The 208373-nt window shown below is 40.4% G+C and overlaps 8 protein-coding genes and 2 non-coding genes across 33 annotated transcripts; 5 read left to right on the top strand and 5 right to left on the bottom strand.

Annotated features, from left to right (window-relative positions):
- Positions 1-283: 283 nt before the first annotated feature.
- On the bottom strand, positions 284-365 carry trnas-aga. Its single transcript has one exon. It is a non-coding gene; the product is annotated as a tRNA-Ser (tRNA).
- Positions 366-1528: 1163 nt separating this feature from the next.
- On the top strand, positions 1529-46144 carry LOC122873922 (nucleosome-remodeling factor subunit BPTF-like). 7 transcript variants are annotated; one of them, XM_044191285.1, is made up of 36 exons: positions 1529-2332; positions 4787-5609; positions 8340-8391; positions 8963-9131; positions 10824-11075; positions 11790-11999; positions 13020-13208; positions 13654-13829; positions 14239-14415; positions 14818-14999; positions 15282-15413; positions 15994-16123; positions 16835-16970; positions 17383-17685; positions 17895-19989; positions 22178-22302; positions 22863-22991; positions 23313-23463; positions 23606-23645; positions 23763-23988; positions 24451-24600; positions 27978-28108; positions 28309-28423; positions 28690-28907; positions 29613-29850; positions 30190-30467; positions 30791-30904; positions 31387-31548; positions 32089-32171; positions 34857-35082; positions 35365-35696; positions 36783-36956; positions 37895-38087; positions 38854-38938; positions 41245-41431; positions 42518-46144. In XM_044191285.1, the coding sequence occupies exons 1-36, from the start codon at positions 1759-1761 to the stop codon at positions 42522-42524; spliced, it is 8964 nt and encodes a 2987-aa protein (XP_044047220.1). In that variant the 5' UTR covers positions 1529-1758; the 3' UTR covers positions 42525-46144. The 7 variants fall into 7 exon arrangements, with proteins under 7 accessions (XP_044047220.1, XP_044047217.1, XP_044047216.1 ...); XM_044191282.1 differs by having other exon boundaries at positions 30190-30473; positions 43540-46144; XM_044191281.1 differs by having other exon boundaries at positions 22839-22991; positions 43540-46144.
- Positions 46145-48814: 2670 nt separating this feature from the next.
- Positions 48815-54690, bottom strand: LOC122873733. Its single transcript, XM_044190847.1, has 5 exons — positions 54536-54690; positions 53120-53782; positions 52190-52276; positions 51019-51210; positions 48815-50669 (listed from the first exon to the last, which is right to left on the bottom strand). Exons 1-5 carry the CDS (start codon positions 54606-54608, stop codon positions 50482-50484), a joined length of 1203 nt encoding a protein of 400 aa, XP_044046782.1. The 5' UTR covers positions 54609-54690; the 3' UTR covers positions 48815-50481.
- Positions 54691-57336: 2646 nt separating this feature from the next.
- trnar-ccg lies at positions 57337-57409 on the bottom strand. The gene has a single exon. It is a non-coding gene; the product is annotated as a tRNA-Arg (tRNA).
- Positions 57410-57702: 293 nt separating this feature from the next.
- Positions 57703-65437, top strand: LOC122873897 (importin subunit alpha-1-like). The gene is made up of 11 exons (XM_044191210.1): positions 57703-57789; positions 58133-58248; positions 58358-58498; positions 59068-59156; positions 59777-60045; positions 60558-60652; positions 61228-61491; positions 62104-62337; positions 63072-63254; positions 63947-64096; positions 65189-65437. Exons 2-11 carry the CDS (start codon positions 58183-58185, stop codon positions 65276-65278), a joined length of 1581 nt encoding a protein of 526 aa, XP_044047145.1. The 5' UTR covers positions 57703-57789; positions 58133-58182; the 3' UTR covers positions 65279-65437.
- A 1019-nt stretch (positions 65438-66456) lies between these two features.
- On the top strand, positions 66457-133714 carry LOC122873896 (E3 ubiquitin-protein ligase SMURF2-like). 3 transcript variants are annotated; one of them, XM_044191207.1, is made up of 20 exons: positions 66457-66902; positions 95046-95084; positions 99108-99216; positions 104986-105119; positions 108313-108378; positions 108905-108989; positions 109457-109540; positions 111153-111364; positions 113849-113933; positions 115444-115602; positions 116801-116857; positions 123824-124037; positions 126949-127052; positions 127189-127303; positions 127901-128079; positions 128625-128762; positions 128956-129076; positions 129304-129505; positions 130178-130253; positions 130393-133714. In XM_044191207.1, exons 1-20 carry the CDS (start codon positions 66851-66853, stop codon positions 130490-130492), a joined length of 2331 nt encoding a protein of 776 aa, XP_044047142.1. In that variant the 5' UTR covers positions 66457-66850; the 3' UTR covers positions 130493-133714. The 3 variants fall into 3 exon arrangements, with proteins under 3 accessions (XP_044047142.1, XP_044047144.1, XP_044047143.1); XM_044191208.1 differs by having other exon boundaries at positions 66458-66902; positions 116804-116857; XM_044191209.1 differs by lacking the exon at positions 116801-116857.
- Positions 133715-133979: 265 nt separating this feature from the next.
- Positions 133980-142974, top strand: LOC122873898. Of its 8 annotated transcripts, none has more exons than XM_044191218.1 (7): positions 133980-135585; positions 137323-137512; positions 138843-138914; positions 139139-139241; positions 142025-142115; positions 142241-142319; positions 142514-142974. In XM_044191218.1, exons 1-7 carry the CDS (start codon positions 135582-135584, stop codon positions 142782-142784), a joined length of 810 nt encoding a protein of 269 aa, XP_044047153.1. In that variant the 5' UTR covers positions 133980-135581; the 3' UTR covers positions 142785-142974. The 8 variants fall into 8 exon arrangements, with proteins under 8 accessions (XP_044047153.1, XP_044047151.1, XP_044047146.1 ...); XM_044191219.1 differs by lacking the exon at positions 133980-135585 and adding an exon at positions 135594-136744; XM_044191214.1 differs by lacking the exon at positions 133980-135585 and adding an exon at positions 135594-136744 and having other exon boundaries at positions 137160-137512.
- Positions 142975-145231: 2257 nt separating this feature from the next.
- LOC122873895 (centrosomal protein of 95 kDa-like) lies at positions 145232-166279 on the bottom strand. 2 transcript variants are annotated; one of them, XM_044191205.1, is made up of 21 exons: positions 166043-166277; positions 165084-165212; positions 164352-164459; positions 163971-164081; positions 162868-162988; positions 161269-161387; positions 160592-160785; positions 159003-159066; positions 158707-158774; positions 158139-158329; positions 157871-157997; positions 157368-157485; positions 157077-157282; positions 156626-156721; positions 155497-155647; positions 148552-148727; positions 148331-148405; positions 147935-148087; positions 147298-147444; positions 147088-147159; positions 145232-146070 (listed from the first exon to the last, which is right to left on the bottom strand). In XM_044191205.1, the coding sequence occupies exons 1-21, from the start codon at positions 166065-166067 to the stop codon at positions 145894-145896; spliced, it is 2628 nt and encodes an 875-aa protein (XP_044047140.1). In that variant the 5' UTR covers positions 166068-166277; the 3' UTR covers positions 145232-145893. The 2 variants fall into 2 exon arrangements, with proteins under 2 accessions (XP_044047140.1, XP_044047141.1); XM_044191206.1 differs by lacking the exon at positions 156626-156721 and having other exon boundaries at positions 166043-166279.
- On the top strand, positions 149397-156194 carry LOC122873900. Of its 5 annotated transcripts, none has more exons than XM_044191220.1 (4): positions 149397-149790; positions 151843-151897; positions 152837-152882; positions 153121-156194. In XM_044191220.1, exons 1-4 carry the CDS (start codon positions 149497-149499, stop codon positions 153449-153451), a joined length of 726 nt encoding a protein of 241 aa, XP_044047155.1. In that variant the 5' UTR covers positions 149397-149496; the 3' UTR covers positions 153452-156194. The 5 variants fall into 5 exon arrangements, 4 of the variants coding, with proteins under 4 accessions (XP_044047155.1, XP_044047156.1, XP_044047157.1 ...); XR_006377533.1 differs by lacking the exon at positions 149397-149790 and adding an exon at positions 150224-150880 and having other exon boundaries at positions 153098-156194; XM_044191221.1 differs by lacking the exon at positions 149397-149790 and adding an exon at positions 150230-150880 and having other exon boundaries at positions 151824-151897.
- A 13946-nt stretch (positions 166280-180225) lies between the features above and the next one.
- Positions 180226-186981, bottom strand: LOC122873353 (CD209 antigen-like protein E). 4 transcript variants are annotated; one of them, XM_044189985.1, is made up of 7 exons: positions 185394-185934; positions 184267-184356; positions 183898-183969; positions 183639-183659; positions 182441-182583; positions 182186-182286; positions 180226-181207 (listed from the first exon to the last, which is right to left on the bottom strand). In XM_044189985.1, the coding sequence occupies exons 1-7, from the start codon at positions 185518-185520 to the stop codon at positions 181129-181131; spliced, it is 633 nt and encodes a 210-aa protein (XP_044045920.1). In that variant the 5' UTR covers positions 185521-185934; the 3' UTR covers positions 180226-181128. The 4 variants fall into 4 exon arrangements, with proteins under 4 accessions (XP_044045920.1, XP_044045921.1, XP_044045919.1 ...); XM_044189983.1 differs by having other exon boundaries at positions 180233-181958; positions 185394-185928; XM_044189986.1 differs by lacking the exon at positions 184267-184356 and having other exon boundaries at positions 180230-181958; positions 185394-186981.
- Between the last annotated feature and the right edge of the window lie 21392 nt (positions 186982-208373).

Below are 208373 nucleotides of genomic sequence, written 5' to 3'. Positions count from 1 at the left end.
CAGTGATTCAGTTAAATTGTTACAGCAATTATTTAGCGTAGCAAGAACATTTAGCAAGTTATTATGAAAAAAGACGTGCTTTTTTACATTGCTATGAGCATTTAGCTAATAGAGCGGTGAGCCACAAGATACGGTGGCGAACTTGCTCGTTAGCTAAAGCACTGAAGTGATTTTACCACGCTAACTATGACATTAACTGCTAATTGGTGTGTGTTTAGATTACGGTTGTTTCCCTCCATAATGCAAGTGAATAGTCGTGATACCAACACAACAAAAGATATTACGTTGTCGGCAGGATTCGAACCTGCGCGGGGAGACCCCAATGGATTTCTAGTCCATCGCCTTAACCACTCGGCCACGACAACAATTTACCAGAGAAGAATGGTAACACCATTATGATCCCGTACCAGGTAGGAAATGACTTCGTCACAGATCCATGTTATCACTCTGCAATAATGTCAGTAAGAAAGAGAGTTTCCCATGTGTTTAGGCTGGCTACCTATGCCGGCTAAACAGAGGCTTGGGCTGTGTTTTGTCTGTTGTTGAAGTAGCTAGAAAAATGAACGACTTAAATAAAGGCAAAACTTAACAGCTAACTTATCTAAGTCATCAAGTCAAACCCAGAGTGTGACACATGTTAAAGGCTGTAGTGGAGCGTGTCGCGGACCACCAAATCACGATTGCACCTCTATTGGTACTCTTTGGTTGAATGTTATTACGGGCTAAATTGTTACAATAGATTAGAGCGCATGTTTGTTCAGCAGGAGATCAGCATCGCATCGTTAACTTCAGTTAACTGAACTGACTGTAAATGGAGCCAGGTTCCTTGGTAATATATAAAAAACAATTCTAGTTATATAAAATGCATTTGCGTAATAAACCATAATAAGCTGTTTCCACATTCATGGCATTTTAAACATGGAAATATGTGAGCAGTTAACTTTTATGACGACTTATTTGGGTTCATGTAATAGAGCTCTGTACGGGACGTACGCTTATCTTCTCGCCTCGCTTTGCTGTGACGACGATGGCGACAGGGCCGAACACGAACGATGGTGTTTCACTGAATACACTCAACCCACCTGTGATTAAAACCATCCACCAGAACCAGCTAGCGCTAATAAAGTACTATTGACGGAAAGCGTTTGCACGGATAACTAATTTTATGAAGTAGCACGGCAATTGCGTCTATTGTACAATAGTGAGTCACGTGACCTCGCATCCACTCAGGCTTGTTAGTGTCAAGTTAGACGATAAAACCTGCACTTCCTGTTACAGTTACAGTGAACTCGCTAAACGGGAAACGTTTTAAATTCATTTTTTGGATTATATAAACGGTCACAGTCAAAACAAATAATTAATGTAATCGGGTTTGGTACTTGTGTTATGTTCTGTACACCAGGATATTTAATAATTCTTTTTAGTTAATTTTCATTTTGCTTTTACTTTGAAGGAAAATACGCTTTACTTCCGGTACAACCCCTGGTATCCGCGGTTAGCTTAACGCAGTTCTGGGGCCTGCTGTGTTTTCAACGGAGGGAGAGCTGAGAAGAAAAATGGCGTCTATAGGCGACCCAGAGCGGGACACCGGCCATTCAGTTTGAGCTTTCCGCCCTGAAATTGAGACCGGGGCTTGGTGGGGACATATCGGGAACCGTCACCAGATCTGTTGGTTTTGTTCTCCCCCGCTTTTCTCCGGTGTGCACGGTTTATTCCAGCACCGAGATTGAAGCGGAACAGAAGAGACTCTCTCCTACAATGAGGGGGAGAAGAGGAAGGCCGCCCAAACAAGCAGCCGTGATGCGGGAAGGTTCGCCCGTGCCAGTCCGCGGCTCTCGGGGCGGCAGGAGTAGAGGGATGCGTGGACGGGGAAGAGGCAGAGGACGGGGTCGGGGTCGGGGGGAAAGTGGCGGCGTTTGCGGCACTGGCTCTGCGGAGGTGGATACAGAAATCTCCGGCCGAGAGAACTTTCATTCGTCCCGGGGCCGCAGGAAAGTTGGAGCCTCCACCACGGTGGCGGCCGCGGCATCGCGGGGCAGAGGAGGCAGAGGGAGAGGCAGGGGGTCGAGAGGCAGCCGCGGCAGTAGAGGCGGAGTGAGGCGGCCTCAAACCAAGGTGGTGTACGACGACAACAGCGACGAGGAGGATGATAATTTAAGCTACAGGTCAGACGAAGATGAACTCCTGAACGACAACCCTTCGTCGGATCTTGAAGAAGAGGAGGCCTTGGGTAACGACTCTGACTATCTGGAGGAACTACCAGATGATGATGATGCCAGCTACTGTACCGAGAGTAGTTTAAGGAGCCACAGCACGCTCGGTAGCACCCCAGGTACGTTCGTTTGCAAGTGCACGCACTTTAGCAAAGCAGGTTTGCATTACTTAAAGTGTGCATTTTATTTTTAGCTCAGTACAGAAACCAAGCCGCATTGTTCAAAATGGAGCTTGCACTCAGAAACAGGCCTTTGTTTACCGTGTGCTCTGCTTGCAACTGGCTCGCAGGTCTGCTCCACGCTTCATCCGGCTCTCGTGTTTTTGACTTTTGTCGGATCAGCACATTTTTTTCTGTTAATTTATAATGAAGAATGTATTTGTGCTTTTCTTGCCAGACTCTTTCATGCGCGCTGTGTTTAACGCGTTTTCATACTCATGGAGAAACATGATGTATGGACTGTGTTTGCCACTTTCCATTCATTTCATTCATTCATTCAGCATTTCTACGTATGTAAAAGCACGGTAAGTGTAGTTTCTACTATGTAAACTACGCTCCACAAAACACGTAGTTTGTAAACATTGTCTCCCATTGGCCTCGGATTAACGGTTCTACTTTTTCTAAAGCTGTAGTACTTTACATGAAAGTGTTACCTGTCAAATAAAAAATTGCAAAAAAAATTTAAGCACAATCATGAGACCTGCATGCCTTGTCCAGCTCGATGTCAGAAGACGTATTTTAGTTGCGTAGTGCTGTCAAATGAGTTTGACAGGCCTTTGTTTTGAAGAGAGGCGCTCTTTTTTCACTTGTTGCAAACACCCACTCATTTCAATATTACGTTGTGCACCGTTACCATAGTAACCACTCTTGTTTATCAGGTGAGCAAATTAAATCCACCACGCTCCCACTTGTAGACAGTCATGGTAATGAAGTTGTGTCTGCAAAATCAATTGTCACATCTGTTATGTAAAGTAATGCCCTCGAAGCAGTGTACCAGCCTCTGGAAGTAATTCTAGATATGATTAGACAAATAATTGTATGGGTGATCCAGACTTGGGTGTTTTGTGCATTTCCATATCTCTCAAACAGAAAAGCTCACTCTTTTGCTATCTCAGTGACATCAGACCTTTGTCTTTTCTTGTTGGGATACATTTTTCTTTGAAACAAAAAAAAAATGTTAAAAATGAATGCAGACTGTATGTCTTGATTTGTTTTCCCTATAACACTTCACTACACTCTGGTCAGGCTTAGATGCAATTTCTGTGGTTGAGGGACTACTCGCATACCTCAACTTCCAATAGCCAGGCTGCCTGATTTTTCTAAAGACATGTGAACATGGCAGCATTGTCGAGCGTGAGCGGTCTGCCATAAGACCAGTGACAGACAGACATGACAGCGCTTTCACCGTACACATACCACTTTTACACACAACCCCTGTGTTTGATACAGAATAATGAACCTGCGGCGGTCAACCCCTGTTTGACCCATTCATACCAGACTGCTGTCACAGGTTAATCCCTGGCTGTCACCATTTGTGAAGCAGCCAGTTCTGCTGCTGTAGTCCCGTCCCTGTTTCTCAGAATTATACCTGACCTAATACAAATATATTTTCTAAACAGTTATCGGCTTTCAGTTTATCAGTGGTTACTGCAGTGTTTACACTGAAAATTCAACATGGCAGACAGTGTGGATGAAGTTGTGTAATTTTATAGGATTGTTACAGTATCTTTGAGATTGAGAAGAGCACATGAGAAGGTTAGAAGTGCACCCCAATCTACTATAAGGGTATAGTGATTTTATAATTAGTGAATAGTAACATTATACTAATCCTACAGTGATTTATAGAAACAAGCAGTATCAGACAAGCATTTAACCCTGATCAGTAGCAGGGTCATGAGGCCTGGTTGAATGACCTCCACTGACCCGTTGAGATTAACCAGGCGTATTCCTGTGTTCAGAAATAAATAATAAAAGGATAATGTACACAGACACACACAACCCAGACAGAATATGCAGGAACAGTACATATGCTGCACCGTCTGCATGTATTACACAGTGGAAAAAAGACAGTCTTATAAATCAAGTGGGAGCATTTATCTTATTGTCTTGGGACAAGGGCGTAGTTGTCTACCTTTTTATTATTTGACTTCTCCAATGTCACACTGTAGTAATAACCCCATTCACATTAGCACTAGCTTGTGATTCCCCAAAATTAGACGGTCCACTAGTAGTATGTAAGAAAGTCCTATGTAGGATTTAGAATTAAAAGGGTGTCGGGTCATCTAAATTCCATTGGTATATTGTTATTGTACCCTTTTTTTTAGAACAGAATTTAGAGCTTGGCGCTCCCCAAGTGCCACCAGGCAAGCTGGAAGAGGGAATCTATCTGAGTCTGCCCAGGGGTATCCCCTTAGTGCCTGCAGGCACAGTACTAGTGCAAAATCAGAGAGTACAGTCCAATGAGGCATCAAGGATGCTAATAAGTTCAGACATGAGGTTGCATTGACTAATGGTAAACATAAGGTATGCCACCCTTCTTCTCACTCCTGGCTCTTTTCCTTTGACTTCTCACAGGCCGGAAAAGGAGTCGGGCAATGCGACCGCGGTCTCCCATCCTTGAGGCAAAGGACATTCCTCCCCTGGAGCTTCCCAAGTCCTCTGAGGACCTCCTGGTTCCTACCTCACAGCTCCTCAATGTGTCTGCTGTCTATGAAGTCCTCCGCAACTTTGGCTCGGTGCTGCGGCTCTCCCCATTCCGCTTTGAGGATTTCTGCGCAGCAGTTGCCAGCCAGGAGCAGTGCACACTGCTGGCAGAAACCCACATCTCCCTCCTCAAAGCTATTCTCAGAGAGGAGGACACTTCCAACACCACGTTTGGTCCCACTGACGTGAAGGACTCTGTTAACTCCACCCTGTATTTTGTGGATGGTATGACCTGGCCAGAGGTGGTGCGGGCATACTGTGAGAGTGACCCGGAGTACCGGCACATTCTACCTTTCCAGGAGAGTGAGGATTACCCATATGAACCGTTGGAGAGCAAAATCAAAGTTCTCCAGTTTTTGGTGGACCAGTTCCTGGCGACCAACATTGCCCGGGAGGAGCTAATGTCGGAAGGGGTGGTTGCATATGACGACCACTGCAGGGTATGCCATCGCCTTGGTGACCTGCTGTGCTGTGAGACATGTTCAGCCGTTTACCATCTTGAGTGTGTGAAGCCACCATTGCAGGAAGTACCGGAGGACGAGTGGCAGTGTGAGGTGTGTGTGGCACACAAGGTACCCGGTGTGGCGGACTGCATCCCAGAAGTGCAGAGAAGCAGACCATTTATTCGACAACTGCCAGTTGGCTATGACCGACACCACCGCAAATACTGGTTCCTTGACCGCCGCATTGTCGTGTAAGTTCACAATGTTTAATTTATGTGCCAAATTTAATGCAACTGGAGTCAACAGTAGAGGTGTCAGTGTGAGTGATTACATCTTGTTACCGTCTTGCACATTGATAACATGACTTTTTTTCCTCTTTTTTTTTTCTTTAGACAAAGTTATTATTAAAAATTAATAATATGCAAATATTAGTGAAACACTAGGTTTGTATTGACTGTGTGAAGCATGTTTATTTGGTCTTTATTCAACCATTATGGTCTCTCAGATTGATTTTTTTTTTTTTCCTAGGATCCTTGCCAAATAGTAGCAAGTTATAGTACACCAACTCGCACAGTTGCCCAAATTTCCTCGATTTTATGTTGCCAAAGATTAGAGGGAGTATTTGGCTGTGACAGTAATTAGTAGATAAGCAGTGTGCTTTAAGGCAGTTTAATCAGCTCTAAAGCAGAGTCTCCAAAGTTGTCACATAAGTTGGTGTCAAAGAAAACTTGTAAGTGTTCATGAATGTCACAAACCATCTGCATGTACAATTATAAACAACACCATAAGGAAGAGAGATATGGCCAGTAATCCTGTAATTTCCTTTCTGCGCATTCCTCAAATGTCATTTTGTACTATACAATGTAATAATACATCAGCTGTTGTCTACCATAGTATTTGTGGATCAGTTTACTTCTTCCCCCCACTTATCAAAAGATTGGCAATTGTGAGATTTGTGAGCTTCTTCAGATACACCATACACTGTTACAGTGCCTGTGAAGCACTTTGTGTGGTTGGCTTTATACTTGCTCCAACCTCCTTGCCAATCCAAGGCATTAATAATACCCCTTTTAATATAGGAGACCCACGCTTTACTGAGCACATGTTCAACCTGTATTTGACCCCCCTCCATTCATGAGAGAATGTAGTCACAGGTTAATCCCTGAGCATCACATACACTCATGTTTACACCTATAGTTCATACACATAATTGCTTAAGCACAGAATTGTTCCAATGACCTGCATGCAACATTAAAATTGACTGTCAGTTTTAAAAGCTTAAGCTAGTACTTAGAAAGTCAAACATACATACCACAAATTTGTTGAATGAGAATAGAGATACAGAACACGTTATACACTGTTATAGGACTTATGTCTGAGTTACAATAGACAACTTCAATATGTCTTGTATCAAACCATGATGTAGCTGCAGGAATGTGTAAAGAATGGTACATTTTCGGCATTACTGTACCATTTAATTCCCAGTGACCAAAAATAATTAGCACTTAGGTGCAAAGTTAAGCATACCACAAGTGTAGGCTCTTGCATATGGGTACAGGTCTGCATGGTGGTTGGACCTGCTGTTTAATAAACCAAAAAATAACTGCATCTGTCCATAGGATTTAACATAACCTGACCATCAGCAGTATTGGTCCCATACGTTAGCAAATTATCTTGGTATTGAGCAGTCACAGATGGTGTGTGTGTGTGTGTGCTGGGTCAGCAGCAGCAGAAGGCCTGCTACATAAACCATAAATTTCACCTGAACAATGCAAGATTTAAGAGGGTAGGTGGCCCGAGGTTTGTCATCGCTGCATTTAAACTCCCTTCTTTTGCTGCTTCTCCTGCTCTCTAAATTGGCCCCCAGCAGGTGCTGCATTACTGATCTTAAGAGGCGGTGTGTGTTTGTGCATACAAGTAGTGTGCACAGAGAAAAGTTTGTGTAACTGGATGTACGTGCTATGAATGATGTGCACAGAAGTAAGGTGTGTGTGTGTGCGCACACACATGTTGCCTCAAGTTAAGGATGCTGAATAGACACTACTGTTACACGGTCTCAGGCTTCACAGTCCCTCGGCATGGACCATGCTGAGCAAAAAGCTGTCAAATATTCCATTCTGTAGATGCTACATAAACTCAAGTGTCCTAGTCAGTATTTTTTACTGTGCTAGGCCTTGCAGGCTTCCTACTAATCAGTACAGTTCATCCTCTGTACCCTACTGGTACACACATTGTCATGGAAAACTTTTTTATTCTTACTATTTTTAATGATTAATTATTTCATGCAAATTGTAATTAAAACAAAGAGTTAAAGTTATAGTTAAGATCCATTTTTCATTTTTTTATTGTTTCATTTACGTTTTCTATGTAGCCTTTTCAATTCTTACAGTTAAATACAACAAGCAACTTTAAAATCAGTTAATAATTTACTTGCATCATGGACAGCCAACATTTCCAAAATGCTCGTAACAGCCAAGCACGTGCACTGGCTCTGAAGTGCTGTTTTGGCAAACACATTTACAATTTTAAGTAGAAAAGCTCTTAGAAAGCACTCTTAACCTCTAAGATCAATTGTTATTGGGAAATAGTTGCCAAGAGACCTGTGAGACTCAAGCTGGCCCTGTGACTATTATACTTGTACACGTATAATGGATGGATCTGCCAGGCAAATGATCTAGATGATGAGTCTAGTACTTGGAACGCTTGGTAGCATGACAAATGCACTGTTGCCTCTGATTAATGTATAGCTTATTCATATTCATATGTTTGTGTGTCAGGGACAATACATATAAGTTGTCATCAATGTGATGGCAACGTTTAGATTTTTGACTAATGTCTACTCTGCAGTCCCTGCTAAATTCAATGTGAAAAGTAAAAACACATTTTTTCTACTTACAAGCTTATCATCTTTTTCCTGTTTGTCCTACCCCTCTCTGTCTCCTAATTTTCCTCCGGTCTCCTCTCTCATGTCTCCCCTACAGTGAGGAAGATGGTGAGCATGAGGACAAAGCCATCTGGTACTACAGCACCAAGGTAAACGCGACTCATCACTTTCTCTTACTGGGGTTGTATTTTGTTTTTAAAGACTGGATGAGACCTGCACAATTAATCGAAATATTATCAAAATCGCAATATGGCCAAGTGCAATATCCAAATCGCAGAAGCTGCAATTTTTTGATAAAGGTAAAATGTGTGACAGAACAGCATTATAATGAAGTACTGTAGTGCTGCAGAGATGCCCTGGCCTACAAATCTTGTTCTCCAGATGTAAGAAAACATGTTTGGTAACAAATGTCACATCATCATGATTTTAAGTGCTTTTCAGTGAAAATGAAAATTGTGAAAATTGTGAAAATGATCATTCCCACTAATTATGAATCATATTGCATTCGTAATATGTCAAAATAATCGCAATATTTTTTTTTTACCATATCGTGCAGCCCTACCTTCTATAGTTATGTGTCACAATCCTGCTCTTTCTTTTTATTAAGGAAATACATCCAAACATTACCCTGTTTTTTTTTTTTGGCAGTGCGGCTGTCATAGCATTGAGCTAATCTTGTATTGCACTCGTTGAACTCCCCCTTAACACTGTTTTTCCCAGGTCCAGGTAGCTGAGCTCATAGATTGTTTGGATAAGGAGTACTGGGAGTCCGACCTGTATGCAGCGCTTGAGGAGATAAGGGATGAGGTGCACGCACATATGGACATCACCGAGGACCTAACCAACAAGGCCCGTGGCAGCAACAAGTGTTTCCTCACTGCAGCCAATGGTAAAGAGCTCTTCATTCATTCTCCATTTCACCAAATAATACCAATAATTTTTCAGAGAATCTGAGATGCTTTCTGTCACCAAGTTTAATCATGGCTCACAGTGGAAGAATGATCTCTTTAAGCCCAAAGTGATATTTTTCTTTCTGTCTCTCTCTTCCCACTCCTTTCTGCCTGCTTTCTCCCCAATATTCATGAATGCCACCCAGTCATAGATGGCTCTGCCATAGGAATCAACCCAGCTATTATGTAACCTTACTCTGGTCACAGTTTGGCCTGTATCCAGCGCTTGAGCTTCCCTTCAGTCCCTCATCTCTGTCTGTAGGGTGTCCACCCAATCCATATATGTTTTTTGCAATGGAAGTTCATAACAATTTAAGCTTTGGAAAACAGCACAACAGTTTAGATCGTGCTGCTGTATAAGGTGTTAACTTTTGATGCAACAGCTTGAGTGGAAACTAGCACTTCTAACAAGCATCTACTGTGCACATATATGTAATATCAAAAGTGCCATCAAGATAATGGTGTTGTAGTTCAGTTTCTGTCATGTTTAAGCTCAGTTTTAATGCAAAGTCTCTTTATGACTATTATTTTGTCTAACTTGGTGACAAGTATGAAACAGAAGATATATTCTTTCATCCACTGTTATTCTTCTTCTCTCTGCAAGTGTCATACCTGGTTAGGAGATAGTGAATGGGGATGTGTCAGCCCGGCCTCTGCATTTGTAAATCAGTGTTGATAAAACAACGGGGGACATTAAAACAATTTTAAAAATCCCAGATAATTTAACGAAACAAGCTGTTGTTTCCTGTTTTGTGTGTCAATAATAGAAAAGCCTCAACATTTGCATACTGTACTGTTGGTTCTGCTTGATGCGAGATTTCCTTTTTGGGTGAGACACCAGAATCTTCCATCAAAGCTGTACCACACACACACACACACACACACACACACACATTAATGATGAGTCATAATCTCGCAAAGGACTTTACAGTCTTCCACTGTGTATTGACTACACTGCTGCTACACATATTAACACTGGAGTGATCAATCTAAAACACAGCATGGATGGCACTGATGGTGCCATTGTGGTCCCTGACTACACACTAGAATCTGACTTAGTTGGAGTGTTTTACAGCAGGTTAGGATTCGAATTGTTCCCAGTCAGCATCAACGAACATGTATATATTTTTTAAACATTTTACATGCAAATTGTGTAACGTAAATCCTTTCAACAGTCTGTGTAATTCTGTGTCATCTCCTAGTTTTGGGGTTTAAATAAGTTCAAGCATGTTGTAATGGGGCCTCCAAAAACACACCCTTTTTGTCTTGTCTATTAGTATTCATTTAGGTTCAGTTCCCAAGTCATCTTTGTTATCTGATGCTGTTGTTCTAGTTTCCCTCCACACCTCAAAAGTGCCCATCAAAATGTGTATTTTGTGATGTATTCATCACTGAGTTTTTTTCCTTTTAGGTTTTTTATAAAGGGTGTTCTCAGCATCTTTTTAGACACACAGTACAACTCAGACTTTTCAATAGACCACTTTGTCTGCTTTTCCCTGTGTTGTGTTGTTGATGACATCCTTGAGTGTGATTATCATGAAATCACACTCAGGGCTATTTATTGGCTCAGCCCTTCATTTCTTTTGTCTTATGACTATCGTCCTTTGTTTATGTCTTCCTCTTTCATCCAGAGGAGATCCTGGAGCGGTTGCGGGCTAAAAAGGAGGAGGAGCTGGAGGAGGTGAAGAAACGGGCTGCTGAGGAGGCCCAGAAAGCGCGGCTGGAGAAGGAGAAGAAGGAGGTGGATGTGGAGAAGGAAGATGAAGAAGCCAAGTTGAAGGATGAGGGGCAGCAGGAGGGCAAGGTCAAAGCTCTGACAAAGGAGGAGGAGGAGACAAAAGAAGAGGCCACGGAAGAGAAAAGGGATGGCATCAAAACTGGAGGTAATTATGATGTTTATATTTCACAAAGTAATCTGAAAAATGCAACCAAATATGTAGCTCAAAGTAATGATAATAGTAGCATAAAAACGCTGTAACATCTGACCTGAAAAGCTGTTTCTCTGGGTCTCGGCACCTCCACTCTATTCTGTTTTTGATCTTTGGAGAAAAGGACATTATCACAAGTGTAATTAGTTATTGATTTAAGAATCAATTACGTTATTTGCCTCTTAGACCAATTAGAAATACTGTGCTCTTTTTCAAGACTCAAGCGACAAGTTTGGCACCAACAAAGCACATATATATTAATTTGTATAGGTGTCTTGCTGGATATGTATTATCCAGTGCAATAAAGAGGCCCACATACAGAATAAGACATTTATTGCATGGGCAGGAGAACAAAACCCTAACGTCTTTGGTAAGCTTTGAGAGCATAGTGAATATAAATGCCTACATGTATTCCTATAAATGCATTATTGCATTCATCTTAAAAAAGCAGATTTAAATAACCCCAGAATTTGAGATACAGGTAAAGGTGATATACTGTAGCTTTGCCAACAATGTCCAAATTTAGATCTTTTTTATTTGTTTTCCAATTGATGATGGATGATTTTATGTTTTGACCATATTTGTCAACCCCAACAATCACTGTTTCTGTCCACTGTCTCCAACTTATGTATGCATTATAAACTGAACATTGCTGCTGTTCATCTGTAGTTGTTGAAGCTCCACCCACTGGCCAAGAAGGCAGTAGTGCCAGTAGCATCTCAGATGGACCTATACTTCCAGCAACCTCTGCTTCAACACAAACCATCCCCACTGCCGCGAGCTCTAGCCTGGCCACCGAGGCTCCAAAGACCACAGCCTCCACCGTAGAGGCTCTGATAGAGGGATGTTCCCATATGGAGGTCTCTAACAACACCAAAGGTACACAAGGACATTTGAGGGTGAAGTTGACCTCATTCAGCTCTTTCTGGGGATCTGCTTTACTGCCACAGTCGGCAACTTGACAGGATTGTGTGATGAATCTCATACTCCTAACATCACCAGCGACTTGCTTGTTCTGCCATAATACCTGCAGTACTTTGGTGTTCCTCCTGACCATTTCCCAGCCTGCCTCTTTGCATGTGGCTATCATTCCATCTGCTGGCTTTTGTGTTCAATAGTCCAATTTTATTTCTTGAAACCTGGCTTCAGCCTAGGAACACTTTCAGCCATTGTGCACCTGAGCTCTTAATTCCTCATGCTCTCTTTTTCTCTAAAGAGCTGAGAAGTTGATTGCATCAATTGATTTGCAATCAGATGGCATTGTCATTGCAATCAGCATGACTAGAACAGAGCCTCAGTCAACTGGGGACAGCATTCACATTGCCCGGTGCATTAATTCTTATAAAAAGCTTTTCTTCTGCTGCTTGCTTGTAATCGGAACCTCTGATTAGATAGCTTTCTGTCTGGGTAGTCCCTTTGTTGAAAAATTGTTCAGTGATGATCTGCACATATTCATCCTTAACAATTACAGAGCTTCACCATTCTTTGTTGTGGTCTGTGTGGTCATGTGTGCTCTAGCCTTGTTGGAGCCTTGCCTTGCCTGAACTGGTTGCCCAGTGCTTTCAAGTGACCCATCCCTCCATTTGAAGTGGTTATTTGATGCATGCATTACACATGACTTATCAGTAGAGGGAGCCACTGCCTTAACTATTTCAGAACTGTCATAAGCTTTCTGTCTTCATCAAGACTCAGCCTCTACTTGTGCAGATATTTTTTGGTAATTGTTGACATCTTTGATGCTACAGTTTGTCTTTTTTTTTGTAGTTCAGTAATTTCAGTCCAGTACCTTGCTGGAACACTGAAATGAACCATGAAAGATGTCTCAACAACACAATCTAGACAAGCTAGCCTTGTTTATGTAACGGTCAATATACTCTTTGTGATTTTCTGTCTGTATAGCGGAAAACACATCATCAGATTCTGTCCCTGTCAGTGGAGATGGCATCCTCAGCCTGAGCCAGCCTTCCCAGATCAGCGAGGAGAACAGTAACAGCAGCATGGGAGCTGTGGTCCCTCCCAGAGGACCTGAACCTCCAGACCTGGCTGACAAGTCCTCCCAGTCATCCCTGGCCAGCTTTGATGACACAGGTCTGACAAAACAATACCTTATAATTACATCTGGATTTGTTGTAATATCATCATATTCTGCAGCAATTTATATTATTCTTTATACTGTTGAAAGCGCCACTCAGCTGTACTCAGGTCTCTCTTGCAAAAGAGATCTTGATCACAATGAGATTGCAAGCCTGAAATGATGCCAGAAAAATCTTAAATAAAATACTAGTCATCTGCAGATTGTACATCCCAGTTAGTAGTTCTTAAAGGACTAGCAGCGAATTTTACATGGTACTATGTATGAGAAAAGCAGTACAAGCATATAATGTGTGTATATATATATTTATGTAGATACTGTCAAGAGAGCATAGCTCTCAATGATCATTGCACATCATATAGCTTTAGTTCAAATAGAGTTTACAACTGCATGTGACTTGGCTTCTTCTGTCTTTGACTGAACCTGGCATTGGGTTTCCAGGGGACAGTAAAGACTTGGCCAACGGTGAGGCGACAGGTCTCAGTGGTAAGAAGTCTTCAGCGACTCGCATGGTGACCCGGCTGAGGAACCCAGAGAGCAAACTTAGCCAGCTGAAGAACCAACAGGTGGCTGCTGCTGTTCACGAAGCCAACAAGGTCTTCAAAGAGGGCAAAGAGGTGAGAAGAACCATGGAAGATAATGATTTTTAGACAATAAAGGAAAAATGCCTGCGCAGTGTCTAACAGGTGTACAGAGCTGGCCAATATATTTATGAAGATGAGGATAAGGCCCTTAGGGAAGAACTGGAGATTTACATGACAATCTTCAGACTATTCAACACTGTCCCCAAATAACTTCACCTAGTAAAATATCATTTAGTATCAGGACTCTGAGGCCGATGAGCAAGAACAAGATAACTATAGCTAGATTGCAGTGTCAGTGGCTACAATGAGGATGCTTGTTTTATTCAGAGCAACTGGTTGCAACAAGTTGTTCAGTGTATTATAGATCGGATTATGAACTTTGTTGCCATAAGACAGTCTTTAATAAATCTACATGACTCGTTTTTTTTGTCTACCTCTACAGGTACTAGTTGTAAATGCACAAGGTGACATCACCCGTGTCAGCACACGCAGCAGCAAGGACGTGGTGATGAAGGGGACACTCCAATACTTCAAGCTTGGCCAGGAGGGGAAATACCGCGTCTATCATAACCAGTACAGCTCCAATGCCGTGGCCCTCAACAAGCACCAGCACAGAGAGGCAAGTAGCACGATGACTTGTTGTTTTGGCCATTTGAATGTTCATAAATACTCGATCATTAAATAAGGGCTGCGGGGTGGCTCAGTGGATTGTAGCCCCTTCTGGGTTTTCATTTTTCATGTTTGCAAAGGTTTTGCCCATTGTTGTAAAGACATCCAAGTCAGATGGATTGGCGATTATAAATTGTCCCCAGGTATGAATGTCTGTATGTGATGGGGTAGTGACCCAGGATAGGCTCCACTTCCCATGCTTAGAAGTTTTCAAACTGGACCAGAGACAAGACATATATTAAATGGGGTACTAACTAAAGATGATGTGAAGCTCACTGTGAAATGTCCCCGGTCTTTCAGATGCTTAAGCCTAACCCCAGACTAAAACCTACTTAATTTGTCTTTTCATCAGGACCATGACAAGAGGCGGCATCTCTCCCACAAGTTCTGCATGACACCAGCAGGAGAATTCAAGTGGAATGGGTCTATTTATGGCTCTAAGGTTCTAACCATCTCCACACTGAGACTCACCATCATCCAGTTGGAGAACAATGTTCCAGCACCGTTCATGCACCCTAACTGGGCCTCACACAGGTACAGATCAGAGTCACTGTGATATGAAAATTATGTATTACAATTCTGATACTTGTGTAGCTTGCTATGTGTTTTATAACCATAAAAAATGTTCGGTGGGTATTGGTTTTAGTGCTTAAGGTTGTCAGTCATGAGAGGTCAGAATTGTGACATTTTAACCGAAAGTAAAAGCACACCATGACCAGACAGAAAACTTAAAACTAAATGTAGCCTAAAAGCAAAAGCACCCAAAGTAAAAAGAGAAGTTTAAAAATGTTTAATGTTTCTTTGCTTGTTTTCTAGGACTAATTGGATCAAAGCAGTTCAGATGTGCAGTAAGGCCAGAGAGTTTGCGCTGGCTCTGGCCATCTTGGAGTGTGCCATCAAACCTGTGGCTATGCTGCCTGTCTGGAAGGACTCACTGGGCCATACAAGGTACACACATAGTGTATATATACAGTATGTGTGTGTGTGTACTGTACATATTATATACATATTACATATATTCATAAATCTGTGCTTTTACACACTGATATAATTTCAGAAAACACAAAGAAAATAATAGTTATAGGATCCCTCCAAACATTCTGTTTAAATGCAAGACATTTAAATACTTCAAAAAAGTTAAAAACTTAAACAAGCATTCAGTACATGTACACAGTGCATATATACACAGGGCATGTGTGGTCAGTTTAGCAGGCAGAGGCGATCATAACCAGATCAGATCAAAAGGCCCACCCTAGCTGTGAGGCATAATATTTAGACTGCAAGTCCACTACCAGTACCACCCACCTCTGCCTCTACTACTGCTTCAACACCACAATGCCCCTTTTAAAGAAGCGATTGTCCAAGATTTCACATGGTTAGGACCGGAATCTGTATGTGTGTGACTAACTATCATCTTCTCATCTTTAATCAGTGCTTTAATCATACACTTAATAATAAGAAAAATAAGTATTCATATGAGATGTACAAGATGTATTTCCTGTATGACAATTTAAAAAAATGTTTTCAGGTTAAACCGCATGACATCCATGGAGCGTGAGGAGAAAGAGAAAGTGAAGAAGAGAGAGAAGAAGCTGGAGGATGAGGAGACAATGCAACAGGCCACCTGGGTCAAGTACACCTTTCCAATTAAACACCAGGTAAGTCACATACTGTACGTGCTCACAAATATGAGTTTAATAATTTGACTACTGAGTGTATGCCCAACATCTTTTCTCGTCAACATCACAACCTTGGTTTATGCACTACACAAGATAATCCATTCCTCTGTAAATGAGCATTGTACAGCACATGAACTGGGATGTCCAGGATGGCTGCCATCACAGTGTTAAGCTAAATGTTAACCTGGGCATTATAAACATTGTGTGGTAGCCACCTTTTAGATGCACCAGTGAAATTATTGCAAGAGTGTAGATTTGATAAAATACCGCCATCTTGACTGTTCTATTTCTGTTGTCTGTGCCCACACAACATGAAACATATACAGTGAGATGACGGTAATAATATTTCAGTCTAGTCTACTTCTAGAATAGAGACTTTAATCCCTGGAAAACTGATTCACTGCTGTGGGAAACACTGGTGTGAATGTTTTACGTAAGTGCGTGAGTGACCATCAAGGGCTCTCTGGCGCAGCATGTTGAGCTCTGCTGTGAGTCATTTCCCTCAGCAATTAGTGATCAGAGTGTGAATAACCTCTAACCTTTTAATCTCTCTTTATACCTTCGCTCTCTCTTTTCCCACCCCTTTATTCGATCTCTTCCAATTCACTTTTCTCCATTTGATCCTTTCACCTCTTCTTTCTTTATCCCTGTTTTCTTCATTCCTCGTCTACTTTCTTGTCTTATGTGAAGGTGTGGAAGCAGAAAGGAGAAGAGTATCGCGTTACGGGCTATGGGGGCTGGAGTTGGATCAGTAAGACTTATGTACAGCGGTTTGTCCCCAGGCTTCCCGGCAACACCAACGCCAACTACCGCAAAGAACTGGAAGGTCTGTAATGGGAGACTTTGGGGCCTAAAATGTGGTTTTTAGCTATTTGGAATTTGGTTTTCTCTAATTTAAAGTCTCTTTGACTGAGTGAATTAGTCTCTCGTTCAGTAATCTCAACGATGTCAATGTGTGTGTTGGTTGGCATGTCTGTGGATGTCATTGAATACTAGAAACTCTAAAGAGCTTTCAAAATTGTACTGATATTTGCCCAAACTTTGAAAAGATTTCAGTTTTCATGAGTTGACTTGATCAAAGAGCTAATCAAAGAACTCACAAATAGTTTGGAGTCTTGTTTATTTTACTGATAGTTTATGTTCTTGTTTATCATTTACCCTTAACTGCTACTAATTAATTCAAATGTTCAGTAACTAACTTGAAAAATGAACTGTCTCTGTCATTGTGTTTTCCAAAGATGCTAAACTTGGCAAGAAATGTACCCTGCTGGACTTGAGTCGACGGCCCAGTGCAGCTGAACCAGAAGCTCAAGGAACTGCTGTCTTAAGCAGTGAGGCAAAAGATCAAGACTCCTCTAGCCTCTCCAAGCCTGCAACAGATCATGTGATGTCTGTTGAAGATTTGGAGTCTAATGAGAGGATGGAAGAGGAAAAGAAAGAAGGGGTGCATGAAAAAGAAAAGTCTGATGAATTGTCAGCAGATGAATCACCTGCAAAGATGGAGGTGGACCCCACAGACTCAAGATCAGATGAAGAGCAAAGTATGACAGAGTGCGGCTTAGTGTCTAATAGCATTGTATTCAATTGCATGTGGAGTATGAGTTGTTCTTCATTTTAAACTTGTTATAAAACATTTTTATTTTAATGTTATATATCCTCCCCAAGCTTTTTCAACTTGATTGACAGAAATTGTAAAGTATCTCATTTTTATATCAATGCAGATTAAAGTCTAATTTAATTTTCTCTCCAGGGTCCAGTATTCAGGAGGAAAAGGCTTCCATGAAAGAGGAGCCTACAGAGGGCCTTACACGACCCTTTAACTACGATGTAGTGGATGTCAGCAAGGGCTTCCTCACCCGCATTGCCTACAAGAAGAAGGTCAGGTCCTCCAAGCTGGACAGCCTGCTGGAGCGACGAGTGAAGCAGCACATCATTGAAGAGAGGCAGAGGCAGCAGGTGTCTGCCTCCAAACCTCAGACTCCTACACCAGTTTCACCCCGCGCTCTGAACACTCCAGTCCGGCCAAGGTCACCACTGAAGCCCCATACTCTCGCTCAGACACAGCTCGCACTGGGTGAAGCTGTGACAGTGGAGGAGAAATCTTCCACAACACAAACTCCAGGGCCAGAAGAAGTTGGAGGACAAGAAGTTGAACGGGAGAGTCAGGTTGAACTCTCTAAGACTATAAATGTCACTCCTCCTTCTCCTGCTCCAGACTCTACACCCAAAGACAGTTGCAGTACAGGTAAAGGTGAAGATTCAGCATCACCACAAAACCAAATCACCTCCATGCCTGAGGAATTGGAGGCAGACTTGGTGGAAAGGACTACTGGGTCAAAAGAAACTAAGTCAGACAGTTCAGGGCAAGAGGGTGTCAAACTGCCTAATGTAGAAGAAACAGCAGGGGGAATTCATAGCTCTTTAGAGCAACAAACAGCCAGTGTACCATCAGATGTTACCAAGGCTTTACGTATTGAAAATACAGGGTCTGAGGTACTCGACTTGAACTTGGACTCTGTAAGGACATCTACAAGTGTTCTTGACCAAAAAAGCAGTCAAAACACATCTCCTTCTAAACTTATTCAGCAAAACCCAGAAACTTTAAGCTCAGTGCATTCAGGTACAGAGGAAAATGGCATGGGGCCAGAGGAGAACCAAGAAAATATGCAAGGCATTGGACAAGGTAGAACCGAAGGCGATAGCACTCCTGAGCCTGTTTGTCATCTCCCTCAGGTAAATGGTAATGATGGCTTGGGGAGTGAAAGCATGTCGACTAACTCTATTGTGAGCTCAGATAATGGCATGCTTACCAACAGTCCGCAGCCCAAGGTGAACAGTGTTGGTAAAATTGAAGAACAAGGGCTGGCTAGCTTGTTGAAGGGCAGCACACAGCAAAAGCCTTTAGTGAATGGAGATTTGGCCCCTGTAAATGATAGTACAGAGGTTGGGGGCAAGCAACCAAGCCTAGCTTCTAAGGTAGAGGTAGAGAGCAAGACAACGATTTTGGACCAGGACTACAAACCTCCACTGAAGATGATGAGGCTGGAGAACAACATAAATGCACTTGGAGCTAATACTCAGAGCACTCTACAGTATAACAGCACATCACCATTTCAGTCTGCAGAGACCAAACCCAGTCCTGTGGTCAAGATCATCAGGATGGCACCGTCTCCTATACCTTCAGCTGAGGAGTCCAGTCTGAGCGACGACTTTGCAGAGGAGAATAGTAACAGCGTGACGACAGACCCACTCAAGACCATCATCACCCAGGTAACCACAACCACCACCACAGTAGTTTCCACAGAGATGAGGATGGCCAAATTGCTGTCGAATACATCTAGAGAGATGACAACGCCTGTGGTGTCGACAACAGAAAGCAGTGCAGTGTCCACCCTTACTACCATGACCAAAACAACTGTGACCAAAATCTGTTCCTCCGGGCTTGATGGTCAGTCAGAGGACAGCCAGAGTGAAATAGTGACACAAGAACAGAAGACGGCGCTCTCAGCCTCCATCAGTAAGTCCACAACTGACACAAGTGGTGAAACCTCAGTGTCATCTGTTACTGTGAGCCAAGAGGACTATTCTTCAACAAAGGGTCGCGTCCGCCTCCTCAAGTTCTCCCGCACCAAGAAGACACGCTCAGACACCGCCCTTCCTTCTTACCGCAAGTTTGTCACCAAGAGCAACCGCAAGAGTATTTTTGTACTGCCACATGATGACATTAAGGTGCTGGGGAGGCGAGGTGGATTCCGTGAGGTGCCCATATTTAGCTACAATGCCAAGCCAGCATCGGATATCTGGCCATATCCCTCACCAAGGCCCACGTTTGGCATCACCTGGAGGTAAGCGTGCTCTCTGTTTATTTTTCTTACACACAGTTTCTCAAACTTCTCACCCTAACAAGTGTCCCCCTCGTGCTCACTTAACACAGAATTATGCACCATATTGATGACAAAGTCGCTGGTTAAGTAGCACTCAATTGATCTCCATGGTGAAATTCACCTTTGCATTTGACCCATCTTAGCTGTTTCAGTGATCATTGTGAAACAATGTTGCTGTGGATCTTGTACACTTAGAGACAAAACTTAATTCCAAATGAAGAAGCAAAGTCCAATACAGAAAGCTCAAATCCAACTTTGTATGTACTTTTAAACAAAATATATAATTTTTAGTTTTTGACAGTCAGACATGATTTGGGTTAAAAATTAAGGCTAGACTAGAATTCACTTATACCCTTTTTTATAAATGGCCACTTCAGAGTAAAAAGTTTTAAAATATACCTTAATCAGAGGACACCCCTGTGCTTTTCTTTGATTTAAAAAAAAAATAAGTTGAATTATATTTTGTAGCAGAGCACCCAGCCAGAAAAAGTGTATCCAGTCTTGAAGAGGTTTGTCTGCCACATATTCGTCAAGGATTTGTGTGTATTCAGTGTCACAGTACAGTGTATGTTAAGTCTGGATCCCAAAAAATGGAAATAAAAACAAATGGCTGTGGTACGTGGCCTATGAGCAGGAGTCCATCCACATTTACTGTATATTTTCAATTTCAGTTCTGGCCAACTGCTTATTGACACAATGCTGTCTAGTGATGTGACCATTTTTACTGCACTTTCAGTCTCTCTTGAACAGAAAGATTCAGTTTGACAAAATATTTTCTACACACACAAGTGAAACCAGTTAATTACTCAAAAAATTTCAATGTTAAGCCACACTTCATGTTTGTAAGAACAACATTTCTGTGTCAGCTGATTGAATGAAGGCTCAGCTAGATTCATAGTTCTAAATTATCCTTCACTCTGACGAGGATATTGGGTGACATAATGAGGCCTGTGTATCTTTGTGCTCTTATAGAATTGTTGTTTAATTTGAAATGTTTTTATAACCACACGTTCCTTTAACAGCTATTGTTTAAAATGTAATTTGTGATGTTTACAAAAGACAACAGTAGGCAAAAGGCCAATACTATTTCCCTTCAGCATCCACCTTTAAATCCTCTCCTGGTTTTGTCTGAGTGCCATGTCCTGTTGATTTGTTGTTTATTATTTTGTCTCCCTCCCTGTCTGCTGTTCGGCCTTGAGCGATGTTGTGGCTCTGAGCCTGGTGTCACACAGGGACCTCTGGTTATTTTGACCAGACCTCAGAGTTCCGAAGCAGTCATGAATCATCCAGTGGTCGGAGAAGTGTCATGATGTTCACTTTGTGCAGTGACCCAGCCCTGCAACCCAGGGATATTTTCCTGCCTGTGGTTACACATGGGAAAGGGAATATCTACCAAGCCCCATACACATACAGCCTTGTGATGATCATGTCCTAAGTGCCAAGTTCATTGTCTGAACAGCTGTTCTGGCCATAATGATGCACGGAAGGAATATTTCTTCTAAGAGAAAACTTTAGGAAATTATTCATTGATGGATGACATCCTGTCATCTAATTCTACACTCAGAAGAGTCTGTTACACCCAAAATTGTTTATTAAATTAAAAAGGACCAAATGAAATATACACAAGCTTCCACTTTGAACTTTGAGAGTTAAAACTGTTGTTTTATGTGCTTTTGTAGTCAGAGATAATATCTGTTCCTCAACCAAATTAGCGTATAAAATTATTGATTAAAGATGGCAGCCAGTCCATCTGTTTCTTTCATGGAATTGGTCATGAGGGGACAGCAACATCACTAAAAAACTCAGTCTGTTTTTACTCTGCCTCTTCCTGTTCCATGATTGCGCTGCGATGTGTTTTCTGAAATGCAGAGCGAGTCAGTTGCCCTCTACTAACGAACTGCATGACACTGGGCCAGTGGGGAATGCCAAAAACCATTCCTTCAGCTCATAGCTGTAGAACAACTATTCTTTTTATCAGTAGTGTTTACATTCCAGTTTAAATTTTTCATTACATTTTCAGCAAAATGTACACAACAGACATTTACATTTTCCTTGAGTTTCTTTGACTATCGCAGTATTTTTCTTATCTATAGGTGTGAAGTTGTAAACTATATATGACTAATACTTGAACCTCTGGGTTGTGTTAAAGGTATCGCCTGCAGACGGTGAAGTCTCTGGCTGGTGTGAGCCTGATGCTGAGACTCCTGTGGGCCTGTCTGAGATGGGACGACATGGCCGTCAAACCATCCGCTGCTGTCGGCACCACACGTACAGGTAGAACAACCCCCCACCCTCCCAAAGCATCCAACCTCCCCCAATAAAGATGTCCTTCACCCTGGTAGGATGGGGAATAACTACTCAGGTTTAGGTTTGGAATTAATTCTGTTTGATACAGAAGATATACAGTTTGTATGTGTGTGTGTGTGTGTGATCATTTTTGGATGTTTATGTACCATTGTCTAATTTCTAATATGATTCTTATATGAATCTTCTGCATTATTTCTATTCATATTCCAACCTATATTGTGGATCATAGATGCAGTTGGGGTTTCCTCAAGAATCTATCAACTCCAACCTGGTGTTCAAAAAACTTTTGAAACTAGCATTTCTGCAGTTAAATAACTCAATAGTATCTTCCTGTATTTACTTGGGCTATCCTTGTTATCCTTATGTTGGCCCAGAGGAACATACAAAAATGGATGTCTGAAAAAGACACAGCCTTCAGTCTCCTTTGGGTGTCACTGTTTTTATGTTGGAGTGCTTTTCCTCCATCTTCTCGGGCTCTCCTCCTCATCACCATACCAATCCAGCCCTATCCCCACTCATTGCTACAGAAACATCAGATACTGAAATCACCACCACTGAGATCATCAAGCGCCGTGACGTGGGACCCTATGGCATTCGCTCAGAGTACTGCATCCGCAAAATCATCTGCCCCCTTGGAGTGCCTGAGACTCCGAAAGGTTAGATGCACTTTTTATTCCTGACGCTGAAGAAAGAGTTGAAGTGCCCGGGACCAAAAAATATGGAAGCTTTGGACTACCTAGACAAAACCAACTTTTTTTCTCAACTTCATGATCGAAGTTGAGAAAAAAAAGATGAACTCAGTTTATTTGTAATGCAATGTTAAGAAATAATACACGATAACACTGATGTGTTGTTGATAACAGAATACATACATACATACAGTCTTTTATGATGTCTTTGTCCCCCAGCAAAACACAAAATGCAAACATTCAAACAGCCCTTTAGTCTTTAATTTGTTCATCTGTCCACCATCCCAGAAACCCACACCCCTCAGAGGAAGGGGCTGCGCTCCAGCGCCTTGCGCCCCAAGAAGCCTGAGCCCGCCAAACAGACGGGCCCAGTGGTGATCGAGACCTGGGTGGCTGAGGAGGAGCTGGACCTCTGGGAGATCAGAGCCTTCTCAGAAAGGTCAGAGGGTGTAGGGTATTTTAAATTACTAGACTATAAACTTTAATTTTTTTCCTAACTGTTCTACTTTTTAAATTGTTCTCCTTTTTCACAAATGTTTGCTGTGTGTTGTAATCTTGATAGGTTCTTTTTTCTTTCACAGGGTGGAGAAAGAGAAAGCCCAGGCAGCAGAGCAGGCCAAGGTGAGTGTTGTTTAGTCTTTCCACCCAATTTTCAATTTCTTCAAAGACACATTATTTTTTAAAGAAATGATGTAAGTAAGCCTTTTTTTAAAGTAACTAACTTACATACCATCGCAGAAACGCCTGGAGCAGAAGCCAGGATCGGTCACAGCTACCCCAACGGGGACTCCCACAACACCTGCCGCCACGCCCAAAGTTATTGTCGGTTCACTGTCAGGCCAGGGCACCCCCAGCACCAAGGTGGTACTGTCCACCAAGATGGGCACCCCCGTCACATTCCAGCAGAACAAGAACTTCCAGCAGTCGTTCGCCACCTGGGTCAAACAGGGTCAAAGCACACAAGGTACTTTTCAGAGGATTGTAACTAATAGCCATGTTGTTGTACTTTAGTCTGGGGGCGCAGCAGGGAAGTACAGTGTACTCTTTGTTCTTACCTAATTTAAGGGGCAGAGCATGTCAGAACAAATCATAATACATGTGTTCATAAGAGGGACACCTTTAAATTTAGCATCAAGGTATAATCCATAATTGCTTTACCAAACATTGTTCTCTAATGTGCTCATACTATGTATTTGTAACTGTGTCTTGTGACTGTGACTCACTGCAGCAATTGTCTAATGAACTAGACAATATTGACATGTTTCCCCAACAAAGTATAAAGCTTTCTGAAAATGTGAACATGGTTGTGTTTTAAGACTGTTGATCTCCAGCATCGCCGTGGTGGTTATCAAAGTTTATTAGAAGTAATGATATTATTGGATTCACAGTAGTTACAGTATTTATTGTAATTTGTTTGCTTTATTAGGAGCGGGCACAGAGACCACCGTGGCCACGTCTGGTGGGCACACCTTCCAGATTACGGGAACCTCAGTGGGTGGAAAGGTAGTGACCACCAAGCTGCCGCTGCCCGCCAACAGCAAGATCGTCACAGTCAACGTGCCAACTTCACAAGGAGGTACCTCAGGTTTTAAGAAGTCACACCTTGGAGGCAGACGGAGGGCACAAGTTACATTTATTCAGTGTAGACATTTCTTCTTTTCACCCACCACCATTTCGGGATGCATGCATGTTTGTGTTTTCGTTGCTTCACCTCAGACCCACAGCGGAGACATTTCAATGTGCCAAAGGAGCCAAATTAGATCTGGCTCGTTAATTGGATGCCATTGTAAGCAAGTTAGCGTGCCAACCACGCGCACGGCGCTCTAGAAGGACTGAGTCTGTTTTCACTCATTTTAAATGTTGCTGTTGCCAGCTACCGCAGGCCCAAATATTAAGTCTACAAATTAGACACAAATTAGACATTCCCCTGTTCTTGATTGCCACGGTCAGTAAGCCAAGTACACAAGTAGATGGCCATATTTAAAAGCCCACAACTTAGAAGAACTATAGGGCTCAAGGGTTCAGATGCTGCTATTAAACACACTGGCCACTTGCCTCTCTGAATCAGTCACACAGCTGTCATAATTAGTTTTACCATGGTCCTAATGCAACCATGTTTTCCTTGACATGCTTGAAATCATCGCCCACATCCCTGATTTGTTCAGTGATTCACTGTTAGCTCTATTTTGCTATTTTGGTTTGTCCTTAAGTGATGTTATAGGTTTATTCTGAAACACTGTGTATTATTAATTAAAGTGTAATTATCTACATTAAAGAATAGGATAAACGAATATTTTTATAATAACAATGGATCAAATGACTGTCTAGTATGAAATGGATTGATTGTAGTGATGAACCCACAGAGAATCATCACCAGCTCTGCAGTTCCCCTCAGCTCTACAGAGCTTTATAGCGTCTTTCAGCTCGTTGTTTTGTGGCCTGCAACTTTACTGTTTTGGTTCACTCTCACAGCTCTCATAATAGTGGTTTGAGACCACTGTACACTGCTTACTCAGCATCAAACGTCAGACAGACAATATTAGCCGTTAGGTGGTGACCATAGTTGGAGCATTTAGCAGCTAAAGAGACAGAGTTGGTGGAGACCAAAAACAGAGCTAAAAGGAGAATGAATATGGGCTCACATCCGCCAGGTGGATAAATGGACTCCTAATATGAATGCAAAGATGCTTGCCACTGCATGAGCAAGAGAGGAAGAGGGAGGAGATAGTTACATAAATTAATGCATACTGCAAATGTTAAGCTGAGCTTAGTTAAGTCCAGCTATGGTAGTGTGCTTGTGCTTTAAGTAAGCTTTTTGTTCCATCTGGTCCCAGCTGAAGAAATGTAAAAGGTGCGACTATTTCAGAAGCAGCCAGTCGCTCACTGTGTTTTGTGCTACTGTGGCAGCCTGGTCTGCACCAACCCCATTGTGGTGCCCACTGTGTGCCAACTTCATGAGTCAGCAGCTTAGTTTGGTGTGGCACATCATGTCTGGTTGTGTCCTGTCGGCATGGTAATCTAATAGAAAGCTGTTATTTTGGTTGGATGGTTTTTGGGATGGTAGACTTGTGTAGTCTGACGTTCTAAATCCAGACTGCGGATTCAGGATTGTACTATCTTAAGTTAGGTGCTTTTCAACTTTTTGAAATATCAATATTGACACCGCGAATGAGACGGTGGTTTGTACCGAGCACCACCTGGCCTGTCTGTGGTCCTGTCAAATTATTGGATGATGGATATTGCTCAACACTCAGTAGAGGTGGTCTGTCATGTTGACATACGTCAATAAAGCTGTTGACAGCTCTCGTGTGGGTTATATAGGTCAGATTCAGCATTCACAAAATCAGTTACTTGACTGCATGCTGTATACACTAGATGTATTTTAAGTTGAAAATATGCTTCAGTGAAAAACGCAAAAACAGGATAGGAAAGCTTCATCTGTGAATTAAAGAAGTCTCTAAGCTTTATCCACATTTCTCCCAGCTGATAGAGATTCAGTTTTTACAGTTTTAAACCCTTTTAACAGCCTTTACAATAACTCCCAGTTTTCCTATTTTATCTTTTCGGTCAAGCTAACTAACAGGGAAATGCAGAAAAGAAACAACTGAAGAGTTCTTAATTTTCCAACATGATGCACTGATGATGCCATTAAGAACAGCATCTCAGTATACAGTAAATGTACCGTTTAATACAGACCTGCTTAAATAAAACATTGCAATTACCAGATAAAGAGATTGATATTCACCAAGAATACAAAGAAAGTGATTTTTCTTACCTTTTGAAGTTACCATGGAGAAGCTAAGTTCAGGTGGAGTGTAACCATTTAATGGACATGTGTATTTATCCAGCATGACTGTTGGGCGCCCTGTTTGTTTTGGAAGGGCTTAAGGAAGTTAGGCAGGAAAACAAGTTTACCCTGAGGTCTGCTTCCCAGACAGGTAGCCCTCTATAGCGGGATTCCATTTTTCTTTTTTTCCCTCCGTCTTTTTGAATAAAAGTGTACCTCTCCACTCACCGGAGTCCCAACTCCCCGACCTCTCCAAACAGCCAGTCCATAGAAAAGTGTGTTTGATGTGTGTGACCAGAGCAGCTACTCCCCTGGTCTTACGACCAGGTTTAATGTCCGTGTTTGAAGAGGGAAACCCTTGATGTATAGGTTTACCTGCTCGGTTGTGGTTGAAAAACCGCAGCAAGAAGGCGGCGGCGGTGGCAGCAGCAGAGGAAAATGAACGACACTCTCATGGTTTCCATTTCTGCCACCGGCTTCACGTGAGCTCATTAAGGCACAGAGCCTGGTGAGCAAATATGAAACGCTCCCTTTGTCAGATTAAAGTTAAAAAGTAGGATCTGAATTCATGCATAATTTATGAGGGGGTTCAGGTATGTTGGGGGAAACCCAACTAAGCTTTCAGTGAGCCTTTGAAGATTTTGTTTACCTGCTCAACTAATATTTACCATTGCTGTGATCAAAAGCTGGCCATCTAGCAAGGAGAGAAGCCCAAAAATAATGTATTGAGTTGTTTCAATGCAGGACTTCTGTACAACTGCTCACTTGTAATCACTGCTTCACATCAGTAATTGTATTAGGGATGTTTGAGCATTTTAAGATTTTTGTTGGTGGATGTGTTTGGTGTAGTAAAAGGCAGGTATTTGACAAATAAATATAGTTGGTCTCTGAAAATATAAGTGTACAGTTTAAATTTTGTCTTTAAATCATACATCTTTACCCTGTTAATTTCTTTAAACTTAAGACCTACATAAACTGTCCCTTCCTTGCAGCATTTTTCTCTTTCACTTGTTCCTCCTATGATTCTGTCTTGACAGATTATTAGAATTGACAAACTGCTTCCCGGGAAACATCATCTTCACCCCACCCCTCTCCTCATGCCTCTTTCTTCTCATTTCCTCTCATTTGTTCACTCTGTTATCTTTCTGTTACTCTTTTCTCTGCAGGTGTGGTTCAGCAGAAGGTGTTGGGTATCATCCCATCCAACACAGCAGGCGGTGCTCAGACCTACACCACATTCCAGCCCCGCACTACCACGCTCAACATCAGGTCCAATACCCCAGGCTCCCAGCAACAGGTACATCTGTCTTCTTCATGCTCTATAGTATCCATTTTTATCTTTGTTTGTTGTTCTCATTGTATTTTTTACTATGTTTGCAAAAAGCTGGCATTACTGATTCTGTTGCCATTGCTGTTGGCACTTTTTGACAGTTTAGGAAGAAGATGCTGGCTTTGAAACAATTAATTAGTAATGTCTTCATGAAAATGTCCTTCTAGGTGCTGGCAGCTGGTGGTCAGATCCGTCCAGGGATGACAGTGATCCGAACACCCATCCAGCAGACAGGACCAATGGGAAAGACGATACTCCGAACACCCCTCGTGGTCCAGCAAGGTAATATACTCTTCATGAGAGTTTGAATACTTTTCAGTTGGACAAATGGCAACTCACCCTCTGTACACTGGCAGCAAGTTTTGCAACAAGCTAACTGTTTCATCTCCTTTCTGTAAGTCAGTGTGTGGATGGGTGTGCTGGTGGATGTTTGTGTGTTTTTTCCAGCCTCTTGCTATAATTCTGAAATTACAACTGACTGACCCTTAATGTCTGCATGTGTGGAAGTCTTGTTAAATTTGCCATCTTTATACACCTTTCACTTCCAGGTCAGGGTGGACAACAAGTAGTGACGCAGTTCATTCGTGGCCAGGCAGTTTCCACAGCAATATCTGGTGCCAGCCCTGTTGCCACGGTCACTGGCCAGGGGGCGGCCAGCCCCACCACAGCAGGACAGGCAGCAGGCCAAACACCACCCGGCACCCCACGGGCGCACGGGCAAGGCCAGGTTAAACTCACCCTGGCACAGCTCACCCAGCTCACACAGGTTAGTGAGAAAGACACCAAATACTCCAGGATGTCCTGTGTCACCTTGTGTGCAGGGTTTGATATTAACACTTCTTAGACAAATTTGAGTTTGTCACTTATATACACTCCTTAGGACAGTCTTGGTATTGATAGATAAATCTATTACATTGGTCCATAAACATAATTTCTTGTCTCCACAGAAATGTAAAATGTATTATCTTAATTTTAAAGGTTTAAAACTACTTAGTTTCACAAGTGTTCAGTACAAAAGTTGACCTGGGGGGGTTGCAATGAGGGCCAACAACTACAAAAATAAAGTTGTTACTATCAATGCATGTACAAATCCCATCAATAGGATTGTTGTAAATCCATGAAAATAAATCTAATATCAGTTTGGCACACTGTTTCCAAACCAGTCCTAGTCCAAGACATTCCAGGTGGGATTCTGGCAGGTTGAAATAGGTATACAATGTGCTAAACGCTACTTGTTTTATTAACACAGGAGATGAGTAAAGTTGGTTCGACAGCTAGAAAATTTTCACCAATTTGGTAACGAAGTTTGAGATTTTGTGGGAAATGGGATTACTAAAATGAATGAATGCTTTTGGATAATGGGATGCAATCACAATCTCTCACCACAGACAATTCATTTTGGATTAGACTGGACTGTACAGTGGGATTCACCTACTAACAAGCCTTCCCCTCTCTTCTTTGCCTCCCGTAGAAGCAGCAGGCTTCAGGTGTGGATCGGCAGGCTGGTGTCAGTGGTACCCAACAGGCTCTGACGGTGATGGTTCAGGGCCAGGGCCAGACCACCGGTCAGCTGCAGGTCATACCTCAAGGGGTCACCGTCATCCCAGGACCTGGTCAGCAGCTCATGCAGGCAGCACTGCCCAATGGCCAGGTGCAGCGCTTTCTCTTCACCCCCTTGGCCTCAGCTGCCACACCCACATCAAACACAGGTATGATAAAAAACAAGCATGGACCAATCAATTTGTATTTTAGGACAGATTAGTTTTTATCTAGCTGTCCACTAACTTTTAGGCAAACGCTCACAAATAATTGTGAAAATTAAATGTGAATTTGATCTGTTTCTACTGGGTGATTTGCAGTGACTAGACAGGCCTCTTGAACATAGAACTACATTAGAAAAGTAACTCAATGCCTTGTCTTTGGGGGGGGGAGTTGCAATATGCATTCACTGTAAAAATAAATCTCTCATATCACTTGTGTTTTAAGGGTGACATATTTATGATATTTTCCTGCTCATCTCTGACTCTTCCACCCCACTCGCTCTCCAGCCACCACAGTTCCCGGCCAGCCCAACTCCACCTCCACCAAAACCCCAGCTCAGCCCGCCCAGCAGGCTGCCGCCCCCATCCAGGCAGGGGCAACCCCCTTGGCCACCACCAGCACGCCTTCGTCAGCCACCCCACAGGGCCAGTTGCCCCCTCAGACGCAGGCTCACATGCCCATCCAGTCTCCCACCTCGCTGCAGGTGAAAACACAGGGAGGAACTGCCCAGCTGCAGCTGCAGCAGACACCTCAACTCATCAGCATGTCTGGATTGCAGCAACAGGTACAGGTATAACATTAGCCATTACCCCACTCCACTTCCCAAAACCGCTGTAGTTCAGATTGGTCCAACAGTAGGAGACTTTACTGTATTGGGCAAAACAAGTCTTGAATGTGCATGCTCAAACTGTTAAACCCAGGTCATTCTGTGAACTGCACATTTAATCTATCCAGCCATTCTTAAGGGATGGATTAAATAAATAAATATTTAATTAAGGGTGACTGTAATGTAGCTGACAGTGAAGAGAAGTTTGAAATGTGTAAACAAAGCCCTGGTTATCATTTCAGCTTTGTTAAATTTGTATATCTTCTTTGTTGTGACTGAAGGTGTTGGCCCAGCTGCAGGCCCAGCAGGGTGGAGGCTCTCTGCCACAGCACATCAAACTGCAGCTTCCTATCCAGATCCAACAGACCGGGGCCACTTCAGCTCAGGGAGGACAGGTAGTGCAGCAAGCCTATTAAACCAGACCCTAACTTATATTACCTTCATAGGACCTCGCTAAGGGGTTATGATACTAGTAAAATTATAGGAAAATAAATCAGAAAATTAGACATTTTCTGTGGCTTATACTTTGGCTGCCTGCCCAACTCATACCATGATTGAAGACTAAAATATTAAATCATTTTAGCTTATTCTTCTTTTCTTATTTCCTCAGTTTCCTATTGGCAGCTTTCTTGTTAACTGTTTGGCAAACGCCACTTTTGACAAAGCTGTATACTCCCCCCTATAAACTGCTTAAACTGCTTCTCTATATCAGTAATGGTATAGCTGTGATATTTACCAAAACCAGAATTTATCATTTGAAATTACACACAATTACACAAAGCATCATTCAGTGCAATTGATTGATCACCACAACTTCACACATTTAGACTAGAGTATTCGAAACTGTATACCTCATCACACTATGCCGTCTGCACAGATTGGGAACGTAGTGACCATCCAGGCAGCTTCTGTCCAGGAGCAGCTGCAGAGGATCCAGCAGCTAAGAGAACAGCAACAGCAGAAGAAGAGACAAGCCGCAGAGGCCAAGAGAGAACAAGCCCTCAACGCAGCCAGCCAGAGCGACATCATTCAGAAACAGGTGTATATGTGAGCGTGCTCAGGCACCCATCGTAGCCAGGTCATCCATCTCAGTCCAAGGCTCGCTCTCTCCCTGCCATCACTACATAAACTGTCTCCATCTTCCAACCCTCCACTAAGACTGTGTTTATTTTTACAGCTCAGGCCCTGTCTGTTTGTTGGGCTTAATACTGCCACTACTACTGTGTTGTTCTACTGTGTGTGTGTGTGTGTGTGTGTGCACCTGTCTCTAATTCTATCTATCTGTCCATCCATCCATCCATCCATCCTGCCTGGTCACATTTAATAATTATACATTTCCATAGATATTTGTAGGACACATCAAACACCACTAAAGTCATAAAGGGAACTTTTGTTGAATTAAGTCCAGATGATTTTATTTTTTAATTCTTTTGCAACTCTTTGATTGAAATGTGTTCATCAAATATAGTCGCTTTTTTGTTTTTGCTTTTGTGTAGCCATTTCCTCTCAAACTGTAAATATCTTTTCTGTTGTTGAACATGTGGTTTGTTCTGACATCTTCCTGCGTTGTGTGTTTCAGGTGGTGATGAAACAAAACGCTGTAATCGAGCACCTGAAGCAGAAGAAGACCATGACGCCTGCAGAGAGAGAAGAGAATCAGAGGTTTGTGTCCAGAATTTGTCGCTGTGTGTGTGTGTGTGTGTGTGTGTGTGTGTGTGTGTGTGTGTGTGTGAATGTAGGAATGATATTTGGAGGGCAAAAGGTTTATATTGACTTTTCTCACCTATCAGACTGAACACACTGTGGGAACATGTTTTTGGAACAACATATACACCATAGAAATGGAAACAATAACATCGCAGAAATTAAGTTTAGGGTCATTATCTGTGGGACATATAATGTGTCCATGTTCTCATCATATGGAACTGTAACATCGTCTGTACACTATCCTCACCTCTCTCCATTTTACTTTTGTCCAACACCACGTTGGGAGGTACTACACAGCATGGGAACTTTTGGGTGTGTAACCACCAACAGCTGCATGTACTCACTGTGACCCTACAAGCAAGAACCCATTTATAAATGAGAGAAGTTGTACAATATAATCACACAATGCTCTTCCAACCCTACACTGATTTTGTAGGGATGTAGCAAGTTTAAACTTCTATATAAAAACTCTATTAGCTTGGCATCATTTGACAAAATAATTGAGATTAAATAATCATATTTTCACTTTGTAGCTTCCCTCTGAGTACATACTGTCTGCCAAAAATTCATTAGCCTCACTTTCATTACTAATATCACATGCATTGCTCTTTATGTTGGATGCTGGGGCAATTCTCAGATACCGATGGTTTGCTTTAACCCTAGTGACAAATACTACTGTTGGTGTACTGGCACTGTTTTATCAAGAGCCAAACCATTTTCAGTAGTTATTTCCTGAGGGCCAGGTACTCTAGCTCCCAAGAGACTTTCTGAAGAGTGTCAAGATGTGTGTTACCTTGAAATAGGTGCAGTTTTATTCTGTAAGCACAGTTAAAACTACCACGGCTATAAAATCTGTAAATAAAAGTGAAAGTAGTGGAATGTTTAGAAAGGTTTTCCTCTTCTGTCCTGTCTTATGTGCTGTAGATTATACTCTGACCTGCAGTTGACCTTGACAACCATGTGTTTATGTCCACAGACGGTGTGTCAACACTGTGCCCATTCACACAAACCTGAAATACCAAAGCCAGACTACCGTGACATCACTACAGCAGCTCTGTCTGTTGTCTGTCTCTCTGCTTATTTTTCATCGTTTTTCCATTTCTTCATGTCATCCTTTTCTCTTGCTTTTCCTTCAAAACATGACTGTGTTGGTAATAACCTTGAACTCTGACATCAGCTTGCGTGTGTTTGTGTGTGTCCTATTTCATTAGTCTCCTCCACTTTCACGCTGCATTTGCAGTGTGTACACGCTGCAGGAACCCTGGCCCATCTTTGACCTCGGCAGTCATGGATGTGTTTGTGTGTTATTCTGTTGCTGAACGTGAACCAACAGTTTTCGAACTTAGTTGTGAATGTTAGCGAACACAAGTGAACATACTGGGGACACAGAGCCATAAATTATCTTGATTTATTGTAATATACTGACATTCAATTTTGACAATGTTCCTGAAGATAGTTTTTACTGTATCTCCCAGATTTGTTTTTCTTCTTCATTGCGTAATATTTCTTGCACTTCCTTTTGATTTGCAGGAACTTATATCATCACACAGTACAGGACCCTACACGTGACCCTGAATCCCCATGTGCATTTTAATTTGCTTGAATTTGCGTATATGACCTCTCTTCCTCCCTTTCCCATGTTTATAAGAGCGGTGTGTCTTCCCAGTCGTCATCTATCTGTCCATCTCTCACCATACCTCTCTTCAACCCTCAACTCCACTCCACTGCTACTGAAGCACAGAGTCTCATACAAATAAACACTGGACAACCAAATACCCCTCCAACATCTGTAAGACACGTGGCCCAGTTAACACGACTACTCTGAGGGCTTGGTTCTCACAGGGATGATGACACAACTGTGTCGCTTTTGGGAAGTAGCCATGTTAGGTTCAGGATTTTAAAAGGCTATGTTGTCAGATGTTGTTTTTGCATTTTAGCCCTTATTTGATAGTTCACAGCAGAGAAAGGAAGGACTTGGGGATGGGATACCAAAAAAGTTCAGAACCTTAGTCAAACCCAGTGCTTTGTAGTTACTTAGCTTACACAACTGAGCCACCAGAATGCCTCAAGGACTTGTGTTGAGAGAAATGCTTTCATTGTTCATTGACACGCACTGCCATTTCTTACATGTGGAAAGTTAGATGTTCACATTTTTGAAGTAGCCAATAGCCGTGCAGGTTGTTCTTTCTGAAACATTGAAGCATTGTTTGGATTAATACTCCACTCCTGCTCAGTGGTGTGTCAGAGGGATAACTTTTTTCCGCTGTGACTTTGACTGTACTGACTTTCTGAATTCAAGATTCAGATATGTGATAATCCTTTCCCTCCACGCTCTTTTATCCTTCTCTCTCAGCAGGAGTTTTATATGTATTTTATGCCTTTTAAAAAACACCCATAATGGGCCACAGCACTATTTCACATGGGTCCTCATTAGATTCAGTAGGGCTGTTTCTTGAACTGTGTTTTAGGCGAGACTATAATGTTTCAACTGTGTTTAGGGGCTGTTCATCCTCAATATACAGTACTTTACTATTCTATACAATATGCATTTATGATTCTTTGTAACTTTTTAAAGGTCAGCATATATGTCTGTAATTAATTCCTTCTCCGTGTTCCCTTCTCCTGTTTTTATCTGTCCAGGATGATTGTATGCAACCAGGTTATGAAGTACATCTTGGACCGAATAGACAAGGATGAGAGGCAGGCAGCCAAGAGGAGGAAGAAGGAGGAGGTGGTGGAGGCAAAGAGGAGGTTGGCCAACGCCAGCAAGCTCTCCTCGCTCCTTTACCGGCACAAAGAGAGCCTCAAGATGGAGATCCTGAAAAAGCGGACACTTCTCGACAAGGAGCTGCAGCTAGAGGCCCAGGTATGAAGGGAGGTCGAGACAAAACAGCAGAAAAATGAGGAAGAAATTGGTGTTCAGTCAAACATTATCCAACTTACAAATTTTAGAAAACAAGGAGGTACTATAAAAAAGAAAATGGCCTCAAGAATGCATAAAGCTTTACACACTCAGCATGATGTTTAAAAGATACACTTTTATCCCTTTTTAAAACATCATTAAACAGAAATGATGAAATCTGAATTCACCTTATAAAGGTGCTCTCTACCCATTTTAACCTATCTCTCCTGACATTACACTCCTCAGGAGGAGCTAAAAAGGGATCTGCTGCGGATGCGGAGGGAGAAGGAGAGGGCTCAGGCTGCAGCCCACCAGGCTGCCCAGGCCGCTGCTGCCGCCGCCGCTGCCGCCCACAACAAGCAACAACATACTCTAGCACACACGCATGGCATCACCTCTCAACACCACCTCACCACAACCGTCACCTCCACACACAAGAGGAAACGGGAGGAAGAGAGGGAGACTGTGACGTCAGCCAAGTCCAAGAAGAAGAAGATGATCTCGACAACGAGCACCAAGGAGAGCAAGAAAGACACTAAGCTCTACTGCATCTGCAAGACGCCCTACGACGAGACCAAGTATGATGATGCTCTCTCAATTACTCCCAAATACTATTATCCAGGAGCAAGGCACGGTAATAGTAGGCACAGTAAAACACAGTTTTAAATAAAGAATTCCCAAAGAAGGGGAAAAAACAACAATCTCATCTAATTTGACCAGTGGACTCAGAAACCTAACCTGCATTTCAACTACAGAAATGTAGTTCCAGTTTTGGTTCCTGCCTCCCAAAAAGTACCAGCTCCTGAGGTTTTACTTTCCAATGGTCCAGAAAGTATAAGGATTGAGTTTACGGTACTGAACCTGGCTGACTAGTCAAACACAAGCCACCAGACTGCAGCAACAAGTGTAGAGCATTCATTCAGCCTGTAAGCAAGCACTGGTTGTAAAATCAATATTAGGACAAGGGATGGAATTTCCTCACTAGTAAAAAAAATAAAAAATGTATCCCAAAAGTTTACCTTATTTGCTAATTGAATCAATACGGTCATGTACTAAAGCGGAAAAACACCCCCCCCCAGCAAAGCAATCCCTGCATCTTGCCTTTCTGCCATATTCACTCTCCTTTTTCACTGTGTTCATTTTACTAAGATCAGTTCGCACATCACACAAACTCAACTCATCTCAAACAAAGGCATAATTTTTTAATGTATTGTCCAATTTGTCTAATCCACACAGTTCTTCATGTGTGGTGGAAACATAAACAGAAAAAGACTAAAAGTGTAATCTATTGCATGTCACATTTTATTCTTACACAATAAATACCTCACTGTATTTATTCCACATCAAAACATACAATAACGCTGAAACATTGCTGCTCTGATATCAGAAGTCAGAGTACTTGATGTCACTCTCATAGGCCGGTTGTAGTTCCTAATCTTTAAAACGTGAGATGATATGCAGAGTTTTACCCAGTACCACTCACTACTAAACAAATCAATAAATTAAACCCCATCTTCCAGTACAGATCAAACCTTTCCTTTCCAACCTCACAACAACTTAATTTTAGAAATCATTACACAGTTTGATATGTTTTTAAAAAACCATGATAGTGTCTACTGCAAGACATGAGTAACAACACCTTTGTATCCTTTTTCTCTGTAAAGGTTTTACATTGGCTGCGACCTGTGTACCAACTGGTATCACGGAGACTGTGTGGGCATCACAGAGAAGGAGGCCAAAAAGATGGACGACTACATCTGTATGGAGTGTAAACGGGGCCAGGAAAGCAGCACAGAGGAGCTGTACTGCATCTGTCAGACACCATACGACGAGTCCCAGTAAGGAGCTGCAGGAGTGTGTGTGTGTGTGTGTGTGTGTGTGTGTGTGTGTGTGTGTGTGTGTGTGTGTGTGTGTGTGTGTGTGTGTGTGTGTGTGTGTGTGTGCGTGTGCGTGTGCGTGCGTGCGTGTGTGTGTGTGTCTGTGTGTGTCACTCTGCTTAGAATGTTTGGCAAACCGGGCAATACTGTAAACAAATCATCAGTGTTGTTGTTTTAAATACAAAACTGGGTTGAGGCATAATAGAATATAATTTTAAAAAGGACAAGTATAACAAATGGGATAGTCAATTCTGACATCCAGAATGTGAATATATTATCAAAAAAATCATATACAATACATACAAAACCACCATACTTACAACTTTAACTTTCCTGTACATTATCTCACTTGTGATAATGCTTGCTCACCCAAGATATTTGACATAAAATGATGTAGTATGTCGTAATGTGAATTGAATAATAGGTAATAAGTGTTTTACAAAAAGTGAGGCCAGAGAGCAACCATCTAAAACTAGCATTAATGGGCTACATCCCAGTAGCAGAAATGTAACCTGAACAAATTTTGTATCATTAGCATTTCAGAAAACACGTTTGGTAAAACGTCAATAAAGAAGCAATATTGGGAAAATGTTAGTCTCTAACCTCTCCAAGATCTTGCCAGCAGTAACCAAGCACTTAAATTGTGTCACAAGTTAATCTGAAAATAAATCAACAGAAAGAACTGATTAAATGTGAAAAGCAGTAATGTGAGAAAGTAATGTTATGTGTTTTTGCTTTCCAATGTTCTTGCTTAGAGAAAATTGCATTTTAGGTCTCTGTTTTGCTGTGCTAACCTAACTACATCTTACCATCTCTACTCTCTTGATTAGTAATAATTCCTTTATTTATAAAGCATATTGAAATACAATGCAAAAAGCAAGTACTTCCTGCCTTCCCAGGTTCTACATCGGCTGTGACCGGTGCCAGAACTGGTACCACGGTCGCTGCGTGGGCATCCTGCAGAGCGAGGCCAACCACATCGACGAATATGTGTGCCCACAATGTCAGTCGACAGAGGACGCCATGACGGTCTTCACGCCGCTCACTGACAAGGACTACGAGGGCCTGCGGAGAACTCTGCGTTCCTTACAGGTAAACCAATTTATTGTAGCTGCACAAACACAAGCTTACAGTGTACTGTATAGAGTGATGAGGCAGTGAGTTAAATGTTGGTACTACAGTCAAGCTACATAATTGCCTTTACCTGGCATCCAGGGTCGACAGGAAGAAAGAAACAAACAATGAGGGCTGTGGTACTTATTTTATTATAAAAGGGTAAAAGTTAATCCTATAAATACAGTAAAACTCTATTCTACAAACCAAAATGGTGGGTAAACTGAATTTTTGGGATGTTTACTCTCTACTATATCACTGCACATTTACTGCACAGGTACAAGAACACTCCCAGCAGTAGCTGAAGCAACAGCTGCGCTGTAGTAGCAGTTTTATTACAAGTGATAGACCGAACACTAATACAGCTCCTCATCGCCCCACTACAGTGTAAGAGCAGCAAACAAAAGTCCCTCTGTGTCCATCTTATCTTATGGCTCCAGCTCCACAGAGCGCTAATTGGACAGCTGCCTGGCCTCAGCATTTTTTCTAGCTTCCCTCTCTTTTCTCTTCCTCCTCCTGCCTCTTCTCGTCTCATTTTCTCCTCCTCTCCCCAGTGGTCTGTGTATGTGTGAGGGAGGGTAAGAGATTGAAGTGGGGAAGAAAGCAAGAGAGAACATCTGTGTTGACCCACCTGCTTCCAGTGTCATTTTCATGGTGCTGTTTGTTTTTCTTCATTGGTTTCAGCTTTCTCAACTGTCTTGTCTTTCTCTTTATCTCTCCCTTTCGGTCCCTCCCTCTGCTGCAGGCACATAAAATGGCATGGCCGTTCCTGGAGCCAGTGGACACAAATGACGCCCCGGACTACTACAGGGTTATCAAGGAACCAATGGGTGAGTGGAGGAAATATGTAAAGGCTTTGTCCGCATAACACACACAAACACAATAGTGAATACTGACAACAGGGTTTGTAATTAAATGTTTCCCAGCTGCTGTATCTCCTACAATACTCAGAAATTAGCCTCCAGTCCCATTTGTGCCTGCAGCTACTCTGGACCTAAGCCTTTTCTGTGTTCTTTATGCCATCGAGTGCCTGTATTTGTGCACACATTGAGCATATTAAATGTTTTCACTTTTCTGCAGTATTATCATTGACCTGCTCAGGAAGCCTTTTTTTCCCACTGTTTCTCGTTGATTGCCTTTTTGAAATAAAATGAACATCAATGAGGAAAATCTCTAAATTAACAAATCTTACAAATCTAAAGTACTATGCAAATTTTGCATGTTTTAGCTAATTTACTGCATGTGCTTAGGTGGTGGCCATTTTCCACAGCATACCATCAGTTTTTGAGGCTGATCAATGTGCTTTTCCTACCTTGGTTTTCAGTCATGTTCACCTTTATTTTTTGTCTGTGCCGTTGTTGCAGGTAAATTTTGTTGGAAGTACAGATTTTTTAAACTGCAAAGAGGCACAATAAATCATAAAAATCATTCTCCCAAGCAGAGCTGCTTTGGCCCTTGGAATCTATTTATTTTGCAGGTGTGAAAAATGTTTTGATAATCGAGTAATCATTTAAGCCATTTATTAAGATAAAATATCACATTTGCTGGTTCAATCTTCTCAAATGTAAGAATGTGTTGCTCTTCTCTCTTTTGTATCATTTTCAATTGAATAATTGCCTCCGTCACCTTGAGCTTTTGGAAATTGTTTGACCTTTTTCACAATTTTCTGACATTTTACAGACATGATAAATGATTATTGGATTAATTTTTTTAAAAAAAAGGTCACATAAATTGATAATGAAAATAATAAATAAAGTTGCAGCCCTAGATTATCTCATACAAAATAACTAAAGGACATAATACAAAATATTATAGTAAACTATTAAAGCAAAGCAGTGGTCCAGGCTATATATTCTGTATACAGAGCTCTTCAAACTTTAAACATCATATCTTTTGTGGATTGGTATACTCTTAGTGTTGCACTTGGCTCTGTTATGTAGGAAAATATAAAGATTGTGACTCGTGAATCAGCAGATACCCAGTACGGAATTACCAAGACTGGGATTTGGAGCAATCCCTATTCGGAAGATAAAATTGCCTCTGTAATGTTGTTTTAATTTCTTAATTGCTTTAGGCAATATGAAGCTGCAGCTCCTTACTGGCAGTAACACCCAGTCTCTATATCTTAAACATTAAAACACAGCCACCAGCAGGAAGGAAGCCCTCCAACTCAGATCAAACCGGCCATGTAAATGGGGACTTACGTCAACAGGGCCTTTTTGAACTTCCACACAAACAAACCGTTAATGAGCTGGTCCGGGTCTGCCCGGGCTCCCTGTGGAAAGGGACCAGCCCCACACTTAGCTCCCGTTGGCCCGGTCCTGGAAACTCTAGTCCTCCCCTCTCCCTTCCACTGCAAGAAAAAGCCCTTGTTGGTTTTTAAAAAATAAAAAGGAGCATTTGGCTGCTGTAGCTGCAGCCGTTGGTAGTTTTGAGATGAGATCTGATGACAGAGAAGAAGGAGGTCTTTGATATTGACCATGAGGTTTGTAAGCCCCTGGCCAGCTGGGTGGGGGTTAAGGAGGTTAAGAGTCGGATATGTTTGTTTAAAACGCAGCCCCGGGGACGCCGTGCAGAGCAAACCACCAGCAAAAGCAGATTATATGCAGCCTCGGCCGTTGCCAGTTAGCTTCCTCGCTAACTCCGTCTGTAACTCTCAACTTATTTTTTCATTTAAGTTTCTAACTTGATTTTACCAGGTTAGTGACACGTAAAGTCCCTTTTTATGGGACACCCAGGCTTGGAAGCACTGATTTGACACTCGGATAATGACGCTCTCCTCAGGAATGACAAATCGGTCAGATCTCAGTAACTGATCTGGAAGGCTGAGTAGGCCGAGGTTAAAGCTGGCAGAGGTTTTGGATTTTTGCTGTCACATATAAAGTGATGAACTGTGCTCCCAGGAAATACATTTGAATGCCTGTCAAATACATGCCACATAAGCTGCAATTACTTTGAAGCAGACATGCTGATTTGTGGAACAAATCCAATTACAAAAGCCAGATATTTATCTGCTGCTTCCGCATATGTGATGTTTGTCTCTGGCAAAGAGTACGGGTTTTTTTTATTAATTTCTATTACATACTGTATATACAATCGTAATACCAAATATATTTTTCAAATCCCCTTTTCTTAGACCTTTCCACCATGGAGGAGAGGTTACAGAAGCGCGAATACGTCAAGCTGACGGAGTTTGTAGCGGACATGACCAAAATCTTCGACAACTGCCGCTACTACAACCCCAGTGACTCGCCCTTCTACCAGTGTGCCGAGGTTCTGGAGAACTTCTTTGTCCAGAAACTCAAAGGCTTCAAAGCCAGCAGGTAAGATGGGGATAATGATGATGATCAGCATTGATGAGGAAAAGAAACACAAAACAGCAGCAGGTGACTTTAAGAAAAGGGAGGCAGTTTTAAGGCCTTGAGTCAGAGTGCATTCAACCTTGTAGAATGAAGTGTCCTTAAGAAAGAGAGTAAGTCATTAGCAGTTCCAGCTGTGCTGCTGACTCCGACCTCTGACCTCCTTGGAGATTGAGGGACACAGACTTTCTCCAATGAGAGCAATAAAATTTTACTTCTCATGGAAAAATCCATGTCAGACACTAGTGGAGTTTATTGACTCCTTCGTCACTTTGATTTCCTGGGTCACCATCTTGTGTTTCCTCTAAACATTTAAATCATGATTTTTTTGTGTTTTGGACCATGTATGAGCATTCATACAGCCAGCAGGCTTCTTCTGTCTCCGGAACAAGTCAGCATAAAACACTGACACGGATAAATCTTCACAAATACAGTGTAACATTTTAAAAATGATACATAATGTTTGTGTTATTTTATAAGCCTGAATTGTTCAGGGTGCTGCAAGGTGGGATGCATGGCTTTACTTTAGCTTTTTTTTTTGTGTGCACACTGAATGAGCTTTCAGTCACACCCTTGATCCTCTACAGTTTCATGTTGGTGGTGTCTTCATTCAGCCTCCAGTAAGCTGATGTTTCACCCATAACATATCTGCTTCAGCTTTCACCATGTAATAAAGGTGCATTTTCTGCTTTGTTGTTTTTAGTGGAGTTATGGAATGTTCAGACTTGAGCTTTTACCACCTTTTAAAAGGAATACCAAGATTAAAACCAAAAAACCCAAACTGGAAGGTTTTACTCTTTCACTATACAATTTGTACCCCATAGGCTGGGAAGCTTTTGAGGTTCAGGCTGAGAACCAAAGCTCTGTTTCATCTAAGCCATTTTACAAACCATTTCAAGCAGTGTTTTTCCCTGTTCTTTATGGCCTTAATGCTGTTGCCGCATCCAACTTTATGTGCTTAAAACAGTGATGTGCTCCACCCGCGTGTATTTACACCATCCATTCTCTCTCTCTCTCTCTCTCTCTCTCTCTCTCTCTCTCTCTTTGCAGATTGTGATGTCAAACTCCTGGGTGCCGGGGTCACTCTTAAAACAAAAAAATAATAATTTGTTATCCCAGATGTTGCTGTTTTTACTTGTTTAAAACAGCATTAAAAACTTTGTAAGAAAGTGCATATATTAAGCCACACTGTAGGTGTGATCCTTTTTTTATTTTAGAAACAGTTTCTACTGTCTAATAATGGCAGCCATGTTGGTAACACAAAGCATTCAAGGGAAAATGTATTTTCTTACACTTCTTGCAACAAATGACTGATATTTTGTTTATGTTTGAGTTGGACATAAGACAAAATATGAAGTTTTGCTTAGTTTGTTATTCTCTTTCTTGAGATTCAGTTTTGGGGAAAAAACAAAAAGCTATTGATTGTGAAATCTGACTTAAGTTCCACACACACACACACACTCACACACGCAGATAACTTATCTTTTATTTTGACAGAACTGTTGTTTATCATCTTGGTCATAACATGCTGCAGTGGAACATTTTTACCTCATTTCTTAGCCGAGATTTTTTTTTTTTTTTTTTAAAAAGCATGCAACATTTATTAGTTTCTTTTTATTGGCTGTACCCATGTATAATGTTATTTCATGTGCATATTATATCTTTTTGTGAAGGACTATTTTTATGTTCTAAAGGAAATAATGGTAGGATCTGTAAAGATAGATTGGAGAAAAATTTGGTTTAGCTTTCCTGTTCTAAATATGGCAAGCTCGACAGTCTCCAATTTAAAAATAAATAAAGTCCTTGTATATACACTGTTGGGCCGACATCACATCATACACTTCAATAACATTTCACCAACATGGCTGCTCGGTCTCTTTCAAAGTGTCTGACCCACTGGCATCCAATAAATGTTTTTGTTTTGTTTGTTTGTTGTTGTTTTTGTTTTGTTTTGTTTTTTTGTATTTCCCCTAGTGCATATTTTTGTCATATTGTAAAGCTTTTAATAAAAAAGGAAACGATAAGAAGTTTTCCAACTGTTTTCTTCCTCCTCTCTTTGCCCGTCTCTGTAGGTCTCATAACAACAAACTACAATCAGCAGCCTCTTAGCTCCCTCCTAAAATCCAGGTGTCAAAAAGACAAGCCTTGTGGTTTCCTCTGAATGATTAAGCCCCATGGTCCAAGTCAGGCTCAGCTCACACTGGTGTGAAAGCACCCAACCTCCAACAGCTCCATTGCAGTGCTATCCAAAGTGTCATTGGGGACATAATGGCAGACAAGTCCCACCTTCAGACCAGTGGCAGGGCGGCCCTGGACTCTGCTTGGGAGCCTGTTTTATTCCCACCAGTGCATCCCATCCATGAGAAGAAAGATCCAGATGGGAAAACGCAGATGAAGTTGATAAAGTTGGCTTGTTGGATGTTCAGTGGCAGTCTGATCTCACAGCAAAAGCAGACTCTGAGCTGTGTTCATCCTGTAGCTGATCACTATTTTTGTGTATCCTATATAGCAAAGTGTCAGCTTTGATCTTCCCACCCAGAGGTGCAACTTTCATTTCATCCTGTCACATTTTTATGACACAAACATCCCATTGAAGCCAAATGAAAACTGAAATGCCCGGTTTCTGCTTCACATGTGGCTAAATGCTGAAGCTACAGGCATCACATCCATGTACAGTACCTTGCAGTTAATTCTTGTCATATTTAACGGCTATAAGCCTAAAAGCAGCCTTTTATTGGTGCTGTAGGAACCAGCGTTGCTTTTTGTCCCTCACCAGAAAAAATAACCCCATTGAAACCAATTAGTTTTCAGATCCGCTTTGTTCAGCCAATGTCAGGCACAGTGTCACCTTCCATGTTTCACACCTAACTCCACTGCACCCAGTTATTTTGACTATACCCTCAGGTGTGTAGCCCTGCACGAAGCATGAACCATCCTCATAAAATCCACTTGGTGGCACATCAATTCCGAATGTGTCTGACGTGATACATTTCCCTGTACGTTCCCTATCACCTGATGCTGAGATTCTCCATTTGTAATAGAAGCTAGATTTCTGAAATATAGTCAAGAGATGAATTTGTCTGTCAGAATAACATCACCACATATGGCGTTGTAGTCCCTCATTCGTCCAGGAGTGTTCTATCGTAGAAAAGGTTTCAGTCGTAGTCATCTGGACACTGTTTTCAGAATCAAGACATTTCGGCTCTCATCCGGAAGTCATTCTCAATTGAGAAGTCATTCTCGAACGCCTTGATTCTGAAAACAGTGTCCAGATGACTACGACTGAAACCCTTTCTACGATCACCACATATCGGCGTAGACAGCCGTCACTCAAGTAATTCAAGGGGTCTTCATTTTGTCTGAGGGCTGTGTTACTTTCAAGTTCATTTCCAGAGGGGAAACACCCAGGACAGGCCATCCCTCCCACCACATCCTGCCCCTCCTCTGACCTTTTTTCCATTTTGTGTTCTTCTAAAATGCAAGTGAAGAATGTTAACCAGCTCTGTGATCCTTTAAACTTGACCTTTCTGAAGGAGGTCGAGGACAAGAAGCGAGGAAATGAGACTGTTAGGCCGTCAGGGAAGGTGAAACTTGTACAAGGCTTAACTAACCCACATGTACTGTACCTCCCTCCATACATGCACTGTCTCGTCAAAGCTCTGTTTCTGTCAATGGCTGAGTCTGTAAGTCTCTCTCCCCTTATCTTCTTCCAGCATACTTTATTGAAGTTGACAGGTTGGCTCACATATGTCTCTCAACTCACCCTCAAAGCATGGTTAAGTAATTAGATAATGGACTTTTCCACTCAGCATCAACTCAGTTATGTTGCGGTCTGCGGCAGCATGTCTGGGAGTAAACTTTGAGTAGGGACTGGGGAGTCTTTGTACCGTGGGGTTTGTATGAAAATTTTATAGCTGCATTTTTAGCATATTTGGGAACATTTTTGTAATCTGTTATTGTCAGTCTTTGTAGGATGGGAGTAGTCATAAGACCAATACAGTTGTCTTTAAGTTGTCAAAAACAGTAAAAATTAAGCAAATGTTTCAATCATAAAATTTTTGTGTATAAGCAGAGTTGAGAGATAATGTAGCTTCTGTCCTCTTTTCTGTTTGTGTCTTTCACACAAATGTCTATCACTTTGTAAAATGATGATGATGTGTTTCATCCACTGTTTGTAATCTTTATTGTATATTATGGCTGTCCAAATATGTAGAGATAAAAGATTTTTAGAGCAGTAGAAACTTTTATTTTTCACTCTTTGAACCAGCAACTAAGCCCGCCTGTATATTTTAACTGTCTATTTTTTTTCTCTTTAATTGAAGTGAACTCTGCTTTTAGGTGAAATTGACCTTTATATTAAAAGTGCTGCATATTGTGAGCATAAAGGTGTTGAATGGGGTAGAGGGACACCGTATACTCTTGTAAAGAGTTTTTCTTTTTTTTGTAAGAAACCAACCAGTTCAACATAACTTCTATATTGACATTGCATTTCTTGTATTATTTATTCATATCGATGAAAAGTTCTCAGTTTTTTTTTAGTAATGTTGAAGAAACGTTAACTGCAGATAAAAAAAAGTACTCTATGTTTTTAACAGATTGTGGCAACTCCGAAGAGATTCTCTTTTGTACTTGATAGGACATTTCATCCTAGGTAATAAAGTAATCTTTTTGACACCAGTTTTAAAAAGAGTTGTGGTTTCTTTGATTGCATCATAAATAAGTTTATTTATAAAGCACCTTTCAAGAGCAGAAGTGCTTCACAATAAAACATATGCATAGGTATGAATAATCTCCATCTCCATCCATGGGCCTGAGTCTCGCAATGTTCCTCAGCTGGAAGAAAACAGGAGCGAATCAAACACCTGACATTGGTCAAGTGGCAGTGCCCGGTCCATAGTGATACCTAGATTTCATACAGAAGATTTAACAGCAGAGGAAAAAGAAACAAAACCTTCCATTAGCTTAGGGACAAGGCTGGGTGTGGCAGAAATAACATCTGTTTTGTCAGTGTTGAAAAAATTATCTGCCATCCATTTTTTATAGTGTTTAAGTAGTTACAGGATTTTGCTTTTATGAGGCTTAAATGAGATGTATGATTGAACATCGTCTGCATAGCGTGATAAGAGATACCTTTAAAATGACCTATTATGGGGGAACCTCATGGTTTAGAGGTTAAGACCACCTACCATGAACTGCAACATGCCCAATCCAAGTCCTGCCAGACACTTTTGTTGCATCTCTGTCTCTTATTTCCTGTCAACCCTACTACTGTCTTTAATTTTTTTTAAAAAGGAGACCCAAAAATACTTAATAAAATGACTTGTCATCTGGCCAATGGGAAGCATATACAAGGCAAACCACAATACAGTCTAAATGACTCCCTGCTAACTTCTCCTTTTGACATTGCTACTTCATATCACGTTTTAGTTCTTTAAGTGAATGTGTTGAAAACACATTTTTTCATTTTTATTCTTAATTTTTAGACATGCTTTGCACAGACGTTCTTAGTCAATGAATCCTAATGACTTTGGTGATCCTCTGACTTTTCTTCAAGCTCAAGCAGGTTCAAATTTGGTTTTGAGTGAAATGTCTCAGCAACTGGAGTGCAATGAAATGTGCTACACACATTCAAGCCCCCCTCAGGATGAACTGTAAGCACTCTGGTAATCCTCTGACTTTTGGCATCCTCATCACTTCAGATTTGTCCAATACGTTGGTTTATCGTCAAACTAATGAAAGATTTCCGTCCGCCTCAGCTGTTCTTGTGTTTAGTGCTAATCAGCAAATGATAGCATGCTAACCAGCTAATATAAGATGGTGAACATGGTATAAACACTATACCTGCTTAACATCAGCATGTTAGCATTGTCATTATGCGAATGTTAGCATGCTGGCATTAGCATTAAGCTCAAAGCACGGCCTCACAGCATAGCTGTAGATTCTTAGTCTTGTTGAGAGATCATTTGTCTCAAATCCCAGGAAAAGAACTGCTCGGCAACAAGGCACGATCACCAACAGGGCAAAGTGGGGACTTGCCCAAGGCCCCAGACCTTCACGGGGGCAAAAGCCTTCAGGTTCACTGTGTGGCATATATATATATATATATATATATATATATATATACATATATATATATATATATATATATATATATATATATATATATACATATATATATATATATATATATATATATATATATATATATATATATATATATATATACATACATATATATACATATATATATATATATTCACATACATGTACATATAAATGTATGTATATATTAAACAATGTAAGCACATTATATATTAGTAGGCTATATAATGTGCTTACATGATGTATTTTATTAAATACATTTGCGCATTTGCGCTTAATCAAGTAACAACAAACCAATTACTAACTAATACAGACACAATGCACAGAGACTGGAGGAAACAGGGGTGTCAGTTGGGGCCCACAGCTCATTTTCGCCCCAGGGCCCGAGTTAATCCGGCCCTACATGGCAAGTTCAACCCTCAACTAACTCTTGTCAATTATCTGGACCTTTAGAGGAAATGTGTGCATACTTGTGAGTGCTGAATGACAAGGTCATGACCCCATACGCACCCAAACAAACTCTTCCTGTGATCACATTTTCAACATGACACATAAAAGCCACCTCCAAGGTTGACCTTTCACTCTCCTCTCACACCCTTTTCCCCCACCTCCCTCTCTTAACTCCCCACACAAACCGCTAAATGAATCCAGAGGCTTGCACGGATGCTGCAAGCACTGCAGATGACCACAAGCCCCGCGTGGTTTCAGTCCACCACCCTTGCCTCTTTCTCTCACTCCCCCCTTGTGGCTTGGGGGCTATCACACAGGAAGCAACTTAGGGAGATATTCCCACCTCCCTCTCTCTTCTCTCCCCTCTTTCTCTCCCTCCTCCTCCTTTACATCCTCTGCGATGAGGAATGTCCTCCCGCTGCGATAGTAGCCAAGATGTGGAGCAGGCTCCTGTTTCCTGCCCGCCTGCATCTGTTCCCTCCAGCGCTGATCCCAGATAGAGGCTTCCTCGAGCCTGGGAACTGACCGGCCCAGCTGACAGACGGACAGAGGGGGAGAAAAGAGGCTTAGCTCTGCCTGCCTCAATGTACAAGTTCCCAAGTCAGTCTCTCTTCCCGCAGGCCAGAGAGAGACCATGGTTCTTAAACTCTAATTAGAGTGTCTTACTTTGGGGGTTCCTTCTCATGCAATCACTGGGAACAATAATGAGGATCAATGTTTCAGTCAGTAGGCAGATGTATGTGATAGCGTGAGGGTTGGTTTAAAGACAAATAAATTCCTCACCGGGTCGTTGAGTACAAAACAAATACACATTTTTATTGGGTTCATGTATAGTAAAGCAATGTAAGCGTTCAGTGCAAATCTTTTCCCTTTCATAAGAAGCATGAGCTCAGGATCGTGCTACAATCAGGCCAGGGATTTCTGATTAAATAAGAAGCTATCCCTTTAGAAAGGTAGACCCAACACCCCCTCTTCTGCTTCAATCCGTTCCCTGTGTCATTTTACATAACCTTTATTTCTCCTCCACCTTGCCCCCCGCCTCCCTATTTCTCTGATCCTGCCTAAATACTTTAAATATCCTTTTTTGAGCTTTGCCCTTCCCGGAGGAGTATGTGTTTGTGTGTAAGCAAGAAAACAAGAGCCATCTCAAAGAGGAGCTGTGACGGAGGCACTTTTCCGAGTCATGTGTCCAGGTGCGAAGAGGATCAGATTACTGCGATTAGACTTATGGCTTAGTACCTACAACAACGCACCCCCTCCTTATTCAGCAAGGCCCTTTTTGATGTCCCCGTCTACTATGGCAGATATTTCACCATAGACACATAATTAAAGTTAGAAAAATAAGCCGCTCTCATGACAAGCAAAGGTCCTGTCCTCTCCCACCTCCTCCTCCTCCACTGGGGGTTTGCTGCTGCTTTTTCAGGCCCTTCATTCCCTCCCTTTGATCCTTGTAACAATAATAGTGCATTTCCTGCTTACCAATGACAACCACAGTGACAGCATGCATGGGATTGGGTGTTACAAAACAATACTATTCAGTGCAATACAACATTTTGCATTCATATCAATTTAGAAGCATCATCGATTAATCAGAGGAATCAACATGGTTAAAATGTTGGATTTGTACAATGAGATCCAAGGTTCCTACATTTCCAAAAATGTGCTAAGCAACTGGCATTATTTTGAAAAGTCAAAATGTTTGTATGGAAAATACGTTTCTCTTCGATATATCGTGTAAAAGTGTTGTTTTGGATCTGGTATTGTTAAATATGGGAGCATGCTTTGGAAATTTACTCAGAGGAGCTACTGCGCCAGCTAGAAAAACAACTTTGAACCATTGATCTTATCTGTATGTGTCTTTATATGTGTGCTTGGATTATAGTGAGAATAAAGGATCTGACAATGTTTCTTTCTCAGCACAAATATAGGCTTATTAAATGCACATGAATAAAACAGAAAAATGCCCATGTGAATGCTGATCCAAGATGATAAAATACACCCATTCTATAAACTAATTTCGTGCTAAATGGAAAGATGTGTGCTTCAGATAAGCCAGATTTACCTTTAAAAGTTTTTACACCTTTTCGATTTAGGGACTTCATGTACCAGCCATGAATGAATGAGTAGTTCGGGTGGAGTTGCTATTTTGATAAAATAACAGTGGGCTGAGGGGACAGCCTTGTTTGATACATTACAAAAACATCATGGAAAATCCATTTAATTGAAGTTTCTTGCGTTTTCTATTAAAGAGACCCACGAGTCAGTACTTCAGGAACTTTACAGATGAGTAAAAAAGATGAACCAGGATTATGATACATCATAGCAGTCCATAAGAAAGTAAATCCATGCCTTCTGCAAAATGTCTTTTGTTTTGCACAATACTGAGGGGTTAGTTATGATCAGTTCAGGTAAGCTGCAGTGTCTCTTCCCCTGCAGCAGGGGGCGATAGTCTTATCTTTGCTTCACCTACACCTGGAGCGGGTGGCCTCCAGGGCTTTCTGGTGCCTCCGTTTGTTGAACCTCTTGACGTAGTTGTTGCTTCGCAGGAGGCCGTCTCCAGGCTTCAGTTTACCCCCCAGGAGGTTCAGGAGGTCATTGGGAAGATGCCGCCTCCGGTGGTAGATCTGGCCCATTATAATGTATCTGGTCCCTTGGGAACACACAGGGGGAATGTTGAAGTGACGGGGAGAAGGTGCACTGTCGAGCAATTTTCATGTTTGCACTAAACAGAGTAGCTGTTACAGCTTTTTGTTGATCTCAGGAAAACAGAATTCCCTCAAAAGAAGACTTTAGACTTCTTAATCTATGGGTCTTGACACTTCAAATCAAAGGACATTTTTTATTCTTTAATAAACCACTCAATAACTAACAACAAAGTGAAATAGTTAATAGGTATAATTACACTTTCACAGTCACTTTAGTCTTTCACTGCACTAAACAGATTTTCTCATCCAGATCTTTTGTTTTAGGGGGCTTTCGAGCGACCCTGCTACACTCACCGAGCTTGATGTCAGGGCAGGGCTTGCTGCACTTGTAGGTGTCCAGGACCAGAAGCCGAACCTTGAAGAAAAAGCTGTCTGGTGTCACATAGAGACGACTCATCTTGTAGAAGCCATCACTGCTCACCATCAGTGTAATGAGGCGTATTCCTTTACGCAACACATCGATGTCGTGAACTATCCCGTTGACAGCTGTTTAAGGGGCATGAAAAACATCATATGTCAAAATGATGGAAAGTCATACCACTCTGACTCTGGGTTTAAAGGTACAATGTAAATTTTAGATGTATGTATGGGATAGTTCGACATTTTGGAAATATGCTTATTTGCTTTCTTGACCAGAGTGAGACGAGAAGATTGATACTCTATCTTCAAAATGGTATCAAGTTAAAATTAAGCTACAGCCAGCAGCCGGTTAGCTTAGCTTAGCACAAAGACCGGAAACAGGGAGAAACAGCTAGCCTGGCTCTGTCCAACAGTAACAAACTCCACCTACCAGCACTTCTAAAGCTCACTAATTACACATTACATCTTGTTTGTTTAATCTGTACAAAAACCAAAGTGTGAAAAATGACATATTGAAGTTTTATGGGGTTTATGTGACTAAAGTCACTGTGAGGTTGCCAGGCAACAAGCAGAGACTCTGAGAAATGGCATATAATATCTGTATTTATACTTTTGTTTCTGTACTGTTTCAACAAACGGGATGTAAAGTGTTAAGTAGTGCGCTTCCAACATGCTGATAGGCGGATTTTCTTTACCTTTGGACAGAGCCAGGCTAGCTGCTTACCCCTGTTTGCTGTCTTTATGCTAAGCTATGCTAACCGGCTGCTGGCGGGAGCTTCATATTTATTGTACATACATGAGAGTGGTATCAGTCTTCTTAACATATTTCACAAAATGTCGAACTATTCTTTTAAACTGTTACTTAGTCTCCGAATGCATGTTAAGACACCACAGCTTTACATTATTATCAAAACTCACATTTTAAGCAGTAGATAGCTAATTTATTAGTTAATAACTCTCTACACACAGACACGGATGTGTTCAGCAATGTTACTTATTTGACAAAATCGACCTATTATGGACCAATCAGTACCCTAAAAGTTGGTTTTACTTTTGTCCGTCTAGCTCTGACGAGCTCTATCTTTGTCCCTCACCGGGTACATACCAAACTCACTGTAGCAGTAATACTCTCTCTCCTCCTTCTCCTTCCTGCACTCGCTCATGCAGAAGGCATCGTGTGTGAAGTCGGACTCTGCGGAGAAGAAGACAAGCGGAGGACAGAACGGAGGGATGAGAAGAAGAGAGGGACTGTCTGCCGTGGGCCCGTACAGGGACAGACTCTCATTGCAGCGTCATGAGAAAAGGACACGGTTGTCATTACAAAACCTCCGCACCGGAGCTTCTCGCTCGCTCTGCCTCCCAAACAGCCAGATCAGAGGGAAGTTTGGTAGTTTGTGGCAGGGGGTGTTCACTAACCATCACTGTCATTATCACTTCCTGTGTGTTACTGTATATGGTGTGACTTGTTTCCACAAAAGTGAAAACGAATGTATTTTTTAGGGTATTTTATGGGGTATTTTTAAGCCTTTATTAGACAGGGGACAGTGAAGAGGGAGGGGTGACATGCAACAAAGGTCCCCTGCCGGACTCAAACACTGCAATGACATGGACAGCATGTTCAACCCACAGGCCACCCGGATGCATCAACAATTGTTTTTCCGTTTGGCTCGAAGGCATTTTTAACTTTGCAGGAAACACGTTTTACATGAGAAAAAAGTGAAATCCAAATGCAGCTTTTTCCCCCTTCTGTGACTGATACAAAACTGCTGTACTTGGTTTGAGTCATTTGTCATTGTGATTGTGTAATATATTTCCAAGTGTCCGAATGCACAGATTATTACTGGTAATAAATACTTTCCCCCAGATGGCTAAACTCTTACATCGTTTCAATCTTTTGAAATATGTAATCCCAAAGGGGAGTTTAAGAAATGATAGCGCTCAAGATCGAGCTCGATAAAGTTACATTCAAAGATCCTGAATATGTGGACGACTCCGTGGTGATACACAGGTCAGGATACAACAAATCCTCCCATACCTCGCCTCAGGATGTCGAACTGGTAAAGCAGGCTGGAGGAGCGCCGGTTGAAGACGACGGGCGGGCGGCTGTTGTTCCGGGTCGCTGCACCGATACCTGGCTGATAGAGACTGGCCTTCCCCGGCCGGTTCTCCTCTGGGTCCAGCCGTCGGTTGGGGGGCTCTCTGCGGGCTGAGGGGGCCGGTTGGTGCGGCTGAGCCTGAGGCTGTGTGTGTGGTGGACCCCTGGGTCTGGAGTTGGGGTGTCCGTCTGGTTCACTCTGCTGAGGAGGGCTGATGTTGGACTGGGTGTCCTGGTTGGTTTTCTGCAGGGTGCGGTTGGAGGCAGCAGCTGTAGCTCCCGTCAGAGGGGTTTTGGGAAGCAGACCGGCGACTTCTCCTCTGGTTTTCTCGCTGTTGTGCTCCACCAGACGGTCGCTCTTGGGGCCCTTTTTGCTCTTGTTGTGGGGACTGTGGTCGCGGGGGATGGGGGCCAGGTCACTGTGCTTTGGCCAGACAGCAGAGGGTAGAGGATGGAGGGTGAATTTGGACTCGCCGGTCTTGCTGCTCTTCTCTAGCAGTTCGTTGATGGGCAGGGAGGGCTCTTTAACCAGCAGCCGGCTTTGGTTGCTCGGAGCCGGATCCACAAAGCTGGCCTGCCCCTTTTCTATCAGGGTGTACAGCTCTGTGTTGACACAGACAAAAGGTTGTACTTAGACATTTCCTCCAATTGTTAATGTAATATCAAAGCCCCTCTGCTCCTACAGTCAGCTCCAACAATGGATTCATTTAATTTACCTAATAACTGTGGATGTTCCTTGAAACTTAAACTATTTCATGGTTCAGGATCTTTCTTTATTAATAAAGTTTGACACGTGTTTGTGTTAGTAATTCAGTATCAGACACTTTTTTCTACAGTGTGACACTCACTGACCTTAGCATGTGTGGGTTGGAAATGTCTAACTTGATAAGAATCTACAGCTAAGATATTCATCTTTAAAATGAAACAAAGTCATAAAAGTCCCCAATCCATCAAAGTTATAGAATGATGTCAAATGTTACTCACTAAGCGTTTTATCTAAATCAAATTATATAATTTTTTTGGGGATGTAATACTGCCCCATGGGAATTATGCAGACAAAATTGCCTCAGATTATTGTACATTTTGTAGTTTTTTTTCCTAAGAAATATTTTTGACAAATTACAGAATAACAATGATGTAATGTTTATTCTACTGGTGAGATCCAAAACTACAGATCCCCCAGTGTTAAACAGCGAATCACAAACCACAACTGTTGTGATATTAGACTTGTACAATTAATAGACCTCATCACAAAGAAAGGCAACATGTAAAGCAAGTGAGCATGTAGATATAAGAAAAACGTACAAAGCTACAAATCCTTACCATTCTGAGTAGTAAAAAAATGTTTACACTCACCATTGACAACATGCTCCTCTGTCTTGTAAAGAGGAAACCCCAGAAACAAGAGAAAGAGAATAATCCCTGTCATCCTGGATGTTCACTGTGGACACACGTTAAGGTCTGCTACGGAGCTGGGATTTTTATACAGGCCGCTCAGGAATGAGATGGGATGGGGTGGAAAAGGAGATGGTGGGACGTCCCTAACACAGAAATAAACACTTTGACACGACACTCCTTTCATTCATAAATGGATTCTAAAAAGGCTGCCATTGTTGTTTACAATATAAAGGGGGAAATGTGGCTCTGTGTTGATATTATCTGTTGTTTACCAGAAGAATTTTATTTAAAAGGGAATTAGTTTTACCCTTTTGTATCTGGTGTCCAACAGAATGTTAAAAATCTTCTGCATTGATGATTGTTTTTTTGAGTTTGTCATTTTGGTGAACAATATAAATACACTACTTCAGAGCATCAGAAATTATATATATATATATATATATATATTTTTTTACAATCAACACTTGAAATGGTGAAGGCACTTGCAAAATGTAAACCATACTTTGGTGTTTCACTTTTACCTCTTTACTTGAGATTTCATTAAACTCTTTTTTTCTTTTTTACAAAACAAACCAAAACACAGACTAAGAGGAAAATCTTGGGTTAATAATAATGAAAATAAATATGAAACAAAATTTAACTCGTACTCCAAACCTCTCTAAACTAAAAAGAAATCAGGTTTGAATTCAAACACTATTTCTAAGATTGTTTGCTAGATATTTAGTCAATGCTGATCCACAGAAGAAACCTTAAGTGCATCTTTGGATGGATGGGAAAGCAACACTGAATGTAAATGCTCTTGACTCTTCCAGCTCATGAAGACTGAATGAATGAACAGTTACTAAATGGTTTGTGTTACACTCAAACAAATTGCTGCACAATTTAAACCATCGACTGGACTGAAAACAAATAAAACATAAAGCAAAATAGCAACTTGTCCACCAACATGAGCCTGACGAGCTGCTAGGTGGAGGCTGGTGGTTGATCTGAGTGTATTTAGAGTCATGAATCGTTGCTGCCCTCTGGTGGTCACGGTGAGGAACTGCAGCACGATATTTGTCAAGCCAGCGTCGATGCAGCTACTAAGACTTCCGGTGTATACTTTCACAATATAGTCACCAAACTGAAGCAACCTGATAAGAACACAAATGAACATTTATAATCGTCTAATTGTTCTCTAGTGGTCACGGTCAGCTGCGTTATTGCAGATATTCTAACACGATAAAGCATCCGGCAAATACTTTCAAAATAAGTGACCAAACTGAAGAAGTCAGAAACAAGCAGAAATGATCATGAACTGACTGTTGTTCTTTAGTGGTCACAGTTAGAAACAAGTAGGATGTGGTGATGGTACACGCATTTTTAATTTTTTATAAAGGATTTAAATGTTACAGTAATATTTCATGTAAAAAAAATTAATTGCAAATTCATGTAAAATTAATTGAAAATTTAATTAAAAATTTGTAAAAAAAATTGTAACATTTTAGTTGATCCACGCAAGGTAGTTAACTTTGTCATGTCTCCAATTTTTACTTCTTTTTACAATTTTTACTCTGTATGTTCTTTTGACTGATGAATAATTCAGATTCCCATTTGTCTGTAAATTAATTGCATAAGGTACATTTCTGTAATAAAAAAAGTTTAATTCTACTAGCGCCAAGGCAGACACAGTAGCATAGCACCGGAAGTGTTTCTATATTATACTTTCTGCTTTGACACTTGCTTGATGAATTTGTGGTTTGCTGCAGTTTCTCATTGTGACCACTGGAGGGCAGGCAAAACTCATGATTTTAAATAAACTCAGGTCAACCGTTTTGCATTGCATAGAAACAGTATTTAACAGTGTGATATTGTGAAGATATGTAGATAAAGAACATGAAAAAATAGATAAGTAAATGCACATGCAAAAGCCCGCAATCACAATTCACTTGCTCTTGTACTTAGTAATTCTGCTGCTCTGCTCCTCACTTTTACATAAAGACCCGAGTCAGGTTTCTCTCAGACCATCATTTGCCCATTTGTTGCTACCCTCTACAGGACTGGAGAGCTGAGGCCTCCCAGCATTATGCTGCAGCTGTGCATATTTATTTTGTATTGATTGTCTGTTTTAGTTTTGCACCATATTTTATACACTGTTGCTGTATTTTTCCACTTTCAACATTTTCATTTTTTTAAAAACAGCTTTATTGAACTATGCAGATTATATGCATATGTCTGATACCTATTACATATAGCAGCTCTAGAACAAAGCAGGGACAGTATGAAAATAAATTGCATTAGTTATAATAAAAAAGAAAGAAAGAATTGACAAAACATCAAATGTGCTTAACAGTGCCGAAGGCATTACAGACATTTGCAACTATGCATTTTGATTTATTGAATTCTAGCAGTATATAAAATTCAAATTTCAATTTTGTGGCTGCTCTAATCTGCAAAATAAGGGATTTAATGCCAGAGTTAAACTGTGGGCAGAAGAACTGTTGCCCTTTACATGTATTTCCTTTGACTTATTTGAACTTTGTTGGCATTGATAATTGAGGTTCAGATCATAATTAATGAAGCCATAGTGCTCGGTTTAAAGGTGACTGTTAACAGAATTCATCTCTTGACCCGCCACCTGGCTACAATGAATGAATGGCTGTCTATCAGAGTTCCAGCTCCGACTAGTTACTGGTTCCAGTGTAAGACTTTCTATATTGTATCGTCCAAATCACAGTGAAAAGCGACTTAGATTTAAACCCTGAAAAGGAAGCTAAATGCGACCCAGATGGGACTCGAACCCACAATCCCCAGCTCCGGAGGCTGATGCCTTATCCATTAGGCCACTGGGTCATTACGCAGTTAAATATAAAAAATAATATTTATCAGAATTAATGGACAAATCAAAACCAGTGACAAGACGTGTATTTATGCATCTGAGATTTTGTCAAGTGTACTAAATGTTACCCACGGTACAATAGGTATTTCAGACATAGCCACATTAGTCCACAAGAAGAGCCAGCCAGCCCACAAGGAAGTGGCAGCTTTATCTCGCGATACTGACAGCGGTTGCCTTTGACAACGGCTTTGTCGTTCAATGCGTTTTTTTAAACGTGGGCAAAGGGGCGGTGCTTATAGTCCAACTGACCAATCGAAAAAGCAAGAAACAGGGCCGTGTATATACATGACGTCACGGCCATTCTAAAAAAAAAAAAAAACAAGATATCTGTAAGGTAAGGACAGCGCACATGCTCTGTGGCCAAATATACATTTTAAATAAATATATAGTTACTTTAATTGTTTAAAATATTGTTTTTGCTAATAATTTGAATATATAATATTTCTTCCTATGAATTTCGGCGGGTTTTTGTGTGTTGGTTCACCAGACAGACTCCGTGTGCGATGGGCCACATGGTGTTAGATAACCGGCTTGGCTCCAAGACAAGCGGCTAGTTAACTGCTAGCTAATTCACCGCCTGCTAGCTAGCTAGCAAAACGTTAACCAGAGGACGGTAGTGAAAGCAGCCGTTGGTACAACCGTTTAATCTTTAACGTTAAATTATCATCTTTGAACAGGGACTGCCAATAACGTTAGTGGAATCGATTGTCTTATTCAACGGTCAGGAATGTCAGCTGGAAACGACAACGGAGCTCGACTCACCCAGTTCAAAAACAAAGGGAAAGATGCCAATGTAAGTTCTGCTAGTAACAGCCTTGGACCAGCATTAAGTTACAACATAAATGATGTAGCTAATCGTAATATATGCTATCTTGTATTTTTATGGGTGTCGACTTCTTCAGGAGCTAAGGCGCAGGAGAGCGGAAGTCAACGTGGAGCTCCGAAAAGCAAAGAAAGATGATCAGATCCTTAAGAGGAGAAACGTCCAGAGCCTTCTGGACGAGCCAGCCTCTCCTCTCCAAGAGATAGATCCCAACGCACAGGTAGACAGCAGCTGATGAGCTCATGGTCAGCGCAGATTTGGCTGGGGTCACTAAACAGGACGCACTTACTAAAAATAAATACAACAGTTTTCCATGTCTGAAACATTTGATTATGTAATTTAGTGTGCTATGAATGAGCTACAACAGCACTTCATGCTACTCTAATAGAAAACGTCCTCTCAAATTGAACCTTAAAGGCTGATATAAAAACTGGTTTGTACCCAGTGGCCAAAGGTCAATGAGAAACTTGGGGCAAACTTAAGTGTCTACATAATGATAACACTGCGAAGGTTTTCCCACTTCTCAGTTGATTTAAGAGTCACTGTCAATATTAATTTGTTACTATGTTATGATGGCTTTGAATTTGCATGGTGTACACAATAGTCTCAACAACCAGGAAATAATAAGTCAGGACTGTGTAGCTTTCTTTTTCTTTTGTTTACTATTGATCTGCATTGTCCTGATCCTGTAACCCCAACCTAAACATATTCCACGCATGTCCCAGTGAATGCTGTTTGACCCAGTTTTAAGGGGTAAATAAGTAATGCTTTCTGTTTCTGTTTCCATAGCCTCCTCAGCACTGGTCTGTGGAGGAGATTGTAGGAGGTGTAAGCAGCCAGAATCTAGATCATCAGCTGCAGGCCACGCAGGCAGCCAGGTGAAATCACTTTTTTAAAGAACCTTGACTGAAGAGTTTTGATGTGCTAATGTAATAAACTTGTTCCCATCTTGTTACTGTATGGGAACAAGATGGGAACTGCATTTTATCCTTTCAGTCCAGATAACCGAAGACATGGTGTCTTCAGTCATCTGGCAAAAAGAAGAATCCTCATACTGTTCTCTGCTCCCACAATGATTTTTTATTTGCTGTTTCTGTGCAATGTCTCGATCAATCAGATCTACTTTTATGTGGATGAACTTAGATCACTTTGATTCTACTTTTTGCCATTGCCATTTGCCTGTTTAGTCCAGCACCCGTAGAAGAGTTTTTTGTGTGTACTATTTTTCCTCAGTCTTTCGTCATCTGATTATCTGTCCTATATATTATTCGTAAATCATCAGCATTCTGTTAGGTTTCAAGCATATTGTTTTGTGGACATCTTGCTTTAGTTGAGTATCAATTTGTCTGTTCCCAAAAATGATATCCCCTGTATAGCCCTCCAGCTAGTGATTACTCTAATGACATTTAACAATGCTATCAGTTTACTTTTTCTTTCCTTTAAGTTACTTTCCCTTTATTAACTTCCAAACTGTGTTTTTTTCCCCCCCGATGTACAGGAGGCTCCTTTCCAGAGAAAAGCACCCACCTATTGACAGCATAATTGCTGCCGGCCTCATCCAAAGGTTTGTTAGTTTTCTGGCATTGTCTGAATGCCCCCCCATCCAGTTTGAGGCAGCTTGGGCCCTGACCAACATCGCCTCAGGTACCTCAGACCAGACCACCGCCGTAGTGGAAGGAGGGGCCATCCCATCCTTCATCAAGCTGGTGACATCACCCCACCCGCACATCAGCGAGCAGGCCATTTGGGCCCTGGGTAACATCGCAGGTACTGTAGGCTGACAACACTCAACATCTCTTTGTATTTGAGTTGTTTTACTTCTGTCGCTCCATTACTACATCCTGGACTGCATTATTGTTCAGCTTATTTGCCTAGATGGTTGTGATGGGAGGATCTGTTGTGTGTAATTATGCTTCCTTTGGAGGTGTTGTTGGTCTCCACAGGCTGTAATGTTGAGGGCTTTTGAATTAATGTAAAAGGGTGTGTCCTAAAACTATGAAGTGTGTTGTTGACACACTGAGTTCATTATCCAAAGGTGATTCATGCAAGATAATAAGGAACCCAAGGTCTATCAGAGTATCAGCACTTGTTTGGCAGTTTTCTCAGTCAGTAAAGGTGTTAGAACAGATAATGCTGAAAATAGCCCTGGCATATTATGGTAATTGAATAACATGCTGAAGGTTCGTTCAATGTAGGGCTGGCTCCGAAATGCTTTTTTTCTGTTCTGTGATTGCACTGCTGACAGGAAATGACTGTAAATGTCTCCCCCCCTAATTTAGGTGATGGATCCAACTACAGAGACCTAGTGATCAAACACGGTGGTCTCCAGCCACTCCTAGCCTTGCTGGCAGGCCCTGATCTGTCTGTGTTTCCTGTGAGTTTCCATGAAACATTATTACACTGGTGGTTTTAAGAGACATTTTTATTTTGCATGGCATAACAGTCCTGTTAAGACCTAATATCTTTTATCCAGATATATATATATATATATATATCACACTGCCTAGCTCCAGTTGAGACAGACTGCTGTTCCAAAATGCCAAGACTTTTATGGTGTAGGCAAATCAATTTATTTGTCATGTAATTAATACTCTACATAATTGCCTGGACTGTCCTTTTAGTGTGGTCAGGAGTGCATGTGTGCCTCTGTAGCCATATGTATGATCAACCCCTCAAAACGTTGCAGCGAGGATGTGAACATGTGTAATACACTTTGCAACTTAAAAAAGAAACAAAAAAGCTTAATTAATGAATATTTTGAAAATGTATGCTCCAAATTAGCAGTTTGGCATTAGTATGGAAAGGATATTGTAGATGGATCTTTTTAGATAGGTCTCTGAAAAAAACTGGAGTCTTGTCACTATCATGGTATATGTCACTCTAACAACTATCATGTTATGACACTTTGATGTTCTACAATAACACTTGACTCTTAACCCACCATACCAGTCAAGCTACTTGCGCAACGTCACCTGGACCCTGTCCAACCTGTGTCGGAACAAGAACCCGGCACCTCCTTTGACGGCAGTGCAGCAGCTGCTTCCAGCCCTGGTGCGCCTCCTGCATCATGACGACAGGGAGATTCTGGCCGACACGTGTTGGGCCGTGTCCTACCTGACCGATGGCTCCAATGAGAGGATAGAGGTGGTGGTGCAGGCTGGCCTGGTGCCCCGCCTGGTACAGCTGCTAGCCTGTGGGGAACTCTCCATTGTGGTATGTGGTGTTGAGTCAAAAGTTACTGTTATTTGTGGCATTTGAAACATTTTGAGCACTGTCCACAATGGTCATATTCAGTCAGTTAACAACGTTAAGATTCAATGGAGATTACCTTCATCCATCAGAAGTAGCTACTCTCTTGATTCTATTCCTGCCATCATGACAGTGTTTGATGAAAGGCTTAGTGGCCCTTAATATAATTGCTTGTACTGTCAGGTCCAAGAGTGCTCATTATATGGTCACAAATACCCTCACTCTTCAAGAAATTCCTCACACCCCAATCTATCCTCCTTTTTTGTATCCATCCTCCTGTATCTTTTACCTTTTTTCCTTCTAAGATGAAGAAAACCAATGTCCCCTTAAGGTCATTTGTTAAACTTCTGTTCTCATTACGTCTTATAATAATGCATAATAAATTTAGCCCTAATATGAATTTAGGCTTTTGTTAACTCCTGCACTAGTGGAAAATTTATCTGTCGGGTGTTGGTACTGTATAGGTACATACAGTGTTTAGGTATCAAATCATTATCATTGTCATCATCTCTCCTACATGTTATTCCTAAATTGTGAACACTACAGATTATTGACTCGCTCTCCTTCACCTCCCAGACTCCAGCCCTGCGGTCACTTGGCAACATTGTGACTGGGACAGATGAGCAGACCCAGTGTGTGCTGAACGCAGGTGCCCTGGCAATGTTCCCCAGCCTGCTGCGCAACCACAAGCCCAATATCCAGAAAGAGGCAGCCTGGACAGTGTCCAATATTACTGCTGGCAAGGACACCCAGATCCAGGAGGTTATTAATGCAGGCCTGATGCCCATCCTGGTGGAGGTTCTCCAACAGGTCAGAATGCAAGTGCAGACAGAAAATATAGCCGGCTTGTTACAATAGTCCAAATGAGATTTATTAATTAATAAGTCAAGTTATATTTTATTGATCAGTGTTGGGAAATTTGTTTTCTGTGTTTTTACCCATCCTAATTACCTTCCTTGAATAATGGACAGCCACAGGGCAGCACCTCCAACTCAAGTTCTGAGACCAGAGTCTTGGAGTATTCCTAATATCTAACATGAACATATACATACGTGTATATATACCAGTGGCATTATGTGGCTGTGCAGAGGATTTCAGGTGCATGTATGTATTTTACTGTGTTAAGCACAGAATCACAAAGTTGTCAAATAAGTTGACATAAATAATTAAATAATGAATAAGATCGCTTATACTTATGAAAGTATATACTTGTACTTGTCTTTTGCTCTGCTGCATGTACTAGACAGCAACTACCAACTATTTACATGCAAGGGATTTACAAACCAGTCATAAAAAATTGGCCTTTCTGTAATTTAATATAACCTGACCAGCACAGTCACTTACATTTTCCCCAACTTTTCTCTGACCTGCTGCAGATTATGCATAGTTTTCTTATTTTATGAACAAATAAAATAATTTCTGAGGTACCAATTTATGATGATTTTATGTTTATTCATAAAGGCTCATTAAGTACATCTGTAGTAGCTCTAGTATATCTCTATACTTTTCTCTGGCTTAAAACTTCAGATATAATTTCTCTTTAGGGAGACTACAAGACCCAGAAGGAGGCAGTGTGGGCTGTCACCAATTATACCAGTGGTGGAACGGTGGATCAAGTGGCCTACCTGGTCCATTGCAATGTGCTGGAGCCTCTGCTCAACCTGCTGACAGCCAAAGACAGCAAAATCATCTTGGTTATCCTGGATGCAATCTGCAATATTTTACAGGTATATTGTCAAAACCCTGTTGCTATCTTTGCATTGGAGTTGCTCACAGCAAGTTTGTTTTTGTAGTGCAATCAAAAATCTGCAGTTAACACTCTGTGCCATGTGTCAAGTAGATTTTATGAGCAACTTGATGAGTGACCTGAAAAAGCTGGTTATGAAACACATCTTTTTCACCCAGAAAACTCTCTTATCTCGCATAGAAATAATGAATAATGTCTAGAGATTTGGTGTGCGGTGATACTTTTTATTATAACTATTATATATTTGAAATAAATTCGATAAAACATGCAAAAACACTGGTACGGTCCTTTTTTAGAAATTGAAGGACAACTGCAGTAAAATTGGGGTTTTGGCAAGTGAAGGGAAATGCACTAAATTTCAAACTATCTTTAGGGAGCCAGCCATGCATAAGGGATTAAGGGCTAATGCTAGACCACTGCCTAGAAAAAGAAAATGATTTTAATAAACTCTGCCCGCAGACATTTGTTTTTAGGTCCAGGGGAAATGGAGATTAACACTGTGGGTTTCTGAGATTAGAAAACATAAAGATTTGCAGAATTTAATCTCAGTCACATTATAAATTGAATGATCCAGATGTATTCTTGACAGTCGCAGATTAAAATGGATGGTCACAGGTTCATTTCTTGGCGAGGGAGCTATTAGCTTTACGTGTTTTTTCCCTTTCTCCACAGATGGCATGTAAAACTGGTGAGATTGAGAAACTGTGCATAATGATTGAGGAGTTGGGTGGTTTGGACAAGATTGAGGCACTGCAGTCCCATGACAACGAAGCTGTCTACAAGTCCTCTCTCAACATCATAGACAGATTCTTCTCTGAAGAGGTAAGTGTTACTGATAACAGGGTACCCTTCAGACTCCCCGAGCAGAAATTACAGCTAAACTGTGATAGATTAGTCCTGTAGGTGAAAGTGGACCGTTCAGAGAACTGAAGAGAGAATGGTTGAGATAACGACAGCGATCCGCGCAAATGTTGAAAACACCCATAGAGATTTGTATACGAATGCAACTTGAGTTTTAAATTCTTGACTGACCACAGTGGCCTCATTTGAGGAGTTTAGAGTTTATTTTCTTCTGTGTCTGTTAATCCCTGCTTTTGTCTTTTTCAAAATGTGTGTATGTGCTGAATTTTGCAAGGTCTTTGTCAAGGGCTATAGCTCAGTGTCATTGGATAGTTTGTTACAATTATGATACTAACCACTTTCGTCAACAATTCAAGCAGAGTACAAACATGAAAAGAATTACTGGCAGAAGCAGTACAACTACATTGTCAATTATATGACTGATTTAGAGATTAAATTACACGAGTCTTGGCAGAGGGTGGCAGAAGTTACTTGTGTGATTAATCAGAATCAGAAATACTTGATTGATCCCAGAGGGGAAACTCTTTTGTTACAGCAGATCACGTCTGTGCACACAGGAATAGAAGTACTAAGCAAATCAAAATATAATACACTAAAATACAGGCAAGATAAATTAAGTACAAAGTGGATATAAGTATAAAATTAAAATAAGTGTAAAGTACAAAGTGGATTTACCGGTTGATAGTCCTCGCTACTTACTGTTGCCACAGAATAAATGTGGGGTTTGGTGCAACATACAGCAGTCTGAGCTAGATGATAGCTAGATGGTTTCTGCAAGGCTTCCTTCAATATAATGACAATGCTCATTTTAATGTTTATTGGATGTTTTGCTTTTCCTGGTCAAATCACTGACCAAAGGCTTTCAAAGTAAAACATTCTTTTGCTTACATGATCTGCCTTCAGTTCACAACAGACCCTTTCTTAGCTGTCAGAAATGGTCCTAGTCCACAGAATCTCTCTGAATCCATGTCGATGAAACCACCCCGAAAACATGCTAAAACTTGGTTATTCCTCTAATGCTTCTTCTCTCCTGCTGTCCCTCTGGTCTTTCAGAATGAAGATGATGAGTCTGTGGTTCCTGAAGCCACAGCAGACTGCTATGCCTTCCAGATCCCTGAAGACCATAGCACTTTCCAGTTTTAACATGTCCAGCTTGCGCTTTGTAACATAAAAAAAAAAATCTTACCTTGTTGATATTTTTGTATTTTTTTAAATACACATTTCATCCTTGTACATAACAGTACAAAGACAAAACATCCCTGTTCTGAAAAAAATGTTGTAAATAAATTGTATTCATGCATACGTTTTTTTTTATTTTTTATTGATGGGTGTTTCAGGCTATGAACAGGGAAGGTTGCTTGATTTATTTGATGAAAAGATGTGAAAGAGGTGAGATGTTAACAATGAGTTGTTATGAGAATGGGAGGTAATTCTGCGCCCATGTCACCACTAGGTGGCGCTGTGCTTACTCTATGCTGGTGAGCCTAAATGACCCTGTTGTGTCTATAGCACACTGTAAAACTATTTTATGAATGAAATCTTTTCAATGCATTCACAGTATATTACAGTATATGGCCATGATAGCTCAGGAGGGTGCAGGAAGGAGCAGAATCCGACTGAGTAATTTCTCTCACTAAACTGCATCTACAACTACCCTCAGAAAAAATCTTATTGGTTGCATGTGACAGACCCTAAGTATAAACTGGCCTTATGACATGATTTGATACGTGATTGTTTGTGACTGGACCTTTGTATCATGTATACCAGAGATATTACATTTCACGTGTGAAGACAAGTATAATAGACTTCCGAAACTGTGGCTGTCACGGTTCTGTTAGACGATGGATAAATGACTCAGCTCTGACTGATTACTGTTAATCCAGTGTGGATACTCAATATTGATGTATTTAGATTAAAAATTGAAACTAGGTAAATTCACAGGATTATTCACAGGATTTTTAAAAACCCGTTCATGTGGACATAAATGGCATCAAGTTATCCAGATTAAGGCCGGATAAAGACGGTTTTACGTTCAAAATAAAATCACCTGATCATTTGCCCCACTGTAAGCCGGGTAAAATGACTTTAATGATATGCTCATTTTTACATATATATATATATATATATATATAAAATGTATGTAGCCAATGGGAGGCAATAGAGGCAGCCTTAAAAAATGGCATCATACATAGATTTAGTTGAATGGTTACACATGTGATTACAATTTGTGGAAAATGCATTTCATTTACAGCAGAGCCCAAAATAAACATGCCCAGTATTTTGAAAGATTGTACCGGATGTGCTCTTATTTCTCTTCTCTGCCAGAGCCTGTCTGCTGTAGCACAGGCTACCTTCATCACGACCAACCTCAGTCAAAGCAGCACAGGCAGCCTGTCCGGATGGAGGGCGAGCTGTTCACTTGATTTGTATCAGTAACCGTGCCTCGCGGCGTGAAGGGCATTTGGGGATGTTGTTATTTGCATTTTGTTTTAAGGAAAAGGGGCTCAAGTGAGAGTGTTATTCCAGCGATGTGATTATGATACCAGTATGTTGCATAACGTTACACAGTCAGCGTGATTTGCTATGGGATACTACAGGCTAACCCCAAGCTAGCATAGGGATTGTTTTGGGAGATACCTTTTTGAAAAACTCACACGCCGACACATGAATTAGACACTTTTTGTGAATTTTCATCAAGCTGGAACACAAAGGGGGATGTCTAGCCAAGGAGTTAGGAGAAATGGCCCAGTAAAGCTGCGGTTGACAGGTAAGCGAATTTAAACCCCCTCCTGCGCCGCTCGATAACGTTAGCAAGTTAGCCTGGTTAGCTAACATCTGCTGATGGTACCGCTGGACACTGACGTACGTGTCTTGTGTGATTATAAACATATTAAACTCATGTTCTGTCTTGTTTAAAATTTTCATTGCATTTAATTGCTTTAATTTTAACTGAATGCAACTCACGCTAACGCACTAAGCAGCATTGAAAGTCAGTCAGTGAGCCTGGCTCGTTAGCAAACATTAGCTGTGACAACAACGCTGTTTACCTTGTATTAACCTAGCTGGCTAACGCTACTTTTTGCTGGTTAACACTTTAGCATAATTATTAATGCGTTTCTCCCAAAGGTTAGCTTAGATGAAATACTTAAGCTAGATATCGGCAAGTCTGTTCTAACGTCCATCTAATCCTATAGTCCTAAAGAGTAATTTATGTTTTTTAACACTTGTTTATCCGTATCGTCATTAAAACAGAACTACACCTAAACATCAATCATTAGGACTTATCTTCTGTGCAGTCATGTTCCAAGTAAGTTACATTTCAGGAGGTAGAGGACATATTGTGTGTGGCTTCATACTTCGGCTTTAGTGGATGTGGAATCACATATTACAGTTGATTTAAAAAGGCGACATCTTATCACACATTGTGGTGCAATTTCCAACGGCCTTCATGTGTTTAGGTAATGACTTTCAATGTGGTGTATAAAGAAGAATAGTGGAACAACATAGAAGCGATATACCACTGTACTATGTGGTATCTACATAATGTATATGCATTTTGTAACAAGGCAAACGTTTTCTAGTTTGCTCTAAAGGGCCTGTGGTCTTAATAGGAGGGACATGGCATTTGTAGCATTTTATGTTTCACTTGCATGGGTGGATTTATGTAGCGACCAGATTTCCAACCCTTCATCCCCATCCCCATCATCTTGTGTTGGCAGCCACATCAAATGATAAACCTGATGGTGTTCAGAAAATACGACAGCTGAACAGAGAACCTAAGATTGTATCACTGTGATGAGATGTTTACTTGTGTTTGATGATAGACCACTATTATTCTTGTTTTAAGACTTACAGTAGTGCAGTATAACATTGAATTCCCACCGCGTAGCATAACGACTGGTTTTCTATCATGGTATGATTTTTGGTAGGGTAAGCAACATGTGAATGAAATGTCTTCTCATTCAGCACAGTGTGCTACAAGTGAACAACAGGTTCATTTAGCTAGAAATGTAGAGTAATACTGTAAAGAGAAATTAACTCTCAAAACTCAAAAACCTACCCAGCCATCCTTTCTGCTCACCTGCCTTGGGTCTCTTTTTCCCCCTCCATATGGGGAATGGTTTTAAATGGGCTGCAGTGGTCTTCAGACAGAATCCCAGGAATGTGAAACCTTAGAAAGGAAACGTGGGCCTTTCCTGTCATAGACACATCCTCTGTCTGTCCTTCACTAGAGAGAAAGGATAAGGAAAACTGTGTTTGTGTGTGTGTGTGTGTGAGAGAGAGAGAGAGAGAGAGAGAAATTGGGGTTCATATGGCAGAGAGCAACCAGAATTGCTGCTCACACAGTGATGATCAGTGATGCTAAGTCTACATTTAGACTTGTGCATTCATTTAAATTTAGTTGTGGCCACACTTGATTTCTGTCACAGAGAATTAAAATTGGAGTGCTTCATAATTGTTTTTCTCAATGTTTGGGTTTTATGTTCCTAGAACAGTTTATTTGAAAAGCAATGTGAATAGGCATCCCCAAACTTTACCTTATTGGGTCATCTTCAATGTCTGAATGAAAGATTTTATCATGTTTTTGAAATCAGATTAAGTAAAAAAGATTTACCTGTTGTGCTGGTTGGTGACTTGCGTACTGTTTGAATGCATCTGATATATCTATCTCCAATCACAGTAAAACAATGGCTCTATATCAGTCTTTGCCTCTGAAAGCCATTTTAATTAGAATTCTGTTACATAATTATGAATTTCAGTCTTTTTTTTTCTGGTTTGCTAGTACCTCGTTAGTAAATTGCTGTATGCTTAACCTCCAACTTTCCCTGTTGTCTTTAAATAGCTACAGGCTAATCACTGTGCTGTCACCAATAACACTTATATCTGTTTCCAACTGCAAGTTACCCCTGCAGAGGCTCTCGCTTTATTTCTTTGCATTTTGCTATTTTAGCCACAAGTCTGCGCTTTTGTCAAAATAAAATACATTTTTGTTCTGGCTCTGTTCCTCACTAAAATATAAAATTGTACTGGTTTTGTTTATGAAATTCTCCCACACCAATGTGAAGCTTTTCTAGATAGGAGTCCTAGAGACAGCTGAATTTGAAGTGTGCTGTTATAGTTTGCCACCCTCACTGGGATCACCTCTCGTCACAGCAGTGGATTAGAATTTGCGTAGTGTGGGCTTACACACACTGCTGGATTTTGACCGGAGTCATCCCCTGTTTAGTCATCCCACACTGCATTCAAATGCCACCTTCCAGTTTCTCACAAAGGCATTTTTGGAGCACCTCCTTACGTCTAGAACATTTATCTGGGACAGATGCTCTTTGATGCTTAAATTAATAAAAAAAATAAAAAACCCATCCTAGTTTGAGTTTGCTGGTAGGCGGTATGTCGTTGTGTCCCCACAGAGCTTACTGCCAAGCTTGTAAAAGAGAGCATCTTGGATATCGAGAGCTGTTATTCCTAACACTGCAGGGAGCTGACAATTGGTGTAGTTCCCCCTCTGTCTCCCGAACAGTGAGAGTTGGTGTATGATTTACTGAAATTGAACAAGAACAGGGTGTTTTCTCTCACTTTCCTTCACTGGATGGAATCTGGAGTTTCTCAAAGGTGAATGACATGAGATGTACGAGGGGATGAATCCATCTCTCACCCCCTTTCAAATATGGCCTCTTGGCTAGACTGTGCTGTGCCTGTGCTGTGAGGAAGGGAGTCTGCCTATGTGATCCATTTCCTCCATTAGCTTCCAGTTGGCATGTGTGACACTCAGGAAAGCAAGAAAATCCACATGTACATTTTTCATCTACTGTCATGCTTTGTGTGTGTGTGTGTGTGTGTGTGTGTGTGTGTGTGTGTGTGTGTCCCTCATTTTAATATTTTGGGAAGCTGGAGCTTATGTGTGTGCTGAAGGGGGGTAAAGCCAGGAAGCTGGTGATTAAGATAAAGATCCAGCACTGGGGCAGAGTGCATTTTAGGAAAGTTATCAGGGACCACTGTCCCAGCATTCACCGTCAGCTCTGTGTGCAGTACAGCAGTGTGTCAGCTTGTTTGTATGTGCACGAGCTACGTTTGTGTTCTCAAAACACAAGACACACACACTAACACACACTTTCATGCGCACATGCACACAGACACACTCCATATACACAGTTGAGCTTCCACAGGATGTACTGTCAGCACGCGATGCTGAGCTAAATTAGGGATGTCGGCTTCCTAAAATATAAGGAATTAATGTTGCAAAGAGTGCACTACGGTGGTAGTGAGAAACCGACAGGAGTTGTCAAGTTTTAAATTATGATGCCCACATGGGGCTGCAAGATAATTATGCATTATGGATAAGCTTTGTTCACATTAGGATGTTAGAAGAATTTAAAAATGTATGATGAGAGATGTATTTATCTTGTTAAATGGTAAATTTTTACTGCCTTTTTGGACTATTTGCTTGATCGAGTAAAGCAGCCTGAAATGAGAGGAAATAAAATACAATTATTTGGAAATAGTTCTGTTTGCCTGAATCTGGCAGGTGTGTAATTATTTCTTAATATTAAATATGTTATTAATATTAATAACATATTTCTTTGTATTTTTTTTTTTTTTTTTTTACAATTAAGGATCTTAATGTCAGTCTCACTACCATCTCTGACTAATTTCTTCATCCTCACCTTGAATGGATTAAGTTGGTCGTATTATTTGTGCCTGCCAGTGTTGCTGGCCTCCCCATATGATTTGAATGAAAGCTGATTACACAGTGATAGTCACATTTAATCAACACATTGTGAGCTGCTGGTAGTGTGGGGACTTGAACTATGAATCTGCTGGTGGTGTAATTTATTTTGTTACATCTAAGCTGTTGCATTTCCAAGTGGCTTTTTTCCCCCTTTAAGCAATACAGAGTTTTGACAGTTGAAATGTGGACCAGAGTTAGTGATTATGATTCATCAGCTCACAATGGACGTGAGTCATACAGTGACGTGTTTGCTGTGTTGCTCTCAGTTTTATGTATCCCTGGCACCAGCTTAATTTAGGAACAAGCAATGCTCTGGCAGAAAGTGCAGTTTGACCCAGTTATGAGGCAATTAATAGGCACTGCTCAAAATTCCTGATTCCGGCAGAAATACCTCTGATATACTGGGGCTGTTCTTAAGATTTTCACCAAATGTATCTACGTTTGTGCTACCCCACACACTTTGAGAAACATGGGGTGAAAATGTTTACCTTGAAAATATCGGCTGCAACAGTAACATTGATAATTAACTGGTGCATTTCCAGAAAACAAAACCTCTGACTTCAGGAAAGATGAGGGAAGGTAATCTGCAAATATGAAGCAGATTCGAAATCATGGCATAAGGAAGGACCCATGTAGAAGGTTGTTCATAAAGTGGCAACTCACACACTCAGATAAGTAAGCCTTAGCTGTTCAGTATGCACTTCATATCTCTACTCCACCAAATTGAAAAAGCAGTGCGTTGTTTATGGAGGTCAGTGGGCGATTCATCTTTGCAGTCCACTGCTTTTTTGAAGTCTGAGGTTCAGTGCTGCTTTTGTTTAAGCCAGCAGGCACAAAAGTGTTTCAGCCTACGTGCTCATTTCCATAATGCTTACCTCTGGCTTTTTTTCTTTCTGGAATCAGACACTTCGTCTTTGACCTTGCTCCTTGTTTTGTTTTGTTTTCTGAGCCTGTCTGTCACTGTGATTTCTTAACAGGCAGTGTAGCACAATGTGTTAATCTTCGTCTTTTGAAGGGAGGCAAGTGTAAGAGTATGCACGCACAGACGTGTGTGAGTGTGAGAGAATAGATGTGTTTTCAACTTGGGGTGTGTGTGTGTGTGTGTGTGTGTGTGTGTGTGTGTGTGTGTGTGTGTACGGTACATTCTTGCTTGCTGTGTGTGTTTATGTGCTTCAGCTCAAACCTTTTACACTTGAAATGCCAAGACAAGAGAGCAGCCCATATGGGGCAGTCCCCCACTGCTGCTGTCAGCCCTTCTGTCATCATCTCTCCTTCCATCAGCTCATCTCATTTTCATACTTTTCTTATATATCTCATCATCTCTCCTCTGGTAATATATTTTCTCCCTTGTTAAAGTCTTTTCTTATTCTTTTCTCTGCATGTAGGTCTTGACTGACTTCCATACAGCTGAAATGTTTGTAGAGGTTGTCTGGAGGTGGTTCCTAACACCTGCAGAGAAAGTATGAACTATTGTCTGAAAGTAGAGCTCGACTGATGCTGGATTTTTGAGGCCGATATTGATATTTGAGAGATTAAAAATGTGTGCCCTAATATAAAACACTTGAGTGTGGCTTCTTTTTTAATTTTGCGCAGACACATTTTTTTAAACCAACTATGAGGTTGTTATTCATATTGTAGCTGGATTGTCCACGTTAAAGTGTCAGAAACGTCTACAGAGAAAATACGTGAACATTTCACTTTAGGAAACAGCTAGTAATAATGCAGAAAACCATGTTTATGCCGTGTAATGCCTTTTTCTTACAATGACCTGCTTGTATGCCTATGAATCGTATCTTGTTTTTAATATCAAAAACCAGCCCCGTAACTTGCAAGCTAACCATTTCAGCATGCCACCAGTACTCCCATGTGGTATTAAAGTACCCAGGCAACTATTACTGGATTCATAGGAATGAGCTTTTATCTCAGAATTGTAGGTGTTCATCTTCTTGTTCAGCTTAGCCTCTCCTTGCAGAGCTGATCATTGTCAGCCTTGATGTTTTAAGGAATAGTAATGGATGGCTGTAATCAGCAGGTGCAGATGTGTTTGATCAAGAAGATACAAATAAATACAAATATTGATTTATTAAAATTAAAGTGGAGGTTTGGGTTCTCATTAAATGTGATGGTGGTTAATTTCAAATGAGAGAAACAGACACCAATGCATCATTCATATGCTTTTTACTATAATGCAGCTGTTGCAATCTAATTACAAAACAAGTGTGCTCTTGAAGTAAGGGACAAAATACAGAACTATTCTGCACCAGGTACAACATTGGGTAGTAAATCTTACAGTAGTGAGAAGCACAAGGAAGACTCCTTTGCTCTGACCGTTGCCCTGGGCATCTGAGGCAGAAGTCAGTGCTAGACTCTTTGATAAAGTGTTAACTAGTCTTAGTTTATAGGATGCATAAGAGCCTCTGTGTAAAATGCATAGTCTGTGGCAAGAATAATTGGACTAGTTGTTTCATCTGGCTGTGAATGTTTTGCTGAATTATCCTCTAGTGTAAATATTCAGTACTATAGATTAGTCTGTGTGCACAGTCCTTGTCAGGAAAGAGATGATGCTCTTGTATCTGTGTGTGTCTGCTTGTCTGCTTGGTCTTGCCTCTAGTGATTGGGGTCACTGTGTTGTGGTTAGGTTTTGTAGTGCAATACAGAGCTCTATGCCCAAACTTTCTCCAGCTCTGTTTAGTCTGCACCTCTAGCATATACTTCAGTTGACCACACACACTACACAGGTTCTATACACTCATTCAGTGTTCACGTGGCCCTCGTCATCATATGGAAACGTTTATATTCACTTTATGATGCAGCTGTTCCAGCTGTATTTATCCTTTCTCTTATCAGTATATCTAAGAGGAAAATACGGGGCACGCGGTTTTCAGATGCAGCAGACCAGACAAAATGATTTAGCACATTTTGCTTGATTTGTAGTCAAAACATATTGCATATGTGGTAATCCCAAACAACAAATGTATATATCTTAACTTCACATATCTTCTCTTAATATGAGCCCTTTGGAAAGAAAGAATTTCTGTAGAAACTGTACTTTTATGTGCACCCTGCTATGTGATTACAGATAGGGTCCGAATGAGGGACTACACCGTCCTACAGATAGGGTTATCTTGATTGACAAGTTTAGGCTGCTTTTGCTATTCATCTCTTAGTAACACAATTCAAAGTTAACATGTTGAAGTGAATGCTAACCTAAATCCACTGACCTTTACATCTAAGGACTGAGAAGTGTTTTTTGTTTCATTTATAAAATGTTTGCCTAAATCTACTTGCACCTTTGACCTGGTGCTGGCATTTTGCTTTCTCCAATATAGAGTTATTTTGGCAATCCCTCAAAATGTATCTACACAACAAACAAATATGTTATTATTGCAGCCCCTTTCCTTATCCTGTTCATCTTCAAATCGCCCTATGAAATGAAACTCTTGGTATGTGTTTTTGTTTCGGATTTTGGCATTGCTCATGCTGATTTACTGGGATATAATTCCATAATGTGGGTGAAAAGGGAACACAGAGCTCCACACTGTTTGTGGTCATCTTAGTTTCTCCTCTGTGCTCATATTTCATGCTCTGGGGGAACCCCCGGGTCTCTGGTGTGTTGAATTATACCCTTTCATTTCATTGATACATTTGTTTTCAGTTGTGGATTTTCCTATTAGGTTTAGCACATTTAACACAACCACAGCAAAGCAGACATAAAGGAGCATTGCTCTGGAGATGTGTCAGCTGTATGCAGCTGGTCAACCCTCTATTAACTCAAGATGGATGCTACTTGATATCTGATCGGGCCATAATGATTTGTTTTGAAACATTACTGTTAAAAATGACAAATTCAAGCTGGCTTAGCATTTTCAGGCACCGTTGTATCTCAACACAGCACTGTGTTTTAGGAAGAATTTGGCATATGATGAGTCTGTGACTCAGTAATGAAATCTCACAGGGTGATGCCGGTCTCATAACTCTACTTTACTGTTCTCCACTCATGACCTGCATTTTACCACGTAACACAAAGGGAGCTTACATGCTTTCTACTGGACTAAAACCTTTTGTGCATAGGATATTTGGCTGAAAACTGGGGTCAGGGAAAACTTGTGACTTTACTGCAACAAATGGGTCAATTCAATACAAATTATACAATGCATTGTATATACTATAGCATGCATTTATATTATTCTGTATTGGTTTCTTGTATACTGCATCACAATATAGCCTATGCATATGCCTTTTCTCTAGATAGCTTTGTTACAACTTTGTCTTTAGATTTTGGTTGTTTCAGTCAATCCTTAGTTTTATCTGCTTTTCAAATTACTTTTGAACTTGGTGGCATCAGCGCACTTCTGAGCAGGAAAATGGAAAGACTGAACACCTCACTATTGCATAACAGCCTCTGACTGGAGAGGAGGTGGTCTTCAATATGCAGAATACATTAAACTTTCCAAGTGCTTCAGGAGGATTTTCCTGCAGAATATGGAGGAGAAATATCACCTTTTCTTTTCATATGGCTAGAGCATAATATTTCTGACAGCCTCTGAGAATTATGAGGGGAGGCGAAAACTTGAGTCTTAAAACTTTAATTTGGAACATGCAAAAAGGCAGGTAATTGGTCTACAAATGTGATTTTTCTGCAGTGTTGCTTTTGCTCCTTACTGCATCCTGCCTATCCCTCTTCCTTTCGCTGCCTGAACTCTCTACCTCCCCACTGAAGCCTCATCATGTGTCTCTGTTTCATGCATTTTTCTCTTCAGTCTTTTACTCTCTCTTTTCTTTCTTGAACAGGATGTCCCTCATCTCTCTCTCTTCCTTCCTCTCACCCCCGGATCTAGTCCAGACAGCTGACAGACGACTCTGCCGGTGTGGCTCCAGTTTGGTGTATTATTTTTTTTTTTTCTTTATCTGTTCTCAACTTGTAATGTGTACACACAGACATACACGCACACACACACACTTCCTGTACCGGTCCCTCATCACAGTGCTTAGTGTTTGTTAAAGTTTGTTTGGGGACTATACGGAGTCTGTGAGGTTATTCCTGGACCCTGAGCAAAAGTAATAAATTCATTCTAATTTTATTTACTAGGAAAATAGAATGCATAAAAATATGTATGTCACTTTTATCACTATTATTTACGCTTATACAGTGTTGATAGTTATATAATTTAATACAAATCAACAAAAATGTTTATGTATATTTTAATCAGAAATCTTTAACAAATCCTAAACAACTAAAGCATGCCATTGATGTGGCCAAGAATGCAATTAATACTATGAAAAGGATGTTGTTTGTAGCCTCATGCTTGGCCTCTATCTCCATCTTTTTTTATAAGAGATTGTGTTGCCTTTAACTTCAGTAGAGCAATGTTAATGGAACCATGCTAATGAAAACTCAAACTAGAAGAAACGGCTTCTGTTAATTAAAACTATTTTTTCAAAACTAAAACTAAACTGACATTAAAATTGTGTCCTCCAAAACGAACTGGCATGCTATTATGAGTGAATCAAAATACTTAAAAAACAAAACAAAAAAAAAACGTTTCTGTGTGATTCCCAGTAAACGAAAAATGTCAGTGTGCAACATCAAAGAACGTTCACAGATCTATCACTGTTGCTAGGCTAGAGTTGTAAATATTAACCAGTTTTGCCTGTGAATAAAGAAAAGGTTTTTCACTTTTTAGTGGTAGTTTTTTTTTAAACCCAGTTGAAGCAGGAAGGCAGGTTAGACTTCATCTAGGATCACACTTTCCTCCCCCTCACTGTTCTCCTGCTTCTGTTTCTGTAGGTGTGTGCGTGTGTGTGTGTGTGTGTGTGTGTGTGTCTGGTAGACCACTCAGCGTGTCTACTGTTCAAACACGCAAACACATACACACACTCACATACACTGCCACTCATATTGCATCTTCTGTGAGTCTGTGTTTTCAGTTTCAATGTGGGAGAGAAACAGTCAGAGGAGAACGTGAGTGATGCAGCGTTTTTTTATCGCAGTGATGAGGATCAAGTAGCTCGGATGGCGCCGGTGTGCCACACCATCCCACTCCACTCTTAACGTAATCACAATAACAGCAGGATTTCCCACCTGTTAACGAAGGTCCACAAGTAAAGAAAGACGCTTCCTTCAATACTTACTATCATGCATCACCAACAATAGGCATGTTTTGGTACTACTACTGAATCAGGGGAATTACTGAATTTTCAAGAGCTCACATGCTTATTATAAATAGACACAGAGAAGCTGCAGGTCACTTTGTGTAGTGCTTTGTTGCATTCTTAAAGGCTATTTTTCATATTAGTGATTGTCAGAGATTTCACAACATTTTGCAACAAACATGACAATCCAGCTGCTTGATGACAAATTTACTGTTTGAATCTGTTTCTCAATATAGCTGTTAAAACAACAGCCCGAAGCACAGTGTTTTATTGAAACTGTTACAGAGATAGCCACAAAGACAGTGCTCTGTGCAACATAAGAGAAAAAGAGTTGGTAGTTAGATACTGGAAATAAATCTTGCTGTTTTGATATAATGTGGAGGTCAATAATTAGGTCCTGATCTGTTGCATGAAAGTGGGAATAAGAATGAATAGTTTTGTATGCAACCAATGTTCCCCCATTGCTAATTAAAGTACTGTCCTCATCAGAAGTTCAGTAGTTGGATTATTGCAGGAAGCATGTAAGCCAGATGTGGTCAGTGTCAGATTATTGCCGTCTAGTTATAGATGCACTTTTGTGCCGCACATCACCACTCTCCACCCACAGACAACAAAAAGGCCTGGACTCCACCATCAAACTCCGCTAGACTTAGCTGAATATTTTGTGTACACATAGATGAGGAAAAGTACTGCAGCCTAAAGTAACCTCTCTCTGTCATTCATACTCAGAGTGACAGGAAACATAGCAAGCACTGCCCCATCTCTCTCTCTTTCTCTCTGTCTGTTGCTCTTACTTGCTGCACTGTACCTCCATCTTCACAGTAGCTGCATGTCTCTCACCATTTTGTCTCACACATCTATCCACTTGCCTCTGAGCGTGCTCCTCAGGCCCTGTTCTTCTGTCAACAGGATAGTGAGTAGAATAACAACATAAATAGAGAGATACCAGGTGCAACTGGCATTTAGGCATATCTAAGACGTAGGCACATTCTAATGACTTGGCACTTCCCCAGTGTCTGTGCCATATTATCAGTGGGTAGTGGACCTGATGGTGACATATGAGCAGTCATATCCCCATATGTACTAGAGAAGGCAGTGTCTATATGGCACATTATCTGTTTGAGACAGTAGACTACTACTGATTCGCCTTCGTTTCACTGTAGTCTAACTTGCATATATGCCAGTTTCACATTGTGTCTGTTTGTTTGAGTCTGAAACAGAGTTCAATCCGCCCCACTCCTGCTGGTCTGCTTTACACTTGCTCTCATTTGTTGTGACTTGAATAAAAGAACTTTAGTGTTTATAACGACAGTATATTTATTATAGGCTTGGGCGTAGGTAAGGTATTACGGTATACCAGGGTATTTAGAAATCTGAAGGTATGATTTTCAATACTGTCAAAAATACAAACACTCCTCTTTCTATTAAACCAATACGGAGATGCTGTATTGAGGTTGGAGTTGAGCGATATGTTAAAATGTTCCAACCAGCGATTGCCCATATAACTTACAGGTGTGTTTGTGTGTGTGTGCAGCTGCACACCCCCCTTGTAGTTACAGCTGGGAGATGTGTGCGAGCGACGAGTTTGCTACGTTCCACAAGCTCTCTTAGCTTTACTAGTCTAATAAATAAACAAAATAAACTAACAGGAAATATTCTTACACCTATTTTCCACCTAAACAGAAAAATACAACTGTACACCTTCTGAATTCAAGTTCACTGAATGAGAGTCTCACTGAGCAGCGGTTCTCACTCTTTCTTTGGAGGCAGATCATTAAATTAGCAAAATCAAATGACAAAAATCACACACAAAAAAACAACCGATTGCCAATATATTCGTCCAATCGCCTAACCCTAGTGGCTGCGTTGGGTTGTTTGACTCTTGTGATCCAAACATTTCCAATAACTTACTGCACTCAAAAACTGTTTGTATATGGCAAGCGGTACAGCAAAGGGAGGCACGCACCTTTTATTAACGGGGTGGTCTAGTAGCACCATAACTGACAAGTTATATTCATTAAAGAAAGTTGATTTACTAAGAAAAAGACTAACTAATTTAATCCGATGAATCACTTTATTCAAACTGAGGCTTTTGTTCCAAGGATTTTCCTTTTTTTTTCTTTTTTTTTTTTTTTAGGGTCATGAAGTCATAAAATACAATGACAGACATTCAAAGCTTCATTTGAAAATCTCAATAGCAGCTTTGAATGTAAAAAAAAAAAAAAAAAAAAATGACACAGCATTGTAGGCTAGACATTGTCATACATGCTTTAATGACTTCTATCAACAGCAGGTCAGCTTTTATGTTGTGTTTTTTCTGTTTTTTAATAGTTTTTACACAAATACTGTCATATACCGTATACCCCGGTGAAATGTCAGGAAGGTATGAAAAAACAGAGACCGCCCAAGCCTAATTTATTGTACCTCACCTGAGTAGTCTCACTCTCCACTTAAGTGGTATCATGCTGCTTTAATTGCCCACTTGCACCAAACACTTACATTTCCAGCTGCGGACACCATGTGTTTGTGGGTCATTTATTTGATCCTTACATGACTGCTGTAGAATGGCCAAAGCTGTAAAAGAAGAGGATGATCCTTTTGAAACTTGCAGTCTTAGTGGTATATGATACGGAACAATATCACAGTTTGAGGAACCTGAACAAGTTCCAATAAATTTTGACAATAAGCCACAATGAGCTAGCTGGCATAATATTGGATGCTGAATGGTGGTTTATCAATGGGGGACTTTTTTATTGTTGTTGGCAGGGGCCTAAATAAAAAAATTTCCAAAACAAAACCAAAGTATGCATTTGCTTTGATATGTGTTGTGTAAAATCAGTGGTAAACTGGATGTTGTGCCTTCTGTCTTGCACCTAGTGCCACATCATAGCATGATGTATTTCTTTATAGCACTCTTCTTGTATATTAGTGCTTTTATTACGGCACATTCAAGCCTTATGAAGATTTGATGTGATGTCTCAGCCTTACCTCCTATGATGGCTTTTGTAGAGTCTCAGGCAGGGCTGGACTGGGAATGGAAAAATGGCCCTGGACACAACCCAAGCCACACTTAAATAAGATTACTAAACAATATTTAAATTTATAACTATATAATAATGAGTAATATGTTAATATAATACTACAATGTTAAAAAAAAATACTTTCTGATTCTGATTAAGTATTATCTTGTCAATAATATAACCATTCATGCATAACAGTGAGTTCAACATTTGAAAGTTTACTGTAGCACGTCAACCTTTTTTAACGTCCCGCCCCATCCAGGCTGTGATTGGTCGGTTTGCGAAAAGTGGCAATAACGAGCACACCGACTTTATGAAAAGCTGAACATGTTTCAACAAAAGGCCCCCGATATAGCTAAATAGCCAGTTAGCCAAACCCAAACCTTATCTTATCCTTACTGTCTTCTGTCCTAGTCAAGGTTCTGCAACTGGAGCGCTAACAATTGAACTGGTATCGCTGGGCTCACTGGACTGCTCTCTCTTCTCTCCGCTGCCTTCGGACTCACTAGGCTGAGATGATTGGCTGGTAACGGTGCCAAATGAATAATTTCTTATTTTAAAACATTTGGCTGCATCAGCCTTAAGTGACTTCAAACTCTTCTCTCTCCGATTTTCAGCACCACCTTTTTTATGTTTTTTCTTTCTCTTTATTTGTCCATCTTGCTCCACTTCACTATTTATTCATGTAATGTCACCACAGAGATGGGAAAAGGGCGAGCCCAGGTAAAGTTAAAATGAACTGGACCAAAAGTAATTGACTGGGAGCGAGAGCCTGACAGATGTAATACCCAACCGCAGTGGGCCGGCAGCCCACTTGCCTTTTGGCACTCTCGGCCCACTGGGAAAGTGCCCGGTCTGCCAGATGGCCAGTCCAGCCCTGGTCTCAGGTAGAAACCAGTTTGTTCAATACGTAGGCTCTTGCTTTTTGTCCTCAGGTTTGCTCCCAAAACAGTTGTGGGACGCAGAGATAACTGGCATGTTGTATTACCCAGGGCTTCATCTCTGCCTCCCTCCATCACCCCCTCTCCTCTTTATTGCCTTTTCTTTCTTTTTGCTCCTTAATTTTCCCTGTCATATTTCTCAGCTTTCTTCTTCTGTTTTATTTGTCCCTATCCTCTCCTCCATCACTGCAGTTCTCCTCTTTTATTGCTGTCTTTTCCGCCTCTTAGTGCTCTCTAGATCCCCACATCCCCACCCCAACCTCTGAATACTGTTTTCCACTTCATAATCATGGTCGTCATCTTCCTCTGCCCCTGTCTAATCTCATTCCCTTGTTTCTAAGGGTTGATGGTCCATACATAGACAGGTAGTAAATGCATCCTGGCATCCAGATGGGAATGAACACAGACATACATAAACAAATGTAGCACGGACAAATACACAGCCTATTATTTTCATGCACAGACAAACACACACACACACACTCCTGGTGGACTAATATCAGAATCACAATCAGAAATACTTTATGGATCCCTGAGGGGAAACTCTTTCGTTACAACTGCTCACTATCACGTAAATGCACACTTGAGAATAGGAATAGAAGTACTAAGCAAATCAAAATATAATACACTATAATACAGGTAAGATAAATTAAGTACAAGTGGATATAAATTATAAAAGCTAAAATAAGTGTAAGTACCAAAGTGGATTTAGAAGTTAAGTATGTACGGTATAATACAATGTAATAATATAAGTAATAAGTAAGTAGTGGTATAGTAGTAGTGGTTTATAGTACTCTTAAGGAGATGGGATGAATAAGCTTCAGTGTAATGCCTGCTAATATAGCATCCTTACTTTTGTTGTTTTAAAGATTTATTTAAGATTTTTAAGATGTAAATACATCACATGGACAAACAACTTAGCATGTACATACAGTAGGTACAAACTAAATCTATAACATAGCTTAAAAAAATTGTCTAAACCTGCATTTTTGGATTTTTTTAATACCTGAACTTGTTAGGTGAACAGCTGCAGCTGGGAATTGCAGTTTGGATGAACCTCAAACCTCCAACACACATAATATAATCACAATAAGCAGCACCTTTTTCCATGGCATTGCTGTCTTCTTTTATCCCGGCCTCAGCCTCATGTCAATGCAAGGAAAACCCTCTTCCAATCCAAACATAGTTTGACCGTGTGTGAATCATATGCAATGGTCTCTTGCTCTTAAATACTGACAAGAATCGCCTGAACTGCATTCCTGAGACAGTTGTTGCATGAATCATATACAGTATGGTCAAATGGTCTGTGCTCATAAAGACGCTGGACTAACTCACATCAGCTAAAGCATGTGCAGACATAAAATAACCTCTGTCCCAGCCATAATACTGTGTCTACACAGGTTAGATTAGATTTAACTTTATTGTCATTACACATGTACAAGTACAAGGCAGCGAAATGCAATTTGGGTCTAACCAGAAGTGCAATAAGCAAGTGCAGGATATAAAGTGTGTGCATAAAGGCAGGATAGACCAATATTATGAAAATATTTTACAAGTGGTACTACGGACATTATATACAGATGGCATTACTATAAACAGAAGTACACTGATGGACATGTACTGTAATGAATTGGACTGGGCAGAACAGCAGTGCAATGAATATAAAGTAGTGCAATTTATGGACAGAAATAGTTAACAGTAGATGGGTTATTGCAGTATTCAGAACATAGTACTGGAGTGCAAATGATGCAGTATATCTGAGGTGCCTGCTGGAAGGCAGGGGAGAAAACAGTCTCTGGGCAGGGTGAGAGGAGTCCTTAAGAAGGCTGCGGGCTCGACGCAGACAGCGTTTCCTCTGGATGTCCTCAATGGCTGGAAGCGGAGTCCCTGTGGTGCGCTGGGCAGTTTTCACCATCCGCTCCAGTGCCTTGCGCTCTGCAGCAGAGCAGTTCCCATACCAGACTGTGCTAGAGTTGGTTAGTATGTTCTCTACTGTGCAGCGATACGAGTTCACCAGGATAGCTGAGGACAGTTGGTTCTTCTTCAGTGTCCTCAGGAAGAAGAGGCGCTGGTGAGCCTTCTTGACCAGGCAGGAGGTGTTGGTGGTCCAGGACAGGTTCCCCGAAATATGGGTCCCCAGGAACTTGAAGCTGGAGACATGCTCAACAGCCATCCCATTAATGTGGATGGGGGTCATGTGTGCCTCCTCTCTCCTTCCTGAAGTCTACGATGAGCTCCTTTGTCTTGGAAGTGTTAAGGAGCAAGTTATTGTCTGAGCATCATGTGGCCAGGTGCTAGACCTCCTCCCTGTAGGCAGTCTCATCGTTGTTGCTGATGAGACCAATCACCGTAGTATCGTCTGCAAACTCGATGATGGCGTTAGAGCCATGCGCAGGCCTGCAGTCAAGTGTGACGAGGGAGTAGAGGAAGGGGCTCAGCACACAGCCCTGTGGTACGCCAGTGCTGAGTATGATGGTGGTGGAGCAGTTGTGGCCTGAGCTAACAAGCTGAGGTCTGTTTGTCAGGAAGTCCATAATCCAATTGCAAATGAAGGTGTTAATGCCCAGGTTTCCAAGATTGGTGATTAACTTGGAAGGGGTAACAGTGTTGAATGCAGAGCTGAAGTCAACAAACAGCATTCGTGCATAAGAGTTCTTATTGTCCAAGTGTGTGAGTACAGAGTGCAGTGCCATGGAGACTGTATCCTCTGTGCTCCTATTGCTGTGGTAGGCAAACTGGTATGGGTCCAGTGTGGATGGGAGGAAGTCCTTTAGGTGTGCCGGGACCAGCCGCTCAAAGCACTTCATAACAATGGGTGTGAGTGCTACAGGGCGGTAGTCGTTCAGGCACGTTGTGTTTCGGCACTGGCACAATGGAGGTGGATTTAAAGCATGCTGCCACAGCTGCTTGGGCGAGGGACAGGTTGAAAATATCTGTAAAGACCCCAGCGAGCTGCTCTGCACATGCCTTGAGTACGCAACCGGGGATGCCGTCTGGTCCAGCAGCCTTGCGCATGTTGATCCGGCTCAGTGCAGTGTAGACATCTGTGGAGGTGAGTGTCATGGTCGGGTGGTCAGCTGAGGCAGTAAGTTGGTGGCAGTTCCCCTATTGTCTCTCTTGAAGCGAGCATAAAAGTCGTTAAGCTCGTTCAGGAAGGAGACATCTGTGGAGACAGGGAGGTGTAGCGTGAGCAGCACGTTAGCAGAGCAGCAGCAGCTTCAGTGCTCCGTGTGTATCAGCATTGAATTTAGATCATCCACGTTTTGGCAGCGCTTAGAGCTCAATACACAGTCACTTTGGTTACGCATATAAAACGGAAGAAAGTAGACATGAAGCACAAAAATGCGCTTTGGCACGTGTTTACTCCCATATTACGCGAGTGAAATGCAAGCCATTATGCGGCCTGTGTAGACTGGATTGTGCGTATCTGGTCCAGAACTGTCACTTTTTTAATGAGTAATGTCTAACGAATTTGAACTAATACATCATTCATTTGACGTACAACCGATATAACGTATGGGTCTAGCACGTATAAATTTTAAATTCGAACAGGTTATTACAGTTCGAATATTACATTTTTTCCCACGTTCGAATTTAGATTAAAAAGTGCTTCATCAGATGCGCGCGAGATGGATGACTTATAACGCAATTAGTGTACCTATTGACTCATGGGTATGACGTTCCTGTGGTATGATGTTACACCTGACTATATCAAACACCAATCTGAATGCTTCCTAAATGCATATTCCATTTACATTGACTCAGTCTTTATAAGAGATTGGCTCCCTCCGGTTTATTTCCTCTCCCTTAATTCTTTTATATGTGTATCTTTCCCTTCATCCTTTTCTCTCTGCTTCATGTCACCTTTCTTCCTTGGTTTCTTACCATCCAAGCTCTCCATCTGTTCATTATGTGGCAGCTTGCCTCCACCTATAAACTCATTTATCTTATTCCTTGTGTTCTTCCATAATTTCAGTCTCTCTGTACAACACCTCCTATTCATGTCTGGCCATTTCTTTTAATATTTTGCCAGAAAACTACGGCAGCTTCTTAGTAAATGAGCTAACGGCAACTTTGGCTGGGCAGTTTCGTGCATTTTGCCCTTGGATACATGGATTGGACTGTGCAACAGTTAATACTTAATTCTTCAGTTGAGCTTTGTATGACCCACTAATACCTACATTAGATTTAAAATAGTAATGTGACACCAGGCTCCATTTATTATAAACCAAAATAATGGACAAAAGGTGCCCCTTGCATTTCAGAGAGGCATACATGTTAGATTAGATAGCTCATCAAAGTTGAAATGGTTGAATTTTTGTTGGATGGCAGATAAATGTCAGCCAACAAGATCTGTTCAAACCACTTCAAAAGGTTTTGAGACATCCTCCTAATAATACATCCTTGGTGATTTCAGTGCAGGCTTGTAAGTAAATGTGACAAATGCTAAATGTCCCATGTGTACACCATAAATTTCTAATCTATATTCTGGCCTACTTTGCTCATTCCTGTATCCCTCCTCTCCTCTGTCATCTCCTTATCTCTTTCCGCCATCCCTGCTACTCCTCCCTCAGTGTTTCCACCGTTGCCAGTGTCATCACTGTCAAAATTCCCTAGTCCAAATGAACTTCTTCCTTTTCTTTCCCTCCCTCTGCTTTCCCATATTTCTCTCCCTTTCCCCCCCTATACTGTCTGCATTCCACAGATTTGTGACTCTAGATATACCTCTCTCCACCCCTACTCACATTCCTCCCTCCCTCCTTCTCCATTCCACCGTAGATTCCTGCCTCCAGATGAACATTTCGTCTTTACCTTCTCACCCCCCTCCTCCTCTGTGTAGTGACTACGTTCCACTTCCATTCCTGACTCCAGATTGTTGGCGTCTCCTTGGGGAGGAGGGGTAGTGTCAGCTGTAGACTGCTGGCCTCTCAAAAGAATGACATAATTGGCATCCCGAGCATTTACTGGGCTTGAGAAAGGGTGGGAGGTTGGGAAATCTAGTAATGGCTTTGCAGAAGAAGTGCAATGTAGATTAGATGCCCAATTTTGGATACCCATAAATGCTAATTCATACCACACCATTATTTTGTGTGTACATGATGCAGCAACATAAAGTTGTTCACGTACACACATTGTACTTGTGCTTGACATTTTGCCAACATGTATTGTTGTGTCTGTGTTCTAGTGAGTGAGCGAGCCCGCCAGGGAGGCGTGAGGATGGGAAGAGGAAGTGTTTAGTTTAACTGTTGAACAATGCTGTGAATAAGACAGCATGGGGCTGTAGCAAGAGTCATAACAGGGGCAAAGGCGAAGGATGTGGGCCTTCCCTTTTAAATCTGAATGACTATCATTAATGACTCTGGGGGGGGTTGTCATAACTGCATACTGGTGGATAGGCATACAGTTATTAGGTCATTGCATACCTCAAGGAAGCAGTCGTCTCCTTGGAAATATGATCAACTTGTTGGTAGACAACCACATCTTTCACAGTCATCCTACACCTTTCAGTTTTGACAGGGTGGGGTTGTATTGGCGTTATGTACTCTATTATAGGGACGTTTAAAATGATACAGTCATTGATCAAACTTGACACCAAGCAGCTGCATTGTGTTTCTGCCCTTCTGCGTCTGTTGGAGCTGATGATCACAGCCATCTAATGTACATGTATGCAATTGTCCATTGGACTTAGTTAACACTTTATGACATACACTTGTGCAATCCCATTAAACATTTCTGCTAACAAAACTAATCCTTCTGTCATAACTTGTCCTTATACACCAGCTGCACTAGAACCAAATGTGCACTAAACTGAAGATGAAATAAAAAGATCCTAGGATCACCACTAGTCCACAACTGTGTTCGTCATAACAGCATCAACATCCAAGCTCAGAAACTGGATACTGATGCAGCGTGGCTTGACTGTCCCGTCCTTGTAGTGCTGCCGGAGAATTAATTGAATAAATGGACCACAGAATGGCTGTACTTGACCGTGGAGTTGGCAGTGCACAATCACGCAACCCTTTGTCTAGGGCAGAGCAGCTCAGCTCTGTGGTTTGATAATGTTAACAGAGTGCAAGAGGGTAGAGGCATGCTGGTGGTTCAGTGGACTGTACCGTGCAAATCATACACCATTGTGAACTCGAATACAGCTCATGTCCTTTGTCTTGTCAGCCCCTTACTTAACGAATACAATATTAATTTACCACAATTATTCTACAGTGCCAGGATCTTCAGGCAATTTGATCAAGCCTCATCCTCACTCAAACTACACTACTAACTACAATTAATTTTCTTAATAATTGAAAGAAGTAACGTATATCATAATTAGTTTAGCTGTGAACCTTTGCACTTTTGTTGCAAATTTGCACACAACTCTCATCTCTTATTCAGCGTGAATAATACCACCATGAATGAATGATTCATAACACTCAGACAGAATTGTCTTCATGAATGTGTTGGGACAGCATTTACAGCAGCATTTGTCCTTGTTGAAAAAGTATTCATTTCGTGAATTGTGCTGCTCTCATATCTGTAAAACAGAGTATCAATCTAGATTACCTGATCCATCAAACTGTGATGCAGTTTCCAAAGATAGCACCCTGTTTGGGTTTAAAGGAACATTTGACTCACCCCACCTCCTACCTCTTTTCCCAATGAGCAGAGTGAGCCGTTTAATAACCATTGCAAATGGTGACTTGAAGACTCCCTTGAGAAAACAAGTGGGAACACCCCTACACCCTCCTGTCTCTTTACGACCTTTCACCTTTTGACCAGAACTAACGCCAACCTTCAGCCTGTCCTTTGTATTCAGACAGACGGAGACGATACAAAGCTCCCGTCCCTCGAACTGCCTCTCTTTATGGTCCGAAGTACATTGTGCATGTTTTGTAATAAATACTAAGGGACTTGCTTTTTGTAATACACAATATGATTATCATACATAATTGTGCAGCGATTTATGTAAATTGCAGTGTGACATCTGTGGGGCTGTATTTATGTTTATATGTAAGTCCTATTGCAGAGGGATTTCAGACAAAAAAATGTTAATTATTGCATATTATTACGTTACACATTATATGTAAATACAAATTTTCTCTCTTTGGTGTCCTGTCTGTTAACATGAGGTGACAGGACAAGCACGATATTCACACATAAAGATAATTATGACTCACCTACAAACCGTCCCAAAACTGTTTCAAATCCTTTTAATACACAATGGAGCAGAGTCTACCCCTTTTTGACCCTTTAACTACTACCACAGCTTGGTTTAAGATGAGGGCATCTTTGGGTGGTCGAATGACTAAATCAGCATTATTTAGTAAAAAAACTTATTAACTTAAAGGAGGATCGTATTTATTTAAATATAAATGTAAAACAAATACATTGTGATAAACTATTCAAAAGTAAACTATATACTTGTACAGAAGAGTCCACAAGTCACATCCCATAATCATGTAGCAGAAACACACCATAGACTTCATGGCTTACAAAGCATTTAACTTTAAATTACTGTCATTTTATTCTTTTTTGCCATTTAAACTGAGATTACACATTATGTGCAATAAACATTTTAGTGGCGCTGCTCTGACAAACTGACAGCTGTCTTGTGTGCAGGGTCACAGTCTTATAAAAACAGAAGGACATACTTAGTTTATTATGAGTGGACTTGATGCTGTATAATATTTCAGAATCAGAAATACTTTATTGATCCCCAAGGGGAAACTCTTTGAATGTGAGGGCAAAAACCGCTGTTCAAAGAAATGAATGACAGCGCAAAAAAGTAGTAACTTCAGATAGTCCTGAGTAACAAACTAATATCAGCCAGGATTTAGATTCTGACAGTAAACCTCTGCTAACTAATGCACTTCGATAGTGCTTTGATACGGACTGAATAAATGAGGAAATGAAACAGCGTGTCTGGCTCTGTAAGAGGGAGAGGTAGACACAGAGAAACTCAGGGTTTGTTGAAGAAAACCTGCCAGTGAGCAGGCTAGGTTCACAGAGTCAGTTACCATGGTAACTCAGCTTAAGTTACTTCTCTTTCTGGAACTGAAAACCCAGAGTTTTCACTAAACCCGCTTTCTGAAACAGGGCCCTGAACTTAAATGATCCAACATGAGCTAGCTGGTACACCACTGCCACAGCTAGCTAACACTAACATTAGCTAACTGTAGGTAATGCCAGGAAGTAAGCAAGCAAGCACAGCACTCTCACCTGGAGATGACCATGAGTCTGATGCCGAATCACGACCATTGGGTTAAATAAAGATGCTCCACCTTGTCTTTCACTTCCTGGTAGAAGCCAGCTGGTTTTCTCCTGTTGTACGATGACTCTTGTTCAGCCACCTGCTGGTGTAGCTAGTAACTGCACCTCAATTGACAGATTCCTTTTCACAGATCTGCTGAGATATGAATTGGATAAAAATCCGCAAATAAATAGGAAGTCACAAATGTCATGTGGCCCGCAGGCTGACAACCACACATGTGCAAAACCTGTTTCACAAAAATGGATCCACAAATGCGTATATATCACTTTACATGTATTTTTTATGGTGCAACTATTTACATTTGTAAAACCTCTTATTATTTTCTGTGAAATTAAGATACGTTTTAACAGAGTAAGTTATGCATATTTGCAAATCGCTCTGTATTTTTGTGGATGTGACTTTACACGACACAAAAAATACATTTTTGTGGATAGTGAAATAGTTTTGTATTATGCTACACATTTGTGAATTGTCTTCTTTGGGTTACAAATAATAAAGTCCAATAAAAACTTCCATATCGTCTTACTGTAAAAGTGAGGGTTTATGGTGGGGACGATGATACACAGACAACACAGAGGGCAGCTTCACCCCAGGGCTTCCTGGTTGTTTACTGATTCCTAGTTGACCTAGCTTTTCGTGTTAGGATCTGAATGAGTCTGGTCCTCTGCCAGCCCTGGGTCACCATGGTCTGCCAGCTCACGTGGCAGCTATTCAACACTGCTGCAGGGCGCAGAGATGAGATTTGATTCCACATTGATGCTAGGTTCCACAGTGGTAGAGTCTGCATAAGCCCATATAAGATTATCTACATATTTAGGCATGTTTATAGAAATCCTTGTGGAGCTACTGTATAATGATATTGAAATTCATGGGGGTAGTATTAACTACATTACTTCACGACCTTTTGTTTTCAAAATATGCAAAGTCTTACAACCCTATATGTATGTATGTGTGTGTGTGTGTATGTATATGTATATATGTGTGTTTATGTATATATATGTATGTGTGTGTGTGTGTGTATGTATATATATATATATATATATATATATGAACTTAGGCTGTGACACAGCGTAATTGAAAACAGGTATCACAAATATGTTACATTGTATTTAGTCCACATTGTACAATACATCAGCTTTGCTTTGTTAATATAACAGTTTTATAACTATAATTTCCTCTATAAAAGGTTAAGAGACCATTATAAACTGCTTGCTACTCATTTTTGTGGGGCGAAAGTAGGGCTTGAAAAAATTATTTTGTTTTTTTGAAGTAGTAGTGTATTTCTCTGTTCCCCATCCAACGGTCTAGCTTTTCTGTGTTTAAATTTTTTTGTACTTTGCTCCAGTAATGATGTCAGTGCTTTTTCTATAGCCAGTGCTGCTGAATAGTTAAAGGTTGAACAGAGAAACCTTCTGACACAAAAGCCAAGGAGCCCTTTATAGAAGAGGCTTTCTCCAGATTTCAGGGATAAGACGTTCATCAGCCCCTTTATAATGCAGATCTCTTGTGTAAAGAACACTTAACGCTAACACACACGTACGCTATGTGGCTTTACCTTGTACCTTGTTGTTGCATACATTCTCATGCTACTCTCAGTACCTTGTTGTCTGTTTTTTTTACGTTAGACAGGCTGTTGGAGCACTAATCTAGAAAAATCACCAATAAGTCAATTATGTACCTTGTAGAAACCTGATATAAGATACAATTTTATCACCATATTTGTTTGTGCCTTCAGAATTAGTGAAAACCTCACTGGTAGTTTTATCTCTGAAAACTTGACCCCCTAGTTGTCATTACTGCTCCATTTTCTTATTCTTGCCCCCTTTGAACCTATTCATAATCATCATCATCATCATCATCAGTAGCAGCAGCAAGCTGTTCCTGGCAGTACAGTTGATGACAATGAGAGAGGTTTTTCCCTCTGTGGTAATTGTGGCTGAGACAGTGGAGCAGTGTGCGGGTTAATCCCATAAGCTTCATTAGCATAGTTTGGTAACTAGAGAGCCAAGTCTTTGAGTGCTCAGCACACTCACTTTAACCTAGTAGCTACTTACCAGTGTTGCCTCTTCAGCAGTTGTGAGCACCCACAGCAAATAAATTCATACTGACTGATAAAATGTGTATATATATATATCATGACATTTGAATTTTCCAGAACATCGTTCACAACTTTTTTTTAAGTAGTTTAGTAGCCTGTGTCCAGAACGCTAAATCATAGCCCACATCTCTTACTTGTTCAGCACTTCAACTGAATGAAGTGAAACAAAATGGCAATTCAGATAATCAGACTAGTTGTTAAGGCTTTCTATTGGAGCCAGAAATATGCATATTCAGGTAGATCCTCTGTGCTACAACCTGCCATCAAGTTGGACAAAGAAATGTAGTTTGCTATTGTTAAAACCTTTTCTTTGAGCTTATGATGCTCATAATAATAACAACCTACTGTCAAGTCAACCCCTGATCCATAAAGCCATTTTTATTTGAAAAATGGATTTGCAAATGTTTTATAAGGAAGGAAATGCACTCGATACATTTGTTAGACCTCAAGGATACACTCGTGCATTTTGTTGAGTATCACTAAATGTAAACATAACTCTTTTTTTTTTTTCTTTTCAAGTAAGGCTGATTTTTATCTCTGAGTTGGATTCTCTGTCCACAAATGTTCTGCCAAGGCTTCAGGTCTCTTTTTCTCCTGTTTTTCTCCTGTCTGCTGACAACATGGTGTCCGTTCTATCCCACAGGAGGCTTTTCTGGCTGCCTCCGATTTGGCCTGCGCCCATACTGTCGGCTTTGGCAGTGTAATTTCCCCTGACAAGCTGATGGTTAGTGTTCATCCTGTCGGGCCAGTCAGTGTAATTTGGTTTGTGTTGAAATTGTCTGTTCCCATGTTGTGATTCTGTCTGATTTCTCTGACTGTGTCATTTTGGTCACTGTCAAGGTCTCCACATCGAATGGGCGTAATGCTAGGTTGGTATGCCAGGCCTGTCCATATATTTTTCGGAAGTGTTGCTTGTTTCTTGTTTGTGGCAAGTTCATATACTCTTACATGATCTATTGTGTAATCCATGATGATATTGATGTCTCCAGCACAACACTATTTTGGTGTAGGTGTTTTTAATGTGCTTGAAAGATGGAGTAACAACAAATCAGAAATACTTTATTGATCCCTGAGGGGAAACTCTTTAATCAATAAAGTTATTACTGATTTGTTGTTACTCCATCTTTCAAGCACATTAAAAACACCTACACAAAGCCTCTGGTGTGAGAAATCAGCTTAGTGATAAATTTTCATTATTTGATACAACGTTGAAATTACTACAATGGTTTTCATAATGCAGGTTTAAGTTAGCTGTTTGGCTGGTTGTTGACATGATTCTTAAACAAATAAGGACGTCAGAAACTTCTGTACGTTAAAGTGGACTAACTTAACACTTGAAGGGCTAAAGTGTAAAAAACACACTAGAAACTGAATTAAATAAACTTGCTAGTCTAGGAACATTAAGGCAACAAACAACCCATAATGCAACACCAATGTTTCCCACAGGATTTTGTGAGACTGTTGCTTGTTCGTAACAATTTGCTGTTATTTTATCAAGTGCGCTGTGGTTGATAAACAACAACAACAAATGCAGACAAAGCAGGTGGAAATGTCTTCAACTCAAGTAAAATGTTACCTTCACTTCACCTGGTGTCTCCGCCGCTGCCTCTCTGCTCTGCTGTCAGCTCTGTGTGTGTGTGTGTGTGTGTGTGTGTGTGTGTGTGTGTGTGTGTGTGTGTGTGTGTGAGCGTGCGTGTGTACAGTGGGGGGAGAGGGGCTGACTGACTGGGAGTGAGAGATGCTTTGCTGAAGCAATGGCGCAAAACACAAGATCTTTTATGTTATTATTATGAGAAGTATAAAATATTTTTGGTTGATTATGAAACTGGCGGAAAAAATTTGACCGTGGTGGGCCACCACAGTCTAGGTAGTTAATGGGAAACACTGAACACTGGTACACTCTCAAAAGAGTTATCTGCTGTTGTAAGTAAGTAAAAGGCTAGTCCTCAAATATAATACGACCCCCACTTTTTTCAAACGTTTTTTCCATAAAATAAAATTGTCTTGTATTCGGGCCAATACGGTAGTGAATAAATGAAAAAAGAATTTTTATGCAGCAAGATTACTTTATGCCTACATTATGATGACCTTTTTGTGCTCATCTAAACCTCTGAAATGGTCAAAAAGTCACCAAACTCTCTGACCCTCTGTCGGATACCTGCATACGAATTCTGTCTAATAAGCTACATAGTATATTCATGTCCTATGCATCTTATTTTCTAAATGAAGCTACTGCATGCGTAGTTGGCTGCTGTAAAGAAATGCTCTTACAGCAGAATGCAATAGCACTTCCACTATATGCTTTACATTGCATTGTAGACGTTCCCTTTGGAAGCCTCATCTGTCAGGCTTTCAGAAATTATAGATCTCACCTGCGACTGGGCAGAGCAAAGTATTTTTCATCTAATCTTGTGGTATTTATTCCTGCTTTTTTAAACAATGGTAGAGGGGAAGTGGCAGAAAATAACAAGCAGCAAAGGATGTGATTTGTATTTTTCACCTCCAATTTTCAGGCACATGTAATATGCCCTTAAAGCCCATTGAGCTGCCTGGGCACTGCAGAAGATCTATTTCTTTTGTTTTACGTAAATATTGTAGTTACTCTTTTGCCCAGAAACCTAAGGCCATGATTTTGGCTGGAAAAGAGAGAGGGGTCACCTGTACCTGTATTGCTAATGAAGTGGAAGTGCCTGCCCATGACCATGAATAGAAAGAAGCAAATATAGAAAATGGATGGATGGGTGGAAGAGTTAAGCACTACTTATAATTCAATTCATCAGAAAGTGATCAGTCTGTGATGTTTATTTAACTCCCTTTTACATCTCTTAAGTTTACTGTTGTTTTTGTTACCTTCATCGTGTTGGTTTTCTCTACCACTGCTCTTAATTGTTGATGCTTTGCCTGTGTTGTCTCGCTCTATAATTGTTACAAGATTGTCTAGCCAGTTCCAAACAAAGCCTCGACCTGCTTCATGTCACATAGGACCTCTAACACACTTGGAGGGAGACATTTAAGGAGGGAAATAAAAAAAGACAACAGCAGACAAACCCACCTCTCTGTTGAAAGCCATTGTAGGTTGTCTGTGATGCAAAACCCCAGGCGCGCTTCATATAGGAGAGAGTGTTTTTCTACTCAAGTTTTACAGCCAAGACAGAAATTGATAAATAATGAGATCTTTGAGTTAGCTGCCCTTTTACTAAAAATATTGCCAGAAACAGTTAGCCAAACAACTGCAATTTTAAAATGATATTAAATAGTAGAATCTTTTTGAGAGTTTGTAATATCACTAGCAGGGTGAGAGATGTGAGGAAGTGAACACTTAAGAAGGCACAAAACAGCTATATAAACAGACAGAAGGCTAATGATGCACTAACATGCGGCGTGATGCACTAGCGATGAATAAAGGCTGAAACACATTTGCCACTACTGATGTGTTTATTCTTTATATTCTATGTATATAAAAGGAAGGCGTAATACCACATTTTTTATTTCAAAAGTAAATGTGAAATACTGCATATTTAACCTAGTAAATGTTCAGTGGGAAAATGACATACCACTGAAAGCTGACTGTGTATTTGGTAACATCCATGTTTTTTGTGCAAACATTCTTTGGCCTATTTTTAAAAATCTATTTTTTGGTCTAATTTGTCTTCATCTGATTTTTAACCTGTCATTAACATATGTCTATGTCTTCTCTTCCAGTCCTGTGTGCAAAGAACCTGGCAAAGAAAGATTTCTTCCGTAAGTAGAACCTATTTTTACATGTTGCTATTCCTGTCTCATTCCCTCCCTCGTGCATTAGAATGGGCTTTGTCAGCAGTGGCAGCTTGCTGGCTTTTGAAGCCATGCTGTAAATGAAGTCCCTCAGGAGCCGTCTGTCTGTTATACACACCAGGAGGCCTGGCATGCACAGGCACCCACCGCTAGCCTAACTTTTAGTAATAGCTTTCAGATCCATTAGTACAGAAGCACGAGACTTAATTAAAAAGGCTTTAATTAAAGTGGAAAGAAATTACACCTTATTTAGTCCAGCTCATGGCCAATTTTGAATGGCAATTACATGAGAATAAACACAAACTTCACCATGTAGTCAAGAAGACATTTTATCCTCTTATTTTGTGTTTTGTCGTAAAAATCACATCACATGGCATGTCAAATCTAAAAGCAAATTCTGTAGAGGGGGGAAATAAGGAGACTTGAATATGTAAGTGGTACAAGTAGACCCTGCCTAGCCATATTTGGCTTTCCATTAGAACAGAAGCTAATGAGAAAATATAGAAACTGTGCCAAACCATAATAGTGTGATGGGACTTGATGGGATAAAACTTACAAGTGCACAAATATGCATAGATTTAAATGCTGACTGTTAGAGGCCATCCCAGGGAGGAAGTAGTATGTTATTTTCTTTCTGGCTTCTAATTTACTATTTCACCAACTTTTGTTTACATGTTCAGCACAGCAGGCCATCCTCCGCCGCTGGCATTAATATAAGAGATGTATTATTTAGTTCCACTGATGAGACATTTTTCACAAAGAGTACCCCTAAGCAACCAACATCTTTTACCTTAATTGCCAGTTATGGTCACAGTAAAAGCACTAAATTGCAACAGTAGCAGGGTGTTTAGCTAGTAGTGTCGTTCTCCATTAACCTGGAAGTCATGGATGCAGACAAAAGCGGGTTCATTTTGGTCTAACACACACACACACACACACACACACACACACACACACACACGCATGCATACATGCACACAACCACACAATCACACAACCACAAAGAGGGAAGTCCCACAAAATCATATGGGTAACTAAACAGGTTTGACTTGCATGAAGTATCGGTGCCCAGAGGTATACTGTATACTCTGACACATTTAAAATACACATACCCGCATGCACAGTCACACAGAGAACACCAGATAAACACACCAAGAAGACTCAGATTCAGATTTCTATCCAATTTCTAACTAAATAAGATACTGTGAAAAGACTTGCCTTCTAATTGTAGAGTTGAGTAAAGCTTTAATGTGCCTGAGGGGCAATTTGGCTTACAACAGCAGTCAATAATAGTAAATACAAAAAGAATACAACAGTGAATAAAAATGACATTCAATATAATACACACACACATATATACATATAATATATACATATAATATATACAAAAATAAACACAAAGTACCCAGGTTAATGCCAAAGTCACAATTGTCACCAACGCCATTAGAGAAAGCAGTGAAAGACAAAAAAAACAGAAACCAGGGACAGCGCCCCCTGGTTTCTGTCCACAGCTAGTAACAGGCCAGACCACATTTTGTTTAAAAAGCCAATAGCTGATGTAATAAAAGACCTCTTGTATCTGTTTGTGTCACCTTTAGGGTGGTAAAACTCCCCCCTTGATTAAGTATCCCAGTTTGTACATTCAAAATAGTGATTTAGTTTCTGAATAGAGTTCAGACTACACCGTGACGTCCTTGCGCTTCACTTTTTCTCTCTTCAGAGTTAGACCATAACTAAATGAACAGTATTATGATCAGAGCTGTGCAATTAGATTTGTCTTCTCTCCTGATGGTCCCATAATAAAGGTCCAGCACCTTACCATGTCTCGTAGGGCAGGTGACGTACTAAAAAATGACTAAGGGACTTATCCACAGAGCAGCGATTGAAATCCCCCATAATAAGGTTAGGTGCATCAGGGGATATGCTCTATATGTGCTGCATCACTCTGATGGCTGATGTTACATTGCCCACGTTTGCTTTAGGGTGGATATAAACAACCGTGATAAATAATTGGGAAGTTCTGTTGGCAGATTAAAAAGCGCGCAGAGAAACAGTAAATAATTTAACTCCTGGCTCCACTGTTTCACAAACAAGCCCAGTCTTACACCAGCAGGTGTTTACATATGAACACACGCCCCCTCCCTGTACTTTACCAGTATTATTAGGGTACCGATCCAGTCTCAAGGGATGTCCAGAACCTTTGATTCCAAGATTGAAGATCGGAGTTGGAGTCCTGTTCTTTGAGCCAGGATTCGGTGAGAGTGAAGATGCAGGCGTTCCTGTACTCTTACAGAAACTTTGTACTTGCTGTCAGTTCCTCCATCTTATTCCTTAAAGACTGCACATTTGCGAGCATAATAAAGGGCGGATGTTGTCCGCAGCTGTTGTCTCCATAGTCTCTGGCACAGTCCTCACTTCCTTCCCCTAACAGTCCTGGTTCTAGTGGGGTGCATTCCATGGCCTTCCTTCAAAATTGCCAGCTGTATAACAGTGCATTGTTCCATTGCCACAACGCCAGAATTGCAGCATTGAATGAGAAATTCTTGGCTGTACTTGAGTCTGTGAGGCTGGTCGAACTCCTGCAGGCCAAACATGGCAGTAAAAAAGACCAATATCACAAGAAAAAAGCTTGCAACCTCCATGATAGTAAGATGGCAATGGATCAGACAACAGCACGTACAAATCCCCCTTCTCCGGGCAGGGAGTATCAAACAATCAGACTAAGAAACAACAAAGCAAAATAACAAATAAAGGAGACTGCTGCTGCATGTCACCACAGGTGCAGCGCTGTGACTACAACTGCTCTACATTTGTTCTACATATGGCTCCCTCTCTTTGCTGAGTAGATGTTTCAGACATAGGATTCACTTAGGAGAAAGTTTTGTCAACAGTATTTGCTTGCCATGAGGCCAGTGAGTGACCTTCCCTATGATGTTCATTTATATACCCTTCTCAGGCAAACACAACGCCGCCTACATCTGTGGTCAGTCTGAAAGGGTCAACATGTGACATCTCACCTGGTTTCATGACACTGCTTGGCTTTGGTCAACAAGTGTTTCTTACTTCGTCTCGAATGCTGCAGCTTAGGTCTAACCTGAAGTGCAATAAGCAAGTGCAGGATATATAGTTTGTGCATAAATGCAGGATAGAGCAGTATTATGAAAATATGTGGTACTATGGGCATTATATACAGATGGCATTACTATAAACAGAAGTATACTGATGGATATGTACAATGTACAATATGGACCTCCTCCCTGTAGGCAGTCTCATCGTTGTTACTGATGAGACCAGTCACAGTAGTATCGTCTGCAAACTCGATGATGGCGTTAGAGCCATGCGCAGGCCTGCAGCATGCAGTCCTGTGGTACGCCAGTGTTGAGTGTGATGGAGCAGTTGTGGCCTGACCTAACAAGCAATTGCAAATGAAGGTGTTAATGCCCAGTTTGGTGATTAACTTGGAAGGGGTAACAGTGTTGAATGCAGAGCTGAAGTTAACAAACAGCATTCGTGCATAAGTGTTCTTATTGTCCAAGTGTGTGAGTACAGAGTGCAGTGCCATGGAGACTGTATCCTCTGTGCTCCTATTGCTGTGGTAGGCAAACTGGTATGGGTCCAGTGTGGATGGGAGGAAGTCCTTTAGGTGTGCCGGGACCAGCCGCTCAAAGCACTTCATAACAATGGGTGTGAGTGCTACAGGGCGGTAGTCGTTCAGGCACGTTGTACTTATGTATAAGGTACTTTTGTAAAGTAATTGTGTATAGTTTTATGGTTAAGAGTAAAGTGTATACAACTACAGTAGCCAGCTTAAGTCTTTGTGAATGGTGACAGCCAGAAATAAACTTGTGACTGCAGTCTCATATAAAATGGTCAAATGGGGGTTGTCCCACACGCACTGTATTTCCTCCATGAAAGGGGTATTGGTGACCTCACTAGGTTTGTGCAGTTGCAAAACTAAGCCTTTTCACTTGCCTCTGTCTGTTTTTACAGGGTTGCCAGATCCTTTTGCCAAAGTGGTGGTTGACGGCTCAGGACAATGCCACTCTACGGATACTGTGAGAAATACGCTGGACCCAAAGTGGAATCAACATTATGATCTGTAAGTCAACAGGACCTTGATGCAGTGTGACATGTTGCTGTATGCCATTAATGTCTCATTAAAAAACAAATGCAGTGAGTGTGTGTGGATTTATGTATGAAGTCATGCACCACCTGAAACTTGAAACAGTACAGAAAGCATTGTTGTCACAGAAATGCGGCCTAATGGTTTTGCTCTCTAGTATGTCTCTGTGTGGAACTGCTATGACATGTTTCAGTAATGTATATCGAGTCACCTCTTTACTGTGTGCAGAAACACCCATCCGTAAAGCTTTTGAGCTGTTTTACATGTGAACAAAACATCTTGTAGAGTGAGATTTTAGATATTCCACATCTCAGGCCCCACTAAGACATATGCATATTTTTGGAGGGGGAAACACAACTCATACTGATATGAATTCCTTCTTTCTCAAATAACAGATTCTTCCTATTTTGGGTATTAGAAGATGGGGTTTGCTAAATAGTTTTGTACTCCTGAACAATGTCCTCTGTGAATTGGATTGAACTGGCTTGCTCACTTTCACTGAGCCAAATGTGGATTTACAAAGGCAAACACACATTTAGAATGCTACTTTATTTTAGTAATCTCTTTCTGGGTTAGCCACATATCAGCCTTTGTGACCCAGATTTATTTTTTTCTATCAAGAAAGCTCCCCTTTCACTTTCTGTCAGTCTCATGTAAATGCAAGTCATTGGTATTTCAAACTAAACCTATGAATAATGTAATGGTCATAGAAACCAAAAGGAATGCAGGATGGAAAAGTTTCTCGTATTTGCTTTTCACAATGCTGAGAAAAGTTACAACAACATGTGGTCATTATATTGTCCATTGACCTCAAGCTATGGACTACAAAAAGACTAGAACAGGATGACCATTACACTCCACAAGTGCCCCTATAAAACTATGTACTTGACTTGAGGTCTGTGTTGACAGGCCGTTACAAGGAGTGATCACCCCAAAGGACCCACTGGTGACCAAACTTATGTAGTGGTGAGAGATGGAGGGAAACAGTGGTAGAAGAAGGAATGAGGGAAAAGGAAGCCTGATATAGAGTTGGAAATTTGCTGTAATGAGAAAGAGAGCCGTGAAGGGAACATTAGGCGAAAGGGGTGCACAAGAGGGTGAATAGTTATAAGATGAAAGTATGTATGACAATGGGTATCTTGGCATACTGCCACTCTAAACAGATAAATTATGAAAATATAATAAAGTTACATTTAATCATTTAGAAAATAGTAGCAGCATTTTTCACAATTTCCTGGCATTTTATAAACCAAACAATCTATTATTCAATAAAATAATAGGTAGGTTAATCGATAATGAAAATAATTGTTAGTTGCAGCCCTAATTATAATTAAGCCCCTTTGTTGAAGAAGAACATATGTTTCTGAATTTAAGAGTCCATGCATATGTGCCTTTATCATTTCCCTATAACAGAGACATCTTGCCTTTCCGGACACACTTTCATTTTCAAACACACAATTGTTTCGCAATGCTTCTTGTGCCCTGTCAACATCGACCGCAGATTCCCTCTTTCTTTTACATAATTCACTACCTTCTTCTTGATCTCCACCCTCTCAGAGAGTGGGTTTCCCACTGCTGACCCCTGGCCTCTTCCTCTGGTTCAGGAAATGGCTAACATGCCACAGAAAGCAGATGGGAGTGTGGGCTTGGCAGATTGCCAGCTTGCCACACCCCCATCTCCAGCTTTAGGAGGTGGGGTCTTTTTCCACATGACACTGATACTGCCAGGGGCCTCGATGCCCTAGATTTTTATATATATATATATATATATAATCTCCTGTAGAAATTATATAGTTGTTTTTTTTTTTTTTTTTTTTTTTGTTTTTTTACTACAGTTGATGCTCTGTAATTCATATTGGTATCCTGTGCAAAAATGTGTAAGGACACATAGACCCAGCCGACTTTTTGAAAACATTTTGTAAATGTTGAAAGTTCATGAATTCATAGTAGTATGTAGGTCTGGTTTTGGCAAGTTGGCTCCTCATGCTTGGCCTCCAATTTCCAAGCTTTCTAGTATAACTTTTCACATTACTTTGGTTAGAGGGTCAGATTTACTCTCTGCTCCATCTGCCTTGACTCTATATTAAATGCTGTTCATGTTGTGCTGTGCATACCATATCCCCCCATGAGAGCCTGTGCTACCTTATCAGTCTTCACACATACTACCTGAGCAAAATTTGGCTTGTCCCTAGTAATAAAATGTTGAACATACCAGTGGCACTAGCACTGCTACAGTCAGTTACTTTCCCTATGGCCATCTATATAAAAAATGCATTTGCAGTAGTTGACAAGTTGACTCTCTTCATCACAACCTACCTATCAGCATTGGAGGTCTGTATGACACACATACCCATCCACAGTATAATCAAAAAGTGAGTAATTCCAGACATTGATGGATAGTGGTTTAACCTGGGGAAGATTCTTCTCTGCTTCATTCCTGTCTGCAGTGAGTTGGCACAGTAAAAACACTGAGACTGGAGAGTTGTTTGCTCTATGCCTGGAAAGGTGCATGGTTTTGGTTGTATATTCAGTGTTTTGTCTTTCTCAGTCTTGGACTGACAGCAAAGTTCAACCACCTTCAAGAAGCACCAGAACTTATTGTACTTTGTAAGTGATATTATTGCTTAAATATTCACAATTTTCCATTATGAGAGACACGAAAAGTCTGTGGAAGCATATGTCCAAAAGTGGAAGGTGGAAGTGAAATAGGGTGCTTGGTTCAATGTAACAGCAAAGTAGCAATCAGTTTTGATGGAATCAAGGAAGAATGCTTTGGCATCAACTCAATTTACATAAATCAGATAAAGGTACGTGATATGGAGCTGTAGAATCTGCACCCTGATTTATTTTTGTCTTTTATAGATGTTAACAACTGAAGGCTGTCCAACATTAATATGAAATATATCCAATCTGGAAAGAAATCTTGTGTACAGTGTGTACTGTTCCTTGGCAAGAAAAAGTTTGGGAAGTCCTGCATGTCTGGATTTAGTATGTCCTGGAAAGCTAATCTGGATTTGACCCAAGAAATTTTTTCCCCTCCTCTGCTGTTGTCTGTAGGATTAGGAATGCTAATCCTTATTTTTGTTGTGGCCGTAACCACCTAATGAAGTGTGTGTGTCTGTGTGTGAGAGAATGTTTCTGTGTTGTCTCTGTGCTTGACCACCAGCGTTTAGTAGTTAATCATAATCATTAATCAAGAAAACCAAGCCTAGAAATGTTTTGAATGTTTGTGCATCTCTGGACTCTGCAGACAGCAGTCCTGTTCAGAAACGTGGTCCAGTGTGTCCTTTTTGTCTGGGCAAAGCAAATTAATTAAGTTACCACACCAAGTTATACTGTGGCCTTGAGTTTGTATTTTGCCAACATCCATCTGTAGAAGACAGGGAGTCACAGTCAATTCAGTCTGTAGTTATATTCTATCTGCTCCAGTTATTAATCAATGCTGAGAGTTTACTCTCATTTCAGCAGTCCCCCCCCCCAATATTTCCTAAGACTGTTTTTAGCAGTTGTGAGTGAGGAAATAGCATATTTTTTTCAACCTGTTCTCTTATCCTCAGACACTCAGTCATTGTCTCGTCGGCTATTTCACTTCTCTTTTTTTGCTCTTAGATGTAGATGGTGCTTTGCACAACACACCTCTGCATCACATTGACCTGTTAATCTCACAGCCACAGTGTGTGAGGGGAAGAGCATGAGATTGAATTTAGAACACTATAATGTCCTCAGGGAGGCAATCTGAGTTGCACCACAGCACACAAATGCAGGGAACCAAATTGAAACATGACAGTACAATGCTTAGCACATCTGTTGTTCTAAGATTAGAACAATGTCCTAATCAAGGATGAGCTTGGTCAAAATTGGTCTCATTAAATTATTATTATTATTTCGCATGTCATCTTTTGAGTAAAAAATCTTCAAAGTTGTCGTAACTAGTGAAATATTCTGTATAATCCCACTGTCATATTATGGTGTGAGAGAAGCCTTTTACAAGATAGAGGGTTCGGAACAGCTTTCCTCCAGTGGTTTCTAGTCTCTTAAGTATCTACTTGGTGCATACGGTTTTAATTAACTCACCTTTATTGGAGAAGAAAATTTAAACTTTCATTGCAAAAAACTGTATGTTCTTTCATCGATTTGTCATCTAATAGTGTTAAAGGGCTAGAATTAGATCATAATCAACATGCACAACAAAGCCTAGACTCATCAGCATCTGCTAAGTGAGAAAAAGTGAAAGTGCCAAGATGCTAACCTCTGCTACTGCATCCTGATCAGATTTAATGATAGTAACTAGAGACTGAATCACCGGCCACTTAAAAAGATCCACAACCCACACAGGTTGTAGTTTGATTTCAGTGCAACAAAAACGTCTGTGATTTGGCTTACATACCAAACCTATATGTTTTGATGTGTTTAGTAGGGAAACCCCACACCTCGCTACACAGCATAATATAGAGCTTGGTATCAGTGCTTGCAGCTAGGCTGTAATTATGTGTGTGTGTCAGTGAATGTGTGATTATGCATTTGAATGTTGAACTCTGTGTGTTTACTGTGGGAGCTGTCTGGGTTTCAGACAGTGGTGGAGCACATCACAGGGACTTCCTCTGTTCTTCAACCACGACTAGACTAGCCTCAGCTGCGCTAAATCTGCACAAACACTCAACCACTCAACCAGCTAATCTGCCTCATTACACAGTCTGAAAGTCTACACCGCAAACACGGTGTGCATTGTTTTCATGCTGTCAGGGAGAAGTAGTTCGAAGAGATGCAAAATGGAAGTTTCAGTTTTTACCAGCTGCGACAGCTTGGCTGGTATTGATTTCACCTTGTGAGTGTGTGTGTGTGTGTTTGTCATCATGGCAAAATGTGGTCCTGGAGACACCTACTGTACCAAGAACTACAAAAGAAGCGGTTTTGAGTACTTTGGCAGGTTTTTTATATGTCTGTCTTTTCTGTGGACAGATTTTGTCAATGCGATAGCATTACAACCGTGCAAGATGCAGTCACAAAACTTTACAGGTGTGTAGTTGAGCTCAAAACGAAGGCCGAGTTTAAAGATGGGTGTGGTCCAAGCAAGGGTGCTGGAAGAAGGGGGTAGGAATAGGGAAGGGGCCATTGGCATCCCCACTTTTTGCCCCTGGCCCACATTTGTTTTAAATTGCGGAATTTGCTTTGGCCACATATGGCTTTAGCATACAGTGATCCTGCGCAATCTAGATAACATTCAACCTTTATTATAACAACTAAAAACAGCAACATCATACATCTTACATAGTCTACACATACTAACATAGTATATTGCACAAACATCCATTGAGAACGACCATTAGATCCTTAATAAAAAATATTATTTCAGTTCACCTGTTGTGCCAAACTCACTTCTCTCATGTCATGTGTTCCATTGCACCATACACACAGATTTGGCGTCGCGGCTGGTGTGATCCCATCACAAGATGGTCTCTAATTTTGGCTCTTTGTCTTTTTAGTCAGTGTATTTGTTAATGGTTTGGAAAATATATGTGTGCATATGTGTGCTGTACCTTTTTATGATTTCATTTAATTTCTGTCTTTCAATCATTCAGCCTACTCTGTTCTTTGAGCTTTGAGCTCCCCTGCATTGTGCACACAGACATACACCATGTCTCATTGGACCCTTTCTATAGGCCTGCATATTGTCAGGATTACAAACTATTCCTCTTTTCTGTCTTATTGACCTGTTCTCTTTTGCTCCCTCTCTTCCACTGTCAGATACATTGGAAAGGCAGACTCAATCACCATCAGTGTATGGAACCACAAGAAGATCCACAAAAAGCAGGGCGCAGGATTCCTGGGCTGTGTTCGCCTCCTGTCCAACGCCATCAACAGACTGAAAGACACTGGCTGTAAGTACCGGTTTGAGTTCATGTGTGCATACTCTGTGTCTTTGAACACTCACTGAAAACAGGTCACTGGTGTCTGGTCTCTTCATGCTTCCTCTGCATGCTTACTATGGCCTTTACCCTAAGGTGCCAGTCCAGCTTGTTAGTGAAGGGTTATAGGAAGGATCCAGGAAATACAGAATGAATAAATTAATAACTACACAGCAGTTGGGTGAGCCGTGTTAACCTCTCTTCACACATGTATGCACACACATCCTGCATTCAGTATACTTAGTCAGACAGATAAATGTGTGGACCAGACCTAGTGTCTCAAACAACAGACACAAACTTCATGTCAGGGAACCTTGCCTGTGCATCTGTTTTATTTGGCTGTTGCAGTTTGATAGCAGCTAGCGTGCTGCTACATTTTGTAGCTCTTTCAACAGTGCCACTGTCCCATCCACAGCTCACAGCCCGCTGCTGCTTCTGTGCCAGCTATTCATTGCCATAAGATTTATGGGCACAATACACCGGCAACTCCTGTAGGACACACATATCAGAAATATTGCCTGCTGTAGACATCTGGCACCTGGGACTAAATCAATAGCCGCAATTAATTTTACAGCAATGCGACTTTCTGTCAAGGAAACGAATAGATTTTATTCTTAGAAGCATAGTCCTGCTGATATACCTATTGTCACAAGATACAAAAAGAGGAAGTAGAATGCAGTTTTGGGATAGTTGTGTGATAAGTTGGTCCCAGGCTTATGTGGGTAATATACGAAGGAACAGCAATGATTTTGCACAGACACATACATTCTCAAATGGTTAGTTTTTCATCTGCATGGCTTCAGACTGCTGTCTCTGCTTGTGCCCTTTGATTTCCATCTTATTTTCTCTGTGAAGTCCACATTGCTACATGCTTGTTAGCTCTGTCTGCCTTGTTGGCAGTACCAGTCAGTTGATAGTGACACACATACACATAGCTGTAGTACATACTGTCAGATTAACATTCCTTCCACTCATTGTCTTCCTTTCCCTCAATCCATCTTTCTGAACTGTCTTAAACACAGACAGTCAGGCATGTATTAGAACCACCACACTGAGTTTCACCCCCCCCTTCCTTATCTCTATTCATCCATTCAACTACACAGTCATGCCCTGCAACCTCTTTAGGAGTTGTCTGTCTGAATATAATTGCCATTTGTTGGATGCTTTTTTTAATCCAAACTACATAGTTGAATATTTCCTTGAATGGAGGTAATTGTAGTTTGGTTGGCTCAGATGTAACAGCCTCTTACGCCAACTCCAAACTGTCAAGTTAAATACTTCACATAAGAGTTCAGTATAGGTTCCATCAACGTTTATGTTTTCTCCTAAATGGCATTCTTGGCTCATAAAGTTCACCCCCTAATCCACCAGAAACCACAACAGCCTCAGTGTTGCCACAAAAGGCAGCTTGACAGCCATGGAAGCCTGGTGCCATACTTTTACCCCACTGAGTGCCAAAGGACTTACACTCATATTTACCCACAATTTCCAGAAATAGACAGTATAGGCTCCAGTTAGGCTCCAGACCAGCCACTTACTGTACAGCCAACATGACAGAAATGATACTGTATTGCGGTCACAGGAAGTGGACAGGGAGACTTGATCATGATCTATGACAAGACACATTATCCCTTTGTCCTTGTCCTGTGTGCTGCAGAAACATGAACAGTGCCCATTCTGTGGTCTGACCAAGATGCACGCACACACACAAACATAAAAACAGACACACGCACACACAAAAAGACTTTACTGGAATTGCTTTGGTTCCTAGAAGTCATATTCATATACATAGCTCACTTTGTCATCCAAGGCAAATACAAACTCACACAAAACTGTTTCACTCCTGCGCACACACACACACACACACACACACACACACACACACACACACACTCTTGCAAACCAAAAGGGGATCCGGCACGATTGTCTAGTTTACTAGAATTCTGTCTGGCTCTACACTGAGCTCCGGTAGCATCGCAGACACAAACCTCAAGTCCTCTGCCCCACTTCTGAACCCACAAACTCATTAACACACACACCACCAGTTTTTCAAAATGACTTGACTGACTACACATGTTAGTCTGCCTCACTTTGAACCCTGTTGTTTATTTGTGTTTAGTATTTATAGTGTTGATGTAATGGCAAATTATATTTACTGATTTGCTGATTGGGATACTGCTGATACTACGGTTTTTACATATGCATACAGACATATACACCACATGGAGAGACAGATGTGCTAAATTAACCGATAACTAAAACACAGTCAGCTAATGTGGGTCTACATGCACATATTAACACACATTTATGTAGTTTGTTTATTGTAACACACAGTTCTCCTAGCTCTGAGGAATTGAATGGTGCGGTGAGAATAGAAAAATCTGCTTACTATTCCAGCCATGTAAGGCTTAGACCATCCCTGTTAAGTCTAGACACGTATCTGGAACAGATGCGCACACACACACACTTCTTGAAACAAGCTATAGGGTTGTTTAGGTCTGCTTAGTCTATACATACAGACACACCATTTTATGTGCATGCAAAATCATACAGACAAACTAAAGACATGGCAAATCCAGTCTGACATTGGTTTTAGTATTGGCTCATGAACTGGGGCATCTCTTTATCTCCCTTTCTGTCACTCACTCTCTGTCTGCCTCTTCTGCATATTGCCCTTGCTTCCCTCACAGGTGTTTCTTCTGCAGAGTAGACTGTTGTATTTTTAACATTTTGTGGCCCTGTGTGTTTGTGTAAAAGAACATCGTGAATGAATTGACGTATTTTCAAAAAATAAAATGTGTCAGATTGACAATAGTGATGTCTTTAACAAAATAATGTTTCCAAAGGCTTTCCAACACTGGTCATCAACGGAGGATAAAAATGATCACTGTAATAACTTTCCAGGGTTGTAACATCCTCTCTCATTGTATTATAAATCCACCGTGCATGGGTGTATTACTCAATCCAGCCTTCCTGAATAGTGTTTCTTCGTTTCATTGAGGCAACACGCCCACACCAACGCAGCCCTCTGCATTTATGTTTTCAGTCTGAACGCCCAGTTACCCAACGTGAAATGCAACAAGTTTTACATTGGCTTAGTACCTGGATGTGTTCATGGTTGTAAATGGGGGTAGAACCTGAATCAATAGATGTGTCTTGTTTGCAGATCAGAGACTAGACCTGAATAAGCTGGGCCCCAATGACAATGATACTGTGAGAGGACAAATAGTCGGTAAGAAACACAAACACATACACACACAATTTCAGTTGCATATTGTATGTCACAATAGAAAATGAAAATTCAACCTCAATCATTAATCATTCTCATTCAAAACAATATTTAACAACAATATTTAATAACAATAATAAACAACTAGAGACAACACTGGATGTCTGGATGTCTCAGTGCATTATATTATTTAAACACTAGAAAACACAAATAGACCCTGACTGCATTCTCTGTCTCAATACTCTGACTCAGTTCATTACCTAACCACAGTGGATTTTTTTGTTTTTTCTCTGGCTTTGTAATACAAAAACAGAGGAATATATTTTATAGCTGTTACATACCAAAAAAGTGTTTATTTTTCTTATTTTTGCTTTCCTTTGCATTAATGCGAGAGGAGAAAAGGAAACAGGAAAAATATGAAGAAGACAAAAATGTTTAGAAAGCATTAGTGGAACTGGAATCCACATACCATAGGGACTTTATACAAAATAATGAATGTACTAAATATTAGTCTTTGTTAACTGTGTAGTAAGTCTTCAATCCAGAGATCGCATTGGGACAGGAGGGCCGGTGGTGGACTGCAGTCGCCTTTTCGACAATGACTTACCCGATGGGTCAGTATTATCACAGGTTTTTCTTAAAAAATTAGCTATCCTTTTAGTCCACAACCATAAGTTTGCTTTTGCTTTAAGTATTTATTTTTCTGGAGCTATTTTGATTGAGCTCTGTCAGACACAAATTATATCAGTGAAGTAATCTATAGTTTGGAGGTGTGCATAGGGGCAGGTGGCTAGTTTCTCTGTGATTTTCTGTTTATTTGAAAAATTAGGTATATTTAACATCTGTAAACAGTAGTTGAACTTTATGCCCATTGGTGATTCTCTTTTTTTCATGTTATTTATAAATTGAAGGATACATTGTTGACAGCGTTGTTAGCTGTCTGAATGAGCATGTTCTTAGAGGTGTCAAAAGCGGACAAAAGTGTTTTGTTTGTTTTTTTTTTTTTCATTTTTGATATTGCTTTATAACAAGTATGATGCTTTTTTTCCTCACTTGTTTGTCCTAATCTGTCACAAATCAGCTGGGAAGAGAGGAGGACAGCTTCTGGAAGGATACAGTACCTGAACCACATCACACGTACCACGCAATGGGAGAGACCTACCAGGTACATCTGCACACACACTGCATACATCCTCAACTATGACTTCAAGTAATGTATAATATTATAAAAGTGAGCCATGTTAAAATGGGAGCTTTCCCATGGCCCAAATCATACCATCCTTAATCCTTCTACTGCCTACCTTATGAACAGCATCATGCCGATATAATGCACAACAAACTTGACCTTTTACAAAAAAGCACGGAGGGTATTTAAGTGGTTATACTTTTCCCCGCTTCCTTTTTCAGAAAAAAAACTTCCACTCAGCCCCACTCACAACACAACAATAACAGTCTCTCGGTAATGAGTGAATTGCTGTCAGTTTCCTTAGCCTCTCACCCCCACTGCAACACACTCACACTCTCACACATACACCTAAATAAACTAGCCAGCCAGTCGGGCAGCCTGGTTTTACTTGGCCCCTGTTCCTGCAGGAACAACTGTCGCCTTCCTACTTGGCCCATATCAGTGGAGCCGTTAGGGGAGTAAGCAAACAAATAGCAACCCCCACCGCCTCACCCATTCTTTATACACATCTTTAGTGGCCCCAGGCAGCATAGCAGAAGGAGGTAGGACGGACAGCAAGTCGTGAAGAAAAGGTAAAAGGGTAGGGCATCGAGGGAGGCGGAAATGGTGAAGTTGAGGAAGAAGATGAGCAGGTAGGGACTGTGTAGGAGGAAGAAATGATACAGGAGAAGTAGTGAAGCGTTAAGAGAGGAAATGGAGAAAGAGGAAAAGTGTGTTACATATTAAATGACCAAGTACAAAACAGGAATAGTGTTAGTGTAAAATTGTCTGTCACTCTCCAGACCCAGTTTTGTTTATTTTCTTAAACAGATGGTTGTGGATGGTAACTAGTTGTTGTTACTACTCTCACAATTCTTCACTGGCCCTTGTCACTGCTCCTGATTAACGACAAATGTAATATGGTTGTTGATCTATTAGGGAAAGGACACATTGGAGGCATGGAGGAGAAAATGGCTCATAGACTGGAAAGAAGAGTGGTATAACATGAAGGAAGGACCAGGGAAAGTGGAGGGAGAGGTGGGATATAAGTGAGGGGGGGGTAGAAAGAGGAAATGAGAGGGAGGAAGAGTGTGTGGAGGGGGGAGGAGGTTGGTTGACAGACATGGGTCCAAGGTTTTAGATAGCCAAGGCGTCAGTAACTCCGGACAGCTAGACAGTGGTCAGACATGCTACACACACATCTACACACACACACACACATACACAGATACAGTAAGTGCCAGTAAGCCAGCCTGTCTCTGTTATAACTATAACCATGAAATCCATTTTTCTTCTTGAGGACTGATGACACAAGCTGTTTTCCAATAATTACACTATACTTGTGTGTATGTCTAGACATCACAAGAACAAATAAACCGCCTACACCTATGACCTAACCCACAGCACACCTATAACACACAGTAACGCACCTCTTTGCACCCTCCACACCCTGCAAATAGAGAAAAACATGGTACACAGTTTCATACATTCACCAAAACCGAAAGTCAACCACTTATCATTTAACACACTCAGATTACACTCAGAAGAACACACACAGAGAAGACCATAGCCTGCATATACCTGAACAAGCACCCTCTCTGCTCTTTCTCAGGCCAGCATCAGAGTACTCTAGCCCATCAGGGCGTCCGCTGAGCTGCGTGGTGGACGAGAACACGCCAGTGATGACACCTGTTAATGGGGCTGAGGCCAGCGTCCCACCGGGCGAACAGCGAATCCAGGAGAGACGGGTTCGATCGCAGCGGCATCGTAACTACATGAGTCGAACACACCTGCATACACCGCCTGACCTGCCTGAGGGTTATGGTGAGAGAAAAAACAGCACGCACACACACACACACACACACGCACATACACACTCCCTTCGCTAACTGATTACCGTTTAAGACTGCAATCTGGTAAAGTAGGAAAATAGTGATACAGTCTTAATAAATTGTTGTAATTTGTATCTATCCTCCTCATTTGAAGCAGTGAAGACACCATGGTAAGAAAGCAGTGTTTATGATGTCACATGACATTGTCCGGTTATGATTATGCGATTACAAAGCTGATCAAATCCCTTGACTAAACTGTGCAGTTTTTTTTGTGGAATGTTTTGTAGTGTGTTGGCTGGCTGACAGTCCTGAAGTTTCAGAAGCATGTCAGTAGTTTATCTTTTGAACACTAAATATGTTTGTAAAAAAAAAAAAAAAAAATTTCAAAAAGCGCAACAGAATTGGACTGTCACAAGAATGGGAGCCACAGGAGGAAGAAGCAGCCGGGGTGGGCGATGGCTGTGTCACTGCCAGAATGCTTCTTTAGTGCTTCTTCTGTTTTTTTGCTTTCCCTTTTAGTTTTTAACACAGGCTTAGTTACTATCTAATTTTTGGGCTGTTACCTTGGAAAGGAATGCTGCCGAAGACCAAATTGAATGTTGTGTAAACTCAGTATCAATAAGGTCACCTGAAAATGTATTTACACCCCTGACTGACCCCAGTCTGATGTTTTCAACAAATGCTGGTAACGTTTGACAGAGCTCAGCCTTGTCACTTGTGTTTCATTTAATTTGTTCTTGCAAAGATTACCAGCGCTTTATCAGGGCTGATGTTTACATATTGTTATTATAAGATGTTTCAGTGCAACTATAGTGCAAAGGTACCTCCTGCTGGTGGTCAAGGTGTCTAGTCAGGGAGTGGTTTACACCTGGGACACCAGGTGAATGCTTTTAACTAGCTAATACATTAGAAAGTCAGCCGTAGTCATATTTAATTGCATAGTTACCTGTGTTACTGATATCATAAAGTCCCAACCCACAAAAATACAAGATATGCATATCAAAGACATGGTGAGCTGCTCCTTGGGCTGTATCTTGTTTGTAGCCTGGAGGCAGTGATACATTGAGCATTTTTTTCTTTTTATGATGAGAATAAAGTTTAAATGCTGTTTTGTATCCTTTTTTTGTTCTCTTTCTGTCTTCCTGCTCTGTGCTTGGGCTCACTCACACTTTCTCTACTAAACCCCCCCCACAGCACCACATTATGACAACTGCAATCAACACTTGCTATGTGTTAATATTCCGTCTCTCCTCTCCTCTACTGTTTGCAAACACTTTCCAGTGTTGGAATGTTTTGGCTTTTCAGACTGATAATCCCACAGCGAAGAGAAGGAGGGAAAGCAGGGTATTCATAGCTTGATGTTTAGCTCAAGCTATTTGCTATTTTTTTTTAAGTCTGTAATTCTTCTGGCCTTACTTACGGCATCCAAACATCAGAACGTTTTTTCAGAAAAAGTGTACTTTTCACAGTCAGCCACAGTGCACCCCACAATACCCACAGAGTCTGTAAAATAAATTATTATTTTAAGTGTGGTGCTGTATGCCAGTGATTTAGAATGGCAGTGTTGGACCTGTGCCCCCTTTTAAATGTCCTGCTGTGTCCACTGAGGCTGGCCAAGGTCGGACAAAGTGAGTCACTGATGCCCAACAGCTAGCAAGCTTTCTTTCTCAGCTGAACCCTCTGAACCAGTGGCTGGGTGTGGTGAGAGAGCGTGAGAGAGAATGAGAGAGAGGGGGAGTGTGTGAGGGGAAAAAGAGAGGAGGAGAGGTGGGTAGGAAATGAGTTGTGCCAGTAGGAAGTTGGGGGGGTAAGTGATGGATTAGCGGGTGAATATGCACACATGAACAATCCTGCCCATGCAGAACACACACTTTGTGCCAACATTCACACACTCACTCTCCATTCATCCATGAGCTGGATGGAACCAAAGATCCAACAAGCCAATGATGAACTATTATCCTCTGATTTCTTTTTGGTGTCCTCGGTTCCTTTATTCGTTTGCAGTATATTATGTTAGTGGGTTTGGAATAAGTGGCAGCATTTTTCTTTCCATTTCCTTTAGTTTTAGAGATTAATAGGAAAGGATGACTTTCAGAGCACACCCCAACCTTTAAGAGAAAACAAGGCAACTAGAATGCATCGAGGAACACTTTGCAAGGAAAGACATTCATGGAAGTCTTTGAGAAATTTCCCTCACATTTTATTCTCCCCATGCTCTTGGGATAGGCCTACTGGAGAGGATCTAATTGATTACATTGGCGCACACCTTAAGAAACTCTTGTCCCTGCTGTTTGCCTGTCACATCAATTATAAACAGACTTCCCCTTCTCCAAAATACACAAACTCCATTTCCATGCTTGTACCCACCAGGACTAGACTACAGAACAACAGTCCCAGCAACAGTTCTAATCTTGTTTCAGTGCTGTTTTTGACTTTTTGACATACTAATTCCAATCAATTTTCTCTCTGTTTTTAGAACAAAGAACGACTCAGCAGGGGCAGGTGTACTTCCTCCACACACAGACTGGAGTCAGCACCTGGCATGACCCCCGGGTGCCCAGGTAACTCCTTTGTGTTCATATTTTTCCGTCTTTATAGTCCAGATTTGTATCTATTTGTAAAGCGGTTCTTTTGATACATTGAGAGCTATTAATATGAGCATAATTATCTCAGCAACACATTGTCTTTAAACACATGATAAATGCACTCCAGTGCTTGACAGCCTGTATTGTTTTCATCCTAATATAAAACCTGACATATATTCCCAAAACTGACTTGACTGTGCTGGATCAAACCTAATTTCTCACTTAATTGCTCAGGGTTGTGTTTGAAAACAGTCTTATTAGTCAAGTTGCATGCTCATGTCAGGGTCAGCCAAACTAATGACCCCTGAGTCCGCTGTAGAGTTGGAAGAACATTTTTGGACAGATGTTGAGCTGAACACACTGCAGGCCAGTGGTTCTGCATTCAATCAAATGCAGAACCAACTCTCAATAGCCCGCTAGTTAATTCACCAGAGATTGCAGGCAGTGCTATTGCGTTACATTTTTGGACATGTCTCGGTGTAGCTGCAGCTCAGCGATGAAGTACATGCATTTAACATCCAACTCACAGCAGCAACCTCTGGGTTTGGTCATTTTGGACAGAGTTGCTAAAATGACCCAGTATGTTGTGATGAGTGCAGCAAGGCATGTGCTTTGTCCCCGAGTGATGTTTCCTCACTTCACACAAGGACAAAGTACTCACACACACATACACACACATAGACACAAGCACAAGTCCTCCTTAGGCTACGCCGTTGTCCCAGATCAGGGCTTAGGTTTCTACTGACAGGAATGTCAGTTTACAGGACAGAAGAAGAATCAAGAAATTAGAGCAACTACTTGGTGATGTTAATGTTGATACTCTTGGGTCTGTTGAGAGCTCTACTCCTGAGTTCTGATTGGCTGAGTCGTGTAAACATGTTGTAAAGGTAATGTAAACGTTAATGCCAACCCATATTTCATCACTTATACCAGTACCATTACCATCACTACATTTGCTATTGAATGGATAACCTTTATTTACAGTAATTCAATTATTCTTCATTAAAAATAAAATATTTTTTGAACAGATTTATTGTAGTTGTGTGTTTAAAAGCAGTTACCTACTTATCACTGCTACTTAACCATTGAACTAGCATCATACTGAATGACAGTTGTAAAAATGTAAAGCCACAGTAGAGCAGGGCCTCTTGTTTAATTTTGCTCTTCAGAAAAATCAGAACTCCACAAAAGGCAAGTGACTTAAGCAACTCTTTTGGAAATCAGCACCCAAGGAGTTTGTTAAGCAAGTTAATTATGTAATTACTCTATTATCCGTGTTAGGAGGAAATTCTTCCATCTGAGGCCAATCAATTGTATGGTAGTACATCATACTTCTAAAATACTTAAACTAGTCAAAGTGTGATAATCAATGCTGTTTGGTCAGCAGGCCTGTTTGTTTTATGCTGTATGTGATGTATGTTTTTATAGTTCATAGTTTATTTTAGAATTACATTTAAATTGTACTATCATTGTTTTTTTTGTTCAGGGACCTAAGCAATGTGAACTGTGAGGAGCTGGGCCCACTGCCACCAGGCTGGGAGATCAGAAACACAGCCACTGGCCGCGTCTACTTTGTCGACCACAACAATCGAACAACACAGTTCACAGACCCGCGGCTATCTGCCAACCTGCATCTAGTACTTAAGTGAGTGTATCAATCATTGATGTGTTCGAGCCCCCAGAACAGGATATTCAAGGACATTACCTTGGCTGTGGTTTAGATTTGTGTTACCAAGGACATATAAAATTGTGCTCCCCGGTATTTGTATTTTTATACATAAAAGCAAAAGTGTACACACAACTCGTAAACTCTTCCAAAACAGAACTGCGCCGCCCCCCCCCCCCAACCGTGAATACTCAAACTAGTGGTAACAAAAACACAGACATAAACAATAGTTGCAGTGACACAACACCAACCAAAGTATTATGACACTATGAGCCATTTACTCATGAAAAATACCAGATGTAAATAAAGGCAAATTAACTGGAAAAGAAAATTCCTCATGTAAACACAACTAATCATCTGATGCTTAAAACCAGTTTCAGACTGTCACATGGTGGTGTTCATGTACATATTATGCCCATGTGATGCATCTTTTATATGTTAAGGCTTTTAAAACAAGTCCAGTATTGTGTCTCTACTCACTGCTGACGCACAACTGTACTGCTGGTCCTGGTTTAGTCTCAGAACTATTTTCTGCTGAGGACTGTTAGCAGCTTAGTGATTTTAAAAGTAGCTTCACACTCACTCTGTCCATCCTGGAAATGGACATGATGACTCCTATCTGGGGATGCTGGAAAAACCTGAAAAGAAGGAAAAACTGTTTGGGAACCTGTGATACACACTACAGCCACGAATCCGCCAGCAATGTATATGTCTGCTGGCTGATGGCTGTCTTGGCTTAATTCATCTCACCTTATATTTTTGTTCTCCTCTTCTTGTCCTTTCCCCTATTATCTGCCTGTCTTGTCTCTCTGTCAATGGTCTTTCTCACTGATGCTGCTATCTTTTCATCCATTTCCTCTCTATATTTGTCCATTTTTTGGACTTTATCACTGTACACTTTATATCTCCTTCCTCTGCTTATTTTCTGTGCAATTGTCTCTCTTTTTTAATCTACCTTAATTCTGTTTCTTTGTGTCCTCTTACTTGTCTCCTCTGTATTGCTCTTTTTCTGTTTGTCCTGTCTGTCCTGTCTCGCTGTTCCTTTTTTAAATCCCGTCCCCTGTTGTTTTCAATGCTCCAATCCTCCTCTCTGTCATTCATATTCTGTTTTATGCCCTTTTCGCCCTCTTTGTCTTTCTCTGTCTTTTCCTCCCTTCTCCCCTCCTATTTTCTCAAGCAGCCCAAGTCCAAATGGTTCCCGTGTGGCCATGGACAGCCAAAACACTAACCTCAGGTAACCCACAAATACACACACACACACACACACAGTCATGTTTCCATAACTTTCAGGGACATTACATTGGCTTACATTCATTGTCTGAAGACTTACCCTAACCATAACCACTACTTGCCTAAACCTTACCCTAAACCTAGCCTTACCCTAACCTTGAACCAAGTCTTCACCCTGCAATTTAATGATTTATGTTATGAGGGCTGTCAGTCCATCTTTCAGTGTGTTTGTGCTGTCTGTCGGCAGTCTACCTCCACCTAAAATCAACTCGTAGGCAGCTAAGCCAGCAGAGAGGCCTGTCGAAGCCGCTGACCCCACTTGGGAAAATAATTCTAAACACGTGTTAGCACAACAGCTGTTAGCTTAGCACCTATCTCCTCCTATCCTTGCTGAACACACATGGGTTAGATACTTGAGCAGCGTGTTGGCTCTTCAGCTGAGTAATTTAGAGAAAATGACAACTAGCTAAGTCGTGATATTCGTGTGGCAGGAACCTGTTAGTTACATGAATCACTGATATGATCAAATGAAATCTAGGACCGTTCTTCAGGTATTTTGGCTGTCAGGGAGCTCCCTGTACTTTCCGCCTTCTAGTGTGTGAGGCAGGAATCATTTGAACAAGAGGAACATAGAGCGATGTGGAGATTTTTCCCCTTTGCTTTTTTAGTGCAAATTCTTAGTCCTAACCGATTTCAATAACAGCGGCTGGCACGATAGACATGTTTGGGAAATCAACATCTGGTCATTTGGTCAAATAGTATCCATATGTGTCAGCCTCTGGTTGTGAGTTGAAGCTCAGCTATGTAACCCAGTAAGCATCATTAACTGCTTGTCTGACTCCTTATTAGGAGAGATTTGAGGGAGTCCAGACAAAGTTTTAGAACTTTGAAAAGGTCAAAATTAACAAGCTCTAATTTTGAATGCAGCTTTCCGTGATGCACGCTGATTAATGAAAACAAAATTAAAACACCCTCTATGTACAGTTCGTGTCACAGCAGATTTTTATTCTGGCTTTAAGACTATACACTAAATCAACTGTATTTCAAAGAGTGCAAAAGTAGAACTTGACATAGGGTCAAGAAATAATTTTGCTAATTATTTTATCTTAAGAGGTTTAAAATGTATAAATTCTCAGCTTTGGCTCTGAAACACAAAATTTTATTGGGCGTGCTAAATGGTCTCAACAACACAGACTTAATGTTGGATTGTTTACTGGGTGAGAGGCTGAACTCTTAACACCCTGAGTGACTGACAGCAGGCCCACAAACAAAAACAGCAGCAAACAGAAATACAGAGGCTACATGGGGAGATGCATGGAGGAAACAACAAATGTGTGTACATGTACAGTATATATAAACTGATTGACAATTTCTTGGAAGTGTTAACATTGTTATACCTTCTCTTCAGGTCTACTAAAGCCTCTGTTATATAGAGAGAAATCAGTACAACTAGTCAAACCACTGCCATACTCTTCTTTTTCTACCTTTTCTTTTCTCCTCTTTCCTACTGTGCTTGTTCATTTCTTTTTATCCTCTCATCTCCACACCTCTGCCTCTCTTGTCATCTCCTCTGTCCTCACTCATTCTCTCTCCTCTGCCCCCCGCCCTTTGCTGTGCTCCAAAACTGTTAAAGTTATCAGCCTCTCTGCTGGCTCAGTGTCAAGACATCTGTCTTTTATCAACGCCAGGATTTAAGAATTTTTCACCCAACATCCACATAGGTCCGCCACACGCAAATGCACAGACAACCACCATGACCCTGCTATAATGCAGCACTGCATTGACCTGTTTCCATATAGGGATATTGAAGGTGGTGGTTGTAGGGAGGTTGCATGTCAGGACCAGCTGAGTGCATAGCCCCTTTTATACAGCCTGGAATGTTACGCCGTTATTCCACCTTGCCGTTCTGTATAAAACGTGCAAACACAGAATGGCAAAAGCACCGCAACACCCAACATTATTATTGTTTAGAAAGCAATGTCGCTGCCACGTATGTTATACGTCACACAAGACGCTGACGCTGTTGTTACACGTCACACCTCTTTTGCGTTGTTTGGTTCAGTGTGAAAAAACAAAGCCGGCGTCATGACAGTTCTTCTTTATGGCAGTAATGCAGGATCTCTGTTTAAAAAGGGCTTGTGTTACCTCATGCTTGTGTGTAGGACTTAAGCAAAAATGCATCTTTTGTTTTTCTTGAGATATCTACAGAGTTGCATAGATAGTGTTTTGATTTTGTTCAGTGGAAAGGGGTTGTACAGAAAAGTATGCATACTGTAGAGAGAGGGAGTGCAGGGGGACATTTCGCTGTTGTGCCTCTGTTTCCCTTGTACCACTGGAATATGTTTTCATTATTGTTGGGGTGCATCTTTCTCTCTTAATATTCTTGTTCTTTTTTCCTGGCAGACTGACACAAAATTAAATAAAAATAATAAAATATAGCAGTTGGCAATGGAGCAAACAGAAATGGTCAGTCAAACTAATTTAACAGCTACAGGGGAGAGAGACTTGCTTTGGTTAAGTCAGGAGAGAGAATGAAAAAAGAAATGTGTTGACTTGAAATAAAAAGCTACTGCAAGCCGCGCTGTCAGCCTCGACCTGAAAAAACACTGATCGCAGTAACAATAAAATAATGAAAGTCTGTTTCTATCAGAGGAAACTGTTTGATGCTGACTTGCCAGACATGATGGTTGACCGAGCTTTGGAGTTACATCTAAGTGTCCCTGGTGTTTTGTCAATACAGTATTGCAGTGTCACTACCTCCTAGTATTTGTTCAAATCAGGCAAAAACTGAATTTAAAAAATGTAATCAATTTAAAGTTTCCCTAGCTTCACTTTAACCATAGGTAGTGTTTTTAATGATAGCTATGAAACCTGTCAAGTTTATGGGCTTGACTACAGCAGTTTCAGTTTCATTAAAAAAAAAAAAAATCACTTATTAAACTTGCAGACATTGTTGTGCTGTTGTTGCTTGAAATACAAATGAAATGTTATAAAGCCTTTAAGGATTTTTTTTCCTCATTGTCCCGCTAACAAAAACTGTACTCAATTTTGTCACCTAGAACTTAAAAATTGTTGATTATGTATCTCTTAACCCATTTTGTTCTTTAGCGGTGTATACCCCCGGTCTGTGGAAACTGTTTGTGTTTTGTCTGCAAGATTAGATGGCGTGGAACAGATTTGACATTACAACATTGTGAGTCTGCAATTTGCACCTCAGTCTACTGATCCTCCAGGACACATCTGGGTTTAAATATGACTCAGACAGTGCTGTTGCCCTCGACCTTAGGCTGATGAAGGCCTTGAATTGTCAGACAGTCAGACACTGCTACATTTCTGTGGTCTGCCACACTGTCTCTCACATACTTGGCTTCCTTCCTTGAACCTGCTCATAGTATATTTCTGAAAGATTACATCAGTGTTTGCTGATGTTGTTGTTGCATGTTGTTTGCTTAGTTGCTGCTCGATTTAGGTTCAGTGGGCATCAGCAGGTATTTTTGCAATTTGGTACATTATGTGTGTGTGTGGTGTATTTAACTTGTGAAAGATAAATATAAATGCAAATGATTGGTTTAGCAATAAATCCCACATACAGTGTATGTGTATATTAAGTCACATGTAAAAAGTCAAAAGTACAGTAGGTACAGGTAGGTGTCAAATACTATATGTATATGTACTACAAACACACATACATACGTACGGTTGGTTGGTTCTACTGTACTTTTCAAACCTCACATGTGACTTGATGGTACAGTAAATGCCAGTCGTCTAAACTGTATATACAGCAGGATAAATATGTCTGTATGTGGTGCATTAAAGGGCTGTCTCTATAGGAGTGAACAGGAGAGTACATGGCCTTGGTCTGGCTAGTTGAAAGCTTAAACGCATACAAAAAAATTTTGATTTTCGTTCTAGGTTTGTAACTTTGCCATATTTTATCAAATTTTTATATTTTTAATGGGAAAGTGTGCCTACAAGTCATATCAAAGCGCAAAGCTGATTTTACAGTGGATTGTTTTCTCTAAGGGCTTTCATTCCTTTTTCTCAGAAAGTGTCATCAAGTGCAACATATTTTTGTCAGTAGGTAGTCTCATCATTGCAGTCTGTCTGCTGTTGGTTTCCTGTACTTCCTGTATTTTTGAAACTGGTATAAGTGTGCAGATGTGGTTGCTTAGTAGGTGGGAAGAATGTTAGAGATCTCACATTTACTGGCAAAGCACACACACACACATCGTCTAAGTAAATAATTCCGTTCACACATGCACACACTTTGACGACACTTTCTGTAGAGTCGGCTGCAGTGTTTGGCCGACCTCTCTGTTCTCTCCTGCTTTTTAGGCAAGTGTAAAAGAGCAGGGCACCAGCTGATACTCAGACCAGATCGACTCATAAAGGGCCCTTTGATTCTCTGGGCTGGGTGGGGGGCAGAGTGGGTGTGTTGGGGTGGCTGGTGTGGCTTTGACACCACTACACCTACTCAACACTAATTTCAGCACACCTGTGCCAGCTATCGTGGGGGGAAAAAAAGCAAGTACACTTTCTCTTACACAAACACGCAGCCTTGTGCATGCACTCTCTCACCTAACACACACCCAGTCTGCCTCCCTGCAAACACAGAAAGAGGATGGAAGCCTATCATGACTCTGCAGGTTCAGGTGCAGGTGACCCAGTTCTGGCAAATGTTCACTCCTTCATTTCTTGACTTCTCCAGTTTCTTTTCCTCCCGCTCCTTCCACCTTGGAATAACAGTAATAAAGTCCTCTGGCTTTTATATTGAATTTGAGAGTTTATATTTCTCCCCAATCATTGTATTTCACCCAAGCTGTCACAGCAATAGGAACCATTTCTCTCTTTTGGCTCAGGCAGATTTTCAGCTTTGCTGTGCTTGTATTTTCTATATTTACCATCAAATATGCAGAGCTCGTCCCATTTGGAAACCAGAGATGCTGAACTATGTCGAAACGTATTTTTAATTACACTGTGTCCTCAGAAGGAAAAAAAAAGTGCGCTGAAATTACGCTTTATTATATGGTTCTTGAGCCTTCTAGCCAAAAGCAACTCATTCCATTTTGTTTTAAGGCCATCTTTTCTTCCCCTCCTCCTTCCTAAAGTGGTTTTCAGGACTGCTCCACTGCAGTCTTACCCTTTCTTTGACATGCTTGGAGCCCCTGCGCCTGCCAATAAAATAAATAGTAGCGGACTTGATTATACAGGGATAGACTGGCGAAACACTGCACCCGTTTAGTTTGGAAAGCCCGAATAGATGAGGCCTTTTTCAAACCACTGAACCAGAGAACCCAAGTGTGCAACGAGTGTCTGAATAAGTGAGTGGCTATGTGCTGCTAACTTAGAAGGTCACTCCTTCCTTTTTATATACCAATTCAGGCCTCTTGGTGTGGCGCCTTTGTTTGGCCAACAGCAGCCTCGACACTCCACTCCCAGCGGAGGACAGTAGCTTCTTTTAAAGAAGTCCTCTGCTGGCTCAGCGTCTCTTCACAGGAAAAATGAGGGCTGCTGTCCAGTTGAAGGGAGAGATGGATTATGTTTTTAAGAGGCCCACCCAGGCATCCCACCACCAACACCACAATGGGGGCTGGAGGAGGGCTGAACTAGAGCATTGACTACGGCTCACCTTTGTCAAGATTGTATTTTATATTTGTCTCATCTTTTTTAGAATATACAGGCCCTGAATGGCAAGAGAGCAAAGGGGGATAAAGGTCAGGAGTTAAGTTCCTCGAGTTAAGTTCCTCAGTCCACTGTGCAACAGGCATGCTTCTCTGCTGACACCCTTTCCCACTCTTAACCTTGTTGTCCTGAAATTTCAAAATTATAAAGGTTGCATTTTGGTCAGGCAAACATGAACTCAGAGCAGTGGCTTGAATCTACATTGATCAGAATGTCATTTGCAGCTAAGAGAAAGGCATCTTCGGTGCTTGTGCTTGTCGATGAAAACAAGACTGGAAGTATACAGAAATGTTGGTGTTTTATTTTCCCTCCACCTCATAGTATGAGGAAGGGTGGCAGCTCCAGTGGTTGGATGATGGCAGTTCCAGTTGTGGTTGGTAGTGCGCAGGGGTACCTACTGGGAAACGACTTTGGCTGTCAGCTTCTTTATGCTTGAGACAGGAAGTAATGATATCTTGAGATGGAAAGGAGTTGAAGACACAGAGACACAGCTGTAGTAATGATTTAGGGGGAATTAAAATGATAAAGTTGGAGAAGTTGTGGACTTGTGAAATGTGTGATGGAGGAGGGCAAAGAGAGCACATCAGCTTATCTGTTCAGCTGAGCTAGCCAGAGGCGCCACCTACTCTTACACCACTCTCCTTTTGTATATTTCTTCCCCTCTCTCTTTCTTTTAGTCTGTGTGGATCTCTTTCTCTGCTTACCCCACTTATCTCCCCCTCTCGGTCTTTCCTGGTGGTGATATTTACCAAATGTCTGGTCAAAGGCTCAGCCTGTCCACAGATCAGGATCACATTTACGCAGGGCTTAAGGCTCTGTTTAGTGCTCTTTGCTTTGAGAGGTGAGAGGAGGGTGAGGGCTAGAGAGGGAATTTCTTACAAAACTCCCTAGTTCAGCGGTTAGAGGATATTTGAGATGGAGGGGCTGGGGAATTCCCTACAGGACATACAGTAACCCTCTTTCTTCTATCTTTGTATAAATCTGTTGCCTTCACTGGAGTCAAAGCAGTGCACAACACAAATTACAATATCCCAATGACCATATGACAGTAAACAGCTGTAATACATCAAATGGAAATTGGATGGAAGAGCAGCTCAGGACAAACTGTTTTAATACTGCTGTTTAAGTGAATGGTGAATTATACTGACATATGACTCTTCTCCTCTGTCTTTTCCCTTCTGCCCTTCTTTCTTGTCACTTATCTGCCCATTCACACCCTGTTGATCTCAATCCATCCCTCCTTGACTGCTCATCTTTCTCCTCCCCTTCAACCACATTATCCCTCCAGTCATCCGCCTCAGACGAAGGACCAGGGTGGTCCTGGGGTCCCTCAGCAAGTTTTGTCACCAGCTCAGTTGCCCGAAGAGGCAGAGTGCCTGACAGTGCCCAAATACAAAAGAGACCTGGTGCAGAAGCTGAAGATCCTGCGGCAGGAACTTTCTCAGCAACAACCCCAGGCCGGCCACTGCCGCATCGAGGTCTGCCGTGAGGAGATATTTGAGGTTAAAAAAATTTTTTTAAACTACACACCTGAATAGAGTATGACCCTTTCACACACACATGCGCACACACACAAAGATCATGTAAACAGTGCACTTGTAGTTCTTGAGAAAAGTCATGCTACCTAGAAAACTGCAAGGGGAACACAAACACTATATTTTTTTTATGTTTATAGGTTGTGAACCATCATTATCCAGAAACTTTATTTGTCTGAAATGTTCCACTTCAGGAGTGCACGTTTAGCTAAAAAAAAATAGTCTTGATACTCAAACACAACACCCTAAACAAACATTTCTGATGTGCTTTAAACCATAAAAGGAAACATTTGGTTGACTGTTGAATCTTAGTACAGCTGCAAACACATGCACATAAATTAATACATAACACAGTATTTACCATGAATTTGTATAATGTGTTCGTAAAATTCATCATCTGACATTCAAAGCATCATGTGCTGACATGTAAACTCTAAATGTCCATGAAAACAATAGCAGAATGCTCACACTCAGATCTGTGCATTTTACTGACATTTTTTCACCCCATTTACGATGTGCACCAGAAAAGGGCCCAGGGCAACACAGAACCAGTACTCAGAATCGCTTTATGATTTCAAGGAAAAGCAGAACAGAAAATGCCACACACAAAAAAAAAACATTTCTCTGTTACTTTTTTCTCCTCGTCTGTCTCTCTTTTTCTTGCTCTCCCAATCATTTGTTCTACCAAAGCAAGACATTCTTTCTGGATGATTTCAGCAGCTAAATAGATTTGGGGGGTTGGGGGGTGAAGAAAGGAGCTAAGGCAGCAGTGGCAAGTATTTGGGGCCAGACATAACTTCATGACTACAAGTTGAGCAATGAAAAATATGACTTCATCCTCCTTCGACGTGACAGCTGTGGAAGGGGAAAGTTAAGTGTGAAAACCAGCCCTGCAGAGCCACTGGAGGTTTTCATGCAGGAACCAGCGCTGCAGTTTACAGCTGGCAGTGTGTTCATGTGAGCGTGTGCATGCACTTAAAATGGTTATAGTCTGATTTCCTATCTACACGTTCTGTGCCGCAAGTTGACATATGATTAACACAAATGAAATGTTTCACTCTGTGTACATGCCATCATTAATTCAATGGAGGTTTTCAACATTTTGGACACTTTGCCCAGAAATGTTTTTGCTCACCAACATGTTGGATAACTTGAGTTTAGAGAATTACCAGGATGCACTGCAATTAATGTCCTATTTTTAAAGCAATACTTAAATCATAAGATTTAATGATAGTAGTATTTATTGTATTTTAGGCTTGAGTCTCAGTGTGTGTTGTAGAAAGAATATTTCATTTAAATTTTAAAATTAATGTTTTTCCAGCAGCTTGCATCATTATGACTACTAATAATGTCCACAAATAAGGTATTGTGACATTGTGCCAATGGGTTTTCTGCCCCCTCTTAACATGCCAATCCTTGATTGTAAAGAGGAAATCCATCTATATTTCCACTGGATACATCAATTCCTTCATGTTAACCTTCATAGCTTCATAATCAAAGCATACTTCCCTCAGTCTAACCAAAGTGTAGTGACACTGCACATGCAGCTGGACAGACCAGGCCGTTTGGTTTATTCCTGCAATCTTTGTCGTGCACACCATGAGTACCTGGTATCTCTGAAGGTGTGTGTTGGTCCCATAACAATCTTAGCTTTGTAGAAGTTACTCTGCTTCGCACACTACAGTGGTGTGAAAAAGTGTTTGCCCCCTTCCTGATTTTATTTTTTTTGCATGTTTGTCACACTTAAATGTTTCAGATCATTAAACTAATTTAAATATTAGTTAAAGATAACACAAGTAAACACAAAATGCAGTTTTTAAATGAAGGTTGTTATTAAGGGAAACAAAATCCAAACCTACATGGCCCTCTGTGAAATAGTGATTGCCCCCTAAACCTAATAACTGGTTGGGCCACCCTTAGCAGCAACAACTGCAATCAAGCATTTGCGATAACTGAGTCTTTTACAGCGCTGTGGAGGAATTTTGGCCCACTCATCTTTGCAGAATTGTTGTAATTCAACCACATTGAAGGGTTTTCGAGCATGAACTGCCTTTTTAAGGTCATGTCACAGCATCTCAATAGGATTCAGGTCAGGACTTTGACTAGGCCACTCCAAAGTGTTCATTTTGTTCTTCAGCCATTCAGAGGTGGACTTGCTGGTGTGTTTTGGATCATTGTCCTGCTGCAGAACCCAAGTTCGCTTCAGCTTGAGGTCACGAACAGATGGCCGGACATTCTCCTTCAGGAGTTTTTGGTAGAGAGCAGTTCAGCTTTATAACCTTTTCCAGACTGATAGATCTCAATTACTTTCTTTCTCATTTGTTCCTGAATTTCTTTGGATCTCGGCATGACGTCTAGCTTTTGAAGATCTTTTGGTCTACTTCACTTTGTCAGGCAGGTCCTATTTAAGTGATTTCTTGATTGAGAACAGGTATGACAGTAATCAGGCCTGGGTGTGGCTAGAGAAATTGAACTCAGGTGTTATAAACCACAGTTATGTTTTAACGGGGGGGGGTGGCAATCACCTTTTCACACAGGGCCATGTAGGATTGGTTTTTGTTTTCCCTTAATAATAACAACCTTCATTTAAAAACTGCATTTTGTGTTTACTTGTGTTATCTTTGACTAATATTTAAATTTGTTTGATGATCTGAAACATTTAAGTGTGACAAACATGCAAAAAAAAAGAAATCAGGAAGGGGGCAAACACTTTTTCACACTACTGTATGTACACTTACACACACACGGCAGCAAACCTCCAAAGTTAATAGGTAATAGTGCTGTCCTTCAAATTATATTGTAGAGTCATGTTCAGTGATGTTAAAGCTGGTCTTGTTTTCTGTATTATATTAAATTTGCTGTATGTGTTGAATTGTAGGAGTCGTACCGGCAGGTGATGAAGATGCGTCCAAAGGACCTCTGGAAAAGACTGATGATCAAATTCAGAGGAGAAGAGGGACTTGACTATGGCGGGGTAGCAAGGTACTTTGTCACATGTTTAATTTTTGGAGCTTTAAATGTCAGCCAGCCTTTTTTTATGCTTGTTTGAGCATTATTTGAAGTACAATTTTCACAGTGAATCTGTGTGTGCGTGTGTGTGTGTGTGTGTGTGCGTTAGGGAATGGTTATACCTGCTGTCCCACGAGATGCTGAACCCCTATTACGGCCTGTTCCAGTACTCCAGAGATGACATCTACACTCTACAGATTAACCCTGACTCTGCTGTCAACCCGGTAGGAATAATTCATTTTTATAATCATATATAACTCGTAATAGACGTCTGGTAATAAACTATGTATCCAGCCAGCCATCAGATACAGACAGAAACCTTAAAATTTCTCTTAGAATATGGGATGAAGACAGGATGTCTTTGTGATGATCAAGCTAGAATCACATTTTTAAAAAGTGGTCAGCAATGTTTATAGGGCAGCAGGTCTCTAATCAGACTAATTTAATCTGTCATATGACATCATATGAATTTCGTGTGTGTGTATATATAAAAAAGTCTTATGGGCGATTCATTGTTATAATTAGAATTTCATAATTCTATATATAATTATTGGTATTTGGATTCTGCTCACTCAGTATGTGGACAATTATAATTCTTTTTCTTTGCATGCTGTAAATTATGCTGACATTTGATAGAGCAGTGAACTGTCTCCTTTCTTGGGTATGCCTCTTTGGTACTGGCATTGTGGTAGAAATAATAATAATATAATCTAATAATAATAATAATAATAATAATAACAATCTTAATCTATCTATGTAATATAAAAACTGATATGATTTGAATAAAAGCCTCCATATCAATACCCCTGTTTAATGTGCAGGAGCACCTGTCGTACTTCCACTTCGTGGGTCGTATCATGGGCATGGCGGTGTTTCACGGCCACTACATCGACGGAGGCTTTACTCTGCCCTTCTACAAACAGCTGCTGGGCAAACCGATCACGCTGGACGATATGGAGTCTGTCGACCCCGACCTCCACAACAGCCTTGTCTGGATCCTGTAAGACTTCTTTTGTTTCCAGGCAACCTATCATTTTCTAAATTCTCTCACTAGCAACTCAAAGTTAGAGGAAACACATATATTACTGGTATTAAACACTAAGTGCAAAAACAATTAGAAACAAGTAGAAATACAGGTTACTTTAAAGTTATTTTCTATAACCTGTAACTTAATACTGATTTTCCTATTTCAGTAGAGCAGTAAACAACATTTACAGATGCTTTCACATAAATTCAACACATACACAAAAAGGGACAGAGCACATATACAGTACTTAAGATGCACATGCAAACTGTCCTCAACTTCGTAATGACTGTGGCGCCCTCTGCTGCAAGTTAAGCTGATTACATCTGATTTTAAAAATGAACGTCCTTGCTGGTTTAGAAGATTGAGTGTTTCCCACATGAGGACGCTGCAATAATCTTCCCTTGATAGGACCTACAGTAAATTTCGTAGGATCAATCCTACGAAATGAAGGAAAAAATGGAGTGAAGAGAAACAATTTCTGTAGAAGCTGCAAACTGATTCCTGTTGTCCCTCTTTAGGGACAATGACATCACCGGCGTCCTGGACCACACTTTCTGTGTAGAGCACAATGCCTATGGAGAAATCATCCAACATGAACTCAAACCCAATGGCAAGAGTATGCCCGTCTCAGAGGACACCAAGAAGGAGTATGTCAGGTATGGAGAGGGATGCACACACACAAAGAAGGATGTGACAACAACCTGCAGCAAGCAACCAAGTTCAATTTCAGCCCCACAAGTACCATGTTTTCACACGACTTGTCATTAATTCAGTGTCATGATGATGAATCTGTATTTGAAGTCTCTGAAGTGTTAAATAAACTGACGGGCTCTCTCATTTTCTCTGCAGGTTGTATGTGAACTGGCGTTTCCTGCATGGCATCGAGGCTCAGTTTCTGGCCCTGCAGAAAGGCTTCAATGAGGTTATTCCTCAACATCTGCTCAAATCCTTCGATGAGAAAGAACTGGAGGTACAAGAGAAGACTATTTCAAAATAAAAACAATCAAGTCACAGCTATGACCATCCCTTCTTGCACAGACACACCCACATGTGTATCATTTTAATTTTTGCTTTCTGGTGATAAAGAATGTCGTCTATTCCATCTTCCAAAACACAATAATTACTTTTGGTACACGTTCCTGTTATAATATGAATTCAAGTTAATATTTAAGTTTCTATTTCCCTCTTTACCTTCAGCTGATAGTGTGTGGCCTGGGAAAGATCGACATCACTGACTGGAAGTCCAACACCCGTCTGAAGCACTGCACCCCCGACAGCAACGTCGTCAAGTGGTTTTGGAAAGCAGTGGAGTCATTTGACGAGGAGAGGAGGGCCCGGCTACTGCAGTTTGTTACTGGCTCATCCAGAGTCCCGCTGCAAGGCTTCAAGGCTTTACAGGGTACTTATCTGACTGTGTGTGTGTGTGTGTGTGTGTGTGTGTGTGTGTGTGTGTGTGTGTGTGTGTGTGTGTGTTAACCTATTTCTTAGCCAGGTCTCTATTTCCAGTCCTAATGGTTTTCTCAGTGGAACTTTAGAGAGCTAAGGTCCTGCCCCACTTCTGGTTTAGCTTCTGTGCCACTAACTATTACTGCTCACAGAGGGATTCTTTTATTTTTCCATCCATATTTATAAAATAAATGGGTATCTACTACCAAACTTGCTAATAAAGTTTGAAGACCAAAAACAGAAGACTGATAATATTGTTAGAATTGAAAAATTGCGGCTCCCATCAGGCTATGTTTCCAGGAAGCAACCTTTATGTGGCTACGACTAGTGATATATATTGTTGAATATGTTGTTAAATGCTAAGAAAATAATTTACTTTCTTTGCTATTATGAGGTGCTCAAATTTTATTTATCTTACAGAAAATTCCAGGAGCATGTTTTAGTTTTGCCAGTGAAAGAAACCCTCTGATATTAAACAACTTATCAGGCTATGGCTAATGGAACAAAGGCTGGATTGAAAAGGATTCTATCAGGACTCTATTAGCTGAGATGTTGGTGAGTGTCTTAACAATGGAATTTGATGCTGAACTCCACCTGATGGATCCTGTTTGTGTTTTGACTGCAGGCGCTGCAGGGCCCAGACTATTCACCATTCATCAGATCGATGCTAACACCAACAATCTGCCCAAAGCCCATACCTGGTGTGTGCCACATGCAGTTGCAGACACACACATAGTTGCACACACATAACATGCACAAAATCTTTATCGTGATAATGGAAAACAATACCTTTCCATCTCTCCCAGCTTCATTCATATGAACTCTTTCTCTCCTCTCCAGCTTCAATCGGATTGACATTCCGGCCTACGAGAGCTACGACAAGCTGTACGACAAGCTGCTGACAGCCATCGAGGAGACCTGTGGCTTCGCAGTGGAATGAGAGACACATTGGAGAGTGTGTTTGTGTGTGAACATGTGTAACTGTGTGCAGGACTCTGATAGGCTATCATTGTCAGTGCGACGTGCCGACAGGCTCACTCAGAGCCTGATGCGTGCATCTTCGACCAGCCTGCAGTCTTCCTCTTCTCTCACACTCTCCGCATTCTTCCCTTATTGATATGTGTTTGAACAGCTGCTAGAGAGTCAACCCCTGTCATTTATTGTTTATTCAGTTATTTGTTTGGGTTTTGTTTGTTTTGTTTTGGTGTAGTTTGTGTGAAATACAGAAAGCAAATTAAGAGATGTCAAGTTAAGAGCTGCAGCATTTCTTTCAACAGCTGTGAGTGAGCCGTTTGTTTTTGGCGGCTCCCTTTGCATTGAGAAGAAGAAACGGCACTGCCTGGTCAGCTCACTTTAAATGTATTCAAATCAGGAAGCAGTTTATCAACTTACAGTTCAGCATCTTACAAAAGTGTTTCTTTTAAAAACTCTCCCTAGGCATTTGAGAACAGTGTATTTTGTTTTGCAATTTAAACTGATTGAATTGATCCATGTCATGCTACTGAATCTTGAACACTGCAGGTAGCCATATCTTGCCCTTAGTAGCCATCTTAACCTCAACCAATACACCTTCCAGTCCTCATGGCTGCAGAGTTGGTGTGCTTCATCTTGTAGGAGTGCCACAAATTCATCCTACCTCAGTATAATGCTTTGATAGTTGAAGGGTTTCATTCCAAAAAGGCTATGTATTCTTTTTTGGAGAAGTTGATCATTCAAATTCAGAATAGAAAATCTTTAGTTTTTACAGCAATGCTCCATAATTTAATTTTCACACCAGCAGTCATTTTCATCTGTAAAACCATATAATTTAAATTGTGAATATATCATTTTGAAATGGAAGTCATACAGACTGACTTGGACGTGGGTCTGATGTTTTGTGGCATTTTTGAGTCGAGCTTGTCGTTGGTTGTTTAAAGTTTCGGGACGGACTCTGATTGGACTCTGGTTAAGAAGAAGGTATGAATCTTGTTTTTTTTTCCCTGAATCACTGCAGTGTGGCCACAGCTCTTGTAAACGTGTGTCTGTATGTTTCTGCATATGTATGTAAGTGTGCATTTGTATGTTAGGAAGGTAGACATTTTACAGATGAATTCCCCATCATCTCTACTAGCACAGTATCCTGTATTTGAAGCTGCAGAGCTGATTGAACCTCACTTTTTGAGCCTGGTTCATCGTCTTTTTCCCTCATTTACACATATGTCTCCAGCAGTTACAAGTATGCATGTTTCCTTTTTTTGTAATCCAACCCAGCACACTTCCTGTCAGATCATATGTGAAAAGGGCACAACTGTCCATGGGACCAGGCTTGATAAAAAAGCTATTCAAGGCAGGCGTCTATTTTCAGTCACATCGTCAGTTTAAAAAGACAGAAACATTTCTTTTTCTCTGTCTTGTCACTTTAGAGCACTTTACAAACTGAGCAGTTATAGCAGGAGTTCTTTCTTCACAGTAGATTAAAATATATCACGTTTCATTTGCTATACAACTACATTAGAAATATACAGATTAAAAAATATCTATACACCTGTAATTTTTGAGTATATATGTACAAATACATAGCTATTTTGTATATTGTTGCTTGTTCTTTCTGTTCAATTTAAATGCAAGCATGTTGGTGTCTGTCACAGACCTCTTTGCATTCTCAGGTGAAGTTGTCCTTTGTATTTTAAATTGTTTTTGTTTGTTTTTTTACATTTATTAGGCTAGTATGTGAGGAGGGGTAAAACTGTTTTTAATTGAAACTATATTTCAGAGGCCCTGTCCCATGATAGTGTGTAAAAGTTGGCAGTTTAAAGAGCTATTTTCTTTTGGTCAATCACTTTCACTTATTAACACACCCATACCTTCATAGGAGAACCTGAATGGCCATATTTGCTGCTCTGGAGGTCTGTGTCACCACTGAATACCAAACAGCACAGACGACAATATTATTTCATATGCACAGGAGCAGTCTGTCATGAATTTTTAAAAAGCGAGGAAATAATAGACTGAATGCTGATGGTGGCCTCAAATCCTCAGAGCTGCAAATGCTGGCAGTTGACTGCTGCTGAACTCCTTGATGCTACATGGTGAAAATGATCAACCAAAATGAAAAGTCACTAGAAACCAGAGAGGCAACAGTGAGGAGCGTCTCCCATCACCGGAGCCTCCATCCAAAGAAAACCCTCTGCATGAATGGATGCTCAACAGAGAAAGCCTATTTATTTGCATAATTATTACGCTTGGAAAACCTTTTGACTTCTATGTATGCTGCCTGCATTTATTGGTAACCATGAATAGTTTGTTAGCTTATACTCAGAAACCTTGAGTTTTTTATTTTGTGGTCATCATGAAACAAAACAGAGTACATTGTAATTGTCGTCTTTGTACAGTTACAGAGAAATTTATTTGATTTTATCTGTAATAATCTGACTCAGAGATGGAAAAGAAATGCATTACAAGTTTTTTTGCACACATTATCACATTATGCATACTTAGGCTCCAAGTTATAATCAGACACTTCCTTCTATTTACCAAATAGTTTAAAAAAATTATATATATATATATATATATATAATTTTTTTTTTTAATCTCACATGTTCTTGATATGCACACATCACATGTATGTTTGTCCAGTGCACACAGTCCACTTCTGCTCTTTGATTCTTTTTGTCAGCACCAAGTTTTCTGGCTGGTTCAGTCTTTTTAGTCTACTCTGATTGATCTGATGAATCTAATTGAACAAACTGAGATCCAGTTCTGGTCAAAATGATGTGCTTTAATCATATATTTCATTGGTTACAGACCACAACAAGCTGTGTAATGTTCAGCAAACTCTCTCCCCACACTTCCATGTACACATTTACAGGTTTATGTGCAAATTTTGTGTGTGTGTGTGTGTGTAAATGACTTTTGATTGAATTCAGTACAAAACAGAAAAAGAATCTTAGGGTTTTTTTTAACTGCACCATGTTTTATTTCTTTCGATTTCCTATCTGTTTTTGTATTTATTACTACAGTACATGTGTTCATAGTTTTTCACATCAGCTGCTCTGTGAGCTTGTAAGTGACACCTGTACATAAGGACAATAAAGAAGCAAAGTAATAAACTTCTTGTACCCTTGCAGAAAGCTGAGCAATAAAACTATGCTGTTTGGACCTCACAGCATTATGTTTTATAGTACCATGTGTATTACTGTCCTTTTTCCTGCTCAAGAGAAAAGGGAAAACTTAGGACAAATTATACAAAATCTTATTTGGTAGGTTTTACGTTCCTGTAAGTTTTCTGAATCATTTATTATTAAAATTGGAAATAACATTGAGTCTATCAAGCTTATCCATAATATGATTCTGCTTCAGGAGCTACTTAAGAGATTTTTAAGCAGTGGTGGAAGAAGTATTGAGATTGTCAAGTAAAAGTATCAATCATCAATGTAAAAATACTTCATTACAAGTAAAGGTAAAAAGCAAAAATACAGAAGTGTTATCAGCAAAACGTACTTTAAAGAATGTGTTCTGTAAGTTATTCTATTATTGGATTATTATTTACAGATACATTATGGAGTAGGTAGTGTTTTAATGTTGCAGCTGATCAAGGTGGAGCTAATCATACCTACTATTTTCTGCATAGTTGAATCTACAACACATTTTCTGGTACAACCTGCATTTCCCCGCACTCACACAAACAAGGTTTCAACATTGTTACATTTAAAGCAGCGAGAGCCTGACTTCTTCCGCATTTCCCTGGACTCTGTATCCTCTAGTGTGTCGAACTACACAATGTTTTATGAGAACCTGTATAATGGTGTTTCACATTCTAAACATTCAATATGTTTATATTGAATGTTTATATTCAATATTCTCACACTCTTCAGGGAAAATTGGGGGAGAACCACAATAAATAGATATCTCTGTGTGCTTGGCTCCTTATCACAATCTATCAGTATGGCAAAGAGAACCTCTGTTCAGAGGGCCAGAATTCATCTTAGAAGAGATAAGCTTGTGTGAAGTGTGGAAGACGTAGAATTCTCTGAACATGAGGATCACGTCTCGGGTCACGGGTCTGACAGTGAGTTTGGAAAAGAGGATGAGACTGACCCTTAGCCAGCCCCGAGACCAGCACGTCTGGAGACAGCCCCAAGTCCAGACAGTCATGAACCAGCCCGACAGCAGCCCGCAGGAGGAGAAATGTGAGTGTTGAAAAATGGTTTAATTGAATGGTCTTCTTGCCCATGGAATAAGCCATTGACTGCCAACGTGATAAGGATGAAACCAGGGCTGATGCAGATGGCAGCTACTCATGTGCAGGACATAAAGGCTTCTTTTTATCCCAGACACCATGCAGAAAATTTGGAGGGAAGGCGTGTTTTTTGGAGAAAAATGGAAGGGAAATGACCAAACCCATTTGCAGGCTTATTTGGGGGTTGTTATCCTGGCTGGTGTTTTTAGATCAAATGGTGAAACTACATAATGCCTGTGGGATGCAGAAACTGGAGGAGAACTACCCCAGGCAACAATGTCTCTGGAAAACTTCCACATCATTTGTTTGTTCAAGACAAACATGATCTATTCCCCCACGTCTTAAAGGTTCTGTAAATGAGATTCTGAACATTAATATAGCAGCAAGCAACTATTTGCTATGTAAAGATATAGTGGCGCAATGGCGCCCTGAGCAGAGAATGAAGTCACCCTCCCTTTATCTCCCTTTCAGTGTTGTAATCTGAGCTTCTCTGTTCTTTGTTTTGGTAGCCGGTCCGGGTGCGCGTGCATGTGATTCCCTCCCTGTTGGCCCTCCCCGCGTTTAAAAAAAGACTACAAGTGACCTCCCACACAGCATTGTAATATCGAGATGGCAGAGTACAGTTCAGCAGAAGGCGACTTTCCAGATTTTCCTCCACCGAAGAAGAAAACTCGTTCTTCGGCTAAAAAGGCCTCCGACAAAGAGAGAGGTAAGACCAGAATCAACATTGGTCTGGCGTTTCCGAGATGGAGAGCCCTACGAGCTGCTGAAGGGCTCCAACTTGACTCGGAGCTGGCCTTTCTTCTTCTCGATGCGTGAGTAACGTCATGGTTACATATTACATGTCTGTTTTCATAGCTGACCGGCGCTAGGGCGCAGATCCCGGGGGTCGGAGGGGACGAGTCCCCTCAAACTTCTGCAAAACATGAAGTTGTCCCCGCCAATAAATGATTTATACATAAAGTGTGTAATTGAAAATATATATTTAATAGAGGCCGACTCCACTTTTGAATAATTCACGCATAAAACACAACAGCTATTTGAAGGTTTTGTTTATGTCCCCCCTATGTATCATGCTCGGTGGTCTGACCCGTTTGCCTTTCCTGCTCAGCTTCCAGACGAGACGTAGCCGGTGTTGTGGTGCATGGATGTATATCATAGTCTGTTCTGACATGGATGTATATTTCCGTGTGTTCTGCAGTCCTGTGTTCACGGCATAGGTGATATAGTGTGAGAAAAACATTAACATTACGTTTGTTATTAGCGCTCTATCTATCTATTTTGCTTTTTACATAAATTGTTATGACTTTATTGTTTTAAAACCCCAACAATGTTGTGGGTACACCAGACCCACGAACACTGGGAGAGTAACGTAATTAGGAACACAAGAGTTAAATACTTGAAATGTTAAATGTACTTAATTTCCACCACTGTATTGGGGAAATATGTAGTGGAGTAACTAAGCCTTTTGCAGGTTATCTTAAGGTATTGTATGTATTAAAATATATACATATAGTGAATGTTTTGGTTCGGTTGCGTTTACCTTTTATGTGATACCACAGATACAGTCTATGTAGTATGTGATACAATGTTTCATTAAAGTTTCAACAACAAAAAATGACGTACGGCAGCCGGGAGGAGCCAAAAAGCCAAAACAGGACATATAAGAGCCACAGTTTAGCCTTTGTTTTAGCCTTAATTCATCATGTTTTAGCCACAAGACAACACCGTATAAATGGTGAAAATGGAAGACTGTGAAGGCATGGAAGAAGGACCTTCATTAACTAATGAACCGTCTGTGAAGAAACCTAAGAAGCCTCTATCGGAGGAGGCCAGGAGGGTGAAGCGGGAGAATGACAGACAGCGAGGGAGGACCAGAGTAAACCTCGGCCCGGCGTACAGTGCCTGGAAAAAACTGCGGGACAAGAATGGCTTCAAAACTGACGCTGAGATGGCTTTCTTTCTCATAAATATGTAAGTAAAACACCAGTCAGGTTAGAAACATTGCTGTGAGGTTCTCTTACATATTTCGGGTGCCTCCCTCCCACAATGGACTGATGTAAAGATGACATGAAGCAAAACTGCCAGTTAAACCAGACTTACTTGATTAAATCAGCTTGGAAATTGTGTTTTATAAAACATGTTCAAAAAAGTATATTTAAATACTGTGGCTGTTATGCAGTGGTGGAAAGTAACTAAAGTTAAGTACATTTACCATAGACTGTATAAAACAGCCATTTACTCAAGGAACTTACTGTAGGCTGGTGGGGGTAGGGGGTGCGCGATTCTAATCCAATACACTTTTTGTCAAATTCAGTGAATATCTCCCGATCCGCTAGCTGTCAGCTCAGTGTATGCGCTGAAAAAATAACCCGGTGTTTGAACACAGCCCTGGCTCTGTAGATGGGAAACAAACAAGTGGCTCGGACCGACACAACACTATTCCAGCCAATGGGCAACATGTGGCGTTCGTGCTCGTGCACAGGACAAGCGGCAGTGGGAGCGAGAGGGACGGTAAATCTGGCACATGCTAACGTATTCGCATTGTCCAGAAGGAGAGATGGCCGAGAAACAGCCAAAGAGGAGAAGGTCAGAAGAACAAAAAAGGAAAAAGAAGTTTTATGATGATGCAAGGTCGAAGACCCGTATTAACATCGGCGAGGCGTTCCAACGGTGGAGAGACCTCCGAGAGTTGAAAGGCATGAAGACGGATGCGGAGGTTGCTCTGTTTCTGCTTGACTGGTGGGTAACATTACAGAACCAATAGGTCAGTATTGTTTTGCCCTGTTTGCTAATGTTTGTGATTTGTGTGTCAGGTAACGTTACATGACTTGCCCACGGACATTCAACTTACGTTCTAGTTTGCCAAGCTGTGCTGTTGTTGTGGTGTTAGCTATAGCAGCAGGAGAGTTGTGAGTATCGCTGTGTGCTGGTTCTGGGAAACGTCTCGTCCTCTCTGGCTGTTAGCTTCTCAGCAGCAACTGTAGGGACAGTTTGCTAACTCACAACCTGGCCAACGTTAGTTACATTACTTGCTGTGTCGTTGTTCGCTCTATATCATGGTATTTGTCCGCACAACCACGAAGACCTAACAACACGTTTGCTAAACGCTGTGGGATTATCAGGATTGAATTCGAAATACGATGCTAGTAACGTTACTCTCCTTGTTAGCTCTGCTAACGTTACAGACCTACGACCCTGTCCTCGTTCACTGTTGTTTAGTCAAAACAGTCTAAACAACTAACTCTCGCTAGTTTTCACTCCGTTGTGTTTGGATGCTGTGTTTGCATGTCGTTCGTTTGATGACGTTTTGCAGTATGTTTGTTTTACGCTCAAGCAGTACTAGCTCCGGATTCCGCCATATTGCCCAGTTAGTGTTGTTGCCTTGGCAATGCGCATCCATGAATTTGGGGGGGAGAGCGCTTCTGAAGGAGCATTGAGGGGAGGGGTGTATGTGTTTGACTGTTGAGTTCAAATATCAACAGTCTTTCTCCAGAATCGCTTACCCCGCCTTTTTAACTAAGGTAAACCTTTTCTATTATAACTTAAGAACCATAATAGTCCACATATTCATAAAATAAAGCTAAATCAGCCATTGAATTATCAGTAATAATCTAGCTCACAGGTGTTACACCGTATGCTGTAACCCGTCAGATTCTGTGATCGGACTTGATGTCATCATGATGTGAAAAACAAATATGGCGCCTAAAGCGCCCCAAAAATCGGTAGACTCTTTTGTTAAGACGAAGAGGGTTAGATCAGAGGAGGGCCAGCGAGCAAAAAGAGAAAGTGACAAACGGCGCAGTAAGACAAGAATAACCATCGGTGCGGCAATTTCAAAGTGGCAACAAGTTAAGAAACAATGCAGTATTAAAACTGACTCAAAGATGGCTTTTATTCTGCTGGACAGGTAGGTTAGGTCTGTATCGTCGTAACGTTAACAGACTAATATCAATTATAACTAACGTGAACGTAGTGTAGAAACGTGTTATCAGTCTCTGTCAGTGTGTTTCCTTATACTGTATGTGTATGAATTAACCAGCAAGCTAACCGCAATGTTTTATGTTTGTAGTTATCTTCGGACCAAGGCAGAGAGTCGACCTGAACGGCCAACCCTTGAAAGGAGTTCTTCGACTGAAACCTGGTGAGAGGGCCTGTGTGTAAATTTGTTAGTTTTATTTTTAGTACCACTTCCTCATAGTTTTGCTAACATTACTGTGTCTGTAACTGATAAGCTACCTGAAAACATTCACATTCTAGCTTTTTTTAAGTCAATGATAAATAGTATAACACGTTAGTCCCACAAGCTGCCGAATACACATGCTAACGTATAACTTCATTTATACCCTTGTGCTTTTTTTTTTTTAGTGAAAGTGTGCATTGTGAATACCCATTTATGATGAGTTCACCAAATGAAGATGAGTGGGAAACCTGTGCTGCTCCTTCTGTCCAGTCATCTGGCAATGGAAAGGTAAATGTGACTGACAAATCTCCATGTAGTGCTAAAATGATCAGTCACTTAGACTGAAAATTAAGCTTGTTTTGACAATTGCTTGACAATTTCTGTTTGATATTGTGAACTGAAAATATTTGGGTTTTGAACTGCTGGTTGGGCAAAACAAGCAGTCTGAATACATCTCCCCACATTGGGAACTTGTGACAGCGATTTTCTGATACATTGTAGTCTAAACGATTAATCACTATTGAAAAAAAATATATAATTGGCAGATTGATCAATAATGAAAATATTTGTTAGTTGCAGTGAACATTTGAGGATTGATAAAAGTGGATTATCCTCACTGAAAAATATTCAGTATAGTCTCCAGCTCCAAAACAGTACTCTAAAGATGTGATATCCCACAGATAAGAGTTGTGGCTTCTTTACTTTTTGCTCTTGTTCATTTAAAAAGCACATAAAAAGATGACATGAACAATATGCAAATAATGATTACTGTAATTTAAAATAAGTAATCCATAATTCTTAGTTGCCTGGGTGGGATGTCCTGCTTTTCTTGTACCACTTTAGTGTTGATTGTCTAACCATGCAGACACTTCTATCTGAAACACATTGCACACTGCAAGTGAAAGCATCAAACATTGATGACTTTCATTTGAATTTTAAAAATGGTGGTGTGCAAAAGTGTCTGCCCCCTTCCTGTTTTTTTTTGCATGTTTGTCACACTTAAATGTTTCAGAACAAACAAATTTAAATATTAATCAAAGATAACACAAGGAAACACAAAATGCAGTTTTTAAAATGAAGGTTGTTATTAAGGGAAAACAAAATCCAAACCTACATGGCCCTGTGTGAAAAAGTGATTGCCCCCTAAACCTAATAACTGGTTGGGCCACCCTTAGCAGCAACAACTGCAATCAAGCATTTGCGATAACTTGCAATGAGTCTTTTACAGCACTGAATTTTGGCCCACTCATCTTTGCAGAATTGTTGTAATTCAGCCACATTGGAGGGTTTTCGAGCATGAACTGCCTTTTTAAGGTCATGCCACAGCATCTCAATAGGATTCAGGTCAGGACTTTGACTAGGCCACTCCAAAGTCTTCATTTTGTTCTTCTTCAGCCATTCAGAGGTGGACTTGCTGGGGTGTTTTGGATCATTGTCCTGCTGCAGAACCCAAGTTTGCTTCAGCTTGAGGTCACGAACAGATGGCCGGACCTTCTCCTTCAGGAGTTTTTGGTAGACAGCAGAATTCATGGTTCCATCTATCACAGCAAGTCTTTCAGGTCCTGAAGCAGCAAAACAGCCCCAGACCATCACACTACCACCACCATATTTTACTGTTGGTATGATGTTCTTTTTCTGAAATGCAGTGTTACTTTTACGCCAGATGTAATGGGACACACGCCTTCCAAGAAGTTTAACTTTTGTCTTGTCAGTCCACAGAGTATTTTCCCAAAAGTCTTGGGAATCATCAAGATCTTTTCTGGCAAAAATGAGACAAGCCTTAATGCTCTTTTTGCTCAGCAGTGGTTTTTATCTTGGAACTCTGCCATGCAGGCCATTTTTGCCCAGTCTCTTTCTTATGGTGGAGTCATGAACACTGACCTTAACTGAGGTAAGTGAGGCCTGCAGTTCTTTAGATGTTGTTGTGGGGTCTTTTGTGACCTCTTGGATGAGTCGTCACTGCGCTCTTGGGGTAATTTTGGTCGATCGGCCGGCCACTCCCGGGAAGTTTCACTACTGTTCCATGTTTTCGCCATTTGTAGATAATGGCTCTCACTGTGGTTCGCTGGAGTCCCAAAGCTTTAGAAATGGCTTTATAACCTTTTCCAGACTGATAGATCTCAATTACTTTCTTTCTCATTTGTTCCTGAATTTCTTTGGATCTCGGCATGATGTCTAGCTTTTGAAGATCTTTTAGTCTACTTCACTTTGTCAGGCAGGTTCTATTTAAGTGATTTCTTGATTGAGAACAGGTGTGGCAGTAATCAGGCCTGGGTGTGGCTAGAGAAATTGAACTCAGGTGTGATAAACCACACTTTTTAAATCACCTTTTCACACAGGGCCATGTAGGATTGGATTTTGTTTTGTTTTCCCTTAATAATAACCTTCATTTAAAAACTGCATTTTGTATTTACTTGTGTTATCTTTGACTAATATTTGTTTGATGATCTGAAACATTTAAGTGTGACAAACATGCAAAGAAATCAGGAAGGGGGCAAACACTTTTTCACACTACTGCATGCATGCATGATTATAAACTCAGTCGCTTTCAGTTGAGTTGCTGTTTGCACCTGGAAAACAGAACAGTGTCTTTACTTCTGTATCACATTGACTTGATGCTACTAGCTGATCAGAGCCAACATGAAGCCAAACAGTTGTTTTTTGTTTTTAAGCTTTGACTTGCAGTTTGCAGCGACTTTCACTGTCATAAACTCTTACCATTGCAAATGCTTTTGGTCTCATGTTAAACCAACAAAAGATTTGAGCGGTTTATAAAACAGTTTATCAATGAGCACAAGTCATCTCTCTTTCGCCAAGATCTGTTTCCACCTCTGTTCATCTCCAACATTTCAGCTGCAGACAATGCACTTTAGTTTTACAATTTATTGCACTAATTTTTAATATCTTAACTTATTTTTGTGGTAGGTTTTATTTCTCTTTTTATTATAATACTCCATTTATGTCTTTTATGTCATTTGTGAGACTGTCGTGAATGACGTGCTATATAAATGAAATTGTGTCGCCTGTTTTCACTAAGCTTTGTGCTGACGGATGGCTGTTCCCATTTTAAGGAGTCAGCAAAAAAAGATGCTGCTTGTCAACGACCAAAAAGTCAAGATGAGTGGACGATAACCAACCAGTCAGAAAATAAAGAAAATAGAGGTGAGTCATCTTCACATTACCAAAGTCCTTCTGCAGCAAAAAAAAATTGTAAAGATTGCAAGCAAATTGTTTACAGGCAGGAAAAGTGAAGTAATAACTGACATATTTAAAATGGATCCACACAGATATTCAAGACGACGAGGATGAAGAATTCAGCACCTCATTAAGTGTCGGAGATGGACGCTACCTGGTGGATTTGGGAAGGTATTCTGATATTATTGATAATGACGATCCGGTTTGAAGGTTTTGTTGTTTCAATTTGACACGTAACCTCCTTTTTCTCACCCATACCATCCCCCAGCTTTACATATACATGCATTATTTCGATACTTGGTGTACTGAACACATTGAAATAAGAGCTCGCCGTGCTATTCATGCATCTTTTCCGACTCCCTCAGCTCGTCAGAGTTCATCGTCGATGAAGAGTGCATCCTTCAGCTGTTCGAGTCATGCCAGGAATGCAACAGACAATGTACAGTTAGAAAACAAATCAACGGACTAAAGCTTGTGGTTTACCAGACGTGCTGTTTCTGTGGAAGCCGTTGTAAATGGACTAACCTGCCCGATGACGATGATGGTGATTTTCAGATAAATGGAAAAGATGCAGCACATGGGCAGACCAACTCAATGCAACGCAACGCAATGTCACCAAGCAGTAATACTAGTTGAGATAATGTCGTGTCTGAAATGATGCTCCAAGTGGACAGTGGTTGTACTGAGATTACACTGAATCAGGAATATGTTCCAGTTTGTTTTTGTTTATTTCCCTGTGATACAGTGGACTAGGCAGCTGAACTTATTCTGCTGCCTCTGTGCAGTTTGGCTGTTTTTCTCTTCAATATCATGAAGCTGTCATCAACTTCTCTGTATGTGTTTATTTATGTCCCGATGCCATCACACATATCAAAGAACCATCTGATGGAAGCGAGAGGGTGGTTGCCTCAGCATTTGTCTGTTAATATCATGCATATGACAGCCAAGTGAGAGGGAGGGAGAAGGGAGAAGACTTGGCTTTTGATTTGCAGGTAAGACTGTTCTGGTGAACAGTTAAATCACTGTTGGTGGGCAGGAGTGGAGCTGTTGCAGCAAAACAACACACTACAGTTGAACAATGGTTGTAATGGAAAAGATGGTTTCTGAGGAAATCTGGACCGTTATTCTGTCTATCCAAGAAAAACTTTTTTTGGATTTCTTTTTTTCAAGATGTTATTAATCTTTTGATCCATCCTTGTGCCAATATGTAGTTTCACAATATGCAGCTGCTCAAACAAGGATTGTTGTCAGATTTTCAAGCAATATTGAACAATGTTGAAATTACTCATTAGTGGTTAAACTCAAGACCCCATTTACACCTGCCATTAATATGCAATCTGTATCTGGATAGCCTATTGGGATATGGGAAAATGCATGTTAATGCGCAGTGTAAATGCCCGCGGAATGCAATCAGATCGTCCATGTGATCTCAGCCAAGTGTAAATGGTATCTGTACAGCATGACTATATTCTGAAAAGCCAAAATCCACCCAGCAGGGCTCAACGCTAACTTTTAAAAGTGGTTGCCAAAACTGAAAATATGGTTGCCATTTTTAGTCACCTTATATTTTGAGTAATTAAGATACTATGCAGTTATACGTCGGCTTAATGATGAAAATGTGGCAAAAGTATGTTTAACAGTTAGGGTAACTTTGAATCTAAAGTGTTGTCAGTGTCCACCCTCAGTTCCTGGTGTACAAAATACCAGCAATCGTCTGTGATGTTGACGGATTAGTAAAACTTCTCACCCCACAGTCAAACACCTTTTATTTGCTTCGCCGTTGTCTCAAACAGATGCCTGTGCGCACGCGAGTAAACTCACCAACGCACGTGCAGCGTTGTCCGGTTGCAACTGTTTTATTATTTGAGTCTGAACCTACAGTCTATGGTGTGAACACAGTGTAGAAACAGTAGTAGTGACTGGTTTTGGGGGCGGACGGGTCACGAGGAGGGGGTAATAACTGTCATGTTTCATAGACAATTGTTTTTTGCTAGTCATCATTATTAGCTTACGTCTGTGGCATTTTACACTGCATAAATTAGGCTAGCGGCCTTTCCCTTTATTCATAGCTTAACAATTCACATTTTTCCTTATTTACCGTTGGTTTAAGTCACTACATCTCCCGACAGAACAACACGGCTGAATTTCAGGATTACATAACGAGTTGCCGTCAACTCCAGTCATGTTTACCTCCCCTGTCTGCGCTCCGTCTGTGTGCTCAGCCCCACCCTCGGTGAAACGGAGCAGACAGAGCAGAGGAGAGAAACTAGCGCGACCGACATGCCTCCATCGATAAAAGGAATTGATAAGCTTCCGATGTATTGGACAATTTAGAACCGATTCTGAACTGGAACTGGTTCTGGATTCCCATGCCTAGTTGCTACTGGTGGCAACCAAAGGCCAAGAATTGGTTGCCAATTTCACAAAATATTACTGTCAGCCATGCCACCCAGCAAGTTTAAGGGCACCAACTCTGTCACTGAGCTACAAATAGTAGCAGTAGCTAGCAAGTCCCTTCTCACAAAAAGAGATGTAAAATTGACTGATGCCCATCAATGGCATTGCTTTCCGCCCAACTGATTTGCATATAGAGATCTGATCATAATGTAGGTAGAAGGAGATAAGAATTTGAGGCCCAGCTGCAGCCAGTCTGAAACTAGCATTCAGTTACAAAGATATAACTTGAGGAGTTTTTGCAGACAATTTCCCTCTTCAATTAAAGACTTAATTTGATCTTCACCTTATTTTGTCATGCTACAGACGGAACTGCCTCATTACAAGATTTGTTCAGTGACTTTATGTGTGAGAAAAGTGAATTAGGATCAGCCTTAAACCTCAATAAAATACTAAATGGTAATCTGCACCTCATGAAATAACTTAAACCTTTAACTGTGACCCATTCCAGCCAGAGGAAATGAGTGAGCCCGCACATTTAATAGATGATGGCGGGCCATTCGTGTGCTCATAAGGTACAATGGACAATATCAGTAGACAGTGTTTTAACATTGCAACCCTTTGTGTATTGGTTTAAAACTACCATGTCCTAAGTTTGGGCTGAGAGTTAAAAACAATCACAACAGAGCTGAGGAAAAGAAGAAGTCATTATCGCCCCTGGAGATCAGATAGCACAATACCAAGTTAATTAAAAATCAAACGACATTAAAGTTAAAAAATAAATAATCAACTAGCATGGACAAGACATCGCACATATAAGGGGGGGAAAAAAGAAGTTAAAAATCTGTCAGTGTGTGTGACATTCATACTTATTGACTTTGCATCAGTGCTCCCTATTTGGCAAGAGGAAGAACATTTTTACTAGTTGTCTGCTACAATATCACCACACGCAAACTGCACAGTGAGGGAGCCACTTTAAAACATTCTTAGGTGTCAAGTACTAAAACCCATGGAAGAAGGGGACTTGGTCCAAGGTGTCATTAAGTTTAGGTATAGCAGCAGAGGTGAGAGGAAGAGTTCTCTAAATAAGCTAATAGCTACATTTTGTTGGAGTGTGTTCAGTTCATTAATAATCAATAAGCAGGACTTGTATAAGTTCTTACAATGTGAATTTCCTCTTCCTGTGCAAATCTCTGAAGGAAGATGCCGAGGAGGCAGTACTTATCAGCCGTCAGAATGTCGTACCCTTAGTTTTGAATGGCGGCAACAAAGTCTTGCAGCATGTGCCTCTGATGTAAATCCAGCCTTGACTGAGCGGAGTTTAAAACGTCCCTGTGTCTTGCTTCCCTGGTCAGTGCAGATAGCTAGTGTTGTACTGGAAGGAAGCCACCTGGACCCGATTACGCAGCCTCTGGACTTCCAGATCCTGGAAGTGGTCGTCCTCGTCGTTCTGGATGATGATCTTCTGCAGTTCCCCAATCTCACGCTCCATCCTGGAACGCAGCTCTCGCTTCATCTTCAGCAGAGCCTGCAAACAATGGGAATGGTGAATGTTCTTCACTAAAATTGTGAAAATAGTTTTTAAGATTTTCCAGAGAAAATTAATAATCTGGACAATTCTGCTTCAAAGTCATGGCAATGATGTGCAGTTAGATTTGAGAGCTGTGCTCCTCTGGTTTGAAAATTTGCATCTGACCCAAAAAGGTTCCAGTTTTTCAAGTAAGAGCAATGTCATGAAGTTATCGTTCACATAGTTGTGAGTGACCGCACTGTGTGCCATAACAAATAATATTCACAAAATAACATTGGTTAAACAAGGTACTTTAAATATGACTAAATATTGTTGGTAGCAGCAACAGCAAAGTCACTAATATCTACTGGGAACAAATCTAATCTGACATCAAAATAAGTGAAGTTTAGAAAGAATTAAGAAGACAGACATCAGTCAGTCCTCCCTCTGCAGCTGGTCTGAATCACTGCCTGCAAGTATTGCGTGTAGAGAGACGAGGAGCTGGTTTGGAGGGGGAGCTGTTGTGTCACCCAGTAGCTAAGTTTACAAGAATTTACCCAATTTCATGATTTGTGGCAAACTAAGATAAATGGTTAGGCTACATTCAGACAGACGGCTTTCATTTTGGCTTGTTCGTAACAATTAGCTATTAGAATAAAAAGTGTGCTAAAGTAGATCACTTTGTGTGCGCACGTGTGTGTAGGAGCTGAGCCCCGCCCTCAGTCAAACACGCAGAGGAAAGGACGGAGAAGCTAGCACTACCATACATTTTTTTTTTTTTTTTTTTTTTACAGATCTGCATGATTCACGTGGGTCACATTTTCAGGTCGGAGAATTTGGAAAAATCACATCCCTGATAATATATAATCTGCCAATGTATGCTTCCCACCACCAGAATTTACAGTCTGTAAGTGCAACAGACCGTTTGAACAGGTCATTACTTACATTCATTTCCCCCCACATTCGATTGCAAGTTTAAATTCTGTATAAAAAGTGACAGCCCTAATTCACAGCAGTAAAAAGTAAAGGGTTTACCTTTTCTTGAGCTTTTTTCCGAACCTGGATCTCCTGCCGCTCTTGTGCAAGTTTTTCAGCTAGTAGTGAAAACTGAAAGAGAGAAAGGACGTTATAGCTCACTTTGAATTTATGAGTAGATTGTGAAGTCCATTTTAAAACAATACAAAAAGTGTGTGTGACTTCCTGGTTTTTACATAGGTCACTGTTTTGTCTGTGTGTGCGTCCTACTTGATCTTTGTAGTAGTTCTCCATGGACTCGATCTGATCCTGGTGTCGTCTCTGATGTTCAAGCCGCTGCTCCCTGGCGAAGTCTCTCTGCTCTCTCAACCGGATTTTCTGTAGCTCCAAACCCTCTTCAAATAGCTGCCGAAACGTCTACACACACACACACACAACCACACTTCGGTCACCCAAAATGCTAACGCCAGATAATCACATGGTCTGTAATTTAATCTTTAATTTAGTAATATTACTTAATATCGGATTTGATTCTTATACTGTTGTTCATTTCTCTCAAACACCAACACAAATATTTAGATGCAAAGACTTTTTAAGACAGGAACCTAACTTGTCTAATCATGTTTGGGTTTTAGAAGAGCTGGACGAGAAGACAATGTAAACAACCTCAAGTCCATTGAGTCCTTGTAGTTTGTGGTAGCCATCAAAATTGCCAAACATTTGCTGATTCCAGCTTCTATAACGATGTGATTTGCAGCTTTTCACTGTTTTATATCACTGAAAATGTAATCTATTTGGTTTGTGAACGTAACTCTAGGTAAGATAACTAAAAACTGTAAGTAATCGTTAGACGTGGCCTTAGTCCTAGAACAGGAGTACAAAGTTATGAATGGCCTTCACTACCCACCCTCTCCTCCTTGGTGCGGGCCCTCATCAGGCGGGCACGGTGCTGGACATGGTAGTCATTGTGGTACTTCTTGGCGCGTGCTATCTGCTGCCTCTGTTCCCTCAGTCTGTTCTGGGTCGACTTCTGCTGCTGGATGCGCTCTTTGAAGTCCCTCTGGAAGAGTAACATTTTAGCTTGTAACTGGCCAGCTTGATATGACAAATACTGTATGTCCTGAACAGGCAGGTAAAGTCTGTCTGCATGTGGGTGCACGCCATTTTGTGCCTAGAGTTGTGCACTTGTTTAAGAAAATGTGATCACACTCTAAGCATCCATTGTGACTGTGAAGGTTGAAACTGATACGGTTACTAGATATGAAGGGATCTTTTGAGTGTGCGTTTATGTGTCGATGCCCACCAGACGCCTGTTGTGGTCCTGGTCTTTGCGGTTGATCTCCACCAGCAGGTCATGTTTCCTCTGGGCTTCCTCCACCTGACAGACAAGCAGGCGTTTTACATATTCATCCCTCAATCCATCCACTAAATAATACATTCCAGATTTTAAAGGGCACAGGCAGACACATTTCACTGCGCTTGGCAAGTCCATTTGGTTGCAGCTTGTAATGGCCACAATCCTACCTGGCTGGAGAGTTTGCTACGACGCTGGCTATGAGAGGATGACTGGGCGTGGAGTCTGTCCACCTGCTGCATCTGCTGCTCCCACATCCGACCCAGGGCGTGGGGGGAGATGTGAAGGTGGGGCAACTCCTCCAGGAGCACAGGGAGGAGCTCATTCTCCTTCACCTTCACCTTCACTGGAGAGAGACAGAGGGGACACAAACAAGAACATTACAGATATAATCAGACTACACTGACACATTGTTTGTCATGCAATGAAGACATCTTGAGACTTAGTTTTAGCTTAATACAACCAATGCTACGGTTGAAAACAAGAGACAGTTACAATAAAATTGTTCTGTAAAACGTTGCTGGGAAAAATTAAACCTTTTCAATTGATTTCCCATAGGAATTTTACAATTTGTGTGACTTATATAGCAAAAGTACTTTTGTATATGCAAGATGCTCTAGGACCTGAGTGCACAGAGGTAAGTACGCTCACTGCACAGCTGGTTAATAGTTATGTTACACTCATACAATAAGCACATAACTTAAAGTATTGACCATTCAGTGCCCAAGTATCACAGTGAGATGTATTGATGCCTCAATTTAACATGCCAAAAACCATGTCTCCACCACAATGAGGCCTTATTATGTCACACACATATCAGCGATGTAGCAGTCAAATCTCTTCCAAATGGGTGGTTTATTTAATTGGAGGAAACTACATATGAACATGTGTGATTTTAATGTTTGACATAATATTTTTTACATTTTTGCCAATAGTTGTTTTACATGATGGATGTCACCGCAATTTCCCACCCCTACCACAAACCAATTCGTTTACTTGAGCTATCCTGACCTACCTGCTGTGTTAATGCGTGCACATCGGTTTGGTGGAGGTGGTGATGTGGCTCACTTTCGATTTATCCTGTGTGTTTCCTCGAGAGTAGCGAACGTGCGGAGATGGTTCGTGTCTGCAAGTTTCCGAATTGCACTAATAAAATGACAAGACACACGCCGTGCAGTTTTCATCGACTGCCATTCTACGATAAAAAGAGACTCAAGTTGTGGCTAGCTGCTCTACAAATAGACCCTAATACAAGTATCATGGAACTACGTGTGGCAGACTATCGTGTATGTAGCGAACATTTCGACAGGGATGACTACTTACACCAGGTCGGATCAAAAACACCCAAACACTACTACCTGAAACCTACAGCTGTTCCCAGAGTCGCCAAACCCGACGTGGGAGCAGAGGTAAGGCGGCGCCCCTTAGAGATAGCTAGTAGCTACGGTATCATGTGATAACTGTTAGCTAAAAGCTAATTCCTGCTACCGTAACACAAAACTTTATCGTCCTACATTCCTGTATCTGTGTGAGTTTTGCTATACGTATGTGGTACAGGGATTGGGGCACTGAGGATAATCGTGATATTATCAAGTGATTTTAAGTGAAACAGGGATTTTGAGATATGGGAACTCTGACAACTTTACTGCCACCGTCTGAACATCCACCACCACAAAACAAAATAGAAACAGGAAACTCTTCCTCGAAGATTATTTTCAAGACACTACAGCGGTAGAGGCTTTGTCAGATGGTCATTACTTGCAGTAAAACGCTGTAAAGATGAAGTGTGTGTCGTGCAATGAACGTGGAACCATTTGGGATTCATAGTTTCCTTACCGGTGCACACCTGCACAGGCTGAACACTGGGTCCGCTCCATTTCAGTGCGCTGGTGCACCGCCTAACACGTAACGGCGAGGGCCGGGAAAACTGCTGACAAAAACAGCAATGTCGGCCCACAGGGAAAAGGCCATGGTAGCTTTCTTAGTTGACAAATAATGGTCAACATGGACAGCAATGTTCACAATATGATTTTATGTAAGTCTGAAATACATTGATCAGTTGTCCGTCTTATTACTCTCCCTTGACCTGCTAATGTTTGAATGGGCCATGTGGTTTAGGTAGGCGTACATCCCGCTGTCGCTGCTTGAATTTGCTCCGATGACGCCTTTTAAGTGGTGTGCAGACTCCGCCTACCCGGCGCACCACTGGCGTAAGCCGGTGTGGTAATGGTGCGGACCCAGTATCAACACACGAGGGGAGGTTACACGCGCGTTATGTGTGTGCAGTAAACACAGATCAGAGTACTCCACTAACAGGGCAGTGACTGCCAGCCCGTCCATCATCACTGCTGACAGAAGTACAGACAGACAGTCTCCACTTTGCTGAAGACAAGTCTTGCTATTAGATGGCGTTATTTGCATGTAAAAATGGCGTATAATGAACCAGTTCGTCCGAGAGAATATGTGCTTTCAACACGTGAAGAACCAGAACCACCTCAGGTCAGTGACTCTGTTATAAAGTCAGTTTTAGCTGTGGGATTTATTACAACTGATTTGAGCGCACAGCTGGTGCGGCACCGACCGACAGTTGACTTTCCTCCATAGGTACTAGCTAGCTAATGTTAGCTGCTAGGTTAGCTGAAGTGTGCAATGATGGCATAACGTTGTTTCTTTAAAGGGAAAATTCGGCACCTTTATGTGGATGTCCAGTCAGTGTTGATGGTAAATGTGGTCAGTTGAACGAATGAATTCCTCAGTGCGGGTTATATTGACCGAGAAAGCAGAGTTCTCCTCAGCGGCACTGCCTGCATGTACCAGGATGCATCGCGCACGTTCTTCTGACGCGCAACCCCTAATCCTTCTAAGACCCGGTAGCTCGTGGAGGAGGGCATTTCAAAACGTGACTCTGAACAGAAAGGCGTCTTAAATACTTAACTATTCGATCAGAAAACCGGAAGAAACGACATACATTTAACTGTACTAGTTTTATCAGCAACAAGCATGCCTATGTGATGTATGGTGCCTGGATGTGACAGCTGTAGAAAGAAGAAAGAAAAGCAAGTAAGCGTAAGCTACCCGCTATGCCCGGTGTCTTTAAAAACGACATCAACCATGGCGAGGGAGAGCCCCAGGAGAAGCGAGGCCCAATAGAGGTATGCAGTTTTTTAGGTGACATTAGTTACATTGAATGCGTACCTAAAATTCCACATTGTGCCTGCTCTCAGCTTTCTTGGTCAATATAGCACACTGATTTGTTGCTACAATCGACTGCATTTACCATCAGCACTGATTGGACATCCACATAAAAGGTGCCGAAGTGTGGATATGCAGTAAATGGCATGGTTAAAGTTACACACTGGATATATAATGGCATCCCTTTAGAACGTGGAGCTCAGTGAGGGGATATCTTCATTCCCCGCCATACTACTTTCTGTGTTTGTAGTAGTGTGTGTTTTTTACAGCTGCAAGACACCTGTGCAGTAATGGACAGACCACCAGGCCAGGTCATAAGCACAGGTGAGTCAGTGAATGATCTTCACTGTTGTGTTGTTGTGGTTTACAGGTGCATGTATGACTTAATTAATGACATTGTAGGTGCTATAAGTAGTATATGCAAACAGTTGCATCTGCATCCATTTATGGCAAACTTGAAAGTCTGTGCACAGTGTCTTGTATAGAAAATATTGAATGTAAACACGTTTCAGACTAAGCCCTTCATCAGCATGCTTAAAGGAGCTGTAAGCGATAATTCACTGGCACTAAATGTCGCACTAGAGCACCAGCATCTCAGACCAAAACAAATGGGCGCTATGGCCCACCAGACACAGAAACACAGTAATTTTAATCCACGCAGATCATTATAAAACACACTTCATTCAAACTGGACAGAAACAAACAAAAAAAAAAACTCACCAAAACCGTCTTAGCCTTTCCACTGTTCCAACAATCACCAACTCTGGTTTGGTCAAAATAGACCCTTAATTCACAGAGTTAGACGAGAAAAAAAAAACTGCTTTCCTCACAGATAAACGGATCTACAGTGGGCAATCCACAAAGGACGCGTCCATCACTTGCCCGTCTCAAATAACAGATATGCCAATTGACACAAATCTCATGCTGTTTGTGTTGTAAACTTATTATCAGTATCAATAGGGATTATCAAGGTCCCCAGTTTTGCTATAATATAAAACAATGCAATTTTCTTCCTGTATACTACTCATGGAGCCTACTTGAAAACAATTTTTGTCCAGTAAGTTTCTAATGTTGCTCATCCTGGAGAAGACCGTTTGTTTGAATGAAAGTTGTCCAACAGAGTCCACTCTATTATAAATTATGTTTTTGGTTTTAACTTGAAAATTGCTCTTAAATTACTTTTTCCTTTCTTTGAAGGTTTAAGTATTCCAACTTTCAACTAAAAAGATATTTTTGACTGACCATACCGATATTAATTCACAGGCATTCAAGTAAATGTACCCGAGACATGCACCGCAACCATGGAGAAGTAAGTCAGCAAATAACTGTGATCATGACAGTTCTGTGATACTATTGTGATTATATCAATTCAGGGCTTTGTTATACCCCATTCGGTTACAGTGATACAATTTAAGCCCCTTTAGCACTGTTGCACCTGCGACAATGTATCCATAGTGACAACTTGTGTGTGTTTCCGCCTCGAGCAGGGCTCCATACAACCCGTATTTCATCATCATTTCTCAGCTTTCTTTTCTGCCCGATAACAGACCGACTCTGCAGCACATTGTTGATGAGGAGGCCATTCTGCAGCTGATGAAGAACTGCCCGATGTGCAACAGAAAGTGTCGCTGTAGCAAACGCACTCGTGGTCCTTACTTCATAGTCTACCAGAGCTGTTACTTCTGCCATTATCAACGCAAGTGGGCCAGCCAACCAGAAGCCAGAAATATGAACACTCCTAAGGCGCATACACCGTCCAAGAGGAAACTTCAGCCTAAGGACAAGGTGTCTGTAAATGCCAAGGCTCAGTCATCACAACTTAATAAGACAAGCATTTCTGAATCCTCAGTCTCAGAGTCCCATGACCCATTGGCCTGAGGAGCCCACTGTCAACTCTGTCTTTAGATACAGTGAGGAAAATAAGTATTTGAACACCCTGCTATTTTGCAAGTTCTCCCACTTAGAAATCATGGAGGGGTCTGAAATTGTCATCGTAGGTGCATGTCCACTGTGAGAGACATAATCTAAAAAAAATAAAATACATTTTTTTTTTTTAACTATTTATTTGTATGATACAGCTGCAGATAAGTATTTGAACATCTGAGAAAATCAATGTTAATATTTGGTACAGTAGCCTTTGTTTGAAATTACAGAGGTCAAACATTTTCTGTAGTTTTTCACCAGGTTTGCACACACTGCAGGAGGGATTTTGGCCCACTCCTCCACACAGATCTTCTCTAGATCAGTCAGGTTTCTGGCCTGTCGCTGAGAAACACGGAGTTTGAGCTCCCCCCAAAGATTCTCTATTGGGTTCAGGTCTGGAGACTGGCTAGGCCACGCCAGAACCTTGATATGCTTCTTACAGAGCCACTCCTTGGTTATCCTGGCTGTGTGCTTCGGGTCATTGTCATGTTGGAAGACCCAGCCTCGACCCATCTTCAGTGCTCTAACTGAGGGAAGGAGGTTGTTCCCCAAAATCTCGCAATACATGGCCATCCTCTCCTTAATACAGTGCAGTTGCCCTGTCCCATGTGCAGAAAAACACCCCCAAAGCATGATGCTACCACCCCCATGCTTCACAGTAGGGATGGTGTTCTTGGGATGGTACTCATCATTCTTCTTCCTCCAAACACGTTTAGTGGAATTACATCATCTGACCACATGACTTTCTCCCATGACTCCTCTGGATCATCCAAATGGTCATTGGCAAACTTAAGACGGGCCTGGACATGTGCTGGTTTCAGCAGGGGAACCTTCCGTGCCATGCATGATTTCAAACCATGACGTCTTAGTGTATTACCAACAGTAACCTTGGAAACGGTGGTCCCAGCTCTTTTCAGGTCATTGACCAGCTCCTCCCGTGTAGTTCTGGGCTGATTTCTCACCTTTCTTAGGATCATTGAGACCCCACAAGGTGAGATCTTGCATGGAGCCCCAATCCGAGGGAGATTGACAGTCCTGTTTAGCTTCTTCCATTTTCTAATGATTGCTCCAACAGTGGACCTTTTTTCATTTTTTCACATTTCCCTGTAGCCCTTTCCAGCCTTGTGGAGGTGTACAATTTTGTCTCTAGTGTCTTTGGACAGCTCTTTGGTCTTGGCCATGTTAGTAGTTGGATTCTTACTGATTGTATGGGGTGGACAGGTGTCTTTATGCAGCTAACGACCTCAAACAGGTGCATCTAATTTAGGATAATAAATGGAGTGGAGGTGGACATTTTAAAGGCAGACTAACAGGTCTTTGAGGGTCAGAATTCTAGCTGATAGACAGGTGTTCAAATACTTATTTGCAGCAGTATCATACAAATAAATAATCATACATTGTGATTTCTGGATTTTTTTTTTTTTTAAGATTATGTCTCTCACAGTGGACATGCGCCTATGATGACAATTTCAGACCCCTCCATGATTTCTAAGTGGGAGAACTTGCAAAATAGCAGGGTGTTCAAATACTTATTTTCCTCACTGTATGACTTGACTTACATGAATCTGAATTTGGGCATGAACCCACTTTCAGATGTGCCTTAAGGTGGATCATTATTATGCAGTTGGAGATGTGTGATGATGACAAACAATTCTATAAAGTTTTCTGTGGAGTTGTAGCTTCAGCCCAAAGTAGTAACATTTAATTTTCTAAGAAGGAACACAGTAAGAGTAAAAGCAGATAAGTATAGTTTTGCTTGCTAGTAGTGAGAAATACTGCACTGAAAATATGGTAAGGTACCATTGTGATGTGGAAACAGGCATTTTGAATACTAATCATAATTATAATATTTAGAAAAAATAAAAGTTTTACTTTTAGCCATAATCCTGCGCACTACATGTCAGCGTGTACAAGCATGAGTCAATGCACGACATGTTTAATATACAGGAAAATGAACCTGTACTGAAAGGTCTGTGGTAAATATACAAGTCTTAACCTACTTGATGGAGCTTTCCTGGGGGCCTCCTGCCATCTCCGTCCTGGTGTGGTTTGTTTGTTTCGTTGTGACCCATGCTGGGCCTTCATTCTAGCTGGGGACAATTTGGGGGCTTGGGAAACATCCCTTAGTATGGCCTCTCTGTACTGTCGCTCCTACACACAGACAAACACACAAAACTGTCAGTAAACTGGGACAAAATGACCAACAAGCACTCAGTAATTCACTTTCACTATTTTCCATTTTGCCCATCTTCCTCTAAGCTGAAGGATTAATTGTTATGGTTAATATCCTTACATTGTTGTTTGTTTAATAGTTGTCTGCAGAGCAGCAGTTGATATTTCCCCTTTTCCATTATATACCAACTTTTGGGGTTAAATTGGTGTTTACAGATTAGAGAAAAGTTCCCCTTCAGTTTCCAGTAGAACATAGCAACAAATGAGGTGCAATCTATATTTTTATAGTGAAACTGAATATTGAAGTGTTATCTGCATATTTTTTGAATGTGTCGTAAAGTTTTTACTGTTTTATGACTAACTTTGCATTTTATCTGAACAAATATGCTTTCACTAATTGATTCCATTAGTACAGCATAATGTACAAGTACACAGGCGGATTACATTTTTCCCCTTTCCACTTCTGTTATCTCAAGGTTGTGACTTATGTGTTTTCTAATATTCATAATAAACAGTTTGATAGTCAGGTCACTGTTGTAATTTCTGCCTATATAATACCTTGGTTACAGTAAAATCTCAGAAATTGATCAATGTGACCTCTCTTAAATCACTAATTTCCACATAAGGGAAGTAAAGAACTATTCTTGTTCAAGCAATCATAGACAAGAATAGATCTAGCACACACAAACAGCACATATTCCAACTGAAACTTTTAACACCAGTGCTAGTACAGACATGAAATAGTCACAACAGTTTGTGAACCCCCTGACTAATATACCCGTCCAATATTAAGAAAACCCTTTGTTAAAAATCATGTGATGAGGAATAAATCAATATGAGAAACAGACAAAGCTCTGCTTGAGTGTTCTAAAGAGGTATGTAATGTAGAGAAGGGAGGGCGGAGAGAGGGATCCTTATTGTACTCATACTATACTAGACTTCATACTAATGACTTACAGCTTCCTGAGCTTTGAGGCGTGCTTTGTCTAGATCTGCCCGTTCTTTGTATTCATATCTTTTCAACTCCTCCTCATAGGCCTTATTCTCCAAATACTGAAAGAGAGAGAGATTCATTTTTAATTTTATAGGTACGTGACATGAACAGATGCAAGAGCATAATCACTCAACTTGGTCTAGACTGTCCCTAAACTACAGCTAAAATCCTCCCAGTCAGGCTTCAATGTAGCATTTAAATCTATTGAGCAGTCTGAAAATTACAGCCAGTTCAGACATTGTCAGTGTGGTGGAACCCATTCTTGAGTAGTAATATGCTGTTAACTCTAATTCATTTAAAATACATCACGAAAAACACTAAAATGTAATTCACGAAAAGGAAGTATAATAAGAACTTCTTATACACAGTACATTTAAAGGGAATTCACTAAGAAAACAATGACTATGTTAATACCTTGATATGTTTTCTGCGAGACGGTCTGTGGTGTAGGTCTTCTCGCCTTGAATGATCAGAAGCTGTGAGGTTGGTTTGTCTCCCTTCATCCAGACTCAAGGCCTGTGCCATGGCATCTTCTAACTGTCCCTGCAGAGAGCGACGGACCCGTGGAGGGGACGGGGATAATGAGCGTGTCCGGTGGGTGGATTCAGCGTCAGGTGTTCCTGAAACAAATTAATGTTACAGTTCAATACATGTATCTAGAATTATCATATGGACGTGCTATGGTTCACAGTACCTAAGTCTGACCTGTGTGTTCTCTGGGAGTCCTGCGACACTCCATGATGCTGTCACTGTGGTGGGACTGCTTGTCCTCTTCTCGGACTTCATTGGACTCTCCACTTTCACTCATAACTCGTTTAAGCATCTACAGGAATTACACATCACACGTTGTTGCAAGCGTAAAAGGGATAATACACAATTACAAAAATGACATAAGTACACGCAGTACGTCTTCTGATGGTTATAAAGTCATTGCAATTAACAATGATTAAAGAGTATGTACCCAGGACTCCCTGGAAAGCAGTACAGATAATGAATGGCTTATGCTGGTTAATTATAGCAAACTGTATTGAACTGACCATAACTACATGGACTTATATTTAGAAAATAAAGAGCAGGTAAACATACTTGAACCCACCCTTAAACACACACATCAAAATCTCTCTTGCTTGCATACAAAACACTCATGAAAATATGCTGGGACCTTATACAAAATAAACACACACACACACACACACACACACACACACCTGATCGAGTTCCTCAAGTCGATGGGAGAGCTTCTCAGATATGTGATGCAGCTCCTTTTCTGCTTGCTTGTTCCTCTGTCTGCGATACGACAGAGGCTCCTCAAAACCGTCCTCCTCCAACCTGCTACTGCTCAGGAAGACACCATACAGCAGAGAGAGTTAGACAGTCAAAATAAGTATTACTACATTGTCCCTGCATAAAATATGAGGACATTATTTTCCTTATTTTGTTGCTTCCTACTGTTCTCTGGAACTGCACCTCTCTTACCTGAGGCCTGCCCTGTGACTTATCCTTCTATCCAGTTGTCTTCGTGTATAACTCAGATCCTCCTTATCTTGTTCTTCCTCTTCTGTGTCTGGTGGAGAGGGGGTCGAGGCCGCCATCTCATCTTGCAGAGTAAGGAAGAGCACATCTGGCTGGGTGCGGAACAAAACCCTCCTGGGACCCCCATTAGTTGGCTGAGATTGACAAAAAGAGAATCAAGTGAATTTGAAAATCTGGTCAGTAAATCACTTTAGAAAGACTGCAAATGAGCCAAGGGAAAGAAAGAAAAGATGTGATCATATTTTTTAAGATAATGTCCAGTGCTGGCTGGATGCTTTTTTCCTGACTTTTATTTTTTAAATTCCATCAGACTGGACTTAACCACTATATACTGTGTATATGTCAGTTTATCATCTTGTGTCCACCCTTTTTAACACAGCAACCAGCGTAACACACAGCATGGGTGGTTTAAAAGGGTTGCTGGACATGACACAATAAGGATCCAAATGTGTCTGCATGGGTTAGAGGTTGCTGTAAAATTGGTACAAGTAAAGGCTTGTTGCTCTCTTACCTCTAGTGCCTCCCCCTCCACTTCTGTCCTGGCTCTTTGCTGACTGGACAAAGACTTCTCACTCACAGCTGGAAATTGAGCAAAACATGACATCAAGAATGGAGTTACACTTAACTCTGCCAGGGGATTTTCACTTGTTAGCCGTCCCATGGGCATAGCAGATAAACAGTACAATTTGTTAGCTGCCCTGGAGATCCACTGTCAACTCCAACATTCAGTCACTATCAATTCAATCAAATGCTAGCAGGCTTTTGTAATCCCATGAGATTTTGCTCTGGTACATTTGTTTTACTCACCAGGGGACTGGAAAAGGGGAGGAGACTGTAGTCCATTGGTAACAACTATCTCCAGTTTAGAGGTCTGTGTGAGAAAGTGAGAGGGGGAAAAGAGCAAGAAAAAAAAATACTGTGAAGCTTAGCAGAGGTCAATAACATTGACTACAGGGGAGAGACCAGACACAAGACTTTTAGAACATATTGACACTGGTGATGGGTCAAGTCACTCCAAATAAAGAAGAGGAAAATCTTCTGTAGGTTTGAGCTTGGTGGCTGTCGTTGTGTACATTTTATAGATGCAGGCCATAGGTTAATCTGAGTCAGCAGTCACACAACACCAAGCTAATAGGACCTGCTATTAAGTAAGTTTGCTGAGGTGTGCGTCAGTCAGACGACACTTCCTGTTTTCAGTAATTTCCTTAAAAAGGGATAAAGTGACAGTTTTCCTTAACATGACAGATTGTCTTTGACTTAACACAAAATGTAAATAAAAGGGGGAAAATGTTTTAACTCACAACATATGAATCTTGAATAAGGTATTGCTTTCTTTGATTCTACCAATAGACTTTTAATCATTAGTGAACTGTTAAAAACCAGAACTTGGTCAAGACTTAAAAAGGCAGACAAACTTGCCTACACTTTTAGCATCTAACAAGACAAGAAAAAATATCTTCCATAGTCACTATAGTGACATGATCAAAATGTGAATGCTAAGGACCTGCAACAGGCAGTTATTGTTAGAGAGCTGAGAAAGTGAGTTTGTTGGGTAAAGTTCAGCTCAGTGTTCTTAAATCATCCCACTGCACCTTAAATACCAGTGGCTAAAATATCATTTCACATATATCGAAAATGGGACAGTGTGTAAGTTAAGGTGGTGAACTAACTGTCAACTAACTGACAAGACAGAGAAAATACGGTTTGGATTTACACGAATGCATCAGCAGATACTTTAGTTTATCAAGTACATTTAAACAAAAATTTGTTCAATAAAATAACAAATGTTCCGCAAACTATTTGTGGTTTAATGTGCTGTATGTCAACTACCATTAAATTTACTCAAGTTCACCTGCCTTAATTACTATCAACAGACTGTTGCTAAACTGTCAACACCTTTGGTTCAGATCAGGGTTTGGTTTAGGTACATAAAATGAGGTTTAGTCCAACAGTGACAGTGTGGTTGGTTATGGTTGAAGGCCAGTACAGGAGCTGGTCCATAAAACAAGGCTATATATAGAAATGTGTTTCTTCCAAGCTAATGGACAGCACACATTCAAAACACTATCACTTGAAATGGCCCTAAAGAGTTTTCAAGAAGTCTGAAAAGTAAAACATGCGAGTTTATTACTGAAGTAACTCCTAGTCGTTTTGAATGAGTCAGCATATGCTTATCCTTCCTGTATTGTCCTGGAATCACTAAAATAGGAAGTGTAAGTATGTGTGTATGCATGTATGTGAAAGAGAGAGACAGTGCATTGATGGCTCTATAGTAATATATCTCAATGCCTCTAGAACTTTGGGAAGATAAAGTTTGCATGTCCTTTCAAACTGCATGCAAATAACAGGTAAATTGTAAAACAATTGAAGCACATCATGCTGTATTATAAGGCTACCTCTGTAGTGACAGAAGCAGATTCCTCCCCTGCGTGCCCTTGGCTGAGGCCAGCAGCTGTGGGTGAGTGTGGGTCTGCATCGGTTCTGTGGGGGGTGTTGCTCTGGTTGGGTGGCTGCAGAGTGATAGCTGAGTGCAGCAGTTCAGTCAGTGGAGTGTCCTGGGTGTCCAGAGGACCAGAGGTGGTGGCTGTGTCTGAGGTTTGGGAAGGGACAGCAAGTCATTGCAGATTAATCAAGAGATTTGTTGAAAGAGTTATTACAGTTACAAGTTAATATATTTAATAATAATAATAATAATAATAAAGGAATCAAAATATAAATGATACTTGGAGGCAACATGATGGGATAGAGCAGACATATGACTTCATGTACACAAGGTTATGCCTTGTCTGCCGAACACTGATAGTTGATGCTAAATTGTCTCTGAATATCTTTGTGGTTTGCAGCGAAGCCACACGACAGGTTAGGTTACTACTGTATAATGTGACAACTAGACCAACAACTTTAATCAACGCATAAAACTACTTATGTCCTCTCAAATGCTTAAAATTGTTTCGCACAAAAAAGCAAGAACATTTTGCCAAAAAGAACATCTTATACTAACGTAACACTCTGGCCACAAAACATCTGGAAAACCAGAGGGAAAAAAACATTGATATGGTTGATATGGTCTTACCTTCTTGTTTGGCTGTGAATGTGCGTGCCGAGACTCCCAGCCCAATGAGCTCACTAGTTGATCCCATCTCCTCAGCGTTCCAGGAATGGAGGGAATGTTTACTGGAATGGACAGTGGACCTGGACCATAAGACATAATATTATTTACCAAAAGTACGATATATTAAAATAATAGATGTTTACTTTGATATACTTGCTCTGAATTCATTAAATCACAACCTATTCAAACTGTAGAACTGACAGATTTTTAAAAGAAGTCAATGAGTACAGACCACCAAAGACATAAAAATCATTAGTCTTGCATGTTTAATTGTCTATTTTATGAGTTTTCCAGATCTAAGCCTTGGCTAAGATTTGATCATGGCAGTGTTGCTGTTAAAAGCCATGCAGTCTTCCTTGTACATAGACAAAGCATATTGTTGAAATCACAGCAGGAGCATCGACTCGCTGATTACTTAACAGCTGCATAGCGCAACTCAGACAGAGGCTGCATCAGTGGTTCTTCTGTTACTTATAGCACTACTACAATACAAAAGTTATTTACATACTTCAATTGCTTTAAGTGCCTCCAAAATATAAATATTGACAGACAGTTTTATAATTTACTTAAGAGTATGAATAAACACACTAGCAGTGCTACAACCTGCACCCAAACATAATACAAAAAAAAATAAAATAAAAAGTCAATTGGGAAACACATTGAGCTGCAGGGACGTCCCTGTTTCCATATGTTTGACAGCTACCCACTAACCTCTTAATATTTACACAAGTGCTAGGAAGTTAGCCTAGCAGGATGTTGTGTCAACAGGATTTACAGCCCGGATCTGCCCTAAAGCTGAATGACATGGTCAGAGTCATGTGGAACAAACCTGACTGCCAGGTTGTTTGTTTTGGTTTATGGGAGAGTTCAAACCAAACAGAAGAGCTGGTATTCTTTTACTTTGTTTGAGATTTTGATTCATTCTACCATGCATTGCCTTTTCTTGGTAAAAGAGCATGGGGTGTGTTACAGCGATGTCCCCAATTTGACATACACTTTTGTCAGATATCATGCTCTCTCCTCATGTTTATATCTACTGTCACTGATATGAATATTCTTTTTAAAAATGATACAAAAACGCATATTGTTTTGTCAGTGAAACTCTAGCTGTTATGAATATATTCAAACACCTGCTGTCTGTCATGCCTTTTCAAAGTAAATTCTCTAGTGCACAGGAAATTGTGGATTTTACATTTCTAGGAGCAGCAACAGTGCTATGTTTGGGATAAACAGAAGAACTGCATAGCTGGCATACGCTGACAACTACCATATCTGAACAGACAGAGAAAATAGCAACCTACACAGAAATAGAGAAATTCAAACTTTATCAAGAAAATAAAACAAAGCAGAAGAGTGACAGTATCGCCCACACTGCTAAGCATGGTGATCTCTAGGGAGTGCAGTGCAAAATCCCCACAGCAATGAAAGGGTAACACCCAAGATATCACAATGATTAAAACATTAAAATTAAACTAAACTTAATCTCCAATGCAATTGTGGGCAAGATGTATTTTTTAGTGTTTGGGGAGTATGTGCAGTGCATCTAGGAGAAGCTCTTACTCTCCACTGGAAGATGAAGATGCTCCTTCCAGTTGAGTCTCCTTGTGCTCTGTGGCATTGCAACTTATTGGCTCCTTGATTTCACCAGGCACATCCTCATTAAGACTGTCATTCAGTTCCTCTGAAAAAATATATGAACAGTACAAATGACCCAGAGGGAGAGACTAACAGACTAAGAAAAACTATGAAAAAACAGAACCAACAACAAAGAGAATGCAATACTTGTGATTACAACATGTACCTCCATGGAATTTTAAAGAGGAACAAAAACATATGACCTTTAATTCAACAAACTGACTGACTGAATGTCAATAATACACTGCTGTGGAAATTTACTGTTCGAAAACCTGAAAGACTCACAGCTAAAAAAAAAGTCTGACAAACTACAGAGGGCAATCTTGTAGTTTTTAGCACTAAAGTAAACTATAACGCAAACGCTAACTAAACTAAATACTATAAGCAGAAGTACAACTTGTCACTGTTAGACACTGAAGGCAGACACCTCACTGTACCAGTGTCACCACAGATCATATTAATAAACATTTCAGCCCCAAACAACTCAAACATTCTGCATTCACATCACAGTAAACAGACCACTTCTATTGTACTCATTACCAATTTTGGTATTTCACATCCACAACGTTTAATTAGGCCTTTTATAAACTCACATAATTTGTAAGTACAGGCACAGTTATTAACTACTAATTGCTGTCTGGCAGTGGTCTGAGGGACGGCCCACTCACACAAAGGCATTTCTGCCAAATGAAGAGGGCTGACTGTTCTCTATAAAGTCCTGCACCAGCTGGTCTTAAACTGAGTTTAGGACACATTATGTCAAGTGTCTCCCCCCCCCCCCCCATCCGTTTATGTTTATTGTTGTGCATTGGTGTTCCTCTTTAATTAACAATAGCATGACACCTGCTTTTTGAGTTACTAAAGCAAACATCTCCCTAAAAATCATTTAAGAAAGTTTTGATACATTATGAAGCCTTAAAATATGTGATAATACAGTTCAGATTCATATCTTCATAAATGCCTTAAAAATAAAAACGCATATTATCTGTCAAGTTGACAAGGTAAAAGTGACATATTAATCTTCCTACCCCCGTTCTGTGACTCCTCGCTTATCTCCTCCTTGAGATATTCCAGGAGGCCATCGAAGATTTCCAGGAGGTTCTTGATAGACTCTTTGTCCCCTCTGACAACATTTTGTCCTGCGAACACACAGCCATCCTCAGCATTATACTCAGTACTCATCAGTTTTATTGCTGAATAAAAAAGGGGATTGTCCTTGTGTTTCTGCAAACCCCTTCAGGAAATAAGGAAACAAAATAAAAGTGACTTGATGGTGAAATCTTCTACCATCTCAAGTCAATCCAAGTGAAAGTTATGCATGTATGTAGCAGTGATCACAGTTGCGCTTCTCTTGTACATACATGTGACTTAATCAATATTGTTGTTAAGAGTGAAAATGTTTATTATACCTGTAATGTGCGAGAGACTGATCTGAAGGTAATCCAGGGACAGTGAATCAATCACAGACTGAACGTTATGGATGTCATCTTCTTGACTGCATGGTGCTGCAATGTAATCTAAACACACACATACACCAATTTGAATAACCAAAGCATGTATGAGATCACACAAACAGTGAAATGCATACAACAAATCCAAAATTACAGAAACATGCATTCACACACTTCCTGGAACACATTGGGCCCTCACTTTAGCTCTTTCCTGTACTTAAAGATGCAGGAAAGAGCTCAGCGACATTAACAGTCTCATGATGCCATGTCTTAGGATGGTCTTAGGAAGCATTCCTGACATACTAAGCACACTCAGGAGATCATGCTCTAAACTTAAACCTCACAACTTGTTAACCCTCAGTGTTTTTGGCCTTATGATTAGAATTTAAATTAAGTTGTGTTAGGGCTACAAATAATGGTTATTTTCATCATCAATTACTCTGCTGATTATTTGCTATATGAATCAATGAATCGCTTGGTCTATAAAGTGGTATTCACTTTATTATCGCATAAGGCAAAGAAAAGCAGCAAATCATCACAACTGAGTAGCTGGTATCAGAGAATATTTGGCGTTTTGGCTTAAAAAGAATAACCCAAACAATTAATCTCTCATGAATATAGTTGCATATTATTTTTCTATTGATCAACCAGTTGTGTTGACATTTTGGTAGATCTGCAGCTTGCTCTTACCTGGAACTTTCTCCCCCAAGATATTCTCATACAGAGCAATGAAAACATTTGCATCACAGTCCGTCAGTTTCCTCAGCCTCAGGTTTATGTGACACTTGCTGAGTAGATCATTTGTCACATCTACCCAATCTGTAGTAAAAAAATAAATAAATGAGGGAATAGTCTTGTTTATGTCCAACAGTAAAGTCCTTAAGTGGGAATTTGAATTTAATATCTAGAAAGTATTCAAATAGAATAATAAAAATAGAGTAGTGAAAGAGTTAAAACAGAAGCAAAATTTGCCTGCATTTTATTGAGTTTATGTGGAATACTACCTTAATTAAAAAAGACATTGTGCCGTGTATGAAGAATGATTTTACTTATAGAGAGCTCATTTTAGTGACATTCACTGCTTATTTATTCACAAACCAGGTTCAGTACCTCCTCTAGGGGTGGTAATGTTAATTCAATCTTTAATGCCCGTCCGCGGCAAACTGTAGTTTGAGAGCGGGGAGTCATCTCTCCCTGTCTCACACACACCAACTACTTACTACACTAGCTACCGTTAAATATTACCCGGTTTGGATGACAAACATTCAGTTTTTTAACAAATAATACCAGTGGCCATGGATTTGGAATGACAAAACAACAAGCAAACTATTGTCTAAAGTCACCTGCCACCTTTAAGTCACCTCTAATGTGTTTTACCACAACTTTACCGGTTAACTCAAAAGTAGCTAGCTAACGTTGCTAATTCGGTTTGTTTGCTAATTGGAACATTATCAGAGCAACGTTAAACTGTGAGCTCTAACCCTTAAATTAAAAGTTATCTCTAAAACGTAGCTAGATAATACATGTACAGGTGATGACAGGCTCGGCGACAGCAGGAAATCAACAATAACCTGGCAGCTAACGTTAGCTGTAAGTTAGCGTTACGTGTCGTTAGCTTTCTCTGGACCGGAGCATAGAGTCTATCCTACCTCTGTCTCCCTCCTGGGTTCCCATGAAACAGCTGTCGACGAGAGGCAGCTGGAGCTCAAAATCCACTGACTAGCTGAAAAAGAGTTTCGTATAACCCAGAGCCCCGATCCTGGCCTGAGCAGATGGGGTCAGTTTTGGTTTTGTTGTGGGTTTCAGTAACAGGGAGAAGGTACAATCGGCTCTCATTTAAAATTGAAGTCTTGTTTGATTGGACGATACGCTCATTCTTTGTTTCCGGAAGTTCCCTTTGATGGTTGCGTACTGCCCTCTGCTGGTTACTGTGTATAACGCAGGCAGGTAAACCGCAACGGACTGCACTTAATCAACCAAAAGGTTTTCTAGCTTTCAAAGCAATTTAAAAAAAAAAATCAATTCAACTGATAATATTAAAGCTGGAAACCTTCACACCCACTTCTCAGTTCATCTCATAGACTGTATCTCCACACTTGTATATGTTTATCTTTATTTAAGATATTATTGTCTGCAGATGATACTGTTGTCAAATAAACCTTTGAATCACTTTTAAGTAAAGGAGAAACAGGTGTGCAGAAATTTTAAACTGTAGGGGTAAACTGAATTTATATTTCAATGTTATCCTTTGAGGGTGGATTTTTTTTTTTTACATAAGACCAGTGTGAATTTGTCTTTCACCTCCAAGTTTTTCTTCGACTCGTTGTTTTTATGTGCAATCAACTACAATAGTAAGGAATTAAAATGTAGAATTCACATTTAATCATACAGTCACCTTCAAAATTTATCCAGTTGTCTTCAAGTGCCAATTATGTACAGTGCATACAGCCGACTACACATGGTAGCTTAACAGGCTTTTTTTCACAGCAGACATTTTGACTTGTCATAGTAAGAAAAGCACTAGTGTTACTAACAAAATTAACAATGGCTCTGCTCTGTTCAAATGTCCCAGTAAGCCATGACAGTGTGACAGTGAGCCCGCATGCACAATACCAGGACCCTGAAACTGAAGCAGCTGAATAGAATTCAGCCAGCATTCATTTTATTATTTACACCTGTGCTATTCGTCCTGTGACATGTCCGATGTTTTTAGTGAAAAAGGCCTATTATATTTTGTCAAGCCAACCGGCAGATGTCCTGAAATGATACCCTGCCTCAGGTTGTCTGTCTGTCAGTTAATTTGTACTGATTACATTACAGACAAATTACAATTAAGGAATTAAAATTACAGTTCCACACTGGGCCCTTCTACAAGACAGAGACATAAGATAAGATTAAATGCAGAAGTCACCTAAGTCCCTTACCATTTCAGTTTGTATTGTGCTTTAGTAGTGCATATACCCAAACAAATTTGAAATAAATCAAGTGACCACAAACTAATTGCCACACAGTGAACCTGGGGCTTTTGAGGCCCTCAATGGTCTTGGGCCCTTGGGCAGTTCCTCACTTTGGCAATGGCCAAGTGTCATTTTAAAACGCTTCAACCGTTACCAGTGTGAATTAGTAATGAGACAGTTCAGCACTCTGTGCCACAACATTAATCAATAAAGGAACATAAAGAATATCCTTCCCATCAGCAGTGTAATAAACTAGTAACAACAAGTGATGCATTTCTAGTGTGTTTGTGTGTGTTGGAGAATACACAAGATGTTGAGTTTTGATGAGCTGAAATGCCACTCCTTGTTTCCCCCCATACTCCCTCACTCACTCACTCACTAGCTTATGAAATAAATAAACCTGCAAGATGCATTTATATCTGCCTTGAGAGATACAGTAGGCGAGCAATTAAGCTGTTACAGTGTTCAAGAATAGAGCAGCAGAAGTGAAGATTTAAAGGTCATATCTGTCACTCTACATGCAGGATATCTAATTAAAGACAGATTTTTACAGAACTGTCACATTTATCAGATATAAATCTGTGTGCTACCAGGTTTCTGGTGGCAACATTAACACAGCAACAGTGGCGCAATACAGTGAGGGTGGTGAACAAGAGAAATATACTTTAATGTTGGAACTCTAACATCAGAAAAGAAGTTGGATGTGAACCTGTCATTTACATGAGGACACATATTCGTGAGTAATTGACAATATTTTGAGCACTGGTAGAAGGAAGCTGGCATGCGGTTAATGTGTGTTTTAGTGTTTGTACAGTGGTGGAGATGCAGGAGCTGCTGCAATGTGTCCAGGACTGCTGTGTGTTTTGCTACTTGCTGGCATTATAAGTCAGACAAAGTGAGTTCTGTTTATTTTGACAACTTTCAGAGTTGCTCCCTTTGTTTAGATGTTATGTCTCTAACTCTGGTTTTTCACTATGTAAACAACAAAGGAACTCAATGCCATCTCTCACTGGAGCAACTCAAGCCAGTGTCTTAAAAAAGCAAAGCACCTAGAGAAAAATGATTACAGGTTGACCTAAAGAAAGAGTTTAAAACCAAATTAAAGCATCTGGCTACCAACAGGCCAGAAACAGGAACCTCTGACAGCATAACTAGAGAGAAATGACTTTGTGATCCAAATGGCCAAATTAGGAAAGCTAATACAGCAGGTAAAATAAGTATTGAAAACGTCACCATTTTTCTCAGTAAATATATTTTTAAAAGGTGCTATTGAAATGAAATTTTCACCATATGTTGGTAACAACTTGAAATCCACACATGCAAAGAAATCAAACCATAGATGTCCATAAATTAAGTTATGTGTTATAATGTTAAATGACACAGGGAAAAAGTATTGAACACATGAGGAAAGGGAGGTGCAAAAAGGCATGGAAAGCCAAGACAATCAGTAATTAGAAAGCAATCCTGCCCCTTGTCAGTGCAAATCAGTATCAGCTGGTTCAGTCCCAACTGATGGCCTGTAAAAAGGTGTTTCATTACCAAGGTGTCACAGAAGAAACATCTCATGATGGATAAAAGCAAAGAGCTCACTCAAGACCTTCGCAACCTTATTGTTGCAAAACATACTGATGGCATTGGTTACAGATGGATTTCAAAACTTCTGAATGTTCCAGTAAGCAGTGTTAGGGCCATAATCCGGAAGTGGAAAGAACATCATTTCACCATAAACCGGCCACGACCAGGTGCTCCTCGCAAGATTTCTGACAGAGGAGTGAAAAGAATTATCAGAAGAGTTGTTCAAGAGCCAAGGAGCACTTGTGGACAGCTTCAGAAGTACCTGGAATTAGCAGATGCAATTGTTTCAAAGAAAACAATAAGTAATGCACTCAACTGCCATGGCCTGTATGCACGCTCACCACGCAAGACTCCATTACTGAAGAAATAGCATGTTGAAGCTTGTTTAATGTTTGCTGCACAACATTTGGACAAGCCTGTGACATACTGGGAGAATATAGTCTGGTCAGATGAGACCAAAATTTAACTATTTGGATGCCTTAATGCACACCATGTTTGGAGGAGAAATGGCACTGCACATCACCCCAAAACACCATACCAATAGTGAGGTTTGGAGGTGGAAACATCATGGTGTAGGGCTGTTTTTCAGCATACGGTACTGGCAAATTTCATATAATTGAAGGAAGGATGAATGGAAAAATGTACAGAGACATTCTCGATAAAAATCTGCTGCCATCTACCAGGATGATAAAGATGAAATGAGGGTGGACATTTCAGCAAGACAATGATCCCAAACACACAGCCAAGGAAACTCTAAATTGGTTTCAGAGAAAGAAAATAAAGCTGCTGGAATGGTCCAGCCAATGATCTGACTTGAATCCAATTGAAAATCTATGGAAAGAACTAAAGATCAGAGTTCATAGAAGAGGCCCACGGAAACTTCAAGATTTGAAGACTGTTTGTTTGTGTGGAAGAATGGCCAAAATCACACTTCAGCAATGCATGCAACTTGTTTCTCCATACAGGAGGCGTCTTGAAGCAGTCACTACCAACAAAGGCTTTTGTACGAAGTATTAATGAATTTCAGTAAGCGTACTTTATCTAACCATACTAAATACTTTTCCCCTGTGTCATTTAACATTATTATACATAACTTAATTTATGGACATCTATGGTTAGATTTCTTTGGATGTGTGGATTGCATGGGTTGTTACCAACATCTGGTGAAAATTTCATGTCAGTAGCACCTTTAGAAATATATTTACTGAGAAAAATGGTGATGTGTTCAATACTTATTTTACCTGCTGTGTGTGGCTGCTCATGGGCTGTATCACTTAATTTACAGTTTCAGCTGCAACAGTCACTGGCATATGATACAGTAATGGTGACCCCACCTATGAGTCAACCATCAGGTTTTCAGCTCTAAACAGACTTCCCTTTCTTAGTTGGTTACGTGAAATGATGCAGTGTTATTAATAGCATCAGTGAACTGGTGAAGTTTAACCAGTTCATGCTTTACTATTTTGGAATGAAATTTCATAAAAGCCTCAAGGCTAATATACTTCCTTAGACAAAATGAACTGGCTGGTTTGCCTCAGTCTTTTCAGCATCTTAAATAATGAGTGAAACCGTGCTTGTATTTTCTGTCTAGATTGATTAATACTCAGCCATTACATCTTTGTATTGAACTTCCTTAAAATGATAATGTCGCTTTATGTAAAGAAACCTTGTGTAAAGACTCACATTGCACATTGAAACCTGATGTAATGGAACTAATGGACAATAAACTGATAATTGCAGGAAGGAGAAAGAATGAACCATTTAAAATGTATATTGTGGTGAGGACATCCTTCTGATGTTGCTGCCTCATTTTAACAACACACACGTTATGTCAACAAATAAAAAAAATCCTTAGCTTATCAGTCTGTATTTCTCTATATCCTCTATGAACGGTATATATTTGACTATGAGAAATCAGATTTAATCAGGGAGGGATAATGGCTTTTTGAGATAATCTTTGTTTCTTTGAACACTAAAGGTGAAGAGAATCAAATCTACTTGATCATCAAGTGAAGAAGGGAAAAAATGAGATCATCAAAACACACAGACAAATATTGTTTTTAGATAAACCAATTAAGAAATAAAATAAAAAAAATTAAGCCAAATGTAAATTAAGAGCAGTTTTCATGATTCATATTTCATGAGTAATTTCTTTATGCTTGTACAATATTCATATCATGGATGTTGTAATATTGTATAATGCAACACTGATAGTCTTTGAATCTTCATCCTGTTAACGCACAAATATACAGTGCCTTGCGAAAGTATTCGGCCCCCTTGAACTTTGCAACCTTTTGCCACATTTCAGGCTTCAAACATAAAGATATAAAACTAATTTTTTGTGAAAAACAACAAGTGGGACACAATCATGAAGTGGAACGAAATTTATTGGATATGTCAAACTTTAACAAATCAAAAACTGAAAAATTGGGCGTGCAAAATTATTCAGCCCCCTTAAGTTAATACTTTGTAGCGCCACCTTTTGCTGCGATTACAGCTGTAAGTCGCTTGGGGTATGTCTATCAGTTCTGCACATCGAGAGTGAAATTTTTGCCCATTCCTCCTTGCAAAACAGCTCGAGCTCAGTGAGGTTGGACGGAGAGCATTTGTGAACAGCAGTTTTCAGTTCTTTCCACAGATTCTCGATTGGATTCAGGGCTGGGCTGAGTATTGAAAGTAATGTACTAGCCAGCTGTGTAACCAAAGACTTTTTCTGTTGAGAAATTAGTAAAGTAATGTAATTACTTTTTCAATGAGTGATATGTAATGAATAACTGATAGCATTTTTCAAATTACTTGCCCAACATTGTTGGAAAAAAACAATGCAGGAAGGTGCAAAAGCACAGAAACACGATTTACTCTGTCTATTAAATCCAGTTCATTAGCGGTGCTCAGCAAAAGTACGGAAAACTTTTCCACAGAATCTTTAAACTGAACTGACATTGAATGATCCTCGTGATGTCAGGTCAGCCGTGATATACAGGGTGGTCCCCCATGGTTAAGGACACTAGGCTGTTTTGAGTGTTTGAAGAAATGACCAATGCTGCTGTTTTTTTTTTTGTGAGAACAGTCTCATATTTTGGCTTGATGGTGTCACCATCACCAGGGAGCACCAACATTCAAATCCATCTTCTGGGGACCCCAACACATTTCATGGAAATTCTAGACAAAAAAACACATGGAGCGTCCAAAATGGCACTGATTTTTCAATCTGCCTTAGTGTCAGATACAATAAACATGTGAGAGAAATAAACTTTTATCATTGTTCATTGGTGTAAGGTGTGATATTTCCATCACATTATTACTAAATTATAACACCTTCATGTCAGCCTGGATGTAAAAACAGTTAGAGCCATTTTCTTCTTTTTAAGTAGGTCAGGTCAGTCTCTCATAGTCTCCAGGCTTGAATTATCATCACATACATGCACTGCTATAATATTATCAACTTATAATAAATGCTATAATATTATATGAGCCTTTGTGTCATAAAATAATCATGTAATAATAATGTGATGGCTTATCCATTTGTATCCATGTTAATGAGCCACTTTATCTACAGCTTGGCCATAACTAATGTTTCAGTTGTTGTCTTGAGAGTTTCGTTACTGAGTTACAGAGCCACTGTCTTCTCACAGATCCAGATATTTGGAATTTCGTTTATCGTTCCAACTGTTTTCATCATCATAGAACTTTATTTCTCTGCAGTCTTCATCACTGCCTTTGTGACTGTTAGGCTCATCGATGCCCCAGTAGCTGAAAACCCAAAAGCAGAGAATACGCAATGTTACTTTTTGACATTGATGCAGATTTATTAGAGTGATAAATAAAATAACGTATGAACCTTCTGGTCAGCGTAGTCTCATCCACCCATTTCCATACCCTCTCTGTCTCTCTGTCAGTCAGTCCAATACAGATGTGCTTGTGGAACTGTCTTGTGAATTCCTGGTTTACAGAGAGAAACAAACTGTCATAAACATGACACAATGAAACATACAGTAACTGCAATCCTCCACCTTGGTTAACTCATATTTATTACATTTTTCACTGTGTCTCTTTATCCCTCAGATTCATACACATGCATAAACACACACATACACTCACACACCTGTTCTTCTTTGCTGTCGATAATCATTTCTGCTGTACTGCCAAGATTCCTCCCGTGAAGAAATGTAATAGAAACTATCGTTGAAATACAGCTGTTAGGAGCAATAATTAAGGATACAAGAACACACAGTGTCACTCTCTTTGATAGAACCTCTAGCGCTGTGGGTAACACTTTACTTTAAGTTTGTCAACAATTACCTTCCCTTATGAAGGCATATTTTATATTTTTACAAATGTGTTTTATTATGTTATCATTCATTATCTGTTATACAGCAGCCTCCACTTATGGGTGCCCACAGAAGGAGTTAATAATCTGTTATGAACAATTTATTAAATGTGTATATATGGCTTATAAATGCTAAATAAGGGGACTTAAAGTAAAGTGTTGCTGTGCTGTGCATGTGGTCATCTCCACAGTGTTACCAGGACTGCATACTGTAGGTTCCTTTTGGACTAATTTTACATAACATTGAATATTTTCAAATAAGGTAATGAAAGCCTGTACTTCATATCAAACATAAAAACTGTTTTGTTTGTAAAGTAACAGCACTGGTGTACAGGATGTGTTTGCTAGCTATGTCCATCCATCCATCCATCCATCCATCTTCTTCCGCTTATCCGGGGCCGGGTCGCGGGGGCAGCAGTCTAAGCAGGGACTCCCAGACTTCCTTCGCCCCAGACACTTCCTCCAGCTCCTCCGGGGGGATCCCGAGGCGTTCCCAGGCCAGCCGAGAGACATAGTCCCTCCAGCGTGTCCTGGGTCTTCCCCGGGGCCGCCTCCCGGTGGGACATGCCCAGAACACCTCCCGAGGGAGGCGTCCAGGAGGCATCCGGATCAGATGCCCTAGCCACCTCAGCTGGCTCCTCTCGACGTGGAGGAGCAGCGGCTCTACTCCGAGCTCCCCCCGTGTGACTGAGCTCCTCACCCTATCTCTAAGGGAGCGCCCAGCCACTCGGGCGGAGGAAGCCCATTTCGGCCGCTTGTATCCGCGATCTTGTCCTTTCGGTCACTACCCAAAGCTCATGACCATAGGTGAGGGCAGGAGCGTGGATTGACCGGTAAATCGAGAGCTTTGTCTTTCGACTCAGCTCCTTCTTTACCACAACGGTCCGATACAGCGCCCGCATCACTGCAGACGCTGCACCGATCCGCCTGTCAATCTCACGCTCCATCCGTCCCTCACTCGTGAACAAGACCCCGAGATACTTAAACTCCTCCACTTGAGGCAAGGACTCCCCACCCACGCGAAGAGAGCAAACCACCTTTTTCCGGTCAAGAACCATGGCCTCAGATTTGGAAGAGCTGATTCTCATCCCAGCTGCTTCGCACTCGGCTGCAAACCGTCCCAGTGCATGCTGCAGGTCCCGGTTTGAAGAAGCCATCAGAACGACATCATCTGCAAACAGCAGAGATGAGATCCTGTGGTTCCCAAACCGACACCCTCCGGCCCCTGACTGCGCCTAGAAATTCTGTCCATATAAATTATGAACAGAACCGGTGACAAAGGGCAGCCCTGGCGGAGTCCAACATGCACCGGGAACAGGTCTGACTTACTGCCGGCAATGCGAACACAGCTCCTGCTCCGTTATACAGGGACCGGACAGCCCTTAGCAAAGGGCCCCGGACCCCATACTCCCAGAGCACTCCCCACAAAGCGCCCGGGGCACACGGTCGAATGCCTTCTCCAGATCCACAAAGCACATGTGGACTGGTTGGGCAACTCCCATGAACCCTCGAGCACCCGATGGAGAGTATAGAGCTGGTCCAGTGTTCCACGACCGGGACGAAAACCACTCTGCTCCTCCTGAATCCGAGGTTCGACTATCGGACGAATTCTCCTCTCCAGTACCCTGGAATAGACCTTACCGGGAGGCTGAGAAGTGTGATCCCTCTGTGATTGGAACACACCCTCCGGTCCCCCTTCTTATACAGAGGGACCACCACCCCGGTCTGCCAGTCCAGAGGCACTGTCCCAGAAGACCCTTATGGATTTTTTAAAACCAAGGCCAGTTACGTCGCCCGGATTGGCGCTACCGGGCCCCACCCTGGAGCCAGGCCTGGGGTGGGTGCCCGACGGCGAGCGCCTGGTGGCCGGGCCTTTCCCCACGGGGCCGGCCGGGCACAGCCCGAAGGAGCGACGTGGGGCCATCCTCCCGTGGACCCACCACCCGCAGGAGGATCCGTAAGGGGCGGGTGCAGAGAGATCTGGGCGGCAGTCGAAGGCAGGGGCCGCGACCAGATCTCCGGACACAGAAACTGGCTCTAGGGACATGGAATGTCACTTCGCTGGGGGGAAGGAGCCTGAGCTTGTGCGGGAGGTTGAGCGTTACCGGCTAGATATAGTCGGCCTCGCCTCCACGCACAGCCTGGGCTCTGGAACCCGTCTCCTCGAGAGGGGCTGGACGCTCCATTTCTCTGGCGTTGCCGGGCGGGGAGGGCGGCGGGCTGGTGTGGGCCTGCTCATAGCCCCACAGCTCAGCCGTCACGTGTTGGAGTTTACCCCAGTGAACGAGAGGGTCGCGTCCCTCCGCCTACGGGTGGGGACAGGTCTCTCACTGTTGTGGCGGCCTCACGGGCCGAACAGCAGTGCAGAGTACCAGGCCTTCTTGGAGTCCCTGGGAGGGGTACTAGACAGTGCACCGCCCGGGACTCCGTTGTTCTACTGGGGACTTCAACGCCCACGTGGGCAACGACAGTGACACCTGGAGAGGGGTAATCGGAAGGAACGGCCCCCCTGATCTGAACCCGAGCGGTGTTCAGTTGTTGGACTTCTGTGCTAGTTACAGTTTGTCCATAACTAACACCATGTTCAAGCACAAGGGTGTCCATCAGTGCACGTGGCACCAGGACACCTAGGCCGGAGGTCGATGATCGACTTTGTTGTCGTATCATCTGACCTCCGCCGCGTGTCTTGGACACTCGGGTGAAGAGAGGGGCGGAGCTGTCAACCGATCACCACCTGGTGGTGAGTTGGATCCGCTGGCGGGGGAGGAAGCCGGACAGACTTGGCAGGCCCAAGCGTATCGTGAGGGTCTGCTGGGAACGTCTGGCGGAGCCCTCTGTCAGCAGGGTCTACAACTCACACCTCCGGGAGAGCTTCTCCCAGATCCCGGGAGGTTGGGGACATTGAGTCCGAGTGGACCATGTTTTCCACCTCCATTGTCGATCGCGGCTCGTAGCTGTGGTCGCAAGGTTTCTGGTGCCTGTCGCGCGGCAATCCCGAACCCGGTGGTGGACGCCGGAAGTAAGGGATGCCGTCAGGCTGAAGAAGGAGTCCTATCGGGCCTTGTTGGCTCGTGGGACTCCCGAGGCAGCTGACGGGTACCGGCAGGCTAAGCGTGCTGCAGCCCGTGCGGTCGCAGAGGCAAAAACTCAGGACTGGGAGAGGTTCGGAGAGGCCATGGAGGAGGACTATCGGTCGGCCTCAAAGAAATTCTGGCAAACCGTCCGACGGCTCAGGAGGGGGAAGCAGTGCTTCACCAACACCTTGTACGGTGCGGGTGGAGAGCTGTTGACCTCGACTGGGGATGTTGTCGGACGGTGGAAGGAATACTTTGAGGATCTCCTCAATCCCGCTGTCACGTCTTCCGAAGAGGAAGCGGAGGCTGGGGACCCGGAGGCGGACTCATCCATCACCCTGGCCGAAGTCACTGAGGTTGTTGGCAAGCTCCTTGGTGGCAAGGCTTCGGGGGTGGATGAGATCCGTCCTGAGTATCTTAAGTCTCTGGATGTTGTGGGACTGTCTTGGCTGACACGTCTCTGCAACATCGCGTGGCGGTCTGGGACAGTGCTAGCTATGTTGCACAGATAAATTTAGAGTTAATACATGTGTTATATGTTTCTGTTTGCATGGTAACTTCCTCCTGATTTTATCAACACTTCCTTCTCTCTGTCTCTCTCAGTCACTGACACTTGGTCAAAAAGAGAAGTCAGACTCATCTTTAATGTGAGATGGCAGTGTACAGAATAACTCAAAGAAATATGAAAAGAACAGAGTAAATGTTTAGAATCCAAACACATCATTTATTTGTTCTCATTTTTTATTTTTATATTCTCATTTATTTGATTGACATTTTCATGGTCAATCAAATTACTATTGTGATCGCGAAGTCGTCTGCAAACATACATATGAATTCAGATTAATGACAGTATGTGTACAGTGTGATGACAACAATGTGTACAGCTTTATTCAAAATGTGCAGTTTCAGAGCGAGCTAGAGGTGACAGTCACCCTCTTAACTTTACTGCTACACAGCACCCTCTGCAAGCATCATGACATTAATAAAGAAACTGTATTTAATGTGGATCTGTCACGTTTGACCGATACCCGATCTGCTTAATAAGGTCGGTATTGGCACTGATACTGATCCATCCAAAAAGGAAACCCAGGCAAGAATAAATAATAGAAAATGTATACAGAAAGTTACAGGTGTATTTAGTTTCATCCTTATACTCAAAGATAGTAAGCTTCCTCTTCAACTCGTCTCTCTCTTCAGTCACGTTTTTAAAAAGGGCCTCAGTATCTGATGTCTTATCTTCAGAACTGTCTAAGAGAGCAGAAAGATTTGCAGACTACATTTTATTACTGTAGTTCAACACTGAGGTTATTTTGTCATTTTGAGCGGTGATGTTATGGTTCCACAGGAAGGAGGTCCACACCCCCCAAAATCATTTAGCCTTTGGACACTATCTATATAAATACTTTTCTCATCTTTCTTATCACTGTTTTGGAATTATTTAACAAAAACTATTTTGAGGGGAGATTATCCAATTTTTATCACTTGTATAAGATATTTGTGTATTTTAAAATAGGTATTACTAGAAAAACATTTAAATCAAATTACAGGATTAATGTGGAGGCATTTATTATATTATACAAAAACATCAACTTTATCCATCTAACAACAGAAATGTAAAAAGCTGGAAACATTTGAAAGTTCTGCCTAATTGGGAGATGACTTTGTTAGGTTTTCAAATAGTAAATAAAATAGTTCTTTAAAATCATGTATTACACAGGCACAGACATTTCATATCTCAATGTATAATAAAGTATATGATGTCAATTTTAGCTTTGCTTGTGTATTTCTTCTCATTTCTACTTTGCTTTGGAATAAAGTGTTTCATGGTTAGCTTGTGCCATGCGATTTATAAATACAGCCTGGTCTGTACCAATTAACATCAGTTCAAAGGAATAACAATCATTATTATTGATAATAAGGATATAATTTACATAGTCTACATTAATAATAATGTTGCATTTATATATGTACCAAATGAAAAACTTGTAGTAATCCTGACAGCGGAGATGATATCTGTAACTCTATAAACTAGACTACAAACACGTTTACAGGCCAAAAAATACAAAAAAAAGCAACAAAAAATATAAAGAATGAACTAAGAACTGTAAAAGTCCCCCTCTCTCTTATTTTAGATTATAACTTAAGCTTTCTTGTACAAAAGGTAAGATTTCTTTAATATTATTTAAAGGGAAGATGAAAGATGCAAACACCAAACTACAGACATCTTTATAACTGTTTAAAAACAAACATACATGTGTTTAATTTGGGTTCAATTTTTCTTTAAAGGTAAAAAATATGAAACATAAACTCAAAATCCCACTCCTCTACTTCCTGATCTTTGACTGTGACGTTAGCTCTCTTGTAACTTGTCATATTTTCAGCAGTGAGTGAGTTCTATATTTCAAGATAAACTGCCATCATGCTTTGTCATTCTGTTATTCTAAACTTTCCCAAACTTGATTCTTTCTCTGGTGGTTCACAAACTGCATCTTCTCCCACAATACTAAACAAGACAAGAGTATTGGAAAATTATTTGTTACTGAATAGTATTGGTAGAAAACTAGGAGTGAGGGTCAGAACGTAAACACAGCGTTACCTGTACAATGAGGCAGCTGTTTTATCATAATGGAGTGATTTTCATACTCAGAAAAATATATATAGACTCACTGAGCGTGATTGTCAGCTTGTAACTGTACTCAGACTGTGGTAGTGGCCAGTTCCACATTCTGGTTTTCAGATAATCAGATGGTAAATTTAAATGTGCAACACATGGTGAAAGTAGAGACACAATTTAACTCGCAGAGAGTCAGACGCAGTGAAATGTTGAGAGCAGCTTGTAAGATACACAGGAGTCCAAAGCTCACAGCAACAAGTCTGTACAGGTTTCCCCCTGTGTGCAGAAATCGAACACAAACACACATGTAAAAACACCATTATGATTATTTGTAGGCAGCCAGGCCTAATGATTGTTACGTGGAGCAAGACCCTATCAAACCAATTCATGTCACTTCTTCTACTGATTCACTGAATGAAAAAAGTAGTAACTTCATCTGTAATTTGTTGCCAGTTGGGTTTCTTTTATAAATATGTTTTTATTTACACATCTAAGATCAAAATGACTGAAAATTAACCAGACAAATATATTCCATTATTATTTAGCACTGTGTGTATTTTGGTGTGAATCTGGATACAGATGACAATTTTTAAGGCGGTGATATAAACAAGTTTTGGAGCCTTGGCAGAGATGGCTTCTTTTATTCTTTTTAAAATCTCAGATGCTGTCTCATAAAGTTGCTAGTGTGATACAATATACGGTTCTTTAAATGATGTGGTTACAGGTTTCTTTGCATAAAACCTAATTTGGCTGGTAAAAAGTTGCACAGGAGTCCAATATGGCTCCGATATGCTTTACCAAGTAACAACAACGCATTCTTGAACAAATGGTATCAAGATAACAAATCCCTACAATCCTTACAAATCAGATGTGTTTTCAGTTTTAGACAATTGTATCTCAAAGAGCAAAAATGTTTTTAATTTGTATCAGTTGTAACATGTTCTTAAACAAGAAGCTTCAACTGAGCAAAATAAAAGAAGGAAACAAAATTCAATACAAGATGAAAATAAAGCATTCTTGGACTTTTTAAACTTATTGTACTTCATGTATATTCTTACCTAAACGTCTTTTTTGAATGTTGAAAGTTCCAACATCGTCATAAAAGTCACAGCCATGTATTTCCTCTGACATGTTCAGATACCAGCCTGAAGTGGCCATGGGAAAAAACACATCAATTTACTTCCACACTAAATGATTTTAATTTAAATTAAATGATTTTAGAAGATTTCTTGCCTTGTTGAATTTGCAATGATGGTGCGTCCTCCTTCTTACATTTTCAAAGCGGCTTGTACTGTAATCATCACAGGTTTCTGTTTTGTCTTTGTAACATCTATGACACCTCTATGGATTTCAGTCTTTAAATATGTAACTTGCAGGTTGAGTCACTTGTATGAAAATATCAGACCTTCACTTCTGTGGTTGGAAAATAGAAGGTTATAAAAGTGTTCTGGTGATATTAATCAATATAAGTTAAGATCCTCAATACTGATGGGGGTTATTCTCAACTGTGAGGACATCAAGGATTAGCAGAAGCTGTTCTTTTAACACATGGAAATAGGATTTGTGTATTTAAGTGTAAAGAACAAGGGTAAAACAACAATAATATAATATATTTATTTACATGGCTCTTTTCAAGCGACAAATGCAAAATGCTTTTAAAAAGAAGAGACATCAAATGTAAAAACAAGACAAACAAATACAACATAAAAGTAGTAAACACAACAATATTTAGACTCAAAGAAATAAAACTACATCTGTATCATAAGAATAAAAAAAAGAGATAAAAGGGCATTCTAAGATAAAATCTCAGTCACCCTCTGGACACCATAGCAGACAAAAAATAAGTTTCACACTGAAAGGCGCAACAAGTCCTCCAAACAAATTACAAAATACATCATTTGTACCTGCCCTCTATAGAAGATCTATCTGTAAGGCGACATCAGTTATCTGTAAAAAACTTTTACAAATCACTGTTGAAAATAAATCTGTTTTATGATTTGACAACACTTTGGTTAAGGTTTGGTTAGGTTTAGGTCTTTTTTGGTTAAAATTACATCTTCGTTAAGGTAAGGGGATCTTTGTCATCATCGACAATAAACACGTGGTTAAGGTTAGGGAATGATTGTGGTCATGCTTTTAAAAAAAACCTTGACTGTAGGTTTGAAACGGGAAACAGTCTCCCATATTAAAGTCTGATGTTTTGTTGACCCATCCATCCTCCTCCCAAGGCGGACTTTGTCGCTTTTGCTGAAAACAGCTGCCTGCTGCAGCCAGAAAGAGAGCAGTGAGAGTGAACCAAAGCAGTGAAGTTGTGGGGCGGACAGCTGAACAATGAGCTGAAACTTGCTATAAAGCTCTGTAAAGCCAAGGGGAGCTGCAGATTCAGCTGATTATTCTCTGTAGGTACGAGCGACCCCTTTCACAGTGTCACATTGTCTTTTGATACAAAGTTATTCTAAAAATATCAATTGTAGCTTCTTTAATTAACAGGTACAGTAGCATTGATGAGCCGCAGTCAAATGACTACTTTTTACCTGTTCAGACGTCTGACAGCAGAAACAGAAAATTGTCAGTGGCAACAACTAAACTGAGACAGAACGAGGTTTAACCTGCTGAGTCTGTCACATATATATGATGACAACTAATTAGCAATTACATTTGTTTAGAAATGAATCAAAGTATGGATAATGCATTACAGTAGTTTCATTATTTTCTGCAACCAAAGCAGAAAGCCCAGTTGCATAGTTGTGTCTATGTGCCACTTTGCCTAACTGTGTTTCAGTGCTGTCTTTACAGTTTAGCTGCACATAAATCATATCCTCATGTCTTTAATATACAGTAGCTGTCATGGTGGTGTGTATGCTGAGTTATAGAGCCATTTTCTTTTCGCAGATCCATAAGTTTTCATTTTCACATACTACATCATTCCAGCTATTTCCATTGTCATGATACTTTATTTCTATACAGTCTTCGTTTCTTCCATGATAATTGTTAGGTTCCCCGAAGTACCAGAAGCTTTTAACAAAGAACACAAACCAACAAGCATTTAATGAGCAGCAACACACAGAATGTGGCCAAGTTAAAGTTCAAACAACAATTAAAATTCATAATGTTTTCTTGATAGTGATATAGTCAGTTCATAAAAATCCTACTCAGGTACTATTGTGCTTTAAAGGAGCATAAAGACCATTTGTTTCAACACTAAGATTGATTTAATTTGAATAAAAGAGTAATGCGTGTACCTTGTTGTCAGTGGAGTTCCATCCACCCATTTCCATACCCCCTCTGTCTCTCTGTCAGTCAGTCCAATCCACATTATCTTTTTGTATCGTCTTGTGAATTCCTTGTTTTTAAAGAGAAACATACAGTAATCAACTAACATTTAACCAATGACAGTCCACCCTCAGTGACCTTGTATTCATTTAATATTTCACTCTTCCACTATGTCTGTCTTAAACACTGATTCATACAATACATTAGTAAAGACACACACTCACCTGTTCTTCTTTGCTGTTGATAATAATCAGGTCTGCACCTCTTTGCAGACAGTCATCTCTACTGTCTTGCCAGGTTTTCTTGATTGAAGAAATATAATAGAAACTATCATGGAAATACACCCACCCTTGGTTGAAATAGTGAGCTGTTAATAAAAAAAGGAACCGAAATCTCAATAATCAAAAAAACAAAGCCAAGAAAGAAAACCCAGCAGCAAAACTACTGGTTCTATATCATAGATTGATCACAGCTTTACTTAATTTTTTTTACTTAAGATTTACTAGAGATTTTCTCGTAAAGCAAAGAACTACTGTTGCAGTAAATACTTTTCTAACTCAAAAAAAGTGCATTCAGTGTTGTTACTCTTTGAGTCCAGTATATTTGTAAAATATGACTGTATGTTACTAGTCAGCTGCAGCCAATGAGTAGATGCACGCACAACTTCATTATCCTTTTTGGTATATTGCAATGCCCCTTATCTGAGGAAAAGTGCACTTATTTACTTTTAGCTGCCCCCAAAAATGTACTGTTAGAACTTAGAACAACAGCATCACTACTTGCCACTCCACATGTATGTTTTTTAGCAGATGACACAATTTTAGATGTGACGGGCTTTTCTCTTAATCTGGCCACTGCAAACCTTTAATCTGCTTTTGATACATTTCCGATCTCTCTCTCATCCAACATAAGCTTGTTTTAAATGGAAATACAATGGAATTAGTTACAAAAAGTTTTGAAATTAAAATCTCTCATTTCTTTTGAAAATTTAAAACATTATACTCGACCATTTTGAATGCTAAGTTAAACGGCTGCCTATATATAGCGCTTTTATCCAAAGCTCTTTACAGTTTACAATTTCATTCATCGATTTACATCACCGATGACACATCTCTGTCTTCAGTCAGGGAATTCTGCTGTGAAGCTGCCACTTTGTGTAGAGAGGTTACCATCATTTGCAACAGAATCAGAGCATGTCCACAGCAAATCACTTTAAAACACAATTTCCATATTTCATTAATGATAGGTATACTTTGTTTAATATTTGTCAACACAAACCACTCTCTGCCATATACTCTTTTAGAGTATGACATTAGTTTACTTGTCACCCCGCAATTATGATTTTTGCTTGCTTCTGTATCTCTTCCTCCAAATGTTAGCCTAGCACAAATTCTCCTGCAATGCATTGAATGTTATACTGACCTGAAGAGGCTGCCAGTGAGGCTGAGAACATGAACACAAAATTACAATGAGGCATTGCTATCATTAATCAAGTGATCTACACACTGATACAAATATATTCAGACAGAAACATATTTACAAAAAAGTCAGGGTAAGTCGTATTCAATTTGAAAATTCTTCAACTTAAAATTATTCCATCTGTAGTGGCAGCCAGTTCCACTTTATAGTTTTGAAATGACCAGATGCCACTGATGCTGAAGCATTTTATCATCATACTTACCAAAGTTGATCCTCCTCAAATTGTCTCTCTCCGTCAGATTTTTACAACTGGCATCAATATTTTGTGGAGAGGCTAAAATCAATTGCAACAGAATCAAATTATGTCCACAACTAAAGAGACAATTCACAGAATTTTCATATTACATTAATCTATTCATAATACAGTAGGTATTTTTAGAAGTTGGATAACTGTAAACATGAACCACTCCTTCATACAACTACAAACCAGAGAGCCATGGGATCACACAGGAAAATGCAACTACGGTAGTGACCAGTTTCACTTTCTGGTGTTAGAATAATAATAACAATAATAATAATAATAATAACAATAATAAATATATGTATGATGTAATAATTCAAGACAACTCACAGAGAGCAAGACGCAGGGAAATGTTTAGAGCAGCTTGTAGGATACACAAGAGACAAAAGCTCACAGCAACATATCTATGCAGTTTTCCTCCTGCGTGCAGAAAACACACACACAGTAAGTCGTGTGCCCGTGTAAACAGATTTATGTCCCTACAACATGAGTAATACAGGTCCACACACAAACACACACACACACACTAATATTTTTGATGGATGTATTTCATTGCATTCATTTTAGTAGAGTAATTATTTCAAACCTTTTTTGTTGCACTTCTTGAACACTGCACTTTGTGATTAAAATGTGTTAACTTCAATTGTAAATTTGTATTCTTGAATTGTAATCTGTTTCCAGTTTGGAGCCATCAGCAACACTCTGTGGCTGCCCCTATTTATCCTGTGAAGCATCACCATGAGTAGTGGAATCGGAGGATCCACATGCCAGAGAGCGAGCTGCACTGCCCCTCCTGCACCTGCTAAGTATAAATCAGCAAATTGCTGTTTGATTTTGTTCACTTGCTTACTTTATTGCATGACATGCATCGTATGAAGTCTTCCTGCTCTCTTCAGACAAAGGGGACTGAGCAAGCTACACTTGGCAATGGTAAAGGTACACATCAGATCATCACATCAACTGCTAAACTCTATTGTATGAAAAGGTAAGAGGTTGGAGCAAAGCATTGCTCAGGTTTTGGACAGAGCTAATGCTATATGGGTAGCTAAACACTGACCATACCCAATTGCCCAAAAAGGCGAGAAGATGAAAACGAGATGGCTGCTGGTCGTCAGGGTATTTTACTTTGTCAGACATCAAACAGGACACTCGTGATTGGGTTGGTCAGATATAGTAAAATATAACAAGTGGTTTAACAGTCAAATAAAAATAAACATCACATTCATACAAACACAATTTGTCTTTTTGGTCTTTTATGTCAATATTTATTTATTTTTTTACCCAATGGGTAAAAAAATAAATAAAACATAGATGATTCTTTGGATGATTTTTTCCTAGAACTTTTAAATGACGCCTTGCATGACCTAACTGAATTTACAATTCAATGCAATATAACTGTTTTCATTCTTGATGATGTTACTTTTAACAACTTAACATTGATAGCATTTTTGTCTCACCAGGCACTGCAGTAGCCGCTTCACCATCTTCACCAATGTAACTCTTCAAGGCAACACTTCTGGCTGAAGCATCGGGGAAGTTTCCAATTTCAATAGTGATCTCTGACTCATCTTTGTCGTAAACCATATTTTACCCACAGGAGTGTAACAAATGTAGTCTTAGATTGGTCTCTGATCTGCTGCTTCTTTTGTATGCTGCTCACACAAATGCAAATGAGGAAGCATTGTCATGCTTCCTCATTTGTATTTAAATGAACCCTTCCTTGAGTTCATCATACTAGAGGGTTGAACATAACATGTCAAGATCCTTGTACAAGGTGGAAGATCGTTACACTTTACGGAGGCAAACATTTTTTAACTCTTAATGAAAATCATCATTCCTGTTGTTTATCAGTGACACATACTGCATGAACAAAATGAAACAACTCTGTCTGAACAAATAAAAAAAAACTACTTATAATGGCAAGTCAAGTTGAACACCATAAACCACAGCCTCAAAAAAATCCCATAGGCTTAAATCCACACCCCTGACAGTGTCGACAACAAAATGCTGCAAACTGTTACACAGCATAGATATATCTCACACTGATATATGCTCTTACTATTTTTCCCTTTGAAAATGCATTTGCACCAGAGGTAATCTGTAGGTATCTCACAGTCTGAGTGTATCACTAGTTTTGAGGTCCATACTATCTCTTACTGTATGAACACATTCGCAATAACTATCAATATCCACCATGGAAAAAGTAACATTTACTTATTATTTATTCCTGGATCCTGGGCTCCTGCAAGTTATTTAGATCAAATTACATTCGGGGGGGGGGAATCACAACGGTGATTCTACACACTGAATTCAGCAAAAAACAATATCATTGCACTCCATTTTTACCGTTATCCAAACCTTTTACATTTTCTATAAAAACAAGCACCCCACAATCATACACTGGCACAACCACACATAGATGCGAAACAAACTAAACTAACAGACCAGATAGAGGCTCAGTGAGCACTAACTCAACATTTAGACAGGAGACAATAAAAGCATTGTTTCCACAGAAGTGAGTCATTATAGGACAATTGATGTACCAAGATACACTTCCGCCTATAATGGTGAAAACTGCTATTCACTTTTTATTTTTAAATTAAATGTTGAGAGTAAAACCTGGACTTCTTATGAAAAACGAAAAAAAAAAAAAAAAAAGTCCTGACTGAAAAACAATTACACAACTATTATTTTGAGAATTTAAAATTTTTTTAGTTAACTCCTGACCTATTGGCATTTTGACTTTTGTAGTGATGCAGTCAGACAACACAGATTGATGCTATTGAAACACAAACACTGGTAAAGTTGGAGGTGGGAATTAGTGGGCTTTCTAAAAAAGGTGCCGGCAAACAGTCAGAATTGATAGGTTTCCTAAAAATACAACAGAAGCAGTTTAAATTCCATTTTCTGATCCATGTTTGCTTTGTCTGTTCATTTTTCCTTGCCTGATTCTGCCCCCTACTGTATGTGGCGAGGGTTTGAAGCCAAGAAATAGATATCAAGTTGACACAGAGTTAAGGAAGTGAAGTGACAGAAGTAAGAGCTTGAGACTTTGGAAACATGGCATAAAAATGCACCCACATTTTGCAGGCAGATTTTGATGCACAAATAGGTGTGATTTAAATTGCCATTATAAAACTTTAATTATGATAGAAAAGATAAAAGATCAATTATTGGTTGCATATATTGTGCAGTATATGGTATACTCAAAAAGAAGATGTTGTGTTGCCAAGCAGGGAACTCAGTGGAAACAAAGGGTTGGACCCAAAATGCAGACACCGAGGTAGAGCAGATACAGGTCAATGATTTAATAGAAACAAAAGGCTTACATGTACATCCGGAGAGAGCAGAAAGGAAAACAAGGAAATGGCAGAACCTAAAAAACACAGGCAACAAATCAGTATGGAGTAGGTAAAGAACCCTGAATCACTAGAAAAGCACATGAGATCCAGGTGAACAAACACAGGAAACACCAGCTGCAACACTTGACACGAAGTACAAAGACAATCTGACAAAGAGAAAAGGGAATGACACAGACTAAATATAGTCAGGTGAGGGGAGACAACTAGACACAGGTGAAACTAATTAGGGCAGGGCACGCAATCAAAACTGGCGGGAAAGCAAGCAAAAGACAGGAAGCAAAACTACTTAAGACACATGAGGTAGAACACTTAGCAAAATAAAACAGGAAATAACAGAATACAAACCCAAAACCATGACAGAGGAGGGTTATATGATGCATTTTCCACCATATCAGGAAAGAAAAGTTGTTCATACTTTTTAAGAGCGACCACCCTCAAAGATGGAGCGAGAAGCTGGTCGTCAGTCGAGGGGTGGGTGGGTTATTTAGGCGCCATTTCTTCGTGTTCAAAAAATAACAAGTATTCTCATTCCTTTCATGAGAACGTGGCTGCATATACTGTAGTGTCAAGATGCACTGTTGCCGTTTAACTACTGTATGGAATATCAAATCTGTAATAAACCTGTGCTTTAAAACTTAAAAGTTTTTTTACGTGTAATCTTAGTTTTGTAAGCAAGTTTTGTACCTGCAAACTTTTATTTAAGTGAAACAGCCAAAAGATTATAAAGATATTGTAAAGATTATTTTACAAGTGTTTATTTGAACATTTAAGAAAACCTAGCAATCTTGCATCAAGTAAAGTTAAATATATTCAACTTAATTAAAGTAAACTTTTTAGTTTCATGGTGATTGGCTTTACAGTAATTTAGCCAGACTGAGGAGGAAGTAGACATTTCTTCTAGCAGTATTCCTCACAGAAATTACAGAAATGGGACCACGTTGCAACAGCACTGGAAAGCATCAGTCATGGGAAGGGCAGACTTGAATTGTACAAGAATCTGTTGCTTAACATCCCAGTCTTCTTTGGAAAGTATCTAGTCCTGATAACAGTGGGAATCTTGAGGAGAGTGACTGCGGTCTGGGACCACCAGTTTATACTGCATTTTAATAATTAAGGTAAACATTTAGATTTAAATTCAGTCAGTGTATGATGTCAACTCATGAGGAAAAAGCAGACGTTTATTTAGCAATAAATCAAAGCATGTATAACTTATTACAGTCAGTTTAATTATTTTTTGCAACCAAAGCAGTGAACCTAATTCGAAATTTGTTTCCATGTATGTTAATAGAAAAGTGTCTAAATTTCTTCTTCTGCCTCCTCCCTTGGTCAGCAAACAACAAAATTGTGCATCACAGCCAACATGTGGCAAGGAGTGGGACAGACAGGCAGGTGTCTTTTCTGAGTCTCAGGAGGTTCAGCCTGTTTTGTCCCCTCCATAATCACCTGTGTTGTGTTTTAATATGACCAAACTGACAATTTAGCTGTTCTCATTTACATATCTTCTATGTCTGTTGTCAAACAACTGAATAGTATAAGAGCACAAAACTAGGATTTGATTGGGCCCATAAGTCCATAATGCCTGTTAACTAAGGTGAACAGCATTTCCTGCACTGGAGAAAGAAGATGTTGCATGCCTTAGTCACATTACTCCTCATAGTTTAAAGTCAAATGATGTTATTGTGAGACAACATTAATTAAACCAAATAGATATTTACATTTTGACAGTCAATCAAATCACTACATGATCATGAAGTCATCTGGCAAAATAAACACACATCAATTACAATGTTGTGTGATTGGCTGTATTAACATGAGGAGTGATAACTGAGAAGTTTAGAGGCGGTAGAAGTTTTCCTCTTTACTTTAGAGCATCTGAGCAGGAGTTTTTTATAGACATCTGGTGAGTTTGGATGCTGAGTTAGACTCACTCTTTCTTTTCACAGATCCAGAAGTTTTGATTAGCACATGGTTTATCATTCCAGCTGTTTTCCATTTTATGGTATCTGACTTCTCCACAATCTTCATCTGTATGTTGATAGCTGTTAGGCTCATTCTGTACCCAGTAGCTGAAACCCCCAAACAAAGAGGTTTTTATAAAGAACAAAACCCAAGAAACATGTAGGATTTTGTTGACAGTGACATTTTTTTCTAAAAATGTAGTCAGATACTAGGGTACAAAAAATGTAAAGCCTTTTCTTTTGGCGCAAGAGATTGAAAAATGTGTGAACCTTGTGGTCACCGGAGTCCCATCAACCCATTTTCATGTCCCCTCTGTCTCTCTGTCAGTCAGTCCAATCCACATGTCATCCTTCAATTGTCTTGTGAAGTTCTTTTTTATAGCGAGAAACAATCATCAACATAACAAATTTTTAATCCATCCTCTACCTCACTCAACTTGCATTCATTTATACGTTTATATGTTTTACACATAGATTAATATACACACACCTGTTCTTCAGTGCTGTTGATAATCATCAGGTCTGCACCTTTTTGCAGACAGTCATCTCTACTTTCTTGGCAGGTTCTCCTGGTGGAAGAAATGTAATAGAAACTACCGCTGAAACACACCCATCCTTGTTGGGAATAGTGAGCTGCGAATGAGGACAAAAATATCAATATTTCAGTAACAAGAAGAATTAACAAATTAATTTCCACTCGGGCAACAAAAGTGCATTATATTAGGAGGAAATAAGAATTATAAAGAAGTCTATGTAAGAACTGACAGATAATGAGGCAAAAAAGTCAAAACAAGTTTAACCAAACTTGAATTGCCACTCTCTGAGGCTGTACTTGGACACAGTGGTGCTTTGAGCTAGATGCTAAGGTCAGCATGCTAACATGCTCACAATGACTTCAATTAAAATGTTAGCATGCTAACATTTGATAAATAGCACTAAACACAAATAACCAAAGCATCTCAGAAGTCATTAGGATTCATCCTCTGGGCACCATGGATATCTGTACCAAGTTTTCATGGCAATCCACCCAATAGTTGTCAAGACATTTTACAAAAAAACAAAACAAAATATCGACCTTATAGTGGCGCTAGAAGAAATCCATCTAGTAGAAATTGATATATTTCACTGGATAAGTGAAAACTTTGACTTGCTGGTGGCGCTAGAGGAAAAGTCAGGGGATCACAGACACATTAGGATCACCATGAATGTCTGTACTAGATTTTAAAGTAATCCATCCAATAGTTGTTGAGATATTTCAGTCTGGTCCAAAGTGGTGGACTGACCAACCGCCTGACATTGCTAAATATAGCACAGTAGTATATCATTACTACATAACAACATTAGTTAAATTATTGTATCTTATTTTAAGGTTGAACCACAGTGGCAGTCCATATTAGGATCCTTGCCATATTCATAATGTAAACAGTATTACCACTTCTGATCTGACTCAAATAGAATTTTTTGAAATTTGTCTCCATTTGGCCAAACAAATCAGACTTCTTTCCTTTACATCACACAGCAGATAATGCTGACATTACTTCCAGAGCAAGAGTAGTCGACTGGGACAACAGCACATAACCCTAAATAACCGTAAACCTAAACTAAATTATAACTCATTCGAAAGCCTTGTTCTTAGTCTTGCAGACCCAACCTGGAAAACAGCCAATTCTATTTCTTATAGTGTACCGCGCTCCTGGTCCTTACTCTGAATTTTTATCTGAATTCTCAGAGTTTTTTTATCAAGTTTAGTTCTTAAAACAGATAAAGTAATTATTGTAGTGCACATGAAGTTTTAACCACAGCCTTGTTCTGTATATGGCATTGAAATTGAACTTTAATAGTCTATTCAAGAATCCTTCTTTATCAGACCATTATTTAATAACTTTTGAACTGGTATTACTGACTACACCCTCTAGATGTCTATCTGCATTTAATTCAATGTTATGCCATCTGCATTTAGATGTTATGCCTCAAGATACAGAGGACTCCTATGCTAATTTCAGCCCCTCCCAAATTGACCATCTAGTTGATAGTGCTGCAGGCTCACTGAGAACGACACTCGATTCTATCGCTTCTCTAAAAAAGAAGATATAAAACATAATGCCAGAGCAGCTTACTACTCATCATTAATAGAGGAAAATAATAACAACCCCTGGTTTCTTTTCAGCACTGTAGCCAGGCTGACAGAGAGTCATAGCTCTTTTGAGCCATGTATTCCTATAGCCCTCAGTAGTAATGACTTCATGAGCTTCTTTAATGATAAAATTTGAACTATTAGAGAAAAAATTAATCAAGTTCTGCCTTCAGCCGGTACCAATTTATCTTCAAACACAGGAACCTTGGAAATAGCTGTAGAGCCTGATGTGTGCTTTGGCTGCATTGCTCTTGTCGACCTTCTTCAGCTGACTTTGACATTTAATTCATCTAAGCCATCAACCTGTCTCTTAGACCCCATTCCAACTAGGCTGTTTAAAGACGTTTTACCCTTAGTTATCAATCTGTCTTTAATAACAGGCTATGTACCCCAATCCTTTAAAGTAGCTGTAATTAAACCGCTTCTTAAAAAGCCCACTCTGGACTCTTGGGGTTTTGGCCAACTATAGACCTATATCTAACCTTCCCTTTCTCTCTAAGATCCAATCAGTTGTGTGACTTTCTAAATAACAATGGTTTATTTTCAGGATTTAGAGTGCATCATAGCACAGAGACAGCACTGGTGAAAATTACAAATGACCTTTTAATTGCATCAGACAATGGACTTGTCTCTGTACTTGTCTTGTTAGATCGTAGTGCTGCGTTCAACACCATTGACCATAACATCCTATTACAGAGACTGGAACATGTAATTGGCCTTAAATGAGCCGCACTAAAAGGAGCTGGTTTAAATCCTATCTATCAGATCGATCTCAGTTTTTACATGTTAGCGGTGAGTCCTCTGTGCACGGCAAAGCTAGTCATGGAGTTCCACAAGGTTCTGTGCTTGGACCGATTCTATTCACCTCATATATGCTTCTTCTAGGCAATATTATTAGAAAACACTCCATAAACTTTCATTGTTATGCAGATGATACCCAATTATATCTATCGATCAAGCCAGATGAAACTAACCAGTTAACTAAACTTCACCTAAACTTCAACTTAAGCACATAAAGAACTGGATGACCTGCAACTTTCTGATGTTAAACTCAGACAAAACTGAAGTTATTGTACTTGGCCCCAAACACCTCTGAGAGACATTATTTAAAGATATAGTTACTCTAGATGGCATTGCCCTGGCCTCCAGCAGCATCGTAAGGAACCTCTGAGTTATCTTTGATCAGTATTTATCCTTTAACTCCAACATGACACAAACTTCAAGGACTGCCTTCTTTCACCTATGCAACATTGCAAAAATCAGGCACATCCTGTCTCAAAATGACACAGAAAAACTAGTGCATGCATTTGTTACTTTTAGGTTGGACTATTACAATTCCTTATTATCCGGCTGCCGGAATAAGTCCCTTAAGACTCTCCAGTTGATCGAGAATGCTGCGGCACGTGTACTGACAAGAACTAGGAAAAGAGATCATATTTTTCCAATATTAGCTTCAGGCACCATCATATCTTAAAGATCTCATAATATATTATTACCCCACTAGAACACTGCTCTCCCAGAATGCAGGGTTACTTGTGGTTCCTAGAGTCTCCAAAAGTAGACTGGGAGCCAGAGCCTTCAGCTATCAAGCTCCTCTCCTGTGGAATCAGGTTCCAGTTTGGATTCGGGAGGCAGACACCATCTCCACATTTAACAGTTGGCCTAAGACTTTCCTCTTTGATAAAGCTTAAAGTTAGGGCTGGCTTGGGTGAGTCCTGAACCATCCCTTAGTTATTCTGCTATAGGCCTAGACTTCCAGGAGACTTCCCATGATGCATCTCTTTCCTCTCTCCTCCTCTCCCTTTCCATCTGTATACATTTTTATCCCATTACTGCATGTTACTAACTTGACATCTTCTCTCTCCTGTAGTTCTGTGCTTTCTCGTTTCTCTCCTCTCTCCTTCTGTTGCTTTCAGCAGGTATTTCTACCTCCGGAGCTGCAGAGACTGGATCTGTGGTTGTGGGCCACTTGCTGCCCCGTGTTCCTGCTTGACAACTGCTACTACAACTGTTGGCTTTGTTACTATTACTGTCATTATTATTCCTATAACTGTCATTCCTATTATTATTAATTTATTAATATTAATATTACCACTACCATTAGATTACTACTAATTAAAAATTCTAGGTGGTATTTGCATTGTGCTTCCCTCTCCCCCACCCTGCCTGTTAAAAGGGCGTTTTTCTTGCCACTGTCGCCAAGTGCTTGCTCATTGTGGGATTTGTTGGGTCTCTGTAAATAATATTATTTAAGAGTACAGTCTAGACCTGCTCCAGGAAAAGTGCAATGAGATAACTTCTGTTATGAACTGGTGCTATATAAATAAAACTGAATTGAAATTGAACCTCCAGTGTGCCCTGCTTGGAGCAGAAACACAGCAGAACCAAACTCTCTCTTACAGCAGTGACACAAGGAAGATTTCTGCAACAATACTTGCACCAACGGCTACTACACAAAGTCTGCCAGCTAACTTTAAGAACTAACATTGAGGAGAACAACAGCAGGAGTGACAGGTTCCTCCATCTGCACAGCAAGGACTTTTCTCCAATCCTCTTCTACCTTCACACACTGGTAATGTACCAACTGGGCACAGCATGGAGTAACAGAGTACACAGCTAAGCACAGGACTGTGTTACTTTTGTAACTGTATATGTATTGATTTGGTTCATTGAGTTTTATTGTTGTGATGTACTTCCCCCGTTAGGATTAGGTAGCCACATGCTAAGTTGATATTAGTAATGTGATGCTTCACACAGACAGTATTGCATGCTAACTAACTCTTTTAACTGGGTACTATTATCCTACACTGATCACACACATCCACTCCAGTTTGACCTTCAGCAGAGCCACTCTATCCAAACACAGCCCAGCTGCCATTTTGAATTATATTTCTTTAGTTTGACGCCATTTGGATCCAAGCAGCCATTTTGGATCACACACACACACACACCCTTTCCTTCTTTAGCTTAGTGCATTTAGATTTATACTTCATACTGTGTGTCTTTTAATAAATGCTTGTATATAATTATGCTGGTTTCTTTAATGTTGCAGAGTGAATAATTTCAGAATCAGAATCAGCTTTATTGTCAAGTAGGTTTACACATACAAGGAATTTGCTTTGGTATTTTGGCGCAAAACAATAAACATAGTAGAAATAGAGCAAGTACTGCAGTTCAACCACTTTTATGTTGAACTCCAAAATCCTTACTACTTACTGTTTAATTGGTAATTTTGGTGGTAGTTATTAATTTTATTACAGTGTGTGAAGGAATTATCCACAAAGTCTAGGGAGCTGGTTGTAGACCTATGAAGGGCCAAGGCACCAGCGACCCTGGTTTCCATCCAGGGGGTCAGTGTGGACATTGTTGAGGACTACAAGTACCTGGGAGTACACTTAGACAATAAACTGGACTGGACCAAGAACACTCAAGCGCTGTACAGGAAGGGCCAGAGCCGCCTCTATTTCCTGAGGAGGCTGAGGTCTATCAACATCTGCCGGAAAATGCTGAGGATGTTTTGAGTCTCTGGTGGCCAGTGCTATCCTGTATGCTGTTGCATGCTGGGGCAGCAGGCTGAGAGTAGTGGACGCTAACAGACTCAACAAACTGATCCGTAAGGCCAGTGACATTGTGGGGGTGGAGCTGGACTCTCTGTCGGTGGTGTCAGAGAGGAGCATGCTGGCCAAACTACATGCCATCTTGGACAGTGTCTCCCACTCACTCCATGACGTGCTGGTCAAGCAAAGGAGTACCTCAGCGGAAGACTCATCCCACTAAAAAGCACCACAGAGCACCACAGGAAGTCATTCCTGCCTGTGGCCATCAAACTCTTTAACTCCTCCCTCTAAGTGTCAGTAGGGAGTATTTAAGGCGATTCAGAGAAAATATTTGCCTCTTGAAATTTCTATATGACAATGGAGAAGATTTGACCACAACAAACGGTACATCACTTGCCACTATTTTAGATGGTATGAAACTGTTCTCTATGGGAAAATGAAGCTGTTAAACTGACCAAAAACAATATAGAGATAATATTCACACAGCTAGAATATGACATTTAAAATAAAAGTTGTATGAAATATACAAACAATGAAAGCAAAAGACTGCATTATTGCAAGATTGTATATAAATATCCTGGTATTGTGCATGGCTGCATGTCTTACTGGGAGACTGGAATAGAACAAAGCCATAGTTAATGTTATTAGTAACATCTGGGCTTTTCCTACTATGACAAGTCAAAATGTCTGCTGTGAAAAAGGTCCATTGCCATCTCCCCTCAGGAAAATATCAATTGCAATATTTTTTTTAAAATTAAACTTTAGCCCTGTATTAGTGGTCTATATAGTCTTGAACAAGATATGATTGTATTATCACAAACGTATCTTGTTTCTACATGAACAGAATCAGACAAAATATAAATATATATATATATATATTAAATATATATTTTGTATTTTTAATAAAAAATATTTCTGTTGCTTGTCCTGGCAGGGTTGTTGTTTTGTTTTTTTAATGCAGTCATCTGTTGAGTTAATATTTAAATATAATCATAAAATTAAAAAAATTGTGTTAAATTTTAATAACATCTGAACAACTAGCCAGTTTTGATAAACTGCTGGAAAGTCACGTCTGACAAAGTTTTGACAGACTGACGGCCTCAAATGCAACATTTAATCAGAATCAGAAATACTTTATTGATCCCCGAGGGGAAACTCTTTGTTACAGCTAATCACTATCACATCACACAGGAGAAGTACTAAGAGAATAGAAATAGCTCAGCAATGTAGGTGCTTTAGCAGTATTATGGTATACTCAAAAGGAGGAAGGTCATATGATGCATTTTCCACCATGTCAGGACAGCAAAGTTGTTCATACGGTTTAAGAGCCACCTCCCTCAAAGAAGGAGTGAGAAGCTGGTCGTCAGTCGAGAGGATGGTGGGTTATGTATGGCAGAGACCCCATTTGTTTGTTTGAAATTCACCAAAAATTAACAGGTAAAATAACTAAATTGTGATTGAACACACGGTACTGGTGCAGAACAGTACTTATAAACCTGAGAGATCACTGATGATAATAAGGCTGCACTTGTATGTAATATGTATGTATGTATGTATGTATGTATGTATGTATGTATGTATGTATGTATGTATGTATGTATGTATGTATGTATGTATGAATTTTTATAACAAGGCCTCCTCAGCTTTGTCTGAAGCAAGCTGAATCATTCAGAGAATGCACTGCAAAGCATCAGTCATGGGAAAGGCGCACTTGAATTGTACAAGAATCTGCTGGTTAATATCCCAGTCTTCCTTGGAAAGTACCTAGTCCTGATAACAGTGGGAATGTTGAGGAGAGTGACTGAGGTCTGCGACCACCAGTTGGTGGTGTCAGAAATGTTATACTGCATTATAATAATTAAGGTAAGTGTATGACAGTGTAATGTCAGTGTACGATTTCAACTAATGAGGAAACAGCAGACATTTATTTAGCAATTTATCGAAGCATGTTTAACATAAAAGTCTTTCCATTATTCTTTGCAACCAAAGCAGTGAACCTAGTTAAATACTTGTCTCTGTGTATGTTAAGAGGCCACTTTCAGTTATAACCAGGTTTCAGATTATATCCACACTAAACCGGTAAATCTAAAAAAAATCACCTTAAAATGATGTGTGTGTCCACACTGGCATATTCAGGTTACTTTTGTGAAGATCCTCACTGAAATGCCTGACAAGTCCTCACTGAATTGCCAAAGCAACAGAAATACAGCTAAATCTCTTCTTCTGTTAAGCTGAATTTGAGAAATGCACTTATTGTCCTGAGTTTTCAGTACTGTGGGGCTTTCTTTTCACAGATCCAGAAGTGTGAAGTGGAACATCCTGCATCATTCCAGCTGTTTTCAGAATCATAAAACTTTGTTTCCACACAGTTTTCATTTCCGTGACCGTTAGGCTCCCTGGCACCCCAGTAGCTGAAATTTAAAAAAAAGCTTTTATCAGAGAACAAAACCCAAGAAGCATTTTATTGACAGCAGGATGTGGAACTAAACCCAAACAAAGAGCCAAGGTGGTATCAAGAGAAATTTGTATGTTTGCTGTATCATATGAAGGCTCACTGCCTGAAAATTGCGACGAGCATTTAATGTCACTTTAACAACCAAAACACAAAGCATGAACTCAAAACTGTAATATCCCATCTTCTTCTATCACATTAACTTTCTACTTTTGTGTTACTTAATGTTGCTGACTTGGAAAGAAACTATAAAACAATAACAATATTTAAATGGGATTTATATATGTGAAATTATCACTTTTATTTGCCCAATATTGCACTTGCACCCCTTTGGATCAAAACTCAGATTATTGATTTCACCATCATACTTACCAAAGTGATTCAGCGTCCTCTTCAGGTCGTCTCTCTCCTCAGTCAGGTTTTTGCAACTGGCCTCAGTATCTGAAACAGTATTCCCACTATATATTGAGGTAATCTATCAAGGATAAGGTGTTTGTCTCCTCTACTTAATCTAATACAGTATCATTCGCTTTCTTGTAATTGCATCAGTGATCACTAGTGATCTTGATATGATTTGTGCTTGGATCTCATCCTCTCTCTGAATGTTAGTGTAGCACAAATTCTCTTTTTATTGCAAAGAGGACAGATTATCAGAAGCTGCTGTTTTATTGAATGTTACTGCATTGTAAAGAAACTGCGAGAGCAGATTACAATGTGGCACTATATGTTACCACGTTAATTAAGTGATCTACACACTGTTGACCACTTCGGCAAATATTTCTCTTAACTCACTGAAGCTGGAGCATTATTGAAATGCTGATAGCCAAACAAAGTCATAATCAGTTTTCTGCCTGAACAAACTCAATTCTCTAATTCAGCTAATACAGTAAGCGCACTTTTGCCACCAATCAAAAGCACAAATCAATTGGATATCATATCAATCCTTTTGTCCCTGAGAATATTTGAGTTGGATCTGTCATATTTAACATTTGTAACACTTATATTTGCCCAGGATTGGATTTACATCTCTTTGGATACAAGCCCTGATTATTGATGTCTTCGTCGTCATACTTACCATAGATAATACTCTTCAGCTCGTCTCTCTCTTCAGTCAGATTTTTTAAACTGGCCTCAATACCTGGTTGGGAGGTTACCAGAATCAGATTTATGTCCACAAGTAAAGAGACAGTTCCCTTTAACACATCATTTGCATTGTTCAATCATCTATTAATCGTAGGTAGTTAATTTAATACTTGTGAACAATTATTTTATACAGCTTCAAATATGCCCATGTCATCCCATGAGAAAGTGTGCTCATGCACTTATAACATCATCTTATCAGTCACCCCTTCAGATCTAAGCCATGATTCTTGGAATACTTCCATCATCCTTCTTACCAAAGTTGATGCTCCTCAACTCGTCTCTCTCTTCAGTCAGGTTTTTGCAACTGGCCCCAGTAACTGGTGGAGAGGTTACCAATAGAATCAGATTATGTCCACAATTAAAGAGACGATTCACTTTAAAACTAAATTCCCATGCTGTTTTCTTGGAAAATGAAATTACAAATTTTTAACTACAAATAAGAGGTTTACTGTGAGAATCTTGTGCAGAGATGTATTTCAAATGATATTATTTCATTCCTTTTTACTGAGTTAAATGTGCAAATTAATTTTGATATGAATGTGAGGTCATATTGTCCAATCCTACTAAACACTGATAAAAATACTGAATGTTTTAACAGACACGTTTCTCAGAAGCATTCAGGGCAAGTGAATTAAAATGACTCACAGAGAGCAATACACAGGGAAATGTTGAGAGCAGCTTGTAGGATACACAGGAGTCCAAAGCTCACAGCAAGCAGTCTGTACAGTTTGATTCCTGTGTGTAGAACCCATAGAAGCGCGCACACACACACACACACACACACACACACACACACACACACACACACACAAAACTTTTTTTAAGTCACATTGACATTAATTCTGTGGAGACCCAACCCTAATCCATAAACTTACTCTAAGAATCACCCATTTACTTATAGATCAATGCAGACCACTTTATTAATGCTCCTGCTATAACCATATCACTAAAAGTCTCTAAAACATCTGATTAATATAGCATGCATTAGTGTGTAAAATTATGAGGAAACGTACACACCCACACTTAAATATATTGGCAAATGGCACATCTGATAGGTACCTTCCCATTAATTAAAATGTACAAAACGTTGCATGGGTCTGGTCCCAAATAATACATACTTGGAAATGAAGAAACCTGACCAAAAAGTGGCTCGGGAACAAAGGTTTTTTAAAGACTTATTAAAACTTAGTGGTTTGAACTGCAAGTCTAAAAGTGGCTGAGGATATAGGCAAGCTATAGTCAGGCTATTCTATTGTAAATGATATACATGTATGCTATTAAGAGTAAGCCACCTTTGTTGAGTTTAACAAGTGGTTGAAAGTAAACATCACACTGTTTGTTTTATGAAAATAAAAACAAATATAACAAGAAGTCAGCACAAAATGCAAAAATGCATAAATGGTCAATGCAAAGGCAAAGATTTTTGACTAAATGACATAAAAACAATTATTTTGACTTACTTTGGAGGATTTATTTCTAAAATTAAAATGTATACTTTGCATGACCAAAAAGTTTACTATTTACTGAAACTTTAATTAAACCTCAAAATTGTTAAACTGTAGGATTTCTGTCTCACCAGGCACTGCAGCAGTCACTTTACTGTCTTCACCAGAACGGCTCTTTAATGCAACAATCCTGGCTGAAACATCACGGACGTTTTCATATACCATAAAGCCCTCTGGTTCCTCTTCATGGAAAACCATCTTCATATTTTAGCCACTGGAGAGTGATGGTGTTGGTGAAAGGGGTTTTCTTTAAATGGTTCTGATCTATGATCTGAACTTCTTTTATGCTTCTCTCTGCTTACACAGCAATCTCTCTCACACTCTCTCTTGTGCCATATATCTAAGACATACTAGCTCAGTTACAGATCAATGCTCAGTTAATGCTTTACACTTAGTTCAAACTGGTATCAGATCAAAAGCACAATGTCTCTCACTTAATGGGGGAGCTAAAGATGCCACCCCAATGCCAATTGGGATACGGTTGTGTTAATTTTAAAGTAAATTCTTTGTCATGATGGACGTTAATGATTGTTTTTGTTATCCTACAGTATATAACGTTAAGCTTTTCTTGGTTCTTTGAGTATTTCTTGTAATGCTCCTCAGCTGATATTAAATCCATTTCAATAAATACAGGTCAAAGTGACCCAGAACAGCATCAATGTACAAATTTGTAGCACCTGTACAAAAGTATAACATTTTTAAATATTTTCATTTTCATGCATTTTGGGTCACTTTAGGAAAAGTCATCAAATTTCAGGCTAAAAGAATGGCATTTAGAGTGTTTTTACTGCTGTCAAATGCCAAAACAGGTCAAATTTGATGTGAACACTATGTAAGGGTTAAGCACAGAATATTCTCATGCACATGTAGATTGAGAGGTCAATGTTAATAAGTTAATGATTTTTACATTTTAAAATATTGGTGGTCTCAAACCAGCAATTTCTCATCTTTTATAATGGCTCTAATAAGTATGTACAACTTGGATTCCCTGATATGGTGGAAAAGATATTGTATGACTTTATTCTGTATACCGTCTACAGTATATCAGCCAACAAATGGCCTTTTCATAATCTCCACATCAAATACAATACTTCAGTGGAAAATTGAGGAAGTCCTATTTGTGCATCAAAATCTGCCAGCAGAGACCAGATGGTTGAACATGTGGGTGTGTTGTGTGTTGTTTTCATGGTGTCAGATGCTGAAACCTCTTAAACTTCCTTTAACAATTTGTTAATTGGATATCTACCCCTTAAAAATGATATATTAATAACACGTCTTGTAAATCATAATGCTTGGTTTTACATCCAAAGGGCTGGAAGATGGCTGCATCTGTGAAATGATGTATTAAAGAGCTAGAAAAGACATTGGGTTAAAGTAGGTCAACAAAGATAGATAACAAGTTAACAAAGTTCACACACTGCTGAAGGAACATGATACGGCATCTGAGACCATCAATACCACAACACATTCAGTCATTTGTGCTCTACTGGTAGTTTCAATTCCTTTAATGTGGCTGAATATACAGTCAATATATAGGCTACTGTTGCCATATATCTAAGACATACTAGCTCAGTTACAGATCAATGCTCAGTTAATGCTTTACACTTAGTTCAAACTGGTATCAGATCAAAAGCACAATGTCTCTCACTTAATGGGGGAGCTAAAGATGCCACCCCAATGCCAATTGGGATACGGTTGTGTTAATTTTAAAGTAAATTCTTTGTCATGATGGACGTTAATGATTGTTTTTGTTATCCTACAGTATATAACGTTAAGCTTTTCTTGGTTCTTTGAGTATTTCTTGTAATGCTCCTCAGCTGATATTAATCCAACTTAATGAAAGATCGACTCGTGACTCTGTGAATGTGTCCTGTCTTGTCATCTCTCAGCAAAGAATCTTAATTTGTTAACAAACATTGTGTGGTTGATAATGATAATAATAATAAAGGTTATTTAACCTTAAATAGAACCTATCAAAACAAGCAATTACAAAGTGCTTTATAAGGCAGACATAAAAAGAACAAAGGATAGAATACACACATTTCCACATATATATAATTACAAACAAATATAAATAAACAAAGATTATAAGAAAGCCTAATTACAACGCCCTAGCCAAGGTATTTAGCACTATCCCGAAAAATGCCACATACACATCACACGAAATACAAAATGAAATAATAGGGCTCATGAGTGAAATAGTTGAAGAAATAGAAGATGGCTAGTACATACTGAAGGTGGACAGGACCAAGGATCCAACTGGTTACAAGAATGTGTCAATTGTGGTCCGTTATCTAGACAACAATAATGAAACTCACGAGAGACTGCTGGTAATGGCCAGTACGAAGCACTGTGATGCATTAAGTCTAACAAACCTGAAAAGTGTGTTGTATTGTATGAAGAAGCTCAGGAGTGACTTGGAGTTCCAAGCCATCTGAGCACAGTGTGCCACTGGCGGCCCGCATGATGCATCAGAAACAGCAGCTCCCTCAGTCACTTCATCCTGGCGCTGGGACTTACTGAAGGAAACTTTTATCCTGTAGTCATAATTGTTGCTTTTCCTCCCTATGTGTAGCCTATGTATGTAGCTGTGAGAATGTTTGGACTGTTGATTCAGTAGTTCAATTTCTTAAATTTAGGGTCGTTTGATTTTGACAGTGCCTTTACATACATTTACTAAGACCACTGTGAAAAGATCAATTATTATTGTTTATTGTACATCTTCATGGAAAAGTAGGGGGATCTCTTCTGCTTCAGCTTCATCAGTGATCTACAACACATAGGCCTACGTGATTTCTTCAGCCATAATTATCCGAACGTGGTCTGCAAACTACAGGTAGTCTACAGATGAATCTAACAGGATGTACATTTTCTGGGACTTGCTGTATATTCTTTGAAGGCTGCTGGAAACTGTCCAACTTGACTGCAGCTTTTTGTCACTGCCCCCTGCTGCTGCCGCCTGATCTCGTCCACTTTCCAGGGGAGGCGCAGTTCATCTTGATATCGGGTTGCATCACGCACATAAGGAGATGTTCCTCTCTGTAATCTCCAACATGCACACACTACAAGATTTGAAAATCATGGCGTAACGCACACTACAGGATATTTTTAAGGTTATCGTGCCAGAGGGACCAATACACCACCTCATGTGATCTCACAAGAAAGCAGACGTTAACAGAAAATGGAGACAGAGGTGGTGCAATAACTTCGGTAACGTTAATGATTTAAAGTGAGAAGAAACAAAAGCAGAAGCACAAGTCTGGGTGAGGAAATGGTTGGGGAGAAGCGGTCATCATGGGTTGTCAAGTACCTTTGTGAACTGGTAGTGAGTCTTTACAGTTTTTCTCAATCGATTTGGTACATTTCTCCAAACTCAGGTAACAGCTCTCAAAACAGTTAACACAGTGATCAGTACACTTTGTAATTGTCCTAAACAGATAGTAAATTCTCCTTCATTTCATACAAATCACATATCAAAAGCATAATTTTCTCAAAACACTGTGCACAAAAATCCCAAATTTTATCACAGCAGTTCATACAGCCAACCAAATCTTTAATATATCAGGAAAAACATTTGTAACTTTTTCATTGTTCTTCACAAAGATCACAAGCATTTTTGTACCATTTTCAAAACACAACAAACAAAACTCTGTGAATTGTAAAATAGTCAGTTGCACACCTTGTGTCTTCAATTAACGCCAAATTGTTATCTGATGAGTTAGTAATCCACTCAACACAGAAAAAGCCAATTTCCTAATTGTTCACACAGCTGTCTTACGTAATTACAACAACTACAAAAGGGGAAGAGAAGAAGAACAAAGAAGACAAATGAGGAGATACAGTAAGACAAAAAAAAAAAGAAGTATGAGCAGTGGAAACAGAAGAGGTTTAAGAGTGAGAGGTGGTGGCCAGGGTAGAGGGAGAAGAGGAAGAGGAGATAGAGAAAGAAGAGCTGAAGATGTAGGAGGAAGAGCGAGAAGAGCTGAGGATGTAGAAAGAGGAGCAGAGATTGAAGAGATGGATGGATTGGAGGGCAATGGTATAGTGGAAAGAGAAAATATAAGAAGAGGTGGACAGGGAGGAAGAGGAGGGCAAACAGGAAGAGGAGGCCAAGGTGTAAGAGGAGGGAGGAGAGGTAGAATGAGGGTAGGGTACACGCGTGTTTCAAATGAAATCAGAGCCACACTTATTGACCATGTCATAAATCATGGTCTCTCACTGAGAGAAGCTGGCCAGAGAGTTCAGCCCAATATAAACAGATCCACAGTGGCTTCAATTATCCGTACATTTCAGAGGGAAAACCGGTAAGTAACTATATCATTCTACTTTTACAATGAGAGTCCATGTAGTCTTGTTTGACATAGATCTAGATCTCTACAGTAAATGTTCCTGCTTGTCCAAACCTTTTTCAGAATTGAAGTTAGAGAACATTCAGGTGGACGAACAAGACTTCTTTTCAGTTGAACAAGAGCATGCCATTGTTGACATGGTGGTCCAGAACAACACCCTCCGCCTCAAAGAAATTCAGCAAAGAATAACACAGGACAATCAACTGTTCCACAATATCCACCAATGCAGTCTCTCCACAATTGACCGTGTTCTAAGAAGAAATGCTATCCGAATGAAGTAAGTATACAAAGTGCCCTTTGAGAGGAACTCCGTTAGCGTGAAGGAGTTGCGATTCCAGTTTGTTCAAGTATGTGCAACCCAATTACTACAATTTTACTGTCAACTCAAAGATATATTTTTCCTGAATTTTAAGTATGTGTCCATAAACTATTCCATGCTACTATATGTGAAAAGATTTAGGCATATCTATGTATACTGCTGCTTCAAAGTGTGAACTCAAACTTCAGCAACAATTTCACAGTAGTATTGACTGCAATGAATGCCATTACTGTAAGACACAAATTTACTATATTTTACCTTGTGTTCTTTTTACTCTAGAGAATCTTGGAGTTGGATAGTAGTGCAACTCATTATGAGTACCTGTATATTGATGAAGCAGGCTTCAATCTTCAAAAAAAAAAAGAAGAGGGAGAAATGTGATTGGCCATCGTGCTACAGTCAATGTCCCTGGACAACGAGGAGGCAACATCACTCTCTGTGCAGCAATTTCTACAACTGGTGTTGTGGCACACAATGCTGTGTGTGTGTGTGTGTGTGTGTATGTATGTATATATATATATATATATATATATATATATATATATATATATATATATATATATATATATATATATATATATATATATATATATATATATATTTTTTTTTTTTTTTTGTGTGTGTGTGGGGTGACAACATATTGTTATACACCTGAACTCCTCATTAAAGAACTTAATGAAAAACATGTATTTTCATTTATTTCTTTGTGTATCTTCAGCTGAATTTGTTATAAAATCAACAGAGAACACACTTTTAGTTTTGATGTTAATATTGAATTTTAATAAATGCATTACTAGAATAAAATGCTGTGTTTCATTGTGCAGTGAATACTTAACGGTTTTGCCAGCATAAGAGTGTGTTTAGTTTGCTGTGTTAACTGTTTTGAGAGCTGCTACCTGAGTTTGGAGAAATGTACCAAATCGATTGAGAAAAACTGTAATATATGTCACTGTTGAGATAAATTAAAACTGACAATCAAAATCTCACCTCCAGTTCTCCGTGTTGATTGCGTCTAATTTTCTCATCCAGACTCATGTCTTCTGCTTTAGTTTTTTCTCACTGCAGAGCGTTACAACAGCAAGTTGTATAGGCGTGGTATCACACAAGGTGGTGTATTGGTCCCTCTGGCCCGATAAGCTTAATAATATCCTGTAGTGTGTGATGCACCATTATTTTCAAATCTTGTAGCGTGAGCATGTTTGAGATTAGAGATAAGAAAATCTGTGAAGATTCTCTTATGTGCGTGATGCAACCCAATTGCAAGATCGGCCATTACAGCAAGACTTTCTGTCCAAGAGGTCATTGAGCTGGTTTTCCAAGATGAGACTAGTTTGCAATTAGCAATTATTTAAAAAATACCTAAAAAATACACTCTCACTGCTCTATGAAACATTAAGGATTAATCCATTCATTAATCCATCCATTAATAACCCATTTATTAATGTCAGACAGGCTATTTATACATTCTAAATAGATGTTTTTTTAGAATAGGTAACATAAACACCACAACTGTTTCCATTTGCATGCTCCAAAAGGTGTTGTGTTCTCAAAAATGTTCTCATACAATCAACAAAATCACCTACTGGTGTCTAAACAGAAGATACTGCAACAAAAATCTCCTCATTCAAGACAGCAAGCAACCTTCTTTTTCAACACAGTGCAAAGAATTTTAGACACTCTGTTTACTGCTCCATATCTTGCCTGTGACCTGGACATGAGATAGTATTGCCGCCCACCCTGAGATTAGGTTCTACCTGAGGTTTCTGCCTGTTAAAAGGGAGCTTTTCCTTCCTTGCCACTGGTGCCAAGTGCTTGCTCACGGTGGGAACTGTTGGGTCTCTGTTAATAACATTATAAAGACTACGGTCTAGACCTGAGGCCTGTACTATGTTTATCCAGCTAAATTCAGGTGTCCTGCTAAATTAAGGTGTCCAGGTAAATTCAACTTCCCGATTAACTCGTACTACAAAAGGTGGATAAGTTTTACCCAAGGTATGCTATCATGGCAATTTACGCTGCATCTCTAAACTGCTCTGAGCAGGTTATCTTTGTGGTTAACTCGATGTTATCCTATATAGCCTACATGAATAGGCTATTATAAGTGTACGCTACACACCACATCCCTACTAATGATAAGAACTATCATTACACACCACTTGACAGAATATTTTCATACTGACTTGTTGCCAGGTGTGCTTTCCACTGGGGTTGCAGCTGAAATGATTGTTAGAACGAAGTTATTCTTCAGTCAGAGTTTGTCAACCCTGACTTCCCTTGATAACCCTGAGTTAAATCTGAGTAGGTTAAACTCCCGTATTTCAATGTCAAATCAAATCAAATCAATCAGGCTTTGTATTGTTGCTTCTCATAATATAACCCTGTACAGACAGTGAACTGATCTGAGAACTGAAATTAACTTAGGCCTCGCTTTAAAAAACTCCCTCTGCTGTCGTTAGTGGAATAGATTATTATATATTAATATAATTTTCCACTTTCACTGAGTTAATTTTTTAGCCAACATCAGTCCTGATCATAACTATTAAATATTCATTCGTTTTCAGGATTTTAACCCTTTAAATTCCAGCGTGTTTGCATAATACCGCTGTTGTTTTTTTTACGAAAAAAATGGCTTCTTTGACTCCTCTTTCAAACCAACTCTTCAAGGACAAACCAAGGACAAAACAGTAAGCACGATGAACACAAGTAGGAGTACACAGGACTGGGGCTCAAACGCAGGGCACATGGTATGACGACAATCTGACACAGAACAAAGGAAGAACACAGACTAAAGACACTCAGGTAGGGGAGACAATGAGACACAGGTCGAACCAACTGACACAGGTGAAAAACAATGAAAGCAATCAAAGACAGGAAGCAAAACTGCCAGACACAAGAGGGAGGGAGAAAATTACAAAATAAGATAGGAAATAACAGGACAAAACCCAAAACCATGACAGAGACTGGGGGAAATCAAGTGGGTTTTGGTTGTCTTTAATTGTTTCTTCTAATGTTTAGAGTCTTTCTTGTATACATTGATCTGAATTAATTAGATTTATTGGTATATCTTTGTACTGATTTTCAAAATGTTCTTTCCAGATGTCAACATTTTGGATGGGTAGTGCTTGTGGTTGCTTTGTGTTGAAGTTGTTCCACATATCCCAGAATTGATTTTGATTAATGTTGATATCTTTAAGTTTCATGTGGATACAATTTAGTTTTTTGTTCCTAATTGTATGTTTATATTTGTTTAAGATTTCATTGTACCTCATGCATACACAGAGGTGGTTAGAGAAGCCAAAAACTGTAGTCAAGTAAAAGTAGTTACTTTGCAAAAACAAGTACTCAAGTAGAAGTAAAAGTAGAAATCCAATTAACCACTTGAGTTAGAGTATAAAAGTATTTACTGAAAAAGTAACTTGTGTAGCGAGTAAGTAGTAGTTTTGAAGCATGATATACTGTGTGTGTATATATCATTAAACTTTTTAGCATTAACACAACAGACACACTTACTGCTTGCTCTCTGTCAGCTCAGTGTCAGAACAGTGCTCTGATGTACTGACTTCAGACAAGCATTCACAACCAGAGCCTGCTGTACTGGGCTCTACGGAGCCCCCCTGGGGTCAACTGAGAAAAAAAAGCCATGTGTAAATCTGTACTC

Source organism: Siniperca chuatsi, linkage group LG3 (assembly GCF_020085105.1).
Source record: "Siniperca chuatsi isolate FFG_IHB_CAS linkage group LG3, ASM2008510v1, whole genome shotgun sequence".
Taxonomy (NCBI): Eukaryota; Metazoa; Chordata; class Actinopteri; order Centrarchiformes; family Sinipercidae; genus Siniperca; species Siniperca chuatsi.
This window is presented reverse-complemented; position numbering and strand designations above follow the sequence as displayed.

Coding starts and splice junctions, on each gene's coding strand:
- LOC122873897 (XM_044191210.1), top strand. CDS start 58,183: ATGTCAGCTGGAAACGACAACGGAGCTCGACTCACCCAGTTCAAAAAC. Junction 60,046..60,557: donor GGCCCTGGGTAACATCGCAG/GTACTGTAGGCT, acceptor CCCCTAATTTAG/GTGATGGATCCAACTACAGA. Junction 60,653..61,227: donor CTGATCTGTCTGTGTTTCCT/GTGAGTTTCCAT, acceptor CCACCATACCAG/TCAAGCTACTTGCGCAACGT.
- LOC122873900 (XM_044191220.1), top strand. CDS start 149,497: ATGGTTCGTGTCTGCAAGTTTCCGAATTGCACTAATAAAATGACAAGA. Junction 151,898..152,836: donor AGGCCAGGTCATAAGCACAG/GTGAGTCAGTGA, acceptor ATTAATTCACAG/GCATTCAAGTAAATGTACCC. Junction 152,883..153,120: donor TGCACCGCAACCATGGAGAA/GTAAGTCAGCAA, acceptor GCCCGATAACAG/ACCGACTCTGCAGCACATTG.
- LOC122873353 (XM_044189983.1), bottom strand. CDS start 185,520: ATGGTTTACGACAAAGATGAGTCAGAGATCACTATTGAAATTGGAAAC. Junction 184,357..185,393: donor AGCGGCTACTGCAGTGCCTG/GTGAGACAAAAA, acceptor TTCTGCACGCAG/GAGGAAAACTGCATAGATAT. Junction 181,959..182,185: donor GGAACTCCACTGACAACAAG/GTACACGCATTA, acceptor CTTTGTTAAAAG/CTTCTGGTACTTCGGGGAAC.
- LOC122873898 (XM_044191211.1), top strand. CDS start 136,506: ATGGTGAAAATGGAAGACTGTGAAGGCATGGAAGAAGGACCTTCATTA. Junction 142,116..142,240: donor AGAAAATAAAGAAAATAGAG/GTGAGTCATCTT, acceptor GGATCCACACAG/ATATTCAAGACGACGAGGAT. Junction 142,320..142,513: donor TACCTGGTGGATTTGGGAAG/GTATTCTGATAT, acceptor CGACTCCCTCAG/CTCGTCAGAGTTCATCGTCG.
- LOC122873895 (XM_044191205.1), bottom strand. CDS start 166,067: ATGGGAACCCAGGAGGGAGACAGAG. Junction 165,213..166,042: donor AACCCAGGAGGGAGACAGAG/GTAGGATAGACT, acceptor TTTTTACTACAG/ATTGGGTAGATGTGACAAAT. Junction 148,088..148,330: donor AGGACCACAACAGGCGTCTG/GTGGGCATCGAC, acceptor TTACTCTTCCAG/AGGGACTTCAAAGAGCGCAT.
- LOC122873733 (XM_044190847.1), bottom strand. CDS start 54,608: ATGACAGGGATTATTCTCTTTCTCTTGTTTCTGGGGTTTCCTCTTTAC. Junction 52,277..53,119: donor GTTCGACATCCTGAGGCGAG/GTATGGGAGGAT, acceptor TCTTCTCCGCAG/AGTCCGACTTCACACACGAT. Junction 50,670..51,018: donor CTGCCCTGACATCAAGCTCG/GTGAGTGTAGCA, acceptor TGTGTTCCCAAG/GGACCAGATACATTATAATG.
- LOC122873922 (XM_044191280.1), top strand. CDS start 1,759: ATGAGGGGGAGAAGAGGAAGGCCGCCCAAACAAGCAGCCGTGATGCGG. Junction 14,416..14,817: donor ACAAGCACCAGCACAGAGAG/GCAAGTAGCACG, acceptor TCTTTTCATCAG/GACCATGACAAGAGGCGGCA. Junction 17,686..17,894: donor AAGATCAGATGAAGAGCAAA/GTATGACAGAGT, acceptor TTTTCTCTCCAG/GGTCCAGTATTCAGGAGGAA.
- LOC122873896 (XM_044191207.1), top strand. CDS start 66,851: ATGTCTAGCCAAGGAGTTAGGAGAAATGGCCCAGTAAAGCTGCGGTTG. Junction 127,304..127,900: donor CTGACTCTGCTGTCAACCCG/GTAGGAATAATT, acceptor TTTAATGTGCAG/GAGCACCTGTCGTACTTCCA. Junction 129,077..129,303: donor TCGATGAGAAAGAACTGGAG/GTACAAGAGAAG, acceptor CTTTACCTTCAG/CTGATAGTGTGTGGCCTGGG.